Source organism: Protomyctophum bolini (assembly GCF_963924005.1).
Source record: "Protomyctophum bolini genome assembly, chromosome: 12".
Classification (NCBI taxonomy): Eukaryota; Metazoa; Chordata; class Actinopteri; order Myctophiformes; family Myctophidae; genus Protomyctophum; species Protomyctophum bolini.
The window spans coordinates 33,815,505-34,103,862 of NC_137873.1; the positions used below are offsets into that span (position 1 = coordinate 33,815,505).

The following is a 288,358-nucleotide window of genomic DNA, read 5'->3' on the forward strand; positions in this document are numbered from 1 at the left end:
TGAGATTTTCTATTAGCATCAGCTTGTCTGTTCTACTGAACGCTTCTGGAATACAGACGTATTGCTTAAATGTTGGAGTCACTCAAGTCTAGGATGCGAGTTGTGCCTCCCGATGATAGAACATGAGAGAGAGAGAGAGGAGAGAGAGAGAGGTAGCATCCTTGAATAAATTGCGATCAGTTTATCTCATTTACAGGGCAATCAGAAGCCCAGAATACAGGCTGAAATTGAATTTTAGTAGTTCTGAAGCATCATAAATCAAAGTAGCGTGAGCGTCTTAAGGTGAGAAATCGTTGTAGTCAACATGGGACATACAGGATTTCCGAGGGAATCTGGAGGAACTGTTGCTGAGCTATCATCGGTAACCCACGGCTGCCCAAAGTGGCATTGAAAGAACGAGATGTTCCAAGACATCCATCTTAAATCTGTTAGCTGTGTTAGAATCTTTATTGTCACATGTATCACAGTTTTACACAAGTACAAAAGTGGGTGAAATTCATTTTTCCTATCGTGTCATATTGCCAAGACTGTGAAAGAGATGCGACAGAAGCCACACACTGCCGGCATGTATAGACAAGTTTGAGTTATACCCCTCAGAATGTTTCATTTTGAAAATAATATGACCGTAGCTAAGTCACAAGATGTTTTTTTTTTTTTTTTTCAAACAAAAAACCCCCATTCATGTTGTCAATAACATCCATATTCTGGTGGGAACCAAAAATATATTTTTGGTTTCCACCAGAATACGGAATATAGAAGATATATAGAAGATCCACAAGCTCACAACGCGTCACAACTTGCATTGTGTAGATCGTCTATTTTTTGGCAAAGACATTTTGGTGTAGAGACGGAAAAACATCAGTCCAGATATATACAGAACTCGCGTCCAGTTTACTAAGTCTAGACTCCAGAGAGTGTGGCTGGAAGTGGTTAAAAATATATATATATTTACGTGAATTCAGCGTAATGGCACGATTATAATATGGAAAGCGTGCGAATCCTATGCTGTATGTCAACCGCGCTACGTTTCCTTCCAAGGACACATGTGTACAACGAACACAGTACCTGAAACCCTGCGCGCCGTCAGAGCTGTGTGGTGTAATGAACTTCTCATGTGCTTAACCCATTCTGAACGGGAACCCATTTTGGTGTTAGCATCATGTTATGCTTTAGCTATTGAAAAATAGCAGATCTACAAGCTCATACGAGCTTGTAGGTCTGCTATTTTAGAAAAATCGACTGACATTTTTAGAATCTGATCTCAGGTCAGAATGGGTTCATCAGACCAGTGTGTGTCCAGTGGAAACCTCGCATGAATCTGATCTCAGGTCAGAATGGGTTAAAGAATGATGCAGGATGCATGGCGAGACAACTGACAGCCCCGTAATGTGTTTCTCAGCAGCCCGCTCGCACGACGGAGCTCTCTCGGCGCGCCGCTCGCCATAAAACCCACTGGAAAATCGATGGCCGATAAAGAGTTGTGTTCAGGGGGAGCCCCCTCTGATTAATGCAGACTGTCAGCCTAGCGTCATTAATGTATTTCTGTTTTAACCCGTTCGGGACGGGGGAACGGGATCTGTGGTCCGTTATATAGCTTTTAACCACCTTAAACCATTTTTTTAAACTTTTAAGCTGTTGGAAAAAATAGCAGCATCTGCATAGCAGCATCCGCAAGCTCATAGCACAGAGTGCCGTGCTACGAGCTTGTAGGTCTGTTTTCTTTTTTTTTATCGTGAAAACGTGTGCAAATCTTTGGATATATATTCTTTCACAGCGAACATTTTTTAACTCGTATCTCTGCTTCTGGGGGGTCCCTGGAACAACATATTTTCAGATGGGGGTCGGCGGCCAATTTCATATAATTTCTGGCGGTCCCCGTCATGAAATAGTTTGAGAAACAGTGACATGGAAAAAGAGGTTTTTCCTCAAACTGTCAGGATTTAGAAAACATTCAGGCAGAATCCGGTCTCAGTCCTAAATGGGTTAAAGAAAGTGTATCAAGTGCTCATTGTTTGGCGGTGCAAACACGTGTTCAGTGGGAGCAGACAGGAGCAGACCGAGAGACGGAGAGATGGAAGTGTGAACTGTGTGAGAGGAAGTGAGGTGTGCTCTTTACAGATGAGGATATTTACTCTTGTCAGGGTCACAGTAGTCAGTGAGAGAGCACCTCTGAAAGCTCAATTGTCAATTAAAAGTATTTAATGAAAAACGTTTACACTTGGCATGTACTTTCTCATGCGTCGGTTCAATCTGTATAATACTTCTGTGCGGTATTGGCGCTTTCTCTTAAAACGAACTTGAGTTTTGCTCGAGAGTTTGAGTTTTTTTTGCCCTCAATTTGCTTTCCACAGGTTCAGGAAGTGTATTATGTAATTATTATTCTTTTTTAATCTAAAAAGCATAAAAGGTTGTTCTTGAAATGAGTCTTTGAGCCTTTCTGAAATTTGTAAATATACGTTTTAATCCGTTTTTAGCAGCACAACCATCCTGTGCCAGAACGTAATATTATGTTTTTATTCAAAAATAGATACTGTATATATATATATATTTTTTTTTAGATTTTCTTTTAATCCGACGTGCACACGGACGCGCGCACGCTTTTTTTATTTTTTATTTGACCTTTTTCTCTGGCACCTGCACAAGACTTTCTTTCCGACAGGTGGCACTGAATGTAGAAGAATGATGATTAAACAAACGGTGGTAGACACATTTAAAACCATGCAAATTAAACAAGTTACAATATTCCTAGATGTACATCATTACATCACAGGTATCATTATTGGAATAGTATTAAAAAACTATTGTCCTGCTGTGTGGAATACTCTGTATACTATCTAACTGCTAGAATTAGATTTAGCTTTCTTACTCGATAAGCGAGTCTAATTGTTCAATGGTGGTCTAATACAAGGTCACTGTAAACTTTACTTTGGCTTAAGAGGTTAAGTGTTCCCCTGGTAATCTTACTCTGAATAGTTTATGCACACAGAGCCATCAGGGCTGTTAACAGATCCATTTTTATGCCTCTCTTGGCCATGGTAGAATATATAAAGACTGCCGTTACAATTTCTTCATTCAGTCTGTACTATTTCTGTTCTGTATTCTCCAACTTGCAGTATGTCATAGCTCTGCTCCATAGCCTTAAAAACAAATATATAAGTCAACCTCACAATGAATTCAACAGAACATTGCGTGAACCCAATGAACCATAAACCCTATAACCAGGGTACCAGAAAAAAAAACATGCCTTCATTCAAACAGAGTAAACACTGAATGAGTTTATCAATAGACGGTTTACTCCTTGGATGCTGATAACGACATAACGAGATAAATGTATTAATAGACTTATTATCATTAATGAGTATACAGGTGAATATATGCACTACTAATATTAATTATGCTAAGGACGTGGACGTGTATACACGTCTTTAGAGTCAAAACCACGTGGTGCCTTTGACGTGTATAGGTGTCTTTAGGCCTTTTTTATTGATACATGGTTGGCCTTTCCCTCTTCAGCGTACCCCTTGTGTTTCACGCATACGCGCCGCCGTTCACTTCCTTGTTTACGGCTCCATTTAGAATGGCTCATAACTAAAAATGGTCAAAACCATTACATGGCTCTCCATGGTTTTGACTTCAGCATGCCTCTCATTTTGGTATATAAACGATTCTAGAGAGACTTTAGGTGTATCGGCGTGAGGTAAGAACGGAAGGGTTTTGGGGGGGGGGGGAAACGGAAGGCGGGGCTTTTCAGAGTAAAATCTGCCTCATCTGCTTGCAGTCTATAGCGCCATTATTTTGAAGAATTCCCCGGCAAAAATAGTTAACAGTGACCGACTGGTCTGCTTACAGTCATTTAAAATCCAACCGAATTCTGGCGTCATTTAATGTGCTTTATTGATATCGTCACCCCCAGCACCAGGATTTTTGCACATAGAGCACCAATCAAAGTAAGATTTTCTATGGCTATATTATCTATGAACCTACGAGCGCTGTCCACGGTTTTGATCATCCATCCAAGGTTCGGATGTGATTTCTGACTTTTGATCGCACCGCCCCCGACAACAAATGTACTGCTCGTGACGGAGCGTTCCGCCAATTAGAATCCAACTGGCAACCGCTATTGGCGGAACATTCTGTCAGATAATCTTTATTGTTGATATCAAACCGGAAGGCTGATTTATTTATTTTTTGGCTTGGCCTTTCCTTCTTCAGCGATCCTAGGCCGGTTTTTGTGCATCCACAGTGCCCACTACACTAAAAAGCCGAATAACTCTAAATCTACGGAGCTCTCCGTGGTTTTGATAGAACGCGCGATGTTCGGAGGTCTTTACTGATCATCCGGTGACCCCGATTGGAACATTGGCGCTTTCTAGAGCAAGGATGGCTTCATTTTAGCTCGCTAGCATTGACGCTAATTATTTAGCATCTAAGATGGCCGCCCAAGCCGGACGTGTATCCAGCGGCGCAACACATTAAAACGAAGTACATCTGGGTCGGCAGTCTAGTGTTGGCTCTTGTCGCCACCTTGCAGCAGACAATTAGTTAAGTCAATTCAAGTTATTAATAAGCAAAGTCAAAGTATTTCTTATTTTTGTCCGAGTCAAATCACAAAGATTGTGACTTGAGTTGACTCGAGTCTATATCACTTCTAGAGTCCTCACTGCAGCGCCAGTGGTGTCCTGCACCTCAGCACACCAAGGGTTAATACTCTCTGGCGTCCAGCTGAGGATTAGGAAATGGGAGGTTTAACTGCCTGCTCTAATGGTGGGTGTTTATCTCAATACTTTGTTTTGTCACTACCCTGACTCGCTCTCATTTCCCAAAGCTGTCCCCGGAGCCTCGGCTCCTGTAATGGCTTAAGCTTTTTGAATGCCACAGCACTGAGGGAAAAGAATAACAAGATTCTCATTTGGGCTCCATGCACACTGCCCACAGATACACGTATAATTGGCCGCCGTTTCATTTTGTGCCGTTGCTAAATGCACAAGCTGTTTAGAGTATGCGCGCTGATTCGATGTGTGGCGCTTTGCCGCTGTGGGTACTGTTCTCCTTTTTGTATGGCTGTGTGTACACACACACGTGCATGGAAGTGTGCATGTATACACGAGGGTGTCCTTGCTCCCTCGCACGTGAGCGTACATAATGTACAATTGTTTAGGAGCACGTATGTGTGTCAGACAGATAGTAGCCTATACACTATCTTTTTCCTGCCATCGTACTCGCTCTCTCTGTCGCTCTCTCTCTCTCTCTCTCTCTCTCTCCCCCTGTTTTCTCCTTTCTGAGTTTGGTGGTGGTTTCCCCGGGGGCCCCTGTCGCAGTAATGGCCTGCTCGCTGATTGCTCTGATACAGGTTAGGAATATTGGCTTTAATGATGTGTAAAATGAGCAAGCGGTGCCTCTGACATTTACAGATGGCACCGCCTTGCCCTGTTCTTCCCAACTGCTCGTTAATTCACGGGAAACGGCAAGCACTTCTTTAAGTGACTGTCCCGATGCGTGCGCGTGCAACACAACGTCGTACATACCAAAACTATAGCTCACCTTTTGATATGTCCGCCTGCGCTTTAACATCATTTCAGCCGTGCACGCGCGCGTGCACACCCACCCACACACACACACAGGGACAAGAGTCCCGAAGGCTGAGAAAGGTTTAGTAAGTCATCTCTGAGACACTCTTCGAATCAATCTCCCGGGCGCGGGGTTAGGGCGCTCAAAGAGGAGAGAAAGATGGCGTGTTTCTTACTGCCATAGAGAAAGCACAGCTGGGCTCAGCACCTCGTCAACCCCCAGAGGTGCTAATCTGTGGTCAGCTGCTCTGCACTTTAGCATCTGCTGTGTGTCCCATGCCACATACACACAGCAAATAGGGATGCACTTATAGGCTTGGGACACCCTATTTCTTTCGGGGTTCAGCTTGATTCTCAAATTATAAATGGCATGTAAATATTGTTTAAATTTTTTGTTGTTGTTGAGAATACAACATTGATTCTGCACCAACCATAAATACACACGCGCACGCACGCACACACTTGTTTTTTGTTCTTTTATTTCGTAAATCAACGCCCATCTTGATCACACTAGTGCTAGTTTTGATACTTTGTTTGTGTGAAGTTCACACACAAAGTGTCAAAACTAGCAGATCCACAAGCCTTTTGCGCTTGTAGATCTGCTTCATTTTTTTTTAACTTTAATCCAGAAAAGTAACAGTTTGGGACATAATGAAGTTTCCACGCGACAGAGACGTTGGAGTGTGTGTGCAATTTGCTCGCACGTTTATTTATTTATTACCGCAAGCGACTTTATTTATTGAACGCTGTATTCTGTTTTCTGACTGACGAAAAAAACATCTCCTGACCGTTTTATGACGCATGTAAACGGCGGATATAGGCGGTGGAGAACACACATCTTCCTCTCTCAACCCGTTTTCCCATCTCTTCACAGCTCAATAGCCATTACGCTCTAATTTACTTTTTATTGTACCATGTTAATTAACCCATTTAGGCCTGACGTCGAAAATTTTAAATATGTCTTCTAAATCCTGACACGTTTTCTGAAATACACCATGTTTCCATATCAGTGGTGCTCAATATTTCATGTCAAGGACCCCCAAACATGATATGTAATTGGCCACCGACCCCCATCTGAATATATGTTATTCCAGGAACCTATAGGAGCAAAGATTTTAGTTAAAAAAGTTCGCTCTGAAAGAATATACATTTTCAAGACTTTTCAAAAATAGCAGATCTACAAGCTCGTAGATCTGCTATTTTTCAATGGCTAAAGTATATAACATAATCCTTTAAAACACTAAAAATGGGTTTCCCCGTCCTCAATGGATTAAAGCAAATCATAATTCCCCCCCAGTCCTCACAGCGCGGGGTCCTGGCCTGGCTGGCTCTTAGATTGTTCTTTTCCTCATGTCCGCCCACTGACCTGGTCATGCTAATTCACTTCTAATTGGAGAGAACTTGTTGATGGTGTCACAGGCATATTATGTACAGATGGTCGGGGGGGGGGGGGGGGGGGGGGGGGTTAATGCTGATGTGGTGGGCGAGTGTGATCGTTCGTTTCCTCTCTTAGACAACGCGTTAACTGCGTTAACCGTTTTGGGTGAGATCAGGAGGAGCGCTAATGGCCTGTCTCAGCACCTCATCATGAAGCAGTGATGATGGCCCCCGCGCACGTCCTTCGTTCACGCTCACATTCGATTGTCTTTGAGGGGAGGGACACTTTGACCCTATGAGCGTATAAACGTGGTTTACATGGAAGGGAATTATGTCGTCGTTGTGATCAAAAGTGGAGCTGGGACTACTCTGTGCGCGTCATTAAAAAGCGATAGCAGTGTGACCTGTATCTGTACTGTCTGTATGGCAGAAACCTAGTATCTCCATGTTCCATCTTTTTATGTTTGTTTGTTATTATTTATTATATACTTGGTACTATGACAGTGTTGCGCTAAAGTAGCAAAAAATAGTTCACAATTTTTGCTATTTCTAAGTTGCCAGGTTGAGACTGGAGTAGTCACGTCTGTCTATGCGTTTACCTTTAACCAGTAAGACACCTTGAGGGTGAGGTCATGCTAAAACAACAGGTCTAGGAATGCCCATATTTGTTGCTATTTAAATTTAATTTTTATTTGTATAAGGAATTTGAAAATGAGGTCCAGGTTGAGACTGGAGTAGTCACGTCTGTCAGGACCGGTCAGCTCCATATATGGAGATCTAAGGGTTTGATGAGGTCAGATCAACATGGTGTCAGTGAGGTCAGATGTAGAGTTGCTGGCCGGCTCCATATATGGAGATCTAAGGGTTTGGTGTTTGCGGTCAGACGTAGAGTTGCTGGCCGGCTACACACGTGCAGGTCTAGGTGATCATCCAGTCTTCTCCATGTATGGCTATCCAGGGTTTGATGAGGTCAGTGTCGGTCACGAGGCGTGACTGACGGACGGACTGACTGACATGAGGTGTGACTGACATGAAATGCAGGTTTTCATAGTAATCTGCGACCTACTGTATACGGTCGCAAAAATGAAGGTTTTCATGGTAATCTGGGACGTGCGCTCGCAATTAATATTTAGCCAATTTAAAAGTATAGAAACAAGCGCTTGTGTCAAAATTACCACATTGGGTCCAATGGGAACACATGACGCTTTAACCCATTCTGACCGGGCACCCATTTTGGTGTTAGCATCATGTTATGCTTTAGCTATTGAAAAATAGCAGATCTACAAGCTCATATCGCGCCACCGAGTGGCGCGCTACGAGCTTGTAGGTCTGCTATTTTTGAAAAATCGAAGAACGACTGACATTTTTTAGAATCTGATCTCGGGTCAGAATGGGTTAATCAGACCAGTGTATGTCCAGTGGAAACCTCGCATTAATCTGATCTCAGGTCAGAATGGGTTAAGGTATGCTGACATTGTTGTAAGGAGGAGGGACGTGTATATGGATACGGTCTCCTGTCCCCTAAGTACGTACAATACGTGTAGAATTGCATGTGCCCCACCTACTGTACCACGCTTGGAGAATTAGATTTGTTTCCCCTTGTATACTCATCAGTTTAAGAAGTCGGCCATCCATTGCTTTTTTTAATCTCCATAATGAAAGTGTTTTAATGCTTCCAATTTATTGCCTGGCCAACCAACAGAATAATTAGCTTTGTTCGGGTTTGTGAAAAAGATGAAATCACGTCGTGTAATACCTTTTTTTTTTAGTCTTTAACCCATTCTGACCTGAGATCAGATTCATACGAGGTTTCCACTGGGACACACACTGGTCTGATTAGCACATTCTGACCTGAGATCAGATTCTAAAAATGTCAGTCGTTCTTTCGATTTTTCAAAAATAGCAGACCTACAAGCTCGTAGCGCGCCACTCGGTGGCGCGCTATGAGCTTGTAGATCTGCTATTTTTCAATAGCTGAAGCATAACATGATGCTAACACCAAAATGGGTTCCCGTTCAGAATGGGTTAAGGACTGCAGCAAAACCTTGAGTACTAATTTTATTTAACACATAAAACTGTAAGGGTCAATTTGTATTTTGTACTGTAATATTTTAAATTGAACACTCAGATTTGACTGTGTACAGTGATTCTGAAGGAAGGAAGGCATCTTCTCATGTACAGCGCAGTCAGTGTCGACGAAAATTCCATCGTGTGTAATTACAGTTACAGCTGAAATTGTTTTCCCAATTCTGTGTCTGATTGAAATTTGGTGTTGTTTCAATCTCCCCGAGTGAAGCGGTGTTACACGGTCGTCCAAATTAATTACTCGGTTCAAATGGGCTTAGAATTATATTTTAATCTCCGCTAAGCACCTCGAAAAACAGCCGCACCGAAATAAAGACTTTCAACACTGCGGGTCCGAAATAAAGAGGCTTCCCAAGACTTTTATTGATTGCTTGTAACCTGTAGTCGATGGCACAAACTAAATCAGATAATTGAAGTCGGTGTCAAGCTAATTGGATTATTGCTTTCCCCCTGAAGAGATAGCCATCCACCAGAGCATAAGGATGGCTACATTAGTGGAGTGTGTCAGACATCTGTCATTTGACGGGCACTGTCACTGCTCTGGACCGTGGCTATGGGGCTCCCATCAAGGAGGCTGAAATTGATTCGAAAAATATAAAGTGTAATCATTTCTCTGTCCAGGTGACCCCGTCTGGCAATCTCGTCGACCACGAATTGGTCATTGTTTTGTGATTTCTATACAGAGGATTGGGACATTTAATTTTCAGATTTAATGACTTATTGAAAGATGCTTATAGCATATCCCAGCTGTTTATTGGTCATACGTATGTATGCTAATTGGTTCTTAAAAGTGGGGTCCAAGGGCCCCCAGAGGTCCTTGAGGGGGTTCCAGGGGGTCCCCAGGAAAATGAGGAACAGTTTAAATAATTTGGGCCCTGTTTTATCTACAAGCTTAATGTGTTGCAATGTAAGACATTGCACGCTTGTAGACATATTTATTTTTAATATTTTAACAAATCTTCTTTTACGGGGTTTCTTGGCACTTTTCTTTTAAAATGGGGCTCTGCCGCCAAAATAAACACATTGAATTGGGGGAACCACTGTTATGCTACTGAGTGGGCAGGCTTTTCCTTTTGCGAGATGTTTTCTAATTTCTTAATGAGAAAACATCGCCCTTGATTAATGAATTGGATCAAATGACCACTAACGGTTAGTATATTGAGCGCCAATCCCAGTAGCCGGTTGATGAAAGCAGTGTAGGAGCGACTATTCCCCCTGTGTCTGCTCGCCTCCAGTCCTTCAAACATGGTTTATGCAAATAAGCCCGCTATTTGCATAGACATAATTAGGTAATTACAAATCGTTTGGCTATGAGCTCAAGCATGTGCAGAGACCAAAGATGTTACATCAGTCATAATGTACTGTACTGCGTTAATGAATTGCTTCCGAACAGAAGAGGCATTATGACATGTGTTATAGCATATGTTGTGTCAGACCTTTTGCTCAAGATGACAGGTGACATTTTCATAACGCTTAGTTAATGATGAGCGGTGAATTACACTAATACCCCACAGCCTGTGGAGAGGCTGGAAATCAATTAAAGCAAATAGGCTTCCAACTGGACCTGGAAAAGTGGGGAACTGTGAATGGATACAAATCAACCCAAATAGCGAACACTAGCCTTCAAATTACTGTTCTCTAATTGGTCTCAATGCATAACTTTTATTTATTTTTGTTATTGTTTTACCTCTAAGTCCAGAATCCCCAAAACTGATATTTTCTATAATGAACAGCACTTTTTTGTTCTGCTATTGGCTGACACAATGACTTACATTTCCTAAGACATTTGAATTTCAAATGTCTATTTTAGACGTACGTACGTGCGTGCGTTATAAACGGATTAGAGTGCATTTATACTTGACGTATCATTATACAATGCGTTATAAATGTGTTATTATTATTATTATTATTATTATAATTATTGGTATAAAGCATTGTGCATATTTATGAGTGCTTGCTTATAACGAATAATGTTGTGCTATATATATCAATGCTGGTATATTATGTAATTAAAGAGAAAATATATAGTCCCTGACCCTGAGCTGAAACATAACAGAAGTGTAATTGCATAAAATCTCAACATGAATCATTACATGTTCTGTTATCTGTTATTTACAAGTGTATAATCAAAACTTCAAAGGTACTTATGGAATTTTGTACTTCTCATGAACAAACTCAAAGCCACACTGAAAACAAATGAAAAGCTCCTTATACGGTAACAGAACAGGTATTGGACATCAGGGCACCTCAATGTAAAATTTGCTGTTTTGTCCAAAATGTAGATTCGAGCATGCTTAAAATTTGACAATTAAGGTCCAATATTTATTGCGACCACAGGTCGCATTTACTATGGAATCCTTCCCCATCCATCCATCCTCTTCGATGTCTCCCTTTTGACTGATATCTGTCCATTTAACCTCTAGACGGGCCTTCCCCAAAGTTATTAGTGCAAACTAGAGTTTATTTTATTTCAAAAAGTGTTTTTGTTTTTTTAGCTTAAAAATGATGATGAATGACCTGTGCAGGCTGCCTGAATTCTTCCTTTGATCTTTCTTAGTTTCATTATTTTAAACTGCTTCACGGCGATGCGGGTTACGCCAATGTTTGGTGTATGGTAACTAAGTGATTCGCTTAGAAATCTATATTTTACATACATGGATAAGGCAAATATAAATTAAATTCCAAAGCAGGATGTACAGTGGCCTCGCAGTGGCCAGACGCGAATCTGCCTGTGGCAAAACAGAAAATTGCCTTCTGCGGATTACGTTACTCATATCACACTCTCGTGGATATCATATCCACGACAGTGTGATATGAGTCTGATCAAGAAGCCAGGCTATATGTGTACACAGTTTTCACGGTGCGTGAAAACGTGGCGGGCAGAGGAAAACATTTTCAGACCTCTGAATTGATTGGATTTAGCCCCTATACTTATCGCATCGCTGTCTGATTTTCCCAGAGCAAGACGACACCTTCGAGTTCGTCATCGTGTCTCTGACGGGCCAGACGTGGAACTTTGAGGCGCCGACGTTCGAGGAGAGGGAGCTGTGGGTCCAGGAGATCGAGAACCAGATCTTTGCCAGCCTGCAGTCCTGCGAGAGCATGAAGAACAAGGTGGGGCCCGTAGATCGATATTAGATATTAGATCTGCATTAACGGTAGAATTCTGAGATATCACAGGCTAACTGCTCTTCTTCTAAAGCATGTGGTTCCCAAACTTTTTCATGTCAGGGACCCCCATTAGAGAATTTATTTTACGGCTCTAGTGATTCTCAACCATTTTAATTTCAAGCACCCCCAGTTTGATGTGCATTAGTCTACGGACCCCCCATTTAATGGCATTTCTATCTCTGAGACCACAATTCATGCTGTAAAATAAATGTTAATTTAACTCTTGAGAGTGTATAAATGGAACCAAATGGACCCGTTATAGGTTCCATTTGTACACTCTCTGAGTTACAGATCCATAAGGGTCCATTTGGTTCCTAACTATCATTTAGCTAAGGACCCCCTGGAACTCCCTCAAGGACCCCTGGGGGTCCCCGGACCCCACTTTGGGAACCACTGTTCTAAAGGCAAAAAAAAGAAAAGAAAAAACAGCAACGTATAGACGGGGTGCAATGGCTTTTTGGAGCATTTTATTTTGAAGTTTAATTCTGAAATGGAAGTGCGAAACGGAAGAGCGTCCCATCCCTTCAGTCATGGGACGTAGCTCCGCGACATGCGTTCACGCACGCACGCGCACGCGCGGGCAGTTTGTTTACAAGTCACAGCAAAGCCTGTGGATTATTTTTAACCTATGATGTTTTCAGATACATATTTTAGCGTGCTGATTATGTCACCGTGAATGAGATTAAAAAGGGAGTAGTTCTGTAATCAAAACCAGCTGTGTTTGGACGCGCAGCGATGGGAATCAACCAGGTGAATGAAATCAAGATTCATTTTTATTCATGCAGGAATCGACACGTTATCACGCAGCACGTTTTTGTTCAACAAGGAAGTAATTAAAATGGATATTTATGGACTTTTGATATAAAAATACACCAAAAATGGAAATGCAAATTTCCCCATTGTTTTGGTTGATTGTTAGGTATGCCCATATGATGATATGCGGATATAAAAGTGTGAAAAACGCATTTTTCTACGTCCTTAACCCATTCTGGACGGGAACCCCTTTTGGTGTTTTAACTACTGGTAAGCATTATGTTATACTCTAGCTATTGAAAAATAGCAGATCTACAAGCTACGAGCTTGTAGGTCTGCTATTTTTTTTAAATCGTGAAAATGCGGCTCAAAGCGGAGCACTCGTCAATGTGTGTGCCATCTGCACTCTGGCGCACCTCACGAGTTCGAAGGCCACACTGTTGCTGTTTGTTCTCTTAAATCTCAAGTGCTTTTGTTTTTAAAAACCCTGCACATAACACAGGACGTTGAGTGAAACAAAACGAGCGTCACACACACACACACACACACACACACCCCAAAATTGGTTTCGGAATAGCAGACACGCCTGTTCCTGTTGCCTCATTTACATTTCCCTTCCTCTTTTCCCTCTCTCTCTCTCTCTTGCCCTTCTCCTCCCCTCACCCCTTTTAAAAGCCGTCACATGCAGGAGGCTGTCAGACAGGTGCAGTGCAGTGTGGGGAGATCTCTTATTAGAACTGACAGACGTCAGGAGCTAGAACACGGCCTGTGTCAGTGCTCCGGGGGAAGGGGGGGGGGAGACAGCACCTCATTTTCATATTCATACGTCTCCTCCGTCTCGCTCTTCTCCTCGAAGATTTTTTTTTTTTAAGATGCTTTTCTCTCCTTCTTCTATTCCTTTCTCTGTAATTTGAAGCCAGCAATGATTATGTGCCTGCTCTTAATCTTTCTTTTAATGTGGTGATATACCTTCCCCCCCCCCCCTCTCTCTCTCTTTCCTTCATTTCTTGCAGTCTCGATTAGGCAGCCAAAGTGACGCGCTGACCATGCAGTCCGTAAGGAACGTGAGGGGGAACAGCTTCTGTGTGGACTGTGATGTGCCCAGTGAGTACGCCACACTTCACCACACACACTTCACCATACACACTTCACCATACACACTTCACCGTCCACACTCGGCTCAAGTGTGAAAGCAGAATAACTTGGAATAAACATGTACTTTGTTATATGTACACCAGTGGTTCCCAAACTTTTTCATGTCAAGGACCCCCAAATTTGGCACTAATTAGCCTGTAGTATGACTTGTGATGCTTAGGGATCATGCTGTGAATCAACGGATCATCTGAAGTCCCTTATAACCGTTTTCTCTTACCCACACAATCCCCTCGTCCGTCCATCGCAGACCCGGACTGGGCCAGTTTGAACCTGGGTGCCTTGATCTGCATCGAGTGTTCGGGCATCCACCGGAACCTGGGCACGCACCTGTCTCGCGTCCGCTCCCTGGACCTGGACGACTGGCCCGTGGAGCTCAGCATGGTGATGACGGCCATCGGCAACGCCATGGCCAACAGTGTGTGGGAGGGCTGTGTGGAGGGCTACTCCAAGCCCGGCACAGAATGCAGCAGGTTAGTCTCCATGAACCAAACAGCGTGTGGGTAGGGCTGTGTGGAGGGCTACTCCAAGCCCGGCACAGAATGCAGCAGGTTAGTCTCCATGGCTGACAGCGTGTGGGAGGGCTGTGTGGAGGGCTATACTCCAAGCCCAGGCACAGAATGCAGCAGGTTAGTCTCCATGGCTGACAGCGTGTGGGAGGGCTGTGTGGAGGGCTATACTCCAAGCCCAGGCACAGAATGCAGCAGGTTAGTCTCAAGCGTCGCCATGTTGTTGGCTTGTGGTGGATATTTTTGTCAACATACGTGTTTTTTTTGCCACGGACATACAAAATGAGTGTACAATAATCAGTGGCGTGCACAGACATTTAGACGGTCAGGTGCTCAAGTGAAGAAAAAAAGGGCACCTTGTGCAGCGCGTGGAACCGTCCGGTTGCCTTTAATAGTGTGAGATTTATAGATTTTGGGGCATAAATAATATATTAGAAGCTTTTTATCAAGACTTGATCAATGTCCACATACTGTACAGTGTACACTGTACAAAAAAATATATTTTTGTTCTTCTTCAAAAGGGCATATTGCTGTCCAGAGGGCAAATGGCAGGTGCTCTCTAGCACCACCTAGTGTCTATCTGTGCACGCCACTGACAATAACAATACCAGAAACGCATAGATAGCCCTGAATAACACTAGGTCTGTAACTCTGAGAGTGTTCAACCGGACCGTTTGCTTCCATTTGAACACTCTCAGAGTTAAGGGGGTCGTTGTGAATACAACAATTGAGAACCACTAGTACTAGTTAATGTGCTAATGTGCCGCATAGTGTCATAAGAAAAATTGCCATACTTATTCTGGAGAAAACCTGGAGACTTGACATCAGTAAGTGGGTGTTATGATAAAAATTAGAACATTATAATGGTGTGTAAAATCATAACTGTACGACGGACAAGGCCAAATCTTTGCCACGGACACATTTGTCCGTCTACGGACATGTTGGTGACCCCTGGATTAGTCTCTCTGTTCACCATTGAACATCGTTCACTGCTCATCAAAGCATCCACATCGAAATCCTCAGTGTCCTGCATTTAACAAATGTAACCAATTCAACACACACGGAATCGGAACATCATGATATTAGACTGGATATTGTCTGTGATTTGGGACATTGTACTATTGCCATATGGCATAAATGTGTTCTATAATTAAGAATATAAATATCGGTTCGGGAAAAATCGGTATCGGCAGATGCTCCAAATCAAATGATCTGGAATCGGATCTGGAGCAAAATTACGTGATCGGGACATCCCTAGTGTACTGTGTAGGATATTTATTTTTTCTTTTTTTCTTTGTTAGTTTCCATGCATTTTATTGACATTCCACGATTCCATATTGTCAGTTATACTTTTATTTATGTTTTGACAAGTCTGCCCTATATTTTCCTCACTGTAGCCCCTGTCTTGCCGTCTTTGTCTCCTCTGTAAACCCATAACTCATGAAAAGGGTGCTGCGCGTGACATCATTTTGCACCTAGCTGCTAAATGCCCTGACTTGTTCCGGATAGATCAAGCTGGTCACTTGACATGTCAGTGCGGTAATCTAATCGTGAGAAAGACTTAATTACCCCACAAGGCAGTGAAGCCACTGGCTCCAGACTGCACTCCTCCTTACAGCTGTGTGTGTGTGTGTGTGTGTGTGTGTGTGTGTGTGTGTGTGTGTGTGTGTGTGTGTGTGTGTGTGTGTGTGTGTGTGTGTGTGTGTGTGTGTGTGTCTCCCCAAATGGTCTCACAAAATGCAGTGTCACCCAGGTCCTCCGTGTACTATATAGTATATACCACGTTTACCCTAAAGTTACACCTCCCCTGTCCATGTCGCTCTCGAACAGAGGCACCCAGATGTGGTACTGTACCGTGTTGTTTTTGGCAGCAAATATCTATTTCAGTTTTCGTCGTAGTCTCTTGAATCGTTACATTTTAGTCACCCGTTAGTGTTAGTCTAGTTTTAGAAAAAATCTACAGTTGATTTAGTCGACTAAAATGTATTTAATTCAAGATCTGCGACGCGTTGTGAGCTTGTACAGTAGATCGGCTATTTTCAGCATGCAACAAATTGTAAAGACTTAGACTGGAACTCTTGTCCCTTCCTAACATTTTAGTCTTACGGTACTCTAGTTTTTATATGTTGATGAAATCGTCAGCATATTTAGTCTTGGGTTTTAGTCGTCATAGCTTAGTTTTAATTTTAGTATCCGTCGTCAGTGGAAAAATCACACCCGTGTGAACTGAGTGGTGCAACTCCCCTCTACACCCCCCCCCCCCTCTCTCTCTCTCTCTCTCAATAGCAGGCAACAGTGCAGCACTATCTCTCTCTCTCTGTTTCTGGCACAACAGCGCCCCTACTGGTACTCATAGTCATACTGGTGCTCATTAACACATGAACGTCACATAGGCGAACACATAGGTGAACAGTACACGGACATTGCTGTTCCTTGCAGTGGTTGCACCACTCAAAAAGGTGGTCGACGGGAAAAAAATGGTCTTGGTTCTTTTTTAGTCGACGAAATCAACGCTGCGGTATACCGTACGTATAGTACAGTATACTATGGTTGTTTATCTCTCGGTGACAGGTGAGGCCTAGCGTCCCGGGCGTCTGAATAATGGCCTGCTGTGTCTCCTGTGCACATAATTAAGCACACCATTATGGTTAAGGCCCACCTCGATGGCCATGGGCCCTCGGGCCTCGACCTGTACCGTCATGTATCCATCACTCACAGTGGCCTGGTCATCACTCTCTCTCTCTCTCTCTCTCTCTCTCTCTCTCTCTCTCTCTCTCTCTCTCTCTCTCTCTCTCTCTTTCTCTGTCTGTCTGTCACAGGCTAGGGGGACACAGCTCTTCAGGGTCTCTCTATCCCTGGGTATTGTCTGTTAAACGTTAATGCACTATTGACACATTTGCTGAACTTCTTAAATCCATTACGACCTGAGAACTGACTCTACAAAATGCCTTTCCAAATCATGCTATAGTGCTCAAACTATATCATGTCAAGGACCCCCAAAAAATGATATGTAATTGGCCGCCAACCGCCATCTGAAAATAGGTTGTTTCAGGGACCTCTACCTATACCCCCTCCCCCCCCCCCCCCCCCACACACACACACACCCCGTCCCAGATGAGTTAAAACGTTTTCTGTGAAAGAACATTATTAAAAAAATAGCAGATCTCCAAGCTCGTATAGCGCGGCACTCTATTTTCGTGGTTAAAGAATCTATAAGGTGACACAGATGCCTCCTCGGGTCTAAATGGGTCGAACTCACTTTGTCAGATTGCGATAGTAGTCGCCACGATTACTATACTTTCCGTGCTGCAATTAACTTGACTTAATTTCCAGTGATTTATGCGTATACAAATGTCGATCCGCGACGCACCGCGACGCACGCCGTGAGTTCATACATCTGCTGTGCTGTGTGTCGAGCGACGGAGCATAGATTAGGCATTATTTTCCTGAAGAATGGAGTATATATATACTGTATATATATATAGCATTCTATGATTAGACTAGCGCAAATATAGCCATTCAAACCAAAGCATTTACAGAGCCAGCACAGTCGATTTTCTATCCATTATCAATGGAGCACCTCCTCCTGCAGGCTATGGTGCCTCAGTCATGCTCTACGTCAGTGCAGGTTTCACTTCCACTGTCGCAAGCTTTTGGAGAGATCCGTTCTTCGTACGCATTTGAAACCATCTTCAGCCAATGGATTAGAATTCAACAAACCTGTGTAAAAAATCCAAAAAGATTGAACCCATTTAGACCCGAGGACGATTCTACAACTGCCTTCTAAATACTGACAGGGTTTCTGAAAAAAACCCTATGTTTCTGGCAGTCGTTCTCAAACATTTTCATGTCAAGGACCCCCGAAATTGTATGTATTTGGCCGCCGACGACCCCCCCCCCCCCCCATCTGAATATGTTGTTCCAGGGCGCGCTAAGAGCTTGTAGGTCTGCTATTTTAGAAAAAATCGTTTAAAAGTGCCTCAAATCTTTCAGAAAATTGTCATGATTTGGAAGACATTTTTTTAAATTTCGACGTATGACATAATGCTTAAAACACCAAAAGGGGTTTCCGTCCTGGTAAACATCACCACAATGTACTGTCTGTAGGTACAGTATATACAATTACAATCATGCTCTTTTATCTAGTCTAGACAGATTATTTGTTCCTGATCCATCCTCCCCACTCTGGTCACTTCTGAATTGAGTGATATGGCCTACAGTTATGTATTGACTGGTATGTGGGGTGAGGTAATTCTCTACTACAACTGCCTGCGTCGCGAGGACTCAGGACAGGCATTGAGGTTCTTCATTGTCCCAAAAAACTGAAAATTCAGATCTTAACACATTTAGACCTGATGTCGAAATTTTAAAAAGAATCTTCTAAATTCTGACAGTTTTCTGAAATATCAGTGATGTGCAATATTTCATGTCAAGGACCCCAAAAACTATATGTATTTGGCCGCCGACCCCCATCTGAAAATATGTTGTTCCAGGAAGCAAAGATGAGTTTGCTCTGAAAGAATATATATTCCAAGATTTGCGCCACATTTTCTCAAAAATAGCTATTGTTCAATAGCTACAGTATAACATAATGCTTACAACACCAAAAGGGGTTCCCGCCCCCAAAATGGGTTAATACTGTAACCCGCTATTGGCAACCGCCATTAGTCACGATGGAGCTTTCAGGAAAACAGCCCACTTCCTTACATCCTTACACCTGTAAACCTAGCTGTGACAGTAAACATTCTGAAGGCTTGTTGATGGTGACGTGGTTCATTCTCAACAAATAATAGCAGTACTGGTGTTTATCAGAATGTATGTGATCATATTTTACCATATTTGACCATTTCACCACGCCGTTTGTTGAATGGGGTTTATGTCATTTCGATGTAGGCTACTGTGACCTTACGCTCGTAAGATAAGACGGACGGTTACGTGTCTAAATAAATAGTATAAATTGTAGGTGTATTTTTGCTAGTAGAATTGTTGTTTTCTCAGGGCAGAAGACATTGCAATCATACTGGTCTGGCATGATTAGCCCATTGACTATGACTCACGAGTCACGGTAGACTGCAGACCACTTTCCAAAGCATACTGTATATACTAATATGGATTGCTTGATTTTCAAGAAATGCCACTGGATTCAATCCATTTCAGTACAGTATGAAAAGGAACTTGCACAGAGTTGAACCTTGTTCAAGATAGTAAAACCGACACACTAAATATCACTTGTATTTTATTTATTTGGTTTTTGGTTTTGTTTTCGATTGATTTGAAGAGTCTAGCTGAAAATAGTCCCCGGAGAAAGGATTGATTTCCGAATGAAATTCAAATGTGACTTATTAACTGTGCAATCATGTTTAGCCAACATTGACTCAATTACTTGGGTAAACGTAGTAACGTTTAAATGACTTTATATTATAGGAAAATGGTGTATGTATGATGATATATCAAGCTAAGGACAGACACTTGCATGTATGCTATTGAAGCTGCTAAATTACTTCTAAATCCTGACATTTTTCTAAAACAAACCTATGTTTCTGTGTCAGTGGTGCTCAACAATTTCATGTCAAGGACCCCCAAAATTATCTGTAGCCTATTTGGCTGTGAACCCCCATCTGAAAATATGTAGTTCCATGGACCTCCCAGAAGCAAACATTTGAGTTAAAAATGAGCTTGTAGATCTGCTATTTTTCAACAGCTAAAGTATAACATAATGCTTAGAAACACCAAAAGGGGTTCCCACCCAAAATGGGTTAAGCTATATAAGTGACTAAAAGGGGGTGTGTTTATTCGTACCTTCCTACAACTCGTGCGTACACCATCATCACACTATACCTCCCATATATAAGATTTTAATTGTGTCACTCGGGGTGACACGTAGCAGCTTTGTGATGGCACCTCGGCAGCCAGTGTGTGGCTTCCCACCTCCCAACTAAACATCAGTGACAACCTAATCTAAACGATTCAGTAACTACCTGAATATGAACTCATAGCATCTGATTGAATGTCTACTGCAAGACTAGTTCTACCCCCCCCATCTCTTTTCAGATTTAAGTTAGGAGGCATTCATCCACAAGATTGGTTTAGCGTTATGATATTCTGCATGGAAAGGAAGGATGCAACATATAGATTTGTCGTATACGCGGATGCAGGCGGCGACACTGAAATTATTAGTCCACAACATCATGCTGATTGCTTGGCGTTGGTGTGCGCGTGCGTGCGTGCGTGCGTGTGTGCGCGTGCGCGATGTATATGTATACATTCGGGGGAGTCACATTTTGGGGAGTCCTCTGCACTGTACAGAGGACAACCATAGAAGCAGAGGTCAAACTCTGCTTCGCCATATACCGTATCAATCACACAGCAGTCATAGAATACACACAAATTCATGGCTGAGCCTAAACGTTGGCAGGCAAGTCAATGGATTATCTTGCCACAAATAATCTGCCCACCCATACATTTGCAGGAGCCACGCGCGCGCCCCTGAACTTATCCCATTCAGGACGGGAACCACCTTTTGGTGTTTGAAGCATTAGCTTATACTTTTAGCTATTGAAAATGTTTTGAAAAATCGTGAAAATGTGCCGCAAATCTTTGAATATATATTCTTTCAGAGTGAACGTTTTTAACTCAAATCTTTGCTTCTGGAACAACATATTGTGACCAAATACAGATCATTCTGGGGGTCCTTTGACATGAACAACGTTGAGCACCACTGTCTGACTTAGAAACATAGGTTTTTTTCAGAAAACTTTAGGATCGGCCTCATGATCCAAATGGGTTATATAGTCCGCAAACCGGAGGGGAGTACTAGTTCGTTTAATTAGCGCCTGGCAGTCGCCTTGTTTTGCACACCACCTCTAATTGCTTGGCACGCTCCCGATAGAAAATGTGCCACTGAGTATTTTGACGGGAAGAGAGAGAGAGAGAGAGAGAGGGAGGTGGGGGAGATGGTGTGGGGTTGTCCAGTTGCTCGTTGCTAACCTCGGTCTCTGCCGGACACACACGCGTGCACCCACCCACCCACCCACTCGCACAAATGCACACGTGGCGGTTTTCATTTGGGCGGAGATGTCCTGGAGCATGGGACGGATGTGGACGGCTATCCCTCATTGACGCGCGGCCCCCTCTCACTGTCACCCTCTGTGGGGCTCGGCCGCTCGGCGCCCACGGCCACAGGCAGGTAATAGCTCTGATGAGAGCCCTCCACTTTGTTTCAGAAATAATTTGCCACTCCTGCCGCCTGCAGGGGCTGCGCGGTAATAAAAATGAATCACACCACTAACCTCTTCAAGCCCCATCCGGACCTGCTGCTATATAGTTTTTAACTCTCTCCGCTCCGATCCCATCCGCGCGGGCGGCTTCACTTGGCCCCGCTCCTTCCTCTGCAGCTGTTGCTACTGTAGCGCTGATTGTGTGCCACCACGAGACGCTGTGGGATCCCAAAGCGATCTGGGGGTGGTTCTGGGGTGGTTCTGGGGGGGTTGTGTCGCCGTCTAATGAGCTCGCCCTCGGTCCGTCTCTCCGTCCTGAAGATCAGTCCTCCCCCGAACCCGCGGAGCGAGGCTCCGGGCGGGGCTACTCACAGGTTAGGGGTGGCTGGAAAATGCCAACTCTCTGAAGAGCCTTTAGAATAGCTGGCCTTGCCAGGAGCCCTGGTGGAGGTGGGGATAATTAATTTAGACAAATGAACGGCTAGGTCTTTCCGGCTAACCCCCCACCACCACCACCACCCTCTCTTTCTTTCTCTCTTTCTCTCTCTCTCTCTCTCTCTCCATGTCTCTCTCTCTCTCTCCATGTCTCTCTCTCTGTCTCTCTAAATGAAACCCACAGGTCAGTAATTAGCCCTGTGTGGGAGAACTGATGCCACAGTCGCTAATTACCCACATGCCACAGCTGGGTTCTAAAGCCAGGTATAGACACAGTGACAGGTCTGATACGTTATTCCAACTTGTATACGTATATCTAGGTACGTCGAGATGTTTCAATTATCACAAAAGTATAAATGCATTACAGAAAGAGATCCAAAGCCTATATGGGTCACTCTGAATGAAGTGTGGTCGATTTAATGGGCGATAATCTCTCACTCCATAAGGAACAAGGGTCTCCAAGCATATGTGTGCGTGTAAAGGCAGGCCTGCATGTATTATTGTCCCCCTCTTTGTCAGCGAGGGCCCCGGGTTCAGCGAGGGTTAACAGCGTGAGCGTTTAAAGGGTGTTAGTCTTGCTGGCACAAAAACACAGCCCACTCCATCATGAGGAGTCTGACAACCTCATTAATGTCACAATATATTCAACTCATCCTTCTGCCTCTAGGCGGGCACCCAGATGCTCTCCTCCCTGTAACCTCTCTGGAGAGCCCGCTGCTCTCCCACAAGACAACCTATGGCAGTTCGGCGGTCTGAGCCCAACTGACTGCATGTCTTTTTTCCGGGGCCAAATGTTCTTGAAACTTAAAAAAAAAAACTAAAAAACAACTGCTGTATATCTGAAATCCTAAATCGCCATTTGAGTCACATTTTACAGTTGTTTTTTTCCCTCTGAGCAGAGATTTTTTTAACTGTAGGCTACCCACGCCGACCGCGGGGAGTCTTATTTAGCACTTTTCACTGTGTTGTGCCTCCATTGCTCGGCCCTAGCAACCTTTGAAGCTTTGGGGCCCAGCTTTCTTTCCCTGGTGTGTGTGTGTGTGTGTGTGTGTGTGTGTGTGTGTGTGTGTGTGTGTGCTTTTTTTTCTCACTCTGTCGTTTTCCTCTTGGCCCCCATTCTGTGTCTTTCTGTCCGTCCGTCCCTCTCTCTCTCTCTCTCTCTCTCTCTCTCTCTCTCTCTCTCTCACACACACACACACACACACACACACACACACACTCGCTCTCGCACTCTCTCTCTCTCTCTCAATATGTGGAAGTGAAGCCGCTGGCTGCATGGGAAATCGGTCCATTACAAGTTGCCCACCCCCACTGTGAAGACTGTTTAGGCTCCCTCCCTCCCTCCCTCGCCCCCTCATTTCTTCCCCTCAGTGCGTCTATTTGATGTGTCCACACAGTGAATTTTTTTGAAGCAGGGGGAAAAGGAGGAGGAGGAGGAGGAGCCGGGGAACCTTTTGATTGTTTAGGGAGGACCAAGGATGTGTTGGAAAAGATGGCCTAATGGCAGGACGGACATCCTCCTCCGCTTCCTATATGGACCAATGCACCTTTATTGGAGGGCAGTTGGATTGGTCATTCTACGGCTATACTCTTAGCACCAACTCCACCCTCTCTGTCTCAGTCCCCCCCGTCCCCCGTCCCCACCTCCCCTATAAATTCCCATTTGCCTTTGTCTTTCAGGCTTGACTAATTATCCTTGTTTGTCCCTCTTTATTTGAACGCAGTCATGTGTTCTTGACTCTGTGGGCTGGGTTTAGGAGAATCATTCCGCCATTTGCCACTTAATTAAGTCAGGGTCAGAATCCATTGCTCAGCTCAGGGTTGAAGGCAAGGGAACTCTAATAGAATTATAAAAGGTGGCCCTTTCTCTGAAGGTTCGCTAGCTGCCACGCTATGAAAAGAGAGCCACAGTTCTAACGCTTATAAGAAAACCTCAACGTTTTTTGTGTGTTTCGTATCAAATTAATCGTCGCAAAAGGGGGAAATGAAACACCCGGATTGCGGTGAAGATATAACTCATGCTTCTCATTCCGAAACAAACACCAGTTGTGTTTTAGTTCAATGAGACAAAGACGGAGGTTTTTTTTATTGGGAGGTTTGAGATGCCAGCTGTCCCCGGAGCAACAGATACATTTAGAACAAGCATGTGCAGAGAGAGAGAGAGGTGCTGATGGGTGTGCGTGCTTATGTGGAAGGAAGGAACTCTTGTATGTGCTTTTAAAATGTGCGCACATCTGTGTGTGTGTGTGTGTGTGTGTGCGCGTGTGTGCATGTGCGTGCGTGCGGGAAACCATTGGTTTGATTTCCTGAACACCCCCCCTCCCCTCCTCCTCTTTCAGCGAAAGTTTACTTTCTTTTTATTCTTTCTCCTCTCCCTCTCCTCTCCTGGTCGCTTTGACATGCTAAGTCTGCTGATTTTATTTTTCTTCCTCCTGCGGTGAGGAAGTGTCCTTTTCAAGGGTCTCGGTTTCCCCCCCGACTGTCTAAACCTCTACCTCTGTTTAGATTGTTTTTCTAATTCAAACAAAAGACAGAGGCGGGATTACCATTTCACTTCCTTTCACACTCCGGCTTTCAAGTGGCAGCAGCTGAGGAATTTACGGAAAAACCACTGCCTGCGCCTCGCTGCCTTTTTCCCCCCTTTAAAAAAAAAACCCTGACTCTTCCTAAAGAGATGTGGTTGATTATGGAGCCGAGGTCTTTTCCAGGAGTCCTCGGGCCCGATTTTTGTATTAGAGAGGCTAACAAAGTGTCCTCCGGGCTCCTTTCTGGGAGTTTGACGTCTTCTTAATGGCTCTCCTCGGCCCTTTTTTGTTTCATGTCTTGGTGCTAACTTTCTGCCTCATTTAGCTCATATCAATTCACTTTGGCTCTACAGACTCAGGCATCCCATTCAGGGGCCTCGCTTTTCTGAAGCCAACTTTGGACAGCAGCCCTCAGTGATACCCCCCCGTCCCCCCCGTCCCCCCCTCCCTCCCACCCACCCACCAAACGTGCAAAGCTGTAGGTTTCACTCCTTGAGTGTCAACCGGTGAGGCATATTGAGTTTTCAAACATCCTACTTGGGACGTTTTTACTAGAAATAGATGCTTGTTTTTTTTTTTTTTTTTTTTTTACTTGATCCCTCCCTCCATTGGAAGAGGGGTGGGTAGGTATAGGACTGTCCCCTGCTACCCTAAGCAATCCACTTGTTTTGAGGCCCATTGATTTGCTAACAGGCTTGTCCGCACATAATGACTGAGTGGGGTTTGATGGAGGACTTACACCATAAAACTCCTAGGCACTCCAATTGCCTGCCATTAGGGCTACATTGTTGTTCACACAACACTTCACCCTTTTAGAGAAGATTTTGCTTATGCTTTGGGGGAGAAAAGGGGACATTCCCTGTCGCATTCAACAGCCGAGAAGCCCCGGTCTTATGTTATTTTTTTATTTGTATATTGCAATGAGCCAAGAGACACAATAGCTACAGTATTTCAAAACAACAACTCATGGACCTTTTTTCAAATGTATTTTTAATAATGGGACAGTGAAAGTTGAAGGTATACGTGTTTTAAATAGCGGCTTTATGAGCTTCCGGTGGTGTTTTGCAGTTAATCAAACTGTGCTTGGCCTCTGACAAAGGCTTGGCCCTGCTCCGTCAGACACTTAACCTCTGCAGTTAGGGGCCAGTGCCAGACTCTGGGTATACTAACTATACGATGGAGCGCTCCGTGAAGGGACCCTGACCTCGACGGCTACTCGCTATACTCCTGACTCGAGTACATAACAAGAAGACTGAAACGGTCACAGATTACCACGGAATGCTGCATTTAGCAACCTGACGTACTGCGTGGTCAACATGCGCACGACATTTTCTTTAACCGATTTTGACCTGAGATCAGATTCTAAAAAATGTCTTCTACATCCTGACAGCTTTCTGAAAAAGCTACGTTTCTGTGTCAGTCGTTCTTCGACTTTTCAAAAATAGCAGATCTACAAGCTCGTAGCGCGCCACCGAGTGGCGCGCTACGAGCTTGTAGATCTGCTATTTTTCAATAGCTAAAGCATAACACAACGCTAACACCGAAAGGGGTTCCCCGCCCCAAAATGAGTTAAATGATACAGTTCTATTTCACGTGCTATTTAGCACTTCGCTAAACACTATACGTTTATCTTTTCCCGTGATCGTGACTGAATTGAATGGAAGTGAATTAGAACTGTCAGTGTGTTGCCAGTGCGAGCTGAAAGTAAGCGGTCTATCATGATGATAGCCATAGTGTGAACAGAGAGAGACCCCCACGGGAAACCTTGTCACTCTCAACCAGCCCAGGCTAGCGTCGCCTGCTATCCGTACAAAACGCTGTTCTCTCTGTCAGTCACTCACACACCGCTCCAAACAACAGCCTCTTTCTTAGCAACCCTTATCATGCCGACTGGCGGGTTCACGGGGTCGCAGGCAGCTCCACACTGGGCATGCTCAGTCATTCAAACGTATTGATATTGATTTTTTTTCTTTTTCTTTCTTTCTTTATTTTCTTTGGACAGTTGTGTGTGGGCAGAGAAAGAAACGAGGGGTCAAGATGAAGAGCGATAGATAGAATTCTGACTGGCAGTAGAGGATATGGAGCCTGAGTCCTCCCCCCCCCCCCCCCCACCCACCCCTCTCTCTCTCTCTGCCTGTTTCTCACCCTCTCGGTGTATTCTCTGTTTTCGGGGGCTGAACTGAAGGAGCGCCCCACATCCCTGCAGCCCTCTCTCTGTCTGCCATTCAGCCCCATCGATCTGACTCAGGGCCCCAGCCGACCCCCAGGGGAAAAAACTGGGGCTCTATGAGACATATACTATCTCTTTTTTATGGTGAGGGGAGGAGGGAGATCCACCAGTTTCAGACTGACGGCTGACAGCGCTGATAAAAACATGTCGTCGTCGTCCCCCCCCTCCCCTGCTGTATTGTCCATAGCAGACATGCTGTTCACAATGTGTAACCTTTACAGAGCGCTGGCTAGACTTTAACCCTATCGCTGTGGGCCACCGTCAGTGGATATAGAGGGATATATAGACCCTATACCCTATATGGACTAAAGTACCACGTTATGCTCTCTTATGTTTCTCATTGTAGAAAAAAAAAGACTATTGTGGCTTTTCTTGCATTGAAAAGGAGCATTATGGTTCTCTTTGCACAGTTTCTTGACCCCCTTTTCTTTCTTGCTCTGCTTTTTATCTATAGATATATGTTTAACCGCAATTAGCGTATTCCTGGCAAAAGAAGAAAAGCTAGATAAAGTTCCCCTCGGGGCACAGGTCTCCACCAGGGCAGGTCAGGTCGTGGCCTCCTGGTGGCGCTATAATAAGCCAATGTGAAAAGGGTGCCATTTCTTCTTACGCCTTGGATGGCAATTGGATGATTTGAGGCATTTTGTTCCAAAAATGTGTTTTGCACAAATCCACCTGTTGGTGGCGCTATAACAGGCCAATGTGAAAAGGGTTTGATATATTCCTCAGCCTAGTAGGAATGTCTGTGAATGATTTCACGTAAATTGCACGCTGCGTTCATGCTTTTTGTTCAAAACGGGCCAATCCTGCCAACTTTGAAAGCCAATGTTAGCCAATTAGGATGGAATATGAAATATTGGACAGATCCGTCTTGAACACATGACTATAGAGATAGTGTGTAACGATTTGCGGGATATTTGGACAGAATCTGGAGGAGTAATTGCAGAAAATGTGTTTTTCAAAAGTCAGCCTCCTGGTGGCGCTATAACAGGCCGTTCTGGAAGATTTGTTGCAGAGGTTCATCGTTGGCATCTAGGGAGTGTGTGTGCAAAATTTGGCAACGACCGGGTTAACGGTGCCGAACATTAGCTGCTAACAGACGGATGGACGGACACACACACACACACGGACGGACGGAATGCACAACATACTCTCTCCCCATGCCTTCGGCCTGGTGGAGACATTAACTATGATTGCTATAATCACCCCCCCCTTTACCTAAATGTTTCCTTTTGTGCTGGTTGACTTTCATCTCACGTTTTATCTCGGCTTCTCATTCTTGAATCAAATTCAATCCTGAATCTAGCTTCTGCTACCTGACCTACATCGCCTCAGACTTCCCCTCTCTCTCTCTCACCGTCTCCAGGGAGGAGAAGGAGCGATGGATACGAGCTAAGTACGAGCAGAAGCTGTTCCTGGGGGCGCTGCCCCAGTCGGACGTGCCCCTGGGGCAGCAGCTGCTGCGGGCGGTGGTGGAGGATGACCTGAGGACGGTGGTGCTGCTGCTCGCCCACGGCACCAAAGAGGAGGTCAATGAGACCTACGGGGATGGAGACGGGCGCACCGCGCTGCACCTCTCCTGCGCCATGGCCAACGTGGTCATCACACAGCTGCTCATTTGGGTGAGTGAGTGAGTGGGCCCTTGAGGTTATGGAGGAGTACGGCCACGTATCCGTATTTGGGGGGCGTAGGTATAGCTGCATTGGGGGAGCGGTGTCGAGTTCGTCGACTGCAACTGTGACGAAAGATGTTCGTCGACTACCTTTTTTCACTGAAGAAAACGAATTGAAATCGAAGCTACGATGACTGAAACTAAGACAAAATATACCGACAACAAATAAAAACTAGACTAAAATGTCTGACAGAGACTATAGTGGACAAGAGATCAAGTAGAACTAAAAGGCAAGTCATTGTATGCTTGGTTGCATGCTGAAAATAGCAGATCTACATGTTCACAACGTGTCTGCTATTTTGTGTCAAAGTGTCAAATGAGCCATTACGACGGCATCAAGGCCCGCCAAAAACACATTTTAGTCGAGTAAATCAACTATAGTTTTAGTCGACATTTGGTGCCGTAATCACCTTTGGACGCCTATCAATTGATTGCGGGGATCAACTGTGTCCTGTATGCATTCAGATTCAGAACACTCCCGTGTTATGCTGTTTTTAGACCGCCAATATCTCGGATTCTTCTTTTTAGACCAAAAACAAGCTTGATTTGCGGCTCATTTCTCTAAACGATATGATCCTAGCTTACAAAAACGATGTTTTTGGTGGATTAAATGACCATCGTGGGACATGTTACATAGCAGATTTTTACTTCCTAACTCTCAGTTTCCGGCCAAATTCGGCCTTTCAATCTAAGAGTCTCGCCCATAGGGTTATGTGTGGCGCTCTGAGCCGACCACCAAATGAGTTAATTATTAGGATAATCCACAAAACAACCACAAAATGTCTCTGTACCATTATATCCAACTCACAGTACGCCGTGGACGTGAACAGTCGGGACGCGCGCGGCCAGACGCCCTTGTCGTACGCCCGGCGGGCCGGAAGCCAGGAATGTTCCGACATCTTGCTTCAGCACGGCTGCCCCAACGACGCCAGTGGCCTGGCCGAACCCACCCCGAACATGAGCCGCCGCAATCCCAACGTCAACAACAACAACGCCCAGTGTGAGCTCAACCGCAGCATCAGCATCATGTAGGAGGAGACGAGCAGGGACCACACAGCTGCAAACACTTAACCCAAGTGATTCCACCTATGCCGTCTACTTAGCAGATTTCTCTTTTAGGCCTCACTCACACATGAGACACAAGCGAGACACATTGCGTCTTGGATGTTGCGAGTGTCATGGCCGCCTCAAACCATGTGACTCCCATTGGAAATGCATTGACGCGGCCATGACACACAGAAGACACAGGACACACGTGTGTCTTGCGTGTGTCTTACGTGTGAGTGAGGCCTTCCTCCTCTGTTCCATACAGTGTAAGCCCGGTATCAGTGGAGAGCTGTTAAGGCGGTATAATGGACAGAATGCTAAGATATTCCACTGCGCTAGAAGGAGTGCGCGTTCGGACGGGTGTGCCCCGCACAGTGGACACCACCGTACCATTTCATTCTTTGGTTTTCCCCCACTTGTTATGATTGTTATTTTCGTGTTCTGGTTATAGCTCGCATTATTGTCACAGAGCTAAAATCTATCGGCTTTAAGCTTTTTTGTTTTTAAGCATCAACCAAATAACTTCGGCATTTTTGCAACCCTCCTACGAAAAGCATTTCCTTAATGCTTGAACTTTTCCTCTCATGTCAGGTCTTGTTGGAAAGGGACAAAATCTTATATGATCGAGTTTACATCAATGTCTATGGCTATTGTGGCGTTCCATAATGACATATGACTTAAATGCAGCTATCAAACTCTTGACATACTATTCATATACAACGGCAAGGCAATTAGAGATGAGACGAGTACAAATTATTGAAATACTAAAAGGGGTTTTGTCATAAAAGAGTTGATTGCACAATGCCTACACAGCATTTGTTGAAAGTGAGACATTTTCTCTTCCACCCTTATGATCCTGTTGCAAATCATACATGATTATAAAGTAATTTAGGGCCAATATGCTTTATGGCCATTGAGTCTTTGTGACGATGCCTCTTCAATCAAACTTCATTCAAAGGGTCGATTGAAAGAAGGAAATTCATTATGACATCTTTGTTGGATTTCTTTTCTGCATTGGATCTACAAGAGTGTGCTGATAATTGTTTGACACAGATACACAAGAGTAATGAAATATCTATTCACTTCCTGAGGTCGAAGCCCTAACATTGGTACACACAAACACATTTTGCTTTGTTGTTGCTGTGAAGTGTGTGTGTGTGTGTGTGTGTGTGTGTGTGTGTGTGTGTGTGTGTGTGTGTGTGTGTGTGTGTGTGTGTGTGTGTGTGTGTGTGTGTGTGTGTGTGTGTGTGTGTGTGTGTGTGTGTGTGTGTGTGTGTGTCTCTTTAATTCTTTGCAGCAGAGAATTGATGGGCATTTCTGTTCATGAACATTGGAGAAAAGACACTGGAGAAATGAACAAACATGTAGGAGGTATTTTCATGTACGGAGTTCTGTAAAATGTAGTTATACTTCCTTCAACGTATCCTCATATGAACATTGTTCCGACCTTGGGAGACATAAACACAATGTCCCTTCTCCTTTTCCGCAAACGTATGTGGGTTTAACCCAGCCTCCGATCACCTCAACCTAACAAAAGGGACTTAACCAAATGGATCTGAGAAACTAAGATGACTTGAAATGAACCTGATATTTAGAGATTCAAAAGAACAAGAAGGGATATAAATTATGACCTGAATTCACACTCTTCAACATTGATTCAACGTGCGGGCTTGAACAAGAAATATACTCGGAGGGAATTGACACTAATGTACTTTGTCAAATTGTCTTTCTTCAACTGCCATTTCATATTTTAAACTAGCTATTTCTTTTGGGTCGTATATCAGTTTACAATGGCAGGGTTTATGTTTACAGATTAACTTTTTTGTATCAACTTGGTACTCGAATGGCATTCCCCAGTATTTCTAGTTTATTGAAACCCAGAGAAATGGAATATGTTGTCGGGTAAGGTTGAGCATAAGAGAGACTGATGGCTGAGACACCCATGTCATCAGATTATGTTTGAATTGGTTTCAGTGGTACTGTATCATTTCAATGGCCTTCTGTATGGTAGAACTCTCTATTGGTACCAGCATAGTGTATTTCAGTGAATGGACTACTTTCAACTTGCCTTCCCTATTTTGGGCGTGCCATTATAGGCATGGCGGAGGTTTAAAAAGAAAATAATTAAAAACATTAAGGAAATTGCAGATCTACAAGCTCACAATGTATTGCAAGCTTGCAGTTTCGATTTTTTTTTTTTAATGTTTTTAAGTGGTTGGGTACTTTTCAATGTCTGGGAGAATTGCTAAGAGGAGCTACATATGTTCATAAATACCTACTTACCTATTAGAGATTACCTGAACCCTCTGTGCCACAAAATGTCTTATATCCTTCACTAAAATCCCAGAAAACTGCCTCAAAAGGACCTCTTTAAAGTAGCCTAAAGGGAGAGTATAAGTGTACATATTAGTTAAGTACTATCATAGGACATACTCCTCTTAGGCCCACAAGTTCTAATGGTTATAGGTCAACAATACGTTCACCTTGACCTATGAACCATGTTTAAATGTTTTTATTTCCTCTGCTTTTAAGCATAATGTAAGGTACTTCTGTTTGGCCCCAATGTTTCTACATTGCTTGGCCATCACTGGTACTGGTGTATAATGATGTACATTTGACATATTTATAATGCAGTATGTAAATATGGTTTTTGTTTGTTTTTATTTGTTTAATTTTCCTATTGTAATTCCTTATCTTTTACGTTAAGAACGTGAAACAAAGCAAAAGCTAAAGAGTTACTTGTTGTATGCTTGGATGCTTGGCTGACCGTTGACCTAATAATAAACACTCCAATAAAACAATGTAGCCTTCCCTGGATTTGGGAAATAAACAAATGTGTGTAGTACTTTGTCTTGTTCTGCCTATTTTGCTGTTGGACCCAACATTTTTATGCTTAAACTGTGTTTCTAAACGCAAACCACAGTGTTTCTTTTCACACCACTAGACTAGACCATTGTATGCGTAGTGTGTATTGTGAAAGTGACGATAAAACTGATTCTAATCATTGGCCCATTCCATCTAATCTGCGAATTCCAATTTTTGGCAAAGCTGTACTTTTTGTCTCTGCCAGGTGGAAGTTGTTCTTTGTTCTTCGCCCCTGTGTGTGTGTGTGTGTGTGTGTGTGTGTGTGTGTGTGTGTGTGTGTGTGTGTGTGTGTGTGTGTGTGTGTGTGTGTGTGTGTGTGTGTGTGTGTGTGTGTGTGTGTGTGTGTGTGTGTGTGTGTGTGTGTGTGTGTGTGTGTGTGTGTGTGTGTGTGTGTGTGTGTGTGTGTGCGCGCGTGCAGCTAATCTCCGGCACCATTGGACCAATCAACACGAAAATGTGCACGAAAACCACCTGGAGGTCCGAGCAGAAACGCTTCCCCACATTTTTCACATCGTCCTGTTGCATGACGGGAAGCTGTAATTTATTATTTTTGTTATTATTTAATTTAATTATAATTTTTTTGCGTTAGACCCAGAGGTCAACAACTGTGCTTGACTCGTGAGCACTGAAACTGTCCAAATCAAGGTACCGCTATATGAAAAAGGAGGTAACGACACCGACGTCATTTTCGCTATCGTGCAATTCCAGACGTCCGGATTCGTCGCACCATGGGAGGCAAACTACACCAGGAAGAGACATGAAGTCACGTGACTGGACGCCGGGGCTGCGCCATGACACCCATCGGTGGCGTAGATATTTAAAAAAAAAAAATAGATGCCTCATTGGCCGCTGCAGTTCGTTGGAGCGATGTGGGTTGAAGGAGGGGCGGAAGAATTCACACTGGGAGAGGAAGTACGCCGGAAGTGTGGAAGGCACGTCACGTCACGCTGCCACTCAAGTGATGTACTGGCCAATCACAGCGCATCTTTTCCGGGACCTTACAGACCCGAACATGCGCTCTGTGACACACGCTCATGCTTCCGCGGGGCTTCGCAAGGAATCTCGGGAAAGTTTTGCCCTCCCTTGAGCACATATATACGCTCCAGAGCCGGAAAGGGCGTCTACATTTATACATTTATTTGTCTATGATCGGTGGCACCCGAAGTTCGATGAAATACCATGGCAGTGGATGCAGGGATCCCGCTGTACAGCTTGTAAACAAGCATTACTTATGAACGATTTCAACCTTTGTCATATCAAAGAAGACATATATCACAGTTTGTTTTCTAGTCGCTTGCTTTTCGATGTGCACAGTACATCATTTTATTGAAACAGTGGCAGGTATCGTTTCTGTCTCTGAGGTGTCGCGAGATTTCGCTGCCAGACAGGAAATAATGGACAGTCTCATGATATTTGGCACGTTCAGAAGCTTACTTTGTGCTCTTTAGATACCTCTATAAATATATAAAGTCCACCGGTTCCTGTCTGGCAGCCAACTCTTGCGATACCTCAGAGACAGAAACGATACCTGCCGCTGTTTAGATCCTCAAATAAGATTATGTATGTAGGCCTACTGTGCACATTGAATAGCAAATGATTAGAAAACAACCTGTGATATGTCTTCTGTTATATTCCTGAACTGATTATATGATAAAGGTCACAATTGTTCCAAAATAATGTTTGTTCAAGAGCTGGTCCAGACGCCTTGATTCACTGCCATGGATATATATATATATTTTTTTAAATTATCCCACGATTTTGCAACTCATTTTTTCACCCAGTGTCGCTACACTTGGGCTGGGCGCTACACTTCCTCTGTCAACCTGGGGGGGGGGGGGCAGCGGACTGACCTCATGCTTCCTTCTATGCATGAGGAGTCCAAGCTGCTTCTTTTCACCTGACAGGGTCTGGGAGTTTTCCCGGCCGGACATAGCGTGTGGAAGGAACTCGTTATTCCGACCAGTTCCTTTGGCCGGCTGGCCAGGGGGAGGCAGTTTAGAGACCAGGATTACTGCATGTTTTTTGTGACTATAGGGGACACAGGGAGAACATGCAAACTCCACACAGAGGCCCTTTCTCCAACCCCACCTCGGGTATGGGCACTGATGACGCGGAGGAGAAAACACGCCAACGCCAACGATTCCCCAGCGGGAATCGAACCCAGGACCTTCTAGCTGTGAGATGACAGCGCTACCGACTGTGCCACCGTGGCCCCGCCATTGATTTATTGAACTTCCGGTGCGAATTTGCCTCTCATGAAAGCGTGCCTCATCAGACTAACATCATAGACTGCAGGTCTCGGATCAACAGGGAAGCTATGCCCACGTTATTAGACCCATGTGTTGTTAACGATAACGTGATGGACCTTAATGACTTACTGAACAGGGTGTTGTGTTTTGATGTCATTACAACGGAACATTTGTGAGTTTGCTTACACTGGAAAATGTGGGAAGGCTCATCAGCAACGATATGTGGTACACATTCCTAGAAAAGGCTGTTCTGACTTTCCATTGTGCTCCATCTGAAAAGAGTAGAGGTTTGTTGTTTACAAGGTAGCTTTGGCACATCTTTCATTGCTGTTTTATACTAACTGTAAGTGCCCGTGACACTTGGGTTTAACTCCAATGTTTTCTTTAGTTTGAAGTTAATTTGTTATTTACCTTGCTCATTCTGGTTTACCTTTATTTTGACACTTCCTGTTACCAACACATATCTAGCTGAAGCCTGTTAGCTTCACTCACATCAGAACCACTCACCACACTCAGCCAGAGTGACAGGGAAAGATGCAGTGTTTCTAGCAGCAGAGCCACATGGTAGGATATGTTTGCAACTTCATGTTTGCCCAGTTGACTCGACATTATTGAAATGTTTGTAGCTTCAGTATACAATATGTGGACCGTGTACCCACAGATCACAGTACTGATTGTTTGGTGACACAGTGCCTCACAGTACTGATTGTTTGGTGACACAGTGCCTGTTTGCTGTGCTTCCTGAAGCTCAAGGTGGCCTTCCAGCTCTTAGCACCCTCGATAAGCGGAGCGAGGTACAGCAGTGTTTGTTTGTTTCATTTGAGTTCATGATTTAATTTATGGTCTATTGTATTTTGTTGTGGTATTTCGTTTGGTCTCTGGTATCTTGGTTATGGTGCTTAGTTATTGTATCACTGCATTATTTATAATTGACCTTTAAATGAACATTTTTATTGTTTATCGTATACTGAAGTGATGAATCTAATGCACTGCTTTATTGTGAGCGAAACTATGATTATTGTGGTGAGTGAAACTATGAAATGTATGATTCTAAAAGTATTTATTTATTCAATTTTATAGTTTTCACGGTGTACCAGTGATCTTCTTCTGTACCTGAAGACGAATAAATTACACCCGTTGAGACCATCCACATCTGATTATTTCACAATTCGAGGGCAGCTACACTAACATAGGTAATAATATTTCCTTCTGTTCCTTTTACTTATTCAAACCAAAGCCACGCCACACTACAGTGTCAGACCTGCCCACTGTTGTGACCAAAATCCTTCGTCGCACGATGGTATTGCACACTGAAAATAGCTTGCCTGTGAATGTGTGTTTGTAGAGCTAATACTGTATTTTCGTCAGGCTAACCAGGCGTCTACGGCGCAAAAGAGCAGTGCTGAGAGATGCATCGTTCACTGTATTCGGGTAAGTAAACGATTACCCTTGCTATACTTCCTGCTCGTGGCCCCCCAAACACTCTCTGAGGATTAAGATAAAGAAGTGAGCTTAGTGTCAAGGGAGCACAACACAGCAGGGAACAATGACAAGCCGCACTGTTCGGAGGAGTCAAACCCTTACTAATCCACTTTTTCCGGCTAATCTCGTCTCGGCATATAATGTTGGTTTACATCCCCTTCCTTTTCCTCTTTGTGTTTTTTTATCACCTTTCTTCCTCTTCCTCTCGGCTCAGAAGGTCACACATGCATGCACTATTGCACTCACTCACTCACTCACTCACCTCTAAAGCCTATAGTTTATACTTTCACTTAACAGATTTTAAGTGATAAACCTGACACATTACGGCCGCAATAAATGAAAATCAACACTCCTTTACTGCACTATTGCAATGATTTTTGCAGCCACTCCAGCCACTTGTGTTTGCATTAGCACGGGTACAGTGCTCCCAGGCACTGCTGTGTGTTTTGGTATTTCATCAGGGCCGGCTAAACAGTGAGGAGGGCTCTCTCCGACGCCCACCCCTCCTCTCAGACAAATTGCCTCCCAGATTGCAGAGGTGGGTCTGAAGCTGATGGATGGGTACACAAAGACCTGACGAGGCCATATTTGCAAACATTGCGTCCATATTTCCATAACATGCAGCATGCTCTGGTCCGCGGTGTTTGCTTTATAATAACAGCACGACGGTATCAGGCAGTCGGTTATGTGCACGTGGGCACCAACACAAAACATCCTGTCCGAGTAGCTCGCCTTTAACATCTTTGTCTCTGCCTTGTCCTGATATGGACAGGCTTCCGTCGCTTCCCATGCAGGGCAGGCGCCCCCCTGGCGCCACCCCTGTGCCCCGGCCCATTGCTAAATCTCTCTTTCATCCTAAACCGGAACTAAACGTCCCGCCTTTCAAAACCCTTTAACCTCTTCAACCAGTAATTATATCCACTGGGGTCTCTCCATCTGACCAACTCTCTCATGAGTATTCATTCTCGGGTCGCTCCTCCTGACAAGCCCCCGAAAGATCCGTTCCATCGGTTTCCCCTCCATCATGTGTGACCAGTAACCTCCTAACGCATATCCATGTTCCTCCCTGACCCCTATGACTGCCCTTTATCCATTTCTTCATACTCAATTTCCATAGCCACATCTTGCTAATCATCAGTGATCATCTCTCTCTCTCTCTCTCTCTCACACACACACACACACACATACACATACACACACACACACACACACCACCACAGACCACACACACACACACACACACACACACACACACACACACACACAGTTTTTTCCCCTCACTCTTCTGCCGCACATCTCATTTCTCCATGCCCACTCTTCTTCTCACCCTTCCTGACTTTACATACATTCTTACTCCATACCCATCTCCCACTCTCCTCATTTCTCCCCCCTCCCCTCTCCCCCTCTCTCCTTCCCCCGTTGGCTTGTGCCTTGCATTTCTCTGTTAATTTGCCTGAGAATGCATTAGCTGTAATGAAGGCTGAGGGCCGAGGGAATCCTCCAGGGTTCCATTAATCATCCCCCCTCAGACAGGCAACCTTGATTACAAGTGGCAAGAAATTCATTAGAGCCCCGCGCCTCTGACAACTCTTATCTCCACCACTAGATCTGACTCATTAGGCAGCCAAATTAAAGCTATGATGGCCCTGATGAAACTCATCGCTTGTTTATCTTGTGCGATTTGATGCATCTGCCCATACATCACTGTAGCACGGGGGCCGTCTCCTCTCCAGACCCTCCCAAGAAGTCAGGCCAGCTCCAGCCCGTGGCGAGCAGTGCACACTCACACCAGGGGTGATAATGGGGTCTTTCTCTCTCTCTCTCTCTCTCTCTCTCTCTCTCTCTCTCTCGCGCACTCGCTTTCTCTCTCCAGGTGCAGAATGTGGGAACGGTTTAATCGCATTCGCTGAACGGGACTCATGATATGTCAATTTGTTATTCAAGTACCAGAATGTTAAAATGATGCTGCTTCACTGCCTTGAGACTCTGAGGTGTTCACTGAAGATAATGTGCCTTTAATGGCACAGCGATTAATATGTGTAGATTAAAGACTATAAGTGATTCACAGGGAAACTTCAAGCTTTTTAAATGGTATATCATTGTGTATTTCTTAAGTGTAATTTTACGTCTGTCTAATAGTTATTTTTTTTTAAATGACATCTTCCGCAATTCCTTGAGATAACTAATAAATTCAACAGCCACTAGTTTTACTTTAATTTTAGTCATAGCTCGTACGTGTCACTTTTTTTTTTTTAATGTTGTGGAGTAACATTTTGAAAGGTTTGGATCATCTTCAAATAGAATCATTCACAGGACTTTGGAAATGTAACAAGTACTATTAGTGCTACAGGGTCAGCTTTACTCAGCTATGTCTCATGGCTCTTCATTGTCACCTCGATACGCTCACCAAGACTGAAATAGCAGGTTTACACTCTGGCACAATGTCACGGAGTTGACACGCTGTATTAGTCAGCGCTTAGATCATAATAAAAACTTCCACTGCTTCTTAAATCCCCAGCCAAGTGTCACAGTCTTCACACATGAGGTAGACAACCAAATAAGCGTGACGATGTTGACACTCAGGTGGTCAAGAATTAGGAATTGTCTGTCTATGGCTTGGGGTCAGGCTGAAATCAAATGGAACACAGAATCCCTGTGTCCCATGTAGCTTGAAACAGGTTGGCATAGGTGGGTCTCTGCGTGACATTAAAATGTATGACAATGGTCACAATAAGTGTCAACCACTTGAATACTATACTTAGCTGTAAAACAGTGTTGTAGGGTGATTGGTGAAATAGCCAATCTACAACATCACAATGCATTACGAATGATGCAAAGTGTTGTGAGGTGGTAGATTTCTATTTTTTTTTACATTTTTGAAAATGTTTGGAAAATTGTCACCTATAACGACATGCCCAGAATAGGGACACCAAGGATAATATGGTTCAGTGTGTTTAACCCATTCTGACCTGAGATCAGATTCATACGAGGTTTCCACTGGACACACACTGGTCTGATGAACCCATTCTGACCTGAGATCAGATTCTAAAAATGTCAGTCGTTCTTCGAATTTTTCAAAAATAGCAGACCTACAAGCTCGTATCGCGCCACTCGGTGGCGCGATATGAGCTTGTAGATCTGCTATTTTTCAATAGCTAAAGCATAACATGATGCCAACACCAAAATGGGTGCCCGGTCAGAATGGGTTAATATGCTGACGTTTTCGGATTTTGAATTCTGAATGTTTTCTAGTGCAACGCTTCATGCTTTGCAGGACACATGGCTCGGATGGATCCTTGTGTGAACTGTCCACAATGGAAATAAGTCAAATAAACAAAACTATCTTAAATCAGGAAATGGCCCTCTCCTCTAGTCTGATTGCGTGCAAGATGAAGAAAGCACAAGTGAGCTTATATACATTTTGATCTCTGACAGTTAAATATTTGAGCATTTCTCCCCCAATCATCACATTTCAAGTTTCAACTGTAGTACTGTATGCTATTTATATATTGTGTGGCCTATATACACCACCTACACAGTAAAATCCAGTTTTAATTTAAAGATTGTCCATTTTTAGACCGAGTTAAAACAACACTGCACTGTATTGTGGCTGCATATATGGAACCCAATGGCTTTCTCCCATCTGAAATGTTGATTTAGTTAAATTATTCTAAATGCCAGCCTTTCTGGACGCAGTTCAAAGAGATCTGTCCAGGTCTAAACCCACACCATAGGCCACGTGAGGAATATGAAAGCTTGCATAAAAACCCAAGCTTCATTCCCTTTCCTGGTAGGCGATATTTGGTCAGATGATTACTGCAGCATGCTCATTTCACTATACCTTTCTGAGATTGAGGCTAAATTGAAAAACTGATTTCCCATAATTATGCTAATTGAGCAGGTAGTTATTTACACACAGAGTGCATATAATATCCAGTATTTTACTAGGCTATATATAGCCTAGTAAAATACTAGGCTATATTTTTTGTTTAGAACTATTCTAAAAAAAATTAAACAAAAAAAACATGGACTACAACATAGGCTACTATGTTATAGTCGATGTCTGTAATTGACTATCAATAATTCCAAATCAAATTGGATGTGAGCTGTTGAGTGCCCTTTACTGGTTTCCCTGAGCAGTGATAGATGGAGCGCTTCATTACAACGTGTAGGACATGCAGGCCATTCTAACGCTTTCCATCAGTCCAGTTTGAGACAACATGCATGGTCTCCTAAAGAGAGATAAATGACTGTGAGCTGCTATTAAAGACCCCTCAAAGTCTTTCATTATCTTTGCTGCTTTGTGAAGAAGTTTCACATCAATAAAAGTGAGCTGTGAGAATTTTAATTCACAACTGAAGACATACATTATTATACCCTGTCCAATCGCCACCCTGTATCACATTTAGTCACATTATAAAGAATGTGGACTTATTAACCACATTTTCAAATAACAATAACAATTCACTATGAATTACTTTGACCTCTAATGGGAAATACACCTAAAATATTGCTTGTTTGAATTTGTGTTACAAAAAATGGATATTAAGCAATTGCATCATTAATTATTTTTTAATCTTTTAAACTTTTAAACTAGCCTCCTTGATAGTTGTAAAATCTTGGCTAATGAATTACAAGCCTTTTTTGTCCTGAAAGCTGAAACCACTGTTTTCATATAAAATAATAATGATTCAATCTGGATGCCAACTTTTATATAAACTGATTTATTAAGTCAGTATACTTTACAGTTATTCCGTTTGGTCATTTATTTCCTTCACGTATTTTTTTTTCTCACAACAGCTGGCAAATGTGGTTCCTACAGTTGCAAAGAAATAAAAATAAAAATAAAATGATGTAAAGGAAGGTACATGCAGACATGACCAACAACAAAACGTAGCAAATACAAAACTTGAAAATATTAACTAAATTGAGTAGAGGACATGCACATAATCAACAAAACTTTTAGGCCCTATACATTTATAAATACTTAAAAAAAAGAATTTCAACAATTTCATGTCGTAGTGCCCATTTGTGTCATATTGACAAAGATATTATTTACATATTCACAAAACAATAAATAAAATTCGAGAGCTTATATTGTCAGATTGTTTATCTGTTTGCCAGCAAAATCCTCTTTCTTTTCGTCTCTTGGACAAAATAATAGAATCCTCTTTGTGCTTCATGCATTCAACAAATCAGTGGAACATTAAGTCCAATGGAAGTTTTTTCTTTTCTTTTTTTCTGTCTCTTTCCCCCCCATCCATCTTAGTTCATGGTCTTGTTCCTTGCTCGATTTGTTGGTGTTGACTTCTCACAGCGAACCTGTTGACGTGCACCGGGATGGGCACCACGATTTTGGGATTCCTCACGGGTTCCCCCGAGCGGTTGTTGACGTTCCCGGCCTTGATGCGTTTCCACTTGGCCCTGCGGTTCTGAAACCAGATCTTCACCTGCACCTCGCTCAGTTTAAGTGCGTGCGCTATTTGGGAGCGTTCGGTCAGCGACAGATACTTTTTACAGTGGAATTCCTTTTCGAGTTCGAGCAGCTGCTCGCTGGTAAAGGCTGTCCGTCTCCTCCGGCTCTTCCCCGCGGAGGAGGTGCCCGTCGGCAGCGTCTCCTGCGAGCCGCTTTTTACGAGTTTGCTCTTTTGGGACAGCGAGCCACAGTTGTTTCCGTCCGAGAAACTCTCGTTTTCGCTGCAGCAGTCCGCCGAGCTGCAGTCCTCTCTGTCGCTGCACGCCGTGTCTGCCGATTTCAGGTCCAGCTTCTCGTCGTCTGAACTGTACAGTTTGGTTTCACCTATGAAAGAAGAAGAACATGCTAGTGTTATTATAAGATCAAAGCCTGAACATAAGACAAGCGAAAAAATCTTGCACATTTACAATGCATTTTATAGGCTTATATTTATAGGCCTATATGCAATGCAAAGTTCGGCTTAAAGTATAAATAACTGACACTGGGCCGTTTGAAGCCATTGCACCTATAGGCCATACAGATTGGTTTATCATGGGTCAACATGCTTTGCAAAATATCAACCATTAAAAATACACAACAATAATGTATATTTCACACGCATTAAAGTGTGCTTAGTTAGGCCAACGGGCTGCAAAACACAGCCTGAGAAATGAGTTTGGTCCTTGCTCGTTTAGTTTTCAACGTTGAGGTAATTTGGCTGTAAATTATAGGCCTATAGGCTGAAAAGTGTGTGTGTGTGTGTGTGTGTGTGTGTGTGTGTGTGTGTGTGTGTGTGTGTGTGTGTGTGTGTGTGTGTGTGCGCGCGCGCGCAAAACCTCATAGTAAATACACAAATGTGAATTTCTATACAATTATAAATTAAATTCCCATTAAATATAGGCCTAAGTAGCCTATAGGCCCACATTGAATGTCGAAATAGCCTCAGCCTATTAATTTACTGACCTTATAACAACTAAATGCCCGTGTTATACGCATCATCACATGTCTACTTTACTTTTACGCAACAAAAAAAAATACAGTGACCAAACCGACCATGCACGAGGAAAGAACAGCGACGAATAGTATATAGGATCCATCATCCATACCTGATATTGTTTGAAAAGTTTCCGAGAAGTTGAGCCGCTCATCCGAGCCCCTCTTGTCCCTCGCGTGGAGGCGCTCCTCGGAGGAGTGAAGGGGACTCGCCTGCGACCTCCTCGCCCCGGCCGGCTCGGCCGCGCTCAGCCGCGGCCCGGGAAGCTCCTGCGGCGGGTAGAAGCTGTCCGGCGGGTCCGAGAAGCTCGGCAGCGTCGTGGTGAGCGCCACCATGGACGGCATGCCGCCCGCCTGTCCCGCCAGGCTCGCGCAGAACGTGTTGGTGAGGCGCCCCGCGAACGACGCCAGCGGCGCCAGCGGAGGTATGCCGGACGACAGGGGCGAGTGGGACAAGCCGGACAAGCCGGACAAGCTGGACAACGCCTGGGGGAGGACCAGCGGCCTGTACGGCATGAACATGGGGTAGCCCGTGTAGAGCAGGTGTCCCGGCCGGGGCTGCGGGGTTCCTATCAGGGAATCGATCGAGAACGCCGTCCCGTGGCCGCCGGGTCTCTGCATTTTAATGTTGTTGAGGCAAGCCCTTCTTCTGTGGAAACTTTATAGAAACAGGTGTCCTCCTCCTCCGCCTCCTCCTCCTTCTCCTCCTCCTGAGCGAATAGCCTTCAACACGAGGATGGAGTGAAGTTATAGCAGGGGTAGTATAAGGTCCAGAGATGCTGCTGCTGCGATACCATCCCTGGGACTTCACTGAGCTGCTGCTCCGAATCTCCGCTCGCTATAATGCGACCTGTCGGCGCCTCGCATGCACTACCTTTCCCTCTATTTGTCACACACTGAGACATAAACATACGCTCTCTCTATCTACCTCGCCCATGAGTCGCCCTCTTCCAACTCCTCCCTCCTCCCTGGCTGGCTGGCTGGCTGTCTCTCTCTCTCTCTCTCTCTCTCTCTCTCTCTCTCTCTCTCGTTGTGTGTGCGTGTGTGTGTGTGTGTGTGTGTGTGTGTGTGTGTGCGCGTGCGCGCGCGAGAGAGGGAGATAGAGAGAGCTTTGGTTATCATCTACAAAACAAGAATGAAAAGGGGGTGTTTCCCTAGGGGCTCATCCATCTTCCTCAAATTACGCTTCATTTCCTTATTCAGCCTCTGACTTTTTGAGAAGCGGTAGTTTCCCAGTGTGGATACCCAATAGACGGGTCGTCGTCCCCCCTCCCCGCGCCCTCCTCCCCTTCTTTTTTGCATGCAGGTTCACATTGAGTGGAAACGGTGTGAGAGACTGCCCCAGCCCTTCCCCTTCTATAATCGTTGACCACACCAACCCAATCAGCTATTATTAATTTTGATTGATGATAAGTAATTACTTTGGATTCAAGGGACGACATAAAACAACGGCGGGCTTTTGTTTGAGGTGTTTGGGACGGATGGCATCGGAGAGTCGGGGAGGAGGAGAGGCAGATGTTTCTAAAACTCTCTCGAGGGGACAGGCTTTTTCTGTTCTCCCGGGCTAAAACAATGCATTTGAGGCCTTTTAGGGGGGAAAGTGCTGCAACTATTGCTCCCTGGAGAGAGATACTCGGTGCAAAATTAGATTCAGATAAAATACATTATGTGCGAGGTCAACGGCAATATGGGGCAGGCGTTGCACTTTGCAACCATGGCCTCTATAGCCAAATGCACTCTGTGGACTTTATTTGAATGGCAGTAAAATGCAATCTTGACCAATGTTCAGCCATGGTTCGTTAAATGAAATGAAATTGTAGATCTGAGAAAGCATGTGTGAATGTGATAGCCATTTTACGATGTTGCGCACATAATTTTGGGTGTGCGCTTTAGGGGAAAATGGGTCTCTCTAATCAAAATATGCAAGGAAAATCACGTTTCTCTTTTCTTTAAGTGTTGATTTAATCGGCGATCATTTCAGCGTTTAAATGCCAATTGGAACTGATGATGATTAGCCCTATTGAGTCCTGGGTGCGCGGGCCCTCCAACTGGCCGTCTGATTGCACAAGGGCATAAAACATGATCACCACCGACTCTGATTAGTAATGGAGGACCAGGCCACGCCGGGCCATGCTAATTCTGATAATTGCACATGACTTCAGCATCTCTCTTTGATCCATTGCAACCTAATGGTTCTACTTGCCTTGGCTGCATGGCCATGGCATGATGGACAGAACCAAACAGTCTTATTTGATTCGATTTGAACACACATATCAGGCTATATAGCGTTTAATTTAACTTTATAAATGAAAATAGTATATGTCTCTTTTATGTTCAAATAAAAATGTTTAATGTCATTATTATACATAGCCTATGTATTATGTGCAGCTTTGAAGGTATAAACACAAACATTGTCACAAACATTGAATGAATGGCCTGGCCCAGTTTTGAGTGTTTGTGTAAACACAAACATTGCGTAATGCATATTATAAACACAAACGTTTGAAGACAAAAGTGAGGACGCAAATTGTGATTGGCCGGTCCCGCGGTGTAACGGACCCACAGGTAATACTTTATTGTTTAGTATATATTCAGTGTTGTGAGGCATTGGAACAGGAAGTGTGCCAACAACTGATCACAGCTGATGTGAATCAGATGATTGGGACTCAGCTCAGCTGTGGCACTGTGGTTAAAAACAAGGACATGCTGCCTCAGTACAGAGAAGACTTGGAACAGACAGCACACAAATGGTGTGGCTGAAGTTGGTTGGTTATGTGGATGGCTAAGGAAAGGGAGGCCAAAGGAACGGTCAAATGCCAACTAACCATGGAACGAACTGATCACACACAGAATATAGCACATAGCTGGAAAGGGGGACAAGGTATTTTATTGATTTGCTTGCACTGTTATTGGTATTTGGTATTATTGTTAAAATGTATGCAGAAGGCTGTTTATGTATTGTGTAATGTACGTTAGTGTTGCATGGAAAATGTATTTTGTGCCTGAGATTGGAACAGTTTATGGATTATATTGTAGTGATTTATGACCATTGATACATTGTATTTTGTTTCTGTCCCAGTTCTACGTTGATCTATGAATAAATCAACTTCAAAATCATCAGTTCAGACTTCATCCTTAAAAGGCCAGCTGGGTCCGCTACACGCGGCCCGGAATGAGGTGATGTAATATGGTGATATAAGAGCGCCCCTCACTTCACACGGGTGTCAATCTTTTTCTTCGTGTTTGACTTTATTCGTTAATTGGACAATAAAGTCAAACATGAAGATTGTAGGCTATAGAGCAACATTATTCATTCCATCCAAGAATTAACCAAATGCTATTGAGGTTGCAGGCCGTATTTATTTATTTAAGAATTATAAATAATTCCTGCACCTGCACTATAACTATTAGGCTATCAATGCAAGCTTTCACTTAATATTCTCTGGATGTGTCCATGCCATGCCTTCTATATGCTATGGATGGCCGTTCTGTGTTGTTTAGCCTAATATTTGTGTGATATGACAGACCATTTTTACAGGTATCTGCATAACAGTTCGCTTGCCTTGCATGGACATGTCTCCACAATCTAGGCCTGCAGTCTGGCTTCTCGCTCGGTGCAAAGATGACGTGTTTTCTGAATGAAATCAAATCGCACCCACATGTCGTCCCTGATGGCCTTTGATGGACACAGATCCTGGTCCAAACAAGCTTGGTGGTGGTAAATGCCTATATTGTAATGCGAATTGGGTTTGTTAAACCTTTCTTTTTAAATGTATTTTTGCTGTCATTTCTGACGTTTTGGTTTTGCCATAATCTAAATTCGTCTACGATTAAAACATAATACTCTTGTGGCAGCCTACAACAATACATAATTTGGACTCACAATAAAAAAGGCACACAATAATTGCAAATGGCTAAACTTTATATTACAGGGAAAACACATAGAAAATAATTCCATTAGGTACAATCCTATCGATTATGGGCTAAGTGCAAATATGTCTAGCCTTGATTTTCAACAACCTTGTGGAAAGTGCTGTGCATTATGAACATTTTGAACATGAGCATAGTATTGCTTTTTTTGTGTGTTTGTCAAGCTATAATGTAAAAACTAATATAGTTTTTGAAAAATACAATGTTGCAATTATTGGTTTCCTATACTCTAAGAACCCAGCAGAGAGAGAGAGAGAGAGAGCGAGAGACCATAAAGGATGAATAAAATAAAGCACATTAAGATACTTTCACAAATAGTCACCCCAAGTCTATAGCACCCCCTTGTGGTGTAATAACTTTAAATGCTTTGTCTTTCTCCAATGCTTGTTTTGTGGCCTGTGTGGTTTATTAAGAACAAAAGCATTGTACGAGGCACTGAGGCAGGGTATAGTAGTCTTTCAGCAGCCTCCCTGTTTTACAAGAACAATTTCTGCATGAGGGTCATGTTTTTTTTTTCTCAGTGGAAAACGCCTCTGGATTCCAGAAGCAGGTAGTTCTTGAGGAAAGCGGGCAGGCTGAGGTTGGGCACCACCTGGAGGACGCGACCCTCCAAGAGGGTCCTGAGGCGGACGCGGGCTAGATGCTGCAGGGAGCGTGGAGTCTGGGCCAGAGAGAACAGGGACTCATAGAACTCCTGGTGTTCCTGGGTCAGGGTTAACGGAGAAACAATTTAGCAGACGCTTATAATCCAGAGCGATTTACACACAAAGAAGCATGGCAATCACATGCATAACAAGTAGTTATCATGAAACATGCGTAAGCTATACGTGACAGTGGAATATCTATATGATGAAATTGTACATATATATACTATAAAAAAAAGTGCTATATGTCTACATAAAATGCTATTCTAGTGCTGTCACTTCCTGGTTCATGTACACACTACTACAGTATTTATTTCTTTATTTTGTTGTTCATTTTTAGACTTTTTAGCAAATAATATACAGGACTAAATTATACTACATTGTATAATTGCATCACTTGCAAAACAAAAGAAAAGAAGAAAAAAAAGAAAACGTTTTCTTGAAAAGGTTATTTCTGACATGGTCGTTGAAGTATAAATGATCTAGGCTACAGTTACTAACAGACGTCTAGCTCAATGTAGATAAGACTGTGAACATTCAAATAAATCACCTTAAAGACCTCTGGAGAGACCGCTTCCACCCAGCTATCTGTGATTTTGAGTCGAGCGTAGGCATTCAAAAGGACCTCAATAGTGCGTGGAGACATACAGCAGTGTTTTAAAACCTGGAAGAGATGTCAGAGGAGCCAAGTGACATGATTCATACTGTTAAATGCCGAAGTTAGTGATGATGCTTATGAATCCATAGAATCTAAGAAACGCAGAGTAATTAAACACTTGTGAAATGAACAGATTGGTCTTCCCTCTGGGGGTTTAACTGGAAATTATGCAATTAGTGCTAATTAATCTCCTATTAACACTTGCATAATTAGGAGGCAGACATTTTGGAGCACGTGGATTCAGCATTACTTGGCACTTGCAGTTTGTTTCCAGCAGAGTGAAACACTTGATGTTGTGACTCATGAAATGTGAGTCTGTAGTATTACAATATACAATGATCTTTATAGTGTCTCTAGACCAGGGATACTCAAATAGATTTACCTGTGGGCCACATTACAAAAATGGCAAGGGGCCAGGGGCCAGTAGATAAAATTACGACATTAATGATACTTGATAACTTCTCTCTTTCAATTGCTTTATTTTCGCAAAATGTATCAAAGTACAATGTGCATGCACACAATATGTAAATAAATAACATTTCCATTTCCAACTGTTAATGGCAGCTGGGTTTCATCATTCAAATAAAATAGAATTCTGTCCGTTTAGCTATAAAATTATGTCAGGGAATAGGGATACACAGTATATGTCTTTCATTTGCATTGCATCTCCCCCCCCCCCCCCCAAGCTTTTATTTTCGTTCGAGTAATAGTACAACTCTAATAGTATTACTTATAATAATGTAATTAAAGATAACTTCATTCAGATTTTTTTATTTTTATTTCATTTTCCAGATTTTTTTTTCTTCTTTTTTTTAGATTTTCATTGGTGGGCCAGTCATAATGGTCCCGCGGGCCTGATGTGGCCCGCGGGCCTGAGGTTGAGTATCACTGCTCTAGACTTTTACTCGATAATTTCTGCATTTCTTTTAGTATTATTGATCTGTACTTGGTCATCTGTAGCCTACTTGTGTATTAATCCTGAAATGCATAAATTTCAGTAATGGGCCAGCATATTTATATTATCGCCTGCATATTAACAATTTATGTATTATTTTTTATTTATTTATGGCTTTCGCCTTTATTTTATATTATTTATGGAGGGACAGACTGTGGGCTGACAGGAAATGGGGAGAGAGATGGGGGGAAGACATGCAGTAAAGGCCGTCGGGATCGGGAGTCGAACCCGCGGCACACTGCCAGACTGGATTACCAGCCAAGGTGCCTGGACCGCTGAGCCATGGCTCAGGCCACATTTTATGTATTCTTAACCACTATTACCGCTAGTAATCAGAAAGGGATTCTTCTTCCAGGGGTCTGTTCTTGGCCACAATCTCTTAAATGAAAATCCAAAGCAATTACCGGTAGGCCTACTTATAAGCTCACAGTCACAACGCATTGTGTTGCAACGTGTTGTGACTCTGTGAGCATGTAAATCTGCTACTTTCACTTTCTCAGTGGAACACTTTCATGTCCACCTATTATGACATAATAGGCCCAGAATAGGGACACTAGGGTTCATGACATGTCACATGTGGTTAAATGTAATTTCGCCCTTTCTCAGATATAAGGATGGAATTTAAGGCCTTACCGTGGGCAGGGCTACATGCCACACCAGGACAGAGCCGTAGTTGAGCAGAGAGCGGACCACCCGCTCGGGCCGCTGAGAAGTCTTGTAGCACACCGACTGTAGGATCATCTGCAGGGGGGTCTTACAGCCATAGTTCATTGCATTAACGTCAGCTCCGTGAGTCAGCAGAAGGTCCACCACGTCTGCGTTTGCATGCTTACAGGCCATGTGCAGTGGAGTCTGCTTGTCCTGGTCTACAGTGCGCACGTCAGACCCGGCCTCCACTAACAGTTTGCACGCCTTGAAGTAACGCTCCAGCTCATGTGCCTCCTGTTGCTCCGAGCACGCGGCGTTGAGTGGCGTGAGACCCTGGTCATTCTGTTTGTCCACCGCGGCCCCGTAGCGCAGGTATAGTTCAATGTGCTCCGGAAGGCCATTCTCGGCCGCTACGTGCAACGGAGTGTCGTCCTCCCCTAGGCTTCGAGCGGTTATCGCGGCGCCGTACTGGAGGAGATGCTTGGCACACCTGCAGCAGAGGAACATTCAGGTTAGCTCTGGTCCATAGCCTTCTACTGCTTCGATTCTGCCCTGCAGTATAAGGCTATGCGACTTTCAGTTTTAAATCTCAAATCGAAATCAGACCAGCCTCTCCTCTTTTGTGGAAATCTCACGAACGTTTGACCTACTCACCAATACAAAGACGGGTTGGGTCAATAGAAAGCCTACTTTCCTTAGTGGACGCACTTTGAGCCCCCCACCACAAAAGAGGAGAGGCTGGTCTGATTTCGATTTGAGATTTAAAACTGAAAGTCGCATATAGCCTTATACAGTTATACTGCAGGGCAGAATCGAAGCAGTAGAAGGCTATGGACCAGAGCTACATTCAGGTATAACAGAGACGACAAATTATGCCCATATACATGCTTTTCTTTGGAAAAAAAAGGCATTATTCTGAACCTTTTTGACTTACTCGAGGGATTCAGAGCTGGTACACATGTGCAAGGCCATGAGGCCCTCTTCGGACACCGCGTTGGCATTTGCGCCGTGCGACAGCAGCAGCTTGGTGCACTCGGGGTGGCAGGTGTCACATGACTCGTGCAGGGCGGTGGTGCCGCCGGGCGCCAGCTCCACGTTGGCCCCACCCCCGCGCTGCAGCAGGACCCTCAGGCTGTCCGTGAAGCCTCGGCCGGCGGTGATGTGGAGCGGCGTGGTCAGCTCCTGCTCGTAGCTCAGTGACCACAGCCCTGCAAGGCAAGCAGAGGTGGAATGTGTAGTGTTATAAACACTGTCCAATCCGACACCACCATCCCAACGATCTGTGTCTGTTGGTTGGAACTATACTGGAAATGCATAGTCATTGCTCATAGGCTATTCACATGGTGCACCTCCCCCCAAGCAATAACACCAAAAGGGGTTCCCCCCCACTGGTTAATATCCAAGTTATATAAATCTAAATTACCTAATGTTTAATGATCAATTTAAGAATTGGACTAATTGTGCCACTCCTTAGAATCAGTTGATGAACTGAGATCACAGATCATTTTGTTGCTTGCTTGTTTTGCACATCTGTGTCAGACATAATGTGACACTGTGAAGAAATGTAATTCCTGTCCTCGTATGAGTAGAAAATGAAACATAACATACTGGGCGATTACAAGGGAATATAGGTATTGGTTAAATATGGTGAATATTTTAACATCGAAATGTAGTGTATGGAAATGTTATTGTTTTGTGTAGGCTAGTTAAAATGGTACATTCATTTTCTGTTGACAAGGTTTGATCATAGGGGGAGCTGTGGGGGAAAAGCATGTTAGCAATAGGAAGTGAGGTACCAGGAACAGAAAGATAGTTTGGTGGTGTTTGGAAAACATTTTTTTAAGACCAATACAAAACCAGAATGAGACATTGATAAACCACAGAATAGTGGGGTCTGAGAACGTTGAGATCTGAAGAAGAACAGTTTGGTCAAGGAACATTTCTGAGGGTTTAGCTCTGAATCCTTTCAGGGCTTTTGGACAAATAAGGAACCTGCATGCAGACCTCCTGATTTGAAGGTAAGGCAAACATTTTACCTTTTTTTGAGCATTGCATTGCCTTTTTATTTGATGACTTTATGGATTACTTGATTTTTTGGAAAATAGAAGATCTACACTTTTTGGTTAGATTCTTTTGGAATAACCTTTTTGATTCTTTGACTCATCGAAGAGACATTGAAAGGAACTTTGCGGTGCGGGACAGACTTAATCTGAGTTTGAACATTTTCATTTGTATTTTGATATATTGATTGTTCAATTGAATTGATTTATTTTGTTTGATCAAGTTTAAGTCAGATAAATATATTGGAATGTAACTTCAAATGCAAAAGTTTTGTGTTTTCCTTTTTGCCTGCAACACAGTTTGGTTACAGTATAAACAATTACTCATGCAGGTACAGGACCTTTTATTTCTTTTAGTTCTTTAATATAACTCAGACATACAAGTTTATGGTTCTGATTGTTGTAACATAACATGACCTCAAAACATTCACAAGACCTACTCAGTGTTCTGATGTTGAACCTGAAGTTCTTCCACTCCTCTATGTTGCTGGTGTCATAAATGGCGTCGATAAGGTAGTCGTACTCTTCGTTCTCGTCCAGGATGCCAATAAGCGTCAGGTCATCTCCCACGAGCAGACAGTTCCAGAAGTGCAGGACACAGCCCGTGGCCTGAGCGGTGGCAATCACATCGCTGCGGTAGGGCTTCTGTTTACGCCACTTTATGCCAGGTATCGCAGTGGTCATGCTGTAGTGTAGCCTGTAGGCTATGATAAAACTCTCACGTAGCAATGAAAAATGGTCTCAGCAGTCTTGTTTTGAGTGTGGTTTCTATTGAAGGCAATGAGCTCTTATGCAGCCTGTCTGCTTGGACAGGGTTATTTTAAGGAGGTGTTATTGTTATGTGATATTCTGGGTGCCCTAGCTAGGCCTAGGAGTAGAAACCTACCTGGGCTGTGGCCCAGAGGGGTGAATGACTGCTGCGTCACATTGCTCACATGCATGTGGCAATGAACTCATTATGGTTTAATGGATGTGCATCATTTTAATTGTGTGAACGGTGTAACACAGGATCAAACCAGGAAATGTCACATCACAACTTTTGCTTATTCCTTCTAAATCTCTGTATATAACTCGTTGAATCTCTGACTTTACATCAATATTGTTCTTATAATAGTTGGTTTGTGGCTAAGTATTAAGATTATAAAGATCGCTTTTGTCTTTGCTGACAGGCACTCAAATGAGATAACGTCCTGTAAGTAGACTTGGTTGGAAATAAAACTAGTATTGACTAATCATTACAAGTGGCTCTTATTTTGATGAGGAAGTTTCTGCACAGGAAGTCCGTTTCAGTTGTAAACAAGCTATGATGAATGAGCTGTCAAAGTGCTAGTCGCCACTTAGAGACCATAGGCTATTTACAATATGAAAACCATGCATGGTCTGTCACTTAAACAACGTAGGTTACACACGTTGGAATTAAACATGGAACCTACAGCATTAGGTGAGTGTTGGACGTTTGTGGTTGTGCTACACCTGCTGCTAGTGGGATCCTCCTGCTGCTTAACGACTACAAATACACTGTGCAGCTTTGCATCTTTGTATCTTTTGCATCTGCCCGTGTGAAAGCAGCATAACGTTGTGGCAGGATACGTACAGGTGCTCCTTTTGAGTAGTAGTAATAATGTGCCCCCCTGCTTATATGAGACAATTTAGAATGAAACTTCTATGACAGTGCTGACATAATGAAGTGACATTATTCCTATATTAAGGCGTCTTACTGGTAGTCAGTACTGTAGTAGCTGCTGCATGACCTCCAGTGACTGAAACACTTTGCAGTTCAAGTAGTAACACTAGACCAAAATAAAACAGCAGCTGCCATGTTGATCAACAGTAGAGTCATGTCTTGCATGTCTAGACTGTCCTCTCTCTCTGCCCCCATTCCTGTCCCTCTACTCTCATATCTAGAGAGTAAAAAGAAAAGTTAAAAAAAACTAGAAATTCACTCTGTCGAGATGCCACCTTGCACACAAGTAGGCCATGCATGGCCTACTTGTGCGCAAGCAGAGTGCACTATGAGGTGCGCTCACCACTGGTATCACCGCTACGACTGCTACTGAGTCCTAGAGCTCTCTGCTGTCTGGGTACGACTGCTGCTCTGAGTCCCTATAGACTATAGAGCTCTCTGTCTGGGTACGACTGCTGCTCTGAGTCCTAGAGCTCTCTGCTGTCTGGGTATGACTGCTGCTCTGAGTCCTAGAGCTCTCTGCTGTCTGGGTACGACTGCTGCTCTGAGTCCTAGAGCTCTCTGCTGTCTGGGTACGACTGCTGCTCTATAGAGTATGCATGCATACACACACACACACACACACACACACACACACACACACACACACACACACACACACACACACGCACATACACAACCGATCGCAGTACTTGCATGCTCTACTTGAGCAAGTATAATAATCTCATGACGTACTATAAAATGGATGCTCTTCATACAGTACACATTGGCATATGTTTGGTTGTATACTATCTAGTTTCATAGGGGATTAGGACAGGTGTCCGCCTGCATGTACTATACCTTCTCCTCTGGCAACCCAGCGCATGTCTCCACCCTGTGGCTCGATGACGAGGTTGGCAGCGGTGGAGCCTTTGGGGAAGAGGCGCCGCACGGCTTCAGTGTCTCCCGTATAGAGGGCATTCTGGATGACCGGGTCGTAGCATAGCGCCGGCGGCCGGGCCACGCTGCTGGACCTCCTCAGCGACGACACCCTGTCCCTGGCCTCCTTCTTCAGCTGGTAGCCATTGAGCTTGCGGGAGGCCAGCTTCTTCTTGTAGTCGTCTCTCTCCAGCATGTCGACTTCGTCCAGCTGGAAGGAGCGCAGCGCCGTGGAAGAGAAGACGAAGCTGCCATGTGCCATATTCTGAATGTCTTGCCCCGGGAGGGTGGTGGTGGTGTTGGACAAGGCGTATGGTTATCAACTTTACACAGTCCGTCTCTGCAGGTTTTCTGTCTCTTCTCTCCAGCCTGTTGGCTGCTCGCAGTGTTGTTTATATGTGACTCTCGCTGCAGTGTGGCAAGAGAGACTATTTATACCTCTCTTTTATGGCCACTTCAGCTATACAGTACCTCTGCTTGCCAGCGAGTATGTTACTTCTCTGTAACACTATAGTATCAAACTCTCATTTTCTGAAACGAATTGAATGAACAGTTTCTTATTTGGATACCTGTTGACTGGATTGTATAAGAATATAACCATGACAGAAAGGATGTAGAGGACTACATGCAAATATTTCTTTCTTTCTTTTCCCAAGGAACAGACGGACAGGCACCCGTGGGCGGAATGCTGCAACGTAGAATATTCTAGGATTTTTCAAAGGTTGGTGAAAAACACTATGAATCAGCTGGCAGTCAAAGTGGGACAAAGGTTGAGTCGAGGTCTGTGAACCTCTGAGGTCACTGGTCTGTGAGTGGTGTCTAGTCTGGAGGGGACTATGAAGTTGAAATCTGTGGCTCAGGAGGTAGAGCACTGAGGAGCAGGTCGTCCAATGATCCGTGGGTCGGCGGTTCGAATCCCGGCTCTTCCTGTCCACATGTCGAAGTGTCCTTGGGCAAGACACTGGACCCCACCTTGCCTCCAGTGGTTGCCAAACGTGCCACCATTGGTGTGTGAATGTGGGAAGTGATTACGCTGGCGTTGACTGTTTCACCTCCCAATGTATGAGTGAACGGGCCATTGTAAAGTGCTTCGAGTAAGCACGTAGTGCATAGAAAAGCGCTATAAAAATGCAATCCATTATTATTATTATTAAATTTGAACACTTTTCACATAAAAAGTCACAAAAGACTTAGGCCTACCATTTGGGAGGGAAGTCAACAGGACGGCAATCATTGTCTCCACCAGGCCGAAGGCATAGGGAGAGAGTATGTTTTGCACTCCGTCCGTCCGTCCGTCTGTGAACAGCTAATCTCTGGCACCGTTGGCTTGATCGCAGCCATACTCTGCACACACACACACACACACACACACACTCCCTGAATGCCAGAGGCAGAGCTGAACCTCTGCCCCAAAGTTTTCACATTGGCCTGTTATAGCGCCACCAGGAGGCAGGCCGATTTGTGTTTTTACCTATAACTGCACCGATCTGTGTAAAACCTTGTATGCTCAGTTCCTGGAGGCCAAGGAAAAACCTTTGCCTGGAATTCTTCACATCTGCTCTTTATAGCGCCACCAGGAGGCCGACATATGTAAAACACATTTTCTAATATTACTCCAAATTTCACGCAAATCGGTACACATGCTCTCCATAGTCATGCGATCATGTGATATGTTTAATTTCTCATAATTATCCATCCTGATTGGCTACGATTGGCTTCTAAAGTTTTCAGGAGTAGCCCGTTTTGTACAAATCGCCACAACTCGCCTATTCCCACTAGGCTGAGGAAGAAATGCCACTTGACAGTTTTCGAATCAGCCTCATGGTGGCGCTACAACAGGCCAAGTCGCGTCACACACACACACACACACACACACACACACACACACACACACACAAACCCAAACAAACATGTTTATATTACTCCTAAACATTTTGCCAAACATCACACACTGTCCTATCCTCCTGGTGGAGACCTGTGCCCAGAAGGGCACTTTTTCTAGTTTACTTCTTTTTTGACACTGGAACAATGGTCATGGTGGATGACTAGCCTAAGATTTAGTAGACTCCATTTTGCCATTTTCGAGTATAGGCTTCATTTCTCTGAGAGTGGAGGACGGAGACCAGCTGAGTCCTTAGAGCTCCGAACAAATGCACAAATGCAAAATATAAGATGCTTACCCTGATGCCTCAAATTGTTAGAGAGGCCTGCGGGGTCCTTGTGCAATGTATTAGTCGGTAGTTTTCAATTAAAAAAAGTGTTTTAATCCCGTTTGTGGCCGATTCTGTCGGAAATTCCCAATGACCATATAGAGTGAGGGGGCGCATCTGGTGATTACGCTCAATGTAAACAGGTAGTAAACCTTACTGGTAAATATAATCCGTACTTTCTATCTATTTTATTACAAAAGCAAAATGTGTATCTAGATTAAGAATAGTTTATCGGATGGTTACATTGTTTCCGACTGGATTGCTGTTCAGTGGATACTGAACCTGCTAATCAGTTAAAGATTGGGCTACCTGAAATCAGCTCTTAGAAAAGTGTCATATTATTGTAAATGGTGCATTTATATATGTATATTGTTAATATTATTAACAGTTACATTTTCCATCAGATATTACTCTTGGTGAGGCAATCATGAATCCGACTGAATCAACAGCAATTCATCAAATACAAATTTGACTAATTGGTTTATTGATGTATCATATAATAATATGATAATTATGTGCGGTTATAAAATGTGTGTGTAAAATGTGAATGCTTTGTTTTTGTTCCCCATGACAAAAAATATATGTTTTGAGAGCTGGGTAAACTAGCTATTTTACGATGTCTTCTGGTTATAGCCTGACTTAATTTACAGACATTATGGTCTATGCAGATTAATTAAAATTAAAAAAAAAAATGAAATTAAATAAATAAATCTTCAGATTAAATCAAACAAATAATAATTTAAAAAAAAAGTTTGTTGCAGGCAGCTCTACTTGATATTATGTCCCAGAGAAACCTTTGTGTGTACAGTGTGTGTTTTATAAAACATCTCTCAGTTCAGTATTTTGCTCTAATGGATCTGCATGGCTCCCTGCATTATGGGGCATTAGACTGAATGGCTGCCCACCGCTGTGTCACTCTGCCCCACGTGCAGTGTTATGATGGTGGAGGGACGATGGATGCATAATTAAGCCTCTTAAGCCTACTCGCTAGGCTTCCGACAAACATCTTTCTTTTGAAAAATGGACCACCATTTCCTCCAACTGCGATACACAGTAAAAAATTCTGAGAGTTCATTTAACCCTGAGAGTGTGTAGTGTACAGATGGACCCATAGATCGGCAACGTTGGATTTATTTAGAAACATTGTTGAAATTGTTGATTCTATGACAAAAGTCGTTGAAGAGGAGTGTTGGATGCAATTTGCTAATGCCCTTTCCTTTATTTATCTGGCTCTGTCTGTATGTCTTCTGGCAATGTTAATGCATGGCTGCGGCGCACGCAGTGTGTGTGTGTATATATATATATATTTACAGTGTATATATATATATATACTCTCACACGTGTGTGTGTGTGTGTGTGTGTGTGTGTGTGTGAGAGAATTACACACACACACACACACACACACACACACACACACACACAAAATATAAAAACATTTCAGTGCTTTCCCCTTTTCTATTTGAAGACATGGATTCATAGTTGCGTCTCATCTATACCTTAACGACTATTCTGGTATGGAAATCGAGGACATTTATTTTATGTTACAGTTCGGTAATAGATGCCACATTAAACCGAAGGCGTGCAAGAGTTCCAACTTTGCAAACACACATTACCAGGGAGAGTCTAGGAATATTGTTTTTGCTGGTGGAGTACATCCTTTTAAATGATATCCATAATGAGTTTATAATATGCATCTGGGCTACCACCTCTCTACTTTGATGTCTTCCAAATGGCCCGGGTGTCATCAGCAGAACATGTAGGCACTTTCCCGCCTCATTGACTCCCAAATGTATTTTAAATATCATTCCTGGTAACGCAATTATTTAAAACGCTGAACTAAACACTTACTAATGGGGGAAAAAAGACAGTGACTTCGATAAATTCATTTCTCAAATGGTGGGCATTGATGTCCCCCCCCCCCCCCCCCCCTCTCTCTCTCTCTCTCTCTCTCTCTCTCTGCCTCTCTCTCTCTCTCTCTCGGAAACAACAAGAAACATCAGCATCCAAAACACCCCCTGCTCTCATAGCCCCCCTGTGGACATAGTAAATCTCTGGTTTCTTCACATTACCCACCAGCAGCTGTGTCTGCAAGGCTTTCGGCATCGTGGTCAACCTCCCTCCCCCTCTCCAGAGGCCGTTAGAAGCAGTTAAGAAACTGGACATTGAAAACAGCTCTGATGAGTCTACGCCACTTCATTTATGCAATTATAGGCAATTAGTTCCCTCTGATTATGTGCCTCTTAATGCTGTTTTGAGTACTGTGGCACACGGTAATACAGAAAGAGATTAAACTATAGCCCTCCCTCCACACAGAACAGCCATCTAATACACTGAGAACATAATGAAATGTACACAGTAATTACAGTAATATTAGACAGTAATGGCTTTGCAATTGGAGCTGCTGTTAGTTTAAGACAGAGCTCAGACACAAAAAGGCTCTAACTTTAGTGAATGTGTATACACACACAACGTTTTAAGCCCTCCGGTATCTGTTTCTGCCTTTAACTGATTTGTTTTATTTAATCTTTGAGATATGACCTTCTGCTTGCCATATTTGCAGTTCTGTGGATGTAGGGTTAGAAGTGTTTAGTTAGTTTGTTGTTCTGATGAGGGGCATAGATTTAGATGGTACTGTATAGGCAAACAAGGTTGGCATGATCCATTTAGGAAAGCATAGACCAGGTACAGACTCGGTGAACACAGCCTTGCAATAGAGAAAAGCCACCACAAACAGACCCCGCTCCCAAGGGAAGACAGACTATGCACCCACTGCGCACAAAATGTGGTGGAAACAGAGCTACACTTCCTATACCAAGACATACAGAGACACACACCCAAAGCGAGTTTGAAACTATGACCAACGACAAAAGAATGCCATACCTATTGGGAGAAATACAACAATGTGCAAACACAGGAGCAATATTGGCTGGATGGGAACTGCAAGGTTGTCAGTACGAACCCGGGCTCGCCCAGAGTTAATGTCGAAGTGTCCTTGAGCGAGACACTGAACCCCTAATTGCTCCTGATGTGCAGGCTGGGGCCTTGCCCTTGCATGGTTTCCCGGTGTGTGTGAAAGGGTGAATGTAATGCACAATCTATGTAAACCGCCTTGGATAAAGGCGCTATATAAATGCACCATTTACCAAGGGTCCTTTTTTCCCCCTCTACACCAAATCGCTTCACCTGGTACGCATGTGAGCTTGTAGAAGCGGTTAAGAAGTTTACTCGGTGACTTTTATACATCAGGTTGTAATGTCCATATTTTTATCTCAGTATGTGGCAAGGTGTGATGATGATACTGACATCAGTATGGCATCAAGGCTTCTGTTCTTCACATACCTCTGATGGCTAATAAAAGCAGGGTTTAGTTCCACATCTACAACCTATTAAGAGCTTATACGGTACATAAAGAGGTCCTGTGTGTCAATCTAAGCCCCGTGTCATCACTTTGCGTGAGATGAGACCACCATATAGGAGGCGATGACCTAAATGAATTTATTAAGCAGTGACTCTTAAACTATTCTGTGGAAGCATGATTTTCTCCTCTTTTGAAAAGCGCAGAACTCGCCGCCACCCAACCTACTGTATTGTCGGCCTTTTGCGGATTTCAATTGTCTCTCAATGCACTGATCACCATGCAAATAGCCCTCTTCTTCATCGTGACAATTGAGAGGTTCATATTTCAGCCTAATAGTCCTCTATAACTTTAACCATCTATCACAACCTCATTTCATTGCGGGCGCAGTTAATACGCGCTTCCCCGCCAAGTGGAACATTTTCTAATGATGCACTCTCGCACGAAAACAAGGCAAGCCAGCCCAGGCGCTGCATCAGTCACTAATGCACCCATTCATAATGTGCTCAGAGCACTCTGCCTAAAGGATCCGGCGATGACTACCACCAGGAATGCATGCGTACGACTTCACTGTATGGAGGATACAGCGAGGGCACGATGCCACACGTAAATGGCCATGACAATCATGAGCAAAACCACTGCCATTAAAGTCTCACATCATAATAGTACCAGTAACATATGTAGATTTCACATCATTACCAGGAAATATCTGAAATGGGTATCCTGAGATTCGCAGGAGGTGGTAGAAGTCGCACTCAGGCACATTAACTTAGGGGGGTTTGGCTTTCTACGGCACTGATAAGGGTAATAGGTGTATACAGTATACCGGATGAAGTAAACATTATTCTAAGTGGAGAGACCTTTATAATCTTTTCTCTGTTCATGCAGATTGCCCTGGTGTGACTTCATTAGTGCCATTATCCTGTAATCAAGGACTATTCAGTGAACAGACAGCATGTGATTAAATCTTTTACAAAGTTAATTAGGACTTAGTGCGATGATCCAACATCACATTATCATTCCATTTTCACCCTTTTCCGTCAGAATCATCAGTTCAGAAATACTTTGAACAATAAACCTACCGGTACCTAACTACTAATAATGACCCTTCCTCGACTGATCATATCAGCTGGCATGGATGTATCAGCAGTTTTGTCAGAACTAAATAAACCCAATTTAATGTCTTAAATTATCTTTGAAGCCATGTTGCTGTGCTTTTTGTTCACCTTGAGTAAGCTGATGACATGCATAACAGAGACAAGGTGCAGTTTTGAGTAGATTTAGTTAATTACAATTAATTTGAAAAAGCAGTTTTCAATTGACAGGAAACATCAGATGCTTAACACTTGCATGCTGTTATGCATTCAATGTAAGGACTTGGTATGCATTACAGTAGAACAACCCCATCTAGTGGTTAACATAAATATATTATATGAAAATAAAACAATTGACTTTGAATTTTTTCTTTTTTTACCAACGAAAAACTATAGATGGAGAAGTTCCAATGATATGGGCAGTGGTGGAAGAAGTACTCAGACCTCTTAAGTAAAAGTAGCAATGCCCACAATATACAAATACTCTGTTACAAAATGTTACATATTAAAATGTTTACTTAAGTCAAAGTACAGAAGTATTAGCATCAAAATGGGTCTCAGAGGCACTTGCCCGTCGGGCAAGTACAGGTCCTGTTCTACTTGCCCAAAGGTCATAATGCCCAAGTAAATTAGCCATTATAAAATGATAGGTAAAATATGAATTACCGTTACATTTAAGACTTTTCTCTTGCAATCCAGGGAGATGGCTGGGAACCGATGGCGATTGGATAAAGGGAGAAGTGATACGCTTGTGGAACAGTTAATCTGCCATAAAGTAGGTTAACAAAAGGGAACACGATGCCCCCCTATTTAGAGATGGACCTGACTACTTTCAGAAAATGCTTTGTGGTAACATCATCATTTCAACAAACAAATACTATTTTGTAATTACAAAGTAAATGGTCAAATACATATGGTCTGACTCTAAACCGAAACGTAGATCATTGTGTCCAGATGAAGCAGTGTTTTGGTTCCGAACTGTATGTCAAATCCTTTTTAACAAGAAACCAGTGGTTATTGTGTGCTCAGCTGAGAACTGGTATCCTGCCTCTGGCTATTGAGGTACTGTAGGTTGGTTCTCAGCGGTGCCAGAAGAGAACAGGTTATGTAATGTATGTGACCTGAATGATGTCGAATATGAATTTCATTTGATGTTTTATTGTACACTGTATGATGATTTGAGGGTTCCATTATTTGAGGTAATGCAACAACAAAAAACTGAGCTATTCTGGGAATATGATGGTCAGAAGTTGGAGTGGATATTTAATCATGAAGTATTTAAGACGGCACAGTTTGTTTCTAGAGCCTGTAGTAAAAGACAATCTCAGCTCTTCAAGTGGGTCCATGTCCGGTCTCCTGTTACAGGCCCAATGGGTGTTATTCATTTCATCATTGTTTGAACTGTCATGTCGGTTCATCGTCATTGTTTATGTGAAATGTAAGTAAAAGTGTCCTGTAAGTCCATATGGGCTGGGCTTCCTTGGAAGCATTACACTTAAAGAAAAATCAATCAATCCACAGACCAGAAGACGGAGCTCTCTGGCATGCATGTTCAGGTGTTTAGACCGATCTCGTATTGTGTTTATAGACAGATGTGTCCCTTCTCAAACAAGCACTTGCCCGGTCACAGTCGGGCAACCTGAAAGCAAACTTCACCTGCCCGAAAGTGTTTGTGAGATGGAGGATAACTGATTTAAGCAGTCACACCTGGCCTGAGTCAAACTAGAACTGGACACAGAGCTGGGTGTGGCTGCGCACCTGTTGTGCAACAGGATAAATCAGTCATCTCTACAAAGACTCAAGAGAGAGCCTCTGTCCGGACAGTGGAGAGCTATCGCCTCTCCTGTGTAAAATGTCATATGTTGTGTGTGGACGAGACATTCTTCGTGTACCATGTGTCTGTGCGTGAGTCTCACTCGGAGGAAAAACTGCACCGTCTACAATATGAATTTTAGACTGTCATAATTCCAACACACACATGTCTACTTTTGAAACCTTTGAAACCTATCTTTAAAGTTGAAGAATAGCTTAATATATATATATATATATATATATATATATATATATATATATATATATATATAGAAACGCTCGGATCCTCACAGGCACGGCTCCTATCAGTAACTTATTCTCATACTCCATCGTCATTGTGTGCATCGTGCACGCGCACGTGCGTGTGTGAGTATGTGTGCCTGTGTATTCGGGCCCAATCCCCCAGCCTTAACTGTGTTATAATACTATTAGTATTAACGAACTGTTTCACCTACGATTATGTGCGTGTGCATGCACAGACTAGGACTCTGTCTCTGCCATTGTAATCTTCCTTAATCAGCAGACATGACGGTCTCAATTAATTGTGCCGATTGTGTTTACGGTATATAAGATGAGAGACTTTTCAAAGACATCGATCTGTCCTGCTATTGTATGGTAAATCCCAAACCACACCTGGTAATTTCAGGAGGTACTTGGTTTCAATTAAGGAACCCAGTACATTTCACTGGCTTCAAACTGACTCATGACCGGATACAATGAAGAGAAACTATTGATGAAATATTACTGCCACCCACCCTATTTCCCATTGTGTTGTTACAGTTAGTTGTTGTTGCTGTGTTATTTTCATCACCTCCTCATTACAAAATCCCTGTCCGCCAGCTGCGTCTCACCTGCTAACATATCTTTAATGTGTTGTCATGTTGCAACAGGCTTGCCAGAACACACATAAACAAGCAATCAGGTCTATGACACGACATACTTTGATCAGGTTTGCCAGACTTTGTGGTAAGAGCAACTAGCACAAGCAATCAGGTTAATGGAAGCAACTTGGCCACACATTATATATGGTAATCTTCTCTGTATAAAACACTGGAATATGTCTGAATATATATATTTTTTAAAGTATGCTAAAATTAAAGTAAAATAAACTAAAAATTATGTTATTTTTTCCTTATTTTTTAATTTACTGTAACGGAACCAAACCCACACCACGGCCCCCATACCGAGCTTCGAACCTCATCGTGGGCTAACTGGACCCCTATTTCCAACTACTACCCGTCTGCATACACCCTATTCTCCATGTGCATCAATCACACTCATTACTCACACCTTCTACCATTTGGTAGAGATTTGGGCTGTATAGTTACTAGTTACTTGCCATGATGTAACTCCAAATGTGGACAAGAAATAAAAATATAATTGCTTTAGTGATTAGAAATTGATAATTCAGAATTTGCTCCTCATTGACTTACATTGTACGCTGAAACAGTCCTCAAAAGTCACTCAATGTTGATTTTGCCATTTTTATTAGGAAGAGAATACGGACTGGATCCATGGATCCGGATCCAGATCTTAAAATAGTCAAATCAAGTTAATATTTCTTTATTAAAAAACAAACTACTGGGTTCGGTGATGTTCTATATTGTCTGACAACAACTTTGTTTGTGTTCATTTATGTGCTAAAATAATTACTTTGAAAGCTGTAAAATGTAAGTCAATGAGGAGCATATTTTGAATTAGCATTTTCTAATCACTGGAGCAATTATTTTTGATATCTTGTCCAGTTTTGGTTTTTGGAGTTACATGGCAAGGAAATTATATACAGTACAACTCCAACCTAAAACAAGTGGTCTTGCCCTGTACTCATGAAGAATGCCCATATCATACAAAACATCAATTAACTAGGCCTATTAATACTTTGGCTATTCGAAAAAAGCAGGGATTTTTTTTAATGGCCAAAGTAGCCAGATCTGCTATTTTAGAAAAGGTAACCCATTTAGGCCTGACGTCGAAATGTCTTCTAAATCCTGACGATTTTCTGAAATGCCTATGATTCTATATCAGTAGTTCTCAATATTTCATGTCAATTGGACCACAAAAATGATATGTAATTGGCTGCCGCACCCCATTTGAAAATATGTTGTTCCAGGGAACCCCCAGAAGCAAAGATTTGAGTTAAAAACGTTCTCTCTGTAAGAATGTATTGTTCAAAGATTTGCGCCACATTTTCACGATTTTTCAAAAATAGATCTACAAACTTGTGCTATTTGTCAATAGCTAAAGTATAACATATTCATAATTCTTGAAACACCAAAAGGGGTTCCCGCCCAGAATGGGTTTGATCAATCCTGCTACCCTAATAGACAGGGGTACATGAGCACCTGGCCGTTCATTCGTGCTCTATCTCCGACCAAGCCACACTTCCACCACACATCTCTCTATGCAAAATAAAACCTGCACACTCCCACAAAAGACATAGACTACATTGCATTCGCCAAAAATGTCTTCTTTACTGTTTAAATATTACTTTTCTGAAACACGCTATTCTTGCTCAACCTCAACAGCCTACGTCAGAATCGTCATGTTGGCGTCTACTACGCCAACTACGTTCACTTAATGGGGCCAGTCCTTCACAGTGACACACGCGTTACATCAACCACGCGACCGGGATGGTTTCTACCCCTCAATGTCGTGCCTACTCTACACTGCCATCCCAAGTCCCCTCCCCCTTTCACTGCTCCTGTGTGTGACCTGTGAACTACTCTCTGACTGCACTGTGGCTTGATTTATATGTGCGAGGTGGAAATGTAATGCACATAAATTAATTATAGGTCCAGCAAGCAAATCATGATTGTCTGTTTGTGCTCAATAGGTCACCATCACATTCCGATTTTAGGTGTTGTGTTTTGTCTGACATTTATTTTGGCCAGTAGTTTCATATCTATCCTTTTCCCTTTCACCAACACAGACCATGCTAACGGTGTTAGCGCGTTAGCATCACACAGCTTACAGCGTCAGTGTTGCATGAATACTTTCAACCATGACAATGCCGACTACTTTTGCTACACACACTTCCCAAGGATTATGGAGATGTCTTTATTTATTTTTTAAGGTTGAGAAATGAAATAATTATGGTCGTTTCTAATCTCAGCATTTCACAAGAGAAAGACGTGGATGCCTTTCGCTGCTGTTGCCATGTCTCATAGAAACAAGTAAATAGGTCTATAAAAATAATCCCAAAACAAGCGCATATAACAGGGGTCTGTAACCTATTTTAAATGAAGTGCCATGTTTTCATTTTCTAGATAGTCAGTCAGCCACAAGCTCACATCACAACAATAATCCATGTAATAATCACAATAACAATACTAATAATAATAATCATAATAATAATCATAATAACAATAAACTTCTTTGTAAACTCACTCATTTACAAACAAGCTCACATCAGAACAATAATGCATGTAATAATAATAACAATAATAATAATAATCATTATAAGAAAAACAACAATAACAACACTAACAACAGTACAGTACAGTACAGTAAAGACGTACAGTAAAGTACAGTACAGAGGACAACATTACAGTACAGTGCAATACTAAGGAGTGCAGTACAGTATTATAATAATTTATAACCCATCCGTTACTACATGTGCAGGGCACACTACTGAGTTTAGACTTTTTATGCAGGGCCTGGGAAATAAGGCAGAATCTTTTGTTTGTGTAAAAAAAAAAAGGGAATATCAACAAAACATATCTGTTTATTGTACACAATGCAATATTGAATGCAATGATATGGTGTGTCCTGTAAGCCCATGTGGGCTGGGCGCCTTTGGTGCATGACACAAAAATAAAGAAATCTATCTATCTATCTATTCAGGCCCATCCTGCTACCCTAATAGACAGGGGTACATAAGCACATGGCCGTTTATCCAACAGCTTTCTCCGACCAAACCACACTTTTACCAGACATCTCTATATGCTAAAACACATCCACTGACATGCTCCACAGCCTCTTTAGGAGAATTTGGGATGAGGAAAATACACCCACAGAATGGGCGGAGGGTCACATAGTGAAGCTACCAAAGAAGGGTGACCTAAGGAAATGCAACAACTACAGAGGGATCACCTTACTGTGTGTGCCCAGTAAGATCTTCAATCGGATCATCCTTAACCGTCTCCAGGAAGCTGTGGACAAGAAGCTCCGGGACCAACAAGCAGGTTTCAGGAAAAATCGCTCATGCACAGACCAAATAGCAACACTACGCATCATCATCGAACAGTCTATTGAATGGAACACGTCCTTGTACATCAACTTTATTGACTTTGAAAAAGCTTTCGACAGTTTAGATAGGGCAACACTATGGCAACTAATGGACCACTATGGAATCCCCACCAAGATCATAAACCTCATTAAGAACTCATACGAGGGAACTTCATGCAAAGTTATGCATGCAGGCCAGCTGTCTCAGAGCTTCGAGGTCAAGACGGGCGTCAAGCAGGGATGCCTACTTTCACCATTCCTGTTCCTCCTGGCAATCGACTGGGTCATGAGGGAAACAACCAAGGAGAGGAGAAATGGAATTCAGTGGACAATGTGGGAACAGCTGGACGATCTTGATTTCGCGGATGACATAGCCCTCCTTTCACATACACATACACAGATGCAAGAGAAAACAGACAGACTCTCACAAACTGCAATAAAACTCGGTCTCACTCCCAATATAGCAAAAACACAGTTGATCAAGATCCATGCCAACACCACCAATCCTATCCGTATGAACAACACTGCCCTAGAGGAGGTAGAAGCTTTTACCTACCTAGGCAGTGTTGTGGACACCACCGGAGGGACAGACGCTGACATAAAAAGCAGAACCAACAAGGCTAGAGTGGTGTTCAACATGCTCAGGAGGATCTGGAGCTCAAAGAACATCTCCATCAACACCAAAATGCGCATCTTCAACTCCAGTGTGAAACAGGTGCTTCTGTATGGAGCCGAGACCTGGAGGACAACAACACTTACAACACACAGGCTGCAAACATTTACAAACACATGCCTCAGGAGAATCCTCCACATCTGGTGGAGGGACAAAGTAAGCAATGTGGACCTGTGGAAAAGAACAAGCCAGGACCCCATTGACTTACAGATCCGAAAAAGAAAGTGGAGTTGGATTGGCCACACCCTCAGAAAACCTGCGACAAGCATCACCAGACAAGCCCTGAAATGGAACCCCCAAGGAAAAAGGAAACGAGGTCGCCCCAGGAACAGCTGGAGAAGAAGTATCGAGGCAGAAATGGCAGAGAGAGGGCTTAACTGGGGAGATCTCGAAAGAACGGCTAAAAACCGAGTGAAATGGAGGACATTTGTCAACGGCCTATGCACCCCAGAGGAGCAACGGGCTTAAGTCAAGTAAGTCAAGTCTATATGCTAAATAAATTTGCCACACTCCCAGAAAACATATAGACTACATTGCATTCGCCAAAAATGTCTTATTTACTGTTTAAATATTACTTTTCTCAAACACGCTATTCTTGCTCAACCTCTACAGCCTACGTCAGAATCGTCATGTTGGCGTCTACTACGCCAACTACGTTCACTTAATGGGGCCAGTCCTTCACAGTGACACACGCGTTAGATCAACCACGCGACCGGGATGGTTTCTACCCCTCAATGTCGTATTTGCTGCGCCCTTCTAATGCTGCGCCACGCCTACTCTATACTGCTCCATAGACAGCGACTCGAAGTCGAACAGCAGCAGCAGCTCGCCTCCGTCACAATTTAAAGCCCACAGCACTGCACAGCCCCACACCCAAATGAATCGAATTAATGAATAAGGCGCTTATATCGCTTTTGCTCAGTGGATGGGACATTTACATTAAAAGCTATCGGATGGACGCGTGGACAACGGCATGGTTGTGTGCACTCGGAGGGAAAGGTTCCATATAGCTTCCATGCTAGCTGCTTCAGACACAGGGGAGGGGAGTGAGATGGCCCGCCTCACGGGACTCCAGTGCGAAATAGCGCTTATGCAACAATTACCCTAAAAACAACACCACAACTCAATGTCATTGTGAATAAGAATTTCGAGCAAAAAAAATATTTTTGGAAGGACACTTTCAACCAGTATGAAGCTAAATGTGGAAGCCGTGTGTGTCACACCAAAACGGGTGACCTATATAATCCTGTCACGCCGTGCATTCTGTGCTTGCGTGCGCATTTCCCAAATCTCAGTCATTTATCCACACATCGCTCTCTGTGTGTGTGTGTGTGTGTGTGTGTGTGTGTGTGTGTGTCGCGTCGCCCTCCAGCTGCAATTGCGAGTGTGCGCTTTGGCACACTTTTTATGCAGGGCGTGGGAAATAAGGCAGAATGTTTTGTTTGTGTAAAAACAAAAAAGGCAATATCAACAAAACATATCTGTTTATTGTACACAATGCAATATTCAATGCAATGATATGGTGTGTCCTGTAAGCCCAATTAGCCCATGTGGGCTGGGCGCCTTTGGTGCATGACACAAAAATAAAGAAATCTATCTATCTATCTATTCAGGCCCATTCAATTAATCTATCACTACATTAGTTGCCTGTTCAAAACTAAACTACACTTTATGAAATCATTGTTGCAGCCTACAATTTACAATTTACAATTTAGGCATTTAGCAGACGCTCTTAATCCAGAGCGACTTACATTAAGCAAGAACAAAAAAGCATGGGTATACATCACATAAAAACATTTATCATGAAACATGCGTAAGCTAAGAAAGTAACAGTGGAATATCTATAATGAAACTATACATATAAGCTATACATCTATACTACTATGCTATACATATGTACTATGACGTGCTATGACAATAGCACATACAATGCACTTATGCTGTCTACATAACATGCTATAAGACTGTATCAAATGCTATCTAAGTCTACAGAATTGCTATCTAAGGGGGTGGGGTAAGTGCTATGGGCCATGATGGAGTCTGAAAAGGTGGGTTTTCAGACTACGGCGGAAGATTGGGAGTGATGCTGCCGTTCTGACTGCAATGGGAAGTGCATTCCACAGTTTTGGAGCCAGAAGGGAGAAGAGTTTGGGACGTGTGGAGTGTTGTCCCGGCGTTTTTAGTGAGGGTACTTCCAGCTTCCCTGCGTTGGCTGATCTGAGTGAGCGGGAGGGTTTGTAGGGTTCGATCATACTTGCAAGATATGGGGGAGCCATACCTTTGGTTGCTTTGAATGCCAGCATCAGAGTTTTGTATTCTGTGCGGGCAGCGACCGGGAGCCAGTGGAGGGAACGGAGCAGGGGGGAGACATGTGAGAATTTTGGCTGGTTGAAGACCAAGCGAGCTGCGGCATTTTGGATCAGCTGGAGAGGTTTAAGTGCACAAAAGGACACTACACACATATATTCAGGCCCATTCAGAACACATTTCCCAAATCTCTGATTTATCCACACATCGCTCTGTGTGTGTGTGTGTGTGTGTGTGTGTGTGTGTGTGTGTGTGTGTGTGTGGGCGTGTGTGTGTGTCGCGTCGCCCTCCAGCTGCAATTGCGAGTGTGCGCTGTGTGCAGGGCACACTACTGAGTTTAAAAACACAGCTGAAACATGAAGTGGAGTCTGTCAACTCCTGCAATTTCCTTCTTCCCATATTGCGCTGCAACGACACTGGGATGAGCCCGCCGAAGGCGGGCGAAATTCTAGTTATTATAATCTAAAGCAAAGTAAAACTAGCTACTAGGCCTACAGCTGCCAAATAAATGTAGTGTGGCTACAACATTCTGAGATATAGTAGAGTAGAATTGTATAAAGTATAAAACATGGAAAAGAAAAAGTACCTTGCAAAGAAATTACTTTATACACTAGTCTGTATGAGGAGGACTAATAATAAATACCATGTATTTTGTGTGTTGTAAGCTACTGTTGTTCAAGTTGCTGTTCCCACTGAACCTGTATCCATTGAATGATGACACTCATCATTGAAGTAACGCTATCCTACATTTAATTTACCCTTCAACTTTCTCAACTCTCCCCAAAATGGCACAGGTTATCATGCGCGCGCGCGCGCGCGCGCGCACACACACACACACACACACACACACACACACACACACGCACACATCACGGTCTCGTATTCACACACGCACACACACGCGTTAGCTTGCCTTAATTTCCGGGTCAGACTCGGCCTGCTGTTTGTTTGGTTACTTCTCTCCCAGTCCCAGATGTCCTTGTTGCGGATGGACCGTCGAGCCGAAGCAACGGGAAAGTACATTATTTTGAAAGAAACAAAAGGTGGACCGCTCTATGGTTAACCTCGCGTGTCGCGTCACCAGTCTTTAATAACGCCACTATGGTAAAACTGGAGGACAAATGGTTATCGAAACAAAATTGCCACCTGTTGCAAAACGTAGCATCATGCCCGGTAAGTCGCCATCATCATCCTACACTTCTCTCCACTTTCCCTCACTCGTCTTCTTTCCCACACAGGGCTTTATAATTATGGGTTCGGGCTTTCATCTTTTTGTTTTGTTTTGCTACTTTACGGTTGATGTTGCCATTTTGCCAATTAACTTCCGTTGGAGATAAGTCGGTACAGCTGTGCACTTTGTCGGTCCTCAGGCCAGTCCAGTCAGTCGGTCCCATATCACTTGTATTTAACGAAGCAGTCCACTAGGTGTCGCGCTTGTACCAGCTTTACGAAAGCAATATTTAATCATGGAAAACACATTTGCATCCTCCATTTGAATTATAGCCTATCTTATCTGTAGGAGGGTAGAAGGTAGGCATATGTGATTCGTATTTATAACTTTGTGTCATACTTTTGGGATAAAACAACTGCGCCATGACTGTCTTATTATTTATCATGCAAAAGTTTGTTTTGTTGCTATTGTGATTTTCACTTCTCATGCAAAGAACCAAAATCTGATAACCCATAATTATCTAGTGGAGTATATATGAAAATGTATTACATTTTAGCGTCAATAGACAGTGACACTATATAAGTGTTTTCTGTGTGGTGTTCAGTGACGTGTGAGTGTGACAATAAGACACATAATTACCGGTGGTGGGTTGCTGATCTAAAGGAGTAGTCATGACAACGCATTTTTATAGGAACTCTTTTTTTGTAACATCAAGCACCAAACCAATTCAGATAATGTGAACAGAAAGGAGGGAATACAATATTGCAGCTTACCCATGTCACTCATAATGTATGTATAATTGGAGCGCGTAACCCATTAATCCCTCCAACACATTAATGCAAACTCCAGCACAAAACCTCCTTTAAATGCCTTAGATGCCTTTTGTCTTTGAGCATGTTTAATGATAACGGAATAGACTATGTGACAACCAACCAGGTAGCCTATAGTCTGTAGACGGCACCCGGGTGATCAGTATGGGGCGGCCTGTGTCCTCCGTGAGGAGGAAGCCCAACAAACCTCGGTGAGGCCTTTAGGAGGGCCATTATAATCCACCACTCCTGAATGGAGTGCCTGGTGCTGGGAGTCTGGTGCAACCCACAGGTCCCCGGCCTGGTGAGAGCAGGAGTGGACCTGGTGAGACGTAGGAGGGGCCCGGACAGGAGTCAACCCACAGAGCCTAGTCCTTCCACGCACCAGAATTTGGTTCTCCCAGTCCCGGCAGAGTAGTTCCGGAGCAACGGATTGTGTGGCCTTGCTCATTCTCTGATGGACTGATCGAGGGTAGCTACTGGGACGTAAATCGGGATTTGATCAACCCCGGCTGGGTCGCCTGAGTGAGGGGTATGATGTTGGTAGACCCGAAACACCGTTGACCTCAGGATACATCACTGGTACAGTGAAAGAGTTGAGTGGCCTACATTCCCTATGTGGATCAGGGTGTCTGTGTGGTTGTTATTCTACATTCCCTGTGTGGATCAGGGTGTCTGTGTGGTTGTTAGAACACTCTCCTGGGGGTCTTTATGTGTGTAATTTGTGGTTTTAGATATTTTAGATTTTAGCAGTGAGCCCATGTGTCTCTGATGTCATTGACACTGGGCTCACTTACTTCCTGGACTACATGTTGTCTCAGTTAGACAGCCCTCCACCCTATCCACAGGGGGGGGGGGGGGGGGAGTGCACCAAAGCATTATGGGAATTGCAGTCCAGGAAGCAAGTGAGCCATGACATCAGAGACACATGGGATCACTGCTAAAATCTAAAACCACATATTACACACATGAAGACCCCCAGGAAAGTGTATTAATTGATTGCCCGATTCCCGTGGTGGGAGTTCTGTTCTGCTCTGGTTTTGGTGAATATTAAGTAGTTCCGGTCATTTTGTGGGGGGCACAGGGGAAAAATGTCAGAAAGTGTCAGAAAGTGAAGACAACTCACCGGGGTGAGTTGTCTTCACTTTCTGACATGGCCGGGGTGAGTTGTCTGTACTTTCCGCGGGGGTGAGTTGGTAAACGGACAGCTCGTCTTAATATTTCCCGATACTAAAGTTGCACTAACAGCCTATTTTAGAAATAGGTCTACAATACAAATGACGCTAGTTTTGTGAATTCGTTTACATTTACTGCGTGGCCCCAGAGTGCCCCCCACAAAAAGACCGGAACTACCATTCACCAAAACCAGAGCAGAACTCCCACCACAGGACTCGGGCAATCAATTAATACAGTTGTACAGTTGTATTTCATACAGCTTAAGTTTAAAAATTGTGAACTATCCCTTTAACCACTGCGAAAGGTTGGTTGACTATTATCTATTATTACTTTGTCAAACTGTTTATAGAAATGTAAACTGAATCTGGCCTCTTCCTTTGTTTCGGAAATATTTGTATCCTGCTGAGATTCAGTTGCTTGTTTCTTCTGAGCTGTGTCATGGACACACATGGAGGTTAATTATTGTGGGCTTTTCACCAATTAGTTTTTTAACAACCTTAATAATTCTAAGTGGAAGAATAATTTACCAGTGAATGAAAAAGGAACCATCTCACATGAGACTACTCTCAGGATTAAGTGGAGCTTTGCCAACAATAACAGCTTCATCGATTCATGAAAGAATCTTGCATACTAATTGGAAACAATTTCAACCCCATGACTTAACTTATTTTATTTCTTTCAAAAAAGAAAAAATCATTTGAGTTTCAAATAAACAAAGAAAAATCACACCTGTGTAAACTGAGCCGTGCAACTATACATTCATTGTTATAGTTACTGTACTGTGCTCTGTACTGTATTGTAGTGTACTGTGCGGGGGTCCCCAGGAGTGTGCCATGGGTTCTGGCGAGCCGCCCCGTGTCTGAAACGGTCGAGAAATGACAGAGTTACCATGTGGGGGTCCATGTGCGGGTCCCCGGGGGTCTCTGGAACATCCAGACACCAGGAACGCGCTTAGGGCTCGTACTGTAGTTTACTCTGTGCCACTTTACTCCATGCTGTACTTTACTGCCCACTTTAGGTGTTGCAGCTGTCCGTGCTCAGACATGCATACAGACACAGATTGCTGCGTAATGGAGCGGTTAGGCACTGCTCAACAACACAAAGGACAACAACGGAATGCAAATATGTATGGTCATTATATATGAGGGCACAAAAACATAATATAAAAATCACACCCGTGTGAAGTGAGGGGCGCTCTTGTCGTCTTATCGTGTGTGCGTGTGTGTGTGTGTGTGTGTGTTCGTCCACATGTAATGTAAATTCTCCATTTAAAAAAAAAGCGGTATAAGATAAACAAAACATTTTTTATATCTTGAAAATATATGGATTGCCATGTAATTTTCTGCTTAATTAGCCTGGCGTGCCCAGACTAATATCACTGAGGGCTATTTTCTTTTCATTCCACCCCCCTTCTTTTTTTTTTAAATTTTTTCCACTGGCGGAGTCGTCTGGTTTCCAGGCTACAGTGACCCCATGACCTTTCCTCTAGCACCACCCTCAAGCCAAAATATCAGCTGCACACAAGATAACGTCATAATCTAATGGGGTTATTTGCAGGAGACTGACTGGGCACATTTGTTCTGCAGAAGATAAACCCTGCTGATTTTGGGGACCCCTCAGCCTTTAAACCCCACTATTGGGACAAAAACACAGAAGATATCTCAAAATGTAATGGGTGGATTGCCATAACATACGTACTGAGTACATTCATACTCCCGGAGGATGAACTTTAACCTGTTGACCTTGCTTTTAGTGCCACTGCCACCCTCAGGCCAGAATGTTTATTTATAAGAAAACATTTCATATGCACAAATCACAGGAGGAATCCTGTTTTGCTGACTTCATGACCCCTATTCATGGTTCATTATTCATTTTTAGCCCCAATAGTATAAAGGTTCATACACACTGGCAGTTTATGTTGTACATAAACGCAGCAGTGGCTCAGGGATTGAATATTTACGGCTTGAATATTTACGTTACAGCATTCTGCAGTTCATCCATTTTTTTTACCATTGTTGGCAGGTGTATTATCATTAGGCAGTGCTCCTGCTGTTACCCATTTAGATGCGTAACAGAAGATTCTAGACAGTTTTCAGAAAAACCCTGCATGTTTCTATGTCAGTCGTTCTCAAACATTTTAAAATTTTCATGTGAAGGACCCCCAGAATTATCTGTATTTGGCCACTGAAAATATGTAGTTCCAGGGACCAGCCCCCCAGAAGCAAAGATTTGAGTTAAAAACGTTAGTTCTGAAAGAATACGCATATTCAAAGATTTGCACCACATTTTCACGATTTTTCTAAAATGGCAGATCCATGCTATAAGCTTGTAGATCTGCTATTTTTCAATAGCTAAAGTATAACATAATGTTTAAAACACACAGGAGTTCCCGCCCAATGTGTATGCAAGGAATTGCGGCTGCTGATGCATTCAACTCATTACTCAACAATGACTACATTAAAAGACTTGGTAGCTAACACCAAATCTTAACTAGAAAAGTGTCCTCCTAAGCGTACCCAAGGCTGTCTATTTATTTTTCTTGTCCAAGATGGGGTAATGAAAACAAATAAGGAGAAAAGCATACTAAGGATTTATTTCGAAATTCTTGTCTGTCTTATTTGGCTTCCCATGTTTAAACTGTACATTTATTTTATGTTTGTTTGTGCAGTTTTTGAGGGGTGCTAGCCCCTCCTATGCATGGCTTTTGAAGATTAAATCATATGGCAGCCAAGTCTCCAAGTCTAGGATTTGTAATGTTTGTTCAGACTGAGCACTTATGTCGTAAATCGTTTGTCAGCCAAGTCTATGGACTTTGAGGATATATTAACAATGTTTGTTTCGGGCACTAAATGACGACGTAAGATGTCATGCGGCTGATATAAATACAGTGGGCGCCCCTCACTTCACACAAGTGTGTTGCTCATTTCATGAACGCCCGATCCTTACAATCTATACCTTGTGGGAAAGGTGACTAATCAACGATTAAAATTATATAAAAAACGCAATACCGATTGGTATTTGTAACGAAGACTCACGCTTCCAGTCATGTTGTTGGATCTGAGTAGTTGCTCATTGGATATTCAGTCCCCATATATGGGGATATCCGACTAGGAAATTGTTGGACGACATAGCCCGTAGCCCAAGCCCACTGTGTGCGTGTGGTGAGGAGCAAACTATGGAGCACATCATAGAAGTTTGTCCTCTCCAAAGACTGGAAGGAGGATTAATCACCCTCCATACAGCAGACCAGGAGGCAACCGCTTGGCTTAAGGACTTTGCATTCGCTAAATAAAAAGTAAAACATATGACATGTCTAGTATGACAATCCCTATATTTGGCCCGAGCTGACCTAGTGCTGATATCAGATAGATGTGGTAGAACCAACCATATATGGAATATGGATAGATCTACCTGGCTTAGTCATTGTGACAAGCATAGTCGGAGAATATATAACACGGGTCGGCTTCAGGGAGAAGGCAGAATCTCTCTCACTCACTCACTCACTCTCTCACTCTCTCACTCACTCACTCACTCACTCACTCACTCACTCACTCACTCACTCACTCACTCTCTCACTCTCTCTCACTCACTCTCACTCACTCACACACACACACACACACACACAGAAAACGTGAAGACACAAGGCAACTTTAGGTGTGCATAATAATTGCACAATTTGTTTGGGATTTTTCAGCACCTCCTGGTGGACAAATTGTGACATATCCGACATTGTCACTCCTTTTTCAGCTCTTCCTCTGTGCATTAAATTTCATCGGCAGTGGGCATATGTTTTATTCATGCAGCTCAGGTAAAAAAAAACAATTGCATTGTGTTAAATATTCCAATGCTCTGTTTTATTCCCGTTAAAAATGCAACCCTCATTATAATGAAGAAGATGGACAAGGCAACTGTATGCTGAATATTTCTATTTTCACACAAAGAGACAAATCACCATACACTTGAAAACCAATTACCATCAAAAAGTCCAGCACTTCCTTTATGCAATCTGCCAAAGAATGCATGGCTGCTTGTACATTAGCACTTTGGATGTTAGTGGCCTATGCCTGAATAACGTCACATAACAAGGTGGACCGGACCCTCTTGTAAACAAGTGTAATGCTTAATTGGGTCGTCCACTCACAGTTAACAGTCTTTGTATTGAGTTTGTTCTTGAAATGTACTGTAATTCTGCAAACTGTTAATAAATTAATTAAATGTAAGTTTATTTATGTTATGTTTTATCTATGGAACTCTGGTGTAGTTTTTGTTACTTTATTTTCTATACACTCTTATGTGAATACTTGATTGCTTTTATGCATTTTCATGTCAGAATTCGCCTACTTATTTTAGTCAATGATTTTCTATTGTTGTTTGTTTGTAGGCCTACTGCAGGGCTTCTTCATCTTTGTCATTAAAGAAACAATTTGACATAGAGGAGTGCATTTCTTCAAGGGACACTTTACATATTGTTAATATCTTCTTCCATAGACGCTGCTGGTCCACACTCCGGAGACGCTGTGTCTGACGTACTTCCTGGACCTGCTGCTCCACCGCAGGAAGCCTGTCATGGTGGTCGGGAACGCCGGCGTGGGGAAGACCATCCTGGTGTGTGACTACGTGGCCAAGCTGAAGGAAGACTACGTAGTCGCCAAGGTCCCGTTCAACTACTACACCACCTCCGCCATGCTGCAGCGTGAGTACTTAACCCATTCTGACCTGAGATCAGATTCATATGAGGTTTCCACTGGACACACACACACTGGTCTGATTAACCCATTCTGACCTGAGATCAGATTTAAAAAAATGTCAGTCGTTCTTCGATTTTTCAAAAATAGCAGCCTTACAAGCTCATAGCGCGCCACTCGGTGGCGCGCTATGAGCTTGTAGATCTGCTATTTTTCAATAGCTCTCATAGGAGGGGCTGTGGGCAGTTCAGAAACCGTCCTCCAGTGACATCATCGATGGGGAATACAAGCTAATATAAACTGCAGGCTTTCTAGTCCTGAAAAGTTGCAATGCGGAAATGGAAGCCATCGTTCTCACGATAATGACAATCTAAACATTTTTGTAAAGAAATCTTGTTTAAAACAAGATCTGCCTAATGATGATGTCACTGGAAGACGGTTTCTGAATTGCCTACAGCCCTACTATGATGAGACACAGACTGAGTAGATAAAAATCGTGCCATTTTATCATGATTATTAGTGAGGACCTATTATATGAAGATAGGTTGAAAAGTGGTGAAGTGGTCCTTTAAGGAAGACTATGTAGTTGCCACGGTGCCGTTTATCTACTACAACACAACGTGTTTATTTAAATACTGATGCTGATACTAATACTAATACTAGTAGTACCGGAGGAAAACCATCCTGGTGTGTGACTACACGTGTCCAAACTTAACCCATTCAGACCTGAGATAAGATTCTACAAATGTCTTCTACATCCGGTAGATTGTCCTCTGTGGTAGCCCATATAGATATAGCAGTGTTGTTTTTGCCAGCAAATTTCTATTTTAGTTTTAGTCATTAGTCTCTTGAATAGTTTTCATTTAGTTTTAGTCACATTTTAGTCACCTGGAATGCTTTAGTGTTGGTCTAGTTTTAGTCGACTGAATATCATAAGATTTTAGTCGACTAAATCTACAATTGATTTAGTCGACTAAAATGTATTTCGGCGGGCCTTGTTGCCGTTGTAATGGCTGTTGTTACACTTGCTGAAAACAGCCGAAATACAAGATCAACGCATCGCAGCGTGACGCGTTGTGAGCTTGTAGATCTGCTATTTTCAGCATGCAAAATGTTAATACATACTTCAATCAATCAAAGACAATATTTGCCTTGTTGACTGATCGGCATATCGGCTAATAAATTGACTGATTTCAGTAAGTGCATGTTTATCCGTTTTCATCAATTTAATCAATTGTGTTGGTCATCTTCAGCCTACCAAGCTTCAGATTGGGAAGAGATGTTTTATAATGAAGATTTACTTGATTCATTCCCAAATTCGTGATACCGTGGATTGTGATATATTGCGAAAAAAGAATCGTGATATTATATTCTTTTTTATATTATATTATATCTCCCACTCCTATGACCAAAATGTTATTTTAAATATCTAATAATAATATCTAATCACCTAATCAGTGCATCCCTAGTTTTAATAATGGTCCATGTGTGTGCTTATTTTATTTATTTATGTGCCTATTAGTTTTGCTTAATCTCTTTTCGCAGAATGCACCCTGAGGACTAGAGACTTGTCTTGCAGTAATTGGAAAAATTAATGAGGCGATTCCTTTAGTAAAAGTTAAGTATGTGACATTGTGTAACACATAGTGTAACACATGTTACAGTAGCCCGTCCTATTGTTGTAAAAATAATAACATCTGATGTCTATTAGCAGAGAAACGCATCAAATCCTAGCCAAGGTCTCACCCATGGGCCAAACCACATCCATCCTCCTAGTGTGCTTTTTAGAACATTAACCAATATTGGTCATGACTGCAAATACTGTACATTATTTCTGTACATTTGGGGGGGGGGGGGGGGGGGGTTGCACCACTCAGTTCACACAGGTGTGATTTTTATATTTGCATTACTATTGCATACTATTGTCTGTTGGTGGCTGGTAGCAAGTAAGCGCTTGCTGTCTTGTAGTACAAAAATTGCAATTCCTCAAAAATGCTTCTGGAAGATAAGTCTCAACACTGCTTGTCAGGAAAAGGCATTGTGATCCATGTAACATCACAGTGCTATATCACTTCAGTCATGGTGTTGGCCTTCCCTTCGCTGAGCATTTTTTCAAATTGCATTTCTATGGTGGCAACATTGCTTTATCTCTCTGAAGTTGATGGATGAAATGGTATCTTTTTTTCTTTTTACATTACATTTTTTAATCTCAATAACATGTCACTGTTTTGTGGGTAACGGTTACTACAGTGTGTTCACTGTGCTTGGTTAGGCTTGACTCATTGATTTATCTATCCTCAGTAATTCATTGTTATGATAATGAAGCTTCCCAGGGTAGCCAATGGGTGATGATCACATTTACTCCTAAGAGAAATGAAAAGGAAATGAAAAGGTTTTTCGGAAGGGTGTGATGAACCTTTAACCCCAATTGCAAAACCAAGGCCATTTCTCACACACAATGAAAAGAAAAAGAGAGACATGACATTGGGTTTTGACTACCAATATTACATTAAAGCAGAAATAAGTGAATTGTAAAGATGCTTCCCTAGAACAGGTATTTTTATTCATGGCCTTTTTATGTAGCGATCAATGAAATCAATGCGTGGAAATCAATTGATCCATAAAATCAGTGTAATTTCTTTGTTTGCTTTGTTCATTTGATTCGGTGAACAAAGAAAGAAGGAGACAAAGAAAGAAAGCGTGTTCAGGTTGATGCCCGTGAGCCTGGTTGTTATGTTACATGTGATCACATTCAGTTGTATATTCGGTGATGCTCGTCAAGGGAATAAACATCCAACCTGTGGCATTCTTGCAGACGGTACGAGAGCGCAAAATGATGACAGTGACTGCCGGAGCGTGTTTGAAGAAGGTGGTGTCCAGATTGAGAGACGACATCCCCCCCCCCTACCCCTGGTGAGCACAGACACAAAGACGCACACACAAACACACGCACGCACAGTCGCACACACGCACAGCCAAGCAGCCATTCGGCAGTGGGATGTATTCGGACTACTAAAGAGCAAGGGGGAGAGCGAGGGAGGGAGAGAGAGAGAGAGAGAGAGAGAGGGGTGGGTAGCGTTGTGATAGAGAGAGGGAGAGAGAGAGAGAGAGAGAGAGAGAGAGGAGGCGAGCTTGCGAATGAGCCTGACAGGCTCCAGACGGCAGAGTATAAAGCTGCATGTAGACAACATACACAGAGTGAAACTGGAGGTCTTTCTAGGCGAAGCATCAGTGGATTGATTGCAGGGGGTGGCCATAAAGCATCAAGAGGTGGTCTCCCCTCTTTAACTGTGGAACCAGCGCGGACGAGGAAGTGCCAGGGACCCCGCGGAAAAAACCTGCAAACGCTGGTTGCTCTGGGTTGGGTTGGTCGGAGGTCTGTGACCCCCCCCCCCCCCCTCCCTCCCTCCTTCCCTCCCACCCACACCCCCACCCCAACCACCACCCCCTCATCATTTTGACCCTGGAAGAAGCAAGAAGAGGATAAATACACGCACGAGGACACAAAAAAAGGCAGGTGACCGCGGAAGGGACCAGTGAGCCATTTCCTTTCTTTATTACTTCCATTCACAAAATCCACCGCATCCCATTATCACAGCGATGTAGAGGCATTCTACCCCGATTGGAGGAGGAAGGGTCCCATTGACTGCTGAGGCTTATAGCCCCTCTCCCCAAACGCTAGCCTTTCCATTGCAGCCCCCTACCCACACACACTCTCTCTTTTTCTCTCTCTCTCTTTCTCCTCTATCTCTCTCTATTTTCTGTATTTGTTCTTTCCATTGTCCACTCTGGATTCAGGAGGCATTGCCTTTCAGTATAGAAGTGGGTGTTTCTGGAGAGCTGTCATTGTGTTTGGTTCTGCTACAGAAGAACAGCCTGGACATAACGGGCAGTGTGAGAGAAGAGCTTTGGAAATAATAAAAGGGGGTGGTGGTGGTGGGGGCTGGATCTACAGGAACAGCTGACGACCGCCGGAGGATGGATCGCAACGAAAGGGAAATTGACCAAACTCTGACAAGCGTTTTATGATAGCGGGTTTTTATTGTGGACGACTGACGTCTCTGTGCCGGAGTAGCGGAAGCAGCTGTGACGGACCCAGACGCCGGCGGGTTGGCCTCTATTATACTATTCTGTTGCCGAGCAAAAAGTCTGTAAACCCAGAAGTTATTTTTCTTTTGTGAGGCGGGGGTGGGTGGGTGGGTGGGTGGGGGGGGGGAGGCGGCGGCGGCGGCGGCGGACTTTGTTGTGCAGCCATGAAGGGGGACTCGGAGGAAAGCATCGAGAGCGTCCGGCCCTCCAACCTGCAGGCGTTTGCCAACATATCCACGCTGCATGGCATGAGCCACATCTTCGCCTACGGGCACATGACGTTCCGCCGGATCCTCTGGTCGATCACCTTCCTGGGCTCCCTGGGCCTGTTGCTGCTGGTGTGCATGGACCGCGTGTCGTACTACTTCGAGTACCCCCACGTCACCAAGCTGGACGAGGTGGCGGCGCCCAACCTCACCTTCCCGGCGGTCACCTTCTGCAACCTCAACGAGTTCCGCTTCTCCCAGATCACCCGGAATGACCTCTATCACGTCGGCGAGCTGCTGGCCCTCCTCAACAACAACTACCAGATAGCGAACCCGCATCTGGCCGAGCCGGAGGTGCTGGCGGCGCTGAAGGTGAAGGCCAACTTCCAGAACTTTAAGCCGGCGTCGTTTAACATGTCCGACTTCTACAACCGGACGGGTCACGACATAAACGAGATGCTTCTGGCGTGCACCTTCCGAGGACAGGAATGCTATGCAGTGAACTTCACCACTGTGAGTACCTGGGTGCTGCCATGCCTTTTATGCTAATGCTGTACGTTCACATGCTATACTTGTTTTTGTTTTTTGCGGCTTTCGCCTTTATTTTATATTTTTTTGTATAGAGGGACAGACAGTAGGCTGACAGGAAATTGGGGAGAGAGATGAGGGAGTGACATGCAGTAAAGGCTGTCAGGATCGGGAGTCGAACCCGCGGCACAATGCCAGACTCGGACTACCGGCCAAGGTGCCTGGACCGCTGAGCCACGGCCCACATGCTATACTTGTTATTGCTATAATTATGTATTCCTTGTCAGAGTCTGCAGTCTGTGCCATCCGTATTCTGTAGCCAGATCCATTATGCTTTTTGTGGTTTATGCATTATAGATAATCAAATACCTATAGGCTACCTGTAGGATACACTCATTGTTCTTAGTCAGGCAAAAGAAAATATTGTGGTTCTTTTACAATGTAGACCTCCAGTGCTTCCAGGACTCACAAAAGGCTACCACTGGAATTGGAGTCACATAAGGTTATTGCTGCAATCTCAGTTTTTGTAGCCTGGCGAATCAGCCGTTGGCAAAATGTTGGCGGATTACCACAAGATGGTGTGATACGAGTCTGGTTTATTAGCAGTTTTTGTACACTGTAGTAGTGTATCTAAAGTTTTATCTTGTGTTGTATGGAACTTTTATGTTTTTAAAAGTGTGTAAGTTGCCTTTCACTGTCAGATTAGTTATGAACTTAAACAGTTGTTGCTTCAGTTGTTGCTTCCCGTCACATGTTGTGAGAGTCAAGAGTTTCTATTGAGCCTTGAGTATACAGCAGGTCAATGACATGAGTCTAATACGTAGCTCAAAGGTATCTCAAGACATGCTTGCTTTCCAAATGAAGGAAGGAAGGCAAGAAGTCAACATGTCAGAACCTGCATACCTTGTTGATGTTCTCAGGTTTTCTGGAGTATGTTGTGGTTGTTTTTTGTCAAATACAAGACACAACAGTGCAAGACATCAAATGACAGAAAAGTAAGCGTAACACTACATACTGTACAAGAAGAGACACACACACTCTCTCTCTCTCTCTCTCTCTCTCTCTCTCTCTCTCTCTCTCTCTCTCTCTCGCGCGCACAAAACATAAACAAGGGGACATATTGGTAAGATGGCCATCAGAGAGCAGGGATAGTTATGAGTCCAATAGTGAAAGATGGTTGCACCATAGCAGCCAGATAGATTTACAGAACATATACTCAACTATTGTCAAGTACTGCAAGGAATGGCTTTTTTTTGGAACTTATAGCTTGTGTATTCGGTCCATGACGAATTTGTTCCAGCTTGGCAATGGAGAGCATCTCTATTGAAACATGGAGAAGTTGGAGTTTATCAGTATATATGTTTTTGCAGCAACCATACCTGCCTTATACCCATTCTGGTGAACCCCTTTTGGTGTTTTAAGCATTATGGTATGCTTTAGCTATTGAGAAATAGCAGATCTACAAGGTCATAGTGAAAAAGTGTTGCAAATCTTTGAATATATATATATATATATATAGTCTTTCACAGGGAACCTTTGTTCATTTGATTTGGGGAAAAAATGTGGCGCAGCAAACATCAGCTCATTAAGCATTCACTGGCTTTAACAGCAAGCTGTCTAGTTGCAGAATCTATTCAGTTACATGAACCAGTCAGTTCATGTAACTGGGGGGGGGGGGGGGGGGGGGGGGGTCGGCGGCGGCCAAATACATAAATTTTTGGGCGTCCTTGACATGAAATAGTTTGAGAACGACTGACATAGAAACATGGGGTTTTTCAGAAAACTGTCAGGATTTAGGAGGCATTTGTAGAATCGTCCTCGGGTCCATCTGTCTTTGGTGGGAAGGAAGGGCCCTTGTCTCATCAGAGCGTTGTGGTTGTTTTTCACATGTGCCCTTGATTAGGTCACTTCTGTATGATGGCTCTGTCCCACTGTTCGAAAATAGCCGATCGGCTATTTTCGTCGAAGGCAATTTGGTTTAGAGAGAAAAAAAAGCATCGGGCCACGGATTGATCCCCGTGGGGCCCCCGATCAATTTAGTATATATGGTTTTAAGTCTTTAATTATTCATTGAAGCTTCTGTTAATACATGCGTTATGTATGAGAGCAATTTTTAATAAATCAGTAATCGCAACACAGCAGTGTGTTTTGTTGTCGTGTGCATATCAAGTGCCTTATCCAAAGCGCTGACTCGTGTAAAGTCAGTCAATTAGAGATGGAAGAGTCTCTTTCATGGTGAGTTATCACTATCTCCACTTTTTAGCATGTGCTCATAATGAATTAGGCTTACTCCAAATGACAAGAGGAAATGTATCCCGCAGCACATTAGTATATGATCATTATGTTTTACGCAGTGTGAAATTAAAACGCACGTCGAGGCAGTAAGTAAATTAAAATGGAAAGATCAAGGATTTAGGATAAAGATCTCCCACCCTACACAGTAACTTGAGCATGCCATGTACTGCTCGTTAAACAGTTGTGTGCCGTACTGTAGTAGTAATATAAATATATATATAAAATGTTAATACTACTGTATGACACTCACCTGGCGCGTTGACCTAAAACTGGTATGCATTAGAACCAGTGGACGCTGCACAAAGAAGACAGGGGAAATCGCTTGGACTGACTGGTTCATGTAACTGAATAGATTCTGCAACTAGACAGCTTGCTGTTAAAGCCAGTGAATGCTTAATGAGCTGATGTTTGCTGCGCCACATTTCTTCCCCAAATCAAATGAACACACTTCCAAGTAGAAGGCAAGCTGAAGAGGTGTTTGTTCTAATGTTCTCGCAAACCATTTTTTAAGGTTTAAATCAATTGAGATGAAGGCAGAATATGAACATTTTAAGAAAACACAATTCCTTTGTTGTCTCTATAGCTCTGAAATATAACTTTTCATCTCATGTAGGCTATCCAAATGTTGTAACTTCTTGCGGTCTTACATGCACAACCAGAAGAGCTTCTTGGACCCTTTGACAAACTTGAATTTGATCAGGCTGTGTCACTGCCATTGTTATTAGGGTGATTTAAGTGAGGCAGCGGCACTAGGAAAAGCTCTCTTTAGATTGGAGTGCCCTTTTCATCAGTCAGACTAGAGATTATTAGTACCACTCTGAATGTATCACTTATTTCTTACAATAATGATATATACAGTATAGGTATATGCAAAATAGTTTATATTTGAATATTCACTCTCTGTGACTGTGAGTCACTAGTAGATTAATGTAGAAGCTTGTGTCACAGGGCCATTAATGAGCCTGGTTTTCACCATGTTAATTTCTCTATTTTCTCTCGCCACTTTGTAAAGTGCAAATTTCCTTCCCCAGTTCCCACATAATTAAACCTGGAGGAATCCTATACAAATGGCCAAGCAGTGACTGACTCCACAATCCTTAAAACGGATCAAATAACTGTATGGTTTTAGCTTTGGTTGAGGGTTTGGCAAGTTTATGTAGCATATTTTATAAGATGAAAACATACATTTAGCCTGCATGTTTGCATTCAAGTCATTGGACTTGTGAAACAAATGATACATTTCCAGCTCATTTTCCTCAGTTGAAAATACTTTTCTTTTCCAGCAAGCTGATGGAAGTTGCTGCCGATAAGTACGGCCATGCTTTCTAATGCGTAACCCATTGAAACCGGGAAAGCATCTGTGTCACTTTAGATTTTAGCCATTATTTCATGCTTTTGATATTAAAATAATCACACCCGTGTGAACTGAGTGGTGCAACTCCCCTCTCCTCTCTCTCTCTCTCTCTCTCTCTCTCTCTCTCTCTCTCATTAGCAGGCAACAGTGCAGCACGAAATGTTGAAATGGGGTCGGCTATTGCATAATGCCAAATACATATGGAAATGGAATCTGTTAGGATTTAGAAGACATTTGTAGAATCTGCCTCAGTTCTTAATGGATTCCTTTAACCTCTTAAACCCCAGGGGGGTCCAGGGGGAGTTGGAACCGGAGAGCAGTTGGGTCTCCATTGACCCGCTGAGTGCTGTTCAGAGGTGGACAGCCGCTGCCCCCGCCGGCGGGGGGCATTAAGAGTGCATACCACAGTTGTATGACAAATGTTTAATTGGGCTTAAAATATTTTCCTCTTTGTGGGTCCGACTCTGAACTGTAGGCTTATGAGGCCTGTTCAGTTGGCAGTAGGAAGATGTGGTCCAACATACTGTTACCCCCGTCTTCAAAGACAGTTTATATGATAGGAGCAGTTTGAGCATGTACTGTACACTCTGGTGACATAGTATGACATCTTGATGGAGTAGGTGAAGCTGAGGCACTGCTGCACTCTGTACTCTGCACTGCATTATGATTTACATTGACTCAGTCAGAAATGTGTTCATGAGGGGTTGGGCTGTGTGCCAGGCAGCATGCCACACTGATCCAGCAGAGTATGCTGTGCTGTATCTGTGAATACGTGGGACGTATGGAGCATCTTAATTCATAACCTTTGCAACGTTCTTGAAACGGGGGGGAAAAACAGAACCCAGTTAAAGCTGCTGTCAGCAATAATGATATTATTGCTTAAAAATAAAAAGGTAATTAATATTTTGACATGTCAAAATATTAATGACCTTTTTATTTCTTTGGTATTCAGACAGCCAGCAACGGGTAGAACGCTCCCAAAAATAATTTAGTCTCTGTGACACATCTAGGGGCCGCAATCTAAATTCAAAGATGTTCCTAGAAGCTTTGTTACTGGTCGGAAAAAAACCTGGTCGCAGTGACTAACCAATCAGGAAGCAGACAGGCAAATCTGATACTAATTGTTTTTGGGAGCGTTCTACCCATTGCTTTTCCAAACAAGGAATCTGTATTCAAGGGGAGTGTGCAAATATGTAGATGGATATACTGTACAGTACAAAATTATCATTATTCAAATTCTCCCAAATAAGTGTAGAGAGGATTTTATTTTAACTCATACATTTTTATTCAAAGGGTAAGCAGGGACATTGTAGGCACTTTTACAGTGCTGGTACAACCCCTTGTTTTTCTCCCACAATTCGGTTCCACCTCTCCCCAACACCTCCCCATCCACCCACCGTAGAGAGGACGATTTACAATGCAAAGGACACTGTGGACCGAGAGTGATGAGCTTTGACCTTGAATAAATGAAAGAAGAATTCCATTAAGTCTCGAACATGATGCAGCTTAGAAAGCAAAAACATGCAAAGTGTTTTTGTATTGTAATGGATGGGTGGATAAGAAGGGGTCATAATTTACATTTCAAATGCCATTCGACAAATTGATTCGTAAATCCTTCATCATAACAAGCTTTCTTGGCAGGTATAATTAAGGGTTGTCTTCTTTAAAAAACCTTGAAATTCCAAGCACTTCGATTGTCAAAGAGTTACCCGCCTAAGCAGGTGACATTTTGCATTGCAATAAAACTTTGTATTCGTGCTGGAGAGATGAGATGAGATGAGTTATCATTGCAGTGAGCTTCACAGCCCCTGGCAGGCCTTGTCGGGGGGGGAAACCATTTTAATTTCATTGATATCAGCCAAATTTATACGCATTCACACACCTTTCGAAATAAGTGGATATAGATGATTTGTATGCATGACCTCCATCCATAGACATTTTTATTAAGCGGCGAAGAGCGCTGTGCTGATGGCACGGATGCTCTGATGAAATGCTTGTCTGATTAAAGACCGTCTGCTGAGAGCAGATTCAGCACAGAGATCCCCAGCATCAGCACATGGTTATCTGATCATTATCCTTGCGACTAGGTAGGTAAGACAGAGGCCATATTGTTTTGGGACCGGGGTCAGGTTAAATTAATTCCCCAGAGTGTAGTTGGGGGGGAAAGGAGAGGTCATCTCACTCAGGCATCTCAGGTTACTTCTACTTAGATCTGGGATGCAGATCTAAGTAGAAGTAACATGGCTGCAAAAATAAAGGTTAAAGAAAACACTAAATTGGCCAGGAAACGGAAGCTAATTGACATGGACAGCATAAAATCTCTGCCAACCACATTGTTGCCGAGATTATGTGGTTACTTCCTATTTCTGGTGGCTTCTGGTTAGTGGCTTAACTTAGTTAAGGTTGGGCCCCAGAGCAGGCTATTGTATGACCAGGCAATTTTACCAAAACAAATCAACAAAACCATTACTGTGTTGGGATTGCAGGTACACTGTACAAATGGAAGTATGATGCTGATTTACCACGGGCCCTAAATGTTGCCCAGGCCCGGCCCAGCCCGTTATGGTAGCCTCGCAGGTGCGTGCAACGCACAGCGTCTGTCTGTCAGCTGCCCTCTACTCTCGTGGCTAATAAAAACATACATTCCGGACCAGCCCACCACAACCAGTGCGCAGATAGCAGAAACTCTACCGCCCGCTCCGTCGAGGCACACACAAACAAACAAGCCCTAATACCACCACTTTTACAGAACAACATAAATGATACAAACCAACAGACAACTACACAACCCTTTGTTGCTCTCACAAGGAAATGTGCCCGGTACGTCCCTATGGTCAGTCCACCCCTGACAATAGCGACTTTAAGCAACGACAGATACGGCAGTCGGCGACGGCAACCGGAAATGGATCAGTGCTCGATACATAAACCTGCTCTCCGTCGCAGCCCTTTCTACTACGGCAGAATCTACACTTACACGTAGTGTCTACAACGCCATGGCATAACCATGTTTATTTAAATTATAGCTGTCATACATTTACACCGATTGCTCCATCACCTCTCTTATGCTGCATTGTGTAATGTGTTGACATGCTCTGAATGAAGAAATAACACTAATACCATTTAGTTTATTAAAACGGTTTTTAGAATAACACAGATTGCTCCAGCACCTTTCTCTTTCCACTGCTGATCATGTCCAGTGCATGTAAGAATTAAGCAATATCGGCAAGTTAGCTGACGCGCGACGGGGTGTTTTAAGAATAATAATAATGTGTTGTTTATGTTTGACACATGCTGCATGGACGCGTCACCATGGCAACCAATGTCTCTGTCGCCGGAGGCTGTTTGCTTAACAGATTTTGACAGCTACGGCGTGGGCGTCATAGCCGCCGTACTTCCGCTTAGCAGAGCCGACCTGAAAACAGTCGTTGACTAAAGTCCCTCTATTATCTCTTTAGTCATGTGATCAAGACGGATCTGTCCAATGTTTCATGTTCCATCCTGAATGGCTAACATTGGCTTCCAACGTTTTCATGTTATGAATGCGCCAATGTGGTGTGACATTTTGCACTCATATTCCTATAGGCGGAAGATGGCACCCTTTTCACATTGGCCTATTATAGCGCCACCAGGAAGCCACAATAACCTACCTGACCTGGCAAGTCTGTATTCATTCATGTACTGTAGCAAGTTTCTTCTTGAGGCTCATAGAAATGCCAGTATACCAATATGTATAGGCATAATCAAAGTGCTTTTTAGTTTAGTTTAGTTTAGTTTATTTGATCATCCTTCAGTTTCAAAATACAATATTTAAAGACAATGAATGGAAGCTGTTATATATATATATGTGGATTTTTGTTCATTGACATACCTTTTTAAACTACTTTTTGCCCATACTCTCTCCTGATGACTTGTTATCCAAACTACACCCCATGCAAGTAATGGATTTAACGTCAGTCACCTACCAGTCAACCCAGGAGACTTCTTCAGTTTGTCATTGGACCCCCCAAAAAAAAAGAATGGACTCAGTTTTGCAGAGATGGAAAGACAGTTTGTCCGTTAACCAGACACTAACCTTACGAAGTTCAGCTCTTGGGTTTCTGGTTTCTCTTCATCATGCGAGACTAATGAGACTGAATGGCTCGCAAAAAAGCAATACATTTTAGTTAACACCCCTTAATCCCTTCAGAATTACGTATGGCATCAGACCGGCGCGGTCTAACCGGTCATTATGCATCCTGCGCAGTGCGCACGTTACGACCGACCGCATCCCAAGTGGGCGCTCGCTGTCTCCTGCTCGAGCACCCACAGAATCGTTGCTTTTCGCTCTTATGCACCTGTCCTGAGTAGACCTGCAAAATGACTTCCTAACCCAATCTCAATTACTTTCTATCAAATAAAAACGAATGCATGATTGCATCAGCAAGCCCCTTAATACTAATGCATTAGGATTTCATTCACCTGTGTGATTCCCATGTTCTGCCACAGCTGATTATAATTATGGAGACGGTACAGGATGCTACACTGTTCTGATTCTATAATGCAAGATGACGGCCGGCCGTTCACCATTGATGTTGAAGTGAAACACCTTCATGACAGTCCATGATGGTGCGTGTACACTAATTACGCACAGTTGCAACAATTGAGCTTCTTTATGCCCACAACAGCACCACGCTGGTTGCGCAAATATCTCTGCAACCAACGCAACTTGCCTTTTCGTTTATGCGCACAAGCTCATAAACAATCCCATGCCCCATACAGAGGGAAAGACGGACAGAGGTGTTCGACTTATATACTTTTTATCCCACGATTTTGTAACCCATTTTTCACCCCTGTGTCAATTATCTATTGTGATCCTGGGCTCTACACATCCTCCACCAACCTGGGGAGAGCAACGGACTTGAACTCATGCTTCCTTCATGCATGAGTTTCCGGGTTGCTCCTTTGCACCTGACAGGGGGGAGTTTCCCTGGTTGGACGTAGCGCGTGGGAGGAACACGTTATTCCAACCAGTTCCTTTCCCCTCCATCAGGCACCCCGGCTGGCCAGGGGGAGGGGAGTTTAGTGACCACGATTACTGCATGTTGTTGTGCCTTTTAAAATAGCAAATGGACATCTTACTGTATTGGGCATAAGAGGTGGTTTTAATTCATATGATGTACAGTTGCTTTGCTCTCACGCAACATCACTTTTGGGCCTTGATTGTGGCTTGTGCCGTACAATGCCCCAACTTCAGACCTATACGCGCCCAGGTGGGAGCCACAGCTTATGCCATTTAGACTAGAGGACACAGTCACATCGCACTATTACGACCATAGTGCAGGTGGAACATTGCTTAAGGCATTGCCCACGTTGCACCAATTGCTTAATTTAAACTACTGTATATATATACGCACGCACGCACGCGGTTCTTGTCGGCAAGCAACACTGTCATACTACAGTAATAAATTAGGCTTTAGTCTTGTTTTGTCTTTAGCGTGAAAGACGGAGGGTGCAGCTCACGCCTAAAACCACATGTGTAAATTGAAAAATGTCCTTCAGTTTGATTGATACACTGCAGAGTGAACAAGAGCACGGGTCGATTATCATAATCCGATAGTGTAGATGTAAAGCCCTGTACTTAACCCATTCTGACCTGAGATCAGATGCTAAAAATGTCTTCTACATCCTGACAGTTTTCATTCTGACCTGAGATCAGATTCTAAAAATGTCTTCTACGTCAGTCGCTCTTCGATTTTTCAAAAATAGCAGACCTACAAGCTCGTAGTGCGCCACTCTGTGGCGGTGAGCTTGTAGATCTGCTATTTTTCAATAGCTAAAGCACGACATGATGCCAACACCAAAATGGGTTACCGCCCAGAATGGGTTAAATACTGGCAGGTCATGCAGGCTCCTCTGGGCCACAGTTTGTTGGGCTTTCTCGCGCAATGTCTAAAATCGGTATTCATCACCACAGTTAACTGGAGCTCAGTCTTTAAGATGGGGAATCCGCTTTCATCTCTAGGTTGGCAGAATTGGTGATTTGATGTTCAAAGGGCAATTTGAGTCTTCCGCCGTGCATCCGGCTTGGCCTAGCGTCCACGAGTGACCTCATGCACGCCGCTGCCATCTTGCATCCAGCAAGGTACTAACGAGTTGCAACTTCCCATTGAATGACAGCCCATTCATCCAAACAGAAAAGTCCTGTGTGTGTGTGTGTGTGTGTGTGTGTGTGTGTGTGTGGTAAATTGTATTTATATAGCACTTCTCACAGAAAACTCACATGCTTTACTGTTTACTGCTTTACATGCAGAAAACGAAGACAAGCACAATACAACAGAATAGTAGTCAACAAAAAACAGGAACATACAGGATTCTATAGGTCACCACTTTTGGTGTGACACACACGGCTTCCACATTTAGCTTCATACTGGGTGAAAGTGTCCTTCCAAAAAAAGAAAATCGAAATTGTTATTCACAATGACATTGAGTTGAGGTGTTTGTGTTTTTAGGGTAAAGCGCTATTTCGCACTCGAGTCCCGTGACCGGGCCATCTCCCTCCCCTCCCCTGTGTCTGAAGCAGCTAGCATGGAAGCTATATGGATTATGGAACCTTTCACTCCGATTGCACACAACCATGCCGTTATCCACGCGTCCATCCGATAGCTTTTAATGTAAATGTCCCATCCACTGAGCAAAAGCGATATAAGCGCCTTATTCATTCATTCGATTCATTTGGGTGTTGGGCTGTGCTGTGGGCTTTCTGACGGAGCTGCTGCTCGAGTCGCTCTCTATGGAGCACTGTAGAGTAGGCGTGGCGCAGGCGTAAAAATTCACGACATTGAGGGGTAAGAAACTATCCCGGTCGCGTGGTGCCCAACCCAACTTCCCAAGACCATCTGTAAACAATTCCCCACACTGAACATAATTTGCTGTTCATATATTCAGAACGGGTAAGGACTAGTGCATACAACACAAGTGCACACACGCACTTTGTAAACGGCAATGTCTGCAAAATTCCTCCCTGGGAAAAAAATACTTAGTTACTGGTGTTATTCAGTGGTTTTAGATGGGCTGGCTTTGTGGAGAGAAATTATTCATAATATGGTAGTAACAACTAATCTTTTAACAGTTGGCCAATGGCCAGAGGCTTAATGGATGTTGGGAGACAGAGTGTGTTTTTGGTATAGGGAGTTCATGCACAGAAAAATGATTAAACATTAAGCTTCAGATATTCTCCATAGATTTCGACAAAGAAATATTATATTATATATATATATATATATATATATATATATATATATATATATATATATATATATATATTATGTTTTAATATGGAATCGAGCATTCCCCGTCAGTTAGTGTGTTGGTGCCCAGGTCTCGTGAAAGCTTGCCATCCTTATCAACGGTTCCTATAACTATTTGGATTGGCATTGGACAATAAACTTTTGGGGTGGGCTTTAGTGAACGGGCTAATTTGGTCAGCTGCTTGACACATCGGTGTCATCTTTCACCTCTATATGTATCGGCTGTATACAGTATAATGTATTATGTTGGTGTGATTCCTTTTTTTGAGTGGTGCAACCACTCCTACAACCAGCAATGTCCGTGTACCCATGTGGTCATTGTGTGTATGTATGTGGTCATGAGCACCAGTATATGACTATATGGTACCAGTAGGGGGCGCCAGAAACAGAGAGAGGGATAGTGCTCTGCTAATGAGAGAGAGAGAGAGAGAGAGGTGGGGGGGAGCTGCACCACTCAGTTCACACTGGTGTGATTTTTTGTCTGTTAATAAGCTTGCCATTTCTGGAACTATTAAATACGTGGTATTTGTAATTGTGGTGTCAAGAGATCTTTGATAAGCTGATGCCGAAGAGGTTTAACTTTAATTCACAGTTTCCTAGTATAAAACGGCATAAATGGAATAAGATATTACTTTTACGAGACAAGACAAGACATGTCTTTCTGTGGTGTTGTATAGGCTTTTGCACCCTCTAGTTCCCTCCAGTTTCACATGAGTGCACTTTTCCATTAAACTGCATAAACACAACCGGAGAGAACACATTACTATATCTGTCTGTAAATCGATTTGGTCCTCCTACATGTTCAGAATGTTCATTAAAATCCAACCAAATTTTGTACTGTGATGACTCATTTTCCGGGCTTAAAGGTTAACTTAAGGTTAACTTAAGGTTCACTGCACCACTAATCACAGAATTTGTCATTTCACCTGTCGTTGCCTTGATTGCAGTGTGTCTTGTCTAGTCATAAACGCAGATGCAGTGCTAAAGGAATTAACATTCATGAGCTGTAGCATTAATAGGTTTATCTTTAGCCAAGGCTTGGGCAGGATTGTGGAGGCCAAATCATAGACCCACCCTTATTGCATGTGCCTTATTTATGACAAAGGTTATAGCTTAATTTCATTTAAAGTCCTACTGTGTAAACTTTTCAATTAGCCTTTTTTTAGGGGCCCCCTATTCTGTAGATGTGTGTATTTTTGTCCTAAACAAACTCTCATTGACAATGAATGGAGAATTTTACATCATAGTGTCTGAGCAAATACAGTGTCTATTTTACGTCATATATATATACGATTCTGTACAGTACTACTACACAATATAAAGCAGGTCTATTTTCTGATAAGTGAATCACAAATGTACAGTATTTGATGCAAGCCTGAAGGACATTTGGTTTATCTAAGTACAAACCATTTTGAGTTTCAAAGAAGCAGATAGTATAGCCTAGAGACCTTTGAAGTATATTAGTGAATAAAAACATGAATGAATTTATTTTCTAATTAAATATGAACTAGTCATCAGAAATTAAATGATTGTGTGCGTTTTCCATAAAGTCATCCCAGTCCAAGTGTGCCAATTCATTAAAAAAAATGTCCTGTTACAAAGGCCTATACTGAACAACTATTATTACATACTGAACTAATATTCTAATTTCATGAACACACTGAAAAACTATCTACAGTATGGACTTATCGGTTGGATCTGCGGTTCTAGACAACCGTCAACCGCATATCCCATATGTGGTTGCCTAGATATTATTTGCATTTGTCTGCCCAATGAGGGCTATTTTAATTATTTTTCTGTCATCTACAGTATGAACATATTCGGACCCCTATAAGGCTAGGGTACGGCAGGTGCCAACTACGTACATGTTCATACCCATATATTACTTGTATACTCCATATATGAAAGCGGCGACCGTCAATTTACTTTTTAACGTTGATCCGGGTTGCTATGCAACGCCTCCGTCCCCACCAGCTATGGGTTCTTTACATCCAGCTCCATTTAGACTCCATTAAAGCAGGATTTTCAAAGCCCTGTATATCTAAAGCTTCGAGTGCTGTCCATGGTGAGCCGTCGCGCATCCGATGTTCGGATTTCATTTGTGACCTTGTCTCGCATCTCTCCCGACACATAACCGTTTCTGGCGAGAGGTAAAGGGTGTGTCCGACCCCCTCCTCCCTGATAACCCGGAAATGAAAACGGAGGCTCGCATAACGGGAGCCAATGGCTGGCACAGCTTAGCTATGCTTATGCTACCACCTAGTGGGCAAAATGTATGCATGTATTGAGTTTCAAACTCGAAGTAAAACATTTTCTATACGAAGGAAGGAATGGGAGTTTGATCCCTGTCCCCTCTTTGTACTATTTGTAACAACACCATAATCAGAGAAAAGGTTAAAGACACAAAAAAAAGCACCAGTCCCGTTTTGACTGTCAAATCTGTAATGATTTTGCAGCTTTACATGGGTTTGTCCGATTTGGCAACCCTGGTCTCCTGATATGTTTTTCAGGCCAATCTTGAAAGAAACCAGTGTTTCACATCCCTTAATGCATACTAGTGTCAGGGACATTTTTTAGTATTAGTATTCCCATGTTTGTACTAAATTTGTGTGGTACCAGATAGGGATGTGAATTAGCGATTAATGCATTAATAGTTCTTTGATAAGTTTTGATAAGCTTATCGATCGATTAACCGGTTAGTTGATAAGCAGCGTTTTTGTAAGGGTTAGGCTTAATTCCCTCAATGTCTAACATACAAATCTACATTTTGCTGATATACAGAAATAATACAAAAGGCATATTATATTCCATAATCAAATATTTATTTGACCATTGACGATACCGGGCCATGCACGCATCTTTGTATGTGCGTTTCTCTGCCTCACACGCGCGCACAGACAGCATTACATTCACAGAAAACCACCCAATGATAGAACCGCATAATTTGCGATTCATTACGAATATTAACTGTTAAGTTAAACAGACTAATTTCTTAACGGCGATTAATGAATTAACTATTAACATCCTTAGTACCAGATCATGGTTGCTCCCTCTAGTGCTGTGGGTGTCACTCACTTTGTAGTTCGATGGGTACGAGGGCATTGCGGGCACTGTCTCTTTGACCATCTTAAAGATAGAGTGCCATGATTTTTGTGTGTTGAAGTGGTACTGAATTTATCAAGTATAGAGGTTTAAAGTGATACTGAATTAATATATTTATGTGTTTTTTTTATCAAGTATAGAGGGTTGAAGTGATACTGAATTTATCAATGATAGATGTCACGATCTGGTGGTGGTGGTGAGGACTCAAATGCAGGACAGCCAGGCAGGTGTAGTGATCACATTGTATTTAACAGGAGGTGAACAGAACAGAAATCACAAATACAGACTAAAGCTGAGTGACACCAAACAATGAACCGACAAGGACTGCCTGGGGAACAAGACTAATATGCACAGGAGGGCTGATTACACATGAGAAACACATGGGGAAGACATGAACATAGAATCAAAACAAGTAGAACATAACATAGAAAAACAACATCTAGAAGAGCAAAGTCTGAGACCGTACCCGACAATAGAGGGTTGAAGTGGTATAGTACTGAATTTATATATTTATAGGTGTGTTTTTTTTTTAGTGGTACTGAATTTGCATCTCATCAAAAGCTAATTTATCCTATAGTGTATGACCGAGGACAATTTCACGCTACATTAAAATCTTTACGATACGATTATTGTGAGCATTTCTTTATCACAATAAATGATAACAAATGCATGCATGATGGTGTCAGAGTGATGCGTTCAGTGTGTTCAGGTGGATAACCCTAGTAATTTAAGCTGTCACCACTTCATCACCATGTTTCAGTACCTCTAAATGTGGAATTACTTTTGAAGAAAGTCAGTTCTTGTCATACAGTGTTTAAGATATTTAAGTAGCACATACACCATAGTGTAGGGCAGGGTTCCCCAATAGGCGGCGCCCTTGTGGCCCCTGGAATAATTTCCAGGGGGGGGTCCCAGATATAAATGGCATTAAATGGGGGTCAGTAGCCTGTGCATGTCAAACTGGGCATCCTTTTCAAATGGGGTCTTGCCCTGAAAATGAATTTTCAGGCCTCGACCTCGCGCGTGCGGACTCGGCCCTCAGCCTGGTACCCTAGTCAAAATATGGCCCTTGAGGAAAAAATGTGGGGAACCCCATGGTGTAGTGGAACATCTAGGGTTCCCCAATAGGCGGCCCGCGGCCCATGATGCGCCCCCCTGGAAGTATTTTTTTAGGGCTAATGAAAGTTACAGGTATGGCGTGTGCGATATGAAGTGGGAGATTACCATAAGACAGTGATCCTTAATCATATTCAAGGCACTCAGAGTGTACAAATGGAGAGTGTACTCTCAGAGTTAAGTTGACATTGATTTTATGATAAAAATAAATAAATAAAAGTTATAATAAATTGAGGTCCCTGATATTAATGGCATTAAACGGGGGTCAGTAGCCTATGCATGTCAAACTGGGCATCCTTCAAATTAAAATGATGAGAATCACTGCTAGAGCCCTGCCATATCTTTTCAAATGGGGTCTTGCCCTGGAAATGAATTAATTTTACACTCAAGATCTATAAAGGTCCATTTGGTTACCAACTCTCCATTTAGCTGGGGTCCACCTGGAACCCCCTCAAGGACCACTAGTGGTCCCCGGACCACTGGTTGAGAACCACTGTCCTACATCTATTCTAAGCTTATTTGAATTAATGAAAAATTAAAAAATCTGCACGCACGGACTTGGCCCGGTACTTGGCCCTGTCCCTAGTCAAAATATGGCCCTCGAGGAAAATTAACCGGGGAACCCTGATCTACCATTTCACTTTGGCCATTCCTAAGCTAACAGTAGTCTAAATCAGACGATGTAGCCAATAAACCAAACTGGAACTTTAAACAAACGTTTCCACCATTCGAGCGTAAAATCACAGACGACTATCAGTTTATAGATGGAACAGAACAAGTATTATCATATGAAATTATAATGAATCCATATTTTCGCTCTCAATTTCTCTTTCTAACGTGAAATGAAGACTCACTACCTTTTGGGCTGCCTGTTGCCATGGCAGTCTTCTCTGAAGAATGGCTCCACTTTGCATGATCAAGAATGCATTCCACTATACTGTATAGAGATTCCACACTCATCATCGTGCCGTGGCACTCTGCATGTGGATACTAGCCCATTCTGACCTGAGACCAGATTCTAACGCACAGAAAAGAATGGTGGTTCTTTAACGCATTTTGACCTGAGATCAGATTCTAAAAAAATGTCTTCTAAATCCTGACAGTTAAAAAAAAATAGCAGACCTACAAGCTCGTAGCGCGCTATGAGCTTGTAGATCTGCTATTTTTCAATAGTCTCACATTTCCCCTCTTCCATTATGCAGAACAATGGTCACGCATGATGACATCCGTCTTTACACTGGTGATCAATACCTGACATTGAAGACTTAAAACAACGCCGTTGACATTCAATACGAATCAATAATTTCACCTTAAGACTAATGGGATGGTGCTGAGCATCCGAAGGGGCCGTAAAAAGAAAAGACAAAAGAAAAAATAAATAATCTCTCGGCAGAGTCAGCGATTCTCAGTGGCATTTATTCTCATTCAGTATAGCAGTCTGAAATTTTGTTGAGATTTCATCTACTGTTAATACATTCAGTCATTCGAGTTTGTGGACAAAAGGCAACACAAAATGATCGTTGCTGTTTAAATATTCCGTCTGGTGTTCTTTACACATGCTTGCTAATATTTGATAAATGTTACAGTATCTTCAGTGCTGCACGTGGTAGGCAAGGCATTGTGGTTAAATAATTATGCTACGGTGAATTCCCGATGCTAAATGGTGTATTTGTTCATACTCGTTTGCACGGCTTGTGAACGATAGACAACAGGACAGCTGTAACAAGTTCCATTTTTATTAGTCCATCCTGCATCTTTTTTTTGTGTTTGGAGGAATGTGACTGAGCTGCTCACTCCCCAGATACTCATTATGACTCAGACACTGGAGGATATGAAATAATGGCTTCACAAGAGGCGCGAGCATCTCCAGTGGCACTCCTCTGAATTTAACCCATTCTGGACGGGAAGGTCTTTAAAGTTTTAAGCATTATGTTATACTTTAGATGTTGGGAAAAAAATAGCAGATCTGCCGCGCTATGAGTTTATAGATCTGCTATTTTTTAAATGTCATGAAAATGTGTGCAATTCATGGAATATATATTATTTCACAGCGGACGTTTTGAACTCATATCGTTGCTTCTGGGAGGTCCCTGGAACATATTTTCAGATGGGGGTCCTTTACATGAAATAGTTTGAGATTCACTGGTATAGAAAAGTGTCATGATTTAGACGACATTTAGTAGAATCTGGCCTATAGTCCTAAATGGGTTAAAATACTAGCCCTACTGTACGCATTATTGTACAGTATGCTGCTCATCTTGTCATGGTGAGTGGCTGTCACAGCATTAAGATACTCAATTGGCAAATTTGCTTTCATGATGAGAAAACGGTCCCATGTGCGGTCCATTACCACAAATGATGAATGACTCTCGGGTGCTGTGCTTTGTCTTGAGATTCGTTTTAGAAATCTAAAACACAATGGCCCCCAATTTATGAATTATGAATTTGAACCTTTCGCGGGGGGGGGGGGGGGGGGGGGGTTAGTATAGGGTTTAAAACGTTAGAAGCCTACCCGTGGATTTCATCGGAGGGTTGTTGTGTCACTTGTGAGCATCCAACGGAATGTGCATGTTCCATTTGTCGCTTTTGCACAACCTTGTACAAAGCATAATAAGCCAAGCTTGTTATCTGTAATTGTGATGTCCCCGACTCCCTACCTGAAATATGATGTTCTGACCCTTATGAGGAGGAGTGGGTGAGTCATCTAGTTTGCATGTTCTGTAACCATGCTCGTCTCCCGAGTGTCTCTTGTCCTGCAGCACTGTAGTGCATGTCTGTCTGTGTAACCTCTCATGTTCTGTAACCGGGCTCGTCTCCGAGTGTCTCTTGTCCTGCAGCACTGTAGTGTCTGTGTGTCTCTGTCCTGCAGCACTGTAGTGCATGTCTGTCTGTGTAACCTCTCATGTTCTGTAACCGTGCTCGTCTCCGAGTGTCTCTTGTCCTGCAGCACTGTAGTGTCTCTGTCCTGCAGCACTGTAGTGCATGTCTGTCTGTGCAACCTCTCCATGAACTTGACCAGCCCATTCAGCCATTTGCACAATGATAATATTCACAGCTCACAAAATATGCATATAAACATTTGAATAGTACCCTAAACGGTTCTAATTGCAGATTATTTCTGCAAACTATACATTTTTGTAACTTGATATCACACATATATACAGTATATCTCTGCTGTCCGAAACTCCAAAATGTTCATTTTTCAGGAAATGAAAAATATACATTTTTTTGAAGGAAATTAACAAAACCTTATATTTTTTAAACAAAGCAATACTGCCTCATCAAAGTTGGTGTTGTAACTTAATATATTGTCAATTACTTCCATGAGAGGGGGAGAGGTGGTGGAGTCCAATGCGTTTTTTACTACTTTCCATTGGTTCAAGATTTTCGAAACAACACACAGACGTTAAGGATGTTTAAAAAAGTCTAAAACCTCCAAAATGTAGTTATGAGGTTTCCTCCGGACAGCAACGAAATTATGATACACTGCTGGCTATTATATAATGTTCATATTGTAGCCACGATTCATTAATGCAGTATAAACACACTTGATGTGCCTAATACCATTTCATAACATTGCTTGGTTGTCTCAGCATACAGTGATAACTAAAATAATGTTTCACCAATGCAGCAGTCAGATAATCTTAATTTCTTATGGCTAACTTTGTGTGGGGGTGTGCATTTTTGTCTCCTCAATTTATAGTCATTGTTCATTTCCCCCATGTCTGCAGTCTCTGTCACTGCCAAACCCTATAATCGTTGGTCCGGGGAGGTAGGGGTTGGCAACCTTTTTGACATTACGTGCCATGTTTTTTATTTTCTTGATAGTCATTGTCCATCTGATTTTGATTGCCCATTACACATGGCAATATTTATTCATTTTTCTTCTTTAAAAATATCTTCTTTCACATCGGGATGTGTGATTATTAGACTCTATAATAACCCACTATCTCCCAGAGTCTCTCCCTGGTCAGAGTTCAAGGAATGTGAGCTTGAATGATGTCATTTGCATGCTGATGTGATCATGAGACTGGACTTAATTTCCGACTAAACTTTTTTTGAATATATAATTTTCAAATAAAGATCCTCTCTCTCACACATGCCAGTGAGATCACCCTCGATGCTGTGCCAATGTTGGCGCCAGTGCCTAAGGTGGTCTACCCCTGGTGTAGACCACTGGTTCCAAGACATTGTGAGCTTGCAGATCTGCTATTTTCACTAGTTTGGGTCCCGGGTATAAACATCTAATTTGTCTTTTGGGTCACGGTGGGGCCAAAAAGTTTGGGAACCACTGGTGTGTACTATAGAGAGAGACGACCACATTATTCCCAACCCGCTGTGGAGGAACGCGCCATTAGTGCAGTGAAGCGACAGAGAACTCTCTGCCTTGCTGGCTTCCCACCTTCTGGCTTCCCACCTGCACGGCCAGTGGACTGAGTGAATCAAACCCCAGTCTGTCAGACACCGTCACACCAGTGTTGGTTTTGGCAGCACATTTTGATTTGTAGTTTTAGTCATAGTCTTTGGAACCAAAGTTAATTTAGTCACCTGACCTGAAATGTTTTAGTCGACTAAATATAATAGGATTTTAGTCGACTAAATCTGCAGTTGATTTTGTCGACTAAAATGTATTTTGGCGGGCCTTGATGCCGTCGTAATGGCTGATTTTACACTTGCTGAAAATAGCCAATCTACAAGCTCACAAGGTATGTAGATCTATTTTCAGGGTAAATGTCTGTTACTTATACTGGATCTCTTGTCCACTAGTCCCTTCCTAACATATTAGTTTAGTTTTTATTTGACGAAATTGTCAACATTTTTAGTCATTGTAGCTTAGTTTTCATTTCGTTTTCCATTTAGTTTTTGTCGGTGTGAAAAGGTAGTCCACGAAAGAAATGTGTCATACTTTTAAGGTCCTTTCAAACGTGCAGTGATTTAACGTGCCTATAGTTCATTTTCAATGAGACATGCGTTTTCTTTTCTGTACGTGCGGAGAAGTCGAGGGGCAACAACGCAAGCGTATTTACGTGCAACACGCCCGGTGGAGCCCTGGCGTTAGTCGCCGAAATCAACCTCGGCCTCCACACAGTGGTGTGCACGTACGCCTTGCACCACGCACGCCTCTTGCAGTCAGATATTTTAGGTATACATTATAGTACCTCCAGAAAGTTCAGCAATACCCAAAGGGAATCTCTGCCTCTCCTCCTCCTCCTCCTCTGAATCTCTCCATCTCTGTCTTATCTGCCGATAAAGTCTATATTAGAGTGACAGAGTCTCCGTGTCGCTGCCGTGGGGGAACATTTATTTTTGGAGACACTTTTTGGACACGCGCCAGTTATAACGTAATTGTTGTTAAGAAAGCACCGTCTGTCCCACAGTCCCTAATGGCTGGATTTAGGCAGTATGTCGTCTTCTTCCCCCCACTACACACATCGTCGTCATGATATAGTGCGACTCATGTCTAGATTCCCGCAGTTCATTTATACATTTGTAGCTCAGATATATAGGGATGATAACATTTTAAATCTATTTAAGTATCTTAAAAATACCTTTTAAGATATACAATACTATCATGATAACACCCCCAATTATTATTTTGTGTTTAATTTTACTTTTTAATATCCCCATTGTTGCTGCTGGCAACTTGTGATGTAATTTCACCAAACTACACAAATAGTGCAGTGCAAAAATATGCAGCGTAAACGGCGTATACTTCCAATGTAAGGCCCAGTTTCGCAAGGAGGAGAGGGAGAGACATCTCCCTCTCCATCCTTCTCGTAGCATTCATCCTTCTCGTAGCATTAAAACATGGCGTCTCAGACAGATCAAACTACATAACAAAAACGTTGGAGTGTTTAAAGCCAAATATTTGCAGCCCTGTGTAGACGAGGATTTCAGCATTATTAAAGTGAGCTGTGCTGTGTACGCTGATTTCAGCAACATATAATAATAATAATAATAGTAATAATGGTTTGTTTACTTGTTAATAATATGAACAGACATGACTATAGGAATTGTCAAGTAAACATGTTTACTTTAAATGAAGCCTTAAACTATGGCTTTGACGTGAATTCTGAACATTATGGTGGCAGTCAATTGAAAACGAATAAATAACACAAATATTCTCCGACTACTGCAATATTCGGTCACATACTCACTCAAGAGAGTCTACAAGTGTAAATGGTCCATTCTGTAATATTATTTGCACACTCTCGAGTTATTGCACAAGCCAACGCCTTCTGATATTCTGCTTGAATCACTTCTCCGTGGGCCTTGCATGTCTCTGTTCGTCTGCAAAGCTGACCCCGGAGGTCCAGAGATGAGAAAGTGTGTGTGTACGTCTGTTTCCCTAGACAGGGCTGGGGCTGTGAGAAGGTTCTCTGCAGACAAGTCAGAATCTTGCTCGCTGTGGTTAGACAGGCCTGACATGCCCAAGGCATATCCATCTCTTTACTGCATATACACATTAAAAGGAGATGGTCTTGTTTCAAGCTTTAAGGGTGGGGTTGGTGAAAGGGCCTTTCTGTGTGGAGTTTGCATGTTCTCCCCGTGTCCCCTACGTCTGGCCAGGGAAAGTCCCCCCTGTCAGGTGAAAAGAAGCAGCTTGGACTCCTCATGCATATAAGAAAGCATGAGGTCAGTCTGCTGCCCCCCCCCCATGTTATAATTGACATTGGGTGAAAAAATGGGTTGCAAAATCGTGGGATGAAAAATAAATAACAGATTTGGCTATTCTGCCTTTTATTGATAGTTACAGTGAAGACGGACAGGGAGAGAGAGAAGGGGGGAGAGACTCGAACACGTGACACGCTGTCAGGCCAGAGCCTATAATGTGGCAGCATGCGCCTGGACCACTAGGCCAGCGGGCGCCCTGTAGATCTTTTCCAGACATTTCTCCAGGCATGCGGCATGCGATGGAGGTTAACAGTGTGGTGGTGTAGTGCTGGCGTTCATTCCAGCGAGGCTGATGACAGGAGCTTTTGAACTACAGTCTAATCATGCGTCAAAGCTGAGGATGAGTAATGATGACAAGCACGGTGTATTGATCGACGCATGATTCAGCGCGTCATTGTCATTCCACTTTTGGACAATGTCAATATTCCATTTGCAAAGTAATAATGGTTTGTTTACCTGTGGTGCTGTGTCACTGTGTCAAGTTGACGAGTTGTGATCGATTGCACTTTCAAAGCAATACAGAGTAGCTTCCTTTTTCTACTATGTAGACCTGTATATTTTTACGGTAAACGGGTACAGTCGCTCCTTTTCCATCTCGCCACACTACTCTACCTAGCTGTAAATAACAAACATAATTCATGTTGGTGATTATATAAAATGTATTATCATATCAATTTATCATTGTTAAGTTCACTCTGTATATCCACGGGCATAATAGCATGATGATGTCATTACAAAACATGGGCTACATGGAAGAAATGTTTAATAAACTAAATTAACAGCTAGAAGGTCCTAAATTAACTTAATTAAGCAGTCACCGTCTCTGTCTCATGTTATTATTTCTTAATTTTTACAGAGTATAGAGATCGACTACTGTATACAATCAAATACATCTGTATACAAGATCATTTCAGATTTCAGAGAGGGAGGGAAATACTAAATTAACTGTTAACTACATTAACACATTTCGCGGGGGCGAGTCGTCTGGTATACATTTTTACAACAGGTTAATGTTTTGTAAGGAATTAATATCACTTCTATTTCACATTTTTATATACCAATAAATGGCATTTAATGTAGCTATGCATGCATATCAAGTTTGTTATTCCAGCCGGGTGTGGGGATTATGTTTTCGGCCCCTGTCCATCTGTCTGTCCATGTGTCTGACCGTCTGTGAGCACCTATAATCTCGGGTACCGCTGAACGAATTTCCGTGACACTTTGCCAGGCAACACTCCCAGAAGGGCCAATTAAGGAAGAACCTTCATTAATAATAATTAGACCTATTTGATCCCACAGGGCAAATTCTAGTTTTCATCTTTACTCAGCCGATTGCTGCACACGAAGCCTGGCCCAGCCACCGTGATTTCTGGTCTAGAGGGGCGGGTGTCGCCGGTATATTGGATCATATTGGTTCATCGATCCCAAGCGCACGCCCCCGCCCCCCTCCAGCCTGGGGGAAATGTCTCTGTGAGAGGGAGGGTGACTGATTTAAGCAGTCACACCTGGCCTGAGTCAAACTAGAACTGGACTCAGAGCTGGGTGTGGCTGCGCACCTGTTGTGCATGGACTTGATCAGAAGTTAGAAACTAGACAAAAATGTTAGGAAGGGACTAGTGTACAAGAGATCCCGTATAAGTCATTTTACACTTGGTTGCGTGCTGAAAATAGCGTGCGCTGTGAACTTGTAGATTGGCTATTTTCAACAAGTGTAAAATTACGCCATTATGACTGCATCGAGGCCCGCCAAAATAATTTTAGTCGACCAAATGAACTGCAGATTTAGTCGACAAAAATCTTATGACATTCGGTCGACTAAAACTGGACTAACACTAAAACATTCCAGGTGACTAAAATATGACTAAAACTAAAAGAAGTTTAATTCCAAAGACTATGACTAAACTAAAGTAGAAAACAAAACAACACTGCTTGAGTGCAGGGGGACAGCAGTTAGTGGGTTAAAGTGGCTTGCTCAGGGACATCTCTGCACATTGTCAGGGCCAGGAACCCACAGTATAACTCTTTTTAGTTTCCAAATGTTTTGAAGTTAAGTTCAGCAGTTTCTGTTTTCTAACATTCAGCAGTTACTGTATACAATTTACTTAATATATTGTGCATATATTAAACCACTCGTGTCGACACTAACCACCATGTGTCGGAGGTAATGCATGATTCTGGGTCTTATCTGCCCTGTGCATTTCACCTGTGTTGGGGTTTGCTAATCTAAATTGCTCCTAGTGTCGAGGCTAAGACGAGTGTTTAAGATAGAGAACAAGTCTAAGGGTCTATTATCAGCAAACCCATAATTTGTAGCTAATTTGTGTGCTTCATAGAGCGCCGAAGTCCTGACGTCACTCGCTAGCGCTGGGATCGCGGAAGTTCTTCCATATGGAGAATAACACAGGGTCATCTTAAAATCGTAAGCATTGTGGTCCAGAAATTAACAAACTGTCCCAGTGATATTGTCGGGGAGACGTGTCTCTCTATCGTTTATGACGTCAGTCAGTCATTTTTGTTAGTCTGTTTCTATCAAAAATGTTACTAATTCGGCAGCAGTAACATTAGCGTTTTCTCTTAGTCAGTCCATCCCATATGAGTGAAACGACCAGGATGATTTGTTCATTTTTCAAACACGGTTCTTATAGGAGGCGATCTAAAATCCCCCTATGGAGATTGCAATGCAAATAAAAACCGCTGAGCCATGGCCCAGGCCACGGTGCTCTAGTTCTATGACGTCTTCTGCACTGTAGCGTTCTATGGAGGATGACTCATTTCCAAAGAGTGGATGCTATTCACAATGCTTGATATCATATGCACTATGCAGTATGATTCATTCTGTGCTCTTGTGCATTAACCACATAAACCCTGGCCTGTATAGGCTACAGCATTTTGTTAACCTATAACCCTAACCAAGTATAGACCCTGAGGGTCTATACTTGGGTCCCCTTCTATTTCCCTCTACACCAAATCTCTTTGCCGGAAATGGATGATGTACAAAACACCGTCGAAATAATGATATTATGCCTGCTAAAGGGACGCTAACCATGCGTGGTTGATCATTAAAAATAAAATATGAAATAGGCCTAAATGAAAAGTATATGAAATGTGAGGATATGACTTATAGAATCAAAAGTATATTATTTATATAGCACATTTCATACAGCATTTGCAACTCTTGTGTTCTTCACATTCTTCAAATAAATTCAAAAGCTGCATGTAAAGGGTGAAAACACCATGGTAAAATTGCCCCGGAGAGTCTTCCGTCTGCCAAATCAATCCAAAATAATAATGACCTCCCCCACCCCCCCCCCCCCCCCTCCGCCACCCCCATTGTATCAGACAGAGTTCATGTAGGTGCACTTTACGGAAGTACTATATATTCCCAGAGGTGTGGTTCCGTGTCAACATAATGGGCGGGAAAAAAGCTTAAAGGCAGACGGCGCTCGACTGTAGAACGCCATTTAGTTTACCGAGAAACGCCTCCTATACAGGACCTCTTGTCGGGGTCGTTCGCTTATGCTCAAATCAATCTCCGGGGCCTCCCGAACGTGGACAACTCTCCATGTTCCCGTTACATATTGTTGGTTACTAATTGGCTATGTTGAAAGCTCACTTCATTCAGCCTCCTCGTGTACTGTCTTCGCTGTGTCCCTTTTTTTTTTAAGAGGATTTAAGACAAACGCATGGCATGCGCCTCCTCCACCTCATAGCTCACACCCGATCTCATTTGCCAGACCCGTTTCCTCTCTTGTCTGCCAACTGCAGTCAATACTGTATCATTGCCTCGCGTGAATGCGTTTGGGCACTGTCAAAATAGTTGACACCATAGGTTTTGCACAAAGATATCATACGCACAATGTATATTATCGTTTCTGTCATCTGATAATATAGAAGACGTTTGATTGTTGCTCTGTGGAAGATTAATCGTGGCTCCTTTTTGGATGAAATATCAACGGTAATAACAGACTACTGTACATGGAGTATTGTGTGCAGTCAATCATCGGAATCATGTTTGTCATATCACAGTTTTACAAGTAAAAATGTGAAACGCATTTCTGTGCATAGTTCCCATCATGTTCTTTTTTTCCCAAGAAACAAAGACAGGGAAGAAGAGAAAGGGGCAGAGTAGGAGATCATGGCAAGAAATAAATAAGAACAAATGTGGAGATACATAGATATGTAGGGACTCTTCAGTGCAAAAGCCTGGTCTCCTTTTGTCTTTTGACTTCGGAATACATTGTGCTTTTGCCCGAGGATCTCGAGCTGTGAGTTTGAACATTTTAGTCAATTGTTGGCGGCCACCACAGAGTGATAATAACCATAACTGCGGTGTCAAATGGCAATAAGCGCAACTACAGGGCAGCGCTCTGTGGATTAGTCTGACTACAGGGAAGCTTTAATGGCTGAAATATGATCAAATCTTTTGGACCCAGTTAAAAGATAAGCTGCAGCATTCTGAACCAATTAGAGATGATGAATAGACTTGTTATGGATTTGTCTATAGGGAAGCTAAAATGGGTGAAATATAATAACTAAATTAGACACAGTTGGCCGCAGCATTATGAACAAATTGGAGATGGACTTTTGCATGGAAAGTGTACAGTGAGTGTAGCTGGCATGAAAAGGCATGCAAAACCTTTGTCGGGTCAGAGGCCGAGAACACATTTATTTTTTAAATGTTTCTCAAATAAACACGAGGATGGAATGACCTTTGATGTGGCTGTTCAAGAATGAGGTCGGGATCAAAACTGACACATAGTCGTCTCTCTCTGTTCAGTTTAAAGCTAGACTGCTGCATAATATCTGCTTGAGAAATTGTAGGTCAAAAAGTCCCCAGTTCAAGCTGCGTATAAAGAATTCTGACTCTGACATTACATCTGCCCCTCTCGTATATTATTTGAAGAATATCAGCTTTTTCCGTCAAACACTTTACACTTCCACAGACTTGCCTGAACAGACGGGAACTCATTTTGTAGAGTTGACCTCTGTGTTCCTGTGTGTGGGTGAAGGAACCACTGACGCATCTTGACACACGCCACCTAAACTAATCCCTAAACTTGGTAGCCATGTTTTACTATTTTGAAAAAGATTTTGAAATTGTTCAACTAGCCGACACGTTGTGAGCTTGTAAATCGGCTATTTGAAATATTTAAAAATGTTTTTTTTAAATAGTGTGAAAAGGAGCAATGGAATTGATGCTCTGCAGCCAGCCAGCCAGCCACTTATTGCGACCATAGGACTGCATCTCCCGTCCGTCCGTTAAGTTAGTCACCCACGCTTCCATATACTGTATCGTCACCCCTTGTGACATCACATCTCCATATATGGTCACGCCTCGTGACATGTGACATCATGGAGACCTTTAGATGTCCATATCTGCATATATGTAGCCGGCCAGTAACTCTACAACTGACCTCAAACCCTTAGATCTCCATATATGGAGCTGACCTGTTCTGACATTCCATAATTATGTTGATCCTACCCCACCCGTCCTTCCTGTTCTGACATTCCATATGTTGATCTGACCTCATCAAATCCTGTACACTCAAGACATTTTTGAGGTATTTTTCAGGTGTGCCAGCCCCTCCTATATACAGCTTTTGTCCCCACACGTCTCAATATTTGCCATTGACAATGAAATGAGAAATTAGGTCAAATGTCCGCCAAAATATGATATGATAATATAAATGTGTACGATGACAAGAGCGCCCGTCACTTCACACGGATGTGATTATTTTTAATTTACTTGAGTACTTCCAATTGACCGTACTCCAATACATTGACATCTTTAGTTACTTTAGGGGTTTAGATTATTATTACAACACATACATTAACCCATTCTGACCGGGCACCCATTTTGGTGTTGGCATCATGTTATGCTTTAGCTATTGAAAAATAGCAGATCTACAAGCTCATATCGCGCCACCGAGTGGCGCGATACGAGCTTGTAGGTCTGCTATTTTTGAAAAATTAGAAGAACGACTGAACATTTTTAGAATCTGATCTCAGGTCAGAATGGGTTAATCAGACCAGTGTGTGTCCAGTGGAAACCTCGTATGAATCTGATCTCAGGTCAGAATGGGTTAACCCCTTCTTCAGCTCTATATCCACACTTTTCCTGGGCTGTGTGTGCTCCACTTCCTGTCTATTTGATCCAATGAGAGCCAATGAAACTGGTCAGATGATACATTTTGTCCATTTGAAAATAGCCGATCTACAAGCTCGAAGCTTGTGAGCTTGTAGATCTGCTATTTTCAAAAAGATTTGTCTGCATTTCAGCAAAAGCTGAAATGGGACATTCTGCATAATGAGTACTTTTACTTTTGGTATACTTTAAGTACATATCGACGCCAATACTTTTGTAATTTTACTCGAGTACATTTTTAATTCTGGACTTTTACTTGTAACGGAGTATTTCTATATTACAGTTTTGATACTTTTACTTAAGGTGAGACACCCCAGGTGAAATCATGATTTTTCATTTTTTTTTTTTTTTGCTATTTTGCTTCCTAAACATGTTTTCTTTCAAACTAAAGCAAAATACACATTAAAAATACAGATTTAGATGTTTAGTTGGATAGTTTATTTTAGCCAATGACAGCTCGTTTTTCGGGGTGAAAAGCCACCATCTCTATTTTCATGATTGGTTGTTGGTACAAAGGAAGTGACCATATTTGGATCAGACCACAGTCAGCTTGAGGTCCAGACCTTTCCAATGATATATGCCATTATATGTTGTTGCCAAGGTTTGGATGAGATATTTTGTCTCAAAATAGTGGCTTCAAATAAAACGTTTTGGAATTTTACAATACAAATCTTTAAAGGCCGTTTTCTCAAAATGAGTTTTCCTCATACTTGGGACAAAGAATCTCCACTTCAGTTGAACTCACATACACCAAACTTTCCAGTCTTATTCCTAACTATATTCCGCAGACATTTACACATGGATTTGTTGATATATCATTCACAGCCTGATTTACATCACATTTTATACCAAAAAAATGCCGAAAATTTGTTTTTTTATGCCTGTTGACACTATTTTCTGATTTGTGGAGTGATAATTAGAGATATCAAAAATCCCATGTGTAATTTTCTTTGTCTCTAATGTGTCAACAAAATGAAATGATAATTTTGAACCTGGCTTTATCCGATCTTCAGATTTATCGTCCCGAAATGTATGCAAATTAGCGCATATAATGCCTAATTTGCATATTTAAACATATAATTTCAGAAAACTTGTAATACAAAAAATCTTAGTTTTAATATAAGTAATCAACTGGAGAAGTTTCATTGTGATAGCTATTATTTAACTTTTTTTCCCTATTCACCTGGGGTGTCTCGCCTTAAGTACACATTTTTAGGACGCCACTGGCCACCCTCTCTGTCCTTTCAACACCGTCTTCACCCACGGTGAAGCCTGGCTGGGTAATGTGATAATACACATGGCAGTGATTTATTGCATTATTGTATTTACCTGATAAAACATAGGTTCCCAGTCATGATGCGCCCACACACTACACTACTACTGGGGGGCGGGGTTGATAACAATCTCGCCCCCCCCCCCAAGATTCTCCCATCATATACAGCCACCTGTTCATTTCGTCAAACTATTACTATGACAAAAAAAATGATCGTTGACCACCTTTTTTCACTGACGAAAACTAAATGGAAGCTACATGAAAACTAAGCTGTGATGACTAAAACTATAGACTAAATATAGTCAACAAAATAAAAACTAGACTAAAATGTTAGGAAGGGACTAGTGGACAAGGGATCCAGTATAAGTCATTTTGCACTTGGCTACATGCTGAAAATAGCCGATCTACAAGCTCAGCAAGTGTAAAGTCAGTCATTACGACGGCATGAAGGCCCGCCAAAATAAATTTTAGTCGACAAAAACAACTGTAGATTTAGTCGACTGAAATCTTATATTTAGTCGACTAAAACTAGACTAACACTAGACTTGACCCTGACGGGAGCAGTGTTGTTTTTGGCAGCTAATTCTTATTTTAGTTTTAGTCATTAGTCTCTTCAATAGTTTTAATTTAGTTTCAGTCACATTTTAGTGACCTGGAATGTTTTAGTGTTAGTCTAGTTTTAGTCGACTAAATGTCATAAGATTTTAGTCGACTAAAATGTATTAATTTAGTATAGATTGTGCCTCCAACTCAACACTGAATGCCATTGCCTATACCATATTTTACATAAAGAAGTAGACACTAGAACAACACATAGTTTTCATATACAGTAGTCATAATTTAAACTAGAATTCTAGGTTGCTGGCATCAATAATGAAAGTATTATTTTGTATTGTCTTTCAGGTGTAGGGAAATCATATCCAAGTCAATGTATTTGTACTGGAGCCCAGAGCGCGGCGGCTGTGGGGCTTAGACATTTAGGTATTCAGCAAGAGAGTTGAAGCTGACCTTTTTTAAATGGATTTTTCCCTAAGAGCAGTCGCATTCAAACAAATTTAGGTCCTCAATCTTGTAGATGTAAACTCTGACATTCAGAGCCATTATGTTTATCTCATTGATTGAGCAAACGTCAAGCACCGGGACCCTAGTGAGCCGTTGATTCATCATCCTACTTTTGTTGCCTCTCTGTAGGGCTGTGCTGAAGAATACAAATGATAGGTGATATTTAAACGGCCACAGCATTTGCCTAAATCAAACAGCTATTGTCCCAGTGCAGGTAGCCTCGTCTTTCTCAGCAGCATGTTAAAAGCATGCATTATATATTAGTGTTTGCAACTTTCCCTACTGTCTTGAATGAGACCCAGTGTTGCATCATGCACATGCATCATTTAAAAACAACCTCAAGTTCACACCTCAACAAAGTTTACAAAGGCTGCCGAGTGTCACACCAGTGTGAATGAACACTTATGATACTGCCAGAGTACTTCAGAATAAAGGCGCTAGAGTGCCAAGCAGATGGGCAGATTTTACTCTGAAAAACCCCCGCCTTCCATTTCCCTCCAAAACCGGGAGGTATAATGTTCCATTTCTACCTCGCGCTACCTCGTCTGATCTCTCTTTAGAAGCGTTAATATTATTTGAAACGATATACTTGGTTAAGTCACAAAACCACGGACAGCCGCCGTTGATTCAGAGATAATGGCAAGATTTGTAAACAAAGTGAACGGCTGCGCACATGTGCAAAACATATGTGCAGTGCACGCCACTGACCCCAATGGTGAGACCGCAGAACAGTAGCCATACTGTATGTGCTGAGCCTGCTATCACTGACTGCGACACAAACTAACCCAATCTTGTGGATTATCAATGACCAGTGATTGCATGGAGAGTCTCATTGAAACCTAATGTATCACCAATGTTATATATAGAGGGTATGCGCGTGACATCATCATCAAACCAGGAAGTTATGTGGGACTGGGAACGTCTACTGAGTGCCAAAGAATTGCTTTCTGGCCTTGACAGCCCATACATCCAATCAGAAAAGTCCAATATGATTGCATTAAACAACGTTAAACTCACTTTGCCACTCACTTTGCCACTCGATTTGCCACTCGATTTGCCATTCACTTTATCCATGCGCATACCCTCTATTGCAAATATATTACCAATACCACCACAAGCAAAAGACATATTATATATCTCGCTGGCAAGTTTTAAATCATCCATTTCGGTTGGCTATATCTTCGCTCATTTGGTTGGATGATATTGTGTAAACAACATGCCCACATCCAGGAAGCACACTTCAAATAGTTTCCGTTTTAATGAAATGTTAATTCCACCCTATATGTCCCTGTAGTGCAATATCCATTGCATCTTTTCTCTGATTGCGGCCATATCGGGTCACAGTCTAGGCTACTCCGTGCAACAGCAACGCTGCCAAGATCAGTTAAGGGAAGGAAAGTGACGGTGAGTCACACCACTATTGCTTCTCATCTCGATCTGAGCGTGCATTATTTTGTGTGGACCTGCAGAGTGGACCTGCAGATTCACCCAAAGAAAAAACAAATCAGTGTAATTTCTCCGGGCTTCGTGCCATTGGGGTCTGGCACGGCCCTGGGGGAGCACTGCTTCACCGCGCACGCACACACGCACGCACACACATGCGCACACGCACGCATGCACGCACGCACGTGCACACACACACACACACACACACGCACGCGCGCGCGCACAATCTATCACGGAGATACCACTATCAGTTATCGGCCAGCCAGCCAGAAAACACGCTCACCAGATTAATGTACCATTTGGGTGCCCAGTGAATGTATTTAAGTAACACGTCTTCTGAACAAATTGCAGAACGTGAAGATTGTACGACGCTAGCATATTCTTTGTTCTTTGTCACCTACGTCCCAGCTATAATACATCACTCTTTTTGTAGTCATACTACATTCTTTAAAAGGTTGAACCTTTTTTGAGGGCCGCTAGCCCATATGCACAGTTTTGTGTGTGTGTGTGTGTGTGTGTGTGTGTTTGTAGCACAGAATGTGATGATTTGATTGGCTGAGCACGGAATGTGATGATTTGATTGGCTGAGCACGGAATGTGATGATGTATGATAAGAGCGCCCCTCACTTCACACGAGTGATTTTTGTTCTCCTTCCAGCAAACACCTGAGTAACAGGCAATAACTAGTTGACTAACTTGTCCACTAACTTGACCACCTGCGGATTATACTCACCTTGAACAATGTTTCACCTTGAATAACGTAGCACCTTGAATAACGTAGAACCTTGAATAACGTAGCACCTTGAATAACGTAGCACCTTGAGTAACGTAGCACCTTGAATAACGTAGCACCTTGAATATCGTAGCACCTTGAATAACGTAGCACCTTGAATAACGTAGCACCTTGAATAACGTAGCACCTTGAATAACGTACAGTAGCACCTTGAATAACGTAGCACCTTGAATAAGAATAACGTAGCACCTTGAGTAACGTAGCACCTTGAATAACGTAGCACCTTGAATAACGTAGCACCTTGAATAACGTAGCACCTTGAATAACGTAGCACCTTGAATAACGTAGCACCTTGAATAACGTAGCACCTTGAATAACGTAGCACCTTGAATAACGTAGCACCTTGAGTAACGTAGCACCTTGAATAACTTACAGTAGCACCTTGAATAACGTAGCACCTTGAATAACGTAGCACCTTGAATAACGTAGCACCTTGAATAACGTAGCACCTTGGCTTGAATAACGTCCTGAACCTGAAAAGATGCCCAGTGCACACAGTACACAGCGGCTGCTATGCTGCACTATATACTTTATATAATCTCAGGTACTACTGTATATATGATTTTTTTTTTCTTGTAGAAAATACTTTATATATATATTATATTATAATATAATATATTATAAGACCCACTTATGTAAATAAAATAAGAGAGACCCTACAGTTTGTCGTTTGAAAAAACAAGCTTGTGTATATATCTGGAAAACCCTTAATTTGTTATTGGAAATTGCACGGTCATGGAAATGAATAGCGCTGACTTGATTCCATACAACACGCCCTATGCCTCTGTCACACGCACCTATACTGTATCTAAGAGCATCATTCCTCTGTGATATAATATAGATTATCATGAGGTTAGAATCCAGGGTGTCTTGTTGAGTCACTGCGCCGTTGATGTCACCGAGCACTTATCAGACATGGAACAGCGTGAAGGAACAAATGGTGAGGCGGCAGGATTTCTTTCCCTTTTTGTTCCAGTCTGAAATCCAAACAGACACACAGTGTACAGTACATCATATTCTGCTGGTCCTCGGGCTACAGACACACAGTGTACAGTACATCATATTCTGCGGGTCCTCGGGCTCAGCTCTCCTGCTATATTGCAGTGTGTATAGACCCACTGCTGTAACGACGTCAGTAATTGCCTAGGCTGCTGTAGGTGGAATTATGATCAGGATAAAAATAGCCCAGGTGGCAATGGGGAATAGAGGCGTAGATACTCTCAGACAAATCAAGCATTAGTGTTTACACCGGAGCAATGTCATTACCAGCAGAAAGTGTGTGTGTGTGTGTGTGTGTGGGGGTGTGTGTGCACGCGCGTGCGTGGGGGTGTTTGCATGTGTGTTTGTGCTCTGCAAGTGGGCGACTGTGAGGTAGCAGGATTTCACTGACACGACACTTGATGCGTTTTCTATGCACTCGGTCCAGCTGTGATGCGGCATTGTTGTTTTGGTGATGGACTGTGTTTCGCCGCGGCGGACAGACTGGACAACACTGCTGAAAACGGCCTGTTCGATCAATCCGTCTCCAAGCGTCGCCATGTGTTTACAGAAAAGCCTTATAGGCGTAAGAGGTGCTTTCACTCAGTGGCCTGTTCCATTACGGTGCTTTTGTATATTTCAGTGAGGCCTACACATGAGAGTACCCTCTCATTTCACTTAAATCTCACTTCCCAGTCGGTGGCTTTAAGTGCAAGCACAAGTCTCATCACGAGCAGGCATCAACATAACGAGATGAGTACAAGATGAGATCATAATGTGGCACCGGTGGTTGTACAACTAACTGTACAACATTATGTCACGTGACAAAGTTTACGTGTGAAATGGTTAAAAATATATTTTTTTGTAATCGTGTTTAGCAGTTTCAGGAAAGAAAAGAGTTATACAAGTAAAGAGTAGCTAAAGAAACAAGGGAAACGAAGGCAGATAAAAAGAAGACATGCTGTCAAATATACAATGTTGCATAATGGGTTCATGGGAAAATTCATAGATTTAGAAATAAAACAAGGCAGAAATGCTTTTTGTAGTAGAGAAACATTTGCAGCAGATATAAATAGCAGCAGTTCCCATGGTGCTGGTATGAGCTATCTCTTAGCAGCAGATATCAAACATACAGTATAGAGAAGGGATAGTGCCTGCAGCAGTGTCGTGTAATCATAGTCGTATACGTAGTTAGTGCCTGCAGCAATCTAGCATAATCCTGGTCGTATACTGTACCACCGGTTCGCAGCTGAGTGTACATCTGCTGGGCTGAGGATCAGCGTCTCCAAATCTGAGGCCATGGTTCTCAGCAGGAAACCGGTGGATTGTGCAGTCCGGGTAGGGAAGGTAGGCATTACCCCCAGGTGAAGGAGTTTAAGTAGGCATTACCCCCAGGTGAAGGAGTTTAATTATCTCGGGGTCTTGTTCACGAGTGAGGGGAGGACGGAGAAGGAGATCGGCCGTTATTGCAGTCGCTGTGCCGCACTGTTGTGCCGAAAAGAAGGCAAAGCTCTCTGTCTAGCGAGCAATCTTCGTTCCTACTCTCACCTATGGTCATAAAGTGTGGGTCATGACCGAAAGAATAAGGTCGCGAATACAAGCGGCCGAAAATTAATGAGTTTTCTTCGACAGGGGACGGGCATCTCCCTTAGAGATAGGGTGAGAAGTTCAGTCACACAGAAGTTCAGACACAAGAGAGACTCTCGTCTCTCTCTCTCGATAAGTTGAAGATGGATGGATGGATATACCACCGTACGTACAATACATAAAGTGATAATGCCTGTGTTGCCAAGACTGACATGATGGTGCCAAGACCCAGGTCTATTTGACTTAAACACGGTGGATACATGTGTACACTGTGGATACAATGTGGCATGCGCCTTCACAATAACCACCCAGTGTGCTGTCAACGATTCACACAGAGAATTTAATGGGAGTCGAAAACTTTCTAAAAAATGCACACAAGCCATCCATTTTGGGGAAAGCACTACAGACTACTGGAGAGTTATACAGTAGCTTCAATAAGTTGAAGTGTTTTTGCTGGGGGTCAGTGGAGGATTAGAGCTGCTCTAATTGAGCATCTTGTCGTTTTAACCCTGACTTTCAAGTCGGGAGAAGCCAGAGCCATCATCGTTTCTCTCTGCCTGACATTTATTTATTATCTTTATTCATTGCATGCAGTCTTTTGGCAGTCTGCCCGACTAAACACAATGTGTATCCTAGATGTGTTTGTGAAAGTACTGCATATAGATAGACAGCCATAAGAACTTGTGCAGGTGCTACGAAAAAGCTTGTGAGCCCTTTGAAATTGCCTGCATTTCTGCATTAACTTCTGTGGAAATGTGGCCTCACGTGTTCCTCATCTACAGTAATCATATTAAACAGAACCTGGAACACCGTGTTGGCAGCACACCCTCTTTATCCTCTGTTTGGCACTTTGTATTCACTCTCCAAACGAATACGTCTTCTACAACAAACATACGTTGTGAGTTGCATCATGTTGCAACTAAAACATAGTTTTAACTTTTCCTCTGGAATCTACCGGTACATAGTTTTTGTGTATTTTATCTCACTCCAAATCATAATTGCAACTCAAAAGCGTAGTGTTTGTGTGATTAAGTTGGCATTAGTAGAATTATCTCTTGACCAATGACAAGGAGCAAAGATCATGACTCATTTCTGCTTAGGGGGCACCAAATTGTGCTAGTTCACTAATACAACTTGAACCATCCAATAGGTAATACACAAGAGAAAACACAATGTCCAATTTGTAAACGCTCATTCTGCAATCTCATTCCATTGCCAAAATTGATTAGCTGTGACACCAAGTGACCATGAGATAATATTGAATATAGCACTCAAACTACTATTTAAAGTACTATGACTATTTAAACTCATGGGGAAATTGGGTTCTCTTCTGGAACCCAATTTTGGGGCATCTTGTATTTTCTCATTACTCCTCTCTAACTCTGACTTCTACTCTCCATCCATCCATCCATCTTCAACCGCTTATCCGTAGTCGGGTCGCGGGGGAAACGGCTCCAGATTAAGTGGTCCAGACTTCCCTCTCCCTATGCCACAAAAGAGCTGAGGAGAGAGTCTAACATTTGGTGCCCTGTTTTACTATTTATGATTGGCTAAGATTGGTTTGCAGGAGTGCACATTCCCACTTTCAAAATCATCCTCATGGTGATATAACAGGCGGGAGGGGGGGGGGGGTCCGTGTTTTTAGCTATAACTGTAGTACCGATCTGTGTATCCCAGGCCAAGGCCCTGCATTTTTCACATCTGCCTTTTACAGAGCCATCAGAAGGCCGATTTACGTAAAACACATTTATTTTTTAGATTACTTACAGATTTTATTCAAATGTCACGCAATTCAGTACACATGATGTACACATCTATACACATGTGATCAATACGGATTAGATTCATATACCATCCTCATTGGCTAAGATTGAGCTAAAGTTTGCAGTAGTGGCCTGTTTGGAACAACATGCCGCATCAAATTCAGCATCCGATTGCACGTACATTCCCACTAGGCTGAGGAAGAAATGCCACAATTTTAACATTGTCCTATTATTAAAACACATTATAAAACGGCAAACATACTTTACTTACAAGCACACAAAGCATCGACCTTGTGCCGTTTCTCTTTGTGATCCTGTCACAATAAATCCTGTAACTACAATTCTACAACACACAAGTAAAAGAAATCTACTGTTCACATGGTTAGACGCCCGCGGTCATACTGTAGTAGGTAACGGACATCATAAACTGGCCTCCCTTGGTGGCTTGCTTCAGAAAACTCCCGCGTGCGTGCGTGCGCGTGTCGTGTGTGTCGTGCGTGTTAATATGAACAAGACTTCAAAAGGACAGGCCGTGAGGACTGCACGAGGGATTATTTCACATGCCGACAGCTGTTTACCTGTAGACAGAATTTAGACTGGTAGCCCAGAGAAGATTTGCTGTAATTCCTTCTCTGTGGCTTGTTGCCAGAATCTCCACAAATGTGCTACAGCCATGGAGTGGCTGGAGCTGCATTCCGTAGCTAAAATGGGGTTATAAGTCAGCCACAGCCATTCAGCTGGTTCAGATAAAAACCAAGTGGAATATTGATTGACTGAGGCTCTGCAAAAAAAAAACAACGGTGGTATTCTAACACTCTTTTATCACGGATAAATGCTTGTGTTCCTCCATCATGGATAAATGCTTGTGTTCCTCCAGTGTCTAAAAACTAATATAACACCCTCTTGCAGTGAGCGAGTGACACGAGACGCAAAACTGAAGTATAAATGGACCGGTTTGTAGTTTGACGGAGGTTCTAATATTATTCTAATTAACTATTTTAGTTCTATTCTGTAGCCTTTAATTGTTTTTGCTTTAATAAAGCAATTAGTTTAGTTTTTGTAGTGTAGAGCGACCTTTAGTATAATAATACAAATAACAGTAATAATAATATATCCATAAATGCACCATGTCTGTCTGTACGTTCGTGTGCACGGCTGTGCTCGTAAGATTTAGAAAATCCTGTCATTTTAAACCATTTCAGAAAATCAGCCTACATGGTTTCATTTTACACTCTCAAGGGTTAAGTTATTGTTAAACATCTGCGCATTTACATGAAGTCTACACAATTAGAGTATGTAGGAGAATCGTTATTTTGATCAATGTTTGCCTGTTATCTCACCTAATGGTGCCATCATCATAAATAATGGGCCTTGGAATGATTATGCAAAAGGTTGAAAACCACCGCCCTAGTCAACATGTGACATACCCGTTTGCCGCATGGTCGAATCCGTCCAAAGCCGTCACCGGTTTTTCCATCTTGGGAGTGAGAATGTGTTTGGAGGAGGAGGAGGAGGAGGAGGGGGGAAGCCGGGCAGGGAGGGTGACAATTGTCACTGCATGTAATCCTAAGGGCTGGAGGCGACACCTGTCAGGATGGACAGGAGGCTCTGTGAGGCTCTATATGTCCTCCTGGGGGGAGGGGGGGTCCTCACTGACAGGCAAGGCAGTAGGATAATACAACAGCAGTGATGTGTGGGGAGGAGGCATAACGACTTGACATCCTGAATACAGTAATCTCCCTGCTGTTGTATAAAGCCTATACCTTATATTTTGTCACTTGTACAGTATATACATTAGGATGTTGGCCCCATTTTGGTTGGTTTCATTTTACACTCAAATGGCCATATAGCCGTCTTCACAAAATGGGCAAGTGGAACTGAGATGGCTGAAGCAGACTATGCACTTTGCAACGTTTCGGGACGGCGACTCGCTCCACGGTGCCTCAAGACTTTGGGTCTTGACTTGCCTTTGACTTTGATAAGATTTTGTCCCATGATGTCACTATAGCATACGTTTTGTTGCCCCCAAATATGGGCCAATTGTGTTTGTGTACACCCTCGACAAAGCGGGATGCACCACGGTGGTGCACTTTACCACTGCGCCGCCCGAGTGTCGGTATGTCTGCTGCAAATTGAACAAATTGGCTGAGCAGATCATGTTTTTGACAATTATATTGTTTTATAGGAAAAGGAAACTCTTCCCAGATTTCATCTAATTCCCTGTACCTTCGTTATTGCGTTTGACAGACACGGACACACGCACAGACACACACATCAGCCACTCTCACACTCTTACACGCACGCACGCACACGCACGCACACACATACATATGCACAGCAGCAAACCCATCACCCGTCCTGAACCTCCACAGCAGAATCCAATGTGTCATTAAGTCCTGGATCAGAGAGCCTTTTGAAGCTTCACTTTCTTCAGTTCTTCAAAAGGAAGCTCTGCTGGTCTTTGCAAACTAAAAGTGAGACAATATTCTTTCTCCTTTAACATTTTCATTATGTTAAGTTAAAGTGTTCCTGTGTGTGTGTGTGTGTGTGTGTGTGTGTGTGTGTGTGTGTGTGTGTGTGTGTGTGTTTTGAGATTATGTTTGCGTGCGATTGTGTGTCCGGAAAAGACGGCTACAGAGTGAAAGTCTTAATTATTATTTTTAATTCATTGTTCAATAGAGTTGTATGTAGCTCATTTGTCGAATATGGCCCGTGTGCCTTCAAAAAGATATCGATTTTCTGCCGCTTCACCATTTAAACAAATGATTTGTTTCGTGTCTCACTTATTTCGAAGCCCATTTCTGCCACTGACGGCAGTTAAAAGGAGGCAATTAATTGTCTTATGAATTATGCAGCTAATACAGTACCTCGTGTGACACGCAGAAGCTTTGGAGGACACATGTGGCTCCAAAGAGGTAGCGGTGCTCTAGTAGAGGGTTAGCGAGTCGGTGACATCATGTGTGAGATGGAATGCAATTAATTTGACTGACATTACAAAAGCTTTAGTTTAGGATAATAAAATATAACTGTCAACATTAAATATGAACTGTGGCAATTTTCTCTCGGCATTTCATAGGAGAAACCATGCAAGTATAAGGCCCTCTTGCTCCGACTCATCCTTTTAGATGCAAGCCAGGTTTGTCATTTTGTATTCTGGGTTTTAAGAGTGTAGAGTTCAAGACGATCCAAGACACTACCACTTACCATTTTTGCGAAAGCATGGCCTCACCTACCCTCTACGGCTGCTGGAAGTGCAGGCAGCTCTATCCGCTATCTCTGTTTATAGCAGAACCGTTTGCTAGTAATCAGCCTCTGTGTCACAGAGACGGGTCCCCATGAATCATCTTAATTCCACAGGTGGAAGTTGTGGAACCGAACCGGCACTCCACCGTTTTACCACATCTATCTATCTACCTATCTACCTAGCCACGCAGTCGATATACCTCCAAACAGCCTTGCTTCTTTGCTTCTCTCTATTAGAGAATCGCACAGTTGTGGCTTTATAAGCATGGGGGGGGGAAAAGTGTACGGCATGTTGCGGAATACACACATCCACCTGCAGTCTCAGTGGGGGGTCCTTTGTTTCTAGTATATCTGACTGTATTCCAACTCTGCTTTGAGCCCCGAGACTCATTTGTTGATGTTTTGTGGCCTTTTTCATGCACCGGCGTCTCCAGAGTTCCCCCTCCACAAGGGGCTGAAGCTGTAGCAGGGTGATGGATGGAGCCTCTCTCTCCGTCCTGGTGATGTGTGCACTGGTGCAGCGGTGATGGAGTGAGATACCCCTGCCGAAAGCCCATCCAGTGAGCAGCTGGCCCTTGTTCTCTGCTCACGCAGTGGGCTTTAGCACTTATTTCTCACACCACATCTTGCCGCCTCATTATCGCGTGACAAGGTTTTCTTTGTTGGCCCCCTGCAGTACACTTTTCCACCCCATGCATGCATTGCATGCATCACCCCTCGTCATGTTTGTACGAGGATCCAGATGTGGATGTTGTCGGGGAGCAATTCTGCAATACAAACCATGCAGACATTTCCCTGAGTTTGGTCAGTACATGTATTGGGCAATATTGTCGCTGTTGAGTGGAAACTTATTTTATATCCAGAAACCGTTACTTTTCAGGAAATGCAAAATATTCTAATGAGACGCAACGTGGTTAGTAACTACTAACTTTTCATTAGTTAAATATTTATAAACTGACTTAAAGGACCTGCAGTTTCTATTAGCTTGGATTCCCCATTGATGTCAGTTTCAGTTTATTTTTATTTATATTGCAACATCACTCCAAAACTGCGAAACAAACCCCCACAATAGCACAGTAACACAATAGCGAAGAAACACAGTAAAGCATAATACAATGTGTCTATACACATGGCTGACATACAGTAAGTACCATGCGATAGGACACAGCTATAGATCATCACAGATGGGTGTAAAAATGCGTTCAGAAGATCCATTGATATAAAATAGGGTTTTAAAACCACAGCACCGCAAGGTGAATAATAGTGGCTTCAGTGAAACTAGGGGGAACCATAATGCAGGGCTAAAAGATGGGTCTAGATTAAAAAAATGTCTAGTGAGTTGGCATCTCTAACTGTTTGTGGGAGAGCATTCCAGAGACAGGGGGCACGATGTGTGAATGCTCTAACCCCCCAACCGTTATTTTATTGTGGTATGTGACTGAGTTTTCCAGCTTCTTGGGAGCATAGAGGTCGTGGGGGGGGGGATGTATGCTTTTATTAAGCTGGACATGTATGGTGGAGCAAGTCCATTTAGGGCTTTAAAGGTCAGAAGGAGCACCTTGAAGTCGGCTCTGGCCTGTATGGGTAACCAGTGTAGACCGGAGAAAAGAGCATTGCAGTAATCTTTTTCTTGAGGTGATGAAAGCGTGAACCAGGGTTTCGGCATCGGGAAGTGATAATATTGGACGGATTCTAGCCAGGTTGCGGAGATGGAAGAAGGCTGATTTTTGTAATGCTTTTAAAGTGAGGTATAAATGATGGGGACGAGTCAAAAATGACTCCTAGATTTCTGACTGTTGGTTTATGAGTTATTGGGCAGCCATCAAGGTTTATAGTTGTGTTGTTGAACAGATCGGTATGTTTAACTGGGCCGACTAGCAGCATTTCTAATTTGGCTTTGAGTTGAGGAGTAGGAAGTTTACGTTCATCCAGTTCTTAACCTCTGTTAGACAGGTTTCAAGGTTTTGAATGTTCGACTGATCGTTTTCTTTGATGGCGATGTGGATTTGAGTGTTGTCTGCATAGTTTATGGCATATTTTCTGAAAATGTCCCCCCCCACCTAGGCCTGATCCATATTTGAGAAGTTGAGTTGGAGAAGTCTGACATTGAGTTGTTATAAAAGACACACTGAGATCTTTGTGTAAGATATGAGCGGAACCAGTCAAGCGCAAGACCCCTAATACCAATCCGATGTTCTAGGCGAACTAGAAGAATCGAATGGTCGTATCGAATGCGGCACTAAGTTCGAGGAGCAGTAGGAGTGAGGTCCTGTCGGCATCCATTGCCATCAATAGGTCGTTGGTAACTTTGACCAGTGCAGTTTCTGTGGAGTGGTGGGATCTAAAGCCAGACTGAAAATTATCAAAGTGATTATTATTTGTAAGATAGGTTGTGAGCTGATTGGAGACAACTTTTTCTAGAAGTTTGGACATGAATGGTATATTTGAGATCTGTCTATAGTTAGCTATAGAGTGTGTGGATCTAAATTTGTTTTTTTAAGTAGGGGTTTAATTATTGCAGTTTTGAAGAGTGTTGACACTATTTGAGGACTCATTTATAATATGGAGTAGTGGGGGCCCCAGTGCTGAAAGCGTCTCTTGAAATAGATTGGTGGGAATAGGGTCTAATAGGCAGGTAGTGGATTTTGAGGAATGTCACTGGTGGACGCGTTTCTGAACTGCCCACAGCCCTCCTATGAGACACGGACTGAGTTGGAAAAGATTGTTCTATTTTTATCATGATCATTAGTGATGGCCAATTACATGAAGATAGGTTGAGAAAAGTGGTGAAGTGGTCCTTTAAGCACGTGAAATCTTGTTTCCACATTTTTGAAATGATGCGAGTTTGAGGATCTGCTGTTTTTGTTACTTTTGTGTGTGTGTAAAATGAAAACATAAACAGATGTTCTATGGTGATGGGTGTCTATACCAAAAGGGGTGTGTGTGTGTGTGTGTGTGTGTGTGTGTGTGTGTGTGTGTGTGTGTGTGTGCGTGCGTGTGCATGCGTTGATGCAGAGTATTGTTTCTTAGTGTCCTGTGTCCACTAACACCTTGGTGGTGTTGCTGCACTGAGGCATAGCAGAACCTTCTGTACCCTGCTGTAGGGACGCCCCCATAGGGATTCAGGTCACTTCCTTCACATCAGGGACGTGCACACATAGACATCAAAGGGGGCTTCAGTACCCTGCCCTTTTACCCGTCTGTAAAACAACTGCCCTGTTATCATTGCTATCTTCCGACCAATGCAGTTGTCATTTTTTTAAGCCTATAGCACCTGTAGAATCGTTGAAAAGAAGAAGGCCCCAGGAATCAGGATGCGTTGTATATTACTCAGCAAGAATCTTTATTGTAGTTGCTAAGGAGTCACATTTAAGTTATAAGCAAAAGTAAACATATAGTTTGGACAGCTTACTTTCATGGGATGACAGTTCGGGCGTGTGATTGTCCGATGGTCGCTTGCACTGCCCCTATATAGTTCTGAATATAACGTGTGTGTGTGTGTGTGTGTGTGTGTGTGTGTGTGTGTGTGTGTGTGTGTGTGTGTGTGTGTGTGTGTGTGTGTGTGTGTGTGTGTGTGTGTGTGTGTGTGTGTGTGTGTGTGTGTGTGTGTGTGTGTGTGTGTGTGTGTGTGTGTGTGTGTGTGTGTGTGTGGCCAATTAGTCCGAGATGTTTGCGTCACTCTATGGTTAATTGAGTTATAATAATGTGTACATCCTAATGAGTGTAATAATACATGCACAAGGCCGATTCTATATTCGACAACACAGATCACATCCTCTCTGGCATACTTGGTACATACAATATAAGACATCAAATATATTGGTACATTCAGTATGAATAATTTCCTATACGCCCACGTTGTTTCTGTAACACATCTTGCGCCTATTTAGCCTGTTGGTCTTAAAATGTGTGGAATCAACTTCCATTGGAAGTTAGACAGGCATACCTCACTGGGCACTTTTAAAACTCTCCTAATATAAAGACTCATTTTTAGAGGATGGCTTTTTGTTAGAGCCTTTTTGGTGCTCATTTGAATGCTTTCGTTTTAAATTGTAATTGATTTTGCTTGGTTGTTTGTTTTATACTGCTTTTGTGATTTGTTGTAATTTGTGTCGTGAAGCACTTTGGAAACTTGCTTTTGAAAGGTGCTATATAAGTAAAGTTCATTATTATTATTATAATTAGGTGTGGTCTGGTGCAATCAGGAGTGCCCTTTCATCTCACAGACTGTGCTTTGCACTAAGACCAGCTCTAAGGTTAAATTAGCCAGCGCAAATAGTTCCTTACTAGTATTTAGATGCCACGCTCAATCCATCAAGAGGTCACCAACCATCAAATTCTTTGCTTGGAGACGAGCGGTGAGGAGAGCGGGAGGAAGAGAGAAAGGGACAGTACAGCCTGCACTTAATATCATTCTTTCTTTATCTGTCCTTAAATATCTACGTAGCCGCGATACGAGGACGAATGGCATGCACATATTGCAGTGTCTGTCGTGCTCTAATTGGTGGTTTAAATAAAGAACATAGTTCTATTAAGTTGATATGTCAAGATTTTTTGGACATAAATGAGGACATATCCGTCTCCTGAAATCATTAAACTATATACGAGTGCTGCTTGATGGTCACGCGCCCACTTTTGCTCAGCAGGAACTATTTCTTCCAATCCGTCATTTAAATACCATGTGCCGCAAGGTTCACATGTACCCCAATGAGAAGACACTCGGATTGGTCTGACTGATTTATGTTACCGTATTATGCCTAAAACACAACCATGACTAATTCAGAGGCTTAATTAAGCCTTTGTTCAGACATTTTAAACACTTTGTTTAGCCTTTGTGCCTAAAACCTATAGCTATGGCTTTGTAGACAACATCTTATCCGACGCGGGGCCGACGACAACAAAATGTTCTTTAGTTTTGGGTCTGAGAGAGGCTAAATCTCATCGAATGGTGGTCCGTGTCTCAGAAGCTGAATAAATAATGGGCCTTGAAATGAAACGGGTTGAAAACCACATGGTCTAGAGCCCCCCTGCTGTATCGCTATCAGGCAATTTCCAAACACACTGACCCAGACCATTTCTATATCCGCTCTAAACCAGTGGTTTCCCAAAATGGGGTCCGGGGACCCCCCAGGGGTCCTTGAGGGAGTTCCAGGGGGGTCCCCAGCTAAATGATAGTTTGGAACCCGTTAGGGTCCATTTGGTTCCATTTGTGTGGTCAGCTCTGTCGTCTCTTGGCAAATGGCGGTGTTAGCTTGTTAGGAAAAAAAGGGGGAAAAAAAGGGGGAAAAAAAGAAAAACGTGCTCTCCTCCTATAGTATTGTATGTTGTATAGTTGCCCAGAGGCACGCTTGGTCTATATGGTCATGACCAGGGACGTGCACACATACCGTCATGCTCTTTTACCCGTCTGTAAAACAACTGCCCTCTCCAGACTCTAACGAATGCAGCATTTACTATAGTGGAAGAATGGCAAATGCCACTCCTTTTCCATACATGCCATACAGGAGAAGAGCGTTTTTTTCCCCGAACTAGTCTCCTGAACTTGGAACGCACCATTTTGCGTTGAACACATTTTGTTTCAAAATCCATGTCGTAAACCACATCTCCAGTAGATATAAAGAGTGCTGGGTTTGCCGAAAATAGCTGATCTACAAGCTCTCAACGCTTCGCAGCGCGACGCGTTGTGAGCTTGTAGATCTGCTTTTTCGCTATTTTTGTTCAAAAGTGCCCTCTTTCTAGATTTCGGCCCCCTGCCTCTCTAACACACTCGGCACGTCCCTGCCCAATGCCCATGCCACATCCAACTAGCCACCAGTCTAACAAGTCTGCCAATCTCTGGTGGAATCCTATCCTGTAACCTCTCTACTGTAAAGGCAGAATTGGAGGCACAACCACCAAATCTCTTCTATTTCTTCTGATCCACCAGGAGTGTTTATTTCGTGCAATTATTCTGCATTCATTAAACTGCTTTTTTTGACATACGAAGAGGCAATTATAACAACGTAATATGTATATTTTTAAACTATTCGATCTTTACCGCGAATAAAAGCATCAATGACTTATACTGGATCTCTAGTCCACCACTAGTCCTTTCCTAACAACGTCTAGTTTTTATTTGTTGACGAAATTGTCAGTATATTAGTCTTAGTTTTAGTCATCACAGCTTAGTTTTCATTTAGTTTCCATTTAGTTTTCGTAGTAGTCAACGAACAATTTTCGTCGTAGTTTTAGTCGACGAAATCAACACTGTAATGTATGAATGAGGCATCACCAACTCTGATACGGGCTGCAGCCCTGCTTCACAACGGAATCTATGGAAAGTCTATGGAAAAGGCCATTGTACAGTTTCTTCCCCCCCCATCCTTTCTCTTCCATTTCATTCTCTTTCATTAGCTGTTCCCTGAAGGGACGTCGTCAGGGGATGGACGTTGTGCTATACTATACAGGATGTGTGTCAGTCAGTGTGGGCAGATTATGTTTTGCTCTCGGGGGGGGAAAAACTGACAAACAAACAAAAACAGAATGGAGATAAAACCCCCGATGGCGTCGTGTACTCGTAATGGATGCAATTTTACAGTTAAACCGAAAATGTTCTTTTTGCATGTCACGACCTGCATTTGGGCATTATAGTCATTATACTTGGAAAGGGCGTTGAGTCATCCTCCTCCTCAGTTGCGTTGTGTTCTTTTTCTCTGGGTTTTTTCAAACACCTGAACAAAAAACACGGCTTCTGCTTCCCCGTGCAGCAGGCTTCAGTACAGAGACAGAGTACCTGATCTACTCCTACTGTCTTGCATATGAATGAGGAGTCGGATCAGCCCACCACATATCAGATGGGATCACTGTCAGCGGGGCTATTGGTTCGGTGTGTGTGTGTGTGTGTGTGTGTGTGTGTGGACTGCGTATTAATACAGAACACATCCATCAGCAACAACACCACCACAGGTCAAGATTGACGGCCGGTATTGAGGCAGCTTGTCTGATGATTTGTCATGGTTAACCTTTTTTATGGACTTCATATTGACATCTGGGATGAGAATGGGATACAAAAAAAAAGAAAAAGTAAGAAGCCCATAATCCATTAGTAGTACATTCCACGTTGTACGTTGAGTCACTTTGTTAAGAGCTTTGCATTTAAATTAGAGTGTGGGACTGTGGCAAATGCCATATGTTTATCTCTGCAGCAGCGATTGGAAAGCAAAAGCACTTCCATGGCTTAAGATTTGTGCTCCACTGAAGCAAAACCATTTTTCCTTTGGATTTAGAGCCATGGTTATACGTACCGTGTCGCACACCATGAACATACCTACAAGTTCACAACATGTCGCAGTATGTTGTGATCTTGTAGATCTGCTATTTTCATATACATTGATTGATTGATTGAAGTATTTATTAACAGTTTGCGGAATTACAGTACCTTTCAAGCACAGCTCGATACAAAAACTGTCAACCGTGAGTGGACGACCAATAAAGCACTATACGCTTGTTTACAAGAGGGTCCACCGTGTTCAATTCATCATAAGAACCACCTGGCAAGCCACACGTTCCACTGCAGAACAACAGATTAAATGTGGAGCCTGTACGACTGTGAATGTCACATTTTCAACAATATTTAATTACTCCAGAAATGATTAAGCCACTGCGCTCTCCCTCAATGTCGAGGAGTAAATGGAAGCACCGCATTGCTCTTGTATCAGAAAATGAGCTTCCATTCTTTTCCCGGAACCTTCAATCGGGAGTGCTGTGAAAGAACGAGATGGACGAGACCTGCTTTATAATTAGCAAGAGCTTGAGAAACAATTTCACTCACAGTGATGAAATAATGATCGTAATGAGGTCTGCATGACGACAACGTTTCGCACGAATGCATACAGGCATGCATTTTGTGCATCGAGTTTAATCCATTTTGGGCCGGGAACACCTTTTGGTGTTTTAAGCATTCTGTTCTACTTTAGCTATTGAAAAATAGTCTGCTATTTTTGAAAAGTCGTTAAAATGTGTCGCAAATCATTGAATATATATTTCAGAGCGAACATTTTTAACTAAAATATTAGCTTCTGGGGGGTCCCTGGAACGACATATTTTGAGATGGGGGGTCCGTGGCCCAATATAGATAATTCTGGGGGTCCTTGACATGAAAAAGGTTGAGCACCACTGACATAGAAACATGGGTTTTTCAGAATAATGTTGGGATTTAGAAGCTTTTTTTTTTAATCGACCTCAGTCCAAAATGGGTTAATTCTGTAGCTTGTTCTAATGCCAAGTCATTACAATTATTTGTCCAAGATCTAAACTCGGGTCACGATGGTGGCTCTGCTGCTGACTATTAAGTGATTTTTCAAATTATGGTTTATCCTGAAGGTGAAACATACATTTGACCCATTCTATGAGGAATGTGTGTAGAAATTATACTACTCATTGGAGCTCATTTGCTGCTGCGAGTTAAGCATTAGGTTTTGTTGTGGACAAACTGGACATGTTTGACATTGCTCTGCTACGACAAGTGGATTTGCATCATATGTCACATTGTGTAGCTTAAGCTGGTGCTTCCTACAAATGAATTCATCCAGACAGTAGCTACCATGGTAATGACCTTCTCCCTCTCCACAGCATTGACTGTGAATCTCATAATTATCACAGAGAATGCTGTGCACATAGTCGTTCTATAATTGATCATAGTGATTATTTACCTTGCCGTTTATATTAAGTCGTGGTCTAGAAGAACCTTATACTAGAAATAGCCTACTGTACCGTGGCCAAAATAAAGTTGACATCTTTCAGTGGTAATTCAGAACACGTTTTCTCTCCTTTAAAAAAATAAAATAACGTACATAAATCAGGATCAAAACTATTTTGGCTCGTTGAATCTTTGGTCTGAACTATTGCTTAATGATCGTCTAGTTAATACAGAAATCGACCACTCTCAAAATGTAGACACGAACACTGTCAAAAGGCCACGGATAATTTCATGCATTCATGCAACGACACGCTAGCGACCGCCCTCCAGGGAAATACAGTATTCTTTAGTCTGGGAGACATGCACGGGGGCCATTAGTCAGACGGCACATTATTCTGAATAGATTGACAAATATTAGGTTATAGTATGAGGTCAGGGTTAGGCTTAGTTATAATGTGCCGCTGTGGGACCAAATGGTACTAAATACTAATGGACCCAAATGGACCCGTACAGATCCATTTGTACACTCTGGGTGTTAACCTAATTGCCACCAAGAGTGTATTTGAAGATAGTGATTCTCGGTCTTATTACCGCAAGTTAGGCGAGTTTAACACAGGGTCTAGCCAACGTGTACTGGAAGTTCGCTCAGAAAAAGTGTTTGTTTATAGTGATACTGTAGGTGTCAGACAGAAGGTAATATATTAGACTAAAATGGTTTGTTTATAGTGATACTGTATGTCAACGGTGTCAGACAGAAGGTAATATATTAGACAAAAAAAATTGATTTGAAAGTTCCCTTGAGAAGTTTCAAAAGTCCAGTCCAAAACCTGCACATGTTTGGATATGTACTAGCCTATGGTTCATGCGGTGCCTATATATTTATTTTTCGGTTTACATTTTGTATAATGTGTATTTTGCCCTGCTACTAAAAGATTAGGACTTTGGTGATTTGTTGTATTTATTTCATCGGTACCTTGAGGGTGTTTTATTTGTTGTTCCAAAATGTGACATTTAGTATGTGTAATTTTATTTCTGCCTCTTGGCCAGTTCCTACTTGTAAAAGATGTGTTTTTACTGGTTAAATAAAGGTTGAATAGAAACAAATAAAGGAGTGACTCATTAAAAAGACGCCTGTAGAATGGAAGGGCAATAGTTTAAGAATGATAAGTCAATTATTAGAAAAGGTGGGAAGTGTTCAGTAACCGGCGTAAGACACAACAAGAGGGGAAGAGTGAACATTGTTGAGGTTCAATTTAATGAATCATGAGTTTTGCATAATTACTTTGCCTCAGAGGGGTTATCAGCTTGGGGGATATGTTCCTCTTCATGAATAACTAATTTAGCTTTTTGTTATGAGTATTAATAGGTTATATGGGCTGAATAAATTGAGACTGAAATGTATGGAGAAAGATCACCCGACGTACAAGATCTGTTGTCTTTGAGAGAGTATAACTAAGCTACTGTACAAACGTCTTACCTTAATCAACACACGTTTGACAGAAGTTTTATTTAAAAAAGGATTGAGACTAGTGGCTAGCTATACAGTAGTTTACACAACAACATATTATCATTTCAGTGTTGTTAAGGCAAATGATGCATTGCCTACATACATATATGCGTTCTGTTTCTAGCTAAAAAGCCATTTACATGCACATGCAGCTGGTTTAAAAAAAATCATCTTTTTGGCTTAATTGGGCCTATAATTATTATATTATATCGCCCCTATCTGCCTTTAAAGAATGTCTGTAAGAGCCAAAAGCATTAAAGATTATCACTCAGCCACGCGTCGGTTCACTTCGGTACCTTTATTCCCGGTCATCATATTTTCAATTTACATCTCATAATGACTGACACAGCAAAAATCCTTTCCCCTCCGGCTCTCTGCACAGAGAACCCGTTGGAAACAACCCCCTATAGTAAATCTGCTCCAAGGGTTTCTGCACTATGCTGTTTTAAATCACCAACCCGCCCATCACCATGTTTCTATAAATAGCCCACTGGGTTTTATAACCGAGGCTTTACAACAACGATGGGCTGGACAGCAAGCCTGTATATGGCATGGGTGGAAATATCATACTTTCTGCTAACCAATATACTGTACATAGATCCGTGAACCACCTCAGCAGACCTTCTTTTGAGAGGGTCATATTGATGAGTAGATTCATACAGAAATAGTTGTTCGCTTTGAAAATGAACATTATTTTCAGTACATACAAGCTAGCAGGACAGTTATTGTATGACGATGACGCATGCACGCGCTCACAGTCTCACACGCACGCACGCACACACGCACTCACTCATTCACACACACACACACACACACACACACACACACACACACACACACACACACACACACACACACACACTCTCTCTCTCTCTCTATCTTATTGTATATGATGATGACGCATGCACTCACTCACTCACTCATTCACACACTCACACACACACACACACACACACACACACACTCACTCACACACTCTCTCTCTCTCTCTCTCTCACACACACACACGACGAAACGTCTGTTTTAATACAGCATACCACACAGTATTATTAAATGTTTACCCTTTTCACATAATACCTTTTGTGATGGTCTTGGCTATGAAAAACAACCCTGGCAATGCTATGACTGTATTCTATCTCCAAGAGACTCACTGTGAAAGACTTGGATTCAATAAAAAACGAGCGGGTAGCCTTGGGCACTCGGTGTTGTTTCCTTTTCTATTGATTAGGGCGGGCAAGTCATTCAAAGCAGGTTTGAGATAAAAACCTCAGGAAGGTAGCACTTCCTTTTAACCAAGCCCCCCAGGGAGGCTCTCCAACGTTGAAGCGCTCGGCCCTACTGGTCAGAGCAGGGACTGCAGGCGGACCCGTGGATTATGACGAGGAAACCCCGTGCAGCTGGGCGTTTAACATTGAGCACTCGTTTGCACTTCCGCACTTCCCAAATCGGAAAAAATGTAGAAGTAGACCATTCTTCCGGGTGCTTCAAAACGATGCTTTTAACCCCTACTGTTTTAACCCGACATTTACAGTACACTGCAAATGTAACATTACATTTTTACGCTTTTTGGGGATAAACTGACTGTATAGCAGCTCTAAAGAGTGCACTAAGCAGAACTGTCACTAGTGAAGGGAGAGTAGTGGAGTCGATGCCAAAATCATATATGAGAATTGGCTTTCATATTAAAATGCTTAGAATAAACTCCATTGTGCTAAAAATCATCTGATGTGACACGAAACAAATAACGTACGCTGATAATGACGATGACAAAGTCTCACACGTACACGTAACTTAATTAATGCACACTTCGTGAGTGCAAATGTTTATTTGTGCCGCTTTGAAAATCAATTGTTCACACACTGCGTGTGTGTCTACTTTGCATAGTGACTGCGGCAGTAAGCTTGACACTTCATGCCCACACACCTTGCTGTGTGTGTGGGTGGGAGAAATCGTATGACCGGTTCAGTGTATATCATTTTAGAAAGACTTTTATGTTCTCCAGCCCATTTGTTTTTTTCCTCTGCATTTTGTGAAAGAACTAATTCGCACAAAAGTGTTCCTGGTAATATTCAAAATTTCTGCGTTTTTGCTGTGAACAGTGACTGCATGAGAAATGATGCGCTCTCTCTCCTCACTGGCTCCGTTTGTCATAACGCCGGCCGGATAGAGGATGGATGGATGGATGAGGAGACTCCACTTTGTGCTGCCTCTCTCTTCCATCCCCCGCCCCCACAGCCAAGGCGACAGCCATCTCCAACTAATGATCCTCCACAAATTAAAAAGCTGCAGCCCCGCGACCAAAAGACATCCTCTTCCCATCCATCAGAGCCTGTCTATCACAGGTCCAGTCTGTCTTGAAATAGGCCCCCACGATTCTGTCTCTCTCTCTCTCTCTGCCCTGAAAAGGACAGCTTTTTGCCTGCAGCCCAGTCATGTCATTTGTGTGTGAAGAACAAAAGAGATCAGAAAGGCCAATGGATCATTAATTTGAACAAGCTGACTATTAGACGTAGCATGTTGGACAAATTGACATTCACTCATTTCACTGTGTATTTTTACAAGGGCTAATAGACGACGCACAGTATAACGTCCTGATTGTTTGGGTCCATTTTTATACTCTGAGAAAAATGAACAGGTGCCTGCAAACTGATACGACTGCTGTGGCATATCGGTGTAGATTAGAAGTATCTTTAAATGGATGTACCCAAGATGCATGCCTTCAGGAGCAGCCCCAACTCCCGGCTAGCTATTCTGTGATTACAGTTTCACACTTTGGGAGTAATGAACAACAACATGCAGTACAGTGTAAGAGAAAGAAAATTATAGACTCTTCAAATGTGAACGGACTGTGCTCATGTGGATATAGGGTCCTGTAAATGGCAGATTCTTTTCTGTCACCCACGGATTCCACCTAGAGCATTTATCAAGCGTGGACAGGCTCGTTTTCTTTGCCTATATGCTATCGGTCACGGCCCCGGGGGCTTGAGAGGAACAGGCAGAACCAAGTCTAACCCGCTTCCACTCCCCATGTACCAGCACATCTCACAGGCGCACATAGACCCCACTGTAATCTCCCAGATGAGTGAGCTCAAATGAAACTGAAATTCCTCGCTGTCGGGAATCGATGCATGCTCTCCACAGTACAGCCACCGACCTAAACTACCTACAGGCTCTCCCCCCCCCCCCCCCCCCCCCTCTTATGTCAGGATCAAGCTCTGTATGGCTAAATGATTTTACGTGCATCTGATGGTCTCATCGCAACAGACTGTTTAGATTTCTGTGGCTTGAAAATGATTCTGAAAAAAGACAAATGGCAGTTGTAGGCCTGCTATAGTCAGATATGAGAAATTGTTTAGACAATTATTTGTTTTGGGGTCAGTAGTTGTAATCTAATAACAATAATATTGTTTGTCCAAATAAAAATTACGATAAATGACAGACTACAATTTCACATTATGACTTGTATGAGGTTTGGTACATACAGAGCGGACTTCAGTCTAATCTTTGTGATCTGCTGACTTGAGCACATTCTGGGCAGATGATAGATGATGTGATTGTGATTTCTAACAGAATGATTTGTTGCTCAATACTTGCTGCATGATGAATTCAGCATTATTGGTCCTAGAGCAGTGTGTGTGGCATATGTTTGTACATTGCTATTACCCCATTTAGGCCTGACGTCGAAATAAAAAAAATGTCTTCTAAATTCTGACAGTTTTCTGAAAATCACACCTGTGTGGACTGAGTGCCGTGGTGCAACTCTCCTCTCCCCCCCCCACCCACTCTCTCTCTCTCTCTCTCTCTCTCTCTCTCTCTCTCTCTCTCTCTCTCTCTCTCTCTCTCTCTCTCTCTCTCATTAACAGGCAACAGTGCTCTCTCTGTTTCTGGCACAACAGCCCCCCTACTGGTAGTCATTAAAGTCACATAGGTTAACTTAACACGGACATTGCTGTTCCTTGGAGTGGTTGCACCACTGAAAAACCTTATGTTTCTGTATAGTGGTGCTCAATATTTCAAGTCAAGGACCACAAAAATGATATGTAATCGGCCACCGACCCCAATCTGAAAATATGTTGTTCCAGTTAAAAACGTTCTGAAAGAATATATATTCAAAGATTTGTGCCACATTTTCACGATTTTTTAAAAATAGCAGATCTACAAGCTCGTAGCACACCACTCGGTGGCGTGCTATGAGCTTGTAGATCTGCTATTTTTCAATAGCTAAATTATAATATAATGTTTAAAACACCAAAAGGGGTCCCCGCCCAAAATGGGTTAAGAATGAAATGCAGGATATTAATCACAGCTATCCTTTTCTAGAAGTATGATTCACCCATAGCTGCTTACAGCCAGGTAACCCACTGCTTGAGGTGGGTTTCATTCTGTTTTCAATGATGTAGATGTGAACATGCTAATGACGCGCTAAATAATTTGTTCAACGGATCCCACATTGTGTTTTCAACTCATTATCCCAGAAACCTAAAGAGCTCTTCCTTCAACAACCCTAGGGCTCTGATTAAATAAACATTGCCACCTGCTGCCAGGCAATATTAATTCAGGTAGAAATACAACATGATTCTTTTTTTAATTAGCTTTTGTTCAAAATGTACAGGTATTGATTGGCATTTATCCACTCTGCTATTATGCTTGACTCAGCCTCATAGTGCGAGATGTAGCCAATTTAGTTGTACCGAAAGAAATGCCAAGCACATACTTAGGGAATGCAATACCTTTCACTTCAAGTCTTAATAAATAATAACATGTTTAGTAATGCTACCAACTTAGCTGAAGCATACATGGGCAACTGGTGGCCCGGGGGCCACATGTGGCCCCCCACCATCACTTAATGTGGCCCGCAATCAGAATACTGATATATTATTGATTTCAGCTGTTACAATTCCAAACACGCAAACATGACCCGCGCTAATTACTTCAGTCTACATATATGTAGCTTAATTACTAGTATTAAATTGTCTTTTTATGTCCAATCATGTATTTGTATTTAGTTCATAAATTAACAACTATAGTAATAACTATTTGAAATTAAATAAAAAAGGTAACTTTTCAGGATTCCAATTAAAAAAAAAAATACTTCAGGATTTCAATTCAAAATAGCAAAAATAGCTACTTGATTGGTATGTTATAGTTTATCCCAGATGATTGCGTAGAGTGGGTTACTGAGGATCACAGACAGAGATTGTCTATTGACAGACGGTCTTTGCTAGATGCACAGTGAAGAAAGTCACTAGAATAGATCATTGTTCCATTATCAAACCCAACACCTAATGGGCCCTGGCATGAAAGCTTTCATACAGTATATGGGAAATGTTCAGTTTTCTCCTGAAAAGAGAGAGGGGTCACATCTGTATTCTGTAATCATAACTTGCTCTGGTTCAGTGGTTCACACATGCATGGTGTTGACTGTTATTGTACATGGCCACCACATGTCACCAAGATTATTATTGAATCCAAGCTGTGGCGTGGCTAAGGGCTATACTACATGTAGGCTACACTGCTGCAACAAGCACATTATGTGAGGAGAAACAGGTCTGGTTCGATTGCTGATTCGTATCAAAGCAATGACCAGTTATTGCATGGTCTCAAAAGCAGAGCAATTGATGTATTGGGGGGGGGGGGGGGGGGGGGGTGGGGGGGTACTGTAACTCAAAGTAGAACCTATGTTTAGAGCATATTATGTCGCATAGCCTACGAGTAGGCTACTTATAGCATAATGTCAGCTTGCTAAACCAAGAGAAAGATTGTTTTAAGTAAATCCTGAGTGAGTAAAGGAAGTGAGGCTCATCGGGGTGGTGGTAGCGACTACCGAGGATTAATGTCACAGGTTGTAACTAAGAGGATGTTTACTTGCCCACTTTAATTGGATTTCTCATGCCATTTACTCAGCCATTTAAGGGAAGAGCATAGCCTAATTAGTTAGCGCAAGCCTTTTTGCGCCATGAAAGTTCTTTACTAGACTAGACTAGACTAGAGTATAAATAAAGTGAGGTAAAAATAAATAAATAAAGATTTAGCTGCAAGCAGCAATACAGGGGCCAAGCAATGCAAGGCAATATATGCGAAAAGCAATATGCAATAAGCACAATAAGCCATAGAAACAGAATAGATTGAACTTGAGACAAAGCAGCCCATGCAATGAACAAATTAGCATTCTCAACAGCTATTTCTATTTTATTTAACCTTTATTTAACCAGTACAAAACCCACATTGAGACTAAAGTCTCTTTTACAAGTGTGAACTGGCCAAGAGAAGAGGCAAAATAAGTAACACAACTCTGCCAATAACAATAAATACAAGACAGTAACAGGACAGACAAGTGTCATTCATAAACACAGTACGCACTAACGAAAAAGCTCAAAGGAAGAACATGGACGTCTAATAATGCAACAAATAAAGGCTAAGCAGTGAAATTTGCTAATTTATATACTAAAAAGCTAAAGAACCAACATTTGCTTGTACGTCAAAGCAGGAGCAGTGTCTGGGAACTGTGCCCATGGCAATCCTTTTAAAGGTCTGTAGGTCATGATGACCAGGGTCCAAAAAAAGCAAGGCTTTGTTTCCTAGACTTAGTTGGGGGCACCCAGCCCGGATTGTACAGTCTGTCTGGCAATTCTGGCATAATGCCAGAAGGGCTGGCCAGTCATGGGGCCGGGGCTGAGCCAAAACAAAAAGTAATACAAAAAAGACATACAGTAGTAGCATCTTTGGGCCGCTGAAGACAAATGCCAGGGCCGATTTCCTGTGCCAGTCTGTGCCTGGAGGGGACGACATAGCGCAACCAAGCATTTGATCTGAGGTTGAGAGAGTTTTGAACAAGCTCAAATTTAGAGCAAACGTAAAGTGGGAGATTACGAAGAATGGCTTTGTAAGTGAGAATATACCAATGTAGCAACCTGTATGACGTTAAGGAGCACCAACCCTATAGGGGGAATTGGTTATGAACCTCAAAGCAGCATGAAACAAGGGGTCAAGTTTGTTCAGAGTTGAGGAACTAGAAAAACGGTGGACGGTATCACGTAGCTAAGCAGAGTGCTGAGGGCTTGTGGATATTGTAAATCTCTCTGTATTGTCTATTATTGCTTATAATGGAGATTTTAAAATCATGTCACAAATGCTGTTATGACAAAGGTTTGCATTCTATATTAAGCTATCGAGTAGATTTTTGTCCTAACACAAACATTAAATGTCATTGACAATGAATGGAGAATTTGTGTCTGAGCAAATCGACATGTTAGGTCATGATGATGTACGATGATAAGAGCTGATTTTTCAAGAAAACTGTCGAGATTTAGAAGGCATTTGTAGAATCGGTTTCAGGTCTAAATGGGTTAAGATATGTTTCAATGTTGGGTGGGTAAAAGGTAACGTATATGCATACACTTTTGCCTTGGTGATGACCAATTATAAGAAAGGTTGAAAATGGCTGAAGTCGTCCTTTAAGTTATTAAGTCCAACTAAATGGAATTTTACTTGAGACCAAGCAAACTTTTTTTTATAAATATATATATCCTGCTACCCTAATAGACAGGGGTACATGAGCACCTGGCCGTTCATTCGTGCTCTATCTCCGACCAAGCCACACTTCCACCACACATCTCTCTATGCAAAATAAAACCTGCACACTCCCACAAAAGACATAGACTACATTGCATTCGCCAAAAATGTCTTCTTTACTGTTTAAATATTACTTTTCTGAAACACGCTATTCTTGCTCAACCTCAACAGCCTACGTCAGAATCGTCATGTTGGCGTCTACTACGCCAACTACGTTCACTTAATGGGGCCAGTCCTTCACAGTGACACACGCGTTAGATGAACCACGCGACCGGGATGGTTTCTACCCCTCAATGTCGTGCCTACTCTACACTGCCATCCCAAGTCCCCTCCCCCTTTCACTGCTCCTGTGTGTGACCTGTGAACTACTCTCTGACTGCACTGTGGCTTGATTTATATGTGCGAGGTTGAAATGTAATGCACATAAATTAATTATAGGTCCAGCAAGCTAATCATGATTGTCTGTTTGTGCTCAATAGGTCACCATCACATTCCGATTTTAGGTGTTGTGTTTTCTATGACATTTATTTGGGCCAGTAGTTTCATATCTATCCTTTTTCCGACCAACACAGAACATGCTAACGGTGTTAGCGCGTTAGCATCCATCTTGCTTTTGATTTATATGTGCGAGGTGGAAATGTAATGCACATAAATTAATTATAGGTCCAGCAAGCAAATCATGATTGTCTGTTTGTGCTCAATAGGTCACCATCACATTCCGATTTTAGGTGTTGTGTTTTGTATGACACTTTGGCCAGTAGTTTCATATCTATCCTTTTTCCTTTGACCAACACAGACCATGCTAACGGTGTTAGCGCGTTAGCATCACACAGCTTACAGCGTCAGTGTTGCATGAATACTTTCAACCATGACAATGCCGACTACTTTTGCTACACACACTTCCCAAGGATTATGGAGATGTCTTTATTTTTTTTTAAGGTTGAGAAATGAAATAATTATGGTCGTTTCTAATCTCAGCATTTCACAAGAGAAAGACGTGGATGCCTTTCGCTGCGCTGTTGGCGTTGCCATGTCTCATAGAAACAAGTAAATAGGTCTTTAAAAAGAATCCCAAAACAAGCGCATATAACAGGGGTCTGTAACCTATTTTAAATGAAGTGCCATGTTTTTATTTTCTAGATAGTGAGTCAGCCACAAGCTCACATCACAACAATAATCCATGTAATAATCACAATAACAATACTAATAATAATAATCATAATAATCCTGCTACCCTAATAGACAGGGGTACATAAGCACATGGCCGTTTATCCAACAGCTTTCTCCGACCCAACCACACTTTCACCACACATCTCTATATGCAAAATAAATTCGGCACACTCCCAGAATACATATAGGCTACATTTCATTGAAAGAAATGTCTTAATTACTGAATAAATATTACTTTTGTCAACCACGCCATTGTTGCTCAACATCACCAGCCTACGTCAGAATCGTCATGTTGGCGTCTACTACGCCAACTACGTTCACTTATTGGGGCCAGTCCTTCACAGTGACACACGCGTTAGATGAACCACGCGACCGGGATGGTTTCTACCCCTCAATGTCGTGCATTTGCTGCGCCCTTCTAATGCTGCGCCACGCCTACTCTATACTGCTCCATGCGACTCGAACAGCGTCAGCAGCAGCAGCTCCGAGCCTCCGTCAGAAAGGCTGCCCACAGCACTGCACAGCCCCACACCCAAATGAATCCAATGAATGAATAAGGCGCTTATATCGCTATTGCTCAGTGGATGGGACATTTACATTAAAAGCAATCGGATGGACGCGTGGATAACGGCATGGTTGTGTGCAATCGGAGGGAAAGCTTCCATAATCCATATAGCTTCCATGCTAGCTGCTTCAGACACAGGGGAGGGGAGGGAGAAATAGTGCGAAATAGCGCTTATGCAACAATTACCCTAAAACACAAACACCTCAACTCGATGTCATTGTGAATAAGAATTTCGAGCGAAATAATAATTTTTGGAAGGACACTTTCACCCAGTATGAAGCTAAATGTGGAAGCCGTGTGTGTCACACCAAAACGGCTGACCTATAGAATCCTGTAACCAGCCTCTCGCACTGCCTGCGAGTTGGCTCCGTCTAAGGCTCCGTCTTATGAGCAAATTTAGAACTTCCGGTCTGACAGCTAGCAGATTTAAGACATCCGGTTGCTTTCAGAATAAAATAAGATTATTTAATTCGTTAATTAAATAATTTTTACATTACATTATTAGTATTATTATTACATTACAGTTATTGTAAAGACACACATTATGTTTCTGTGTAAAAATAAGTAATTAAATAACATAAAAAAGTTATCTAAATGGATAAATGCTATTCACTGGAGTGCATGGACTTTATAAAGTGGACACTGGACAAAAGACGGCTCCGCCAGGCAACTATCTGGACATACCCACGCGTTTGGGAAGATGTCCTCTACCACCCCACAGTCTCCGCTAAGCGGGAGAGGTGTAAAATTCACAGCAGCAGAGCTTCTACTGGGGTCAATGCAAAAAAATGTACCGTTTCCGGACCCAGAATGGACACTGGACAAAGAGGCCTCCGCGAGGCAACTATCTGGACATACCCACGCGTCCGGGGAGATGTCCTCTACCACCCCACAGTCTCCGCTAAGCGGGAGAGGTGTAAAATTCAGAGCAGCAGACCTTCTATTGGGGTCAACACTCAAAAAAGTGCCGTTTCCAGACCCAGAATGGACACTGGACAAAGAGGCCTCCGCGAGGCAACTATCTGGACATACCCACGCGTCCGGGGAGATGTCCTCTACCACCCCACAGTCTCCGCTAAGCGAGAGAGGTGTAAAATTCAGAGCAGCAGAGCTTCTACTGGGGTCAATGCAAAATAAATTACCGTTTCCGGACCCAGACTGGACACTGGACAAAAGACGGCTCCGCGAGGCAACTATCTGGACATACCCACGCGTCCGGGGAGATGTCCTCTACCACCCCACAGTCTCCGCTAAGCGGGAGAGGTGTAAAATTCAGAGCAGCAGACCTTCTATTGGGGTCAACACTCAAAAAAGTGCCGTTTCCAGACCCAGAATGGACACTGGACAAAGAGGCCTCCGCGAGGCAACTATCTGGACATACCCACGCGTCCGGGGAGATGTCCTCTACCACCCCACAGTCTCCGCTAAGCGAGTAAATGGGTGCTTATATTTCTATGTGAAATGTGGTGATGCTGGCATCACAATAGATGCCAGCATCACGCTGCCTCCGTCTAATAAGCACATTTACAACTTCCTGTTTGGAAACCGAAACAGATGCTTCTGACATTTGCCTGTGCGTGCTTAATCGTTGTACTTCTGAACACATTTCCCAAATCTCAGTGATTTATCCACACATCGCTCTGTGTGTGTGTGTGTGTGTGTGTGTGTGTGTGTGTGTGTGTGTGTGTCGCGTCGCCCTCCAGCTGCAATTGCGAGTGTGCGCTGTGTGCAGGGCACGCTACTGAGTTTAAAACCACAGCTGAAACATGAAGTGGAGTCTGTCAATTCCCGCAATTTCCTTCTTCCCATATTGCGCTGCAACGACACTAGGATTGAGCCCCCCGAAGGGGGGCGAAATTCTAGTATACATAATTGTACTGGGACCCCTACAGTATGATAACACATTTCAAATCCAACAATGTGATCATTGCCTCTGGCAAAGTAATAGACTCACCCCCTTTCATCATCCTACACCGTTTTATCTCTTTGAAACTTATTTTTCCAAAGCTGTCAAAACAATCAAGTCAGACTACTACAGTACACTTGGTCAAAGCCGTTATAATTAATGGCTGTGCCGAATGAGGCAATGAGATGGAAATGAGATGTAGGAGCGATTTTTATTGACTAAAAGTGTGCAGTTCCTCCTTTCATTTGTCACTACAAGCCCAGTAAGCTCCTTTTAGGATAGGACGGCAACGTGAATGCAAGCCGGTTTGCAGTGGTGGAAAGTAACTAAGTACACTTATTTAAGTACTGTACTTAAGTACAGTTTTGAGGTATTTTTTACTTTACAGGAGTATTTCCATGCATTTTCAGTACATTGACTTCTATTCCACTACATCTCGGAGGCAAATATTGTACTTTTACTCCACTATACATATTTAAAAACGTTAGTTACTAGTTTGTAGATTAGTATTAATATTACAAAACATACAATATCCACTTCTGCCCTACAGTATTTACATTTCGGCCATTTGAAAATTGCAGATCTACAAGCCCACAATGTATCGCGATGCGGCGCATTGTGGCCTTGTATAGATCTGCTATTTTCAAAGGATTTTGATACATTCTGAAAACTTGAAATGTGACATTCTGCATAAATAGTACTTTTAACTTTTGGTACTTTATGTACATTTTTATGCCAATACTTTGTAGGCCTACTTTTACTTAAGTACATTTTGAATTCCGGACTTTCACTTGTAACAGGGCACTTCTAAATTGCAGTATTGATACTTTTACTTAAGTAAAAATAATTGAGTACTTTTCCCACCACTGCCACTCAGGGGTGGAAAAACTACAAGTGAAAGCTGCTCTGTCAAATTTGCACTCGAGATAAAGTGCTGGATTACTTCAGTATACTATACATGCTTAAAACGACATACTAGTAAAATATTGTAATAAACCTTGTCTCAGGTATAAGATGTAAAGAGCCCGCCCTATACAGAATATTTCACTTGTGGGCATTAATAACAAGAGTCAGAACTTCCCACTAACATTACAAGATACTGCTTTATGTATTTAATTAATGAATATGCAAAGACAATAATAAAACATACCGAACGCTCCCCCCCCCCCCAACCAATACAATCCGCAATAATACAAATCAGTGAATTCATTGAATGAAAGCCATCCGCCGATGGGCTTTAAAAGCATCAATTCATAACCTACTGTACACGTACTGTAATATCGGTTCACAACACATTTAAAGCAATAATTCCTGATACCTAAAAGTCTACAATAATAATACACGTACATAAAGCAGTACACATATATTCTGATACACTGAATGAAGAATGTCTTTCAAGCGCTACTTAGTACTTAACTTTCCATAAGGAAACGACCCCCCACCACAGGGTCGGAGCTTTGTCGCTGGACCGGCTGTTTATTTTAACGTTTAAAAGTCTGTGTTGGTGTGTGGGAAACACCGCCGGTCCGACGCCGTGAGCCGTTGGCTGTAGGAGACCGCTCGCCCCAAACTGGAGAGCGGAATAAGAGCACTCCTTGTCCCCGCTTTCTCTCCCTGCCTGACGCACGAACCTGGCCCTATAGCCCCCGGCTATCTTCGCCGCCGGCAGCCCTAAACAGCGTTTAGGGCCCTAAACAGCGTTTAGGGCTCCCCAGTAGTGAGTGCAAAACAAATAGCTCAGCTGGCTCAATACTCCGCTCTTCAGACACCCCGTATCGAACTGAGCAAATTTATAGTTTCACCTTCCTCAAACCAATCCAACCATGTCCAGCCGTGAATGATCAGCGTGACGCACGTCTCTCACACTCAGGTGATGGCCATCAGTCTGTGATTGACACTTGTCATTTCTGACGTCACTCCAAGTTCAGGTTTCATTATTTTAATGCTTTTTTTAAAATCATTGTAAACCAGGAAAAACGACATACTAAAGTGTGTTGTTCATGATTTTTATCGTTTATTTATCGTCAAAAACCATGAAAAACTACATTTATTTTCATGGTTTTAATCATTTTATTTTCGTGGAAAACCATGAAAAACTTAACAATATTTAAGTTGTCAAAAGCTCAAATGATAAAGTACATTTTCTTTTTAAATATCAGTGCATTGCTGCATTGAAATCTTGACATTTAAAATAACCTAAACCTATAATACCTATATCGTTAACATCAATTTCAGGCAGACATTGGTGAAAAAATCACACCTGTGTGAAGTGAGGGGCGCCCTTATCATCATACATTATCTCTCATTCTGGCCAATCACAACTTGCGTCCTCACTTTTCCGTCTTCACTTTTCTGCCCTCATTTTTATCTTCAATATCATCAAATCATCGCTATGGGGTGATCAGCTAATACACAAACAAACAAAAATAATTGGTGGAGAGGGAAGAAGGGAACGAAGGGACCAAGTATAGACAACTAAAGTGATGACAATGCAGATTGGAGGCTTGGCTCTGGTGTTGGTGTTTCGTGTCTTGGACACTTTCTGCTTTATGGAGATACTGTAGTGCTTCACGATTGATCCTTGGGACTGAGCCAAGCCAATAAAATCATTAGCTTTTCTGAATTTCTGAAAAGTTCATTCTTTGGAGAGTGTAGGTTTCTGCAGTCCACAGGTCACATGGAAATTGTGTTTTTATCGCAGTTTAGGTTTTAAGACTGACTCTCTCTCTCTCTCACTCTGTCTCTCACAATCTTTTCTGCCTTTTGTTCTACTCTGATTACTTAGGCAACTTTATCAAATCACTGTTGTTTGCCTGACTTTTGGCTCCTATCATGAATTGAAGCATTACATTGTTTAGTTTTTTTTACTGTGAAGCACAACAACTGACATTGTTCTCACCAAAGCGAATGTACAGTATATTATGCCACTTCCGTACACCAGGCAGACCTGTCTCGGGAGACAGGTCATCGCAAGACCTGAGTGAGTGCTCACTGAGTCTGTACCTAGTTAAGATTGTTCTTTGTTTTCTGTCGGTCACGGTGCTCAGGTATTCTCTGCCACAGTGCATTCTCTGTTTAGGGCCAGATAGCATTCTAGTTTACTCTGCTTTTGTGTTGCTTCTTTCCAATGTGTCAGATAGTTTTCCTTTTGCGGTTTTATAATTTGACTCAGTCCAATGGGTTTTCTATCTGGTGGCTCTGTTTGAGTTCCAGGGCCAGCTGGCTGAGGGGGCATCTCTCTAGAGTTTCACCGTTTGTGAGTACCTTGTTATGCATTTGTGCATTTGGGTCACTTTCTTCTTAAGTTGTTGTAGAATTTAAGTGCTCTTTTTTATTTTGATTATGACTGAAATATAACGCTAATGTTACTGCTGCCGAATTAGTAAACTTTTCGCTAGAAACAGACTTTATAAAATATGAGTGACTGACGGTCGTAAACGACAGAGACAGTGAGACACCTCCCTGACAATAATGGACCACAATTCTTATATGAGATGATTTTAAGATGACCCAATGTTATTCTCCATAGATACATTATACTTCTTCTGCAGCCAAGCCTTCAGAAACATGAGAGGTCATTGGAATCCCCTTAACTACCCACAACACATGGCAACGCACCCCCAGCTGGATGGCTCCTGACATTTCCCTCATACGTAGCTGGGAATACAAAGTGGTTGTTGAGAAATCAGAAGAGATCAGTAATCCCGACACGTCTGTGGTCGCATTTTCCAAATGCTTCACACTGTAGAGGAAAAAGGTGTTTTCAGGCCACGAGACTAGGGAAAACGGGACATCTTGAAATGCTGATGCTGTTTGCAGGCTGGGCATATTAACCGCTGCACCTTACTTAACCCATTATGTACGGGAACCCCTTTTGGTAAGCATTATGTTATACTTTAGCTATTGAAAAATAGCAGATTTACAAGCTCATAGCACGCCACCGAGTGGTGCGCTACGAGCTTGTAGGTCTGCTATTTTTGAAAAATCTTGAAAATATGGCACAAATCTTTGAATATATATTCTTTATGTTGTTCCAGGGACCCCCCAGAAGAAAATATTTGCGTTTAAAACGTTCGCTCTGAAAGAATATATTCAATGATTTGCGCAACACATTTTCACAGGTTTTTCAAAACTGTGACTTGTGTCAATTTTACAAGTGGGAACTGGCCAAGTGGCAGAAATCAAATGACACTTCAATGCTACATATCGTACATGTCAACAGCCAATAATACATCCATGATACACCTCAAAGTACCCAACAAATACAACAATCTCCAAAGTGATACACTTTAAGTAACAGGGCGCAAAATTGTGCACAGAGCAAATACACAATGTACAATATAAACATAAATAATACGGCTAGTACACATCCGAACATGTGCACAGGTGTTGTATTGTACATCTAAGATGATTCTTTGGAAACTTCTCAATGGCACTTTCAAGGCCAATTTTAGTCTGGCCTTGAGTCCCCCCCAGATTTGAATGCTGGTACTACACACCCTAGCCCAGGCATTTGATCTGAGGTTTAGGCCCATTTTTAACCAAATTGAATTTGGAGGAAATGCAAGGAGGCAGATCACCAAGAATGTCTTCATTCTTTATTGGGAATAACCCCTTGGGATGATTTATAAAGGAGAATGAAATGAGAGAAACGGCCAAGTCCAGCATTCAACACCACAGTCTTCTGTGCCAACTGCACCGACAAATCTAACACTGAATCTGAATGAATCTTCTAAACGTTAGCACTCTTAACTGTAACTGTCTGCACGTGTTAAAAGCTTAGTTTTAATTGGACAGATCGAGCCAAGAAAATAATACGGATGGAGGTGTGCAGCAGCCAGGAAATATCAAAGAAAAGTGGATAGAGCGGATCATATCGCCTAATGCATTCATTGGGAGATCGAAATGTCAGAGGTCTTTTGGCGAATGACGGCGAGCTTCAGTTCTTGAGCGATTCTCACGACCCTCTACCATTGCCGAATTTTGTGGAAAACTACAGCACAGAACTGCCAAAATTGCGAAAAATGGCCAACAGGCCATATGAACTTTCAGGATGACCCGATTTCCATAGTGGTTTCACAAAATATCGGTCTGACTGCCCCCCTGGTTTGGACCCAATCCATCCCAGAATGCACTCTGTTCCTACCCGGAAGGAGGAGTGAAATGGATGGGAGGAGAACTCGGGTGCCGTCTCTAGTAATATATACTCTAAGGTCCAGACCTCAACCCATTTGAACATCCTGCATGCTGTAGGTGCTAGAGTGACCAACAGAACCACGTTAGATGACTTGCAACAAAAGCTGTGTTTCTCATTTATATATATATAATATATACCTCGTTGTAAAGGTGACTAATCAACGATTAAAATTATATAAAATACAATACCAATTGGTATTATAAAAGTAGAGAAATAATGGACCAAAGTTAAGTTTCCGAACCTTTTTTTGCAGAGTTTATATACAAATTCTGTATTTCATTAAATGTAGAAGAGGCTCGAGAGTGGGATCGATAAGAACTTAGGTCGATGAGCAAGATCGATAAAATGTATGACTACGATCTCCATCAGCCCTCATCATAACTGTTAATTTGCATCAACACTACTTTAATTTAGTCGTTCATCTTAATTAAATCCACAATTTCCTGAGACATAATCCTGAGATTAATCAGGTGTTAAAAGTTATTGGATTCCTATAAAAGAAAAAAATAATACCGAAAGTCTGCTTGATTTTTGATTTGCAGAATTGGAGCACATTCAAATTGCTGTCCTTGGATGACACCAATGCAGAGGCATAAACCGAGTAATTGCATGAACAGATCAATTGTCTTTTTAGAGAACGTTGCTCATGAGGATGGCCTGACATAACCTCAGTGTCTAAATTCAGTTTAATATCCCCAAATGACCCGAGCTGCAATGAAGAAAACATATTAATATTCCGTTCTGTTGCCATATGGACGACGGAGGTGTTGCAGGAGAAGATAGTGTACGACGGAATGCTGCAGCCTTCAGATATGAGCTCCCTCTAGTTCACACATTTTCACAAATTCTTGTGATGCTGTGTTTTTTTTGGTTGAATGGAAGGTGCTTGGAAGGTTAGAGCAGGGGTCCTAAACAGGTGATCCGGGACCCCTAGGGGGTCCTCAGAGTAACTAGAGTGTGATGGGGAAACAGGGCCGGTCCTGAGCAATCTGGCACCCCAGGCTGGTGTTTCTTTTGGGGAGGCACTGGGGGGACACTGGGGAGGCACTGGGGGGACGGGCCTGACGGGAAACATTAGCCGGAAATACCAGATCTACAACAAGCTCACACCACTTCACTTCAGGCGTTGTATGCTTGTAAATTGGCTATTTTGAGAGCATTGGTGTAGTAGAGGGAAGAAGAGCAGACCAAGTACAGAGCCAACGGTCAATAAGTTGACTAAACATTAAGGGTTTGTTAACTGAAAATACTCATTAAAACACCATCAGGGCCCATGACGTAAATCACTGTCAAGTTCAAGTGCACGGTCATGTGCCCGGATTGATAATCTCTGTCAAATTAGTGCTCTGAAAACTGATTGCATCACTCTACAGCCTAGGGGCGCTTGCTGACGATGGGCACATTTTATTAATGGATTAAATAGGCCCGGGCCACTCAAGGTGTTTTAACATGAATCCAAAATATTAATAGAAAAGATAATGTATACTATGCCAAACAAGTCTATGATGATATCTATTAATACCGTATATATTTATTGTAACTATAAAAACGTTTAATCTCCAACACAGTTTTATGCAATATGTAGTGGGGGTCGCTGCTTCATTTGTATCTCGGCTAAGGGTTTGTTGGCCTGAAAAACATTGAAGACCCCTGGGTTAGAGAATGTGCAGATATATTTGTGGGATATTTCCTCTTTACTTTAACTTAACTGCCATTTATTGTGTTTCATTGACACTATAGTATATATGATATGTTCACAAGGGAACAGGTGTACATACAGTAAGTAGACTTACTCGATGACTAGAAAGTCACCTTGAATCCCTAGACTATAGTTTACTTTCCAGCCCATAGAGCCCCATTGTGAACCCGGGCATTTTGAGTACCCTAAAGTTTTATGTTAGAAATGTTGAGTATGGGTCCCCAGCATTTAGAAACTGACGGATGCTAACTTGTATATGTTGGGCAATTTTCATATTTTGCATAATACGCTGAGGTACCATTGACAACCTATACAAGGCAAAATATTATGCTTTAATATATAGCATGTGATGTGTCAATCTAGGGGGTTTTCATTGCTCTCCTTGGGCTAAATTCGGCACAAAACTAACGCTTGCACTTTAGGGTACTCAAAATGTGCCGGGTTCACATTCTGGCAAGCTGGACTACTAGACATGAATGCAGGGTAACCCTCCATGCCTCCATCAGCTAGTTCTGGGCCTGAAGACAGTGTAGTCACTAGTCACTCATCAGCTGGACTACTAGACATGAATGCAGGGTAACCCTCCATGCCTCCATCAGCTAGTTCTGGGCCTGAAGACAGTGTAGTCACTATAGTCACCCATCAGCTGGACTATTAGACATTGTGAATGGGTAACCCTCCATGCCTCCATCAGCTAGTTCTGGGCCTGAAGACAGTGTAGTCACTATAGTCACTCATCAGCTGGACTACTAGACATGAATGCAGGGTAACCCTCCATGCCTCCATCAGCTAGTTCTGGGCCTGAAGACAGTGTAGTCACTATAGTCACTCATCAGCTGGACTACTAGACATGAATGCAGGGTAACCCTCCATGCCTCCATCAGCTAGTTCTGGGCCTGAAGACAGTGTAGTCACTATAGTCACTCATCAGCTGGACTACTAGACATGAATGCAGGGTAACCCTCCATGCCTCCATCAGCTAGTTATGGGCCTGAGTACAGTGTAGTCACTCATCAGCTGGACTACTAGACATGAATGCAGGGTAACCCTCCATGCCTCCATCAGCTAGTTCTGGGCCTGAAGACAGTGTAGTCACTATAGTCAATCAGCTACAGTACCCATTGTAAATGTTTGCTATACTTTACTCTATGAATGATGAGGCAGGATCCGTGCTTAACAGAGATGGAATAGTGAAAGTAGCAGATCTACAAGATCACGATGGGTCTGTTTTTGCAGAACGTCCGCTTGTTTATGACACTAATAGGGACACTAATGTTCAAGTGTACTTGAGTGCTGGAAATTAGGTTGTTACAAATTACATTCATCATTGTTTCCATTCTTATATTTGTTGGGTGACAATGAACTGGTTACGTAAGGCTGCAACGATTAATCGTGAACGAATCGAGTCAACTAATGAAGTAATCGATTCATCAAATTGGCAACTAATTGCTGTAGTTTTTTTTGCAATTAATCATGGGTGTTTTCCCACTTAACCATAGTATTTCCAGTGTTAAGTGTAACTAAACTAAAGAGGAGTGAGCCGTCTCTCTTCCCTTACAACCTGAAGATAGTTGCACATGCACAGTAGCGACTGCAAAGCAAAATATGTCAGAATAAGAGTAAAGGTACCATGTGGTGGCTTTAATAATTTTTTTCTTTTATTTGAATATTTGAATAGCAGCCTAACTCAGCAAAATGTAATAAATAATGATTTTTTTTAATGAATTATTCATCTTTTAAAGTATATATTTTTAAAAGTTAGAATGTCTTAAAATAACCTAAAATATATTTTTTTAAGGCGATGGCTAAACAAGTGCCATAATCCGATTTAATCTTTTACATAATCGGCCCCCGATGAATCGATTATGGAAATAATCATTAGTTTCAGCCCTCATGGTTACTGGAGGATGCGTCAGTGTGCGCTGCATGAGAAGGCTATGCGCCCGTCGTCTGATCGAACCTCTCTCTCTCTCAGCCCACTGTGGGACCAAGTGTCGGATCCCAATGAAACCCAATCTCTTGGCTTCAATGTGCCCTCTAGGAACCTCAACGAGGATTGGCTGAGTCCAACGGTCCATCTTCCCTGCTTCCTATCCCACCTCTTCCTCCTCCACCACCCCTGGGTCTCTGCGAAACGACACCCTTTCCTGGTTCATCCTATATCCATCCGCCATTATAGGTCGGTCGAAACCTCCTCGCATCAGTTCTCGCACGGTCTCCCAACAAGACGGTATACAGCCATAGGAGGGGATCTGGTGATCACGGAAGTTTTACTTGGAGCCTTTTTTTCCCCACCACCGTGCCTGTTTTTTTGTAGACAATGGGTTCCCCTGAAGAGGAAGCACCACGTCCGCCTTCAGACATCACCGTCTTCGGTGGCAGCTGCACGCTCCACGGCCTGAGCCACATCTTCCTGCCCGGCGGCGTGACGTTCCGGCGGCTGATCTGGGCCGCCGCGTTCTGCAGCTCCCTCTCTTGCTTCCTGTACCAGGTGGCCGGCATGGTGATCACGTACTTCCAGTACCCGCACGTCACCATCCTGGACGAGATGGACAGCCCCGTCATGTACTTCCCGGCCATCACCATCTGCAACTACAACAGCTATCGGAAGTCCCAGATCCGTCGCAACGACCTCTTCTGGATGGCCGCGATGCTGGGCGTCGAGCAGGTGGACTTCGACGACTTCCTGCTGGCCATAGGACAGCCCTCGGACGCCAAGTTTTTACCCAGCAAGACCTTCAACATGCTGGAGCTCGTGCAAAGGGCGAGTCACAACATCGACGAGATGCTGCTGGAGTGCAAATACCGAGGCAAGGAGTGCGGCGCTGAGAATTTCACCACTGTAAGTATGGTTCCATATAATGTGGCTCTGGTTTCCCGTGACAGCTGCTGCTGTGTAGAGTCACTGATCCCTGTCTGGGCTCGTATAAGGCGTATAGCCCCGTTGGAATTACAGAGAGAACAAGTTCCATAATGAAATCGAGGACTGCTAAAAATTTACATTTGGGGGAAAATGTGAAGGTTTTGAAGATGTGCCAAAAACACAATAAAATTCTTATTAAAGGCTATTTAATTTGAGTGCTTCCTTTGGGTACGTATCGTACCAATCTTGATTCCAGTAATCATGAACTCTGGGAGACATTTTGACTGCAGCCGTTTTGAAACGGACATGTCTCTTAGTAAAAATGTGCATTGTCATGATGAGGCACATTAAGAACGTAGTGGCCAATATTACACTGTCAGTTTTGTCTCCCTCACATCAGTCCCTTTGTTCTAAAGGGCAACAATCACAGCTATCTCCTCAAAATGTGCCTTGAGTGAAATGTACACTAGAAAGAGGCCATCTGGTGAAAGCAAATCTCTACTGAGCGCATGCTTCATGCATTATGAAGCAAACATATGCCGGTTTCCAGACCAATAGAGATTCTAATTCATTACCGTTATTCTTTTAAAATACCAGAAACCCATCCTCGTTCTCAAACAAAGCGGCATTAGTCACATTTAGTCACTCTAAAGGTTTTTTCTTGTCTCACAATGTGGGTGCAAAATGGCTTTGATTTACAGTAGACAAAGCATAACATTGTCATATTTGCAAAAGGGTCATTTATCTCATCTATTGGGGTGCCATTTATGTTGATGTGTGCTCGGGTTCAGGTACGTTTTCTTTCACTCCCGTACACAAGAGATGGAAATCACGTCAGCAGAATTTGAATGGAACTTAATCGTCCTGCTGCAGAGACAGGGGGAAGGATTGTATTTCGATGAAATGGGCCATTGATTTGAGTGATGCAAACCCAGCCCCGGGATGGGCTCACACTGCATCTCTTTAAAAGCCAGCAAGAAAGGGAAATTGAGGAGCAAATGACTTCTAATATTTCACAGTAGTTACCAAAATGGCCATTACAATTATTTTCTGCGTAAGGTTTTAAAATGGAAAAATAATGTTTTGGTTATTCAAGCTCTGACAAAACGAATCCTGAGTGGTTCCCGAATCCCTATCCGTCTAATTTATGAAGGCCAATTCTGTTAAAGATGAGACTTGCTGAGCAATGCAAATGGAACAGTCGCAGTACTTGCTACTGCCAAGGTGTTAACATTTTAGTATGACATTCTAATATCGGCAAGCAGGCTGGATGCTTCCCTTTGGCTGACCTTGACTTATCGCATCCTCGATGGACAAAGGATAAATTTCAGCTAAATGTCAGAAATTGGAGAAGCATGGAGGGCCTAAGTATAGAGGCGTCTAATTAAAGATTCATGTTGCTGCCTGAATTCCCCTCCTCGGCCTGTTGTGACTGTTGGGAGGCTTACAGATATGTGGTCTGACTAGAGATGTGATGGAATTCAGATTACCACTATATGTAGTCGCAACAACATCAGCACCATGATGCAGACATCCTCTGATGTGTTGTTCTGTGCAGTTGGTAGAGCTGGGGCCAAAGTATATCAGAAAATACTTGAATACAGAATATACAGAATGATTCAACATTGCTCCAAACAATAATCCTACTATTTGTACAAATGTGTTACATTTTTGAGGGGCGCTAGCCCTTCCTATGTCCAGCCTTGACGGTTTGTGTAAACACAAACATTGAAGACAAAGTGAATTCCCATAGACAGTTTGAGGGTTTGAGTAAACACAAACATGTCAAACATTGAAGACAAAAGTGAGGAGGCAAATTGTGATTGACCAGAATGAGATGATGTATGATGACGTGTGATGATAAGAGCGCCACTCACTTCACACGGGTGTGATTTTTGTATTTTTTGAGGGATCTATATACAGCTTTTGACCCCACACGTCTCAATATTTGCTATTGATAATGAAAGGAACAGCAATGTCCGTGTTCACCTATGTGACTATGTCCGCGTGTTAACCTATGTGACTATAACCTGACGCTGCCAGATCCAAGAAGCTTGCTACACAAATTTGTTTCACAGCTTATTGGGATCTGGGATCTCGGGAGCAAATTCGATGACAGGGCTGTTCCTTTTTTTCAAGATACTTGGTAGATGATTCGATGGACCGTCTGTCTATCACCGTGTAGGCGTGCAAACACAACCAATCATATTGACGTGTCTATATAGCGTCACATCCGGTTTCGCACATGTCCCGCCCTTAGCTCACGCTGATTGGTTCGAACCACGAGTGGTTCGGTGTTAGCACAACTCCCTGAGAGATCCCAGATGGATGCTGTGTTGGGGAACATGGTTACCCAATACCGCCCCCAGCTGGCAGAGTCAGGTTAATGTGACTATGAGCACCAGTATGACTATGAGTACCAGTAGGGGCGCTGTTGTGCTAGAAACAGAGAGAGAGAGATAGTGCTGCACTGTTGCCTTCTAATGAGAGAGAGAGGGGGGGGCGAAGAGGGGAGTTGCACCACTCAGTTCACAGGGGTGTTTTTATTTAATGTGTAGTCCTTTTATATCACATATGGGCTTGCCTAACATTCATAATTACAGGAATATCTGTGTGTGCGCGAGTAGGTGGGAGTGAAATGCGTGTGTCTCTCGATATGCCCAACTATGGAGATTAATGATGACACACTGTAAATGGTGCATTGATAGAGCGCCTTTATCCAAAGTGCTTAGTTTACAACGTGCATCACAATCACCCATTCATGCACACATTCACACACTGGCGGTCGGAAGCCATGCAAGGCACCGTGCAACCTGCTCACCGGAAGCAGGCTTATAGGGCTTAGGCAGGGGTTCAGTGTCTTGCTCAAGGACACTTTGACCCTAACCCAGGGGGAGCTGGGAATCGAACCGGGGACCTTCATCCACTGCCGCCCCGTGGCATACTGCACATAGTGCTTACGTCATAGTACTGACGATGCCTGGAGTCAGAGACTGGCCTCCAGTACTCTGATATCATACCAGGTGCTGCCCAATGACGAATCCGATACTAGTACCCACACAAAAACAACACTGTAAATGTGTTTTTGTTGCCCTCCAGGTATTGGTTTTTGTCTGTGCGCACGCATTCATCTCTATCTGTTGGACATTATAGCATTGTTCCACCATACAATACATCTACCTCTGTGTGAAAGGCCCATAATCTTCCTTTCTGATGACAAAAAACAACACTGTAAATGTGTTTTTGTTGCCCTCCAGGTATTGGTTTTGTCCGTGCGCGCGCATTTATCTATATCTGTTGGACATTATAGCATTGTTCCACCATACAATACATCTACCTCTGTGTGAAAGGCCCATAATCTTCCTTTCCCGATTGTCTGATGACAAAGTAGACGGAAGAAAAAACCAAACATGTCACCTGAGTCTTCAGACCGCGTCGGAATCTTTTATTTCTGGATCGGCTCAGCACATTTCCTACGTGGATGTTCTGTTTGATTATCAAAGTGAATCTTATCCGCTCTTCCCACACAGCGTCTGTTTGAGCTATAGTGCATGATTGATAACCTCATTAACCCATTCATGGCGGGAACCCCTTTTGGCGTTTTAAACATTATGTTATAATTTAGCTATTGAAAAATAGCAGATCTACAAGCTCATAGCGCGCGCTTGTAGGTCTGCTATTTTTGAAAAAAAGTGAAAATGTAGCACAAATCTTTGAATATATATTTCAGAGCGAACATTTTTTTACTAAAATATTGGCTTCTGTGGAACAACATATTTTGAGATGGGGGGTCCGTGGCCCAATAATTCTGGGGGTCCTTGACATGGAAAAAAGTTGAGCCCCACTGACATAGAAACATGGGTTTTTCAGAAAAAGGTTAGGATTTTAGAAGGCATTTCTTTTAATCGACTTCAGTCCGAAATGGGTTAATACACGAGGCGTAAGTGTCCAGTGTAGCCTGACTTCCCTGCTCTGCATTAAACCTGTGAGATTGGTCCCCGGCCAGATAAATCACCTGTCACTGAACGCTACTGTATATATATGCAGGATGCATAGCTGGAGTTGGCGTAACATCATTGCTATTGACCAGCAAAGTTTAGCGTGTCGGTGCGTGCCAGCTATGCACCTACAGTGGGGTGGGTTGATACTAACACGTTTATCTCTTTAATGGTTGATATTGTGTGTCGTGATTAAAAAGCTTCCTGTTGCGGGGGATCAGTGTTGTGTCCGGTGGGCTACTGTATGTTGGAGACCAAAAGAGAGAGAGAGCTTTCGTAGATTTAATTAAGGTTCTGTCTGTGTGGTGGGAGAGTGGATTTGTTCTGTGTAACAAAGATCGCGATACTCTGAGGTCTGCCAAAATCAAATCAGGGTGTGCTGTCAGTTCACCCATTGTGTGGTTGTCGTCTCTGTTGCCCTTTTTCTTTTAGAGGCTTTTGCCTTTCGGAAGCCCGGGGGGGGGAGTGAAGACTGCGAGTTGGAAGAGGAAAGATGAGGTCAAGAATTACATGTCTGTTCAAAGGAGACTCTGGGGCTGCAGACTCAAGGGGGGGGGGGGGGGGTGGTGGTGTGAAGTATAGGGCTGGACGGGGACAAACAAAACCCAGTGGTATTAGAGAGAGATATAAAGACAGGGTGACAGCGAGAGACTGGTGTAGTCCAGTAGAGCTTATGGCTGATTTACAACCTCACAGCGGCGCGTTTGCAATGTGACGTGTGCTATTTTCGGCGTGCAACGCTGGCACTCGATAGGTATAAATCATGCTTTAGAGGGAGTGATGGAGGCAGCCACAGAAAGAGATTCAGAGAGTGGAAGAGTAGGAGAAGCATGTATGAATGAGCCTTAAGCGGATTTACACGGCAATGTATGATGGCCTGAAAATCGGTTGTCTGAAAACCCCTTTCATTTCAATTTGAATGGCCACGTCATACGACAAAGTATAAATGGGACTTAACCTATTTTGGGCGGGAACCCCTTTTGGTGTTGGCATTATGTTATGCTTTAGCTATTGAAAAATAGCAGATCTACAAGCTCATAGCGCACCACCGAGTGGCGCGCTACGAGCTTGTAGGTCTGCCGTAGTCTGAAAACCCACCTTTTCAGACTCCATCATGGCCCATAGCACTTACCCTACCCCCCTTAGATAGCATTTCTGTAGACTTGGATAGCATTTGATACAGACTTATAGCATGTTATGTAGACAGCACTAGAATTGCATTGTATATAGTCATAGCACGCCATAGTACATATGTATAGCATAGTAGTATATATGTATAGTTTATATGTATAGTTTCATTATATAGATATTCCACTGTTACTTTCTTAGCTTACGCATGTTTCATGATAAATGCTTTTATGTGATTTCCCATGCTTTTGTTCTTGCTTAATGTAAGTCGCTCTGGATTAAGAGCGTCTGCTAAATGCCTAAATTGTAAATTGTAAATTGATATTTTTGAAAAATCGAAGAATGACTGACAGAAACATAGCTTTTTCAGAAAACTGTCAGGATTTAGAAGACATTTATATAATCGTTCCCAGGCCTAAATGGGTTAAGATAAGGGGCAGGACTGGGACTTTTTAGCTGAGGAGTGACACCACGGCTATATGACTCATCCTTGACTTGGAGCCCAGCCAGCATCCCGAAAAAACACACAGCTGGAAACGGGGCATTAGGGAGTGCTGAAGGGAAGAGACGTGCGAAGGGGGCTTAGCAATTAAGAATGCCGCCTGGAGCGTAACAAGGGGAGAGATGGAATAAATCTCTATAGGGCAAACAATGAAGTAGACAAATCCCACTGCAGAGAGAGAGAGAGAGAGAGTCTGTAGATGACAGTCCGGATAGCAAATACCTAATGTGTTTGTCCCATTACTCAATGTCAGCGAGGTCCGGCCGGGCCACAGAGCCGCTACAGCTACAGTAAGTGCAATATTGGCAATCAAATCGATGGCTGCCGAGGAGGAATAGTGAAGGAATCCATGGGCAGGGGGCCCACTGCCCCACCACTGCATACAGAGATGATGTTGTTTTTTTGTTTGTTTTGTTTTTTTCGCTGACTTTGCATGTCGGGGAGTATAGACGAGTTCAGAGGCGGACACAACATGGAGGTGGCATGTCGACAGAAACCACTTAACCTAATTAGCTAGACCGTTGAGCATACTGTAAAAACGTGTGGGGCCAAAGCCAACACAATACATCACCTGTATTCTGTCACGGCCTGATATAGCCTGGCCATGGCCATATTAGACTGGAACCCCCCCCCTAGCGGGCCTCTGATTGATCATTCACAACACCTTGGGTGAGTTGCCAGACCAATCTCCCCCAGGGATCTTTTTGTTTCTCTTCCCCTGTGGCAGATTCGTCTGGTTTCCAGGCTATGCCTGATAGGCAAATTCTTGTTATACCTTATGAAATGCTGAATAATCTTTGTAATCGATATGCCCTGTAGTCTTGGTTAACTGTATTGGTTTAATATCAAATATCCTCTGAAATAGAGTTATATCCGATGCCAATACTTAGCTTTGGCTTTCACTAATGGCTCCTGGAATCCATATAGCATGCACTCTTAACCAATACAAACATGCTTTGCACCTTCCCTGATGGGTGTTGCGTATCGTATTCAGAGCCCCCCCTGATTGCACCCTGACTCCTTTGAACTGGGGAAGACCCATTTTGACCTGGGAACGATTCTGCAAATGTCTTCTAAATCCTGACTGTTTTCTTGAAAAAGCTATGTTTTTCTATGTCAGTCGTTCTCAAACACTTTCATGTTACTTTTCACGATTCTTCAGAAATAGCAGACCTACAAGCTCGTAGCGCGCCACTCGGTGGCGCGCTATGAGCTTGTAGATCTGCTATAAGATCAGGTAAGTTGAAATACATTTTCAATTCACAATTTGGCAGTGATTTAATCCACTCCCAAATGTTTACAGGCTGATTTATTTCTTCCTGATGCGACACGTGAGTTTGTAGATCAATTCTTGTTGGCAAGCAACACAGAGCAACAGCACCGTACGAATTATACATTCAACTTAAGTCATTAACATTTACCAATTATGGACAGCCAGGAGCTTTATATCTTTTCATGCTGGAAGACAAGCCAGGCTTTGAATACTGAATTGCAATTATGTCTCTCACGTAAAAAATAATGGAGGAACTTTTACTGTCCATACACAGTGAGAAACCGTCAGGGCCTGAATTATCAGGGTGGCAGCTTCTTTTTCACCTGACAGTGAAAGTGAGTGGGACTCCCATGTAGATCTCAGACTGCATCAGTCATTAATAATTGTGACGTAGCTACGAAGGAATATGGCATATCTCAGAATACTTTCCCTCTTCTCTGGATAATTTTGAAGACTATCATTAGTAGCAGCATGATATCATAGTAGTATGATAGCAGGTGTTTGGCTAGTTAGAAAACATCTACTGAGGTACAAGAACGGCCGAAACTGCAGAGAAAGGCACTGTCGAAGTTCTTCAATATTGTTCTTATTATTGACCTGCCAAAGCCGAAGAAGTTCTTTGTTAGTGTTGGAGTATCCTGAAGCTATAAGTCAGCTCCTCTGAGCCCTTGAAGCACACAGATGAACCTTTTATTGGCTCAACATAAGGAAACACAGAAGTCATGTGTTGCTGCTGTGCTGTAATAATAATAATGAATTTCATTGTTATAGCGCTTTTCCAAGTGCTGATGTGTTGTATATGTCACCAACTGGAGTTAGCAGTGAACGGGGACTACACAATTGGGAATTGGTGTTAATGAAATGACTAATTTGGGAGCAAAAACGATGGAGCGTTAAAACAAAATAACCACTTTGATACTCATAATTCTGAAAATATGGTTGATAAATATATTAAAATCTTATTCTGTTTTCACAGTGTAATACCATATTATTCATTACATGAGGAGTAATGGCCATCTTTAGCATAAAATGTCCCCCCTGTGGAAAAAAAATCTGACCGATGAACATGCCGCCCTCTTTCAGGAAAGAAATCCTGTAAAAAATATATTTTGTATTGGAAAAAGTGACTAGGCTGAAATGGCACTGATTTGTAGGAACGGCCCTTCTGAAAGTATTCTGCATTTTTAGGTGGCTTCTTCCACAGCCTGGTCGTCGTCCTCGTATTCATCACGGCAACAATTCCTCATTGTCCAGACAGGATAAACGAGAGTGTAACGCGTCGCGTCGCATCATGGGTAACATATCGGTATACGTACTGTACGCTCATCAACCTGGACTGAGGAGGTGGTCTCTTCTCCCTGCTTTGGCGCACGCTTATCCCCCAGAATGAAAGAGAACGCATGCTACTGAGATACCGTATGGTTCGGAGTGTGGCTCAAAGTAACTAGTAGAAGAATCTCAACGAGTACCGTATGTTCCTATAGATCCTGGGGTAGTGTCGATGAGAGAGTGCTGTTTGAATCCCGGTAATAATAGTCCTGGAGGTCATCCTGATGACTGTCTCGGAGGACAGGTCTTGAAAGCTATAGACTCTTGACCTGGAGGCCAGAGGTCTTTGGCTGATGGGGGTCTTTCTGAGACTGTGGTGTCACATAATATATACTTCCGGGTCTTTATTTGTGTTGCTATGGGTGCAGCAGTCTACCTTAGTTTGCATTGCAATATCACTGAGTAGAGCCACGTATTTGGGCAAGATTTAGGTATAGGTCACCCGGCCTGACAGAGTTACTGTACAGTATGTGTGCTCCACTGAAGCGCCCCTTTGTCATTATTTTATGCATTCAGCATCATCTATTCTACACTCTAATGCTGTATTTACAATATTTGTTTTAAATTTATTTATTCAGGCTCTTTCTGTACATCGTCTATTTTCATATAAAGTACACTTTCCACAAATTGGAAATAGTGGCACAGCGCCAAACAAAAGCCCCAATTTCATTTCAATCTAAAATGAGCCAACTCCAAGTGACACTACCATAAGATGAAGCAACATTTGTCATTACTGCATGGCAGTCTCTGCTTCCATTTCATTCAAATAATACAAAATTGGTTTCAACAATAACAAAATCCCTAAACTGTTCCGCTGAATTAACCCATTTTGGGCGGGAACCCCTTTTGGTGTTAGCATTATGTCATGCTTTAGCTATTGAAAAATAGCAGATCTACAAGCTCATAGCACGCCACCGAGTGGCGCGCTACGAGCTTGTAGGTCTGCTATTTTTGAAAAATCGAAGAACGACTGACATATTAGAAACATGGCTTTTTCAGAAAACTGTCAGGATGTCGAAGACATTTGTAGAATCTTATCTCAGGTCAGAATTAATTAATATAGGGGGATAAGAAATGGATGACATTTCATCCCAGGAAATGGAAGCATTCGGGGGGGAATGTATAAGGAATGGGCATATCAAAGGGCAAGAGCAGGCCGGCGGCTCCACAACAAAATACTTGAGTGACAGCACACTTATGTTTTCTCAGATGGGATTATGTCTGCCCTGGGAAAAGAAGAGGGTGTGTGTGTGTGTGTGTGTGTGTGTGTGTGTGTGTGTGTGTGTGTGTGTGTGTTGGGGACACCATCTGTTATGTATTGATACAGACAGAGTGCCTCTGAATCTGGTAGGGAAATGCACACAATTATTGCATAGAACTACCTCCTTCAGCATCGCTTTGGGGCTCCGCCCTTTTCTTAATGAAGTGTGTGGGCAGTATTGGATCCATTTGATCTTGATGCATTCTATATGACTAATATCACAGTATGAACCCTCTTAGCAGAAAATCTATTATCGCTTTGCTTGCATTACACGTTTTGCCTCGCATTACACTTAGCATACTGAGTGAATGCAGTGAGACGATTGTCTCATTTCTAAACGAGCCACCAGATGTCTCCCTCCACCAAGGAAGAGACGTAGCCATGGGGAACCAATATGGTTGATCCATATGTGGCCCCCTCACTGGGTCAGGATTGGGAACCTATCTCCTGGCAGTTTGATGTACACCCCTTGGACATGACTGACACTAGTGTGTCACAGCCCCTTTGCGTGCGCGTATGAGTGTGCACGTGCGTACGCATGCCTTCATGCGTGTTTCTGAGGTGTGTCTAATTGTTGGCAGACATATACCAGGTGTGTGGTGTTCACTGGTCCTTGGAAGAGCTCTCTCCACGCAGTCTTTTGACTCTAATGAGACCTCTGGGGTTCAACAGAGATTTGATATGAAAGAGGCAAAGGGTTTTGTTTGACTCTGATGTTCTTCAGAACTATCCAATCTTGAGGCACATTTGCCACATTTCAAATATTTCGACTTTCTTTCTCTTTGTCTGTTAGTCAACAACGGCAAACTGTTTCGTGTCGTAATTGTATTACCCTCCAACCTTCTAATTAGATGCTTGAATAATGAGATCAAGCTGAGATTGCCGTCTTCCTGAGGAGGAAGAATAGCAATGGACGTGTTGGCAAGAAAGAAAAATGCTTAATAAGCACAGCAGTGATTTTTATAGACCAGGAAAGTCATTTGCTGTTACCCAGAGCTGTTAATATGCCCGTGTACAGTACATCGAACCATGCCTTTGATTGTCCAAGGTGATAAATGGCTTATCAATAAAATCATATCTCAGAAACAAATGCAGTGCATAACCCTCCCTAAAGGGTCTTCCTAAATCTCTCATCTTTTGTCCTTTGCTTTCATAATGTTTGCGTATGGAGGGAAACTTGCATGCCTTTATCTCTCTCACAACATTCAAATATGATAGTTTCTATTTTCTCATCTCCTACCAAGATCAAGGTATCAAAAATTATATACTTTATACCGACAATGCGGCAAGATGCGACATGATTTTCTCGTAAGGGACGTGATTTGATAAAAGCTGGAAAAATTATGCTGTAGTACTAGTAGACTTACAGTAAACTGATTTATAGTTCAGTGCGCAACGTTGACGATTAAATTATAGGCATCCATCATTTTATATGGCTGGGATGTTAACTTAATTGCACAATAAAAAATGACCAAAAGTGTTAATTTAACTGAGAAGGTCCATTATTACACTCTGAGATCAATTCATGCATTCTATATTTTTCAGTGTACCTGGAAGAGGAGGGGGAACTAGAGACTGTTGAATGGCATGTGTGTCACTCCTGGTTTCTCTTTTAAAGGAGAATTTCATACTAGATGGCTAAGAGGTCCAGGTGTTATTTTGTGCAAAAGCGTATTATTGGCTATTTCCCCTACCAGCTCAGATTGAGTGAAAAGGGTGCCATTTCTTCTTACGCCTTTGATGGCAATTGGATGCAAAAATCCACCTATGTAGGTAGGATCATATATTCCTCAGCCTAGTAGGAAAGTCTGTGAAAGATTTCACGTAAATTGCACGCTGCGTTCATGATTTGATGCTTTTTGTTCATAACGGGCCAACCCCGCAAACTTTGAAAGCCAATGTTAGCCAATTAGGATGGAATATGAAATGTCGGACAGATCCGTCTTGAGCACATGACTGTAGAGATACTGTGTAACGATTGGCGGGATCTTTGGACAGAATCTGGAGGAGTAATCTAAAAAAATGTGTTGGTGCTATAAAAGGCCGTTCTGGAAGATTTGGGGCAGAGGTTCATTGTTGGCATCCAGGGAGTGTGTGTGCAACATTTGGCATCGGACGGACACACGGACTGACGGAGTGCAAAACATACTCTCTCCCCATGCCTTCAGCCTGGTGGAGACGATGAATAAGAAAGAATGAGGCTGGCAATAGTATACTGGTCAAACCACTTTAGCAGCAATGGCAAATGTGTAGAACATAGGGGGAGGCCGGTTAATATCCAAGATTTACATACTGTACTGGTGCTGAGAATGATAGAAACTGAGATTATAGCAATTTGACTCCAAACTGCTGACTAGAGACATTTCTGAGACCATGCAGGAGCTACGGCCCCTGACCTTGCAAATGAGCTTTAGCAATTAAGATACCAGTAAAGTGGGCCTCAATCCCATGCTGCGTATTGACATTTCCCCAAAGAAATTGAGAAGTGAGGAAATCGAAGCAGCTGGTGATCAATAAAGAACCAGGCAAAGGCCCTTTCACTCGGTTGAGACGGTATCGCTGAAGTAATTGACTTGCCCGCATGGCACTCATTCTGAATTGGTATTTTGCTTTTCATTATTATCGAGTTGAGAAATGTGCATCCCAGCAGCAGTTATAGACAGATTGGAGCACATAATATGCACCGTTCAATTTGAACCTCATAATGATTTTGATCCTTCCTAAACAGTAAGGGAGTCAAGCTGTCGAGGCTGTGACCGTCAAAGAGTATGAAGTCTCTTTTACGTACAGTTTGTTATAGGGCATTCCCAGAATGTACTTGCACCAATGGAACGGTTTGGATGCCAGTCTTTCAAGGAAAATCAGAACCAGACGCCTTTTCCTAGAAATGGCACGATGACATAGTCCAGTGACACTGTAATGAGTCATGGGGACGTGATTAGTGGCTATCACGTTGTACGTACCATGAAACCATGGACATATAGAAGGGAACTACTATAGCACAGTATTTACTATCACGTTGTACTTACCATGAAACCATGGACATATATAAGGGAACCACTATAGCACAGTATGCGACAGTCCGTTGAAGTCCATCCATCTTCAACCGCTTATCCGTAGTCGGGTCGCGGGGGCAACAGCTCCACCAGAGTGCTCCAGACTTCCCTCTCCAGAGCAACATTAGTGACTTCCTCCTGGGGGATCCCGAGACGTTCCAACTAAGGACAGTGAGTCCTCCAACTGCGCCTTGGTCTGCCCCGGGGTCTCCTCCCAGTGGGACGACAGTGAAGTGCCAAATTAAATAACTTTTAAGACCTTTTTACCCTAATACCTCATAAGAAGGTAAAAAGACCATTATTGCATCAAAAGTAATCAACAAACTATACTATATAAAAAACGAGTTAAATACAAGCTCTCGGGACAACTTGATCGGGACATCCCTAGTATCAATATTATATCCATATCATGATATTAGACTGAATATCGTCTGTGATTTTGGATATTATACTATTGTGATATATCATGAAATGTTCTATAAAAATATTAATATCGGATAAAAATCGGTATCAGCAGATACTCAAAATCAAATGATCGGAATCCGATTGGGAGCAAAAAGAACATGATCCCCCCCTCCTTGGGGAGTTTTAATTAGTTATAGGAATAGTAATAATAATAATCTGATTTTATGTAGCACTTTATGTATGCCGGAATATTCAGGGTGAGCGACAAAATAGCAGCCAGGAGAATGAGACACATACAGTGAGGGGGGGGAAAGCTTAGAGTATTATATGAAAATCTATAGATACAAAAAGATTATCCAGCACTTATGGTCTACTTACTAGATGTGTGTGGTGACTTTGACTGTTTTTTTGTCTTTGATCATTTGATCTGTCCATCAGCCTTTGGGCAGTAGCTGTGCGCTATACAGCAGCGGTTCTCAAACCTTTTCATGTCAAGGAGGACCCCCAAAATGATACTCATTAGCCCTGCGGACCCCCATTTGAAAATATATGCCAAGGACCCCCATAAGAGAAGATTTATACGGCTCTAGCAGTGATTCTCAACCATTTTCATTTCAAGGGCCCTCGGTTTGACCTGAATTAGGCTACGGTCCCCCATTTAATGGCATTTCTATCTCTGGGACCCCCAATGTATATCGTAAAATCAAAGTTAATGTAACTCTGAGAGTGTACACTCTGTGAGTTACGGACCCATAAGGGTCCATTTGGTTCCAATCATTTATCTGGGGACCCTCTGGAACTCCCTCAAGGACCCCTGGGGGTCCCCGGACCCCACTTTGGGCACCACTGCGCTACAGTATACTGTACTCTACTGTTGTTGCTGAGAGGGGAAGGAGGGGCCAACTTTGAATGTCGTGTTCATACAAACCACAAGAAACGACGCGCCTACTTGTTGGTGGAATAAGGCAATCGCATGAAGTTTGTCTCAAAGTCTCCACTGACTTGGTCTGTCTCAATTACATATAGCAATTACTTGTTGTTCAAGCAGGAAATCTGGTTGTTGCACTGGCTTTGTGAAATGTAAATTTAATTTGAGTCACAAAGTCACAAAAATAACCAAAAGTTGCAAGTTCACTCCACTCAATTATCATTGGATTTTAATCCCTGGGGAAACTGCATATTCTTTTAAGCACATTACCAAAGAAAATATAAAGGCCGTTTCCATTGTGCTTTATGTTTTGTTTTGACACATACGGTAGGAATCTCATCTATCCTGTACCACAGGAGGTCTATACTCCTGTTGGAAAAAAACAATTCCATCCACTGGCTCCACCTCATTCTCCACTCGACTGTACAGAGTGTGTGTGTGTGTGGGGGGGGGGGGGGGGGGGGGGGGGAACTAGCTCCATATTCCTCTCTGCAACCTGCAAGTCAACAGACTTAACAGCCGAGAAGAAGGAGTTGGGTCCTGGGCAGCTACAGCTACAAGTATGCAGATGGAAATCTGCAAGTATTATCTGTCAGTTGAGGTGGACGCGGAGGACCGAACGATCCAGAGCAACAGGGGCAGACCTGTCTCCGTACGTGATTGCCTCCTGAACTGAAGCAGTCGCTTACATCTGCAATTACCACATCCATTTATCCTTTGATGGAGGACTTGACGGTATAGTTACGCTTGATGCATTTTGTTAATGGAGTGATTCAGGGCTTTTTTTTACCCCCTCTCTCTGTCTCTCTTAAAGGAATCATTATGTAAATCAGTTTTTACATCCCAGAAGGAGCGCAAATCCTTTGTTATGATCTTCACGGCAGTTTACCGAGCCTGAGCAGAGAGGGATAGCGGCGGCGCATCTGGCACGCTTTACTCGCTGTTGCACAGGACGTGTCGCGCCGAAGGATCCCGAAAACATGCTTCCAAGTGCGTGAAATTAATAAGCCAAAAGTTGACGCCTGAAGAGACTGTAATTGGGTGAGAAGCACCTGCCTGGGGGATAAAGTAATGACGCTAACGGCAGGTCCCACATCAGAATCCATCACCCTCGGGTCATGCCAGTCAAAGGTGCCCAGGAGGAGACCGCCGCTGTCCACAACGCCGCAGAGCCCTGCATGACCCATCGTGAGCCGACGTCGGGGAAAGAGACCACCGTCGCTTTCATGAGAAAGACCAAGATCCATGGCCTGAAGTTCATGTTCTCTCCGGATAAGTCCAGACCCCAGAGGGTCCTCTGGATTTCGGCCTTCTTTGCATGCGTCGGCCTACTCGTCGCCTCGGCCCTGAACCGCGTTCTCCACCTCATGTCCTACCCGGCCGCCACCAAGATCTACATGGTCTGGGCTCAGAACATGTCCTTCCCGGCCGTCACTCTGTGCAACAAAAACCTGTTCCGCATGTCGACTCTCACCAAGGCCGACCTGTACTCCAGTGGCTATTGGATGGACCTGATGTATCCCAACCACACGGTGACGGAGCAGAACCTGGCCATCCTAAAGGACGGCCACAAGCAGGGTCTCCTGAGTCTCCTGGACTTCAGCGACTACTCCCCGCCCCCCGGCTACAGCGTCAACACCACCGAGATGATCGGCAGACTGGGCCACCAGCTGGAGGACATGCTGTTGCAGTGCAAGTTCCGTGGGGAAAACTGCACCTACAAGAACTTCAGCACAGTATGTAAAGAGAGAGAGAGAGAGAGAGAAGTCTGTGAGGAGTTGATGGAAATGTTATGGTTCTGGTTAAACGACAAGGCGTGTTACTTTTGAATGATCCTCTCTGTAGCAGGCGGTCTCTATGCAGGTTTACAGACTCGTACGCTGCACAGTTGTAATTTCATTTAAAGTGTGTAAGATGTGTGTAAAGTATGTCATGATGACCACATGACTTGTTCTTATTGCCTATTTTATGGCTATTATTTTGTAATCCTTCTACTATCGTATGTTTTGATTGTTAAACAAGACATTCAAAACGACATATAATGGCAAAGGCCTTAATTTATCTTTCACCTGTTTTTGTCTACTACATCCTTTAACATCCAAAGCACCCAGTTGGCTGTGTGTGATAACAACTCCAACTGAAAGAAGGATGAGGACATAAATAATTCAGACGTCATAAATCACTGCAAATAAAACTTTCAGCATCCCTATAATTAAACACCCGAAGGCTCTCATAGACGGTAATACTTCACTTCACTCTCCCGAAATGTGAAAACATCTTTTTCTGTTTAAGCACCGTACATTCATCTGTTAAGCCCCTTCGCTCATCACACCTTTAAGTTATTGCCTATAACCATTGCATGGAAAGAAAATGGTTGGCATTGTTTGCATCGACGAGATCAAAAGTCAACATAATCAGCTCCCCCTCACAATGCAATATTATGCATCTACATACTGTACAGAGCAGGTTCAAGAGAAAACAGATGGGGGGGGGGAAAGCATAGCTTCGGAAAATACTACTACAATATTTGTGACATCCTTGCAAAAAGCTCTCACATGCAGATTTAACAATCACTTGCTTCTGTGGCATAATTTAAAACAATGCACCGCTGCTGCTTTCAGAGATAGAGAGCACATTAAACTTGCACATTTTTCTGTGCTCAAATTGACATCTTTGAAGAAGCGGCTATAGCTGCCACATGAGCCAGTTGCTTGAAGGGCCTCATTACCGGTGGCAGGAGAGAGAAGCTGACACGCTGTCATGTCTGTCTGTGCTGTCTGTCTGTCTGTGCTGCGTGGGGGTCTGTCTGAGTCTGGATATGGAACACTGGCCCTGATCTTTAGCCCGTTCTGACCTGAGATCAGATTTTTAAAATGTCTGTTTGAAAATGACAGTTTTCTGAAAAAGCTATGTCGTTCTTCGATTTTTCAAAAATAGCAGACCTACAAGCTCGCTATGAGCTTGTAGATCTGCTATTTTTAAATAGCTAAAGCATAACGTAATGCTAACACCAAAAGGGGTTCCCGCCTAAAATGGGCTAGAGAGCAGCCTTTCCACACTGTCTGAAACAACTGCCTATACTTCATGTCCAAACTACCAACAACATACAAAAAAAGGTATCTTTCCTTCAAGTTGTACTGCTTGATTCCCAAAGGTGTAAATTGCAGACAATCCTTAAGGCACTCCCGTCTTTGGTGAAAAAAGATTCACATAATTTATTGATGAGCAAGACCAAAAGGTCTTCGTCAGGGTCTATCTCCAACAATTCATTCACCATGGCCCACAGGCCATGGTGAATTGAATCAATGCGTGTCTGATGATAGTTGCAAAATGCTTACTGCAACATGCTTACTCTCCCCCTCACTGTATATGTGTCTTTTCCCTTTTTACCTCCTGTATGATGAATTCCTGTTCTGTTCTGTTCTTTGGCTAAATAGAAGTGTCTATTTGTACGTCTCTAAATGTTTTGATGAATTGAACAAGGTGGACCCTCTTGTAAACAAGTGTAATGCTGTATTTGGTCGTCCACTCACAGTTGTATTGCGTTGTGCTTGAAATGTACTGTAATTCTGCAAACTGTTAATACATATTTCATTCAATCAATCAAACATTGAAATTGACATTTTCTTCAGGACACTCACGGTGCACAGGTACACAATCAATCAGGATTAAAGTATCTGCAGACTGGTGACATTGTTAATGATCTCTTCAGTTAATCAGGGTTCTCTGCCTATACGTCTGGGGACATCTAAATTCACTGAATGGGTGTTCCAGTGTGTGGAAACCATTGTGAAATGTAAAAAAATAACTGCGTTGCAGAACCAATGCAAAGACGTTAGGACGGGCGTTCATATTGGGTCCATATCAGTATTGGTTTTCAAAGGCTCAAAGCAGTGGGCATAGGTTTGTCAGTGGCTGTTTTTGCTGCCATTCTAGTGTGCATGCGTGCGCGCGCCAACCAATCAATTCCACATTCAAATTGAGCTTGAGACTTCTCTCAAATTGTCTTAAAGCTTCAAAGCGGTTGACTGAATAGCCGTTATTCAAACTTGAGTTTGAATAAAGTGTAACTAATGTTCTAATCAGATGGTGAGGAAAAACATATAGCCTACTGTATGTAACCTGTTTGGCTGGAAAATGTTATAGAGTAGCGATCGATAGTTAAACACCACTGAGATTTATTAGCATACAGTAGCTACCCCGTAAGCTAATTTAGTGCTGTCTGGTTCTTATACAGTAATGACACATTTTTTGTCAAGTTTGACAAGGTTGCCAGTTTGAACCCGGGCTCCCCCAGAGTTATAGTGTCGAAGTGTCCTTGAGCAAGACCCTAATTGCTCCTGATGTGCTGTTTGGTGCCTTGCATGGTTTCCGCCATCGGTGTATGAATGCGTGTGTGTGTGTGTGTGTGTGTGTGTGAATGGGTGAATGTAATGCACAATTTATGTAAGCGCCTTGGATAAAGGCGCTATATAAATTCACCATTTACCATTTATTTACAATGTTTTGGACAAAATTGTCTTGGGTCAATCAAATGGTGGTCCGTGGCTCAAATGCCGAAATAAACAATGCAGGGCCTTGATATGAAAAGTCCACGAGATCTCAAGGTTTTGTTTTATTCCCCCCTCCTCACACATCACAAATGTATTTTTATGTGTTCTTTCGCAGATTTACACTCGCTATGGAAAATGCTACACGTTTAACTCTGGATTGGATGGCAACCCAATTCTGACCACGTTGAAGGGCGGCACAGGGAACGGCTTGGAGATCATGATGGACATTCAGCAGGATGAATACTTGCCAGTGTGGGGAGAGACAGGTCAGTGCAAATTGACTTTATATATGTAGTCTGGGCCATATGGACACAATCTAATATCACGACATTGTTGACCAAAAACCTAGTCTATTGGCGATAATACCGGTACCGTATTTTGACATGTAAACGGCTTTGACCCATTTAGCCTTCTCAATCCTGACAGTTTTCTGAAGAACCCAATGTTTCTATGTCAGTGGTGCTCAAAGTTTCTCATGTCAAAGACCCCCACAAATATATGTAATTGGCAGCCGACCCCCATCTGAAAATATGTTGTTCAAGTGATTTGAGTTCAAAACGTTCGCTTTGAAATAATATATATAGGCTATTCAAAGATTTGTGCCACATTTTCACGATTAAAAGAATATAGCAGATCTACAAGCTTGTAGCGAGCACTATGAGCTTGTAGATCTGCTATTTTTCAATAGCTAAAGTATAACATAATGTTTAAAACACCAAAAGGGGTTCACACCCAGAATGGGTTCAACATTTTCAAAAATAGTGAAAATAGAAGATCTAAAAATATGTCGGTATCATGGTCAGAACTCAGCATCATATAAGTATCATGTCCAATATTTATATATATTATTATTTTTATAGTTTAAAATAAGGTTTTAAACCAGGAAATATCATATCATGATATTCAAAATGCCAGACGATATCTAGTCTCGATAACACAATATGGATATAATATTGATGTAAATTATTGCCCAGCCATAATAGCTAATTTATTCTTTTTCATGAGTGTCCCATGCCACAAATATCACTATGGCAGATCTACATGTACAAATTCACAGTGCATTGATGCATTGATCAGCTATTTTAGCACAGGACGGCTTCGTAAGACAAAGTATATACAGTACTACTGTAGTAGGTTTTACTCGCATGCCCCCAGTATCTTATCAACTCTGTTGACCATAATCCATACCCTGCTGCTGAGTATGATGTAAGACAGTGGTTCCCAAAGTGGGGTCCGGGGACCCCCAGGGGTCCTTGAGGGAGTTCCAGGGGGTCCCCCGCTAAATGATAGTTTGGAACCAAATGAACCCTTATGGGTTTGTAACTCTGAGAATGTACAAATGGAACCAAATGGACCCGTTAAGGGTCCATTTGGTTCCATTTCTACACTCTCAGAGTTAAATGAACATTGATGTTACAATATAAATTGGAGGTCCAAGAGATAGAAATGCCATTAAATGGGTGTCCGTATGCTAATGCATGTCAAACTGGCGGTCCTTGAAGTTAAAACGGGTTGATAATCACTGCTAGAGCCGTAAGAATCTTCTCTTATGGGGGGTCCCTGGCATATCTTTTATAATGGGGGTCCGTGGGCTGATAAGTTTCAATTTGGGGGTCCTTGACATGAAAAAGTTTGGGAACCACTGATGTAATGGCTGCCGTGTGAATTATGATCAATTGGGGGAAATGCCTAAATCATTTTAGGATCCTCTGATGCTGCCCTCGGCCAAGAAAAACGATTCAATGTTTATGTACTGTCCTGTATTGCAGTGGTTGTGGTTCCCAAACTTTTTAGCTTGAGACCCCAAAGAGAAATTAGACGTTTATCCGGGAGTCAGGAGCCAAACTAGTGAAAATACCTGATCTACAAGCTCAACATTTTGTTTTCTAATTCATGGAATTTCTTTATCCTTTCTCAATGAAGTTACTGAAAAAAAATGTATAATAATAATTTAATTTGTTTTTAATTCATGTAAATGTTTGCTTTTTTGTGAACCTTTCTTTTTTTTTTTATATATATATAATAATAATAATTAAAAACAAAATGTAGGAAATAAAAAATAACGGGACCCATAAAAATCTGTCCGCGACCCATACAGCACTGTTTGGAAACAGTGCTGTCTGTATGTATTGCATGCTTAGAGTGATAATAACGGATCTTCTCCTGGGCCTTTTCCAGACTTGAAGTAGATCTCATCCTTCACGGTAATGTTGCACCTTAGCAGAAATGTGTCGACTTGATACAGCAAGGCTAGCAGTAAAGTGTTCTATTGGTGATTGCATTGTTGATGTATCCCATTTACAGTACATTTGTGTGATATAAACACATCTATTGAATGTGCCTCTAGGTCCGAGACTCTTAATATTCACTACCTATCATACTGTGGAAGTACTTTCAGCGTGAGTGAGTATGCTTCAACCTTGGGGTGGAAAGTGAATACAATTACTCTTGTTGCTGTTATTGTGTATAGCTTTTCCACGTGCTTCTTCCAAAATTCTACGTTCACTTTTATTTTTGACAAAAGAGTTGTATTTTAAAATAAGTAATTCTACTTTCAGTAGCTTGCTGTCGTGCTGTTATGACAGTCAGATGGATATTCCATTTAACCCATTTTGGGGCGGGAACCCCTTTTAGTGTTAGCATAATGTTATTCTTTAGCTATTGAAAAATAGCAGATCTACAAGCTCATAGCGCGCCACTCGGTGGCGCGCTATGAGCTTGTAGATCTGCTAGCTTGTAGATCTGAGCTTGTAGATCTGCAGCTTGTACTGTAGGTCTGCTATTTTTGAAAAATCGAAGAACGACTAACATAGCTTTTTCAGAAAACTCAGGATGTAGAAGACATTTTTAGAATCTGATCTCGGGTCAAAATGGGTTAAGTTAGCTTTGAACCTCTTTAAATCTTTCTATTTATTATACTGGGGCCTCTCATGGTGACCATATGTCATTGTTGTCGGGCAGAAACCTTGTTACGTCCAAAACTAAGCTGCTTTTCCTCTCAGGAAATGGAAAAACGAGCCTGTGTTCCAATGGATCAAATTAGTCATTAATAGTAGTTCTGTCGGATAACTCACAAATGGATTATACAACCCTCATTAACCATTAAGAGCAGGGAGATGGATAGTATACAATAACAAAAGGGGAACAGAAATAGCAGAGCCCACCGGTGAGCAAACAGCTCGTAGCAACAACCAGGAACGCAACAGAAGGAATGCAGGACGATTTCAGCCTTGGGTGAGCTTAAATACCCCGCCCATATGGTCAGCTGATTGGGTGAGCTTAAATACCCCGCCCATATGGTCAGCTGATTGGGTGAGCTTAAATACCCCGCCCATATGGTCAGCTGATTGGGTGAGTGAGCTTAAATACCCCGCCCATATGGTCAGCTGATTGCCACGACAGCGTATTGACATGTGGGACTTGCATAGCACTGAATGAGCCCCTCGAGTACATCTGCTTAAATAGATTGATGATTGATTGATTGATTCTTTATTTAAGTGTCATGCTGCCGAAGAAGCCCAGCCCATATGGACTTACAGGACACTTTTTACAGTTTACATAAACAATTACAATAAAACCGACATGACGGTTTGCAAACAATGATCAAGTGAATACCAAACTGACACTCCAGATCCTTACGAGGCAGATTACATAATATACAACATGAAATAAAATACACCATTAGGCCTGTGACAGGAGACACATGTACCTACTTGAAGAGCTGGGATTGTCTTCTACTCCAGGCTCTAGAAACAAACATACGGACGGACTTAACCACTTTCAACCTGACATCCTTATTTTGGCCATGTTTTTATACTGTAGGTGAAATAAAAGTCTTTCCAAATTTAGAATTCAGTAGTAGTAGTAAATACTGTTTGCTACTTTTGCACAACATTGTCAGACACAAAAGTATAAAATAGGACATTCGTATCAATAAAGGCAAAAAGCACACACCCCCAGAAGATATATATCTTAAAATAGGACATTCATTTGTGGAAAAAAGTTAAATATGGAGATACAAGGGTTGTGCCCGACAGCGATTATATGTAGTTAATAAACTGCCACACAGAGCACCTCAGTGCACCTCAGTGCAGTATAATAAACTGCTACTCGGACTACTTGAGTAGTTTAAACCTTAAAGTAATTATGTAATTCTATTTGAGTAATGTTGAAGTAAGACCAACCCTAACTCAATACGATACCTTTCTACTCGGGTACTTCCACTCCTGACAGTACCCCACCCCAGTCTCACTGTGCTAACCCCAGGGCCACCTGCCAGTTGCACCACCTCACACTAAGTTCAAACTTAGCCTAGTTATAGCTTAAATGGCTTAAGTCAAGACGTATGCATTACTAAAAGCCATTTAAGCTATAACTAGGCTAAGTTTGAACATAGTGTCAGGTGGTGCAACCCCCTACGGGTAGTAGTACAGGGGAAAGGTTCCTGCTCACCACCACTCCAACGAACACGTTTGGCTATATGCACACAGAATAACTCTTCCTACTTCCGGGCCGCTTCCCTACTTCCTCCAGAGGCTCTGTTCCATTTAGTGTGCATTGGTTCTCAAACGTTTTAGTTTCAATGACCCCCATGACTCTGAGAGTGTACAAATGGAACCAAATGGGCCCTTATGGGACTGTACACACCTGTAAGGGGCCATTTGGAACCCACTCAAGGACACTTTGAGACCCACTGGTGTAGCAGAGTTCTTCCAGTGACATAGGGTATTGCACAATAGCAGTACCCTGCCTTTGTTTGACCAGAATGGAACAGAGCCTTCATTAGTATTATTGGTAACACACAAGGAAGTAGGGAAGTTCCCTATGTTATTTCCAAAATGGTGTGTGTTAGCCTAGTGTGTGTGCATATAGTTCATTGGCCGTTTTCGAGGGTGTGAAGCCAGCCAGGGAGGGCAATCTCTATCTCAGCACTAATGACTCCTACAGGACATGTTGGTCAGGCCACCTGTTCGGCATGGGCTGGAACTGGGGTTCCAGCATGTTCCTCCATGAAAAGAAGTGACCGGCGACTTCATGTGTATGAGACAAGGGGGGAAAAAGAAGGGCAGAGCTGACCCGGAATGGGTAGAAGAGAATAAAGGGGGTTCTTTTTTTTTAAGTGACAATGTCTGGTTCTTGTTGTATCCACGATTCTGGTTTACTGTATCCACAGATGAGACATCATATGAAGCGGGCATCAAGGTTCAGATACACAGCCAAGACGAGCCACCCTTCATCGACCAACTGGGATTCGGTGTGGCCCCTGGTTTTCAAACGTTTGTGTCGTGTCAGCAGCAACTGGTACCTAATGTTTAGCCTCTTCGCACCAACGCCGCCTCCCTTCAACTTCAACCTTTCACTCTGCATCATTCCGTGTTTACCCCTCCAAACCCCATTGCCCATTTTGTCTCATGTCCTGGATCATTTGTTCTGTTGATTTACCCTGTGCGTGGAATGTGGATCTTTAGTGGAATCATCCAATGATTCTGGGTACATGGCATCAAATAATGGAGCCTGATCATATTGACAGAGGTGGTAACAATGATTGGATGTACCATTCTCATCTATAAGTGCATGTAGTGGAGTTAAAGAAAACTGGCTAGACAGCATGTATACATGTCTGACAGAGTAATACCTTTAGGAAAACATTTAACAGAAGTCACACAGTGAAGATATGAAAAGAATTGGAGGCATTAGAAGCGACGCATTAGAAATCAAATCATTAAATGGCCATTAAGGCTTCACTGAATTATTTTCCTCATGTACAGTATAGCTAAAATGATCTACTGGTTGCAGTATTTAGCCTATTACACATCATGAAAGCACCCCCCCCCCCCATATAACTACAGACTATTGATGACTGAGCACATTTTGTGGATTGAATCTGGAGTTCCTCGAGGACTTAACGGAGAGTGTTTAAAAAATAATCAGATCCTCTCACTGTGAATAATAGTCTGTAGTATACTCAGGAGATGAACTGCAGGATCCACGCGCCATTATTTAAAAGCCATTACCAACTCCGATTGATTTCAGGGAAGGCAACAAAAAAAAAGGTTTCTATTAATAAGTAATAAATAATTAGACCTCTTAGATGGGGCTGCTGTTTGTTTCATTGTAATCACCACGAGGAAGGAGAAATAATAATTACCGGCGGCTTTAATTAGGGCTGAATTCACAGTGTTGCGTAAGGCATGTAAACACAGATTCCTCGTCTAGTTTGGGCACTGCCCTGACCTCATATTCTCTAGAATACATACTAGATAGGACAGTATAGTACACTACCCATACTGTTCTACAGATATAATTATATAGAGCTATGTCCTATAGAGTCTCGTTTTAAATCACTAGGATACATTCTTGCCGGTAGGTTTTTCCACCTTTCAGATATTGCTGCAGTGTGTTGCCAGGCTACACGCTCCTCATTAGCATATCCACTAGTACACAGTGTCTGACTGTAATAATCGTTCAGTTTATACCATGGTATAGTTCAAATGAACAGTCTGAACTGGTAGATCTAGCTCCCAAAATGTTGGTCCATTGACGTTTTTCATTTTTGATTCAGCAGACTAACATGGGGTGATGGAGACAGAGCAATGACCTTATGAATCAACTTATTGGACACCACAAATCCCACAAATGTTTCCATTTGGTCAACTTTTGAACACTAAAATGGTCTCGCTGTAGTATTAGTCTATTTCAGCTATTATGAAGACACGTGATGTAGGTCTATCAATCACTATAATTAAAGTAGCCTTTGATGGGGAGCAAGCCATTCCTAGTTCTCTTTAATCCTGACATGAGGACCCACGTACGTGACAGTGATGACAATGTGTTTACAACCTGACGGTTTTAATTAATCAATTTGCCTGCCGTTTTGTTAACCACTTAAAGCCCATATCAAAAACAGCGATACGTTGTGAGCTTGTTGATCTTTGCTATGTTTGAAAATTGTGAAAATGTATGAGATTCTTCAAAACATTTAGTTTTACGATTTCAGTTTTTCTTTTTTTTTCTTTTTTTCATGACATGCCCATAATGGGAATGCCAGTGTTAAGGTGGTTGCCCACTTGAACCCAAGGGGAAACCTTCGCAGGAAAATAGCAGATCTACAAGCTCACATCTCATCGCAACGCAATGTGTTGTGTGCTCGTAAATCTGCTATTGTCAGTGAAGAATATATATACCAGTGTAAAGGCTTAAAGTGGTTAATGAGGCAATATCAAATGTCATACATTTATCAATTTCCTATGCTTGAAATCACACTGGAAACACGGCTGGATAAATGGTCTTATGGACAGTTGTGGCCTGTAGGGATGACACCATGCACTCAAACTCTCTGGACTAGAACTACAGCACTGTATGCCTTGGTTTGAAACATCGCTACATAATTAGCATTCTACTCTAAGCGGGCGGAAGCGTTTGGGTAATAATAATGGCTGAACGACAGTATGTCAATAAGCCTTTTGCTCACGTTTGCATGAGTTGTCAAATCCCCGGCGTCTGCCAATGGGATTTCTAGTTGTGGGCTTCTGATCTGAAAGACAACAGGTGGGGCTGTGTTGTTTTTGGCAGCAAATTTAGATTTTAGTTTTAGTCGTAGTCTCTTGAATAGTTTTCATTTAGTTTTAGTCAGGAATGGATCCATCTGTCCAAGAGTGGATCCAAGAGTCCACCATTGGTTTGGAGTGACCTATCTCAAGCAAGTTTAAAGTCTCCGGAAGTTTGTTTACATTAGCTGTGCTGAAATTAATGAAATCCAATCGCTTCCTGGAGTGCTTTGGCAAGAATGTCAAGTACAGTATTCTGTGAATTATGACCATGTAAGTGTAACTCAAGTGCTGTGGTTTTAATGAAAAAACGTATTAAGTATATTTTAAGATTCAGTTAGATAATGCTCTAATAATTCCCTGGGGTACTTGTGAATGAATTGACCCGCACTTCACCATTTAATGAAACTCTTGCCACCTCTAATGAGACTGAAAATTGAGACAATCTCTTCCATTTATCCTGCTGAATAGCTTGGCTTTGGACAATCAGGGTTTATTTTATTTTATTAAAAACTCTCTTGGACATGTATACAATTTATGTGTTACTCAATAAATCTGTCAAAGTAAGCTTACGTCTTTATATAAAGTGTTGTAGACAACAACTTAAAATCTCCGCCTCAATTAGGAAAAACAATCTTCCATTCTCAGGGATCCTCAACAATTCGTCCATTGATTGTGGTGTCCTGTCTTAAAGTACATCTTTTATAGAATATATTAAGTCTGTCTCCATTTCCCATGTCTGCTTCCTCCCCAGGACTAGAGCCGCATCAGTGATTTTATGCATGATGTTTGCTTGCTGCTACTCGTGAGCCATTTTATTACCTGCAATATTGTGTTGTGTATTGTCTTCATTTGAGATTGCAGTAGCACCCCCCAGATGCACATTCTCATTTGATTAAGTTTTCGGTATTTCTTTTCTATTGTGGATGACATATTTGTGTTTGGATTCTATGATCTGCTTATGTGGTCGCCTGGGTTTTGCGCCGGGCTGGGCTTGATTGACGTGTGATTGACTGCCATCCCATGAGAGGAAACATGCACTCAACTTGTTCTCTTTCAGCTGCAGTACCTCCCTCCTCCATGGGGAGACTGCAAGTCCACGCCCATAGACTCCGAGTTCTTCTCCACGTACAGCATCACGGCCTGTCGCATCGACTGTGAGACGCGCTACCTGGTGGCCAACTGTAACTGCAGGATGGTTCATATGCCCGGTACGCATGCATATATTTGACTAATCGTGATTGTAATTGCGTTTATATAACTGTAGCCTCGGCCGGGAGGCGAACCCGGGTTCCCCATTCCAGTGGCACGTACGTTAACCAGTCGACTAAAGAGTCATGACACGATAGCCAAGTAGCAACGCAGCACCGTATAGCCTACATAACCACTTACTGTAACTAAAGCCCCTGTATACATCGTCCTATAGGAAGAATAGCATTATGAGCTTGTAGTTCTGCTATTTTTGCTTTTTGTTAATGTTGGGAATTTGTTTGAAAAGAATGTTGAAAATGTTTTTGCCTATGCTCAATATAAGGGATGCCTCATGCCTGGTTGAATGTTGTACATCAAGTAATCTGCAAAATAGTGTTTACCGCAACACTCAGAGACCAGAGACCAGCCTTTGAGGTTGAGAACGGAACATTCCAACTGATTTAACAGTGGTTACTGGCTATTAACCTATAGTGTATAGACTGGTAGTATCAAAGGTTTATAATATCTATACGTAGATGTGCTCATCATTTAGAAATAAACAAATTCAGCGTGGAAAAAAAGACTAGTAATCCAACTAATCGATCACTCGACTACTAACTAGGAAGAGACGGCCCTAGTTTTCAGTCATGAGCAAACCACCGCAAAACAAGATGACACCACTACCACAATGGAATAAAAGAAGAGTGTGCTCTTTGATGTGGCCGGTATATAACGTGATTATTTATGATCTCTTTTGTGTTCTGTGCATGGGACAGGGACCTCTACGGTCTGCACACCGGAGCAGTACAAAGAGTGCGCTGACCCAGCTTTAGGTGAGGCAAAGGACAATCACAGCACTCACTGCAATCTGCATGAAGTGTCACAGATTAACATCACATGTCTGCACTGCACTATATATAATGGACTTGGGTTGCACTGAGATAATTCGTCCTTTATGGAAGCGCTGTGATGCTTATTGTTTTGCATAAATTGCTGAGTTCCAGTCAACCAAGTCAGTTCTGCAGAATCTGCACACAGTAGTGCCATAACACTAATGAGTCTCATCCTTTTTATAGAACCCGTGTGTCAAATGAATAATATAGGGCTGTTATACTTTTACCTCAAATGCCAATTTCAGTCGTTATTTGCTTTCATGGAAAGTGAACGATGGCAGCAAATAGTTTTCTGACGTGTGCATGGTCCAGATTTCTTTCTTTCTTTCCTGTGTGTGTGTGTGCAGCCATGTGTTTCAGTGATCACAACATTTCAATGACTTTAATCATCCACAGACTATTTGGTAGAGAAAGACAACGATTACTGTGTGTGCGAGACCCCGTGCAACATGACTCGCTATGGCAAGGAGCTGTCCATGGTTAGGATCCCCAGTAAGGCCTCTGCCAAATATCTGGCTAAGAAATTCAACAAAACCGAGCAATACATTGGGTAAGTATTGAATCGTAATAGTTAGGAAATGATAGATGAATGAATCTTCTTCTTTTTCTTTTTATGAAAAGATGTACAGTATAGCATACAGTAGCATGACTTTGGTCTCCATCGTTCACCTTCAATGCAACAATAATGAAAGACAATATACACCCAGAGGGTTCATTTAACAGCGAATGAGTTAAAAACGTTTTATACTTTTATACTCGTATGTTGTAGGACAAGATTGACAAACTAACAAAGCCTCGTGAAGCGATGCATTGCGATCTTGTACTGTACTGTAGATTGGCTAGTTTTTGAACGTTTTAGAAAATGATTGCAATAAATAAATAAATAATTAAATATTTGGCATACTGTATAGCCTAATGACATGACATCTGCTTAGCGGTTAAATGACCACTCTGGATTTAGCTGTGCAGGGAATGTTTATTTATGGTGTCATTTGGCATTATGTTATATCATCAGAAGTAACAAACCTGCTGTCTGTCTTCTCTCCAGAGAAAATTTATTGGTTTTGGACATCTTCTTTGAAGCACTGAATTATGAGAAGATTGAGCAGAAGAAGGCCTATGAAATTGCAGGGCTCCTTGGTGAGATTCACGCTGCATGAGCTTAATTTATACTCCGTAGGTATGACGGCGTCGCTTGCCGCTGCCAACTTGGTTGTCAATTTGAAAATCTGTTCTTGTCGGCAAGCAACACCATTGTGCGATGGAGTAAGAATTAAGCATTAGGCCTACTGTTGCTGAAAAGGTCAAAGCCGCCGTTGCTGAAAAGGTCAAAGCCGCCGATGCTGAAAAGGTCAAAGCCGCCAGGCCAGGGGGCACAGGTGCATGATCGATCGGGCCAGGGGGCACAGGTGCATGATCGATCACCCTCCTCCAACCGTCTCTATGCTGTATTAAACAGTCCCAGTGTGCGGTGGACAAGCCAGGTTCACACAAAGCACTGTGCAGTTGCATTGCGGTGCTGAATTATAAGTAACACATTTAAAGCTTGCCGTTGCATTGCTTTACAACAACATGCCTGCAGCTGCAGAGCGTTCAGAGCATGTGAGAGTATAGGAGCAACACTGTCAGGCATCAGAAGATATATATAGTCCGGCAGCCGACAGGTGTGGGAAATTTGGTAGTGTCTTTTTTTTATTGGCCTAAAATGTTGTCTATATACATACATTCATGAATCCACTTGCTGACCGACTGTCACTTTTGGGCAATTTTTTTATAGGGGTTTCTTGTGACCCTACCATTAACACCATTGACAAAAATGTCAAACTTCCCATATGCTTCAAGTAGCATGTGACATATGTCAAACTATAGTATTCATGATTCTGAATACATTCCAAGCATTAGTTTTGCTCAAAATACGCTAAAAACAGCCATAACCAAATGTGCTGACCTCATCACATTTTGGAGTGTTTTTTGTGCAAACCTAATGCTTGGAATGGATTCAGAATCATGCAAACCCCCTAGTTACTACTACTTAAAGCATAAGAAAAGTTTGACACTATTGGGGGGAAAGCCCAATAGTGACAGCCAGTCAGCAAGTGGATTCATGAATGTATATATACAGTATAGAAAATACATTTTAGGCCAATAAAATGTGCCAGACTAATAGAATATTTAGGGGAATTGGCACATTTTTGGATTCAGTTCATAATCATTATAGGCTACTTTATTGACAATCTGGCTGTACTCACTGTTGACAAGTGATTGATGATGACATCAAACTGATGACAGCAATTTACTTTATTTATTTTTTGGCAACTGTTGATTATGATTTGACTCATAATACATTTGGAGACAATTTGCATGTTGTAAAGTGTGCAAATAAACCAACTACTCCAAAACATTAAAGTACTATTTAATGTTTTTTAACGTCTGGTCACGACAAAAACAATGTAAGCTACTACCAACCATGACCGTTATTTCTAGTATGTGACTCGGGTGATATATATATAGGCCAAAGATTGCATCCAGTACTTGAAGGTATGGTGGTAATGCCTTAAAATTCACAAGTGACAATGTATCAGCTTTCAAACTAAAGTATTACATTGTGATGGTTCTGCCCAGTGTGCGAAGTCTGCACAGTCATTATAGTGGCTGGGGCAGCCCCGAGTGGAATAGTAAGAGAGTGGCGACACGCTTTGATCTCGCCGCAAAGTGGGTGTCTGTGGGCTATATAGTTCCAAACATTGGAACTATGTCCCATTGAGATAGAATGAGCACTTCCGCATTCCATTTGTTACAATGGGAGTGTCGCCACTCTCTTACTAGGTTACTCTGGGGAAGCCACACTCCAGTCCTCCATGAAGCGCCGCACCTGTTTCATATATTCATTATTCATATATTGTTCAGCAGTGGTTTTCAAACGTTTTGTGCCCATCGATTGAAAACACACAGTGTGAATAGGCATAACTCGTGCCCCGTTTGTAATTAAATCACAAAATGATTTACTCATCATGCCTCTCCGCATGAGGAACAAATTTGCCTCAAGAATTTCTGCCATTCTGAGTTTTACATTTAAATCCCTATTCCTCCAACGATCTTTGAGCAATCTGCACAAAACATTCAACGCACAATAAATACCGGTGATACAAAGGTTTGTGCGTTTGAGCCTATAATGGTACACATGTATTGAAGTGTCATGGTCATAGTCAAACAGGGCCTGAGTTATATGCCTGTTCAAATTTGTATTCTCAATTGATTGCTATAGCGCCCCCCTTTGGCCAATGGGTGTGAGATTAGTTTCTTGCCCATTTGGCAAACACTAACATTCTGCAAAGTCTGATATGTCCGAACTAGAAAAGGTGTTACTACAGTAGTAGATATTATAGGGTGCCTGCACCTTTTGTGCGTGGCCTCATAATAAAATGAAATAAATGTCCACCTACTGTATGCTTTTTGTGTAGTTGTATAGCACACCTGAGTGCCTCTGCACATTGTTTGAGAACCACTGTCACACTGTTATCACCTACTGGCAGAGCTTTTTGTGTCCATCCATTTGAAAGTGTGAAACCTGAACAGAATGCATCATGGTAATGTCATGCCGTGTCAAAGTGAGCTGCTGGTGAGAAGTTGTCTGCAAGGAACAATTTAATTCATCACTGTTGAAGGAGCACTTCACTCATTTCAATATTATCTTCATATAATTGGTCCTCACTGAATGCTCATTAAAAGATGGCATCATTATAGTGGCCAGATTTGACTGAAGGGCTGCCATGAGGCGGCCTCCAGCTTTTCACCAGAGGAGGAAAAACTGAATTTATTTAAAAAGAATTATCCAAAATGAGTTAATAGCACAGGCAGACTCTTCACATACGAGAGCAGTGGTTCCCATGTTTCATGTCAAGGACCCCAAAAATGACACTCATTACCCCGCGGATCCCCATTAGAAAATATATGCCGGGGACCCGGTGATTTTCAACTATTTTCCATTTCAAGGACCCCCAGTTTGACATGCAACAGGCATTTTTAATGGCATTTCTATCTCTGAAAACTGAATTTATATTGTAAAATAACTCTTGAGTGTACAAATGGAACCAAATTAACCCTAATGGGTCCATTTGGTTCCATTTGTACACTCTTTAAGAGTTACACATAAGGGTCAATTTGGTTACAAACTATAATTTATTTGGGGACCCCCTGGAACTCCCTCAAGGACACCTAGGGGTCCCCGGACCCCACTTTGAGAACCTAGAGCTTGTCTGAAATAAATGTCAGAGCTGAAATCGACATGTAATATGAAATAAATGCTAACATGTAGCTAGGTGTAATGTTAGAGTCCACAGAAGTGAACCGTTCAAGCCTGTTTTCTGCAAGACATTACTCTATAAGCCATATCTCCAAAACTGGTGGGTCAAACTGAACAACTAATATGTCAATTTGAAGCTATATGGCTCCCTGCTTTCGTATGACATGAAAAACGTAGTCGGTCAGAATGTGTCTACTCCCTCTGCGTCTCATTGGTGGCCTATGGACAGTTCAGAAAATCTGTTAATGCTGATGCGCATTCCGAGCTAATGGAAGCTACAGCCGTCCTCTTCCTGGAAAGTTAGCATACTGAAATAGAAGCCAGCATTGTTCTCGCGTTAATTGTTTAAATTGGAAATCTTGTTTGAAATAATCAAACCCACCTACCTGAACTGAACTGTCGGAACAAGAGACAAGAGAAAATCCTGTAATGAGCTTCAGTGAGGGCCAATTATACTGTACGAAGATAGGTTGAAAATGGGTGAAGCGTGGTCCTTTAAATGACTTGTCCGTATTTGTCCATCTGTCTTTGGCTAGGTGACATTGGAGGTCAGATGGGGTTGTTTATTGGAGCCAGTGTTCTAACAATACTGGAAATATTTGACTATCTATATGAGGTAAAGTGTTGGCTCTCAAGTTGTAGCCCATTTTTATTAAACAACTAATCAGTTAGTTTTGCAAGTGAATTGCTCACGCTGGAATAAGTCATGAACAGTGGATAGCATATATTTCTAGTCTGTAGTGCTAATCTAATGTGTTTGTATTTAGGTGTTCAAGGATAAGGTTTTGGGTTACTTCTTACGGAAGAGACGGCCACGCCGCTGTCCGAGCGACAATCTGGTAATTCTCCCCTCAATGCATTGGATTATAGAAACAAAACAATACACACACAAAAAGAAAAAATGTTTGCTCTCACAGTGAATTTTAAAGTAAAGCCCTCAACATAAGTAAACAAATATATCAGCGCTGCAGTGCAAATGTATTACTTTTCATCCCCCCAGAGCAAAGGGGACCCATATTTTGAGATGGCATAATTAATCATTTATAGTCTGCACTGTCTTGTTATACTACACAATTACTCATACAAATAACAATACATTTCTAATAATAGCCACATGTATGTAAACAAAGAATGCAATACCGGTATTTACCATGATTAAGATTACAACAATCCACAATCTGGAAAGTGGATCATGATGTACCAGCTTCAACCAAGACCTGGAAAACATTCATTCAAGTTTCTCCCTGTATATTTAACTTTATTCATGAATGTATTTAATTTATGCCACAATGGGGAGGCCAGGGTTGATGTGGTTGTTAAGGCCAAGCAGTCCCTGTGCTCGTCCTATTTCATGGGGATTTACTGCCCGACTGCCCTGAAACCTAGTCTAACAGACCATTAGAATTAAAAGCTTGGTCCCTCAGGACTTTTCATTTTGATTCCATGTCGTAGTTCTATGTTCGGAGAATACGAAATGGATTCCCCCCCTTTGTATCCACCACACAATAAAGCACACACGAGAACAAATGTATGTATGAGAAACACAACCCCTTACCATATTACAGTTACTGTAACGCTTGAACCAGCCCCATCAAGAAACCAAGAGATTATTGATTCAGTCCACTTCCAAAAATAAAATAAAAATGTAGATGTAGGATAAGCACTGTTATGAGACATTGTTTGGTTTAGCTGCTACTGTGCATTTAAAAAGCTTTTAAACGTAAGTTTGTGAGGGCAGACATTTTACTTTTTATTTTCCTTTGTACCATATATTTACTATTTTGTAGCTGGTCTGCTAAAGCAAACAATTCAAATTGTGAGTGACACTCCCTTATGTGTCGGACAAACCCATGTTTTTTTTTTTTTTAATTTCTAACAATAAGAATTAGAAAGTGTTAAAGTATTCCATGTTGCTTGGACACCATAACATCTTTACTTTGCTTGAAGTTACCGAAAAAAACCAAACATGGGTTTTGTCTCTGCATGAGTATTTGTGTATAGTTGCATGTATGGTTGCTTTAATTATAGAATTTGGTTCAGCAGCTGGTGTGGAAGAAAAGATTGAAATAAGTTGTTTATTCTCCCTCATATGAGTGAATATGTAAATCTAAGCACACACACAAATTTGATTTTCTAGTACAGTATACAGTATGGTTTATCATTTGATCTAACATAAGAAACTAAATTAGTTTAGGAAGTTAAGAACAGCGATAGTAGCAAAAACTATTCTCTGAGGTGTCGGGTATTTAGAATATATTTTTTTATGCTTTTACAAGGGACAAGGAGTTAATGAATGAAGTGTGATTATGTGCAGTATCCATCATTCATAATACCATATTATCATCTACATATAGTGAATCATCGTCTGTGACTCCTATGCTTTGCTATCATATAATTTTAACCGTATTTCTACAGAGATATCACATCTAAACAACCCCAGCAATGAAGTCATTACAATTTACAATTCAGGCATTTTGCAGATGCTCTTAATCCAGAGTGATTTATAGTAAAGCAGTAACAAAAATACATGCTAAATACATAAAAATAGTCATCATGCAGTCATCGTATGAACCTAACAGTGGAATATCTTATCTATATAATGAACTATGCATATACTATATAGTGCTATGTCTACATAAAATGCTATCTAAGTTACATAAGTTAAGTTGTCGGGGCAGTGGCAAGTGCTACAGCAAGTGCTCCATTCATGCTTGCTTAAACCCAATGCCGTCGATGGAAAAATGCAATTGAATATATTCCCTAGCTAGGTTACGTAGCATTGTAGGCGTGCAACAGTAACTGTTATTGAAACTAATCAATTTAATCAACTATAAAAGCTATAATCAACTTCAATGAAAATAATTGATTCCGTGTGGATCTATAAATGCACAAAGTCTCTGTCTGTCTGTCTGTCTGTCTGTCTGTCTGTCTGTCTGTCTGTCTGTCTGTCTGTCTGTCTACGTAACTTGAGAACCGCTCTCCCCGCCGACATCAAATTGGACATGCACGTTCCACACCACCACAGGGGGTGCAGTGGTGCGTTCCACACCACCACAGGGGGTGCAGTGGTGCGTTCCACACCACCACAGGGGGTGCAGTGGTTCCACACCACCACAGGGGGTGCAGTGGTGCGTTCCACACCACCACAGGGGGTGCAGTGGTTCCACACCACCACAGGGGGTGCAGTGGTGCGTTCCACACCACCACTGGGGGTGCAGTGGTGCGTTCCACACCACCACAGGGGGTGCAGTGGTGCGTTCCACACCACCACAGGGGGTGCAGTGGTGCGTTCCACACCACCACAGGGGGTGCAGTGGTTCCACACCACCACAGGGGGCCTCTGCCCTGGCTCTGGCATGCCCAGGGTCTATATATGGAGCTGGCTTGTTCTGACATCAATCTGACGTCTGCCTAGACTCCATATTTGGGCATGCCTTACAAAGAACTCCATATATGGGCATAAAAGAGAGACAGACATCATATCTGGATGGGGCCATGCATTTCCAACTTGCATCGTTCCAAGTAGGCCAGTGCCCAACGGTCACCGCTGTAGAGGCTCCAACGCATAATATCTGGGTGGGGCATTAATTTCCAACTTGCATCGTTCCAAGCAGGCCAGTGCCCCATGGGCACCACTGTAGAGGCCCCACGGGTACCACTCTAGTTTATTTTAATTTAGCATTATTTCTTTAATTTTGTTTTTTAAATAGCAAAAATAGCATAGCTACAAGCTCACCCACATTATGAGCTTGTAGATGGACTATTTTTGTGCAACACTGTTTTAAAAATAGTATTAAATTAGGATTTATAAGTGTTAATCAGAATAATCGATTTAGCAGATTAGAAAAACAAATCTTGTTAAAAACTAAAACAAATTATTTAAAATTCTCAGTTAGTTCATTATTGATAAAGTAATCAATAGAATAATTGCTCAGAAAATGGTTAGTTGCAGCCCTATAGCATTGCATTGTGTTTATTTTCATTTCAGTCACCCTCACCCATCTTTCTTTTCATCATGTCTATTCCAGGAGTTTCCAGAGAACCCAACCAGCCCTGGTGTCACGCCTAATCATGCCCCCAGGTAGCAAACCCCATCGCTAATAGATCCTCCCTACCATGCTGTCCCTCTTCTTCAGACATTCTAGACATCATTTCATACATCATTCCTCTGTGGTCACATGACGACGCCGATTTGGTTTGGGGTTTTCTTAGATTGCCTTCATGACAAAACAGTGGGTGATTTATAAGACTCATAGCCGTGGAGAAAAAAAACAAGTTGAATTCATTGCCAATACCTCAGGCTAGGTTAGTTCAGAGTGTTTCTGTGATTATTGGCTTAACAACAGAAGTGTGTTGGTTGGATTCTCCAAGAACATAACTTTTTTTTTTACTCTTGGCAGCACTATACACAACACTTGCTTCCATCTTTTCATTGAATAATGATGCTTTCTTTCCTTCAGGATAAATCGCAGTATTCCCGTGAAAACAAAATAAACACACGTTTTATTTTAAGTGGTGCTCTCCCGACACATTGTAATTGTTTTCCCGCAGCACAAAGGTGCCCAATAACATCACTAGATGCATTACTTTGTGATGTTATCGCAGGTCTGCTGCATGCCATGATAGTTTACAAAGAAAACTAAATGGTTCTTTGTCTGCTGGAATAAACATTTACACCAATGTGACTACGTACTGTATATGGTAGCATCTCTTTATCCACATTTCAGCAATATCAACTGAACCTTTGCACACATAGGGCAGACATAATGTGGATCTTATAATGTCTGCACCTACACAGACTTTAACATACTAATATAAAAATCAGGACTAAAATGTGCTGTTTTTCTTTCCTTCCTTCTCCCTCCTGCTGTTCATCTTACACTATCCTTTCTCCATTTTCTTTGCGCTCTTTCTTCTACCTGTGAAACTCATCTGATGTTGCTGCCCTCTTGACCTCCAAATCCATCATAATCATCTCCATAACACGTTGTCATTCATTGTCTCCAATGATATGTTCTGAACTCTGGTCTCGTCTGTTTACCATGCTCGACAATCACCTTTTGAATCGTTTCTTGTTTTTGTTTTGTTTGTCTTTCATTCATTGCCTATCTTGTCTTGACACCATATCGGTCCTGGCTGAATTTGATACATTTTTCCATATCCATTTATGATTGTTCCGCCCCCCCCCCTCTCTACTTTTATCTGTGATTCATGTCTTTCCTTCATCGCCATTCCCCTCATCATTTCTCCCTTAATATGGTTGAACACGTCTTCCCTCCTTCCCTTCCCTTGTTTTGCAGAGCACCTGTGACACCCTCCGGAGTCACTCGGACAGTCTCGGATTCACGCCGAACATGTTACCTCGTCACCCGACTCTAGGCAACTTTGAGGAATTTGCTTGTTGACGACATAAAGTAGGGGGCGGGTGGGCGGGATATCTGGGAATTGACGGCAAACTGTGAAATAATTTATGTATTACAGAAAAGGGTGAGTGTATACTCGAACATTTAGTAGACTTTATCAATGCCTGAATAGAAATAGAATACTATCATAAAGAAAATGACCACTTCCAAAACAGAACTCAGGTTTAACTGCCATGGTATGGCATTAACTTAAATTCATTTGTGTCTCATGCTGTGGATTCTTAGTTTTTTTTTTCAAGTATTTTTGAGTCATTCAAGTGAAAGTGTAAAAAGAAATTGCTATTCTAAACAGTGGTGAAATAAGTTACATAGATCAGTTGTAGATTTCTTTTTCTGTATATCAATCAAAGAGAACAGCCATGGATTAGTATACATACTGTACTAGCACTATAGTCTATAATCGGTTTAAATGGGGAAGTTTCAAGGCATCTATCTAAATAGTGCCATGTGGTGAGTGACTACCAAACCCTATGACATGCTCAACTGTGACAAGACGATAATGGGGCAGAATACTCGTGCCTATAGGCTGGTCTGTGTCAAAATACTTGATATTAGGAAAGACTACTGTTTTTCATTGCTGCCTTTGCTACTGTGAGGCTCTTAAATGTCTCATTGATTAGAAGAATGTATCTAGTCACTATAGCATCTGGAGTATGCCCTGGCTTACATTGTTGGAAGGCAAGTGGAGGGAACTGATGTAAGAGTGCAAAATGACTTGTTTTGATTTCCCTTTGGGTAGCTAGAGAGTTTCATCGGATGTTATAGCATTTACTCCATGGCCAGTTTTTGAACGTTGTTGTTCAAAGGGAATGCTGTGAGGCAAATTCGGTGATTGTATCTTTATATATTTATACAGCTGATGATTCAAGTGAGCCTACATGTTCCCCTGTTTTGGGGATTTTGTTGTTATGTTAGGCATACGGATTGTCACAAAAAAGAAAAGCATTTAGCCTGCTTCAGGAGTCGGCCCCTTTTTATGTGTAATGACTGAGTGGGTTCGTTAAAACAGAAAAGAATCTGGCTTTCTTTATGGATGTTTTTGACCATGTACTACCGATCAGCACAATCTCCTGTGATAGTAATCTATTCTCTATTGAACATTAGTGAAGTAAAAAAAGGTTTGTTGGTAACATTCCTAAACTTGACAGATATTTGTAAATACCTGCTCTGAAGACATTCTATATTGCTCTGTGTGGAGACATTTGTCAGATATACACATACATACATACACATAATTATATAAAGAAAACGTATTTGCTCATCTCTGATTGTGCACCTGAAGGCACTTGGACATTGAATGTGGAAAGGGAAAGATTATTAACAAGTCCAAGTGTAGCCCTTGAATGTGTTTCTATCTGATTGAACCACAAGTGTCTTCCAGCTTTCATAGTGTAGTGTACATGATGGAACACTGAGTAGAATGTGTTGAACCTCGATTTATGCTCTGGCGACAAAGTGTTTTTTAAGTGATGCAGTGACACATTTTTCAGTTGAAAATAGGTTTTCGTCAAGTGACACTTGGTCGCTGAAGCATAAATCGGGGTACAGATACAGGAGAACTGCCTCAAAACACCTCCACCTTCCTCAACCCAATTCAGTTCGGTTAATTTATAACGGAAATGCATTGTACAATGGCATCATTATAACCTATTGTTATTCCAGTACATGTAATACGCCACAAATAACACCGTTTGTGATGTAAAAAAATTATCAAATATAATAAACGATATATATACAACCATTGTGTTCATGTACATAACCTTTCTTATTACCTTGGTGCCACTCTTACTTCCTCATAATGTTCACCAACCGTCCATGCATTGTGTGTCATTCGAGATCCCTTGCAACTACAGTACAGTGATTGGAGTTGCAGACAAACGGGACGTAGTTTCAACTGAACTCAAGTGTTGACGCGAGAAGTATTTCATAGCCTTAAATTAAGAGCTCACTTTGACAATAATGGAGATTTCTTCTTTCTTTTTGTTGACATGTGGAGTATGATACTAATCAAACCGTGTCCTTAACACTGTTCTGTTATTACTGTTCTGTCTGTATTATATTAGACGACTGTTGATGTGAAGCACAAAGTCTTGGAGGTTATAGCCATCACTCGCAAGCCAATAACTGACTGTCATCGTTTGTGACTACCGTAGTGCAGGGACGGATTAACCCCCATGAGGGCCCCTGGGCCGGTAATATTTTGCCATAGCCCGCGTGCGCGCAACATTTTCGTGTTTTTATGTGTTTTTATCATCTTTTTTACCTAAATTTAACAAAATCAACAGCCAATGAAGGGCCCCAGGAGCCCTTTTCAGGGCGTCAAACCTAGTACCTTACGCTTACGGTCTAATTTCCCTGAAGGGCCCCGGCCCCACTGGCTAATTTGTCCCTGCCGTAGTAAAGTACACACACTGCATTTATTTATTTAATAGTGCACTGTTGCAGCTTTATCAGTGGAGCCAAACCTCACCAAGGGCCTCCAAAAGGAAGTGTTTATACCTTTCAGGGGTGTTTGGTGAAACGATGAATTGCTGGCGTCTTGTGAGCAATAACTAACTAAATTCATTGCTTATCCAGCTGCTGAATTAAGATCTAGCTTGAACAGCTGCAAATTAGAACTGAGACGATGATGTACGTCTTACACAGCGTTCGGCAACCTTTTTGACATGTCGACATCAAATTTGATTATTGACAACACATCAAAATGATTTCCCAGTTACTGGTTGTATATAACAACCTTATACAGTATGCTTTCTTGAAATATTCCTTTCCATCAAGACATTGTAAATGATTAATGACCTATCGACTCACTCCACCTCCCAGACCCCCTCTCCAGTCAGAGTTCTGTCATTTGCATACAGATGTGAGGCTCATGGAATAAAGTGACTGATTTCAGTCATTTGGATTCTGGAGATGCCAGCATTTCTTCTATTTAGGCATAAGTGATTAAGCCAAAGTAGCCTATTCTACAAGCTCTCGTTTAAAGCCTCAGTCTGTGATTTCTTCACCTGATTGGCAGTATGTAACGGCAGGCAGGAACAATATCACTAAAGCATAATTTAATTTAGATATTGTTTTAAATTGTGTGTGTGTGTATATATATATAATATAACCAAGTAGTATATGACAATATTAGTACAGTAGTAGTACATTATCTGTCAGCCAATGCCGTTGAATTATTTTGTTCGTACAATATTGCACATCACACATTTTCTTCTGCATGACCAGTGTATATTTCAAGTGTCTCTGTGCTCCTATGTATTTACTAGCCATGTTATTGACTTTGTATTGTCTGTACTTTGAAGCCAGATGAAACAAAGTGGCTGAGCTACACACCCTGAGGTATACAATGTATTCAATCTTTATAAAATCTCTCACAAACCACGCTTGGGATTGTGCAATAAATAGGAAGGTATAACGTTTATAACTGCAACGTTAACGGGCCATTTTATTTTATTAAATATGTAATTGCAGCGAGTTTAATTGCAGTGGGTCCTGTAGGACTGGCTCTTACTGGCAACACTTTGTATATTTAATGAAAACAATGCTAGGGCAGTGGACTTGCTTCATCTGGTTAACATAATTTGTATGTGCGTTCAATCGTAGATTTGTGATTTCAACTCTGTGGTACATATTAAATAGTTAACTCTCTCAACCAAGTCTAACATTCTCAGTCTTATGGAAACATTTTCTTAACGCAGCTCCAATGTGTTTAGTCGATTGCGACAGCCCGTTGCATTCATTATGAGCAAATGTACATGACTTTCAGACGCAGATAAATTGGTGTATTTGTGGCCACTTTATTGGATTTTTGGAACCATTGGGGTTCAAAAGACCAGCGACAGTATTCGTCCAAAACATGACCCAAGTTCTACTAATGAAACCAAGAGGAATACTAGGAAAGTGCAAAGTCGACTCTTCATTCAAAATTAAAGCAGTGCTATTTAATACAAACTGCTGCAGGATTACAGCAGTCTGGCCGTCTTGTACCCACCACGAAAATGGCATCAACCATGACTACAAATAGAAATGCTTGTAGATCTGAGTGTCATGTTTCATTACTTAATGAAGAGCCTCTGTACCAAATGAAAAGCTGTATATAGAAAAGAAATGACAATGCAAAAAAAGCCAACATTCAATTATCAATAAATACATGCATTCCTTTCTTGTCTTACATCAGCAAAATGAAAATAAACATTTCCCCTATTTAACGACTTCAAAGACAACTCGTAATATAGGATTTTTTTTGGGGGGGGGGGGGGGGGGGAGTAACAATAAACAAGTAAAATAACACTGCACATTTTGTAAGCTCGTAACCAAATTAAGTAGCCAAAATACACATACTGCATAGCAAGTGGTGAAAAACAATCATTAAATGAGAATACAGGTGTTTTTTTAGTTTTCTTTTTTTTTTTTTTACCTCTCACTATTACAAAAGCTCATCTTTAATGAGCTAAAACATATCGGGTTAATGAGAAAAGATAATGTTAAAAAAAATGCAACAACTCACTCATGGTCCTCTCTGAATCTATGTTGGCCCATTCATTAAAGGGCCACTTCACCCCTTTTGCAACCAGATCTTATTTTAATGATGTTTGTTATTTCAATGTGCCAGTGATGTCATGGACACTGGTCTCAGTAACCCCCTGGGCAGACGTGACGGACAGATTCCCGGAAACGGAGCTTCTTTTCCATCCACCAGCTGTCTAAAAACTCGGAAATGACGTAAAAGACAGCTTCTTCTGTCCACGGCTGTGCGCTAAGGCAGGGATACTCAAATAGATTTACCTGTGGGCCACATTACAAAAATGGCAAGGGGCCAGGGGCCAGTAGATAAAATTTCCGCAATTACCATTTCCGCAATTTCCATTTCCACCATTTCCGCAATTACCATTTCCGCAATTTCCAACTATTAATGGCAGCTGGGTTTCATCATTCAAATAAAATAGAATTCTGTCCGTTTAGCTATAAAATTATGTCAGGGAATAGGGATACACAGTATATGTCTTTCATTTGCATTGCATCTCCCCCCCCCCCCCCCCCCCAAGCTTTTATTTTCGTTCGAGTAATAGTACAACTCTAATAGTATTACTTATAATAATGTAATTAAAGATAACTTCATTCAGATTTATTTATTTTTATTTCATTTTCCAGATTTTTTCTTCTTTTTTTTTAGATTTTCATTGGTGGGCCAGTCATAATGGTCCCGCGGGCCTGATGTGGCCCGCGGGCCTGAGGTTGAGTATCACTGCGCTAAGGTCTGCCCAGACGGTAAGGGTGCATCCACATTCCACACAGCAGATTCACAGATGCCAAAAGTTGAGCGTCAGACGTCTCTTCCTGTTTTTTTTAAACAGCTGGTGCATGAAAATGAAGCTCCACCCACGCTGCAAAAGGCCGCGTCGGCCAGAAAACTAGAAACGCTTGCCTCCAGCGTCGTCATCCATCCTCCAGCCGTCTAAAAACCAGGAAGAGACACCTGCCGCTTGCGGCATTTGGCATCTTCGTGACTACTGTGTGGGTGCAGTCTAAGACAGCCCACTCCCTCTCCACAAGGCGGGGTGAGTGCAGCAAAGCATTGTGGTCATTGTAGTAGTGACAGCACAGTGAGACCAGTGTCCATCACATACACTTTGAAATACTAATATATGTCTCCCAAACATTAAAATAAGATCTGGTTGCAAAAGGGCTGAAGTGGCTCTTGATTGAACCACCTGTCTCTCAGTGTTAAACATACTTGATATACGCAAATTATTTACTGTAGAATGGAACTGCCATTTTACAAAGTGCAAAAACAAAACAAAAGTAAAGCCTGAGAAACACGTTCTTTTCTTTTTCCACTTCCAATTATATTACGGTATACAATCGTTTATTAAAAGCAGTTGGAAAGGTTGTGTGTACACTACAGTACACACTACAAGTCTGTCTGTCTTGGGGGGTCAAATCAACTAATGATTCCAGAGCGCGGGGCACACTGAGGCTCACCGCTCCAAGAGATGGGTCAAATGCGGAGAACAAATTTCACTGCGGTAACGTGTGTGACTAATCGTACGACTTTGACTTTGCCAAAGAAAGAAAATGAATATATATATGTTGCACATTATGACTTTAAGAACCTAATTATTAACATTTCATAAACATGAAATATTACAATAAAACTAAAAAAATAAAGCTGTCACATTACAAACATTTGTGTTTAACAGCATACATTTTAAACTATGTTCTCAATGTAACATTAAGTAAGAGATGCACGTCGACATTTGAGCTGACCGCATATTTTGATAGCTCACCGTTAGACTCAAATGGAGATAACAGCACACATTGAAATTTGCTATCATGTAGGAGCAAATTAGGGCGTTGTGGTTGAGAACTGTAGAGCCTACGGAGGTTAGAGTTCAAAAGGATTACGTTACCTAATGAGACCGAGAAAAGACAGACTGGCTTGCACCCGACTAAAAGCTATAGGCCACCAGGACATTGCTCCACAAGGAGGCACAACAGAGTGATGTAGGGGGGAGTGTTATTGTGTATGGACTGGTCCTAATGACCACCAGAGTGAAGGACGATTGATTATGGCAGCTGTGGTTCAGTAGATGGCAATTAAGCATTATGGAGGGCAGAAGTCGGCGAAGTAGGGATGCTGCAAGGCCTCTTCGGCAGAGATCCTTTGGACCGGATTACATTTCAACAGATTCTGGGCAAAGAACAAAGGAAGCGACAAAGGAACATCGTTAGTACAACGCACAGCCAGCCATACCTACCAAATGCTTGTGCAGTCAACCCTTGTACACCGTAACAATATTTAAGATAGCTATATATCTAAATGATATTCTTGTAGACCAGCGGTTCCCAAACATTTATGGGCATGCACCCCCCTGTTACCTCCTGACCTAGCTGACACACCCCCCACATGGAAATATAAATTTAGAGCTATATAGAGACATACATTTCCTATTTATCAACATTATATGCACATATATGAACCTGAATATGGCATATATATGCAGCATAGGCTATAATCTGCACGATTTTTGGGGTCCTTGACATGAAATAGTTTGAGAACCACTACTGATATAGAAACACAGGTTTTTTTCTGAAAACTGTTTTAGAAGAATCTAGTCTAAATGGGTTTCTAAACGCATTACCTGCAATAGATCCCGTCCTGTGCTACTGAGTTTGGGGACCACGTTCACCAACGAGGTGGTGGCTGGATACATTGGGTACGGCTATAGGTGGAGAGGAGAGAGGTGCAGAAAAGCAGCAATTCACTACAAACATTTTTGAAATATATCATTGCTCTAGGTAGGACCAGAGCATGTGAGTGGCGCCGAGCGTGAGCGGCGCAAGGAGTGGAGCAGGTGGATTTTGAATGGAGAGCCGAGCGGGTTTTACAATGGGTCCACTCCGAGTCGCTCAGTGCACACGTGTTTAGAACCTAAACGCTTGGATTTAGTGTGTGCAGAGCGCACGATCTACCAAAAGTATGAAAGTGTGCTGAGAATTTGGAACATTCATCAAAACGCGTGATTCGTGTGGCGACCGACAGTGCCAGCAACATGATCACATTTAACATCCTCCTTGACGCTGAAGAAGAGGAGAAAGATGATGATGAAGTGGTGGAGGAAATTGCAGAGGAACCTGCGCTCTCAGCTCTCGCAAAACCAAGTGGACGCGGTTACTAATGTAGACTAGAGGCTAAACCAGTACTTAACCGTGTCAAGTTTACACATGCGATGCCCAATTCATCTGCTTCAGTTAGCTATCAAAGACGCAGTTAACGAGCATTATGCAGTGAAAGTAGTGAAGGTAGCTGAGCTACAAGCTAACAACACACCAAAATGTGATGAGTTATGAGCTTGTAGATCTGCCATATTCTTTTTACATTGAGTATAACAAACTTGTGACTAAATACATATACATACATACTGCTCAACAGCTTTGGTCCAACATAGGCATATAAAACAGACTGGCAAGACGTCAACGCAAAGCCTCGTTCCTTTTTGAAGGAATCATCGCCATTGTAAGCCTATATAGAATGTGACCTACAGTAAAATGAGCCGATAGCATTTGGCATCTCTATCCAATCTTTGGTTTTGATTATATGTCGGACAATCTGGAAATATTCAGGGCACAGCTTTTTGGCGGTGACACACTTGCCGGGTCTGGTGTATGGCATCAAAGGTTTACCTTGTAATCCGGGAGTTTTGTCATTGTCTGCCACTGTTCTTCAGTTGGTGTACCCAACAATGTGAGCATGGAGTTAAAGGAAAGCGTTCACAACAGACAAATTGAAACATGTAACTAACACTATTATAAGTAGACCGTCAGACCTGGTGGAATAACTCACCCAAACATGAACATGTCGGCATTATCTACTTGTCTGTCCTAATCAGATTTTAAACTAAATATAAAAAAAATATTACTAGGCCTAGCGAGTACACATTTTATTTATAAAGCACCTTTCAAAACAAAGTTACAACGTGCTGTACAGTGAAACAACAATATAAAACCCATCAAGTTAAAACGAGGCACACGGGAGCAACGGGAAATAAAAGCAAAACCATTGACAACATTGAAGAAGGTCAGATAAATAAATGAATAAATTATTTACTAATAAAAAAGGTCAAAAGGATATCTGAAGATTCTCTTCAACTGGTCATCCACATCATTCCCAGGGAATAATGGTCTCCCTGCATTTGCCAACTCTAAATAACAGTGAATGAGTCACACTTCAGGTTCTGAACATACAAAAACACAGATTCAACCAATACATTACATGATGGTTTCATTAATATAGCATGTACTAAGGCTCAATGACAAACCTGCAAAAATGCAACCAGCAGACCACATGTCAATTGAGGTAGAATAGAGTTTAGCACCGAAGAGGACATCTGGAGGCCGGTACCATAATGTCACCACCTGGAGAAGAGCACAGATGGTTCACTACATAATTTGGTGGAAGTACTGCAAGATATATATATATATATATTGTCACGGGGCAGCCTGTGCCCTATACACACACACACACACACTGATTAAGGACATTGCACGCACGCACACACCACACAGACTGTGGGTAGTGGGGAAGACAGGTCCATATAATCATATCATATAATGTCAATACTGTTGATGTATGCATTTACAGGATGTACAAATGAAATGATACACAAAGGGAAAACATTCCGTTTATTAACCTGTGTTTATTGCAACCTCAGTGTTTGTATGGCCTTTCCAGTGCTGGCACTTTAAGAAGGGGGGAAGGTGCCAAGTACTGTTGAGGAGTAGGGGTGTTCCACAATGTCAAGTGTAAAGTATGTCTATTATCGGGGGAAATGAATGTAACCCCATATGATGTATAATCTAAAATAGAACATCTAGGTGTGGGGTTACCTATTCAGGTTCAGCTGATAGGGGTGAGCTTGTAGATCTACTGTTTATATTTAATTGCTTCGCTGTGGGTGGTAGGATCCTCTCCTATAAAGAGGAGACTGCAGCCAGAGCTAGTCAGTTATGCTGGGGCAGGCATCATGCTGACAGCCCTGTGAGAGAGCTGCTAGGGCCCATGTCATGGGCATAGCCTAGTGTAGTTTGTTATTTTTCCTTTTTCCTACGTTGTACCTTAAGTATTTTTGAGTTCTTTATTTTGTATTTTGGCCGGTATTATTTTGAAGAGGTTTTGAGAAATAAAAGCCACCAAAAAGCATCGCTGACTGTTTTTGGAGCCTTGGCCCTCGGGCAACTTCACATATATATTAAACAAAAGGTAGGGATTGTAATTGATCATAACATTTTCAAAAAGATAGGTTTGTTCCTTCAACAAGACGACAAATATAAAAAGGATAATTTGTCAGATTTTAGCCCATTTAGACCCGAGGATGCATCTGTGTCACCTTATAGCTTATAACCACTTTAACCATTATTTAAAACTGTATCTGTTGAAAAAATAGCAGATCTACAAGCTCATAGCGTGGCACCGAGTGCCGCGATACAAGCTTGTAGATCTGCTATTTGCTATTTTTAGATGGGGGTCTGCAGCCAAATACTTATCATTCTGGGGGTCCTTGACATGCAAAAGTTTGAAAACCACACATAGGTTTTTCAGAAAAATGTCAAGATTTAGAAGACATTATAATCAGGTCTTAACCCATTCTGGGCGGGAACCCCTTTTGGTTTTTTAAGCATTATGTTATAGTTTAGCTATTGAAAAATAGCAGATCAACAAGCCGCGCTACGAGCTTGTAGATCTGCTATTTTTGAAAAATCGTGAAAATGTGCTACAAATCTTTGAATATATATTCTTTCAGAGCAAACTTTAACTCAAATCTTTGCTTCTGGGGGGTCCCTGGAACAACATATTTTCAGATGGGGGTCCATGGCCAAATGCAGATAATTCTGGGGGTCCTTGACATGAAAATGTTTGAGAACGACTGACATAGAAAATGGGTCTAAATGGGTTAATCATAGAATTATGTTTAATAGATATTGTCCCATAGTAACCATTGCTGTCGAGTCACAAGCCTTTGGTCAGGGGTAACTCCTGTCTCTCCAGCTCTTTAGTGAACAGAAAATGCATACCTCAGCAGAGTAACACCTCACTGGAATCCCAAAGGCTCGAGCCAACCCAAAGTCAGCCAGCTTCAATTCCCCATTCTGGAGATAAAACAACAGTGATGGAAAATCTTGCAATAAGACACTAAAGGTTATGTCCAGATTGGCAGACCAAATGAGATGTTTTGTCTATAGAGATTGGGATCAGATTTGTGTTTGTCTGAATAGCAAAAAAAAAAGAAAAGAATAACATGGAAGCAGATTTTTTTTAAATAAATAAAATATCTGATTCCTAAAGATGCGTCTCAGTCTGTACACTCAAGCATGATTTATAATTGCATTAGATATTGTTCAAGATAATGTACAACCAAATTCCAAACAACATAGTCATCATCACAGATTCACGGTGCAACACGTTGTTTACTCCAAGATCGGCTATTTTCGTGGAGCGAGCGGCAGTATAAAAGCAATGCTCACGCCACGCCTTAAAGTATGTTGTTACTTCGTTACCAAAGCAACCTGTGCCGATACCATCTATGATGTCTAAAATACACAAATCTGATCCGATCACTTGCAAATCACAGTCTGAACAGTTTAGTCTGCCCAACACATTATGTGAGGGATGCACCGAAAGGGAAATTCTTGGCCGAAACCGAATACCGAATATAGGAAACAGTTGACTAATATATGACTAATATTATATAATTTTTTTCCTACCATTGCTGCCCGATTATGGCAAAAGACATGATTATGGTGATATATCGGCCGAAACCGAATAGGCCGAAAATGCATGTTTAGACATTTTCGTCCGAATACTTTCTGCGGACGAATATTCGGTGCATCACTATGAGGAACTAATCGGATTTGCCTGCAGTCTGAATAAAGCCTACAACCTTTTCATCGCCTTAGGTTTTGCAATACCTGTGACATGTGTTTTGAATTTGATTGCACATTGACTTGAACAATAAGTCATGAATCACACAAAGAATTAACATGATGTGTCCTTCTTCAAGCCTTCAGTTTAGCATGACAGGCAACAATTAGGCATGGGGAAAAATAAATGATTTGCCTGCACAGCAATGAATAATTGCTAGCTAACCCCCCTAACTGTCAAGGTTCAGCAGCATTATACTCACTCTGTTTATGAGAAGATTCTGTGGCTTAAGGTCTCTGTGGAGAACATTTCGACTGTGGCAGAACGCAAGGCCCTTCAACAGCTGGTACATAAATGACTGCACGTGAGAGAGAAAGTCAAAGGTTCATGACAGCAAGTTTAAAGATTACATTCAAAGTAATTGAATGCTAACCTATGAATAAATATTGATTACATGCTGGAAACTATGCCATTCAAAATGTAATCCCCCCCCCCACTGTCAATTCAAATGTACAATGTCTCACCTTCACAGTTTCTGGATCTAGATCCCCATTGCAACTGTCAAAATACTTCTTCAAGTCCTGGAATTAGAGGTCTCAACTAAGTCAATCTCCTTCAGTCACGCTTATTTTTGATCATCAACATAACGTACTGAGAGTAAAACAAATGAGACAGGTTCTCTTTACCTGATCACAATATTCAAAAACCAAGGTTAACTTCTTATCACTGTGTAAAACATCATGTAGCCTGGGGAAAACAAGAGCATTCTCCATGAATAACACTCACTGACTTCCAGGCAGCTTGAACCACGTACAGTCAACCGCAATTAAGATCCATTTTCGGGGGCAAATAATACTGACCTGACAATGTTTTTATGTTTCAGCTCTTTCAGGAGACATATTTCTCTCAGTGCAGAACTTGGCACCCCCTGAAAGTACCATGAAAGCTCAAATGAAATGGGCATGCTGGTCAACAAGGGAATTAAACATCAGTGTGTTTATTATGAATCCATAATCCATATATATAAATATATATATATATATACATACCTCATCGTCGTCATCCAGTCTAACCCTTTTCAAAGCCACGATTTCGTGGGTTTCTCTGTTTTTAGCCTTGAACACAGTACCATAAGTCCCTTCGGGAGAAAATAAAGAAATCATCGAGTATGACTACTGTATAACGTAAAGCTGACCCCAAAAGCAGACATCCTCTCTCACAGTACGATAATTGTTACTTCCATTGTAATGAATACATGATGACACAATATCTGTTATCCTCAGTCAGTAGAATTATCTCCCTGCAATATGCAAATTGAGCTATATCAAGCTAGCTAAATCAGACGTTAGCTTTGTGGAGTAAAAAAAAAGCAGTATTGATCTTACCCTCTCCAATTTTTTCAAGCTTTTCATATTTCTGCATGTTTGGCCAATAACACTAGCCTATATTCAGCCAGCAAACAAGTAACCGCGCAAAATCCAGCTTTGGGTTTGATGTTTTGCTAGCTAATGTAGAAGAGCTCTGGGCACTAGAAGTCACTTCATCTCGCGAGACGACTGTTGGATCAGTGGTTGGTTGGCTGAGAGATCATGCAAACTTGACATCTAGAGGCTAAATTATGAATTGCACCCAGACCTTAGAGAATAAGACCCAGACCTTCAGAACATGCAGGTAGTGGAACAATAAATATAGATAACGGTTTTCATGGGAGCGCTGGGTCAGAGACAGAAGAATTTACAGAAAATGGTGAACCCTGTTGTAAACAAGTGTAATGCTCAATCAGGGTGTTGTCCACCATAACAGGAAAGCAGACCATCTTCTAAGTAGTTAGTTAGTCAAATGCAGGAGTGTGTGTGTGTGTGTGTGTGTGTGTGTGAGAGTTTTCTGTATCCATAATGTACACTACAGTAAATATCAAATAATCAATTATTTAATCGATTAACTTGGTTTGTTCTCTAAGAAACTACCCATTGCATAGTAAGATAAATGTTTGTCCTAAGAACTTTTGGCTTCCTTTAATATGTGTCCCTCTCTTATCCCCAAATAGTGCAGTTTTCCGGGAAGACTTGACACATCAAGTGCCCACTGACCAGGCCTCTACCCAAAAAGTGTATGTATTCTTTCTTTTTATGTTATTTCATAGTCACAGTGAAGAGAGCCAGGAAACACAGAGAAAGGAGTAGGAGAGTAACATCAAAGGTAACATGCCGCCAGGCATTACTAGACCCCCTGAGTAATTAGAGCACATGTGACACGCAACCTAACCACTCAGCTATCAGGTCACCCCCTTATTTGGTTTGTTTGTTCATATTTTCAAATAGCAATGTGATCCTCATGTTGTGTGTAGTTTGAGTACATGGCTTTTTATAGCCCACATTACATGTTGCACCGATCTACAGTACTACTCTCATTATGCAGGTTTCATCCAGGTAACACTACTCAGCTACACTGATTATCTAAAAGAAAACTGTGTCATAGCACTTAAAAGGGGGAAAGAAAACAGTCATATGTTTTACTTAAAAGTATGATTTATTTTCTTAATCAATGACTACATTGTGTTCTTTATCAAAAACAATAATTCTACGCAGGACATGGCAAAAGAATCCTGCAAAAACCTTTAAATTAAATACTGTACAACAGTGTTCATGAACAATAATCAAACCCCAATGAACACCAGAAGGTACCAACTACAATAGACATTCACATACTGTAGGTACAAATGGACTTTGAACATCTGACCATCACTAGCAAGACTTCCCATTGGATTTTAACTGACAGTACTATCACACACACCATTTATTTTTCTTGGTCATTTCTGTCCCTCGGCTGTTGTTTGCCTGCGGATCAGATCAGAATATAGTCCTCCTCTGTTGAGCAGCTCCAGATGTGTCCCAGCCTTGGGGGCAAAACAATACATACAGTAGGTGTTAAGATTTAACTGCTGATGTACATTAGACAGTGCAATTTAAAAAAAGCACCAGTGAGCCTAAAGCCTTAAGAAACTAGCAAGGCAATAAAACGTGCAAGACTCTGACACTCGTAACATGTTCATCTAATGATCCGTCTGCTTCCTCACCTCCACAATGCGGCCATTGCTCATGACACAGATGAGGTCGGCTCCCTGAATGGTGCTGAGTCGATGGGCGATGATGAGCACCGTGCGACCCTTGGTGGCCCTGTCCAGAGCCTCCTGCACCACTCGCTCCGACTCTGCGTCCAGAGCACTAGTGGCCTCGTCCAACACCAGGATGGTGGGGTTTTTAATCAAGGCGCGGGCAATGGCGATACGCTGTTTCTGACCGCCAGATAGTGTCACTCCACGTTCGCCTGGGCATCCACAGAGAAAAGGCAACGTGTCAATACATTTTAATCTAGAACACTGGTGCTCATATGGCATACAATTTGAAATCAGGTGTTTAAAAAAAACGTTAAAGGTTTCATGACATACTGTACATTTTCATTTATTTATTTGGTTTTCTTATAACCTCAATTACACCCACACAACCTGAACATTCAGTGGATTTTCTGCGGTCTGAAGCCTTTTGAGCTGCAATGAAAACAGGCAATCATCCCTCAACAGTGACATTTGCTCGCAAATTGTTCTGGACACTTACCTCACAGTCCACAGGCTAATCAGAGCACTTGTTTGAGCCAGAAAACCCCAGACCACAGAAAATCTACTGAATGTTAAAAGTTCAGGGTTTTCTTTGGGTGCAATAGAGCTCAGAAAACAAACCAAAAATAATGTTTATGTCACGATCCCTTTAATTAGTGTACATACCGACCACAGTGTTATAGCCCTCTGGGAAGCCTGTGATGAAGCGGTCAGCATTGGCCTGCTTGGCAGCGTTGATGACCTCGACGTCAGAGGCCTCAGGCTTCCCGAAGCGTATGTTCTCCATCACAGTGGAGCCAAACAACACTGGCTCCTACAAAGACAGTTAAGACAACAAAAAACAGGTATGAAAAACCTGCTGTCCTGAACCCCCCCCCCCCCCCCAGGTTACAATCAACATTCAATCCCAGCTCAAATCAGTCAGTCACTGATATTTATCGGCTCCTAGCTTCGATTGGCAGTGATGGAAACATTAATGCACATTTTTGCTAATTTATCTGGCACCATGCTACTGTATGAGAGAGCTACTTTTTATTTGAGGGAAGAGGAAATATAGTCCTTTGGTATATAGTCTTTTTTATTCATGATTCTGAATCCATTCCAAGCATTAGTTTTGCACAAAAAACACTAGTTTTGCACAAAAAACACGACCATAGCCATTTGCCCAAATGTGCCTCATCACATTTCATCACATTTGTGATTTTTGTGCAAAACTAATGCTTGGAATGGATTCAGAATCATGAAAACCCCCTAGGTTGACTTGTCACATGCTACTTAAAGCATAATGAAATTGACACTTATTTGTGAAGTGTATTTCTGATCGGTGAACCAATATTCTCCAGCGCTTGCTCCAAGCGCGCCCGCCCCTCTAGAGCAGAAAGCACACTGGCTAAGATGATAGACATACTTTTATTTGTAATGTTATGGGGGACATATCTCCTGTAACGGGTTTTGTGCCCATATCTGGTGCATTTGTGACGTAGAATGAGACAAACCAGAACAAAAAACAAAACACAACAGAAAGACATCCTTGTCAATAATCAATTTGTTGTGGGACTGCTGCTGTGGAACCTAATCATTAAACAAGACTCATAAGACTACTGCAGAGAGAGCGAATTGAATGTTCCTTTCTTGTTGTGGGTTTTCCCAATTCTAATGATGATTTTGGTGGGAAAAGCGTAACTACATTTCACTTTATGCTTCTATAAATATAGAAAAAGTATTATTACCTGATTAATATAGCCAATAACTTGTCCTCTGAGCCATGATGGGTCAAGTGTCCGAATGTCAAGCCCATCCAACATAACAACACCACTGGTTGGATCATAAAAACGCTCCATCAAGGACGCCACTGTGGACTTTCCTGCGTTCCATGGGATGAAACATTTACACGCTTTGTAACACAAACAGCAGTTACACGCAGTTTTGGCAGGCAGTAAGACTGTGATTACGAGCTGAATATGTACTTACCTCCCCCAGATTCGCCAACAATAGCAATAGTTTTAGAAGGGGGTAGTGTTAAGTTGAAGTTCTTCAAGATCTCGTGACCAGGCCTGGTTGGATAGCTATACACATTCACATAACAAATAACATATATGAACGTTACCCAGAAAATGTATATTAAAGAAACAATTAACGTTATTTGAATATATCTCCTGCTCACTAATGCCTCAGAGATGGACTGAGGATAAAAATGTACCTGCCATGCAATGACATTATCTCAGGTGATTCAAACTTTTTTTTACAAGGTTATTGATGCTACAACCTTAGCTACTATTTTAGCATGTGGTCCAGGAAGCGAAAGGTAGTAGGTTCCATATATGGAAACTATCAGAACATAAATTACTATTAGTGAGTGTGAAATTTGTTTTCATGCATAGTTCAATAATTGATTATGGAGAGTAGGTTGAACAAAGGTGAAGTATTCCATTATTGTTTAATGAAGCAAGGTTCTTACCTGAATGAAATGTTCATAAAGTCAACCCGTCCCATAAGAGAACTGAATGGAATGCGTCCTCCCCCATAGTTTGGAATAGTAGGTTTCAAAGCCAGATACTCAAAAACCCGGGCACCAGAACTCATGCCTCTCACCATCTGTACAGGAAATGTTGAACAGAAAAATAAATAAAATTGATTTAGGGCAGCAACCATCGAATATTTTCATAGTGAGTATTCTATCAATTAATTTAAAATAAATATACCGGTAATAATAATAATAATAATAAAGCACAGGTTTTGTAAAAAACTAAACATCTTTGGAAAAACTAAAGAAAAACAAAATGGATTTCTTATCGAATTGATCCCTTTTTTTATAATCAACTAAATTGTTTAGGTTGATTACTGAAGCCCATTTCTTTCTTATTTTTAATTGTTTGAAAAAATGTGCTCAAAATATAGACATCATTTATGCTCCTTATACTGTATATTTAAAATTGCTGAAATAAATAAATAAAACATTTTTGTATTTAACTAAATATATGATTCATAATCAATTATATCCATTAGTTCAATAAGGTGTTGCGCCCCTAAATTCATACCACCTGCACGTGTATTGCATTTCTACAGTTAGCACTCAGATTCATGCTTTCTTATCCCACTCACCTGTCCAAAAAGGATAGAGATGCCAGCCAAAGACCTGAGGGTAGAGTGTACACATTAGCTACAGTATGTCAGATTACAGTACATGACCGTTGTACAGTGGTGCGGTGCATTGTGCAATGATTCACCATGACCACACGGAACTACCTCTTACCTCTGGACCGTTTGAGAGGCTACAAGGAAAGACATGAGGTCTCCAGGGGACAATTCATTACCGGCCATCAAAGATCCTCCGGCGAAAATAGTTCCAAGAACAATACCTGTGTGAACAGCATACAACATGAAAATAATAATAATAATAATAATAATAATAATAATGACACAGTAATCTAATATTTACACTTTATGCCAAAAATAACAGAACTGAACAGTCAGCTGAAAAATGTGACATTAAAAAAAGATTACAGAAAGAGATGCACTCACAGTTTAGGGCAACATTTGACAGGCCTTGGAAAACAGCAATCCCTGTACCAAGACTTTCATTCATCTCACACGACTTGTCCACTTCAAATGCATATAATCTTTAATGAAAAAATAAATAATAATAATACAATGCAAATTGAAAGATTTAACAGATGCACAGTGTATATAGATAGACAAATCCACAGAGGGGTGCACTGCTCCATGGATTAGGGCCTGTAGGACAGGTGTAGGTAATCAGTAAATGGAACACCTCAGCAATGGTCGCGTCCAGGGCACCCCTCTGTGGATGTGTCTATACAAATCTCACTTACAGCAGCTCTCGCTCTTCCATGGCAAAGGCTTTCACTGTTCGCACGTTGCCAAGTGCCTCGTCTGCCACACCTGTCGCTTTCGACACCTAAAGTTCCATACAGTACAATCAAGACGCTATCACAGATTCAGACAGCAGGATGTTTCAGACAACAGAATGACAATGAAAGGCACAATAATGCTGGGGTCACACCTGTTCTTGAGCCGAGCGTGACAGCTTGCGAAGGAACGAGCCAATAAAAGCCCCTGCTCCCACTAGACAGGGCAGGACGACTACGGTCAAGCCAGTGAGTTTGGGGGAGATGAAGTAAAGGGAGACAAAACAGCCAACTGTCTGTGTAGCACTCCGTAGACCCTGTAAAAATGTAAAACAACCAATAATTAGAACACCTGAAGGCGGTATTTCACTTTAAGACACTTCTAGGGTCGTCTTACTCTGCGTTTGTGTGCACCCCAAACCGTTTTAAGTTGCTCGATTCAATATATAGATATTAATTTGAGATATTCCCATATAAACTTCAAAGTCCATTTTAACTATGTAGACTCATTGAAAAGACATGGTTCTGGTGACTGATATTGTCCTTCTAAAGCATGATGCTGTAGTTTTTCAAAATTACCTTTTTTATGGGAAAAAAGTATAATGGAAAAGGTTAAACACACACATTAGGAATCCGGACAACATCATAGAGTACATTAGGACATGGTCAAAATGAAGTTTAAAGTAACAACTGGTTAATATACTGTAGGAGGGGTGTGGTGTGTCTGATTTCTGAATGAAAACCGGACTGGGGTGCCCACAAAACTAGACATAAAATGATTCAGAAGTGTCTTAAAGTGAAATACCCCTTTATATTTGTAAATGTATTATGTACACCTGGTATCACACTTCAATAATTGTCTATTCATTCAGGTTTTCAACAAGTAGCATTCATTCACAAGTATCTAAACCGCAGGAATGTAAACATTAGGAATACACTTTTTATTTATTTCATGTCATGTCATCGCTGCTTGGGTAGAAAACAGTAGCAGATGATGGATGGAGCCCGCACACCACAGGTACAAAAATACTTTCTTTATTGAGAAATCTGTCAGATTTCTCAATAAAGAAAGTATTTTTGTTAAATTCATATCGTAATGACTTATTGTTGGCATATTTCCATAGAAACTTTATCTGCAAGCAAACATCATACCTGAGAAATGACCAATTTAAAAGATGACTTGAACTCCTGAATGTCAGCAGTCAAGCGGTTCACCAGTTGACCAGTCTTATTGGCATCAAAGAAAGCCACATCTTGCCTAAGAAAAGGTAACAGGCATGGTGACCATTACTGTGGTCAATCCCAGGTCTTCACTGTGGACAATTCTATTGACAGCTTTATGGTTTAACTTAACTAGCAGCTATTTTCGGGGCATAACCCAGCACTCTTTAGCTAGTGGTTCACGCCATGGATTTCTAAACAAATTTGTTCAACGCGAAATGCTGTGTTCAAGTTCAGGAGACTTTGTGAAAAAAAAAAGGAATTCTCCTGAATGCTGCCTTCCGGCATGGCATGGAAAGGAGTGGCATTTGCATTTATTTCACAATAGTAAAATAGTACTGCATTCGTGGTCTGGAAAGGGCAGTTGTTTTACAGATGGGTAAAAAAAAAGGGCAGGGGCTGAAGGCCCCTTTGATGTCACTGCCGTCTACTGGGAAAAGGTACCTCAGTAACGAGGCGAAAAGGGTCTTCCTCATGTCTGCTGCTACTCTCTCTCCAACCCTGGACAGCAGGATGATGTAGCCAGTAGTCAACAGACCCTGTGTGAAATAGGTGATGATAATTAGTATAAGCAATGTCAGAGTGATCATATTGTTCACTATTTTTTCTTATTCATCCGAATTGTCACTGTTATAATGCAGAAACGTTGGAACAGTAATGGCATTGGTTCTTTCTAATTGTCATTTCACATCATTTTCATCAACTTACTTGGACACCGTACAGCCCAAGCAGCGTAAGGGCAGGTGCCCTGATCTCAGCCACGTAGTCCCCTGCGTGATCACTCAAGTAGCGTGCCACAATATTCACCAAGTTTCCCAACATCAGGGGAATGTGGATATTTAAGATGGCAGCACCAAATGCAAGCTGAACAAAAGAAAAGTAATGACAGTTAAGCACATTCACATCACAGCAGGTCCCAGGCACAGATTTTAATCGAAGGTCGACTAATGCTTACCACAACAGCTCCAATCAGATCTAAGAGATGAGGTTTGACAAATTCCCACAGGATATGCCATTGAAACTCAGGCACATCCTCTTTGCCTACAACTTCAAACGGGGTGTTATTATTTACGTCTGCCTCACAATAAGCGACATGACCAAATAGCCGTGCAGAAACGGTGAGGGCCACTGGCCCCAGGATATACTTCAGAGCCCCGGGTGGCGCTTTAGACGACCGGGTGTGGGTCTGACGGACTGCTCTCTGGCCCAGGCTCCAAATGCGGTTAAAAGCATTACTGGGTTGTTGGCAGGAGCTGTGTGCATTGGACCCTGGTGATCCATACAACCTGGATCTGAAATAAAATGGCAAAGGGAATAAGGGATGTACAGTAAATAAACCATATTGTGTATAGGCCAGGGTGTACTGTAGGCTATTAAGTCATGAGCTAATGACAGGTCATGTCATGTCAGGATGTCTGTCTAGTGGTCAGTATACATTCATCTGGACCAGTCAGTGTACTGTCACTACACGTTAATAAAGCCAAATGAAAACAAAGCTCTGTCATTGTCACTCGACTCACTGACTCAGTCACTGGCAGCAGTGTTTATTATTAGGTTTGATAGATATCCTACTTGATAACAGTGTAAAATGGTTCAAGCTCGGAAGCTCCAGGCCAACGTGTTAATTTCTAACCAACAGCTATTAGACAACTAGTAATCTATTTGAATAACTTAGCTAAAGTCTCCCCATGTTATCCTACCTTGAAATATTCCATAAATCTGTGCCTTTATTGAATCGCGCGTGTAGTGGCCGCAGTGCTGCGGGGCTGCGTGCTCTACAACAAAGTAAGTGAAACATATTTCGATTACTTCATGGGGGAATTATTTCCTTTAGGTTCAACTAATCACTAAGCGAAGAAGGATTCACCAAGGACCATGCAGGCTGCCATCTTTACAGTAACCCCCAGGGTGCATTTCCCTGGGATTATGCATGTGAGCTTTGAATAGCGGCTTTGACCAGACACCGACCACACTCCTTGAATTTGATGTGCAACATTACTAGATTAATAATTAATTCCAAGCAACTCGTGTAACATTTCCGAATATATATATATAAAGGGAAAAAAGGAAATGTGTTTGTAAATAAATAAAATAAAAATAAAACTACAACCCATAACCGGATGTGACGCCGGGCAAAGGGGAAGTGACGCCAATGGTGTTTTGTTGACATTTGTTTGTGAAAGACAAAACAGTGGAGAGAGAGACTCGATCACTCGCAGATGGGGTTATTTTTGGAAGCCAACTTAAGGTTGCTCGGGGAGAGATAGCTCGATAAACAGTAAAGACAGTTAATGGTCAACAGGTATAGCTAGAAAACGACCTCTATTCGGAGGACCCGCCGGAGGTCCCGAAGCAAAGCCAAGGAGGTTCAGGACCCACCGAATGGACCAAAAGACAAGTCGGGAACAAAACAAATCGTAGCAGGACCCGATCGTTGACTCCACGAGTGGCTGAATCATTGTGGCTAGCAGGCAGCCACCACAACAACACTATAGGCGCATAGACAGCTGCATGCAGGTAACGCTACCTAACCTCGGTAGTCGGTATGCTTTGTAGATTTAAAATGCCTCCAAACGCCACATCAAGTCTGTCCATCTAATTACCAGATCATTCTGCTGGCTGTCAACCAAGTTAGCCAATATCAGTTAGCTTTAGTTCTGTGTGTGTGTGTGTGTGTGTGTGTGTGTGTGTGTGTGTGTGTGTGTGTGTGTGAGTGTGAGTGTGAGTGCAGCTGTGTAGCGGAATACTTGTGTATTAGTTTCACAATTTCCCAACACTTGTTTATCAGGGACCATCTGGGAGAATGTGAAGCATAATGGCCAATTTAGAAGCGTACCAGGAGTATCAGAGAATTGAGGATTACGAGGAGGACTCGCCACCAGGGGAGGAAGAATTATTACTCCATGTAACAGAAGGTCTGAAAGGTAAATATGTCAACAATGTTCTCAAAACATGCTGCACAATGTGCACATGCTGTCTTTCGTCTCTTTACAGGGAACTGCTGTCATGGATTCAGCACAGTGTCACAATGTCATAGTAATTCTGTCATATAGTCCATTGCACAGTTCAGTTCAGTACGTGGGTTAAATGGGTTCATCGTCTGGAAGAGTGGACACATAAACATTGTGGCACTGGGCACCGCACATCCATGGTAAATCTCCAAAGAATAATTGGAAAATGGACTGAAGTATTTGCAAAGTATACATGATTTGAACATGTGTTGACATGTAAGGCTTCAAGTTGCTACGTGGCTTAGCCAGTCATGGGAATGTAAAAGAAGTTAAAGGGTCAATTTAGGACTGATCAAATCATGTAGGCCTATACCTACATCACTTCAGATCATTTTCCAAATTATTAATGTTTTTACATTTTGGGGGATGTAACATTGAGGTGTGTCCACAATGTTTTGGTGAGCACTCTTCACGTATCTGTAAATAGTCTTATGTTGATATTATTGATTTTTCATAATGCTACACTGTGCTTTGATGACCGTTCTCTTACAGACTCATGGCACCACATCAAGAACCTGGATAACTTCTTCACAAGAATATCCTTCACAAATACAAGTATACCGTATAGTTCTTAGCAAACACTGCACAGTGATGTAAATAGGTTTTCAATGTAATGAGTCCCGGTATGCAGGGATGGTCTTTTAGATTAGTCCACGGGACATTTGATGTGTCCCACTTCAGCGACGTTAAGAGTCATATTTTGTCATTTTTACAAATTGCAGCATTTAACTCCCATTTCATTTTATATGGTTATAATGTGGTTATATTCATGTAGAAAACAAGAAAAAATTATTATTATAACTAAAGCTAGTGTGTGTATTATCTTTACTGTACATGCTGAGTACAGTAGTGCATCCCGTAGATGCAGAGGTCCTTGTTTTATTGCATCCCTTAACTATAAAGTGCGTTTTGGGATGCAAAATGCACCCTATTTTAATCTCTGACAACACTGTGGTTATATTACTGTAGCTTTGATTGGTTACTGGTCTCCTAAACCTTGATAATTCTGAGTGGCCTAGAGATAAGACGTCTGAAAACAACATGTGATGTTGGCTGAACTTGGCTCACTAGAAAAGTGGCTTTCCTAACCAGTCACTCAAGACACCTGAGGCCTGTGGAAAATGTGCATGCTCGGAGATTGTCGGTGCTTGCTGCCTGTATTGACACACCGCCTATTAGTTGAGTGAAGTGATGTTTACTTCGTGTTCATGGTCATAAAGTATATTTCCCTTAACTTGACTGTCCACATCTACCATTTTCATCAAAAGAATGGCTTTGCCTGTATGATGGTCACGGAGTTCTTCGAACTTATGTAAGTATTAAATAATAGCAACTCCTTTGGTTTTTTATGTGAAATGAAAAGCATCCTCAAACACTCTTAAGAACATAGCTTTTATTTAATATAGTCAGTTTTGATTATATTATGTATAATTCTATAAGGATGCCTGATCACAGATCACTCCGGCCTTCATGGCTACATTTTGCAGATAGTGTTTCATGTTGTTTTGACCGTTGCATGCCTCAGGCTGAAGCTTAATTTATACTCCACCAACCGACACCGCCGTACTACGGAGGATAAGTTAGGCCTGAGAAATGAACAAGCTCAGCCAGCGCTGAGCAGACGAGAACAGGCCGCTGTAGACAGTACTGCATGCAATCTCATAATGTATCTGCAATAAGGTCCAGCTTCTTCCTATTCCCTGGCCTGGCTTGGACAGTATAATGTCAGACGCCGTCTGCTAACCTCAAAGAAATGAGGTTAAACAAAAACACTGTCATTTGGATCTACATAATCATGTATTATTATCTCTGCACGATGTGACGTTGTGTATTAAATGGTCTCATCATGTGAGTCAGAGCTGTAGAATATTCAATTATGGGGGGAAGAGATTTGGTGTAGAGGGAAAAAGTATAAGTAAGTATAGACCCCTAAACTTTAGACTAGAGCCTAAAGGACCCCAGTCACCCAAAGTATATAGGGTTAAGTTGGTGGGACCTGATGGTGACTTGCAAGCCATTACTGTATGTTATATGTCTCAATTACTTGTCCCAGTCTAGTAATGGGTCCATTCACATGGGATTTTAATCTAATTTCTGACAGTTCAGTATCTGAACCAGAATATTATGATATTTACAGCAAAATCCACTCTTTATAATACTCTTTTACAGTCAGTTCCTGTTTGTTGTCACATTTACAACATTCCTGTTCAACTGTGTGGAGTATGATGTCCTGTTCGCCAACCGGGCCGTCAACCACACCACGCCTGGCCAGAACCCATTGGACAGGAACAAGGTTACTCTGCCTGATGCCATACTACCCAGCCAGGAGTGCACAGAAAGGTAATACTGTAGTAATGTACGGTATGTATGTCCTCAGTAATTGTTGTACAATTGTGCAGATTCTCCCCCCAGTCATACTAAAGAGGAGTTAAGTGACCTGAAAAAAAAAGTCTTCTAAAAGAATATATATTCAAAGATTTGTGCCACATTTTCTGATTTTTCAAAAATAGCAGACCTACAACTATTTTTCAATAGCTAAATAATGCTTAGTTAAAACACCAAAACGGCTTCCCGTCCAGAATGGGTTAAATATATTTCCATAATAATCACTGCTCTATAGTGTTTGTTCAGTAACAGGGTCTCCTGACTCCAGCTCTTTAGTAAACAGAAAATACATTTCAGATCAGGATACAAAAATATTATATTAAAAATATTATATTAAAACTATCCTTTGTCTTACTCCTACTATTTGTTTATTGTATTACCGACAAAACAGTTTTTGACTATTTTAAGATGTCTTCTTCGGTATATACATATAAGTATGTAAAACAATCCAGAAATGTCCAATAAACAGAATGTTAAGATCCTAATAATGAAAAAAAAAAGAAAGATGAAATTGGTGACCCACCTGAAAATTATGTTTACTAAAGACTAAAATGCTGGAGAGACATTGAGAGTTGAGACCCCCTGTTACTGAACAAATACTATAGCTATATATATATTATAGCAATGACTACCGGTACTTTGAAAATATGGAGCTTTAACTTTTGAACAAAATACATTTGTTTTAAATATCACTTACAGCTCCTTTTTAAATATTGTAAACATTTCAGTAAGTAATGAATTGTACACTCCGTGTTCTCTGACCATGACTGGCAGTGGTTGTTTTTGTCTTGAAATAACTCCCATGTGATAGATTTTATATTGATCTAGCCTAAAACATTTGTGACCAGTGAGTGACCTAGTGTTTCTTGTCAGATTAAAATGAAGTTTGAAACGTGAAGATGTACTCCCGTTCACAGACAACAGACAAGGAATATGTAGCGGTGGTGGTGGCCTACTTTAATATAGCCTCCAGGTTTCTTCTCTAACCTAGATCCTGATGAACACAAATTACTTTTATTTAAGATGTCAGGCTAATGCTATTAAACAGTCGTTTTGAATAAGTCTGCAGACTCTGCACAGTAAAATCATATTTGATGTTGGTACGTATTAACATTTTCACGTTTTGTGCAGTAGCAGGAGCACACACATTAAACGACTTTGATGTGAGATTGTGAACAGTTGTGGTCGGTTTGTAAACAAACAACAACAGTCAATGAAATAGCATTTGATTCAAAACGCTTTTGAGTGCTTGTGAGGCTGGTTCCTGTGAAACCTGAGCCCGACTCGGCTATTTTAGTCTAGCTAACGGTGAAGAGCTTATGGTTTACTTACAGAGCCAAGTATATTATAGCATTATATTTCTCTCTTTGAGAATTGGCCTGTGTCACATTTGTGGCTTTAAAACTGTCACTTGATGCAATGGTTCTAATGCTCATTGATTTCGCTAATTCGGTAAAGCTCCCAGATTGAGCCACAAGCTGGCATTGCTGTTTACACCAAGGAATGCCCTGTGATGCTGATGAATTGCAACACTTCCTGTAGTGGATGTCTCCTTAGAGCAGGTTATTTGTGCACTATGCTCAGGGTGGCACTAGGAAGCAGGGAAGATGTAACGGATAGCCCCCTGCCCCGCATGGTGAAATGGCCCAAGTAGCTACCGACACTGACAACAGGCTGGGCCAACAGCCTGACAACCACATGACACCGCCACTAGTTTACCACAAGTCATAGACCCCCCCCCCCCTCCCACTAACTCCCTCAGAGCCTTTTCCATGATGTAGCTTGGCACCAGTTTGTTTTCCCCCCACCAGTAGGCCTACCATTAGTTTGGTACCCTGATCCAAGAAATGACCATGGCTGAACATTTTGTTTACAACAAAGTGAGTGACGCAGGAGGTACTTGGCATCCTAACTTGAGAACAACTTGTGCTACAGTTGAGAGGTTACTCTCTTCTTCTCCTTCTACTGTATATATTTAAATGGAACCATGCTGAAATATACCGTAAGAAATAATAACGGGGAATTATAACTCTAAAGAAAATGATATTTATATAATACTAAGAAAGCCATGTCTCTTCCATGTGTTCACTGTTTTGAAATGGGATACTGAGTGTCTCATTTGTAGAAAGGAGTACGTTGAGAGTCTTAACTAGGAGGATAGTGTCGGTTGAATGCATTACAAGGGACTTTGTGAGCTTGCAAAACTCCTACATCTGTTTATAATTCATATTGCATCATGCATCTGTTCATGCGGTGAGATGTGGAGGGTTTACTTTACACATGTAGCCTTGAACACTTGCCCATTATAATGACTGAATCTCTTTTCAGAAAGTGACATGTTTTTAAGAAATGTCCCATTGTCCCATTGTTACCATAGAAGTGGTTACTGCCCCTTTGAATGTCTCCGTCGCTTAATAGTGGAATGCAACTCGTCGGCTTGTGAGTTTCTGCTACTAGATTCCAAGGGATCTACAATATGAACACATTATCATTAATAATAGTATAAACACTTAACACAATAAAGGTCACATTTAAGATGTAAGTAAGCTAAACTAATTTTAGGTTGGAAGCGTTGGAACGGTAAACGCAATGGTTTATGAAATACATTATTTTATACACAGTCTTGTAGTGCTGCACAATTCATCTGAAAAAAATGGACAACTATGCAATCTCATTTCTAAATTTGTACAAGAATCTTCTTATGTTTTTGCTACAAGAGAGAGACTTAAAAGAGAGGTTTAATTCAAGCACTTTGATGTCTATTTAATGATAATGCCACAGTAGTTGGCTCCAGGTGCTACATTTTCAATGTAGTAATGTTCAGCAACTACAGACTAAAGGCAATAAATATTTTGATGGAAAAAACTATAATGTTTAAATTCGAATTTTTGTGGAGGAAAATTCACAAAGATTCACATTTGAGCAGGAATCGTGCAGCACTACAGTCTTGTACCATTTTTTTTGTTTTTGCTTTCTCCACTTTCCTTTGTTTTAACCCAAATCATATGTTTTATGTTCAGAATCTGTTGTTTTGCTTGGTTTGGAGTAAAAGCGGGACGGAAATTGAGAAGTTCAAAAAGTTGGTGGTCACTGTTGGTGGTCAATGCTCTACCCTCCGTTTCTTCCTAGGATCCAAGACAGTAGCTGGATCATATTCCTCCTCATCATGGCGGGAATCTTCTGGATCTATCGTCTCATCAAAGTTTTCTGTAACATCCTGAGCTACTGGGAGATCCGGCAATTCTACATCAAAGCACTAAAGATCAGAATGGTGAGGCCTGCATTGCATTCACCTTGCTTTCTGAAGCCAAAAGTCCGCTTCAAAACGGCGCAACACAACCAAATCAAGTTTGAGATTAGTTCATAATTTTCGGTTTACTTTTGGATGGCAACGAAGATTAACATCACTCGGCAGGGACGCGCACACATAGACATAAAAAGGTGGCTTCAGCCCCTGCCCTTTTACCCGTCTGTAAAACAACTGCCCTTTCCAGACCACGAATGCAGCCTTTACTATGGTGAACGTGAACAGTATTTTGCGCTGAACAAATTTGTTTAGAAATCCATGTCGTACACCGCATCTCCACTAGCTAAAGAGTGCTGGGTTGCGACCCGAGAATAGCTGATCTACAAGCTCTGAACACGTCGCAATGCGACACGTTGTGAGCTTGTAGATCTGCTATTTTTGCACAAAAGTGCAAACACTCTCTGCACGTCCATGTTACTCGGTGTTGCTGTAATGTGCCGTGTAGGCTTTTTAGTGCCGTTTCTTTCATTCTCGCTTCCTTCTCATCTCCCAGGACGAACTGTGCAACTTCTCATGGCAAGAGGTCCAGGACCGCCTCATCAGTCTGCAGCGAGAGCAGCAGATGTGCATCCACAAGAAGGAGCTGACGGAGCTGGACATCTACCACCGCATCCTCCGGTTCAAGAACTACATGGTGGCCATGGTGAACAAGTCCCTGCTGCCAGTGCAGCTGCAGCTCCCCCTGCTGGGCAACGTGGTCTTCCTCACCCAGGGCCTGAAGTACAACTTTGAGCTCATCCTCTTCTGGGGGCCCGGCTCGCTGTTCCAGAACAAGTGGAACCTGCACCCCAAGTACAAGCGCGCCGGGAACCGCCTGGAGCTGGCCCAGCAGCTGAGCCGCATCATCCTGCTGATGGGCTTGGCCAACCTGCTGCTGTGCCCGTTCATCCTGGTGTGGCAGGTGCTCTATGCCTTCTTCAGCTACACGGAGGTGATCCGTCGGGAGCCCGGGAGCCTGGGCGCGCGTCGCTGGTCGCTGTACGGCCGCTTCTACCTGCGCCACTTCAACGAGCTGGACCACGAGCTGCACGGGCGCCTGGGCCGCGGCTACAAGCCCACCTCCAAGTACATGAACTCCTTCACGTCGCCGCTGCTCACCGTACTGGCCAAGAACTTTGCCTTCTTCTCCGGCTCGGTGCTGGCCGTGCTCATCGCCCTGACGGTCTACGACGAGGACGTTCTGACGGTGCAGCACATCCTGACCGCTATCACCGTGCTGGGAGTTACCATCACAATCGCCAGGTGAGGGATTCGACCTGAGATCGATTCTACGAATGTCTTCTAAAACATGACAGTTTTCCGAACAACACCATGTTTCTATGTTAGTGGTGCTCCTGTCAGGGAGCCCCATCTCAAAATATGTAGTTCCCGGGACCCCACCAGAAGCAAAGGTTTTCGTTTAAAAAAATGAAAGAATATATATTCAAAGATTTGTGCCACATTTTCAAAAATAGCAGACCTATAAGCTTGTAGCGCGGCACTCAGTGCCACGCTATGAGCTTGTAGACCTGCTATTTTTCAATAGCTAAAGTATAACATAATGCTTAAAACATCAAAAGGGGTTCCCGTTCAGAATTGGTTAAATGCCAACTATTTAGAAGCAAGTGACATTTTTATTTGCACACTGTCTGTTCTCATCAAATGAGATTTACGCCAAGCATATCAAACTACTAGTCACTCCTAGGCATTCCCAGTTCACATATTATAGTAACTTATAAACTTTTCCACACCTGAAAGTTTTTTTCTTTTTTTTTTGGTGGACTGGTGCATAGAAAAAAAAAAGTCAAATAAAAAACTATAAAATACATTACAAATTTAAATGCAGTGTTTCCTTCATCAGACGTACATCTTTATGTGGAAGTTATATTATGTAATCAGTATGCATAATATCCCTTCACTCCTCAATGATTCACATGTTCAATAAATGGTTTGGAAAAAAAGAAATGACATGTGTGAGTTTTCCCACCAACACGCCAGGTCCTTCATCCCAGATGAGCATATGGTGTGGTGTCCAGAGCAGCTGTTGCAGTGTGTGTTGGCACACATCCACTACATGCCCGACCACTGGAGGGGCAACGCTAACAAGAGCGAGACCCGCGATGAGGTGGCACAGCTGTTCCAGTACAAAGCGGTGAGGAAGTCATGACCCTCATGGCCTAAAAACACAGATTGAGTTTTCTGTTTTTGTCGTTGGCCGTCACTGAGGAGCAATTTCTAAGGGTGCAACTATACTGTATGTTGTTATTCTGCTGATTTCTCATTTATTAACCCATTCCGACCTGAGATCAGATTCTAAAAATGTCTTCTACATCCTGACAGTTTTCTGAAAAAGCTGTTTCTATGTCAGTCGTTCTTCGATTTTTCAAAAATAGCAGACCTACAAGCTCATAGTGCGCCACTCGGTGGCGCGCTATGAGCTTGTAGATCTGCTATTTTTCAATAGCTAAATCATAGCATAATGCTAACACCAAAAGGGGTTCCCGGCGCCCAGAATGGATTAATGGAATATTCTTGAAGCATGGTTTTAATTAATTATTTTTTAAAGAATCTGCAAATGACATGAAACGAGCGGTTATTGTTTTTGAGGGGCGCTAGTTACCGTCCACAAACAAACATTAAATTCCCGTTGACTGGATAATTTTTACGTCATAGTGTCTGAGCAAATTGACATGGTGTCTATTTCTAGGTCATGATGAGAGCGCCCCTCACTTCACACGGGGTGTGATTTTTTTATTAATATAATAATCGACTAAATCGATTAGCCTGATTAACTACTTACGCACTATTTAATACTGTTATTTTTGCTACTTTAGAACAGAAAAAAGAGAATATTCTTCAAATCAATTACAAAAAAAAAAGTTTAATTTACTGTTGCACCCCTAGCCATTTCATACAGCCAATTGTCAATGCTATGACAAAGACGAGTCCTATACTACACTACAATCAGAAAGATTTAGTGGTATCATTACTGTATGTTTTCAGTTCACGTGGCTTTCTGAGTGCGAGGGCATAACGCGTGGATAAGGCTGTGGTGCTACTCCCAGCTGAACCTGACCGGAGGCACTTTGCTGCTCTATCTCTCTCTGTATCTATTATTATATAAAGATGATGTAATGTAATGAACAATCAAAGTACCATTTTTACATTAGCTCCTATGTCAGATGATTTGTGGATATACACAGTACAGTACATTACATACACATATTTTGAACTAATAATAATAAATAATATAGCGCCTTTCATGAACAAAATGTACTACCAACAACAATCAACAACTATATGCCATAAGCCTGCGAGAATAAGTGTCTTTTCAAGGCAGCCTTAAAATAGTCCAGTTTTGGAGCATGCAAATCTCTATTGGGAGAGAGTTCCACAGGGTGGGGGGGGGGGGGGGGGGCTGCCACTGAACGCCCTGTCCCCGAAGGTTCGCTTGACTGCCTTGGGGACAGAGAGGAGGTCCAAGTTTGTGGACCGCAGGTTCCAGGTGTCACAGGAGGTTTATGGAGGAGGCCTGAGAGGTACTGTGGAGCCTGATACGGAACTTGACAGGAAGCCAGTGCAGTTGTTTGAGCTGTATTGTAATGATTAACCCATTTTGGTGCGGGAACCCCTTTTGGTGTTAGCATTATGTTATGCTTTAGCTATTGAAAAATAGCAGATCTACAAGTTCATAGCTCGCCACCGAGTGGCACGCTACGAGCTTGTACTGTAGGTCTGCTATTTTTGAAAAATCTAAGAAAACTGTCAGGATGTAGAAGATTTTTTTATAATCTGATCTCCGGTCAAAATGGGTTAAGTGAAGCTATGGAGACACATACTGTACAGATTAAGTTAAGAAAATAGAAAGCAGAGGAGAGCCACATCAACTCACCGCTGAAGAATGCTGATGTTGAAACACCTTTCTTCATATCTTCTTTGAAAATCGCATAATTGCTACTTCCTATAGGTGGTGGTTGTTGTTTTCCAGTGCAGTAGTTCTACATTTTGCCTTATGCTAAATTGCAACTCCTCTCTCTCTCTCTCTCTCTCTCCAAATCAGGTATTTATTTTGGAAGAGCTGCTCAGTCCCATCGTCACACCCTTCATCCTCATCTTCCTCCTGAGGAACAAATCCCTGGAGATTATCGACTTCTTCAGGAACTTCACCGTGGAGGTCGTCGGAGTCGGGGACATCTGCTCCTTCGCGCAGATGGACATCAGACGCCATGGGAACCCAATGGTAAGGGCAATTTTTTTTATTTGAGTGTTTTCTGAAGCATTAGTGTTTTACTGTTTTCTACTGAACCTTTTTTTGCATAGTCAGCTTTGATGTTTTTTGACAGAGCACGTCCGTGTCCGATCACGTCTGATCTCTTTTTGCAGTGGATGTCAGAGGGCCAGACGGAAGCGTCCGTTTACCAGCAGGCTGAGAACGGAAAGACGGAGTTGTCCCTGATGCATTTCACCATCAAGAACCCGCGCTGGCAGCCTCCCCAGGAGAGCTCCGTGTTCATCGGCCACCTGAAGGAGAAGGTGCACCAGGACGCTCAGACGGGACCCTCCACCCAGCTGCTGCTCTCTGAGGCTCCGCTCTGCACCTCGCTGCTGTCCAACGAGTCCGGCTCTGTGGTATGTATCTGTGTATCCCTGACACTAGAATATATATCTCTGCTGTCCAACGAGTCCAGCTCTGTGGTGTGTATCTGTGTATCACTGACACTAGAATATATATCTCTGCTGTCCAACGAGTCCAGCTCTGTGGTGTGTATCTGTGTATCACTGACACTAGAATATATATCTCTGCTGTCCATTCCAACGAGTCCGGCTCTGGGGTGTGTATCTGTGTATCACTGACACTAGAATATATATCTCTGCTGTCCATTCCAACGAGTCCGGCTCTGGGGTGTGTATCTGTGTATCACTGACACTAGAATATATATCTCTGCTGTCCATTCCAACGAGTCCGGCTCTGGGGTGTGTATCTGTGTATCACTGACACTAGAATATATATCTCTGCTGTCCAACGAGTCCCGCTCTGGGGTGTGTATCTGTGTATCCCTGACACTAGAATATATATCTCTGCTGTCCAACGAGTCCGGCTCTGGGGTGTGTATCTGTGTATCACTGACACTAGAATATATATCTCTGCTGTCCAACGAGTCCGGCTCTGGGGTGTGTATCCCTGACCCTGACACTAGAATATATATCTCTGCTGTCCAACGAGTCCGGCTCTGGGGTGTGTATCCCTGACCCTGACACTAGAATATATATCTCTGCTGTCCATTCCAATGAGTCGGGCTCTGGGGTGTGTATCCCTGACCCTGACACTAGAATATATATCTCTGCTGTCCATTCCAATGAGTCGGGCTCTGGGGTGTGTATCCCTGACCCTGACACTAGAATATATATCTCTGCTGTCCATTCCAACGAGTCCGGCTCTGGGGTGTGTATCCCTGACCCCGACACTAGAATATATATCTCTGCTGTCCATTCCAATGAGTCCGGCTCTGGGGTGTGTATCCCTGACCCCGACACTGTCGTGTCGGGAAAAGAAACCACCTAACTCCAAAATGTTCATTTTTCAGGAAATAAATACGGCAATATAAAATTTTCAGGAAATGAAGAAAACCTTATATATTTAAAACCAAGCAATACTGCCTCATCAAAGTTGGTGTTGTGACTTTATATATTATCAATTTCTTGAATGAGAGGGGGAGAATTTGAGGGTCCAAGAGGGTTTTTTTTTCCCGAAGCACTTTTTACTGCTTTTCAATATGTTTAACCAACACACAGATGTAAAGAGTGTTCAATCGGAGTGATTTAAGAGGGGGGAAAATGAGTTAGGTGGTTTCCTCCCAACAGCAACGATCAGCAATGTATCCCAGACCCTAGAATACTGTGCATGTATTCCTGACATTAGATTTGAATATAGCAGTCACAGACTGTAGACAGTCATAGCTTTAATTAATGTCAGGCTATCCGTGTTCACTGTGAACAAAAACAAGATTATTTTTCAATACTGAAATTGAGAATTTCAGATCAATTAATTAAGGGTGAAATTTTACTTTACCATACACAGAAAAAAAAAACGTTGTATATAAAATAAAATGTTTTGTTTATGTTGTAGATTTGTCGAAAAATTAAATACACACACACACACACACACACACACACACACACGTTGTTTTCCCTTAAAACGTGTGTGTGTGTGTCTGTGTGTGTGTGTGTGTGTGTATTTAATTTTTCATAATTTTTTTAAATGACAAATCTACACCATAAACAAAACATCTGATTCACATATACAACGTTTCTTTTTTCTTTTGCTCACGAAACCGCCGTATAAATCCGCTAGTAACATCACGTCTTGTGTTGTGTGTCACACGGTGCAGCCCGACAACCTCCTGGCCAGCGTCCTGGGCCACCCCGTCCTGACTGCGAGCGGTCTGCCGGGCGGCCGCGACCGGCGCTGCAGCTTCCTCCCGCAGAACACGGCGGCGTCGGCGGCCGCCAGCGTCCTGGCCTCCCTGTCGTCCTCCTCCCAGCTCCCCCACGGCGGCAGCCGCAGCCGCTCGCACAGCCTCCTGCCCTTCTCCTCCCACTCCATGTACCGCAGCGACCGCACCGTCATGGACAGGTAGGTGGTACCGTGGTACCACCCTGGTGGTGGAAAGGAACGAATATAGGACCACTCTGATTTAGTAGTAGTAGTGGTAGTAAGTTGTAAAAACGGCCTAAACCTCAGGTCAAATGCTTGGCTGCGGTGTGTAGTACCAGCATTCGAATCCGAGGGGGGGGGTAAAAAATGTCTGGCCTGCTTCGGCCCTTGGTCGTGGAATGATCAGTCCAAACTAAAATTGGCTTTGAAAGTTCCCTTTGAGAAGTTTCAAAAGGATCATCTTTGATGTACAGTCCAACACCTGCACATGTTTGGATATGTACTAGCCTATGTTCATGCCTATATATTTATTGTATCGGTTCAGATTGTGTATATGGTGTATTTTGCCCTGCTACTAAAAAGTAGGACAGGTGACTTGTTGTATTTATGCATAGGTACTTTAAGGTGTATTATGGATGTTATATTTGCTGGCCCATAGGGCAGGAGCCTATCTCCTGTTTCTGTAGCGTGAGGCAGCGTGATTACGCTACTATGTCGTAGGGACTTACCCCCCAATCCAACCCTTGATGCTGAGTGTCAAGCAGGGAGGCACTGGGTCCCATTTTTAGAGTCTTTGCTATGACCCGGCTGGGGATTGAACCTCGACCTCCCAGTCTCAGGGCAGACACTCTAACCACAAGGCCTATTTTTCAAGACTCATTTGTGGAAAAAGAACATTGAATGGTCTAGTTAAGTCCCCGATTTACACGACGGAGGATATTTCCAGTGGAAAAAAAGTCTTATTTGGCATTTCATGCCAATATTTCTATATATAAGTTCTGGACTTTTACTTGTAAAAAAGTATTTCTATATTGCAGTATTGATACTTTTACTTAACTAACACATTTGAGTACTTGTTCCACCAATGACGGGTACCCATCTGGCATTCCACCGTTTCGTCACTGTCGGACAGGAAGACACGAGTGTCCAAAACTGTTACTTTTCAGGAAATGGTGGACAAAAAGAACCTGTGTTCCAAATGCATCCAATTTTGCCTTTTTTTTAACTACTTTTAATGGTTTAAAATATTTATAAAATGCATAACACACAGGCAGACTTACTACTTTCACTGTCAGAAATGTTTCGAAAATAGAAGATCTACAAGCTCGCAACACAACTTTGTAGTTTGGCTATTACTTTTATGTGACACTCGCTTGCTTAGGTAGGGCATTCACTAAACAAAAGTTTAAATATGGAGATACGAGGTTTCTGCCCGATTGTGATCATCTGTAGTAGTACACTGCGTTGAAACATTGATAAAAAAACCTGTATAATAATTGTATTTCTTATCCACAGCATGACCAACAGTGAGTCTCATCCCCGGAGCAATGCACTAGTCTCCGAGTTCGCCTCAGCAGAGATGAGTCTCCATGCGATCTACATGCATGAGGTAAGTTACCAGTCATGGACAAAATGTCAGGTTTGGCGGTAGAATAAATGCTAAGCAAAGCAAAGCAAAGTTCTTTGTTTACCCAGGGAAGTGGACTAAGCTTGAGATGCTTGTTTACAGCCACACCTTGCTCATAGAACATTTCATGGTAGGGGTTCAATGCCTTGCTCAAGGGCACTTCAGCCGTGGTAATTTTAACGTGCCGGTCCGGGGATTCGAACTGGCGACCTTCCCGTATCAAGACCGCTCCGCAAACCGTTCGGCCACCGCTGCCTCTTATAGTACTGTACTCTTATAGCCTTTTTTGTCCCCAGGTCCACCAGCAGAGTTCCCAGCCCCAGAGAACCTCAGGGCAATGGCAAAACCCAGTGCCAATGAGAGATCTACACAGTAACACCAGTAAGTTGATTGTGTGAAAATCACATTAATTGTAGCTTATTTTGCAACGAATTACCACTGCTCTTTTGTGCGAGCTAGTTGACAAGTAGTACTGCTTGAAGCTCATACACGTAATATAAATAATTCATTGTAGATGAATTGCAATATTTTTGCAATATTTTTTATGATTTTATTTTATTTTTTATAGCTTATCCTGTACTAGTGCATTCAGTGGTTGTTTTCTGCTTTCTATCTCTGTGAAAACAATTGAGTCTGTTTTTCGAGGAAATGTGCAAGTTACAGCTTGTAATAATATCATCTTGTTCTTTGCATCTTCTGCACAAAATATTAATCGTAGTTCTAAAGCTCAATACAAATATATTATTTAGCTATTTCAAACACCTGAACAAATTCCTGATGTCATCAACTGTAGAAATACGAAAACAACATAGCAAGTCAACAAAGCAATATACAGGTTTTGGTGGTTACAAAACTGTTACTTATGTACGATGAAATGATTTAATTGATTTAATAATGCATCTTTATCAGGCTTTGTCCTCTACATTAAGTGTAAGAAATGCATGTTTACAGAATATTATCGGTGAACCAGAATTCTCCAGCACTTGCTCCATGCGCACCCACCCCTCTAGACCATAAAGCACGCTGGCTGGACCAGGCTAGTGTCTGGGAAGTGTGCCCATGGCAATCCTTTTAAAACTCACTAGGGGGAATCACAGAAGCCAGTTTTAGTCTGGTCTGTAGGTCATTCCAAGACGGTGTCAAAGGTCATGTCTCACCTGGACAGTGGACACAGGATCTGACAGGAATTTTGACCTGATGGTCAAAATGTAATTTATTCCCTGAGCAGGTTCTATTAACCCAATGGTAAAAATGTCAGCACTTGGGCAGGAAATCCAGGTTGAAATCCGGTTGAAATCCGGAAAGTTGCATTTACTTTGCTTTTAATGAAGGATTTTACATGAATTGTTTCTAGAAAATCCATGACATGAACTGAACATGCAACCAAATATGAGGTGCCATGGAAAATTGACAACATGTAACCAATAATGAAATGTATAAAACAAGGTATAACTGTCTGAAACTATGGCATTTCTTTTGTAATTCTTATTCTTATTATTTTATTTCATCTGTGTCATCATGTCCATCAGGTTCTCAGGCACGCAGTGGCCATGCAGCCAACACTTCTATGCCCACAACTCTCCCGCTGGGTGGCTGGACTGTAGAGGAAGAGGAGGATGAAGGAGAAGAAGAACTTAACAGTGGACCTACTCCAAAACTCCAGGGCACTGGGAGTAGCTGCTGAAGTGCCTTAACGTCATAGGGTAAGTGTCCTCTAAAACTCTCAACCAGATGACATTCGTGGCATGACCTTTCTGTAATGGATCAAACCGATGATATGTGTATTGGCCATTTTGCTCTAACTTCATACCCGAGTGTACGGTGTGAGATTAGAGCAACATGGCTGCTGTGTAAATGTGGTCCGTTGTCCTACCACGGGTAACATAATGGTCTTCTCCTCTCTTCTCTTTGTAGTGTTTACACGTTACTTTTCGTCAATGAACATTGTGGCCTTAGATGATCTGCGTGGAGAGAGTTTTAGACTGGATCTTTTAAAGACATCCATCAGCGTCTGTAGCGGGAGAAGCTCATCGAATAACCACTGTCTTTTGCACCTCCATGCCTCCCGCTGTCACATCAAGAGGAATATATGGCATCAGGGAAACCATTATGTCTTCCATCCCTTTGATCATCGTTTTTGTTATGAGCGAACATTCATATATGGCTCATGAAGATTGTGTGCGGGTGAGTGAGTGAAAGACTATATTATGTGATTATGATATTTATCTGTGTCGGAAGGGCACGATAGTCGGTGTGGATCATCACAGCTTCTGTTCTGCGTCCATATGCATTCAGGAGTTTTAACAGTCCATGTCTGATTTCCCGCTGAATGGGTTTCTTTCCGTTTGTCGCAAAGAATGTGAGCTGCATTGTAGCTGACAAACCATATTCAGAATCATTACATAGGATCGTTTAATTGACGTTTTTTTTAACACCCCTTGTACTTGGCCCATGTATTTGTAAATACATTTTGCCGTCTTCTGAATAATCACTTTTTGTTTGTATTACCAGATCTGATGCTTGACAAAGATCAAACTGTGTTGCGATAATGAGGAGTGGGTGGCAGTCATATTACTTGAGTCAATTCTAAGACACCATAGGCTCTGTCTCATTTGCAAGGAAGCTCCTAGTTAGCATTTTTAAGAATGCTTAGGACATCATTACAACAGAATTTCCAGTTCCTAATGTGTTGAAATTGTGAGGAAACTAGGGATGTTAATTTAAGTCTTAACAATAATTAGTTAAACATTAAAAGGGGAAGGTACTCTTTTTTTTCTCTCCCTAAAGTGAAGTTCCTATTTTAAAACTACTGTTGCCTTATACATGTGACTCGAGTAAATAAGGATCCTTGAGCATTTCAGAAAGTCGACACGCTGCAACTGGGACTTTTATTTCCATTGTGTTTTGCATTACAATTAAGATCTGAATTGATATTTTAATTATGCATCAATCGAAAATCGTCTGGTTTGATGACAATTGTGTACTATGCACTATTACTCACACAGATCTAGTAGTATGAAGTAATGCAAACCTCTCCACCGCATGTAGGAAATTCATTTTTTCACTACCGCACAGAATGGCAGCAGACTAAGTCTACCCTTATTTGGCTATACAGTATACTATGCATGGTCCCTGCAGCAGTTTCCTCGACTTCATTCGTCCATTTTAAATTTCTCAGTACGTTTTAATCTTGCCGGTTATAAGCCGTTGATGATCATTAATGAGGGTCGTCAGTAGTAGTGGAAAAAGCACTCGACCCCTAGCATCAGCTTCGGGATAAAATTACATTTCGCCTTTATTTTATATTTTTTATGGAGGGACAGACAGTAGGCTGACAGGAAATGGGCAAAATTCTTTATTTTGTGTTTCCTCCTCCGCGTCATCAGTGCCCATACCCGAAGGCGGGGGTTGGCGAAAGGGCCTTTCTGTGTGGAGTTTGCATGTTCTCCCCGTGTCCCCTAGGGTAGGTACCCTCACAAAAACATGCAGTAATCCTGGTCTCTAAACTGCCTCCCCCTGGCCAGCCGGGGCGCCTGATGGAGGGGAAAGGAACTGGTTGGAATAACATGTTCCTTTCACACGCTACGTCCAACCAGGGAAACTCCCCCCTGTCAGGTGTAAAGGAGCAACTTGGACACTCAAGCATGAAGGAAGCATGAGTTAAGTCCGTTGCTCTCCCCAGGTTGGCGGAGGGTGTGTAGAGCCCAGGATCACAGTAGATGATTGACACAGGGGTGAAAATGGGTTACAAAATCGTGGGATAAAAAAAAAGCTTTATTTTGAATAGTTTGAGAGCCTTCAGCCTTGTTTGGTGCGAGTACACACCGTTCAAGAGGCTTGGTAGATTACATTGCCCTGCATAGAATTTAGCTTTGGACACTTGAATATTGCAGTGCCTGCCTCCACTTTCCACAGCAGATGCTTAATGAGGAACATTCCTAATAAGCTACCATGGTGAATATACTGTAGGACGTATTCTTCCAAATGAGACACAGCCATGCAAACCCATGACAAAAGCCCAATTGGGCTTGATGAAATATGTTTTTAAACTGGACATCCAAATGAATGCTTTGAAAGCTGCTCAGTTTCTGTTTTGTGGGCCTAAGTACAGAGTTTCTTCAGTATTAATATAGCACCTAGTAATGTTCCCTTCATATTTACGTTCTTGGAGCCTATAGCAAGACTGAACCATGGCTCACAATTACACCTGGAACTATGCATTGATATGCATTAGGATTTGAATGCCAGGTTTAAATGGGTTCCATTCTTCATCTTACAGATGCATCCCGATAAAATCATTGTCCCGATAAAATCATTGTCCTGATAAACGCATCTTTTTTCGTTAAAAAAAATCGCTGTCATGGACAGTTTTACAAGAACAAAGCACGGTGGAATTTCTTGGCACTGGCATGTGTTATGTACATTGTTTTTTGTGCTGCTATAGAAATTGTGTCCCTTTTCCCAAAATGTGCACATAAAAGAAATGGAACTTCTTGCAAGGGCTGATTCTAAAGCATGTATTGTTGCATCTGCAGCGATTGGACATTTTAGTTTGAAGATTTAAATAGCAAGACTTCTCAGTGTTTTTTTTGCTTTCTAAATGAGAGAGAGGATGGTGGTAAAAATGTATGCATTTGTTTTTACACACTCTGCATCGTTGTTTAAGTTTATTTATTTTTGTGCCCCACTTATTTAATCTATTATATATAAAAAAAAAGTTAAATACTGGTACATTTCAAATATGGATTTGTCACAAATAAGGAATGTTTAGCAAAAAAAGAAAAACGCTTAAAACTCCCGTGCTTTAGAGAAGAAGCAAAAAGAAAAGAATGACTTCAGAATGTCTGACATGTAATCAGAAAATGGAACATTGCAGGTGCAGTGTTTCGTGAAACAAACCTGAAATGAAATGCTTTCTGGTGATATTGCTGTCAGTGATGATGACACTGCGCCTCCTGTTGTACTGAATGTGATCTACACATTTAACCCATCCAGGACGGGAACCCAGGGCTTAAAGTTCTGATTTCAGTCCTGAGGATTTCATGGGGGTCATTTAATGAGATCAGTGCAGATTTGCAAAAAAATCATTTTCAGTCTTGGGATTCCTTTTTAGCTTTAAGGAACCCCTTTTGGTGTTTTAATCATTATGTTATACTTTAGCTATTGAAAAATAGCAGCTCTGTAAGCTCATAGCGCGGAACCGAGTGCCATGCTACGAGGTTGTAGATCTGCTATTTATTTTAAAATCATGAACACGTGGCGCAAATCTTTGAATATATATTGTTTCAGGGCTAACGTTTTTAACTCAAATCTTTGCTTCTGGCGGGGTCCCTGGAACAACATATTTTCAGATGGGGGTCAGAAGCCAGATACATATAGTTTTTGGGGTTCCTTGACATGAAATAGTTTGAGAACCACTGCTGTATAAACACAAGGTTTTTCAGAAAAGATTTAGAAGACATTTTGTAGAATCTGTTCTCAGTCCTGAATTGGTTAAACAAATAGTGGCATGTGTGCACTTGTACCACTGCATAACTACTCATTGAAATCACACACAGTAGATTACTCCTCTCACTTGGACTGCATTCTAGGCTACAATTTGATCTTATCTCCATCGACTGTCATCCTCCGCTACTGTAAGACTGTGTGTGTGTGTGTGTGTGTGTGTGTGTGTGTGTGTGTGCGCGTGTGCGTGCGCGTGCGTGCGTGCGCTAATATAACTCAGCATTTTGCACTGACTCACAATCTACTTTTATATCAACAATAGATATATTTACGTCAACTACATTTTAGATAGGACAGGTCTCAAAGGGACATTGAGTCAGTCTCCTCTCATAGCAGTAACATGTGTATTATTATTATTATAGTCCTATTGTCCACACCAAACCATCTGGACGCACTGTGGCGAAAGCATACATTAGGTTGATGTTACCTCGGGGTCCGTAATAGTTGCCCCTGTACGGGATGATGTCTCTCTGTGTTTCTGTCACACTTTAGACATGTCAGACACACTACACGCATTGTGCTATTTGCTGTTCATTTGTTGTGCTCCTCATTTCTCGAATGCAGGGAGTTGTAAGTTGTGGAGACGTTGGAGGCAGCTCAAGTTTGTGTACAGAATTGATTTCCTCGGGCTGTCTCCGCAATCTAGGGCTCACTGTCACGTCTGCGTCCCTTTACTTTAACAGTGCCTTAGGATTAGTTCTCCATAGACACGCCACTTTATCGTAAAACCCTCATGTTTCCCCTTTGCAGGTTTAGATGCACGTATGTACAGTATTTATTATTAATTTTTTTATCGGCATGTCATTGTGTGTATGACATCGAGTATGCACAGTGGAATTGTACTATGATATTGTGGGTGTGGCTTGTAACGTCAGTTAAAACAGACATTATGCTGAGATCAATTATCGTCCGACAACGACTAATGTCGTCATCGCGTCTGGTGTCTTCACACCATCTGTCTTCGCAGTCACTGTTAAACATGCAGTAGTTCTGAGGAGGCTGTAGCTGACGTTCTTATCATGGCCAACCCTCTCACACTATGGCTTCGTATCCAGTATCCACTAACTAATACACCAGTCTATGAATCATATCGACTGGACAAAGGTGCTAAGTTTTCACCCTTAAAAGTGTTGAATAGGTTTTGTTACTTAGCTTTGTTTTTGTTTTGTTTTATGGTTTGGTCATTTTAAGAAACACTAGCTGAAAATGAAACATGCCAAAATACCTTGTTTTCAGCACAGCTTTACTCTACACATTTCATTTTCTATGAATGAAATAGAGAGGCTAATTCATTTTGTGTGTATTTAATCATGAAAAGTGTGTCTGAACATGTGATGTTGATTTGAAATAAAAAAAATATATAATATACATTTGAATCTGTGCATCATATTTTCTCATGTTGAATTATGACGGTGTGAAATGTTTTTTTTTTTTGTTCTGCAAAAATCCCACACATCGCTTCCCGTCTGCAGAAGTTGATAATGTGAATTCACGCGACTGGGATGGTTTACCAGGCTAGTGATATCTTTTAGCATCTTTTAGCTTACTGTATACGCCTAAAGTCAGAGCAAATGGCATAAAGATAAACCCTAGTCAACAAACAGGATAGTTGCATAAGTAAAGTGGGAAAATAATAATGTAGTTCTTTAACATGGATACTACTATAGTAAACATGAACACCTACCATCTGTCTAAAGACGCCATCTAAATAATACTGAGTATTTGTGGTCAAGCAAAAGCAACTTTACAAGAACACTTGAACAAGTAACCAATATGCATAAAGCACCTATCACACGTTGATGAGGGATACAATGAGATTAGGATATGAGTTTAGAATGTATTATAATAATCACTTGTGATGTATTTTTATCTGAGTCACTATCATCATTTGGAACTTTAAGTATAGTGATTCTATTCAAGAAAACCACACACCCGTGAAAGGGTGTGTGGTTTTCTATTTTTTGGGCGTGGTGATATGGACACAAAAAATATAGTTCCGTGTGATAGAGGGGTCAAAAATGAATGAAAGTTGCACTAATACTAAATAGGTCAACAATACAAATTACGTTAGTTTTGTGGATTAATTTACTTTCAATGCGTGGCCCCCTGTGCCCCCCACAAAATGTACTACCGGTACTTAATATTTCACCAAAACCAGAGCAGAACCCCCACCACAGGACTTGGGCAATCAATTAATACAGTTGCAACCACTATATTAATGGCAAGTACGTATTTCATACAGCTTACGTTTAAAAAATCGGAACTATCCCTTTAACGTAATCTCTTGAGATATTGCTTTGACATGAGCATATTGCAAGATATGTGTTGTAACATGTGAAGCAAATTCCTCTTTGTAATTGTTTTGTGCCAACACATGAACTGTCAAAATGATAAACACTGTAACAAACAACCATGAATGGTATTATTACATTTTTTTATAACTTTGTTTATTGTTTTTTTTTTAAATAATTTGTAGTTCTAAAGCTCACAATTTACAAACAAAACGATTTCTCCTCTTGTGAAAATCATGACTCTACCTGTGAACGTTTGACCCTGTTACGGTAAGCTATGTTTTCTTTCCTGGGCAGATTTCCCCAATCGTGGATTGCTCAACAATGGAAATTCTGCAAGAGTCAACCACTGTATATGAGCACTACCACCGTACAGTTTAGGAAATAGACACAAAGATGAAGACTCAAATGAGTATGACATTGTTCTTCACTCTTTCTCTGCTTGCTTTGCTGGCTAGAGCTGAACCCAACTATGAAGACTTCATCTTAAACCTCAAATTTCCTCTGCAGAACTACCGCCTGCTTCACAATGATGTCCAAATTGAAACTGTGAGTATGTCAGAAGACCTACTACTTGTATTTGCACATGTTGGAAATGGAAAGTCATATTACACTGACACTTCCAATAGCCTTTTTTGCAGATTTTGACATGAATTTCTTCCTGGGAATGAATAAAGATCTCATCTTATCTATTTTATTTTATGACAGCTGCAGCCGAGGATGCCGACCTATCTGCCGTTTCTTTCAGAAGGCTGATATTTACTGCACAAGAGACAGAGTGTAACGACACATTGTGTTCTCTGAAGAAACATGGGGTACGTTTAAGTAGCTATATAATAATTATTTTATAATTGAAAGGCAACTGAAACTATGAAGAGTGTTCGGAGTGAAATACAAGTATGTTCTTCAGGTCTTCAATTAAAAAAAATGAAAATGTCTTTTTTCAGAAAAGAATGTTATGCGACATGGATGTTACTCACCCAGTTCAAGACGTTGACGAGATCAGTGCCTTTGAATTCAGATGTGATGTGGCAGAACAAGATTTGCAGGTACATAATTGCATGCAGACCGTGACCAATATCTGTAGTGTTTAAAGATGCTATAGTACCGGTATTCTATTAGAGAATTCAGATGATATTCCTTTGACCTTTGAATGACACATACTGTAGCAGGCATCGAGTAACACACTAGAAACAATCTTCAGTTATACAAAAGAACAAAACCAGAAAAATGCACACCTTTTCCCTAAGTGTCACTGTCCATTATGCCAGACGTATAGCCTACTTTGTTGTACGAAGGTGTTCCACACACAAAAAGTAATCAAATCTACAAGCCCACAAAGTGTTGCATCACGTTGTATTATGAACTTGTAGATCTGCTATTTTCGACACAGGACACCATCGTACAACTAAATATTAACCAGGGTTTTACTTTATCTCTTGTCTCCTGAAATGACAGAAGAAGATCAGGACAAGAAGAAGCAAGTCTGGCAAAGGCTCCGGACGCAGTGGTCGTGGTGGAAAGGGAGGAGGTCGAGGAGGCCGTCCTGGATCTGGCTCCTCGATTGCTGGAGGTGGAAACAGAGGAAACAGCGGAACTCAAACTGCATAACATTATGACGGTCTCTTTTTTTGTTGTTGCTGGGAGCAACTGGTACTGTATGGTTGCCGTTGCTTCATTGAAATATACTGGATATTTTTATTTTGTAAACGGCTGTTAATTTGACCAACTTTCTAAACATGCTGTATTTTTGTAATCTGTATTAAAGTACTGTTCTCACAAAAACAAAACAAGATTTGTTCATTGCCAAGCAAACCTGGTATTTATTTATTTGAAAAGGCATGAATTAAATTAAAGCACACTTACTGTACCATGAACTTGTCCACCCGTGCACACAATATCAGTACACGTCGTCGCTGCCAGGTGGAATGTCAAAAACCATAACTTTTCAGGAATGGAATGGAATTGGAAATGTTCCGAAATTGTGAATTTTCACTACTTTTGCTTGACAATCTTGTATGACGAAGTAGGGCATTAAATGACAGAGAAAAATAAAGTTGCAGTTTGGAGATTTCTGCCCAACAGTGACAGCATGCAACATGCTATGAAATGCAAGCTTGTGTTCCTATACACATCACAACCCTCAAGCTGGAATTTGCTTTTGGTGTCGCACACTGACAATACACAACCTACTGCACCAATCTACTAGTCGATCTACAGCACTCGTTGTGAGCTTGTATATCTGCTGTTTCCGGAGTGCAACACTGCAAACAACAAATTATATGAGGTCCATAAGTGTTCATTCAACGCTGAGAATGGAAGGATTTTCAGTGTTTTGACTGTGTAGCCTACACTACAGCATCTCCCTGTACAGTACAAATGTATGTCTTCTGTTGGTCCTCCCATTAACGTATGTATTAAATTAATCTTACCGTCACAGTAATTAAAGCACAGTGGAGTTTTGGGATAGGCTGGGGTCACCAGCGTCAACCCATGAGCAGGTTGGTGCCTTGCATGGTTTCCTCCACCATCGGTGTGTGAATGGGTTTATGTAATGCACAATCTATATTAACCTTGGATGAAGGCTCTATATAAATGCACTATTTACCATTTACCTAACAGCACCCTTAATGCCTAATCAATGCGTAAACTCTTTATATCCAAAAGGGTGTCCAGTGAGCATTGCACCTACAGTATTAGCAGTGCCAGTGTGGCTCACTGGGGCCTGATGCTCTAGTATCATTTTAATTGCAGTTACTACAGTTAACTGTTTAAATGTAGTGGAGAAAGTAGACATTGTGTCGTCTCAGGATGGAATGACATTTATGTGCAATAGCTTAAACTTTATAATGACCATTCACTTAACGGTCAAAAATATAAGATTGTTATTTATTTGTTGGTTCTATGTAAACTCTCTTCATTTTTGCCACAAAAGATAGAGATGCAATAGAAATGTGATAGGCTTACTTGTGCAACATGCACAGGACCAGAACACTATTGTGTAACTGTAGTCTACTCTACAAGAAGCCTGGATATATATACCTTATACTCTTATGGTGATAGAAGTGTCCAGAGGTCATATACAGGCTAGACCATTTTGGTCACATCAATTGCTTTCATGCCATGTCTGATTATTTAAAAAATCGAATTAAAAAATGTTGAAAAGGAGGGGGAAAACGATTTTGAGACTTGTGTGTGCACCATGTGTGTGCACACACGCGTGTGTGTGTGTGTGTGTGTGTGTCCTATTCTGCTATATTTATTATTTGGTGATAGCAAAGAATAGCAAAAAAGAAAATAAATATCACTCTTAAACAACACAGATGGTAGACTTAATCTACATGTTAATTTCACTCATCCATTTGTTAAAATGTTATACTTTCAAAGTGTTTTAGCAGTTGGCTGCTCGGTTGCTAGGCTACAGTGCGCAGATCAACAGAGCCGGAATGGCCATGCACACAGCACCTGTGTTGATGACAGTTTGGACCAATAAGCGGGACGCCTGTGCCAGCCCATGTGCCAGCCACGCACACGCTGATTCGCTCTGCGCGGGCACCTGTCAACCAATCACGAGCTTGGGTGCGGGAGGGGGAGGAGCACTAGTCAGGTCCGAACGCAGAGTGTACCAGAATTTCAGAAGACGTCGCGCCACCACCCTGACCAGCAGCACCCGCAACACCTGTCCGCAACTGACTCGTTTCTTGAGACAGACCGTTGACTAGTCTGTCCCGGCGCTGTTTTTCCTTCATTTGTTGACGGCATGGCATGGGCTCTCAGATTGGCAACTGATCGACGACACACGACACGCAACTTTAACTGGACGGTGAAAAACCAAGGAATAGTCGCAACGGCTCGTTTCGCCAGCAGATGGCCCTCCAAGCTTGGCGATGTTCACCACTAGGCCCGGCGACTCTTTTGGATACCACATTTCGGATTTTTTAAATTGTTTTTTGTATACTATGTACTATAATGTACTAGTCTGTCTCGGCGCTGTTTTTCCTTTATTTTTTGACGATGGGCATGGGCTCTCAGATTGGCAACTGACCGACGACACGCACTGTGACCGTCAACTTTAACTGGACGGTGCAAGGAGCAGCCGCAACGGCTTTTTTCGACGGTTTCGCCAGCAGATGGGCCTCCAAGCTTGGCGACGTTCACCACTAGGCCCGGAGGACTATTTTGGATACCTTTACATGCATGCAGGTAGATGATTTATTTTAAGAATTAGGCAGAATGTTTCGTTTGTACTTGGTTTCTCTGTGTGTGGTGGTGTCCGTGTTTGTGTGTTTAGGGTTAGTGCTGGTTAGCCCCACAAGCAGAACCCAATGGTAGTAAAGTTTCTGACATTTTTAAGACTTTAAGTTAAAGTCCAAATTTCATAAAAGCTTTATGGAGGGTTCCGAGAGGGGCTAAGTGCTGGTCAGAGCCATCTTATAGTATGCGATGTCTAGATATCTGGTGCTGGTTAAATTTTAAGCAATTTTGGCCTGGCTCTGTACGAGGCCACAAAGCACCATCGATTTTTCAGTTAATTTGCAGTCTGGGAAACTGTTTTGATCGTCATTTTCAGCTGTTGTTAACAAGCTAGTAGCAACTGTCATGTTGAATGCGTATGTCATCTGATGCTAATAATTATGTACATATCATGTCCCCGCGACCTATTTAAAACTAACGTCCGAATTTATATATTTTTTCAAACACAGAGATTAGGCTATGTTAATGTCAGTTGTGATATGCTAACGTAATGTAGCCTAATGCTAACGTAAAGGTACACAATGATTTTAAAAACGTTTATTGGGAGTATTTTTGAACCATGGGACTTGGCGCTTACGACCAATTTAACCAGCACCAGATATCTAGACATCGGACAATGGTGCTGGTTAAATTGTAAGCAATTTTGGCCTGGCTCTGGCTCTGTACGAGGCCACAAAGCACCATCGATTTTTCAGTTAATTTGCAGTCTGGGAAACTGTTTTGTTCGTGTCATTTTCAGCTGTTGTTAACAAGCTAGTAGCAACTGTCATGTTGAATGCGTATGTCATCTGATGCTAATAATTATGTACAGAATGTCCCCGCGACCTATTTAAAACTAACGTCCGAATTGATATATTTTTTCAAACACAGAGATTAGGCTATGTTATTGTCAGTTGTGATATGCTAACGTAATGTAGCCTAATGCTAACGTAAAAGTACACAATGATTTTAAAAACGTTTATTGGACGTTTATTGGGAGTATTTTTGAACCATGGGACTTGGCGCTTACGACCAATGAGAGTGACTCATTCCGCAATGACGTCACGGTCGGCCAATCACAACAGTCCTTTTCCGGGACTTTCCAGAGCCTTGGGAGGACTTTCCAACCGTCTGTTCTGCCGCAGATAAGTAAGCCTGGAACCGAGGCTACTGTTCTGCTAGTCTCGCATTGCCAGACTGTTGGTTGTTTGTCATGGTCTGCTGATTCACAAACACAATACGTTGTGACCTTGTAGATCGGTTATTTTCAAATATCCAATGCATGCATATAGTTTTAAAGTCATGATGTGGCCTTCTTCTTTTGTCAGTTTCTGGCTAGTTTTCATAGACCTGGTTGCTTATTTCTCCCGCAAAATCTGGCAACGCCGCTTGTACAGTGAACGTTAACGATTCAGGGACTACTCGTTTTACCAGTGGAGAGCGCTAAAGTTCTGTAAGTAATGCAAAATGTTTTGCATTTTGTGTATTATTTGTCCTGTTAGAAAGACACTAATAACGGTAATGGTTGGTTGTCTGTTGGCATGGTTAAATACGTTGTGGTTGGTTAAAAATCTTATTGAAGGTTGGTTGTACATAGTTAAGGTGTTGTTGAGGCTTGATTGATGGGTCATATTTCCCTTATTATGCATAATTTAACATTTCGGTTTTTGAAGTTGTTTTATGTATGTCTTTTAATCTACATAATTAATGTTTTATGTTATTGTACTAGTGTTATATGCTGTTACTGTCATGTGTCGATTGTATTTGTATTAGGCTTCATTAGGGTTGTTACTGGTGTTAGATCAGGTTTTTTTTTTTAATTCCAGGCTAAGGGATTAAAGACTCCTTAGCTTCCCACTGCATATTGGATGAAGTTGCATAGTTGCAGATTAAACCTTTCCATAGATTCCATAGACTTGTTTGACAATTACAACACTATTATTGTGTGCTGTTTCATTGTTTTCAGTAGCGTATTGTGTTTTGCACTTGCTGTTTGTAATGTGTGATCTTAATTATAATCATCTCGTTTTCAGTAGCATATTTGATAGTGTTTTCCTGTGCTTTTTGTAATGTCACTGCGTGATCTTATAATCATCTCGTTGTGTGTGTGTGTGTGTGTGTGTGTGTGTGTGTGTGTGTGTCATTTTACAGGTAGAGGCTGAACTCCAGAAAAAGGGTAGACGAATGATGGAAGGAACTGAGTGAAACGCTGATGTGAAGTCGGTGGACATGAAGCTGGGGAGATGCCGAGGTATCAGTTTCGATCTGGAGGCATTGGGAACATTTCGTTCCATCAGAGGAGGTAAGATGAAAGTTGATGGAATGACATTTCCCAAGGCCAGCGATAAATTCAGACGAGCATTTAGCCCTTCCCCCAGCTCGCCCACTGGTAATGTTGAGAAGAATGTTTCCTGTCATTACTACATACGCTTCATTTTCTGTGTACGGTAGGTATGAAGTGTGTCATTTTACAGATGGAAGCTGACATCCAGAAAAAGGGAAGATGAAAGCGACGAGGAAGTGAAATGCTGAAGTTTGCGGACGTGAAGGTGGACATGAAGCTGGAGAGAAGATGAGGTCTCAGTTCGATCTGAAGGCATTGAGAACATTTAATTCCATCAGAGGCGGTAAGAGGAAAGCTGATGGAATTACATTTTCCCAAGGCCAACGATAAATTCAGACGAACATTTTTGTCCTTCCTCCAGCTCGTTAACTGGTAAATATGAGGATGTTTCCTGTCATTACTACATATGCTTCCTTTTCCCTGTACGGTAGGTGAAATGGGTAAGGTATTTGTCACAATTTCCACTTAACTGCATTGTTTTCAGTAGCATATTTGATTGTGTTTTGCCACTTGCTGTTTGTAATGTGTGATCTTATCATCTCATTTTGTGTGTCATTTTACAGATAGAAGCTGAAATCCAGAAAAAGGGAAGATGAAAGCGACGAGGAAGTGAAATGCTGAAGTTTGCGGACGTGAAGGTGGACATGAAGCTGGACATGAAGCTGGAGAGAAGATGAGGTCTCAGTTCGATCTGAAGGCATTGAGAACATTTAATTCCATCAGAGGCGGTAAGAGGAAAGCTGATGGAATTACATTTTCCCAAGGCCAACGATAAATTCAGACGAACATTTTTGTCCTTCCTCCAGCTCGTTAACTGGTAAATATGAGGATGTTTCCTGTCATTACTACATATGCTTCCTTTTCCCTGTACGGTAGGTGAAATGGGTAAGGTATTTGGCACAATTTCCACTTAACTGCATTGTTTTCAGTAGCATATTTGATTGTGTTTTGCCACTTGCTGTTTGTAATGTGTGATCTTATCATCTCATTTTGTGTGTCATTTTACAGATAGAAGCTGAAATCCAGAAAAAGGGAAGATGAAAGCGACGAGGAAGTGAAATGCTGAAGTTTGCGGACGTGAAGGTGGACATGAAGCTGGAGAGAAGATGAGGTCTCAGTTCGATCTGAAGGCATTGAGAACATTTAATTCCATCAGAGGCGGTAAGAGGAAAGCTGATGGAATTACATTTTCCCAAGGCCAACGATAAATTCAGACGAACATTTTTGTCCTTCCTCCAGCTCGTTAACTGGTAAATATGAGGATGTTTCCTGTCATTACTACATATGCTTCCTTTTCCCTGTACGGTAGGTGAAATGGGTAAGGTATTTGTCTCAATTTCCACTTAACTGCATTGTTTTCAGTAGCATATTTGATTGTGTTTTGCCACTTGCTGTTTGTAATGTGTGATCTTATCATCTCATTTTGTGTGTCATTTTACAGATAGAAGCTGAAATCCAGAAAAAGGGAAGATGAAAGCGAAGAGGAAGTGAAATGCTGAAGTTTGCGGACGTGAAGGTGGACATGAAGCTGGAGAGAAGATGAGGTCTCAGTTCGATCTGAAGGCATTGAGAACATTTAATTCCATCAGAGGCGGTAAGAGGAAAGCTGATGGAATTACATTTTCCCAAGGCCAACGATAAATTCAGACGAACATTTTTGTCCTTCCTCCAGCTCGTTAACTGGTAAATATGAGGATGTTTCCTGTCATTACTACATATGCTTCCTTTTCCCTGTACGGTAGGTGAAATGGGTAAGGTATTTGTCACAATTTCCACTTAACTGCATTGTTTTCAGTAGCATATTTGATTGTGTTTTGCCACTTGCTGTTTGTAATGTGTGATCTTATCATCTCATTTTGTGTGTCATTTTACAGATAGAAGCTGAAATCCAGAAAAAGGGAAGATGAAAGCGACGAGGAAGTGAAATGCTGAAGTTTGCGGACGTGAAGGTGGACATGAAGCTGGAGAGAAGATGAGGTCTCAGTTCGATCTGAAGGCATTGAGCACATTTAATTCCATCAGAGGCGGTAAGAGGAAAGCTGATGGAATTACATTTTCCCAAGGCCAACGATAAATTCAGACCAACATTTTTGTCCTTCCTCCAGCTCGTTAACTGGTAAATATGAGGATGTTTCCTGTCATTACTACATATGCTTCCTTTTCCCTGTACGGTAGGTGAAATGGGTAAGGTATTTGTCTCAATTTCCACTTAACTCATTGTTTTCAGTAGCATATTTGATTGTGTTTTGCCACTTGCTGTTTGTAATGTGTGATCTTATCATCTCATTTTGTGTGTCATTTTACAGATAGAAGCTGAAATCCAGAAAAAGGGAAGATGAAAGCGACGAGGAAGTGAAATGCTGAAGTTTGCGGACGTGAAGGTGGACATGAAGCTGGAGAGAAGATGAGGTCTCAGTTCGATCTGAAGGCATTGAGAACATTTAATTCCATCAGAGGCGGTAAGAGGAAAGCTGATGGAATTACATTTTCCCAAGGCCAACGATAAATTCAGACGAACATTTTTGTCCTTCCTCCAGCTCGTTAACTGGTAAATATGAGGATGTTTCCTGTCATTACTACATATGCTTCCTTTTCCCTGTACGGTAGGTGAAATGGGTAAGGTATTTGTCTCAATTTCCACTTAACTGCATTGTTTTCAGTAGCATATTTGATTGTGTTTTGCCACTTGCTGTTTGTAATGTGTGATCTTATCATCTCATTTTGTGTGTCATTTTACAGATAGAAGCTGAAATCCAGAAAAAGGGAAGATGAAAGCGACGAGGAAGTGAAATGCTGAAGTTTGCGGACGTGAAGGTGGACATGAAGGTGGACATGAAGCTGGAGAGAAGATGAGGTCTCAGTTCGATCTGAAGGCATTGAGAACATTTAATTCCATCAGAGGCGGTAAGAGGAAAGCTGATGGAATTACATTTTCCCAAGGCCAACGATAAATTCAGACGAACATTTTTGTCCTTCCTCCAGCTCGTTAACTGGTAAATATGAGGATGTTTCCTGTCATTACTACATATGCTTCCTTTTCCCTGTACGGTAGGTGAAATGGGTAAGGTATTTGTCACAATTTCCACTTAACTGCATTGTTTTCAGTAGCATATTTGATTGTGTTTTGCCACTTGCTGTTTGTAATGTGTGATCTTATCATCTCATTTTGTGTGTCATTTTACAGATAGAAGCTGAAATCCAGAAAAAGGGAAGATGAAAGCGACGAGGAAGTGAAATGCTGAAGTTTGCGGACGTGAAGGTGGACATGAAGCTGGAGAGAAGATGAGGTCTCAGTTCGATCTGAAGGCATTGAGCACATTTAATTCCATCAGAGGCGGTAAGAGGAAAGCTGATGGAATTACATTTTCCCAAGGCCAACGATAAATTCAGACCAACATTTTTGTCCTTCCTCCAGCTCGTTAACTGGTAAATATGAGGATGTTTCCTGTCATTACTACATATGCTTCCTTTTCCCTGTACGGTAGGTGAAATGGGTAAGGTATTTGTCTCAATTTCCACTTAACTCATTGTTTTCAGTAGCATATTTGATTGTGTTTTGCCACTTGCTGTTTGTAATGTGTGATCTTATCATCTCATTTTGTGTGTCATTTTACAGATAGAAGCTGAAATCCAGAAAAAGGGAAGATGAAAGCGACGAGGAAGTGAAATGCTGAAGTTTGCGGACGTGAAGGTGGACATGAAGCTGGAGAGAAGATGAGGTCTCAGTTCGATCTGAAGGCATTGAGAACATTTAATTCCATCAGAGGCGGTAAGAGGAAAGCTGATGGAATTACATTTTCCCAAGGCCAACGATAAATTCAGACGAACATTTTTGTCCTTCCTCCAGCTCGTTAACTGGTAAATATGAGGATGTTTCCTGTCATTACTACATATGCTTCCTTTTCCCTGTACGGTAGGTGAAATGGGTAAGGTATTTGTCACAATTTCCACTTAACTGCATTGTTTTCAGTAGCATATTTGATTGTGTTTTGCCACTTGCTGTTTGTAATGTGTGATCTTATCATCTCATTTTGTGTGTCATTTTACAGATAGAAGCTGAAATACAGAAAAAGGGAAGATGAAAGCGACGAGGAAGTGAAATGCTGAAGTTTGCGGACGTGAAGGTGGACATGAAGCTGGAGAGAAGATGAGGTCTCAGTTCGATCTGAAGGCATTGAGAACATTTAATTCCATCAGAGGCGGTAAGAGGAAAGCTGATGGAATTACATTTTCCCAAGGCCAACGATAAATTCAGACGAACATTGTTGTCCTTCCTCCAGCTCGTTAACTGGTAAATATGAGGATGTTTCCTGTCATTACTACATATGCTTCCTTTTCCCTGTACGGTAGGTGAAATGGGTAAGGTATTTGTCACAATTTCCACTTAACTGCATTGTTTTCAGTAGCATATTTGATTGTGTTTTGCCACTTGCTGTTTGTAATGTGTGATCTTATCATCTCATTTTGTGTGTCATTTTACAGATAGAAGCTGAAATCCAGAAAAAGGGAAGATGAAAGCGACGAGGAAGTGAAATGCTGAAGTTTGCGGACGTGAAGGTGGACATGAAGCTGGACATGAAGCTGGAGAGAAGATGAGGTCTCAGTTCGATCTGAAGGCATTGAGAACATTTAATTCCATCAGAGGCGGTAAGAGGAAAGCTGATGGAATTACATTTTCCCAAGGCCAACGATAAATTCAGACGAACATTGTTGTCCTTCCTCCAGCTCGTTAACTGGTAAATATGAGGATGTTTCCTGTCATTACTACATATGCTTCCTTTTCCCTGTACGGTAGGTGAAATGGGTAAGGTATTTGTCTCAATTTCCACTTAACTGCATTGTTTTCAGTAGCATATTTGATTGTGTTTTGCCACTTGCTGTTTGTAATGTGTGATCTTATCATCTCATTTTGTGTGTCATTTTACAGATAGAAGCTGAAATCCAGAAAAAGGGAAGATGAAAGCGACGAGGAAGTGAAATGCTGAAGTTTGTGGACGTGAAGGTGGACATGAAGCTGGAGAGAAGATGAGGTCTCAGTTCGATCTGAAGGCATTGAGAACATTTAATTCCATCAGAGGCGGTAAGAGGAAAGCTGATGGAATTACATTTTCCCAAGGCCAACGATAAATTCAGACGAACATTTTTGTCCTTCCTCCAGCTCGTTAACTGGTAAATATGAGGATGTTTCCTGTCATTACTACATATGCTTCCTTTTCCCTGTACGGTAGGTGAAATGGGTAAGGTATTTGTCACAATTTCCACTTAACTGCATTGTTTTCAGTAGCATATTTGATTGTGTTTTGCCACTTGCTGTTTGTAATGTGTGATCTTATCATCTCATTTTGTGTGTCATTTTACAGATAGAAGCTGAAATCCAGAAAAAGGGAAGATGAAAGCGACGAGGAAGTGAAATGCTGAAGTTTGCGGACGTGAAGGTGGACATGAAGCTGGAGAGAAGATGAGGTCTCAGTTCGATCTGAAGGCATTGAGCACATTTAATTCCATCAGAGGCGGTAAGAGGAAAGCTGATGGAATTACATTTTCCCAAGGCCAACGATAAATTCAGACCAACATTTTTGTCCTTCCTCCAGCTCGTTAACTGGTAAATATGAGGATGTTTCCTGTCATTACTACATATGCTTCCTTTTCCCTGTACGGTAGGTGAAATGGGTAAGGTATTTGTCTCAATTTCCACTTAACTCATTGTTTTCAGTAGCATATTTGATTGTGTTTTGCCACTTGCTGTTTGTAATGTGTGATCTTATCATCTCATTTTGTGTGTCATTTTACAGATAGAAGCTGAAATCCAGAAAAAGGGAAGATGAAAGCGACGAGGAAGTGAAATGCTGAAGTTTGCGGACGTGAAGGTGGACATGAAGCTGGAGAGAAGATGAGGTCTCAGTTCGATCTGAAGGCATTGAGAACATTTAATTCCATCAGAGGCGGTAAGAGGAAAGCTGATGGAATTACATTTTCCCAAGGCCAACGATAAATTCAGACGAACATTTTTGTCCTTCCTCCAGCTCGTTAACTGGTAAATATGAGGATGTTTCCTGTCATTACTACATATGCTTCCTTTTCCCTGTACGGTAGGTGAAATGGGTAAGGTATTTGTCACAATTTCCACTTAACTGCATTGTTTTCAGTAGCATATTTGATTGTGTTTTGCCACTTGCTGTTTGTAATGTGTGATCTTATCATCTCATTTTGTGTGTCATTTTACAGATAGAAGCTGAAATACAGAAAAAGGGAAGATGAAAGCGACGAGGAAGTGAAATGCTGAAGTTTGCGGACGTGAAGGTGGACATGAAGCTGGAGAGAAGATGAGGTCTCAGTTCGATCTGAAGGCATTGAGAACATTTAATTCCATCAGAGGCGGTAAGAGGAAAGCTGATGGAATTACATTTTCCCAAGGCCAACGATAAATTCAGACGAACATTGTTGTCCTTCCTCCAGCTCGTTAACTGGTAAATATGAGGATGTTTCCTGTCATTACTACATATGCTTCCTTTTCCCTGTACGGTAGGTGAAATGGGTAAGGTATTTGTCACAATTTCCACTTAACTGCATTGTTTTCAGTAGCATATTTGATTGTGTTTTGCCACTTGCTGTTTGTAATGTGTGATCTTATCATCTCATTTTGTGTGTCATTTTACAGATAGAAGCTGAAATCCAGAAAAAGGGAAGATGAAAGCGACGAGGAAGTGAAATGCTGAAGTTTGCGGACGTGAAGGTGGACATGAAGCTGGACATGAAGCTGGAGAGAAGATGAGGTCTCAGTTCGATCTGAAGGCATTGAGAACATTTAATTCCATCAGAGGCGGTAAGAGGAAAGCTGATGGAATTACATTTTCCCAAGGCCAACGATAAATTCAGACGAACATTGTTGTCCTTCCTCCAGCTCGTTAACTGGTAAATATGAGGATGTTTCCTGTCATTACTACATATGCTTCCTTTTCCCTGTACGGTAGGTGAAATGGGTAAGGTATTTGTCTCAATTTCCACTTAACTGCATTGTTTTCAGTAGCATATTTGATTGTGTTTTGCCACTTGCTGTTTGTAATGTGTGATCTTATCATCTCATTTTGTGTGTCATTTTACAGATAGAAGCTGAAATCCAGAAAAAGGGAAGATGAAAGCGACGAGGAAGTGAAATGCTGAAGTTTGTGGACGTGAAGGTGGACATGAAGCTGGAGAGAAGATGAGGTCTCAGTTCGATCTGAAGGCATTGAGAACATTTAATTCCATCAGAGGCGGTAAGAGGAAAGCTGATGGAATTACATTTTCCCAAGGCCAACGATAAATTCAGACGAACATTTTTGTCCTTCCTCCAGCTCGTTAACTGGTAAATATGAGGATGTTTCCTGTCATTACTACATATGCTTCCTTTTCCCTGTACGGTAGGTGAAATGGGTAAGGTATTTGTCACAATTTCCACTTAACTGCATTGTTTTCAGTAGCATATTTGATTGTGTTTTGCCACTTGCTGTTTGTAATGTGTGATCTTATCATCTCATTTTTTGTGTCATTTTACAGATAGAAGCTGAAATCCAGAAAAAGGGAAGATGAAAGCGACGAGGAAGTGAAATGCTGAAGTTTGCGGACGTGAAGGTGGACATGAAGCTGGACATGAAGCTGGAGAGAAGATGAGGTCTCAGTTCGATCTGAAGGCATTGAGAACATTTAATTCCATCAGAGGCGGTAAGAGGAAAGCTGATGGAATTACATTTTCCCAAGGCCAACGATAAATTCAGACGAACATTGTTGTCCTTCCTCCAGCTCGTTAACTAGTAAATATGAGGATGTTTCCTGTCATTACTACATATGCTTCCTTTTCCCTGTACGGTAGGTGAAATGGGTAAGGTATTTGTCTCAATTTCCACTTAACTGCATTGTTTTCAGTAGCATATTTGATTGTGTTTTGCCACTTGCTGTTTGTAATGTGTGATCTTATCATCTCATTTTGTGTGTCATTTTACAGATAGAAGCTGAAATCCAGAAAAAGGGAAGATGAAAGCGACGAGGAAGTGAAATGCTGAAGTTTGCGGACGTGAAGGTGGACATGAAGCTGGAGAGAAGATGAGGTCTCAGTTCGATCTGAAGGCATTGAGAACATTTAATTCCATCAGAGGCGGTAAGAGGAAAGCTGATGGAATTACATTTTCCCAAGGCCAACGATAAATTCAGACGAACATTGTTGTCCTTCCTCCAGCTCGTTAACTAGTAAATATGAGGATGTTTCCTGTCATTACTACATATGCTTCCTTTTCCCTGTACGGTAGGTGAAATGGGTAAGGTATTTGTCTCAATTTCCACTTAACTGCATTGTTTTCAGTAGCATATTTGATTGTGTTTTGCCACTTGCTGTTTGTAATGTGTGATCTTATCATCTCATTTTGTGTGTCATTTTACAGATAGAAGCTGAAATCCAGAAAAAGGGAAGATGAAAGCGACGAGGAAGTGAAATGCTGAAGTTTGCGGACGTGAAGGTGGACATGAAGCTGGAGAGAAGATGAGGTCTCAGTTCGATCTGAAGGCATTGAGAACATTTAATTCCATCAGAGGCGGTAAGAGGAAAGCTGATGGAATTACATTTTCCCAAGGCCAACGATAAATTCAGACGAACATTTTTGTCCTTCCTCCAGCTCGTTAACTGGTAAATATGAGGATGTTTCCTGTCATTACTACATATGCTTCCTTTTCCCTGTACGGTAGGTGAAATGGGTAAGGTATTTGTCACAATTTCCACTTAACTGCATTGTTTTCAGTAGCATATTTGATTGTGTTTTGCCACTTGCTGTTTGTAATGTGTGATCTTATCATCTCATTTTGTGTGTCATTTTACAGATAGAAGCTGAAATCCAGAAAAAGGGAAGATGAAAGCGACGAGGAAGTGAAATGCTGAAGTTTGCGGACGTGAAGGTGGACATGAAGCTGGAGAGAAGATGAGGTCTCAGTTCGATCTGAAGGCATTGAGCACATTTAATTCCATCAGAGGCGGTAAGAGGAAAGCTGATGGAATTACATTTTCCCAAGGCCAACGATAAATTCAGACGAACATTTTTGTCCTTCCTCCAGCTCGTTAACTGGTAAATATGAGGATGTTTCCTGTCATTACTACATATGCTTCCTTTTCCCTGTACGGTAGGTGAAATGGGTAAGGTATTTGTCTCAATTTCCACTTAACTGCATTGTTTTCAGTAGCATATTTGATTGTGTTTTGCCACTTGCTGTTTGTAATGTGTGATCTTATCATCTCATTTTGTGTGTCATTTTACAGATAGAAGCTGAAATCCAGAAAAAGGGAAGATGAAAGCGACGAGGAAGTGAAATGCTGAAGTTTGCGGACGTGAAGGTGGACATGAAGCTGGAGAGAAGATGAGGTCTCAGTTCGATCTGAAGGCATTGAGAACATTTAATTCCATCAGAGGCGGTAAGAGGAAAGCTGATGGAATTACATTTTCCCAAGGCCAACGATAAATTCAGACGAACATTTTTGTCCTTCCTCCAGCTCGTTAACTGGTAAATATGAGGATGTTTCCTGTCATTACTACATATGCTTCCTTTTCCCTGTACGGTAGGTGAAATGGGTAAGGTATTTGTCACAATTTCCACTTAACTGCATTGTTTTCAGTAGCATATTTGATTGTGTTTTGCCACTTGCTGTTTGTAATGTGTGATCTTATCATCTCATTTTGTGTGTCATTTTACAGATAGAAGCTGAAATACAGAAAAAGGGAAGATGAAAGCGACGAGGAAGTGAAATGCTGAAGTTTGCGGACGTGAAGGTGGACATGAAGCTGGAGAGAAGATGAGGTCTCAGTTCGATCTGAAGGCATTGAGAACATTTAATTCCATCAGAGGCGGTAAGAGGAAAGCTGATGGAATTACATTTTCCCAAGGCCAACGATAAATTCAGACGAACATTTTTGTCCTTCCTCCAGCTCGTTAACTGGTAAATATGAGGATGTTTCCTGTCATTACTACATATGCTTCCTTTTCCCTGTACGGTAGGTGAAATGGGTAAGGTATTTGTCACAATTTCCACTTAACTGCATTGTTTTCAGTAGCATATTTGATTGTGTTTTGCCACTTGCTGTTTGTAATGTGTGATCTTATCATCTCATTTTGTGTGTCATTTTACAGATAGAAGCTGAAATCCAGAAAAAGGGAAGATGAAAGCGACGAGGAAGTGAAATGCTGAAGTTTGCGGACGTGAAGGTGGACATGAAGCTGGAGAGAAGATGAGGTCTCAGTTCGATCTGAAGGCATTGAGAACATTTAATTCCATCAGAGGCGGTAAGAGGAAAGCTGATGGAATTACATTTTCCCAAGGCCAACGATAAATTCAGACGAACATTTTTGTCCTTCCTCCAGCTCGTTAACTGGTAAATATGAGGATGTTTCCTGTCATTACTACATATGCTTCCTTTTCCCTGTACGGTAGGTGAAATGGGTAAGGTATTTGTCACAATTTCCACTTAACTGCATTGTTTTCAGTAGCATATTTGATTGTGTTTTGCCACTTGCTGTTTGTAATGTGTGATCTTATCATCTCATTTTGTGTGTCATTTTACAGATAGAAGCTGAAATCCAGAAAAAGGGAAGATGAAAGCGACGAGGAAGTGAAATGCTGAAGTTTGCGGACGTGAAGGTGGACATGAAGCTGGACATGAAGCTGGAGAGAAGATGAGGTCTCAGTTCGATCTGAAGGCATTGAGAACATTTAATTCCATCAGAGGCGGTAAGAGGAAAGCTGATGGAATTACATTTTCCCAAGGCCAACGATAAATTCAGACGAACATTGTTGTCCTTCCTCCAGCTCGTTAACTAGTAAATATGAGGATGTTTCCTGTCATTACTACATATGCTTCCTTTTCCCTGTACGGTAGGTGAAATGGGTAAGGTATTTGTCTCAATTTCCACTTAACTGCATTGTTTTCAGTAGCATATTTGATTGTGTTTTGCCACTTGCTGTTTGTAATGTGTGATCTTATCTCATTTTGTGTGTCATTTTACAGATAGAAGCTGAAATCCAGAAAAAGGGAAGATGAAAGCGACGAGGAAGTGAAATGCTGAAGTTTGCGGACGTGAAGGTGGACATGAAGCTGGAGAGAAGATGAGGTCTCAGTTCGATCTGAAGGCATTGAGAACATTTAATTCCATCAGAGGCGGTAAGAGGAAAGCTGATGGAATTACATTTTCCCAAGGCCAACGATAAATTCAGACGAACATTTTTGTCCTTCCTCCAGCTCGTTAACTGGTAAATATGAGGATGTTTCCTGTCATTACTACATATGCTTCCTTTTCCCTGTACGGTAGGTGAAATGGGTAAGGTATTTGTCTCAATTTCCACTTAACTGCATTGTTTTCAGTAGCATATTTGATTGTGTTTTGCCACTTGCTGTTTGTAATGTGTGATCTTATCATCTCATTTTGTGTGTCATTTTACAGATAGAAGCTGAAATCCAGAAAAAGGGAAGATGAAAGCGACGAGGAAGTGAAATGCTGAAGTTTGCGGACGTGAAGGTGGACATGAAGCTGGAGAGAAGATGAGGTCTCAGTTCGATCTGAAGGCATTGAGCACATTTAATTCCATCAGAGGCGGTAAGAGGAAAGCTGATGGAATTACATTTTCCCAAGGCCAACGATAAATTCAGACGAACATTTTTGTCCTTCCTCCAGCTCGTTAACTGGTAAATATGAGGATGTTTCCTGTCATTACTACATATGCTTCCTTTTCCCTGTACGGTAGGTGAAATGGGTAAGGTATTTGTCTCAATTTCCACTTAACTGCATTGTTTTCAGTAGCATATTTGATTGTGTTTTGCCACTTGCTGTTTGTAATGTGTGATCTTATCATCTCATTTTGTGTGTCATTTTACAGATAGAAGCTGAAATCCAGAAAAAGGGAAGATGAAAGCGACGAGGAAGTGAAATGCTGAAGTTTGCGGACGTGAAGGTGGACATGAAGCTGGAGAGAAGATGAGGTCTCAGTTCGATCTGAAGGCATTGAGAACATTTAATTCCATCAGAGGCGGTAAGAGGAAAGCTGATGGAATTACATTTTCCCAAGGCCAACGATAAATTCAGACGAACATTTTTGTCCTTCCTCCAGCTCGTTAACTGGTAAATATGAGGATGTTTCCTGTCATTACTACATATGCTTCCTTTTCCCTGTACGGTAGGTGAAATGGGTAAGGTATTTGTCACAATTTCCACTTAACTGCATTGTTTTCAGTAGCATATTTGATTGTGTTTTGCCACTTGCTGTTTGTAATGTGTGATCTTATCATCTCATTTTGTGTGTCATTTTACAGATAGAAGCTGAAATCCAGAAAAAGGGAAGATGAAAGCGACGAGGAAGTGAAATGCTGAAGTTTGCGGACGTGAAGGTGGACATGAAGCTGGACATGAAGCTGGAGAGAAGATGAGGTCTCAGTTCGATCTGAAGGCATTGAGAACATTTAATTCCATCAGAGGCGGTAAGAGGAAAGCTGATGGAATTACATTTTCCCAAGGCCAACGATAAATTCAGACGAACATTGTTGTCCTTCCTCCAGCTCGTTAACTGGTAAATATGAGGATGTTTCCTGTCATTACTACATATGCTTCCTTTTCCCTGTACGGTAGGTGAAATGGGTAAGGTATTTGTCTCAATTTCCACTTAACTGCATTGTTTTCAGTAGCATATTTGATTGTGTTTTGCCACTTGCTGTTTGTAATGTGTAATCTTATCATCTCATTTTGTGTGTCATTTTACAGATAGAAGCTGAAATCCAGAAAAAGGGAAGATGAAAGCGACGAGGAAGTGAAATGCTGAAGTTTGCGGACGTGAAGGTGGACATGAAGCTGGAGAGAAGATGAGGTCTCAGTTCGATCTGAAGGCATTGAGAACATTTAATTCCATCAGAGGCGGTAAGAGGAAAGCTGATGGAATTACATTTTCCCAAGGCCAACGATAAATTCAGACGAACATTTTTGTCCTTCCTCCAGCTCGTTAACTGGTAAATATGAGGATGTTTCCTGTCATTACTACATATGCTTCCTTTTCCCTGTACGGTAGGTGAAATGGGTAAGGTATTTGTCACAATTTCCACTTAACTGCATTGTTTTCAGTAGCATATTTGATTGTGTTTTGCCACTTGCTGTTTGTAATGTGTGATCTTATCATCTCATTTTGTGTGTCATTTTACAGATAGAAGCTGAAATCCAGAAAAAAGGAAGATGAAAGCGACGAGGAAGTGAAATGCTGAAGTTTGCGGACGTGAAGGTGGACATGAAGCTGGACATGAAGCTGGAGAGAAGATGAGGTCTCAGTTCGATCTGAAGGCATTGAGAACATTTAATTCCATCAGAGGCGGTAAGAGGAAAGCTGATGGAATTACATTTTCCCAAGGCCAACGATAAATTCAGACGAACATTGTTGTCCTTCCTCCAGCTCGTTAACTAGTAAATATGAGGATGTTTCCTGTCATTACTACATATGCTTCCTTTTCCCTGTACGGTAGGTGAAATGGGTAAGGTATTTGTCTCAATTTCCACTTAACTGCATTGTTTTCAGTAGCATATTTGATTGTGTTTTGCCACTTGCTGTTTGTAATGTGTGATCTTATCATCTCATTTTGTGTGTCATTTTACAGATAGAAGCTGAAATCCAGAAAAAGGGAAGATGAAAGCGACGAGGAAGTGAAATGCTGAAGTTTGCGGACGTGAAGGTGGACATGAAGCTGGAGAGAAGATGAGGTCTCAGTTCGATCTGAAGGCATTGAGAACATTTAATTCCATCAGAGGCGGTAAGAGGAAAGCTGATGGAATTACATTTTCCCAAGGCCAACGATAAATTCAGACGAACATTTTTGTCCTTCCTCCAGCTCGTTAACTGGTAAATATGAGGATGTTTCCTGTCATTACTACATATGCTTCCTTTTCCCTGTACGGTAGGTGAAATGGGTAAGGTATTTGTCACAATTTCCACTTAACTGCATTGTTTTCAGTAGCATATTTGATTGTGTTTTGCCACTTGCTGTTTGTAATGTGTGATCTTATCATCTCATTTTGTGTGTCATTTTACAGATAGAAGCTGAAATCCAGAAAAAGGGAAGATGAAAGCGACGAGGAAGTGAAATGCTGAAGTTTGCGGACGTGAAGGTGGACATGAAGCTGGAGAGAAGATGAGGTCTCAGTTCGATCTGAAGGCATTGAGAACATTTAATTCCATCAGAGGCGGTAAGAGGAAAGCTGATGGAATTACATTTTCCCAAGGCCAACGATAAATTCAGACGAACATTGTTGTCCTTCCTCCAGCTCGTTAACTGGTAAATATGAGGATGTTTCCTGTCATTACTACATATGCTTCCTTTTCCCTGTACGGTAGGTGAAATGGGTAAGGTATTTGTCTCAATTTCCACTTAACTGCATTGTTTTCAGTAGCATATTTGATTGTGTTTTGCCACTTGCTGTTTGTAATGTGTGATCTTATCATCTCATTTTGTGTGTCATTTTACAGATAGAAGCTGAAATCCAGAAAAAGGGAAGATGAAAGCGACGAGGAAGTGAAATGCTGAAGTTTGCGGACGTGAAGGTGGACATGAAGCTGGAGAGAAGATGAGGTCTCAGTTCCATCTGAAGGCATTGAGAACATTTAATTCCATCAGAGGCGGTAAGAGGAAAGCTGATGGAATTACATTTTCCCAAGGCCAACGATAAATTCAGACGAACATTTTTGTCCTTCCTCCAGCTCGTTAACTGGTAAATATGAGGATGTTTCCTGTCATTACTACATATGCTTCCTTTTCCCTGTACGGTAGGTGAAATGGGTAAGGTATTTGTCACAATTTCCACTTAACTGCATTGTTTTCAGTAGCATATTTGATTGTGTTTTGCCACTTGCTGTTTGTAATGTGTGATCTTATCATCTCATTTTGTGTGTCATTTTACAGATAGAAGCTGAAATCCAGAAAAAGGGAAGATGAAAGCGACGAGGAAGTGAAATGCTGAAGTTTGCGGACGTGAAGGTGGACATGAAGCTGGAGAGAAGATGAGGTCTCAGTTCGATCTGAAGGCATTGAGCACATTTAATTCCATCAGAGGCGGTAAGAGGAAAGCTGATGGAATTACATTTTCCCAAGGCCAACGATAAATTCAGACGAACATTGTTGTCCTTCCTCCAGCTCGTTAACTAGTAAATATGAGGATGTTTCCTGTCATTACTACATATGCTTCCTTTTCCCTGTACGGTAGGTGAAATGGGTAAGGTATTTGTCTCAATTTCCACTTAACTGCATTGTTTTCAGTAGCATATTTGATTGTGTTTTGCCACTTGCTGTTTGTAATGTGTGATCTTATCATCTCATTTTGTGTGTCATTTTACAGATAGAAGCTGAAATCCAGAAAAAGGGAAGATGAAAGCGACGAGGAAGTGAAATGCTGAAGTTTGCGGACGTGAAGGTGGACATGAAGCTGGAGAGAAGATGAGGTCTCAGTTCGATCTGAAGGCATTGAGAACATTTAATTCCATCAGAGGCGGTAAGAGGAAAGCTGATGGAATTACATTTTCCCAAGGCCAACGATAAATTCAGACGAACATTTTTGTCCTTCCTCCAGCTCGTTAACTGGTAAATATGAGGATGTTTCCTGTCATTACTACATATGCTTCCTTTTCCCTGTACGGTAGGTGAAATGGGTAAGGTATTTGTCACAATTTCCACTTAACTGCATTGTTTTCAGTAGCATATTTGATTGTGTTTTGCCACTTGCTGTTTGTAATGTGTGATCTTATCATCTCATTTTGTGTGTCATTTTACAGATAGAAGCTGAAATCCAGAAAAAGGGAAGATGAAAGCGACGAGGAAGTGAAATGCTGAAGTTTGCGGACGTGAAGGTGGACATGAAGCTGGAGAGAAGATGAGGTCTCAGTTCGATCTGAAGGCATTGAGCACATTTAATTCCATCAGAGGCGGTAAGAGGAAAGCTGATGGAATTACATTTTCCCAAGGCCAACGATAAATTCAGACGAACATTTTTGTCCTTCCTCCAGCTCGTTAACTGGTAAATATGAGGATGTTTCCTGTCATTACTACATATGCTTCCTTTTCCCTGTACGGTAGGTGAAATGGGTAAGGTATTTGTCTCAATTTCCACTTAACTGCATTGTTTTCAGTAGCATATTTGATTGTGTTTTGCCACTTGCTGTTTGTAATGTGTGATCTTATCATCTCATTTTGTGTGTCATTTTACAGATAGAAGCTGAAATCCAGAAAAAGGGAAGATGAAAGCGACGAGGAAGTGAAATGCTGAAGTTTGCGGACGTGAAGGTGGACATGAAGCTGGAGAGAAGATGAGGTCTCAGTTCGATCTGAAGGCATTGAGAACATTTAATTCCATCAGAGGCGGTAAGAGGAAAGCTGATGGAATTACATTTTCCCAAGGCCAACGATAAATTCAGACGAACATTTTTGTCCTTCCTCCAGCTCGTTAACTGGTAAATATGAGGATGTTTCCTGTCATTACTACATATGCTTCCTTTTCCCTGTACGGTAGGTGAAATGGGTAAGGTATTTGTCACAATTTCCACTTAACTGCATTGTTTTCAGTAGCATATTTGATTGTGTTTTGCCACTTGCTGTTTGTAATGTGTGATCTTATCATCTCATTTTGTGTGTCATTTTACAGATAGAAGCTGAAATACAGAAAAAGGGAAGATGAAAGCGACGAGGAAGTGAAATGCTGAAGTTTGCGGACGTGAAGGTGGACATGAAGCTGGAGAGAAGATGAGGTCTCAGTTCGATCTGAAGGCATTGAGAACATTTAATTCCATCAGAGGCGGTAAGAGGAAAGCTGATGGAATTACATTTTCCCAAGGCCAACGATAAATTCAGACGAACATTTTTGTCCTTCCTCCAGCTCGTTAACTGGTAAATATGAGGATGTTTCCTGTCATTACTACATATGCTTCCTTTTCCCTGTACGGTAGGTGAAATGGGTAAGGTATTTGTCACAATTTCCACTTAACTGCATTGTTTTCAGTAGCATATTTGATTGTGTTTTGCCACTTGCTGTTTGTAATGTGTGATCTTATCATCTCATTTTGTGTGTCATTTTACAGATAGAAGCTGAAATCCAGAAAAAGGGAAGATGAAAGCGACGAGGAAGTGAAATGCTGAAGTTTGCGGACGTGAAGGTGGACATGAAGCTGGAGAGAAGATGAGGTCTCAGTTCGATCTGAAGGCATTGAGAACATTTAATTCCATCAGAGGCGGTAAGAGGAAAGCTGATGGAATTACATTTTCCCAAGGCCAACGATAAATTCAGACGAACATTTTTGTCCTTCCTCCAGCTCGTTAACTGGTAAATATGAGGATGTTTCCTGTCATTACTACATATGCTTCCTTTTCCCTGTACGGTAGGTGAAATGGGTAAGGTATTTGTCACAATTTCCACTTAACTGCATTGTTTTCAGTAGCATATTTGATTGTGTTTTGCCACTTGCTGTTTGTAATGTGTGATCTTATCATCTCATTTTGTGTGTCATTTTACAGATAGAAGCTGAAATCCAGAAAAAGGGAAGATGAAAGCGACGAGGAAGTGAAATGCTGAAGTTTGCGGACGTGAAGGTGGACATGAAGCTGGACATGAAGCTGGAGAGAAGATGAGGTCTCAGTTCGATCTGAAGGCATTGAGAACATTTAATTCCATCAGAGGCGGTAAGAGGAAAGCTGATGGAATTACATTTTCCCAAGGCCAACGATAAATTCAGACGAACATTGTTGTCCTTCCTCCAGCTCGTTAACTAGTAAATATGAGGATGTTTCCTGTCATTACTACATATGCTTCCTTTTCCCTGTACGGTAGGTGAAATGGGTAAGGTATTTGTCTCAATTTCCACTTAACTGCATTGTTTTCAGTAGCATATTTGATTGTGTTTTGCCACTTGCTGTTTGTAATGTGTGATCTTATCTCATTTTGTGTGTCATTTTACAGATAGAAGCTGAAATCCAGAAAAAGGGAAGATGAAAGCGACGAGGAAGTGAAATGCTGAAGTTTGCGGACGTGAAGGTGGACATGAAGCTGGAGAGAAGATGAGGTCTCAGTTCGATCTGAAGGCATTGAGAACATTTAATTCCATCAGAGGCGGTAAGAGGAAAGCTGATGGAATTACATTTTCCCAAGGCCAACGATAAATTCAGACGAACATTTTTGTCCTTCCTCCAGCTCGTTAACTGGTAAATATGAGGATGTTTCCTGTCATTACTACATATGCTTCCTTTTCCCTGTACGGTAGGTGAAATGGGCAAGGTATTTGTCACAATTTCCACTTAACTGCATTGTTTTCAGTAGCATATTTGATTGTGTTTTGCCACTTGCTGTTTGTAATGTGTGATCTTATCATCTCATTTTGTGTGTCATTTTACAGATAGAAGCTGAAATCCAGAAAAAGGGAAGATGAAAGCGACGAGGAAGTGAAATGCTGAAGTTTGCGGACGTGAAGGTGGACATGAAGCTGGAGAGAAGATGAGGTCTCAGTTCGATCTGAAGGCATTGAGCACATTTAATTCCATCAGAGGCGGTAAGAGGAAAGCTGATGGAATTACATTTTCCCAAGGCCAACGATAAATTCAGACGAACATTTTTGTCCTTCCTCCAGCTCGTTAACTGGTAAATATGAGGATGTTTCCTGTCATTACTACATATGCTTCCTTTTCCCTGTACGGTAGGTGAAATGGGTAAGGTATTTGTCTCAATTTCCACTTAACTGCATTGTTTTCAGTAGCATATTTGATTGTGTTTTGCCACTTGCTGTTTGTAATGTGTGATCTTATCATCTCATTTTGTGTGTCATTTTACAGATAGAAGCTGAAATCCAGAAAAAGGGAAGATGAAAGCGACGAGGAAGTGAAATGCTGAAGTTTGCGGACGTGAAGGTGGACATGAAGCTGGAGAGAAGATGAGGTCTCAGTTCGATCTGAAGGCATTGAGAACATTTAATTCCATCAGAGGCGGTAAGAGGAAAGCTGATGGAATTACATTTTCCCAAGGCCAACGATAAATTCAGACGAACATTTTTGTCCTTCCTCCAGCTCGTTAACTGGTAAATATGAGGATGTTTCCTGTCATTACTACATATGCTTCCTTTTCCCTGTACGGTAGGTGAAATGGGTAAGGTATTTGTCACAATTTCCACTTAACTGCATTGTTTTCAGTAGCATATTTGATTGTGTTTTGCCACTTGCTGTTTGTAATGTGTGATCTTATCATCTCATTTTGTGTGTCATTTTACAGATAGAAGCTGAAATACAGAAAAAGGGAAGATGAAAGCGACGAGGAAGTGAAATGCTGAAGTTTGCGGACGTGAAGGTGGACATGAAGCTGGAGAGAAGATGAGGTCTCAGTTCGATCTGAAGGCATTGAGAACATTTAATTCCATCAGAGGCGGTAAGAGGAAAGCTGATGGAATTACATTTTCCCAAGGCCAACGATAAATTCAGACGAACATTTTTGTCCTTCCTCCAGCTCGTTAACTGGTAAATATGAGGATGTTTCCTGTCATTACTACATATGCTTCCTTTTCCCTGTACGGTAGGTGAAATGGGTAAGGTATTTGTCACAATTTCCACTTAACTGCATTGTTTTCAGTAGAATATTTGATTGTGTTTTGCCACTTGCTGTTTGTAATGTGTGATCTTATCATCTCATTTTGTGTGTCATTTTACAGATAGAAGCTGAAATCCAGAAAAAGGGAAGATGAAAGCGACGAGGAAGTGAAATGCTGAAGTTTGCGGACGTGAAGGTGGACATGAAGCTGGAGAGAAGATGAGGTCTCAGTTCGATCTGAAGGCATTGAGAACATTTAATTCCATCAGAGGCGGTAAGAGGAAAGCTGATGGAATTACATTTTCCCAAGGCCAACGATAAATTCAGACGAACATTGTTGTCCTTCCTCCAGCTCGTTAACTGGTAAATATGAGGATGTTTCCTGTCATTACTACATATGCTTCCTTTTCCCTGTACGGTAGGTGAAATGGGTAAGGTATTTGTCTCAATTTCCACTTAACTGCATTGTTTTCAGTAGCATATTTGATTGTGTTTTGCCACTTGCTGTTTGTAATGTGTGATCTTATCATCTCATTTTGTGTGTCATTTTACAGATAGAAGCTGAAATCCAGAAAAAGGGAAGATGAAAGCGACGAGGAAGTGAAATGCTGAAGTTTGCGGACGTGAAGGTGGACATGAAGCTGGAGAGAAGATGAGGTCTCAGTTCGATCTGAAGGCATTGAGAACATTTAATTCCATCAGAGGCGGTAAGAGGAAAGCTGATGGAATTACATTTTCCCAAGGCCAACGATAAATTCAGACGAACATTTTTGTCCTTCCTCCAGCTCGTTAACTGGTAAATATGAGGATGTTTCCTGTCATTACTACATATGCTTCCTTTTCCCTGTACGGTAGGTGAAATGGGTAAGGTATTTGTCACAATTTCCACTTAACTGCATTGTTTTCAGTAGCATATTTGATTGTGTTTTGCCACTTGCTGTTTGTAATGTGTGATCTTATCATCTCATTTTGTGTGTCATTTTACAGATAGAAGCTGAAATCCAGAAAAAGGGAAGATGAAAGCGACGAGGAAGTGAAATGCTGAAGTTTGCGGACGTGAAGGTGGACATGAAGCTGGACATGAAGCTGGAGAGAAGATGAGGTCTCAGTTCGATCTGAAGGCATTGAGAACATTTAATTCCATCAGAGGCGGTAAGAGGAAAGCTGATGGAATTACATTTTCCCAAGGCCAACGATAAATTCAGACGAACATTGTTGTCCTTCCTCCAGCTCGTTAACTAGTAAATATGAGGATGTTTCCTGTCATTACTACATATGCTTCCTTTTCCCTGTACGGTAGGTGAAATGGGTAAGGTATTTGTCTCAATTTCCACTTAACTGCATTGTTTTCAGTAGCATATTTGATTGTGTTTTGCCACTTGCTGTTTGTAATGTGTGATCTTATCATCTCATTTTGTGTGTCATTTTACAGATAGAAGCTGAAATCCAGAAAAAGGGAAGATGAAAGCGACGAGGAAGTGAAATGCTGAAGTTTGCGGACGTGAAGGTGGACATGAAGCTGGAGAGAAGATGAGGTCTCAGTTCGATCTGAAGGCATTGAGAACATTTAATTCCATCAGAGGCGGTAAGAGGAAAGCTGATGGAATTACATTTTCCCAAGGCCAACGATAAATTCAGACGAACATTTTTGTCCTTCCTCCAGCTCGTTAACTGGTAAATATGAGGATGTTTCCTGTCATTACTACATATGCTTCCTTTTCCCTGTACGGTAGGTGAAATGGGTAAGGTATTTGTCACAATTTCCACTTAACTGCATTGTTTTCAGTAGCATATTTGATTGTGTTTTGCCACTTGCTGTTTGTAATGTGTGATCTTATCATCTCATTTTGTGTGTCATTTTACAGATAGAAGCTGAAATCCAGAAAAAGGGAAGATGAAAGCGACGAGGAAGTGAAATGCTGAAGTTTGCGGACGTGAAGGTGGACATGAAGCTGGAGAGAAGATGAGGTCTCAGTTCGATCTGAAGGCATTGAGAACATTTAATTCCATCAGAGGCGGTAAGAGGAAAGCTGATGGAATTACATTTTCCCAAGGCCAACGATAAATTCAGACGAACATTGTTGTCCTTCCTCCAGCTCGTTAACTGGTAAATATGAGGATGTTTCCTGTCATTACTACATATGCTTCCTTTTCCCTGTACGGTAGGTGAAATGGGTAAGGTATTTGTCTCAATTTCCACTTAACTGCATTGTTTTCAGTAGCATATTTGATTGTGTTTTGCCACTTGCTGTTTGTAATGTGTGATCTTATCATCTCATTTTGTGTGTCATTTTACAGATAGAAGCTGAAATCCAGAAAAAGGGAAGATGAAAGCGACGAGGAAGTGAAATGCTGAAGTTTGCGGACATGAAGGTGGACATGAAGCTGGAGAGAAGATGAGGTCTCAGTTCGATCTGAAGGCATTGAGAACATTTAATTCCATCAGAGGCGGTAAGAGGAAAGCTGATGGAATTACATTTTCCCAAGGCCAACGATAAATTCAGACGAACATTTTTGTCCTTCCTCCAGCTCGTTAACTGGTAAATATGAGGATGTTTCCTGTCATTACTACATATGCTTCCTTTTCCCTGTACGGTAGGTGAAATGGGTAAGGTATTTGGCACAATTTCCACTTAACTGCATTGTTTTCAGTAGCATATTTGATTGTGTTTTGCCACTTGCTGTTTGTAATGTGTGATCTTATCATCTCATTTTGTGTGTCATTTTACAGATAGAAGCTGAAATCCAGAAAAAGGGAAGATGAAAGCGACGAGGAAGTGAAATGCTGAAGTTTGCGGACGTGAAGGTGGACATGAAGCTGGAGAGAAGATGAGGTCTCAGTTCGATCTGAAGGCATTGAGAACATTTAATTCCATCAGAGGCGGTAAGAGGAAAGCTGATGGAATTACATTTTCCCAAGGCCAACGATAAATTCAGACGAACATTTTTGTCCTTCCTCCAGCTCGTTAACTGGTAAATATGAGGATGTTTCCTGTCATTACTACATATGCTTCCTTTTCCCTGTACGGTAGGTGAAATGGGTAAGGTATTTGTCACAATTTCCACTTAACTGCATTGTTTTCAGTAGCATATTTGATTGTGTTTTGCCACTTGCTGTTTGTAATGTGTGATCTTATCATCTCATTTTGTGTGTCATTTTACAGATAGAAGCTGAAATCCAGAAAAAGGGAAGATGAAAGCGACGAGGAAGTGAAATGCTGAAGTTTGCGGACGTGAAGGTGGACATGAAGCTGGAGAGAAGATGAGGTCTCAGTTCGATCTGAAGGCATTGAGAACATTTAATTCCATCAGAGGCGGTAAGAGGAAAGCTGATGGAATTACATTTTCCCAAGGCCAACGATAAATTCAGACGAACATTGTTGTCCTTCCTCCAGCTCGTTAACTGGTAAATATGAGGATGTTTCCTGTCATTACTACATATGCTTCCTTTTCCCTGTACGGTAGGTGAAATGGGTAAGGTATTTGTCACAATTTCCACTTAACTGCATTGTTTTCAGTAGCATATTTGATTGTGTTTTGCCACTTGCTGTTTGTAATGTGTGATCTTATCATCTCATTTTGTGTGTCATTTTACAGATAGAAGCTGAAATCCAGAAAAAGGGAAGATGAAAGCGACGAGGAAGTGAAATGCTGAAGTTTGCGGACGTGAAGGTGGACATGAAGCTGGACATGAAGCTGGAGAGAAGATGAGGTCTCAGTTCGATCTGAAGGCATTGAGAACATTTAATTCCATCAGAGGCGGTAAGAGGAAAGCTGATGGAATTACATTTTCCCAAGGCCAACGATAAATTCAGACGAACATTGTTGTCCTTCCTCCAGCTCGTTAACTGGTAAATATGAGGATGTTTCCTGTCATTACTACATATGCTTCCTTTTCCCTGTACGGTAGGTGAAATGGGTAAGGTATTTGTCTCAATTTCCACTTAACTGCATTGTTTTCAGTAGCATATTTGATTGTGTTTTGCCACTTGCTGTTTGTAATGTGTGATCTTATCATCTCATTTTGTGTGTCATTTTACAGATAGAAGCTGAAATCCAGAAAAAGGGAAGATGAAAGCGACGAGGAAGTGAAATGCTGAAGTTTGCGGACGTGAAGGTGGACATGAAGCTGGAGAGAAGATGAGGTCTCAGTTCGATCTGAAGGCATTGAGAACATTTAATTCCATCAGAGGCGGTAAGAGGAAAGCTGATGGAATTACATTTTCCCAAGGCCAACGATAAATTCAGACGAACATTTTTGTCCTTCCTCCAGCTCGTTAACTGGTAAATATGAGGATGTTTCCTGTCATTACTACATATGCTTCCTTTTCCCTGTACGGTAGGTGAAATGGGTAAGGTATTTGTCACAATTTCCACTTAACTGCATTGTTTTCAGTAGCATATTTGATTGTGTTTTGCCACTTGCTGTTTGTAATGTGTGATCTTATCATCTCATTTTGTGTGTCATTTTACAGATAGAAGCTGAAATCCAGAAAAAGGGAAGATGAAAGCGACGAGGAAGTGAAATGCTGAAGTTTGCGGACGTGAAGGTGGACATGAAGCTGGACATGAAGCTGGAGAGAAGATGAGGTCTCAGTTCGATCTGAAGGCATTGAGAACATTTAATTCCATCAGAGGCGGTAAGAGGAAAGCTGATGGAATTACATTTTCCCAAGGCCAACGATAAATTCAGACGAACATTGTTGTCCTTCCTCCAGCTCGTTAACTGGTAAATATGAGGATGTTTCCTGTCATTACTACATATGCTTCCTTTTCCCTGTACGGTAGGTGAAATGGGTAAGGTATTTGTCTCAATTTCCACTTAACTGCATTGTTTTCAGTAGCATATTTGATTGTGTTTTGCCACTTGCTGTTTGTAATGTGTGATCTTATCATCTCATTTTGTGTGTCATTTTACAGATAGAAGCTGAAATCCAGAAAAAGGGAAGATGAAAGCGACGAGGAAGTGAAATGCTGAAGTTTGCGGACGTGAAGGTGGACATGAAGCTGGAGAGAAGATGAGGTCTCAGTTCGATCTGAAGGCATTGAGAACATTTAATTCCATCAGAGGCGGTAAGAGGAAAGCTGATGGAATTACATTTTCCCAAGGCCAACGATAAATTCAGACGAACATTTTTGTCCTTCCTCCAGCTCGTTAACTGGTAAATATGAGGATGTTTCCTGTCATTACTACATATGCTTCCTTTTCCCTGTACGGTAGGTGAAATGGGTAAGGTATTTGTCACAATTTCCACTTAACTGCATTGTTTTCAGTAGCATATTTGATTGTGTTTTGCCACTTGCTGTTTGTAATGTGTGATCTTATCATCTCATTTTGTGTGTCATTTTACAGATAGAAGCTGAAATCCAGAAAAAGGGAAGATGAAAGCGACGAGGAAGTGAAATGCTGAAGTTTGCGGACGTGAAGGTGGACATGAAGCTGGAGAGAAGATGAGGTCTCAGTTCGATCTGAAGGCATTGAGAACATTTAATTCCATCAGAGGCGGTAAGAGGAAAGCTGATGGAATTACATTTTCCCAAGGCCAACGATAAATTCAGACGAACATTGTTGTCCTTCCTCCAGCTCGTTAACTGGTAAATATGAGGATGTTTCCTGTCATTACTACATATGCTTCCTTTTCCCTGTACGGTAGGTGAAATGGGTAAGGTATTTGTCACAATTTCCACTTAACTGCATTGTTTTCAGTAGCATATTTGATTGTGTTTTGCCACTTGCTGTTTGTAATGTGTGATCTTATCATCTCATTTTGTGTGTCATTTTACAGATAGAAGCTGAAATCCAGAAAAAGGGAAGATGAAAGCGACGAGGAAGTGAAATGCTGAAGTTTGCGGACGTGAAGGTGGACATGAAGCTGGACATGAAGCTGGAGAGAAGATGAGGTCTCAGTTCGATCTGAAGGCATTGAGAACATTTAATTCCATCAGAGGCGGTAAGCGGAAAGCTGATGGAATTACATTTTCCCAAGGCCAACGATAAATTCAGACGAACATTGTTGTCCTTCCTCCAGCTCGTTAACTGGTAAATATGAGGATGTTTCCTGTCATTACTACATATGCTTCCTTTTCCCTGTACGGTAGGTGAAATGGGTAAGGTATTTGTCTCAATTTCCACTTAACTGCATTGTTTTCAGTAGCATATTTGATTGTGTTTTGCCACTTGCTGTTTGTAATGTGTGATCTTATCATCTCATTTTGTGTGTCATTTTACAGATAGAAGCTGAAATCCAGAAAAAGGGAAGATGAAAGCGACGAGGAAGTGAAATGCTGAAGTTTGCGGACGTGAAGGTGGACATGAAGCTGGAGAGAAGATGAGGTCTCAGTTCGATCTGAAGGCATTGAGAACATTTAATTCCATCAGAGGCGGTAAGAGGAAAGCTGATGGAATTACATTTTCCCAAGGCCAACGATAAATTCAGACGAACATTTTTGTCCTTCCTCCAGCTCGTTAACTGGTAAATATGAGGATGTTTCCTGTCATTACTACATATGCTTCCTTTTCCCTGTACGGTAGGTGAAATGGGTAAGGTATTTGTCACAATTTCCACTTAACTGCATTGTTTTCAGTAGCATATTTGATTGTGTTTTGCCACTTGCTGTTTGTAATGTGTGATCTTATCATCTCATTTTGTGTGTCATTTTACAGATAGAAGCTGAAATCCAGAAAAAGGGAAGATGAAAGCGACGAGGAAGTGAAATGCTGAAGTTTGCGGACGTGAAGGTGGACATGAAGCTGGAGAGAAGATGAGGTCTCAGTTCGATCTGAAGGCATTGAGAACATTTAATTCCATCAGAGGCGGTAAGAGGAAAGCTGATGGAATTACATTTTCCCAAGGCCAACGATAAATTCAGACGAACATTGTTGTCCTTCCTCCAGCTCGTTAACTGGTAAATATGAGGATGTTTCCTGTCATTACTACATATGCTTCCTTTTCCCTGTACGGTAGGTGAAATGGGTAAGGTATTTGTCTCAATTTCCACTTAACTGCATTGTTTTCAGTAGCATATTTGATTGTGTTTTGCCACTTGCTGTTTGTAATGTGTGATCTTATCATCTCATTTTGTGTGTCATTTTACAGATAGAAGCTGAAATCCAGAAAAAGGGAAGATGAAAGCGACGAGGAAGTGAAATGCTGAAGTTTGCGGACATGAAGGTGGACATGAAGCTGGAGAGAAGATGAGGTCTCAGTTCGATCTGAAGGCATTGAGAACATTTAATTCCATCAGAGGCGGTAAGAGGAAAGCTGATGGAATTACATTTTCCCAAGGCCAACGATAAATTCAGACGAACATTTTTGTCCTTCCTCCAGCTCGTTAACTGGTAAATATGAGGATGTTTCCTGTCATTACTACATATGCTTCCTTTTCCCTGTACGGTAGGTGAAATGGGTAAGGTATTTGGCACAATTTCCACTTAACTGCATTGTTTTCAGTAGCATATTTGATTGTGTTTTGCCACTTGCTGTTTGTAATGTGTGATCTTATCATCTCATTTTGTGTGTCATTTTACAGATAGAAGCTGAAATCCAGAAAAAGGGAAGATGAAAGCGACGAGGAAGTGAAATGCTGAAGTTTGCGGACGTGAAGGTGGACATGAAGCTGGAGAGAAGATGAGGTCTCAGTTCGATCTGAAGGCATTGAGAACATTTAATTCCATCAGAGGCGGTAAGAGGAAAGCTGATGGAATTACATTTTCCCAAGGCCAACGATAAATTCAGACGAACATTTTTGTCCTTCCTCCAGCTCGTTAACTGGTAAATATGAGGATGTTTCCTGTCATTACTACATATGCTTCCTTTTCCCTGTACGGTAGGTGAAATGGGTAAGGTATTTGTCACAATTTCCACTTAACTGCATTGTTTTCAGTAGCATATTTGATTGTGTTTTGCCACTTGCTGTTTGTAATGTGTGATCTTATCATCTCATTTTGTGTGTCATTTTACAGATAGAAGCTGAAATCCAGAAAAAGGGAAGATGAAAGCGACGAGGAAGTGAAATGCTGAAGTTTGCGGACGTGAAGGTGGACATGAAGCTGGAGAGAAGATGAGGTCTCAGTTCGATCTGAAGGCATTGAGAACATTTAATTCCATCAGAGGCGGTAAGAGGAAAGCTGATGGAATTACATTTTCCCAAGGCCAACGATAAATTCAGACGAACATTTTTGTCCTTCCTCCAGCTCGTTAACTGGTAAATATGAGGATGTTTCCTGTCATTACTACATATGCTTCCTTTTCCCTGTACGGTAGGTGAAATGGGTAAGGTATTTGTCACAATTTCCACTTAACTGCATTGTTTTCAGTAGCATATTTGATTGTGTTTTGCCACTTGCTGTTTGTAATGTGTGATCTTATCATCTCATTTTGTGTGCCATTTTACAGATAGAAGCTGAAATACAGAAAAAGGGAAGATGAAAGCGACGAGGAAGTGAAATGCTGAAGTTTGCGGACGTGAAGGTGGACATGAAGCTGGAGAGAAGATGAGGTCTCAGTTCGATCTGAAGGCATTGAGAACATTTAATTCCATCAGAGGCGGTAAGCGGAAAGCTGATGGAATTACATTTTCCCAAGGCCAACGATAAATTCAGACGAACATTGTTGTCCTTCCTCCAGCTCGTTAACTGGTAAATATGAGGATGTTTCCTGTCATTACTACATATGCTTCCTTTTCCCTGTACGGTAGGTGAAATGGGTAAGGTATTTGTCACAATTTCCACTTAACTGCATTGTTTTCAGTAGCATATTTGATTGTGTTTTGCCACTTGCTGTTTGTAATGTGTGATCTTATCATCTCATTTTGTGTGCCATTTTACAGATAGAAGCTGAAATACAGAAAAAGGGAAGATGAAAGCGACGAGGAAGTGAAATGCTGAAGTTTGCGGACGTGAAGGTGGACATGAAGCTGGAGAGAAGATGAGGTCTCAGTTCGATCTGAAGGCATTGAGAACATTTAATTCCATCAGAGGCGGTAAGAGGAAAGCTGATGGAATTACATTTTCCCAAGGCCAACGATAAATTCAGACGAACATTTTTGTCCTTCCTCCAGCTCGTTAACTGGTAAATATGAGGATGTTTCCTGTCATTACTACATATGCTTCCTTTTCCCTGTACGGTAGGTGAAATGGGTAAGGTATTTGTCACAATTTCCACTTAACTGCATTGTTTTCAGTAGCATATTTGATTGTGTTTTGCCACTTGCTGTTTGTAATGTGTGATCTTATCATCTCATTTTGTGTGTCATTTTACAGATAGAAGCTGAAATCCAGAAAAAGGGAAGATGAAAGCGACGAGGAAGTGAAATGCTGAAGTTTGCGGACGTGAAGGTGGACATGAAGCTGGAGAGAAGATGAGGTCTCAGTTCGATCTGAAGGCATTGAGAACATTTAATTCCATCAGAGGCGGTAAGAGGAAAGCTGATGGAATTACATTTTCCCAAGGCCAACGATAAATTCAGACGAACATTTTTGTCCTTCCTCCAGCTCGTTAACTGGTAAATATGAGGATGTTTCCTGTCATTACTACATATGCTTCCTTTTCCCTGTACGGTAGGTGAAATGGGTAAGGTATTTGTCACAATTTCCACTTAACTGCATTGTTTTCAGTAGCATATTTGATTGTGTTTTGCCACTTGCTGTTTGTAATGTGTGATCTTATCATCTCATTTTGTGTGCCATTTTACAGATAGAAGCTGAAATACAGAAAAAGGGAAGATGAAAGCGACGAGGAAGTGAAATGCTGAAGTTTGCGGACGTGAAGGTGGACATGAAGCTGGAGAGAAGATGAGGTCTCAGTTCGATCTGAAGGCATTGAGAACATTTAATTCCATCAGAGGCGGTAAGCGGAAAGCTGATGGAATTACATTTTCCCAAGGCCAACGATAAATTCAGACGAACATTGTTGTCCTTCCTCCAGCTCGTTAACTGGTAAATATGAGGATGTTTCCTGTCATTACTACATATGCTTCCTTTTCCCTGTACGGTAGGTGAAATGGGTAAGGTATTTGTCACAATTTCCACTTAACTGCATTGTTTTCAGTAGCATATTTGATTGTGTTTTGCCACTTGCTGTTTGTAATGTGTGATCTTATCATCTCATTTTGTGTGCCATTTTACAGATAGAAGCTGAAATACAGAAAAAGGGAAGATGAAAGCGACGAGGAAGTGAAATGCTGAAGTTTGCGGACGTGAAGGTGGACATGAAGCTGGAGAGAAGATGAGGTCTCAGTTCGATCTGAAGGCATTGAGAACATTTAATTCCATCAGAGGCGGTAAGCGGAAAGCTGATGGAATTACATTTTCCCAAGGCCAACGATAAATTCAGACGAACATTGTTGTCCTTCCTCCAGCTCGTTAACTGGTAAATATGAGGATGTTTCCTGTCATTAATACATATGCTTCCTTTTCCCTGTACGGTAGGTGAAATGGGTAAGGTATTTGTCTCAATTTCCACTTAACTGCATTGTTTTCAGTAGCATATTTGATTGTGTTTTGCCACTTGCTGTTTGTAATGTGTGATCTTATCATCTCATTTTGTGTGTCATTTTACAGATAGAAGCTGAAATCCAGAAAAAGGGAAGATGAAAGCGACGAGGAAGTGAAATGCTGAAGTTTGCGGACGTGAAGGTGGACATGAAGCTGGAGAGAAGATGAGGTCTCAGTTCGATCTGAAGGCATTGAGAACATTTAATTCCATCAGAGGCGGTAAGAGGAAAGCTGATGGAATTACATTTTCCCAAGGCCAACGATAAATTCAGACGAACATTTTTGTCCTTCCTCCAGCTCGTTAACTGGTAAATATGAGGATGTTTCCTGTCATTACTACATATGCTTCCTTTTCCCTGTACGGTAGGTGAAATGGGTAAGGTATTTGTCACAATTTCCACTTAACTGCATTGTTTTCAGTAGCATATTTGATTGTGTTTTGCCACTTGCTGTTTGTAATGTGTGATCTTATCATCTCATTTTGTTTGTCATTTTACAGATAGAAGCTGAAATCCAGAAAAAGGGAAGATGAAAGCGACGAGGAAGTGAAATGCTGAAGTTTGCGGACGTGAAGGTGGACATGAAGCTGGAGAGAAGATGAGGTCTCAGTTCGATCTGAAGGCATTGAGAACATTTAATTCCATCAGAGGCGGTAAGAGGAAAGCTGATGGAATTACATTTTCCCAAGGCCAACGATAAATTCAGACGAACATTTTTGTCCTTCCTCCAGCTCGTTAACTGGTAAATATGAGGATGTTTCCTGTCATTACTACATATGCTTCCTTTTCCCTGTACGGTAGGTGAAATGGGTAAGGTATTTGTCACAATTTCCACTTAACTGCATTGTTTTCAGTAGCATATTTGATTGTGTTTTGCCACTTGCTGTTTGTAATGTGTGATCTTATCATCTCATTTTGTGTGCCATTTTACAGATAGAAGCTGAAATACAGAAAAAGGGAAGATGAAAGCGACGAGGAAGTGAAATGCTGAAGTTTGCGGACGTGAAGGTGGACATGAAGCTGGAGAGAAGATGAGGTCTCAGTTCGATCTGAAGGCATTGAGAACATTTAATTCCATCAGAGGCGGTAAGCGGAAAGCTGATGGAATTACATTTTCCCAAGGCCAACGATAAATTCAGACGAACATTGTTGTCCTTCCTCCAGCTCGTTAACTGGTAAATATGAGGATGTTTCCTGTCATTACTACATATGCTTCCTTTTCCCTGTACGGTAGGTGAAATGGGTAAGGTATTTGTCACAATTTCCACTTAACTGCATTGTTTTCAGTAGCATATTTGATTCTGTTTTGCCACTTGCTGTTTGTAATGTGTGATCTTATCATCTCATTTTGTGTGCCATTTTACAGATAGAAGCTGAAATACAGAAAAAGGGAAGATGAAAGCGACGAGGAAGTGAAATGCTGAAGTTTGCGGACGTGAAGGTGGACATGAAGCTGGAGAGAAGATGAGGTCTCAGTTCGATCTGAAGGCATTGAGAACATTTAATTCCATCAGAGGCGGTAAGCGGAAAGCTGATGGAATTACATTTTCCCAAGGCCAACGATAAATTCAGACGAACATTGTTGTCCTTCCTCCAGCTCGTTAACTGGTAAATATGAGGATGTTTCCTGTCATTACTACATATGCTTCCTTTTCCCTGTACGGTAGGTGAAATGGGTAAGGTATTTGTCTCAATTTCCACTTAACTGCATTGTTTTCAGTAGCATATTTGATTGTGTTTTGCCACTTGCTGTTTGTAATGTGTGATCTTATCATCTCATTTTGTGTGTCATTTTACAGATAGAAGCTGAAATCCAGAAAAAGGGAAGATGAAAGCGACGAGGAAGTGAAATGCTGAAGTTTGCGGACGTGAAGGTGGACATGAAGCTGGAGAGAAGATGAGGTCTCAGTTCGATCTGAAGGCATTGAGAACATTTAATTCCATCAGAGGCGGTAAGAGGAAAGCTGATGGAATTACATTTTCCCAAGGCCAACGATAAATTCAGACGAACATTTTTGTCCTTCCTCCAGCTCGTTAACTGGTAAATATGAGGATGTTTCCTGTCATTACTACATATGCTTCCTTTTCCCTGTACGGTAGGTGAAATGGGTAAGGTATTTGTCACAATTTCCACTTAACTGCATTGTTTTCAGTAGCATATTTGATTGTGTTTTGCCACTTGCTGTTTGTAATGTGTGATCTTATCATCTCATTTTGTGTGTCATTTTACAGATAGAAGCTGAAATCCAGAAAAAGGGAAGATGAAAGCGACGAGGAAGTGAAATGCTGAAGTTTGCGGACGTGAAGGTGGACATGAAGCTGGAGAGAAGATGAGGTCTCAGTTCGATCTGAAGGCATTGAGAACATTTAATTCCATCAGAGGCGGTAAGAGGAAAGCTGATGGAATTACATTTTCCCAAGGCCAACGATAAATTCAGACGAACATTTTTGTCCTTCCTCCAGCTCGTTAACTGGTAAATATGAGGATGTTTCCTGTCATTACTACATATGCTTCCTTTTCCCTGTACGGTAGGTGAAATGGGTAAGGTATTTGTCACAATTTCCACTTAACTGCATTGTTTTCAGTAGCATATTTGATTGTGTTTTGCCACTTGCTGTTTGTAATGTGTGATCTTATCATCTCATTTTGTGTGCCATTTTACAGATAGAAGCTGAAATACAGAAAAAGGGAAGATGAAAGCGACGAGGAAGTGAAATGCTGAAGTTTGCGGACGTGAAGGTGGACATGAAGCTGGAGAGAAGATGAGGTCTCAGTTCGATCTGAAGGCATTGAGAACATTTAATTCCATCAGAGGCGGTAAGCGGAAAGCTGATGGAATTACATTTTCCCAAGGCCAACGATAAATTCAGACGAACATTGTTGTCCTTCCTCCAGCTCGTTAACTGGTAAATATGAGGATGTTTCCTGTCATTACTACATATGCTTCCTTTTCCCTGTACGGTAGGTGAAATGGGTAAGGTATTTGTCACAATTTCCACTTAACTGCATTGTTTTCAGTAGCATATTTGATTGTGTTTTGCCACTTGCTGTTTGTAATGTGTGATCTTATCATCTCATTTTGTGTGCCATTTTACAGATAGAAGCTGAAATACAGAAAAAGGGAAGATGAAAGCGACGAGGAAGTGAAATGCTGAAGTTTGCGGACGTGAAGGTGGACATGAAGCTGGAGAGAAGATGAGGTCTCAGTTCGATCTGAAGGCATTGAGAACATTTAATTCCATCAGAGGCGGTAAGCGGAAAGCTGATGGAATTACATTTTCCCAAGGCCAACGATAAATTCAGACGAACATTGTTGTCCTTCCTCCAGCTCGTTAACTGGTAAATATGAGGATGTTTCCTGTCATTAATACATATGCTTCCTTTTCCCTGTACGGTAGGTGAAATGGGTAAGGTATTTGTCTCAATTTCCACTTAACTGCATTGTTTTCAGTAGCATATTTGATTGTGTTTTGCCACTTGCTGTTTGTAATGTGTGATCTTATCATCTCATTTTGTGTGTCATTTTACAGATAGAAGCTGAAATCCAGAAAAAGGGAAGATGAAAGCGACGAGGAAGTGAAATGCTGAAGTTTGCGGACGTGAAGGTGGACATGAAGCTGGAGAGAAGATGAGGTCTCAGTTCGATCTGAAGGCATTGAGAACATTTAATTCCATCAGAGGCGGTAAGAGGAAAGCTGATGGAATTACATTTTCCCAAGGCCAACGATAAATTCAGACGAACATTTTTGTCCTTCCTCCAGCTCGTTAACTGGTAAATATGAGGATGTTTCCTGTCATTACTACATATGCTTCCTTTTCCCTGTACGGTAGGTGAAATGGGTAAGGTATTTGTCACAATTTCCACTTAACTGCATTGTTTTCAGTAGCATATTTGATTGTGTTTTGCCACTTGCTGTTTGTAATGTGTGATCTTATCATCTCATTTTGTTTGTCATTTTACAGATAGAAGCTGAAATACAGAAAAAGGGAAGATGAAAGCGACGAGGAAGTGAAATGCTGAAGTTTGCGGACGTGAAGGTGGACATGAAGCTGGAGAGAAGATGAGGTCTCAGTTCGATCTGAAGGCATTGAGAACATTTAATTCCATCAGAGGCGGTAAGAGGAAAGCTGATGGAATTACATTTTCCCAAGGCCAACGATAAATTCAGACGAACATTTTTGTCCTTCCTCCAGCTCGTTAACTGGTAAATATGAGGATGTTTCCTGTCATTACTACATATGCTTCCTTTTCCCTGTACGGTAGGTGAAATGGGTAAGGTATTTGTCACAATTTCCACTTAACTGCATTGTTTTCAGTAGTGGTGGGGAAAAAAATCGATTAGTCAATTAATCGCGATGCCATCATGGGCGATAATTCATCGATGCACAAATGTCAAACATCGATTATTTAATGTATTTTTTTTACCGGAGCAAAAGGGCGGAACTAATCTGCGACTGCGCTGCGTCGTCGTACCGGACCGTTTAGAGTGACGCACACAGCGCTCGCACACGCTTTAGCTTTCAACAACCAAAACAGAACGAGTTACCAACGCGGAGGGGAAGAGAAAAAAGATGACAGAAAGGGAACATTTTGGATTGTATGAGGTTGAGGGGACACGAGAACTCGATAAAACTCACGCCATCGACCGGCTGTGAAATGTGGCCGAGATGGGACGATGTAGTGTGGCTCCAAAGTGCTAACATGGCCCGGAATCCGTCGCTCCCCACGACCCAATGTGAACGTAAATCCTTTGCAATAAAAGTGCCGATGGACTTCGTAATTCTAGTCGCCTTTTCTGAGTGCATGGGCAGCTGTCCGTGTGTTCGGGATCGGGATGGTTGTCTTGACTGCATCTCTGGATGTCAGTGGGCAATATGGTCTTGTACACGTTGTGAGTTGTATCGAGTTCCCGTGTCCCCTCAACATCATAGAATCCAAAATGTTGCCATACACTTGTAAAATACTTTAAACCAAATGCTCCTTAATGTGTGCAAACAAACAAAGGTGCAACATAATAGTCTCAATAACTACCCCAAAGCTTCCTTAATGACACTTCAGTAACTGAAAATGAAATCCCTGAATAAGGAAACAAAGAAAAGCACCTTTTTTGTCCTAACAAAGAATAAAGGCAATTTGACAGAGTGCTGCTGACCTCAACCGAAATCCTGCCCATGTATTTCTATGACATGACATCTTATGTAATTATTAATATATATTTATTGTATGCTTGTACAAACTCATTCTTTTTTTTTAAAGAAAACTGCTTATTACTGTTCTGTATTTGGCCACAGACACCCATCTGAAAATATTTTCTTCTATGGACCCCCCCAGAAGCAAAGATTTGAGTTAAAAACATGCACTGTGAAAGAATATATATATTCATAATCATTAGAAAGCACTTTGTTTATTAGTCACACAGTGACTGAGTGATTAACAGTGAGTGATTAATCGGGATCAATCGGGATTAATCGAATCGTAACGTAGCCCAATTAATCGGGATTAATCGGGATTAATCGCATCGTGACCCTCGGAAACGATGTGTAATCGCATCGCCAGGTACCTGGCGATGAACGCCTCTAGTTTTCAGTAGCATATTTGATTGTGTTTTGCCACTTGCTGTTTGTAATGTGTGATCTTATCATCTCATTTTGTGTGTCATTTTACAGATAGAAGCTGAAATCCAGAAAAAGGGAAGATGAAAGCGACGAGGAAGTGAAATGCTGAAGTTTGCGGACGTGAAGGTGGACATGAAGCTGGAGAGAAGATGAGGTCTCAGTTCGATCTGAAGGCATTGAGAACATTTAATTCCATCAGAGGCGGTAAGCGGAAAGCTGATGGAATTACATTTTCCCAAGGCCAACGATAAATTCAGACGAACATTGTTGTCCTTCCTCCAGCTCGTTAACTGGTAAATATGAGGATGTTTCCTGTCATTACTACATATGCTTCCTTTTCCCTGTACGGTAGGTGAAATGGGTAAGGTATTTGTCACAATTTCCACTTAACTGCATTGTTTTCAGTAGCATATTTGATTGTGTTTTGCCACTTGCTGTTTGTAATGTGTGATCTTATCATCTCATTTTGTGTGCCATTTTACAGATAGAAGCTGAAATACAGAAAAAGGGAAGATGAAAGCGACGAGGAAGTGAAATGCTGAAGTTTGCGGACGTGAAGGTGGACATGAAGCTGGAGAGAAGATGAGGTCTCAGTTCGATCTGAAGGCATTGAGAACATTTAATTCCATCAGAGGCGGTAAGCGGAAAGCTGATGGAATTACATTTTCCCAAGGCCAACGATAAATTCAGACGAACATTGTTGTCCTTCCTCCAGCTCGTTAACTGGTAAATATGAGGATGTTTCCTGTCATTACTACATATGCTTCCTTTTCCCTGTACGGTAGGTGAAATGGGTAAGGTATTTGTCTCAATTTCCACTTAACTGCATTGTTTTCAGTAGCATATTTGATTGTGTTTTGCCACTTGCTGTTTGTAATGTGTGATCTTATCATCTCATTTTGTGTGTCATTTTACAGATAGAAGCTGAAATCCAGAAAAAGGGAAGATGAAAGCGACGAGGAAGTGAAATGCTGAAGTTTGCGGACGTGAAGGTGGACATGAAGCTGGAGAGAAGATGAGGTCTCAGTTCGATCTGAAGGCATTGAGAACATTTAATTCCATCAGAGGCGGTAAGAGGAAAGCTGATGGAATTACATTTTCCCAAGGCCAACGATAAATTCAGACGAACATTTTTGTCCTTCCTCCAGCTCGTTAACTGGTAAATATGAGGATGTTTCCTGTCATTACTACATATGCTTCCTTTTCCCTGTACGGTAGGTGAAATGGGTAAGGTATTTGTCACAATTTCCACTTAACTGCATTGTTTTCAGTAGCATATTTGATTGTGTTTTGCCACTTGCTGTTTGTAATGTGTGATCTTATCATCTCATTTTGTGTGTCATTTTACAGATAGAAGCTGAAATCCAGAAAAAGGGAAGATGAAAGCGACGAGGAAGTGAAATGCTGAAGTTTGCGGACGTGAAGGTGGACATGAAGCTGGAGAGAAGATGAGGTCTCAGTTCGATCTGAAGGCATTGAGAACATTTAATTCCATCAGAGGCGGTAAGAGGAAAGCTGATGGAATTACATTTTCCCAAGGCCAACGATAAATTCAGACGAACATTTTTGTCCTTCCTCCAGCTCGTTAACTGGTAAATATGAGGATGTTTCCTGTCATTACTACATATGCTTCCTTTTCCCTGTACGGTAGGTGAAATGGGTAAGGTATTTGTCACAATTTCCACTTAACTGCATTGTTTTCAGTAGCATATTTGATTGTGTTTTGCCACTTGCTGTTTGTAATGTGTGATCTTATCATCTCATTTTGTGTGCCATTTTACAGATAGAAGCTGAAATACAGAAAAAGGGAAGATGAAAGCGACGAGGAAGTGAAATGCTGAAGTTTGCGGACGTGAAGGTGGACATGAAGCTGGAGAGAAGATGAGGTCTCAGTTCGATCTGAAGGCATTGAGAACATTTAATTCCATCAGAGGCGGTAAGCGGAAAGCTGATGGAATTACATTTTCCCAAGGCCAACGATAAATTCAGACGAACATTGTTGTCCTTCCTCCAGCTCGTTAACTGGTAAATATGAGGATGTTTCCTGTCATTACTACATATGCTTCCTTTTCCCTGTACGGTAGGTGAAATGGGTAAGGTATTTGTCACAATTTCCACTTAACTGCATTGTTTTCAGTAGCATATTTGATTGTGTTTTACCACTTGCTGTTTGTAATGTGTGATCTTATCATCTCATTTTGTGTGCCATTTTACAGATAGAAGCTGAAATACAGAAAAAGGGAAGATGAAAGCGACGAGGAAGTGAAATGCTGAAGTTTGCGGACGTGAAGGTGGACATGAAGCTGGAGAGAAGATGAGGTCTCAGTTCGATCTGAAGGCATTGAGAACATTTAATTCCATCAGAGGCGGTAAGCGGAAAGCTGATGGAATTACATTTTCCCAAGGCCAACGATAAATTCAGACGAACATTGTTGTCCTTCCTCCAGCTCGTTAACTGGTAAATATGAGGATGTTTCCTGTCATTACTACATATGCTTCCTTTTCCCTGTACGGTAGGTGAAATGGGTAAGGTATTTGTCTCAATTTCCACTTAACTGCATTGTTTTCAGTAGCATATTTGATTGTGTTTTGCCACTTGCTGTTTGTAATGTGTGATCTTATCATCTCATTTTGTGTGTCATTTTACAGATAGAAGCTGAAATCCAGAAAAAGGGAAGATGAAAGCGACGAGGAAGTGAAATGCTGAAGTTTGCGGACGTGAAGGTGGACATTGAGCTGGAGAGAAGATGAGGTCTCAGTTCGATCTGAAGGCATTGAGAACATTTAATTCCATCAGAGGCGGTAAGAGGAAAGCTGATGGAATTACATTTTCCCAAGGCCAACGATAAATTCAGACGAACATTTTTGTCCTTCCTCCAGCTCGTTAACTGGTAAATATGAGGATGTTTCCTGTCATTACTACATATGCTTCCTTTTCCCTGTACGGTAGGTGAAATGGGTAAGGTATTTGTCACAATTTCCACTTAACTGCATTGTTTTCAGTAGCATATTTGATTGTGTTTTGCCACTTGCTGTTTGTAATGTGTGATCTTATCATCTCATTTTGTGTGTCATTTTACAGATAGAAGCTGAAATCCAGAAAAAGGGAAGATGAAAGCGACGAGGAAGTGAAATGCTGAAGTTTGCGGACGTGAAGGTGGACATGAAGCTGGAGAGAAGATGAGGTCTCAGTTCGATCTGAAGGCATTGAGAACATTTAATTCCATCAGAGGCGGTAAGAGGAAAGCTGATGGAATTACATTTTCCCAAGGCCAACGATAAATTCAGACGAACATTTTTGTCCTTCCTCCAGCTCGTTAACTGGTAAATATGAGGATGTTTCCTGTCATTACTACATATGCTTCCTTTTCCCTGTACGGTAGGTGAAATGGGTAAGGTATTTGTCACAATTTCCACTTAACTGCATTGTTTTCAGTAGCATATTTGATTGTGTTTTGCCACTTGCTGTTTGTAATGTGTGATCTTATCATCTCATTTTGTGTGTCATTTTACAGATAGAAGCTGAAATCCAGAAAAAGGGAAGATGAAAGCGACGAGGAAGTGAAATGCTGAAGTTTGCGGACGTGAAGGTGGACATGAAGCTGGAGAGAAGATGAGGTCTCAGTTCGATCTGAAGGCATTGAGAACATTTAATTCCATCAGAGGCGGTAAGAGGAAAGCTGATGGAATTACATTTTCCCAAGGCCAACGATAAATTCAGACGAACATTTTTGTCCTTCCTCCAGCTCGTTAACTGGTAAATATGAGGATGTTTCCTGTCATTACTACATATGCTTCCTTTTCCCTGTACGGTAGGTGAAATGGGTAAGGTATTTGTCACAATTTCCACTTAACTGCATTGTTTTCAGTAGCATATTTGATTGTGTTTTGCCACTTGCTGTTTGTAATGTGTGATCTTATCATCTCATTTTGTGTGCCATTTTACAGATAGAAGCTGAAATACAGAAAAAGGGAAGATGAAAGCGACGAGGAAGTGAAATGCTGAAGTTTGCGGACGTGAAGGTGGACATGAAGCTGGAGAGAAGATGAGGTCTCAGTTCGATCTGAAGGCATTGAGAACATTTAATTCCATCAGAGGCGGTAAGCGGAAAGCTGATGGAATTACATTTTCCCAAGGCCAACGATAAATTCAGACGAACATTGTTGTCCTTCCTCCAGCTCGTTAACTGGTAAATATGAGGATGTTTCCTGTCATTACTACATATGCTTCCTTTTCCCTGTACGGTAGGTGAAATGGGTAAGGTATTTGTCACAATTTCCACTTAACTGCATTGTTTTCAGTAGCATATTTGATTGTGTTTTGCCACTTGCTGTTTGTAATGTGTGATCTTATCATCTCATTTTGTGTGCCATTTTACAGATAGAAGCTGAAATACAGAAAAAGGGAAGATGAAAGCGACGAGGAAGTGAAATGCTGAAGTTTGCGGACGTGAAGGTGGACATGAAGCTGGAGAGAAGATGAGGTCTCAGTTCGATCTGAAGGCATTGAGAACATTTAATTCCATCAGAGGCGGTAAGAGGAAAGCTGATGGAATTACATTTTCCCAAGGCCAACGATAAATTCAGACGAACATTGTTGTCCTTCCTCCAGCTCGTTAACTGGTAAATATGAGGATGTTTCCTGTCATTACTACATATGCTTCCTTTTCCCTGTACGGTAGGTGAAATGGGTAAGGTATTTGTCACAATTTCCACTTAACTGCATTGTTTTCAGTAGCATATTTGATTGTGTTTTGTCACTTGCTGTTTGTAATGTGTGATCTTATCATCTCATTTTGTGTGCCATTTTACAGATAGAAGCTGAAATACAGAAAAAGGGAAGATGAAAGCGACGAGGAAGTGAAATGCTGAAGTTTGCGGACGTGAAGGTGGACATGAAGCTGGAGAGAAGATGAGGTCTCAGTTCGATCTGAAGGCATTGAGAACATTTAATTCCATCAGAGGCGGTAAGAGGAAAGCTGATGGAATTACATTTTCCCAAGGCCAACGATAAATTCAGACGAACATTTTTGTCCTTCCTCCAGCTCGTTAACTGGTAAATATGAGGATGTTTCCTGTCATTACTACATATGCTTCCTTTTCCCTGTACGGTAGGTGAAATGGGTAAGGTATTTGTCACAATTTCCACTTAACTGCATTGTTTTCAGTAGCATATTTGATTGTGTTTTGCCACTTGCTGTTTGTAATGTGTGATCTTATCATCTCATTTTGTTTGTCATTTTACAGATAGAAGCTGAAATCCAGAAAAAGGGAAGATGAAAGCGACGAGGAAGTGAAATGCTGAAGTTTGCGGACGTGAAGGTGGACATGAAGCTGGAGAGAAGATGAGGTCTCAGTTCGATCTGAAGGCATTGAGAACATTTAATTCCATCAGAGGCGGTAAGAGGAAAGCTGATGGAATTACATTTTCCCAAGGCCAACGATAAATTCAGACGAACATTTTTGTCCTTCCTCCAGCTCGTTAACTGGTAAATATGAGGATGTTTCCTGTCATTACTACATATGCTTCCTTTTCCCTGTACGGTAGGTGAAATGGGTAAGGTATTTGTCACAATTTCCACTTAACTGCATTGTTTTCAGTAGCATATTTGATTGTGTTTTGCCACTTGCTGTTTGTAATGTGTGATCTTATCATCTCATTTTGTGTGCCATTTTACAGATAGAAGCTGAAATACAGAAAAAGGGAAGATGAAAGCGACGAGGAAGTGAAATGCTGAAGTTTGCGGACGTGAAGGTGGACATGAAGCTGGAGAGAAGATGAGGTCTCAGTTCGATCTGAAGGCATTGAGAACATTTAATTCCATCAGAGGCGGTAAGCGGAAAGCTGATGGAATTACATTTTCCCAAGGCCAACGATAAATTCAGACGAACATTGTTGTCCTTCCTCCAGCTCGTTAACTGGTAAATATGAGGATGTTTCCTGTCATTACTACATATGCTTCCTTTTCCCTGTACGGTAGGTGAAATGGGTAAGGTATTTGTCACAATTTCCACTTAACTGCATTGTTTTCAGTAGCATATTTGATTGTGTTTTGCCACTTGCTGTTTGTAATGTGTGATCTTATCATCTCATTTTGTGTGCCATTTTACAGATAGAAGCTGAAATACAGAAAAAGGGAAGATGAAAGCGACGAGGAAGTGAAATGCTGAAGTTTGCGGACGTGAAGGTGGACATGAAGCTGGAGAGAAGATGAGGTCTCAGTTCGATCTGAAGGCATTGAGAACATTTAATTCCATCAGAGGCGGTAAGCGGAAAGCTGATGGAATTACATTTTCCCAAGGCCAACGATAAATTCAGACGAACATTGTTGTCCTTCCTCCAGCTCGTTAACTGGTAAATATGAGGATGTTTCCTGTCATTACTACATATGCTTCCTTTTCCCTGTACGGTAGGTGAAATGGGTAAGGTATTTGTCTCAATTTCCACTTAACTGCATTGTTTTCAGTAGCATATTTGATTGTGTTTTGCCACTTGCTGTTTGTAATGTGTGATCTTATCATCTCATTTTGTGTGTCATTTTACAGATAGAAGCTGAAATCCAGAAAAAGGGAAGATGAAAGTGACGAGGAAGTGAAATGCTGAAGTTTGCGGACGTGAAGGTGGACATGAAGCTGGAGAGAAGATGAGGTCTCAGTTCGATCTGAAGGCATTGAGAACATTTAATTCCATCAGAGGCGGTAAGAGGAAAGCTGATGGAATTACATTTTCCCAAGGCCAACGATAAATTCAGACGAACATTTTTGTCCTTCCTCCAGCTCGTTAACTGGTAAATATGAGGATGTTTCCTGTCATTACTACATATGCTTCCTTTTCCCTGTACGGTAGGTGAAATGGGTAAAGTATTTGTCACAATTTCCACTTAACTGCATTGTTTTCAGTAGCATATTTGATTGTGTTTTGCCACTTGCTGTTTGTAATGTGTGATCTTATCATCTCATTTTGTGTGTCATTTTACAGATAGAAGCTGAAATCCAGAAAAAGGGAAGATGAAAGCGACGAGGAAGTGAAATGCTGAAGTTTGCGGACGTGAAGGTGGACATGAAGCTGGAGAGAAGATGAGGTCTCAGTTCGATCTGAAGGCATTGAGAACATTTAATTCCATCAGAGGCGGTAAGAGGAAAGCTGATGGAATTACATTTTCCCAAGGCCAACGATAAATTCAGACGAACATTGTTGTCCTTCCTCCAGCTCGTTAACTGGTAAATATGAGGATGTTTCCTGTCATTACTACATATGCTTCCTTTTCCCTGTACGGTAGGTGAAATGGGTAAGGTATTTGTCACAATTTCCACTTAACTGCATTGTTTTCAGTAGCATATTTGATTGTGTTTTGCCACTTGCTGTTTGTAATGTGTGATCTTATCATCTCATTTTGTGTGCCATTTTACAGATAGAAGCTGAAATACAGAAAAAGGGAAGATGAAAGCGACGAGGAAGTGAAATGCTGAAGTTTGCGGACGTGAAGGTGGACATGAAGCTGGAGAGAAGATGAGGTCTCAGTTCGATCTGAAGGCATTGAGAACATTTAATTCCATCAGAGGCGGTAAGCGGAAAGCTGATGGAATTACATTTTCCCAAGGCCAACGATAAATTCAGACGAACATTGTTGTCCTTCCTCCAGCTCGTTAACTGGTAAATATGAGGATGTTTCCTGTCATTACTACATATGCTTCCTTTTCCCTGTACGGTAGGTGAAATGGGTAAGGTATTTGTCACAATTTCCACTTAACTGCATTGTTTTCAGTAGCATATTTGATTGTGTTTTGCCACTTGCTGTTTGTAATGTGTGATCTTATCATCTCATTTTGTGTGCCATTTTACAGATAGAAGCTGAAATCCAGAAAAAGGGAAGATGAAAGCGACGAGGAAGTGAAATGCTGAAGTTTGCGGACGTGAAGGTGGACATGAAGCTGGAGAGAAGATGAGGTCTCAGTTCGATCTGAAGGCATTGAGAACATTTAATTCCATCAGAGGCGGTAAGCGGAAAGCTGATGGAATTACATTTTCCCAAGGCCAACGATAAATTCAGACGAACATTGTTGTCCTTCCTCCAGCTCGTTAACTGGTAAATATGAGGATGTTTCCTGTCATTACTACATATGCTTCCTTTTCCCTGTACGGTAGGTGAAATGGGTAAGGTATTTGTCTCAATTTCCACTTAACTGCATTGTTTTCAGTAGCATATTTGATTGTGTTTTGCCACTTGCTGTTTGTAATGTGTGATCTTATCATCTCATTTTGTGTGTCATTTTACAGATAGAAGCTGAAATCCAGAAAAAGGGAAGATGAAAGCGACGAGGAAGTGAAATGCTGAAGTTTGCGGACGTGAAGGTGGACATGAAGCTGGAGAGAAGATGAGGTCTCAGTTCGATCTGAAGGCATTGAGAACATTTAATTCCATCAGAGGCGGTAAGAGGAAAGCTGATGGAATTACATTTTCCCAAGGCCAACGATAAATTCAGACGAACATTTTTGTCCTTCCTCCAGCTCGTTAACTGGTAAATATGAGGATGTTTCCTGTCATTACTACATATGCTTCCTTTTCCCTGTACGGTAGGTGAAATGGGTAAGGTATTTGTCACAATTTCCACTTAACTGCATTGTTTTCAGTAGCATATTTGATTGTGTTTTGCCACTTGCTGTTTGTAATGTGTGATCTTATCATCTCATTTTGTGTGTCATTTTACAGATAGAAGCTGAAATCCAGAAAAAGGGAAGATGAAAGCGACGAGGAAGTGAAATGCTGAAGTTTGCGGACGTGAAGGTGGACATGAAGCTGGAGAGAAGATGAGGTCTCAGTTCGATCTGAAGGCATTGAGAACATTTAATTCCATCAGAGGCGGTAAGAGGAAAGCTGATGGAATTACATTTTCCCAAGGCCAACGATAAATTCAGACGAACATTTTTGTCCTTCCTCCAGCTCGTTAACTGGTAAATATGAGGATGTTTCCTGTCATTACTACATATGCTTCCTTTTCCCTGTACGGTAGGTGAAATGGGTAAGGTATTTGTCACAATTTCCACTTAACTGCATTGTTTTCAGTAGCATATTTGATTGTGTTTTGCCACTTGCTGTTTGTAATGTGTGATCTTATCATCTCATTTTGTGTGCCATTTTACAGATAGAAGCTGAAATACAGAAAAAGGGAAGATGAAAGCGACGAGGAAGTGAAATGCTGAAGTTTGCGGACGTGAAGGTGGACATGAAGCTGGAGAGAAGATGAGGTCTCAGTTCGATCTGAAGGCATTGAGAACATTTAATTCCATCAGAGGCGGTAAGCGGAAAGCTGATGGAATTACATTTTCCCAAGGCCAACGATAAATTCAGACGAACATTGTTGTCCTTCCTCCAGCTCGTTAACTGGTAAATATGAGGATGTTTCCTGTCATTACTACATATGCTTCCTTTTCCCTGTACGGTAGGTGAAATGGGTAAGGTATTTGTCACAATTTCCACTTAACTGCATTGTTTTCAGTAGCATATTTGATTGTGTTTTGCCACTTGCTGTTTGTAATGTGTGATCTTATCATCTCATTTTGTGTGCCATTTTACAGATAGAAGCTGAAATACAGAAAAAGGGAAGATGAAAGCGACGAGGAAGTGAAATGCTGAAGTTTGCGGACGTGAAGGTGGACATGAAGCTGGAGAGAAGATGAGGTCTCAGTTCGATCTGAAGGCATTGAGAACATTTAATTCCATCAGAGGCGGTAAGAGGAAAGCTGATGGAATTACATTTTCCCAAGGCCAACGATAAATTCAGACGAACATTGTTGTCCTTCCTCCAGCTCGTTAACTGGTAAATATGAGGATGTTTCCTGTCATTACTACATATGCTTCCTTTTCCCTGTACGGTAGGTGAAATGGGTAAGGTATTTGTCACAATTTCCACTTAACTGCATTGTTTTCAGTAGCATATTTGATTGTGTTTTGCCACTTGCTGTTTGTAATGTGTGATCTTATCATCTCATTTTGTGTGCCATTTTACAGATAGAAGCTGAAATACAGAAAAAGGGAAGATGAAAGCGACGAGGAAGTGAAATGCTGAAGTTTGCGGACGTGAAGGTGGACATGAAGCTGGAGAGAAGATGAGGTCTCAGTTCGATCTGAAGGCATTGAGAACATTTAATTCCATCAGAGGCGGTAAGAGGAAAGCTGATGGAATTACATTTTCCCAAGGCCAACGATAAATTCAGACGAAC

At 41.8% G+C, this 288,358-nt stretch overlaps 7 protein-coding genes and 1 long non-coding RNA gene across 11 annotated transcripts; 4 read left to right on the forward strand and 4 right to left on the reverse strand.

Annotated features, from left to right (window-relative positions):
- The first annotated feature begins 4,863 nt into the window (after nucleotides 1-4,863).
- LOC308325966 (arf-GAP with GTPase, ANK repeat and PH domain-containing protein 3-like) lies at nucleotides 4,864-32,574 on the forward strand. Its single transcript, XM_080778757.1, has 6 exons — nucleotides 4,864-5,350; nucleotides 11,989-12,143; nucleotides 13,967-14,057; nucleotides 14,356-14,578; nucleotides 28,388-28,643; nucleotides 29,504-32,574. Exons 1-6 carry the CDS (start codon nucleotides 5,143-5,145, stop codon nucleotides 29,723-29,725), a joined length of 1,155 nt encoding a protein of 384 aa, XP_080634883.1. The 5' UTR covers nucleotides 4,864-5,142; the 3' UTR covers nucleotides 29,726-32,574.
- Nucleotides 32,575-41,273: 8,699 nt separating this feature from the next.
- On the reverse strand, nucleotides 41,274-43,405 carry gbx1 (gastrulation brain homeobox 1; the record flags this gene model as incomplete). The annotated part of the gene is made up of 2 exons (XM_080779139.1): nucleotides 41,274-42,136; nucleotides 42,898-43,405. The coding sequence occupies 2 exons, from the start codon at nucleotides 43,403-43,405 to the stop codon at nucleotides 41,607-41,609; spliced, it is 1,038 nt and encodes a 345-aa protein (XP_080635265.1). The 3' UTR covers nucleotides 41,274-41,606.
- Nucleotides 43,406-46,706: 3,301 nt separating this feature from the next.
- asb10 (ankyrin repeat and SOCS box containing 10) lies at nucleotides 46,707-54,629 on the reverse strand. Of its 2 annotated transcripts, none has more exons than XM_080779329.1 (5): nucleotides 54,204-54,629; nucleotides 50,554-50,827; nucleotides 49,605-50,109; nucleotides 47,909-48,022; nucleotides 46,707-47,417 (listed from the first exon to the last, which is right to left on the reverse strand). In XM_080779329.1, exons 1-5 carry the CDS (start codon nucleotides 54,541-54,543, stop codon nucleotides 47,232-47,234), a joined length of 1,419 nt encoding a protein of 472 aa, XP_080635455.1. In that variant the 5' UTR covers nucleotides 54,544-54,629; the 3' UTR covers nucleotides 46,707-47,231. The 2 variants fall into 2 exon arrangements, with proteins under 2 accessions (XP_080635455.1, XP_080635456.1); XM_080779330.1 differs by lacking the exon at nucleotides 54,204-54,629 and adding an exon at nucleotides 52,120-52,414.
- A 27,424-nt stretch (nucleotides 54,630-82,053) lies between these two features.
- Nucleotides 82,054-191,673, forward strand: asic1c (acid-sensing (proton-gated) ion channel 1c; the record flags this gene model as incomplete). 2 transcript variants are annotated; one of them, XM_080778035.1, is made up of 11 exons in its annotated part: nucleotides 82,054-82,608; nucleotides 172,446-172,596; nucleotides 177,504-177,631; nucleotides 180,938-181,088; nucleotides 181,845-181,901; nucleotides 182,358-182,511; nucleotides 183,010-183,101; nucleotides 186,801-186,880; nucleotides 187,032-187,103; nucleotides 190,293-190,345; nucleotides 191,565-191,673. In XM_080778035.1, the coding sequence occupies 11 exons, from the start codon at nucleotides 82,054-82,056 to the stop codon at nucleotides 191,641-191,643; spliced, it is 1,572 nt and encodes a 523-aa protein (XP_080634161.1). In that variant the 3' UTR covers nucleotides 191,644-191,673. The 2 variants fall into 2 exon arrangements, with proteins under 2 accessions (XP_080634161.1, XP_080634162.1); XM_080778036.1 differs by lacking the exon at nucleotides 82,054-82,608 and adding an exon at nucleotides 153,069-153,876.
- Nucleotides 191,674-196,110: 4,437 nt separating this feature from the next.
- cdk5 (cyclin dependent kinase 5) lies at nucleotides 196,111-204,653 on the reverse strand. Its single transcript, XM_080778760.1, has 12 exons — nucleotides 204,495-204,653; nucleotides 204,159-204,247; nucleotides 203,970-204,037; nucleotides 203,796-203,856; nucleotides 203,634-203,690; nucleotides 203,372-203,467; nucleotides 202,263-202,337; nucleotides 200,510-200,606; nucleotides 200,321-200,392; nucleotides 199,875-199,933; nucleotides 198,833-198,913; nucleotides 196,111-198,381 (listed from the first exon to the last, which is right to left on the reverse strand). The coding sequence occupies exons 1-12, from the start codon at nucleotides 204,529-204,531 to the stop codon at nucleotides 198,295-198,297; spliced, it is 879 nt and encodes a 292-aa protein (XP_080634886.1). The 5' UTR covers nucleotides 204,532-204,653; the 3' UTR covers nucleotides 196,111-198,294.
- A 972-nt stretch (nucleotides 204,654-205,625) lies between these two features.
- On the reverse strand, nucleotides 205,626-213,203 carry abcb8 (ATP-binding cassette, sub-family B (MDR/TAP), member 8). Its single transcript, XM_080777665.1, has 16 exons — nucleotides 213,015-213,203; nucleotides 212,270-212,606; nucleotides 212,023-212,178; nucleotides 211,759-211,853; nucleotides 211,246-211,351; nucleotides 210,249-210,410; nucleotides 210,058-210,143; nucleotides 209,747-209,844; nucleotides 209,478-209,583; nucleotides 209,327-209,360; nucleotides 208,683-208,819; nucleotides 208,196-208,290; nucleotides 207,955-208,088; nucleotides 206,891-207,038; nucleotides 206,186-206,436; nucleotides 205,626-206,005 (listed from the first exon to the last, which is right to left on the reverse strand). Exons 1-16 carry the CDS (start codon nucleotides 213,110-213,112, stop codon nucleotides 205,919-205,921), a joined length of 2,130 nt encoding a protein of 709 aa, XP_080633791.1. The 5' UTR covers nucleotides 213,113-213,203; the 3' UTR covers nucleotides 205,626-205,918.
- A 301-nt stretch (nucleotides 213,204-213,504) lies between these two features.
- atg9b (autophagy related 9B) lies at nucleotides 213,505-231,915 on the forward strand. 2 transcript variants are annotated; one of them, XM_080777628.1, is made up of 15 exons: nucleotides 213,505-213,989; nucleotides 214,046-214,238; nucleotides 214,818-214,861; nucleotides 215,573-215,637; nucleotides 216,495-216,665; nucleotides 219,840-219,981; nucleotides 220,511-221,259; nucleotides 221,995-222,148; nucleotides 224,057-224,236; nucleotides 224,380-224,625; nucleotides 226,386-226,630; nucleotides 227,948-228,041; nucleotides 228,356-228,440; nucleotides 229,589-229,762; nucleotides 229,974-231,915. In XM_080777628.1, exons 2-14 carry the CDS (start codon nucleotides 214,130-214,132, stop codon nucleotides 229,741-229,743), a joined length of 2,439 nt encoding a protein of 812 aa, XP_080633754.1. In that variant the 5' UTR covers nucleotides 213,505-213,989; nucleotides 214,046-214,129; the 3' UTR covers nucleotides 229,744-229,762; nucleotides 229,974-231,915. The 2 variants fall into 2 exon arrangements, with proteins under 2 accessions (XP_080633754.1, XP_080633753.1); XM_080777627.1 differs by having other exon boundaries at nucleotides 213,505-213,831; nucleotides 214,103-214,238.
- Nucleotides 231,916-236,563: 4,648 nt separating this feature from the next.
- Nucleotides 236,564-237,571, forward strand: LOC308325804. Its single transcript, XR_013965069.1, has 3 exons — nucleotides 236,564-236,670; nucleotides 236,803-236,904; nucleotides 237,314-237,571. It is a non-coding gene; the product is annotated as an uncharacterized lncRNA (long non-coding RNA).
- Nucleotides 237,572-288,358: the final 50,787 nt, after the last annotated feature.

Excerpts from the sequence above, each read along its gene's own strand:
- LOC308325966 (XM_080778757.1), top strand. The coding sequence starts at position 5,143 with ATGTACAATTGTTTAGGAGCACGTATGTGTGTCAGACAGATAGTAGCC. Across the intron at positions 12,144-13,966 it reads GCGAGAGCATGAAGAACAAG|TCTCGATTAGGCAGCCAAAG; the intron begins GTGGGGCCCGTA and ends CATTTCTTGCAG. Across the intron at positions 14,058-14,355 it reads TGTGGACTGTGATGTGCCCA|ACCCGGACTGGGCCAGTTTG; the intron begins GTGAGTACGCCA and ends CGTCCATCGCAG.
- asb10 (XM_080779329.1), bottom strand. The coding sequence starts at position 54,543 with ATGGCACATGGCAGCTTCGTCTTCTCTTCCACGGCGCTGCGCTCCTTC. Across the intron at positions 50,110-50,553 it reads ACCAGCTCTGAATCCCTCGA|GTGTGCCAAGCATCTCCTCC; the intron begins GTAAGTCAAAAA and ends CCTCTGCTGCAG. Across the intron at positions 47,418-47,908 it reads TCTCTCCAGAGGTCTTTAAG|GAACACCAGGAGTTCTATGA; the intron begins GTGATTTATTTG and ends ACCCTGACCCAG.
- cdk5 (XM_080778760.1), bottom strand. The coding sequence starts at position 204,531 with ATGCAGAAATATGAAAAGCTTGAAAAAATTGGAGAGG. Across the intron at positions 200,607-202,262 it reads TGAGGTGTTACTCTGCTGAG|GTGGTGACATTATGGTACCG; the intron begins GTATGCATTTTC and ends GCTCTTCTCCAG. Across the intron at positions 199,934-200,320 it reads GTTGAAGAGAATCTTCAGAT|TGTTGGGTACACCAACTGAA; the intron begins ATCCTTTTGACC and ends CCATGCTCACAT.
- abcb8 (XM_080777665.1), bottom strand. The coding sequence starts at position 213,112 with ATGTTTCACTTACTTTGTTGTAGAGCACGCAGCCCCGCAGCACTGCGG. Across the intron at positions 207,039-207,954 it reads TTATTGGCTATATTAATCAG|GAGCCAGTGTTGTTTGGCTC; the intron begins GTAATAATACTT and ends CTGTCTTTGTAG. Across the intron at positions 206,006-206,185 it reads GCAATGGCCGCATTGTGGAG|GCTGGGACACATCTGGAGCT; the intron begins GTGAGGAAGCAG and ends TTTGCCCCCAAG.
- atg9b (XM_080777628.1), top strand. The coding sequence starts at position 214,130 with ATGGCCAATTTAGAAGCGTACCAGGAGTATCAGAGAATTGAGGATTAC. Across the intron at positions 214,862-215,572 it reads TGGATAACTTCTTCACAAGA|ATCTACCATTTTCATCAAAA; the intron begins ATATCCTTCACA and ends TTGACTGTCCAC. Across the intron at positions 216,666-219,839 it reads AGCCAGGAGTGCACAGAAAG|GATCCAAGACAGTAGCTGGA; the intron begins GTAATACTGTAG and ends GTTTCTTCCTAG.